General features: G+C 41.9%; 1 protein-coding gene across 38 annotated transcripts; it reads left to right on the top strand.

Moving 5' to 3' along the window:
- Positions 1-32,965: 32,965 nt before the first annotated feature.
- Positions 32,966-170,244, top strand: LOC108697306 (transcription factor 7-like 2). 38 transcript variants are annotated; one of them, XM_041570786.1, is made up of 16 exons: positions 32,968-33,665; positions 33,792-33,858; positions 33,952-34,076; positions 71,146-71,202; positions 92,662-92,763; positions 146,532-146,664; positions 147,929-148,031; positions 150,367-150,453; positions 154,654-154,794; positions 154,894-155,053; positions 156,215-156,334; positions 157,000-157,048; positions 158,309-158,359; positions 163,565-163,637; positions 166,328-166,352; positions 167,979-168,078. In XM_041570786.1, exons 1-15 carry the CDS (start codon positions 33,480-33,482, stop codon positions 166,332-166,334), a joined length of 1,461 nt encoding a protein of 486 aa, XP_041426720.1. In that variant the 5' UTR covers positions 32,968-33,479; the 3' UTR covers positions 166,335-166,352; positions 167,979-168,078. The 38 variants fall into 38 exon arrangements, with proteins under 38 accessions (XP_041426726.1, XP_041426720.1, XP_041426727.1 ...); XM_041570785.1 differs by having other exon boundaries at positions 32,970-33,665; positions 167,976-168,112; XM_041570793.1 differs by lacking the exon at positions 158,309-158,359 and having other exon boundaries at positions 167,976-168,112.
- The last annotated feature ends 86,456 nt before the right edge of the window (positions 170,245-256,700 follow it).

Below are 256,700 nucleotides of genomic sequence, written 5' to 3'. Positions count from 1 at the left end.
ATTGATCCTGCTGCGCCGCTGCTCCTGCGCCCCCCTCGGCTCGCTCCAGGGTGGGGGACCAGCGCTCTCAGCAAACTGCTTAGTACAAGTAGATCCCCAGCAATTCAGGGCAAGAGACAATTCACACAACTGGAAATTGTATTTTTCTTGGAAAATGGGGGAAAATGACCGGGTTTTAACCTGAGAAAGAGCAGCGAGAAAACAGAAACAACAAAGAAATTGTGAGACAGGAGCCTTCCTCCTATAAATGTCTCCCCCTTCATCATCATCTTCATATTCCTGTGGGAACTGGAAGGAATACAAATCCCAATGTGGCTGAAAGTCAAGGGGTGACAATATCAACAAACAATGAGAAATATCACTGAAATCTCCCTATTCTGGAGATGTTGACACAAAAAATGTTGGTCGTAAAATTTGTCATTTGTCAAGAAAAAGAAAGGTTTCATATCCCCAAAACATTAGGATATGTCAAAATGTGGAAAATGGGGTCAACAGTATCAATTAACCTGCAAGGAATATATTTGGTCGGAATGGACTGGGGAAACTCAGTAGAGATGGAGCCTATAGTAACAGTGGATAATAGTCTCTGGGAAGGGAGTGTGACTGTGGGATAGCAGGTATAGTAGGGAGAGATGGTGTCTATAGTAACAGTGGATAATAGTCTCTGGGAAGGGAGTGTGACTGTGGGATAGTAGGTATAGTAGGGAGAGATGGTGCCTATAGTAACAGTGGATAATAGTCTCTGGGAAGGGAGTGTGACTGTGGGATAGTAGGTATAGTAGGGAGAGATGGTGCCTATAGTAACAGTGGATAATAGTCTCTGGGAAGGGAGTGTGACTGTGGATAGTAGGGTATAGTAGGGAGAGATGGTGCCTATAGTACAGTGGATAATAGTCTCTGGGAAGGGAGTGTGACTGTGGGATAGTAGGTATAGTAGGGAGAGATGGTGCCTATTAGTAACAGTGGATAATAGTCTCTGGGAAGGGAGTGTGACTGTGGGATAGTAGGTATAGTAGGGAGAGATGGTGCCTATAGTAACAGTGGATAATAGTCTCTGGGAAGGGAGTGTGACTATGGGATAGCAGGTATAGTAGGGAGAGATGGTGCCTATAGTTAACAGTGGATAATAGTCTCTGGAAGGGAGTGTGACTATGGGATAGCAGGTATAGTAGGAGAGATGTGCCTATAGTAACAGTGGATAATAGTCTCTGGAAGGGAGTGTGTATGGGATAGCAGGTATAGTAGGGAGAGATGGTGCCTATAGTAACAGTGGATAATAGTCTCTGGGAAGGGAGTGTGACTATGGGATAGCAGGTATAGTAGGGAGAGATGGTGCCTATAGTAACAGTGGATAATAGTCTCTGGGAAGGGAGTGTGACTGTGGATAGCAGGTATAGTAGGAGAGATGGTGTCTATAGTATAACAGTGGATATATGTCTCTGGGAAGGGAGTGTGACTATGGATAGCAGGTATAGTAGGGAGAGATGTGTCTATAGTAACAGTGGATAATAGTTCTGGGAAGGGAGTGTGACTGTGGGATAGCAGTATAGTAGGGAGAGATGTGTCTATAGTAACAGTGGATAATAGTCTCTGGGAAGGGAGTGTGACTGTGGGATAGCAGGTATAGTAGGGAGAGTGGTATCTATAGTAACAGTGGATAATAGTCTCTGGGAAGGGAGTGTGACTGTGGGATAGCAGGTATAGTAGGGAGAGATGTGTCTATAGTAACAGTGGATAATAGTCTCTGGGAAGGGATTGTGACTATGGGATAGTAGGTATAGTAGGGAGAGATGGTGCCTATATAGCAGTGGATAATAGTCTCTGAAGGGAGTGTGACTGTGGGATAGCAGGTATAGTAGGAGAGATGTGGTCTATAGTAACAGTGGATAATAGTCTCTGGGAAGGGAGTGTGACTGTGGGATAGCAGGTATAGTAGGGAGAGATGGTGCCTATAGTAACAGTGGATAATAGTCTCTGGGAAGGGAGTGTGACTATGGGATAGTAGGTATAGTAGGGAAGATGGTGCCTATAGTAGCAGTGGATAATAGTCTCTGGAAGGGAGTGTGACTGTGGATAGCAGGTATAGTAGGGAGAGATGTGTCTATAGTAACAGTGGATAATAGTCTCTGGGAAGGGAGTGTGACTGTGGGATAGCAGGTATAGTAGGGAGAGATGTGTCTATAGTAACAGTGGATAATAGTCTCTGGGAAGGGAGTGTGACTGTGGGATAGCAGGTATAGTAGGGAGAGATGGTGCCTATAGTAACAGTGGGATAATAGTCTCTGGGAAGGGAGTGTGACTGTGGGATAGCAGGTATAGTAGGGAGAGATGGTGTCTATAGTAACAGTGGATAATAGTCTCTGGGAAGGGAGTGTGACTGTGAGATAGCAGGTATAGTAGGGAGAGATGGTGCCTATAGTAACAGTGGATAATAGTCTCTGGGAAGGGAGTGTGACTGTGGAATAGCAGGTATAGTAGGGAGAATGGTGCCTATAGTAACAGTGGATAATAGTCTCTGGGAAGGAGTGTGACTGTGGGATAGCAGGTATAGTAGGGAGAGATGTGTCTATAGTAACAGTGGATAATAGTCTCTGGGAAGGGAGTGTGACTGTGAGATAGCAGGTATAGTAGGGAGAGATGGTGTCTATAGTAGCAATGGAATAACAAGCATTGATGTTGTGGAATAGTAGCAGGGCTGCTATACCCTGTTTGCCTTTGGTTCCGGCACTAAAAAATATTTGGATGAAACAGATTTTGTAGTTCAGTTGGATGAATTTTACAGGTTTATAGATGACTTAAAAATAGAGTTAAACGGAGTATTAGGGAAGAAGGGGCTGAGGAACTTGCAATCTATTATGAGGGAGGCACAAACAGATGGGCACCCTGTGATTACATCTCGTTACAAAGTTGCAAGATCAATGGGTTGAGTAGGTAGGTATCTGAGAAGAAGTTGGATACAAGGTTGGTGAATGCAGGTACCGCTTGGCTGAGCTGTTTACAAATTAATTATTTACACATTAGAAAATTCTTGTTTGAGGTGAATTTTCATTTGGGCTTTAACACAGGTAAGAGAAAGTGTTTGATGAATATCGAGCAAGAGAAGCTTCCAAGGCTTGGGAGAAGAGGAGTGATAATAAGGATTTATGTGAGAGAGGAGCAGCAGCCAAAGACCGGTGAGGGGCCGGTTGGGAGGCAACAAGAGAGAAGATATAATTACGTAGCCGAGTCATGAAGCACAAAGTTGGAGCAAAGAGGAGAATATCTCATAGAGGAACTGGAAGCCAGAGGAGAAGTTCTGGAGATGTCAATCAAGAACGTACAGTCTAATGTCCATTAGTGATGACTCCCAAATCCTTTGTTCTTCTTTTAAACCCCTAGTTTGATCCACCACCTTCCTGTCCAACATCAAATCCCATCACCAAATGATTTATCGACAAGTAAATCTTTTGCCCTTTTGCCGCCATCATTGGCAAACCATGTCTGTCTTCCATTGTTCCCGGCAATCTGGAATTCCTTTCCACTGGAAGCCCCAACCTAATTCACCAGAAGTTTGCCTCTATTCCTAAAAAAAACTCTTTGTCCAACTCTTCTGATATCCTCAGATGGAGCCATGTTTTCATTTAAGTACAAGTTAAGAACAAGCTCATGGGGTCTCCACAGATTCTGATCAAACTCCATGTTGTTACTGTAAGTTGTAGAATGTTAATATTGAACCCTGAGCTCATGCTCAGCCTTATCAGCCAAAGGGGCTGTTCCTGCTCAGTTGTGTTTAGTACATGAGATATTTTTATTATGGGCAAACCATGATATTTCAGCCAATTGAATTTGATCAGTCTCTGTGACAGTGCTGCCTAGAAGAACCACCTTTCATAGGGACTGATATAACAAGGGAACCTTGTTTCTCCTGTGAGTTTCAGATTGAGGTGCCGGTGTACTGGGTGCAAAAGATTGTAGGGTGGAAAATACAAAAAAATTTAAATTCTACAGAACATCCCTGCCTTGTACTATATAGACTGGGTACTGAGTGCTCACTCCTCTGCCAACCACTACCCTGAACTGAATAGAGATCAATGATCAGTATTTATATTACCCAGGGGTGCAAAATCTTCCCATTGGCACAATGTGATTAATTAAGGGCCACTTAAGGTGAGATTTGAGGTGAGTAGTTATTAATGTCCTGGGTACCCCTGGAACTTTAGCAGGGTGACACCCCAATGTTTCTATATATCTGTAACCTTGTTATGAGCTAAGGGGGCCCAGTCTGAAGGTCAGTTAGGGGGAGATTTGGGGTGAGTGATTATTTGTGCCCTGGGTACCCCTGGAACTATAGCAGGGTGACTGTTACCCCAATGTTTCTATATATCTGTAACCTTGTTATGAGCTAAGGGGGCCCAGTCTGAAGGTCAGTTATGGGGAGATTTGGGGTGAGTGATTATTTGTGCCCTGGGTACCCCTGGAACTATAGCAGGGTGACACCCCAATGTTTCTATATATCTGTAACCTTGTTATGAGCTAAGGGGGCCCAGTCTGAAGGTCAGTTAGGGGGAGATTTGGGGTGAGTGCTTATTTGTGCCCTGGGTACCCCTGGAACTATAGCAGGGTGACACCCCAATGTTTCTATATATCTGTAACCTTGTTATGAGCTAAGGGGGCCCAGTCTGAAGGTCAGTTAGGGGGAGATTTGGGGTGAGTGTTTATTTGTACCCTGGGTACCCCTGGAACTATAGCAGGGTGACTGTTACCCCAATGTTTCTATATATCTGTAACCTTGTTATGAGCTAAGGGGCCCAGTCTGAAGGTCAGTTAGGGGGAGATTTGGGGTGAGTGCTTATTTGTACCCTGGGTACCCCTGGAACTATAGCAGGGTGACACCCCAATGTTTCTATATATCTGTAACCTTGTTATGAGCTAAGGGGCCCAGTCTGAAGGCCAGTTAGGGGGAGATTTGGGGTGAGTGCTTATTTGTACCCTGGGTACCCCTGGAACTATAGCATGGTGACTGTTACCCCAATGTTTCTATATATCTGTAACCTTGTTATGAGCTAAGGGGGCCCAGTCTGAAGGTCAGTTAGGGAGAGATTTGGGGTGAGTGTTTATTTGTACCCTGGGTACCCCTGGAACTATAGCATGGTGACTGTTACCCCAATGTTTCTATATATCTGTAACCTTGTTATGAGCTAAGGGGGCCCAGTCTGAAGGTCAGTTAGGGGGAGATTTGGGGTGAGTGCTTATTTGTACCCTGGGTACCCCTGGAACTATAGCAGGGTGACTGTTACCCCAATGTTTCTATATATCTGTAACCTTGTTATGAGCTAAGGGGGCCCAGCCTGAAGGTCAGTTAGGGGGAGATTTGGGGTGAGAGCTTATTTGTACCCTGGGTACCCCTGGAACTATAGCAGGGTGACTGTTACCCCAATGTTTCTATATATCTGTAACCTTGTTATGAGCTAAGGGGGCCCAGTCTGAAGGCCAATTAGAGGGAGATTTGGGGTGAGTGCTTATTTGTACCCTGGGTACCCCTGGAACTTTAGAAGGGTGACACCCCAATGTTTCTATATATCTGTAACCTTGTTATGAGCTAAGGGGGCCCCGTCTGAAGGTCAGTTAGGGGGAGATTTGGGGTGAGTGCTTATTTGTACCCTGGGTACCCCTGGAACTATAGCAGGGTGACACCCCAATGTTTTTATATATCTGTAACCTTGTTATGAGCTAAGGGGGCCCAGTCTGAAGGACAAGGAGTCTGTGACTCAAGCAGTGGGTGGGGATAGAGCTCTCTGAGGGAAGCATATAGGGAGGAGAGCAGTGGGTGGAGCTAAAAGACACCGGTGGAAGCTTTCAGGGAGTGGGGCAGGGAGTCTGTGACTCAAGCAGTGGGTGGGGCTAAACACTCTGATGGAAGCTTTCAGGTAGAGGGACAGGGAGCTTAGAGCAGTGGGTGGGATTAGAACAGTCTGATGCAAGTTTATGGGGGAGGGGCAGGGAATTTGTAATTCAAGTAGAAACAGGATAATTTGACAATGTTTAAGATGAGATATACAAATAATAAAAGCGCAAGACATTGTAGGATGTAGTTGCGAGTAGAAAAAGTAGCACACAAGGTGCGGAGGGGCTTTTGAGAGTGGAATTGGCGATATTCTTTGGCGCAGATAAGAAGTACAAACAAAGAGAAAGAAAATGCAGAAATGAATAAAATCAGAGTTTTATCCCCGCGCCAGAGAGATAACGGGTTGGAGTGTAAGCACCGCAGGCAATGAAACATCATTTCGATTCGCCCAGTTCTGGCTTTGCTGCACAGCGTCTGACTATTGATTTTACAAAGTTTTCCTTTGCCCTCTTGCAAACTGAAAAGCTCGTTCCTGTCACTTTAAATGAACTCAGAGTATGAGGTTTGACAGGAGGTGGGGGGTTTATTTTACTGATATTCTGTCAAGTGCCGGGCGGCTTTCTCAATCCCACTCTCTCCCGGCGCTTCAGGGGCCCCCCAATCCCTGAATGTGCAATGGAATCATTTCCATCTTCCTTCTGATTTCACTCACTTCAATAAATGTCTCATTGTTCCTGCACCTTTATAGGCAGCACTCTCTGTAATGAGGGGCAAATTGTGCCCCCGTCTCTCTTATTCGCTGAATTTACCTGCATTTCCCCGACCCCATATTCACTGCGCTGAGACACCCCACTGACCCTGCAGCTTCCACATCATCACTGTAACAATGTATTTTATTCCTCCCCAACAGAACCTCTGTCTACCTGCAATAGATAAACATAGACAGACAGACAGACAGACAGACAGCTAGATAGATAGATACAGTACATACATACATATATATATATATATATATATATATATATATATATATATATATTTATATATATATAGCCACCTTTCTATGATTCCCATCATTTGTACAAAGAGCAGAAACAATCAGAACATCAGAACTCACAGCAAATAAATACAGGGCCAATTCCATGTATAATACCCCAGAACCCACAGCAGGATAAATACAGTGTCAATTCCATGTATAATACCCCAGAATACACAGCAGATAAATACAGGGCCAATTCCATGTATAATACCCCAGAACACACAGCAGATAAATACAGGGCCAATTCCAGGTATAATACCCCAGAACACACAGCAGATAAATACAGGGCCAATTCCATGTATAATACCCCAAAACACACAGCAGATAAATACAGGATCAATTCCATGTATAATACCCCAGAACACACAGCAGATAAATACAGGGCCAATTCCATGTATAATACCCCAGAACACACAGCAGATAAATACAGGGCCAATTCCATGTATAATACCCCAGAACACACAGCAGATAAATACAGGATCAATTCCATGTATAATACCCCAGAACACACAGCAGATAAATACAGGGCCAATTCCATGTATAATACCCCAGAACACACAGCAGATAAATACAGGGCCAATTCCATGTATAATACCCCAGAACACACAGCAGATAAATACAGGATCAATTCCATGTATAATACCCCAGAACACACAGCAGATAAATACAGGGCCAATTCCATGTATAATACCCCAGAACACACAGCAGGATAAATACAGTGCCAATTCCATGTATAATACCCCAGAACACACAGCAGGATAAATACAGGACCAATTCCATGTATAATACCCCAGAACACACAGCAGATAAATACAGGGCCAATTCCATGTATAATACCCCAGAACACACAGCAGATAAATACAGTGACAATTCCATGTATAATACCCCAGAACACACAGCAGATAAATACAGGGCCAATTCCATGTATAATACCCCAGAACACACAGCAGATAAATACAGGCCAATTCCATGTATAATACCCAGAACACACAGCAGGATAAATACAGGACCAATTCCATGTATAATACCCCAGAACCCACAGCAGATAAATACAGGGTCAATTCCATGTATAATACCCCAGAACACACAGCAGGATAAATACAGGCCAATTCCATATATAATACCCCAGAACACACAGCAGATAAATACAGGGCCAATTCCATGTATAATACCCCAGAACACACAGCAGATAAATACAGTGCCAATTCCATGTATAATACCCCAGAACACACAGCAGATAAATACAGTGCCAATTCCATGTATAATACCCCAGAACACACAGCAGATAAATACAGTGCCAATTCCATGTATAATACCCCAGAATACACAGCAGATAAATACAGTGCCAATTCCATGTATAATACCCCAGAACACACAGCAGGATAAATACAGTGTCAATTCCATGTATAATACCCCAGAACACACAGCAGATAAATACAGGATCAATTCCATGTATAATACCCCAGAACACACAGCAGATAAATACAGGGCCAATTCCATGTATAATACCCCAGAACACACAGCAGGATAAATACAGTGCCAATTCCATGTATAATACCCCAGAACACACAGCAGGATAAATACAGGACCAATTCCATGTATAATACCCCAGAACACACAGCAGATAAATACAGGGCCAATTCCATGTATAATACCCCAGAACACACAGCAGATAAATACAGTGACAATTCCATGTATAATACCCCAGAACACACAGCAGATAAATACAGTGCCAATTCCATGTATAATACCCCAGAACCCCCGGTGGGACAATTACAGGGCCAATTCCATATATAATACCTCTCAGATCATTAGGTGGATCGGTACCAAGACCAGATACAGACACTAATGAGTTTTGCCAACAAACTTTACTTTTGCAGAATTTTAAAGGTTTATTTGGGTTTTTTCTTTTGCAGCTTCACCTTCCTGATTACTTTTCCCGGCAGATTTTCCAGGTTAACCTCATTACGGTAACAACGCTCGCTGCAGCCCCCCCAGAAGACATGAAACAGCAGCCGCATTATAGTCCTTGATGTCTCTGCTTTGGAAGGAGAAGGTGTCGGTTGTGAGAGAAATAACTGCATTATTAACAGTGTTGTGAACATCATTATCTGCGAGGCTTTGCCATTCTCCTGCCTCATGTTGGGGAAGGAACTGAGGGGTCGGGGCTGGTGTATCGAGCGTGTTGTGCTGCACATTTTTCTATTTAAATCCCCTCTGTCCCTGCAGCGCCTGTAGCAGCCCCCCAGCATCTTCTCTCCTCTTCCTCTTCCCTTTCCAGCCCCGTCTATTTGCTCCTAATCTCCTCACTCATTTCCTCCTTCCTATTCCTCTCACTGGCGGGGTCACAACCTTTGTGGTATGGGGGTCCGCAGAGACTCCGTCCAAACAAGTCATAGCCGGCCAATTAAATGTAAGAATTCCTATTGTTACAATGTTACACCGGCGCTTCCCTCTCTGCTCCATTTAAATCACAGCCAAGTCCTGACCTATTAAAATGAATAAGTGGAATTAAAAGCGCGGCGGTTTAATAAACACAGCGAGGGTTTAGGCGCAATCAGGCCCAGAATATTTATTAGCTGCGCTTTTATTTCCATTCAAAAGACCCGGGGTTTTGTTTTGATTTGGTAATGGGAAAATCCAGCCATAATATTGGGTTAAAATGGGCATTTTTTTGTATTTTTGAAATTACATTTTTTATTCTGATAGTGAGAACATCAAAGTGTCTACCAGGGACTAGGGTTCAAACCAGGGAATATATAAATGTACATAATGCTGCCATAGTTTTATGGGATCTCTCTGTACAGACTATGAACAAACTTAGGGACTGTTCCTGCTGAATTGTGCTTAGTACAGGGAATACCTATGCTGTCATAGTTTTATGGGATCTCTCTGTACAGACTATGAGCAAACTTAGGGACTGTTCCTGCTGAATTGTGCTTAGTACAGAGTACAATGTTCTTATATGATGTCAGTTTTTCTGAAACTTTAACGTGATTTTTTCGCCCTACATTTTTCCATTTGTAGAAGACAGAGAGGGAGTGGCTCCTACAGTGTGTGGGAGGGTCGAGTTTGGCGCACGTGAGGATGCACTTCGCCTTTACTTTGTCTTTATAAAGCTGTTGAGGCGAAGGATGTTCTGATCTGAAATTATTAAACTGAAAATGTTCCCCTTTGAATGCGGAGATGCCGGGGCGTTTGTTAGAGACGGAATCAAAGGCTCTGCCTCCTCTTAATTATCAATAGTGTTTTATAATCTTATTAATATTGATACATTACAGCATAGGGAAGATGTGTTAACGAGTAATGTATGTGGAGGATAATTAACGAGATCCAAGGCAGATCAATCGCCTATTTGACAGCAAACGGTGTGGCGCATGAATTATACATGGGGCAGGTACAACTGTCAGGTTTTCCCCTGATTTCACTTGCACCGGGGGCCAAACCTTTCCCTAAATGCCAACAGACCCCTTTACTGGGACAGGGGTGAAAGTTCAGCTCACATTTAACCCTTTGGGGGACAGAGAGGACAGAATGTGGCTGATACTCAGGGCCAGTAAGCACAAGCCCAGTGCCCCTTCCTTCTCATTTTTTCTCCTAAGTCAAATAATAATGAATTATTAAAGGGAAACTAAAGTGAAATTATGAGACACAGGTAGATGAGAATCTTGTATAATATTAATACAGATATTATAATTTCAATGCAGCGTCACAAGGGGGTGGAGCAGTGGCACATTGGGGGTGGAGTTAGGGGCAGATCAGGGCATGGCCCCGATAAGGGTAGGGTTGGTTTAGATGGGTGGCATAATTGGGGGGGGTGCTATGGAGCATTAGGTTTAAGAAATGCCTCTCTGAGACCAGATAGGACATTGGGTTCAAAGATTTCACTGCTCCATCTACAGCTGAAAAATGATAATCCCTGATTGGTTGCTATGGGTTACAGCCCTGTTGAAACTTTGCCCTGTTTTTGTAAATGAGCCAAGTTATTGGGACTTAATTGACCCCAGTTGCAAATGCTGTTCCCTTGGATTGTTACAATTATAACTTGTACCGTAATGGTTCATTCCACATGAATTGCCTTTAGAATGATCTAACTGTTCCCACATATCAATGAACTTTTATTGATTAGTATTGATGAGGTCGTTTTTCATGTCACTTACACCCTAAACTGTATAAATTTGAATAACAGTCCGACACTGAACTACTGTTAAAATCTTGCTTCTTTATGTACAACACAATAAAATTCCTTAAATCCCAAATGTCCAGCCCTGAAAGTGCATCACAACAGACCTTTCAACCCACCGTGTCACCAAGATCTATAACTGGAGCCAAGTTTGGGGAGTGGGTGTGGTCTAAAGGTGGGTGTGGTCAGACATTATGGGGTGTGGCCAAAAACCATAGGTGGGGAAAGCTTGCAGAATACTAGGGGCAGGAGCTGTTAGTAGTAGAAAAGTTGGGCCCAGAGAGTTTTTGGGGTTTAGTAACTGTAGTAAAATCCCCATTGGTGTCGCCCAGTGCCCCACATTCTCCCCCTGCTGAAAAGGCCGAGACCCTGGAGGTTAGGGCCACAAGTGCCAGACAGAATTACTTGATGAAATCCAGTGTATTGTCTCTAACAGCCTGGGAGATACAATAGAATGAAGAATGGAGCCTTGTTCCAAATATTCTTTCCTCATTCTTCCCTCAATAGGAGGGGCACAGCAATCTGGCACTGGGACTGCAAATGATCGGCTTTAATTACCCTCTGGCATTAAGGAATCTGCGCTGATTACTCATTTATTTATATAAAGGGCACACGGGGGGGGGCACTACAAAGGGGTCCTGTAGTCAGATATTCCCCAAACCTGAGCCGGAGGGCCAATGGTTTCAAATACAATTGTTCCCAAAACTGTGGATTCCAGATTTCACTTCTCTGTTCCCCTGGGGTCACAAACTTTTGCCCCTCTGTTCTGACTCCTTATCTATAACTATCAGGGGCACGGCACACAAAATAACAGCATCATTAACAAAAAAAAGCATTTACTTATTTTTAATTGGGGTTACATTCGCTGTCGCCCCTTTGACCTGCACAAGCCCCCGTTCCATAACAAGCCGGCGATGCCCCCGGTATCACAACAATCTTCCTGCAGATTTACTTTGTGCACGGGGGGTTCAGTACATTTATCTGCTTTAAACAAACCTGCTCCATTTCTAGCATTTTGGTTTTACATGAATTTTCTGCATAAGAATCAGCATTATAGAATTGGCAGGGGCACTAATTATTTAGCTGCTATCTCTCATTTACCCTAGCAACCAGGCAGAGAGACTGGGAAATGAATAGCAGAGCCATGAATAGAAAGGTAAGGAATAAAAATAAAAATGTAGCTTCACTGAGCAGCAGGTTTTTTTCGCTGCTGGGGTCAACGACCCCTAACAACAGATTAGCATGCCACTCAGTCTTGTCTGTGCATTATATGTACTAGGACAGGGTTACACCTGGTGTGTGCCTTTTGTATTTGCCCCCTGTGCTTGCCTATCTTTCTGAGTAGTGATGGGCGAATTTCTCCCGTTTCGACGAAAAATTCACGAAATTTGTGAAAAATCGTGAAATTGGAAAGTTCACAAAAAAAAATCATGAGATTCGGATGTTTTCACAAAAAAAAGTGAAATTCGAAAGATTTCACGAAAAAATCATGAAATTTGAAGCTGTTCACAAAAAAATCGGAAATTAACGCCAGCGACGAAATGTGGAAATTTGCCGCAAATTTGTGCCAGGCGAATTTATTCGCCCATCACTATTTCTGAGTCCTCTCCAAGGTGCCCAACTGCCCAAGGCACAGCACATAATCAGTATATTCTGGGCTGCTATAGACACGCAGGATTCCGCAATAACTGCAAAACTGAAGGAGTCAAATTCAGAGACACAGTTTAGTGTCTGTTCCATATTGATCGGTGACTTGATCAAGCAGGAGAAACCTCTTCCAGCAGCTTTTCCATTAAGAAGCAAAAAGTGCAATGCAATCGGGCTGGTGCAATAATTGCCCTGCATATAATATAATCTTCTTGTCCATAATAATTACTAATTTGATCAAATAGGAGAAACCTCTTCTTGCAGCTTATAAGAACTACAACTACAAACCTCTATGTGCAGCTCATCCAAAAACTGCAATGCAACTGGACTGGTACAGTAATTTCTACGCATGTGCTAAACATCATTTGCTTGCTAGTTTCCTCATTAGCTCATATTAACTGTCTTTTAAAGGGTCCTGATCCATTCAATTGCTGACTTGATCAAACAGGAGAAACCTCTTCCAGCTGTTTATCTAATAAGAAGCAGAACTGCAATGCAACTGCACTGGTCATTCCTTTATATACAATACAGCATTTCTTTGCCATGTGCAGGCTTTCTTTTTAAGGTGTCCATGTCTGATTCATATCAATAATTTGCTTTTTAAAACAAGAGAAACCTCTTCTTGCTGCTCATAAAACCTCAGTGCCACTGGGCAGGTACAGTAATTCCAATACATTTCAATACACGTGATATAATAATTCCCTCATTGATTACTTTGTCATGTGTTAAGGTTCCACATTTGTAAAGATGCAATTTGCTATTCATAGAAATTGCTGGCTTGATCAAACAGGAGAAACATCTTCTTGCTGCTCATAAAACTTCCCTTGTTTATGTGTTAATGTTACACATCTTGTCATTCCCATATATAGAAATTACTGGCTTGATCCAACTGGAGAAACCTCTTCTTGCAACTCATATACTTAGAGAGAAAAACTGTAATGCACATTGGCCGTAACGGTGGTTTCATCAAACAGGAGTAACCTCTTCCAGCAGCTCATCCATTTAGATACAAACCAACAAGGCAAATGCAACTGGTCTGCAACAGTTATTTCTATGCATATAATATATATCTTTTCCTTGTTTACTAATTTGTCACATGTTTTTATTTTACTGGGTAAGTGCCTAATCCAAAGTAATTGATAAAACAGGAGAAACTTCTTCCAGCACCTCATACACTTAGATGCAACAACTAGGCGAATAAAGTGATTCCTATGCCCAGGATCTATCATCTCCTCGTCTATTACCTTTACCTTTGCTCTCAATGGTCATTGTCGATGCTAATCGTTGGTTTGATCAAACAGGAGAAACCTTTTCCAACGTGTCTCTCTTTCGAAGCAAAAACTGCAGTGCAACTGGGATGACACAGTAATTCCTATGAGTGTGATATATCATTTTCTATGACTGTTTGGGCCCAGAATATGCTATGAAATATGTTAATTAATAAGCTTCCAGCGTTACCTTCTTCTCAGAGTCATGAGCTATGGGTGCTAGCTTGGGCTGAGAGGAATTCGGTGCATTTGATTGGCACTATCCACTCCACAGACTTTCAGTGTTCAAACGGTCCATTCTAGATGACAGTTGTCTCCATTTAGCTGACAGTTGTATCAGGAGGTTGGTAGAAGAACAAGACAAAGACCAAGATCACATGAGGTGCTGTAGGTTGGACCATGATGATAAGAAAGCCCCTTGCTGCTGCTTCCTAATCTATCAAGTCTCATTGCAAAACATTTACCAGGAGATACCCCTCATGTACCCACAGAACTACAACCACTGTCTGTCTAAATTCGGATGGGAGCTATAGTTGTGCAACATCAGGAAGGCTGCAGACTGCTTTCCGGTACACAATATGCCGGAGATCATTACTTTCTATCCGAGACACTACATTAGGCATAAAATGAGGGCGTTTAACCTGTAAACTGCTGACATCTGACCTTTGTCTCCGCCGGAGCAGATCGGGTAATAGTGTGAAGTTTGCACAGAGGTTGGAGGCTGCGTGGCTGAACTTCTAAGCTGCGTCTGGCCCAGAATAATCGCATTTTTTACCTCTCTATTATGGTCGAGCATAAACCATTACACGCATACAGCAAAAACAGAGCAAATAATGAAAAAGCCGGGTCAAGATCACAGATTCCTCGCAGGCCTGGAAATCTCAGCTGCCGGGCGAGTGCTGTGAATGGTAATGGAGGCGGGTCGTTGGCATGACAACAAAGCAGCGTTGCCCATTAGGTGCAATTGGCTTTACTGGAGGTGCCAGTGGGGCAGGACCTGGGTGACAGCCGAGGGGCCCCACATAATAAAATAGAAATTGCAAACGTCCGCTAGTGTTCGACTACAACTCCCAGATTCCTTTATACAGCCTTCAGCTGACATTTCCACCCAAGTGGGGGGCCCAGTGCCAATACCTTCTGCGAAAGAGAAACCAATAGCATCTACCACTGCCTTTATTAAGGGGAACTTCCACTTTACTATCCACCTGATAAATATTAAAGGGCAACTAAATAAAATATCATTCTCATTATTTTTGCACATTTAGACTTTAGCCGACTGAGATGTCCTTGCGCCTATGTCTTTATATTGATAGTGACACCAGAGCCACAATACAGTCCCATGATTCACTGATTGGCTAAAATTAGAGCCCATGGGCCCTGGTGCTGGAGCTCACTGTTTCACCGGAGCAGAATATCTCCTATGAGGACTCTATATCATTAGAACAATTTCTTCCTTCTGTGTGAGCAGGTCTCACCCATATAACTTCCTTGGCCTTTCCTGGATTTATCCGGCATCAAAGCTGCTTTGAAGTCCCCTGTCTAGTTTGCCTGACATGTTTCACATTTAGATACAACTCCCTGTGCCCTCGTTTTCCTGCACCCAGAGCTGATCCAGAGCCGAGAAATCTCTCCCAGCGGTGATGCCACGAGGTGCCTGATCTGTGTGTTCTGCATAGATGTAAATACCCACCGGCACCTGCAACTCAAAGGGTTAATCTCATCTGTAAATTCAACTGAAACACCTGAAACCCTTGGATACACACAGACAGTAAGTGTATAATATATAGACACCCCCATATCATATACACACAGACAGTAACTGTATAATATATAGACACCCCCATATCATATACACACAGACAGTAACTGTATAATATATAGGCACCCCCATATCATATACACACAGACAGTAAGTGTATAATATATAGACACCCCCATATCATATACACACAGACAGTAACTGTATAATATATAGACACCCCCATATCATATACACACAGACAGTAAGTGTATAATATATAGACACCCCCATATCATATACACACAGACAGTAACTGTATAATATATAGACACCCCCATATCATATACACACAGACAGTAACTGTATAATATATAGACACCCCCATATCATATACACACAGACAGTAACTGTATAATATATAGACACCCCCATATCATATACACACAGACAGTAACTGTATAATATATAGGCACCCCCATATCATATACACACAGACAGTAACTGTATAATATATAGACACCCCCATATCATATACACACAGACAGTAACTGTATAATATATAGACACCCCCATATCATATACACACAGACAGTAAGTGTATAATATATAGACACCCCCATATCATATACACACAGACAGTAACTGTATAATATATAGACACCCCCATATCATATACACACAGACAGTAAGTGTATAATATATAGACACCCCCATATCATATACACACAGACAGTAACTGTATAATATATAGTCACCCCCATATCATATACACACAGACAGTAAGTGTATAATATATAGACACCCCCATATCATATACACACAGACAGTAAGTGTATAATATATAGACACCCCCATATCATATACACACAGACAGTAACTGTATAATATATAGACACCCCCATATCATATACACACAGACAGTAACTGTATAATATATAGGCACCCCCATATCATATACACACAGACAGTAACTGTATAATATATAGACACCCCCATATCATATACACACAGACAGTAACTGTATAATATATAGACACCCCCATATCATATACACACAGACAGTAAGTGTATAATATATAGACACCCCCATATCATATACACACAGACAGTAACTGTATAATATATAGACACCCCCATATCATATACACACAGACAGTAAGTGTATAATATATAGACACCCCCATATCATATACACACAGACAGTAACTGTATAATATATAGTCACCCCCATATCATATACACACAGACAGTAAGTGTATAATATATAGACACCCCCATATCATATACACACAGACAGTAAGTGTATAATATATAGACACCCCCATATCATATACACACAGACAGTAAGTGTATAATATATAGACACCCCCATATCATATACACACAGACAGTAAGTGTATAATATATAGACACCCCCATATCATATACACACAGACAGTAAGTGTATAATATATAGACACCCCCATATCATATACACACAGACAGTAAGTGTATAATATATAGACACCCCATATCATATACACACAGACAGTAAGTGTATAATATATAGACACCCCCATATCATATACACACAGACAGTAACTGTATAATATAAAGACACCCCCATATCATATACACACAGACAGTAACTGTATAAAGCTGCTGCCCCCCAGCAGTACAATGTTGAGATTTCTATTGAATTAATAGCTTGGGGGCTGTGCATTGGATATATCTGTTTGCCTAATATTCTTACTTTCCTTGGAGCAGTGCATAAAGTAGAGGTCTATAGAGTGTAGCATATAGTGGAGAGATGCTTTACTCTATTTGGGACTGGGAGATCAATGGGCTGGAGGGGTGTCAGACACCAGTTATGGACCCCCTGCACTTTACACTCGCCCCTTGTTATACCCAGAGCTTTACATGGCCAATATTACATGAGGCTTTCCATCTAATTTGCAAATGATAAACAGCGGAGTCCCATAACTTATAGAGTCATCACATTCAGCGCTATGAGCTGCTCTTTAGAAAAAATAAAAATTCCTCTGGTTTCTTTTCTTTTGCCGTTGTCTCGCTATTGCTTATGCATTACCCCCCAGGCCTTGTCAGCCCAGCGATCTGCTAACTGTCACCCTGTCTGAATCTTCCCCATCATCAAATGTCATCCCAAACAGTCTGGAACAAGAATTGCCCAAGTGGCTGTGGATAAAGGAAAAGGATATTCAGCATAATTTCTATCAAATGCCTGTGAGGATGAGGGGCCTGTGCCGGTGATTAGACTCAATGCCCATGTCTCCCACTCTAGGCACATTGTGAGCTTGTTTGACTTACACTTCTGCTGGGGAGGATCATCCAAGGGGTTAAACTAGTGATCTTGTGCAACTGTCCATTCCTTCTTTATAAATAAGCCACCCCTTCCAACCCCCAATATCCATTCATTCCTCATTCTCTGCACTGCTGCTTCTGACTCCTGATACAACTTCCCAATATCCATTCATTCCTCATTCTCACTGGGTTTATAGTTCTGTGTAACTGTCATTGTGTCTGTCCCTTTCTCTGCACTGCTGCCTCTGACTCCTGATACAACTTCCCAATATCCATTCATTCCTCATTCTCACTGGGTTTATAGTTCTGTGTAACTGTCATTGTGTCTGTCCCTTTCTCTGCACTGCTGCTTCTGACTCCTGATACAACTTCCCAATATCCATTCATTCCTCATTCTCACTGGGTTTATAGTTCTGTGTAACTGTCATTGTGTCTGTCCCTTTCTCTTCCCTGCACTGCTGCTTCTGACTCCTGATACAACTTCCCAATATCCATTCATTCCTCATTCTCACTGGGTTTATAGTTCTGTGTAACTGTCATTGTGTCTGTCCCTTTCTCTTCTCTGCACTGCTGCTTCTGACTCCTGATACAACTTCCCAATATCCATTCATTCCTCATTCTCACTGGGTTTATAGTTCTGTGTAACTGTCATTGTGTCTGTCCCTTTCTCTGCACTGCTGCTTCTGACTCCTGATACAACTTCCCAATATCCATTCATTCCTCATTCTCACTGGGTTTATAGTTCTGTGTAACTGTCATTGTGTCTGTCCCTTTCTCTGCACTGCTGCCTCTGACTCCTGATACAACTTCCCAATATCCATTCATTCCTCATTCTCACTGGGTTTATAGTTCTGTGTAACTGTCATTGTGTCTGTCCCTTTCTCTTCTCTGCACTGCTGCTTCTGACTCCTGATACAACTTCCCAATATCCATTCATTCCTCATTCTCACTGGGTTTATAGTTCTGTGTAACTGTCATTGTGTCTGTCTTTTCTCTGCACTGCTGCTTCTGACTCCTGATACAACTTCCCAATATCCATTCATTCCTCATTCTCACTGGGTTTATAGTTCTGTGTAACTGTCACTGTGTCTGTCCCTTTCTCTTCTCTGCACTGCTGCTTCTGACTCCTGATAAAACTTCCCAATATCCATTCATTCCTCATTCTCACTGGGTTTATAGTTCTGTGTAACTGTCATTGTGTCTGTCCCTTTCTCTGCACTGCTGCCTCTGACTCCTGATACAACTTCCCAATATCCATTCATTCCTCATTCTCACTGGGTTTATAGTTCTGTGTAACTGTCATTGTGTCTGTCCCTTTCTCTGCACTGCTGCCTCTGACTCCTGATACAACTTCCCAATATCCATTCATTCCTCATTCTCACTGGGTTTATAGTTCTGTGTAACTGTCATTGTGTCTGTCCCTTTCTCTGCACTGCTGCCTTTGACTTTTCTTAAGGGCTGTTCCTGCTGAATTGTGCTTAGTACAGGGAATACCTATGTTGCCATAGTTTTATGGGATCTCTCTGTACAGACTATGAGCAAACTTAGGGACTGTTCCTGCTGAATTGTGCTTAGTACAGGGAATACCTATGCTGCCATAGTTTTATGGGATCTCTGTACAGTACATGAGGCAGTTTGAGGGTTAATCCTGATGTTTCGTGTTAGTTTTTCTGTTTTTCTAACAGTGATGGCAGAACACTCTCTCTCCTCAGTGGCCCGTGACCTGGTGGTTTCTTTTATCCGGATGTATCAGGGAGATTAGGGGGATTCTAGTACCAGAAACAGGACAGAGAATGAGAAAAGACAGATGAGAATCTGCAAACAAAGCGTAAAACATTTATAAAAGCCAATGAAACGTTCCAACAGAAATGTATCACTAAATGTATCTGTCACTGTTTCCACCGTTCACATTTTACTGTTACAATTTCCTATTTTACATCCATGTTTGTCACTGACCCTCCCAACAATGAGATTTGTAGAATTTTGTACCATGAATATAATCTAATAAAAGTCAATGTTTTTAGTGACAAAGACTCGGGACTCCCGGGACCCTCTCATGGTGCGTATGAAATCTATCAGAGAGCAGGGAGTTGCAAATAAAGATCTGTCCGCTGATGATGATGATGAATGAGGGTTAAAGGCAAACAAAAGCCGAGCTCCCTCTCTGTCTCTGGCACATTTTCTGCGCACATTTACTCAGTGTAAATATTTAAGTGACAGTAATAAAGTAGCTTGATTTTTAGCACCTGGCTTCAATTACACGTCGACCGCAACCCCCACTCCCAGCCCTGCGCCCATAAACAATGTTACAACTGTATTGGATAAAAATGGATTTTACTATAGAAATCACTCGAGCCCATGACTCTAGGGGTAACACGGGCTCAACAGGAGCCAACACATAAATGGAAAATAAAAAAGGCAAATGGATTGTGGTTTTGTTCTTAATTCTGTTAGACTGATCACGTGGTCACTCCTGCCCAAATCAGCAGCTACTGGGCCTCCGTATGACACACCTCCCAACATTTTGGAAGTAAAAAGAGGGACAAAAATTTTTTTTACGCACATAGTGCACCAATTTTTTGACCACACCCCTTTCTGTGGCCACACCCCCTAATTACCATGTTTGTTTTACAAAATTTGGCAGGTTATGAAAGTTTGAAAATATTTCTCCTTATCTAAACTGTGTTTTTGTGTCTCAAAATTGTTACAAAGTCTCTTATTTGCACCTGTTAGCTGTTCTGGGCTCTCTGCTAAAAGCCAATTAAGTGAGAAACTTTGTTTCTTTTTCTGGCTGTTCAGTGCAGAGAAAAGAGGGACTTTCCAGTACAAATGAGGGACTGCGGGTTGAGCTGTCAAAAGAGGGACTGTCCCTCCGAAAAAGGGACAGTTGGGAGGTATGGTATGAGCCAAAAGATCTGCCTCCCCAATTGGTAGTTATTGGGATGGATGGAAAGTCCTGTTAGATGGGCTGCCTTGGGCGGTAACTTGTCTTCTCCTGCCAAGGCTTGATAATGGGTCTAACGTTGCCCGTTTGGTATGTGTTTTTGGGATAAATAAATCACTTTTTTGCATTATCACAACTGACCTGGTGTGCTGCTGGTAATTTGACTTGATTTATTTATGGCCCCGTGGCAGGCGTGGGCCCTTAAGTTTAGCACAAGAAACCACTGTTTGGGTGTCAATTTATTGAGAGTTTGAGCTCTCCATTTCTGTTGCTTCTCCTGCCAGGTGAGTATGGAACTCTGTGCAACCTGCTTAGCCTCCTATTGTGCTCTGTATAATATGCTCCTCCCACTTGGAATCAGCAGAGTCAGTGTAAGAGGTATCACTGATAATAAGCTCCTCCCTCCTCCACTAAAGAGCAGAGTCAGAAGAGCTTCTAGGTTTTGTATAATGGACTCCTCCTCCCCTGTAATGAGCAGAGTCAGTATAGGAAGAGTAGCTTGGTTCTGTATAATATGCTCCTCCCCCATAATGAGCAGAGTCAGTTTAGTAATAAATACTAGGTTTTGTACTCCTTCTACTCCCTGTAATGAGCAGAGTCAGTGTAGGAAGAGATGCTTGATTCTGTATAATATACTCCCCTCTCCTAATGACCAGAGTAAGTGTAAGAAGAGATACTGGGTTCTATTAATAAAATCTTTCTACTCTATATAATGAGCAGAGTCAGTGTAGGAAGAGATACTAAATTCTTTATAATATACTCCTCCTCCCCCTGCAATGAGCAGAGTCAGCATAGAAAGAGATACTAGGTTCTGTATAATATACTCCTTCAACTCCCTGTAATGAGCAGAGTTAGAGTAAGAAGAAATTTTTGGTTCTGTATAATATACCCCTTCTACCCAATGTAATGAGCAGAGTCAGTTTATGAAGAGATACTAGGTTCTGTATTATATTCTCCTCCTCCCTTAGTAATGAGGAGAGTCAGTGTAGGAAGAGATAATAGGTTCTGTATAATATATTCCTTCTACCACCCATAAGAACAGAGTCAGTGTAAGAAGATACTTGGTTCTGTATAATATATTTTTCCTCCCCTGCATTGAGCAGAGTCAGTGTAGGAAGAGATACTAAACATTGTATGATACACCCCTTCTACACCCTGAATAAAGCAGAGTCAGTGTAGGAAGAGATACTAAATGCATCCCCTTGAATCAGCAGAGTCAGTATAAGGACAGATAACGAGCTTTGCATTACAAACTCCTCCTTAATTGACATGGTCAAAGTTGGTCATATATATATAATGAGCTCATCCCTACCCATGGAATAAGCAGAGTCAGTGTAAGAAGAGATGTGTACAGGAAACAGTCACACTGGGGTGCATATTTTGTCACCCCCTTCTGTAACCCCCATAAAAGCTGTTCTGCACCAAACGGATTAGCCCGACCCAGTTGAAGACAAAAAGACCCTCTGAAGTCTTGTTTTTCTGTAACGGCAGAACAACTGGCACTGATTTACAGGAACAGGATAATTTCGGATAGGTTTGTAAAAGTAAAACACAATGTCTGCCATGGGAAATACCACCTTGGATGCCCCGTGTATGAAATCAGCTCGGAGGGGAAATAAGAATTAAAATTTTGGTTCTGTGCACGTCTCATAAACTTGCCCTGACTGAGCTCCATGTCATTGCGGCAATGGGAAAGCAGAGGAAAACTTTGCCTTGATCCGCAGCCAAGACACAATGAGGTGCTGCTGCCAACAACTCCTCCTGTGCCTTCCCTGCAAATCTCTCTCTTCCCTCAGGCCATGAGAAGAAAGTGTCATTTCTCCAACTGGCAGTATTTATAGACCATTGAATTGTAGGTTTGGGCTGTCTGACTGCCATCAGGTATCTCTCTCTGCTCATCCTCACTCCCTTTAACTCCTCAAATGGCCCAGACTTGCCGAGTGTAAAACAGATCGGGATTAGGAACCAGATTTGTATTGGGAAATTCCATTTCATGCTCTTTCTTTTGTAATTTGCTGCGTCTTCTTTTCAACAGCAAAGCATTCTGCTCTTCTGATTGGTTACAGTTGGATCTACTGTATGAACATTCTGTTGATCTGATTGGTTACTGGATGATCTACTGTTTGAACATTCTATCACTCTGTTGGTTACTGAATGATCTACTGTTTGAACATTCTATCACTCTGGTTATAGGACTATCCACATTATGAACATTCTATCACTCTGATTGGTTGATGGGTGATCTACTGTTTGAACATTCTATCACTCTGATTGGTTACTGGATGGTTTATTGTATGAACATTCTATTACTCTGATTGGTTATGGTTTAATTTACTGTATGAACAATCTATCACTCTGGGTACTGGGTGATCTACTGTATAAATATTCTATCACTCTGATTGGTTGATGACTGATCTACTTTGTAAAACATTCTATCACTCTCGTGTTAACATATAACCATTCCAATAGGTTACAGGATTATATACTGAATTCAGTTTTATTTTGAATATTCACAAATAGGGCCCCTTTATTTATGGTCCCCACAACGTAAAATAAAAGTCAGCTATACCCGGAGATGCCCCCAAGCCCAGCTTTCTCCGGCTGCGTTTGCCTTATAATTGACTTATTAAAGTGAAAATCGCTGGGAAATCTTGCAGTGTTTGCAGTTTCTGTATTTAGCACTCCCCGTCAGCACCACAGATTGTATTGTATCAGACAAACTGATGTTTCTTCTCGGGACCCATTTGCTTATGGAATCACAGGAGCATCCACACCACTGCCCATACATGTGGCATCTTTGCCCGATAATTCCTTGTGCTCCAGAACATTCTAAGAAGAGTTCCCATTTTTGGGAGAAGAAAATCACTTCTTATAAACTTGAAAGCTGAAATGCTTGAGCTCCTGGCAGTTACTGACTCTGGATAATAGATCCCACCAGTCCCACCAAGGCCACCCTGAAACTCCTCCAATCCTTTTCATCCCATGGAACTGACATCCCAGATATATCAGGAGTCTGTTTATCCTTTTCTCTACACGGCAGTGTCCTTCTCCCTCCTCGTCACTTCAGTACGATATGAAAGTGTAACTGTAAAGCAACGTTTCCTTTGTATCTCACCAGCTTTACAGCATTGTCATTGTCAGATTCGGCTCAATATATTGTGAGATTGTTACACAAATCATCTCGGAAGGTCACGTTTTATTTAAGTCGTCTTCCGTTGTCGACACGTCTCCCCCCCTTTAATATACATCTTATATCAATGGTTCCCATTGTGTGGAAGTGTTGGCCAAGCCCAATGTCACTCAGCAGCCTGTTTCTCCCTAAAAAACCTCTCTCTTTTCTCTCACTTTTCTCTCTCTCTCACAGATCTTCTGCTGTTGCCGAGCTCTCAGTGCATTACAGCTAAAGAGAAGCTTTCTGTAGACTTGGCTTGAGGCAAGGAAACGTCACACATGTACAGGCCCAGCCAGGGAACTTTCTTGGGAGCAAATTAGACTAAAATCATCTTGTGGAGAGACAGCCAGCCAGGAATGAAGGCACCCGTTAGAGGAAGGCTTTGCAATAAATGTTTCATTTACTCGGCCTCCCTCTTCCTAAAGAGACACGAGTCACTGACAGCAGCACCGTTGCCTTTTGCCGGTTAAGAAAGTCGATTTCTAGAGATTTAATTCTAATGGGGGGACACACCTGGCCCTCTACACAAAGACCATTAGCTGGAAAGGAATCCACCACTTACCTCTTTATCAGCATTTGCAAAAAGAATTGAGTCTTTAGGCGTCAGGATCAGGTCTCTGTAGAACAACAACATTTTACACTTGATTCTATTATAGAAAAATGGGACAAAGACTTTTGTGAATCGAGAGGGGAAAAAAAGTACAGCAAATTAATTCTGTGGTGTATATATAAATATATATATTTATATATATACAGACCAAAAAAGGTATTGACTCATTCAATAATTAGTGCAAATAAGTGATGTATTTAAAAAAAAATCCAACTTTTCGAGCACGGCAGTTTACTGTCCCTATATATATATATATATATATATATATATATATATATATATATATATATATATATATATATATATATATATAGGTCCTGTTATCCTGAATCCAGAATTCTCATTAGAATGTGAGGTTTACTGGATAATGGATCTTTCTGTATAATTCTGGATAATAGGTCTCATATCTGTATATATATATATATATATATATATATATATATATATATATATATATATATATATATAAATAAATATATATATATATGATCTGTTATCCAGAAAGGTCTGACTTACAGGAACAGCTGTCTCCCATAGACTCCATTATAATCAAATAATCCAAATTTTTTCAAATGATTTCCTTTTTCTGTGTAATAATAAAACAATTGCTTGTACTTGATCCCAACTAAGATATAATTAATCCTTATTGGAGGCAAAACCAGCCTATTGGCTTTATTTCATGTTTATATGATTTTCTAGTAGACTTAAGGTATAAAGATCCAAAATTACAGAAAGATCTGTTATCCCGAAAACCCGAGGTCCTGAGCATTCTGCATAACAGCTGTAGTCTATATATTATATATATAGATACATGAATCAGAAACCAGTGGATAAAAATACAATTTTAATAAAGTTTAAGGAACTTGGGTGGGGATCCATTATACCCCAAATTATCCTGAAATGATGAAATGAAGTTAGGTAAAAAGGCTAACAAAAGGTTAAATGATATGCAAAGGGAATTTAAAGGGTAACTAGTAACAAAGAACACGAGCAGCTGTGCATAGAAACAAGATATCATTCACAAACATCTACAGATAAAAGGTAAATGTAAAGGAAAAGGACCCTCTATGGGGACCCATGACACCCCAATTGTATCCTTAAATACTGCTAAGTCTGGTCCAAGACATTCAGGGGCTCTTCAACTGATACAATTAGCTGAATAACTAGTTAATATATAAGAAACACAGCAGAGAATAAGAATCACCTATTTGATAACAAAACGTTAACATTTCCTTGTAAGTAGGGTCAGATTGGGGGGCTGTTGTCTCAGGGCCCCCCACCCCTGCTGTAAATCCCCCACCAGGCCCCCAGCAGCAACCCCTTTCAGCCCATGCCCAGTGCGCACATGGGGGCAGCAAGGGCAGGTAGTGGGTCTCTGTCAGTGGGGCCCACAAGATTGTAAGCTCATTGGGGCAGGGACTGATGGGAATGTGATAGGGACCTTAGATTGTAAACTCATTTGGGCAGGGACTGATGGGAATGTGATAGGGACCTTAGATTGTAAACTCATTGGGGCAGGGACTGATGGGAATGTGATAGGGACCTTAGATTGTCAGCTCACTGGGACAGGGACTGATGGGAATGTGATAGGCACATTAGAGTGTAAGCTCACTGGGGCAGGGAACTGCTATATATCACACCCAACAACTCCCATACACCCTGCCATTGTTTGCCATAAATGTCCCCAAAACACAAGTAATCCCCCTGCTGCCCCCCCCCGGCGGTGCCAGACATTGTTGTGCGAGTCATTTATTTATGAAGCTGAAGGTTATTGCCGACCTGCTGAGATTAATTAGCCTCGTCGTTTGTGGCTCAATCCTGATCAAATGTTCATTCCTCCTCTTTTCCTTCACTCGCTTTCTGCTCGGCTGATGAATATTAAAGCTGTACCTTTTCATTTACGCTGATTTCTTCCCCTTTACTATGCAAATGAGCCCCAGAAGTTTGGGAAGAGGGGACTGGGCTTCACCCCGCTGTCTCCCCCACTGTTCCGCAAGGTGTCTTCCACATTTCTATGCGGCGCATAATTATTTATTGTGTGTATTTGTAATCTGCATTAACTCTTTCACTGACAGAGAACAGGTAATGCGGGGCAGCGGGAATTAGACACATTCAACCTGCACTGCTCTAGCTGTTGTGCAACTACAAATCCCTACATCCCACCGACTGCTGCAATGGCGCTTAAGGTGGCCATAGACGCACCAAAACGAATTTTCAGACGATATTCAGTGTGTGTATAGTGGGAGACCATACATGCACCCAAATATTGGTCATTGTTAGTGCTGAATCATCAGATACAGGTAGAATTCTATTGTTTCAATATTATATCTGACCATTCAGCTCTACACGTGTGTATTGAAATGAACCATCTTTCTTGGAAACATCTTTTCCATGAAATATCGTAATTGTTACGTCTATGGCCACCTTTAAACTAGCCCTGGCTCCCTGCATCATATCTAAGCTTTTCTGATGCCAAGACCAGGACTGAATGGTACCATTGATTTCTTACATAGGGAAAGAGACACAAAAGGGTGTAAATGGGCCACATTCCAATATGCTGCTCCTCTCCTTGCAACTGATATTGTGCCACGGAGCTGAACTATAACTCCCCTAATCCCCCTGTAACTCCCCTGATCAAATGCATACAGACAACAGTAGGCACCCCTCTATCCAAACTGTTTAATAATGATCTTATTCACCTTACGTGAAATGCCCTGCTTTATCCTGCCCCAAAGAGCTTACAATCTACATGTGGTGCCAGAAGCACCAAGTCATTCCCCAGAACTAAACCCTTGAACCCTCTTAGTCATCAACAGTTCAGGATTTTGCTGCAGACCAGAAATTATATTGGAGTCTTTTTAATAACTTAGGACTAAGAAGTATTTCATGTTCACCTTGGAGTTAACAGTTAGGGGCCGATTCACTAAATTCGAGTGAAGGATTCGAAGTAAAAAAACTTCGAATTTCAAAGGTTTTTTTGGGCTACTTTGACCATCGAATGGGCTACTTCGACCTTCGACTACGACTTCGAATCGAAGGATTCGTAGTAAAAATCATTCGACTATTCGACCATTCGATAGTCGAAGTACTGTCTCTTTAAAAAAAACTTCGACCCCCTAGTTCACCATCTAAAAGCTACCGAAGTCAATGTTAGGAAGGTCCCCATAGGCTTTCCTAACTTTTTTTGATCGAAGGATATTCCTTCGATCGTTGGATTAAAATCCTTTGAATCGTTCGATTCGAAGGATTTTATCGTTCGATCGAATTTTCTGCGCTAAATCCTTCGACTTCGATATTCAAAGTCGAAGGATTTCAATTCCTAGTCGAATATCGAGGGTTAATTAACCCTCGATATTCGACCCATAGTGAATCAGCCCCTTAGTATGATGTAGAGAGGGAAATTCTGAGAAAATTTGCATTTGGTTTTCCTTTGTTATTATTTGTGATTTTTGAGTTATTTAGCTTTTTATTCAGCAGCTCTTGAGTTTTTAATTTCAGCCAACTGGTTGCTAGGATCCAAATTCCCCTAGCAACCATGCACTGATGTGAATAAGAGACTGGAATATGAATAGGAGAGACCTGAATAGAAAGATGAGGAATGAAAAACAGCAAAAACAATTCAAGCAAATAGGAGCAGTAGCACACCTGGTCTCTCAGAATCCTCACCGGTGCTTGGGGTTAAAGGAGGACGGCACCTCCAACCAATGATCAATAGATGAAAACTCCAGCACACGAATGCTTAAGGGTTCATAGCCCGTGTTTATTGTCAATGCCAAACAGGAAACAACGTTTCGGGGGCGTACCCCTTCGTCAGGTGAGTTGTGCAAACCCCACCTCCACCTTAAATAGAGGGCAAACCAATATAGGTATGTCCTTCAATCCCAAATCAATGATTTGGGATTGAAGGACATACCTATATTGGTTTGCCCTCTATTTAAGGTGGAGGTGGGGTTTGCACAACTCACCTGACGAAGGGGTACGCCCCCGAAACGTTGTTTCCTGTTTGGCATTGACAATAAACACGGGTTATGAACCCTTAAGCATTCGTGTGCTGGAGTTTTCATCTATTGAAACAGCAATAACAATACATTTGTAGCCTAACAGAGCATTTGTTTTTAGATGGGGTCAGTGACCCCCTATTTGAAAGCTGAAAGCAGAAGAAGGCAAATAATTCAAAAACTTTAAAAAAGGAAAAATTAAGACCGATTGAAAAGTTGCTGAGAACTGGCCATTCTATAACATACTTAAAGTTAACTGAAAGGTGAACCACCCTGTAGATGCCACTTCTGACCTCTGTGCAAAGTACAAAAGGTTCAGTTCTGCCCCCAGATCTCAGTCTGCCCCCAAACGCTGTGCCCCTTGCAGCACAGTGGGCAGAACTACTGGTGAATGAGCAGTAAGGGGCATGGCTTTGCACCCCTTTTTGCTCTTGCGCTTCCATCCACACGACTCCTAATGTTTTAAAGGGACATGACCATCACCAGCTAATTGATTTCTAGATATAATGATATTGAATAGCTCAGCAGAGCAATCATGGCAGCCCCCGTTAGAGTCCAGTACCCTGCGGGTTGCGAGTAGAAGTTCCAGGTGCGGGTATAGACGTGGGTCGGCGGTTCTGCGGGTTTGCGGGTCGGGCCGCGGGTCTTCTCAATACTGATTTTTACTCCTTTTTTCTGATCACGCCTACTTCCGATGATGTCACTTCCGATTTACAATGACAGCACTTCCTGATTCTTGATGGTCAGCGGGTCGCGGGTCTGGGTTGCGGATAAGGTACTTGCGGGTCGGGTTCGGGTTTGCAGATTGCAGGTTGCAGGTATGGGTCGGGTACGGGTTCCAAAAAATGGACCCGTGCAGGAATCTAGCCCCCGTGTAGTCACATCAGTACAGTTGCCTGTGCCCTGTTACCTGGGCCAATATAAATTACTGGACATTTATAGTTGAATTAGGAACGGATCAAACCCATTATCTTTAGATTTGTCCAGAGAAACCAAATTGACCTCTAATACCAAACCGAATACCAAATGGAACCCAAAATTATATGCTGAAATCTGGGTACCAGTGTCTTAATACTAGGGATGCAACGAATCCAGGATCCTATTCGGAATTCGGCCTTTTTCAGCAGGATTCAAACCAGGCCCAGACTGGCAATCTGAGGGGCCGCTGTAAAGTCCCATCGGCAGTCAGTATTTAGTGGGCTGGTGGAGGACTATTTGGGCCTCTCTGTACTTAGAATGCCAGGGCCTATTTTGACTCCCAGTCCAGACCTGGGCCAAACCGAATCCTAATTTGCATATGCAAATGAGAGGTGGGGAGGGAAATCGTGTGACTTTTTGTCACCAAACAAGGAAGTAAAAAATGTTTCCCCTTCCAATTTGCATATGCAAATTAGGATTCGGAATTTGGCTGAATCTAAAAATAGTGGATACGGTGCATCTCTATTAAATACATTTCTCCATTGCTTAAAGGGTCATATACCCCTCCAAAATATCACCCCCGCTCCCTGAGTGTGAGAAGCACTTCTGTTACTGAGCTTGGCACAACCAGGCAGCTGTACCCCAGATTTTCCCAAGTGGGTTGGGTTTCTCCTAGTATGAAAAATAGATTGTCAGCCTCTTGCTCTGTTGAAAGAAATATCAGGGGCAGCAGTGAAAAGGCCCCATAAATGTTTTGCTTTTTGCGCGTTTTCCCGTAGATTTTGATGGTAAATTGAGGTGAGAATTTTGGGCTAAATTCTTGTATGAAAAATTCACTGGCATGGAATTTTTTTTATAAATATTTAAAAATGTAGATTTGTGGAGGAAACCCCTGTTTTTGCCATCAATCAAACTGTGTTTTTTTCCGTCTCAATTGGTGGTGCACAGGAGTTTGAGTGGATATGGGTACCCGATGCTTCTCCTTATTGGGTTCAAAATGAATCAGTCAATATGTTGCGTTATCTAAAAATCTGGTATTCTAGCAATGGCCCCACCTTCAATATGAAGCCACCCATGTCTGTGTTCCAGTAACATTTAGCAGGACAAAGTGCTTTCATTTTTGTATTCTTTCTGCTTTCTGAATAAAGTGCTGCCTCCCGTTGGAGGAAAGGGGTAGTGCAGGAAGTATGGCGGCTCAGCGGGGTCCTGAGTTCAAGTCTGACCAGGGCGCTAACTACTTTCACTTATTTACAGGCAGGTTCATTGGCTCCTGATATATTTCAAGAGAAAATAAAACTAATTTTTAGAATTCTAAGACAATTTACAATTTCTCTTATTGTTTCTTTTCCTTTTCTTTCTGTTTCTTTCCAGCGTGCACTTTATATGGCTGCCTGGTTGCTAGGGGCATGATGCAGCAAGAATTGAATAAGGCAATTGTCAAAACGTTGTAAGTCTGTGTAAGACGCAACGGGAGATTGTCTAGAGTTCTTATCTCCCGGCGCGTCTCTTCCCGGTTGTGGTGGCGGATTCGGCGTTGACTTCGGGTGATGCCAGTGTCATGTCGCCTGCAGTTTGGTGCGCAAATTCGAATTTTGGTGCTAAAACTGCTTTAAAAGGTCCATTTTGGAAGTGCCCAAGCTGGCTTCAGTTTACTGATCCTGCCGAATCATTAGTTTTTGACTTCTGCCTGACTCTTGACTCCGATTCCTGCCGCCTGCCTTGACCCATCGCCTGATTTTCGACCACGTTTTGTCTTATCCTGCCGGTACATCGTTTTTGGACTTTTTCTATATAAACACTCGTTTCTGCAGCAGAAAGCCCGGGGTCCCAAAAGGGCATTGGTGAACATCGGAATCCACAGGGATTCCTTGTGCACCCATCACTGTACAAGGTTCCTGATAATGAGAATGTTACAGTCTGATAATGAACCTGTGCGGGGTCACTGACCCCGGCAACCAGAGATTACAGAACAAAGAGACCACTGGCCACTTAGATTTGTTTTTCTTATTCTACATTTTTATCCAAAGCTCATTTTTTCATTGAACTTCACCTTGACAACATGACCCCTGTTCCCCTTTTTTACCCACGGCATAAACTGAGCCCCCCATCCATTGAGCTTTCCAGGCATCTTGTTTTGCTTATTGAACCCAAGTAATTATCACAAGGTTAAATACATCAAACACAGTTACAAGTACAAGCAAAGAACCTGCTGCACAAAGAATGTTCCTGGGGAATAATCAGAGATATTTCTCTCCCATTGCCTCTCCCTCCGTCTCTAATATTCCTCGGCACAATTGTTCCTTTACATAAGGGGGGGATTTCTATGAGTCTTTTCAGCGCACTTTGCCCCCGTCTCTCTAGTGGAAATGAGGTTGAATTGTGCGCGTGTGAATCGCTTTAAGTTCAAGTGTGTCCCTCGCCCATTGTTTTAGCGCCACTCGGCTTCTCCAAGGACCCTCGTTTTTATGTGGGAAATGAGAGAAAAAACCATGAAAAGGAATAAAAGGGAAAGTTTAGATGTTACACTCACTTGTTCCCTGCGTGTGACCCCCCCCAGCCTGACCCCCTCCCCGGGTGGTTGTCACTGTCACACACAGAGCGAATGTCAGACAATATGAAGGGATTGTGTTGAAGTTGCAGCTTTTATTACTAATTCTTGCAAAATGCTGTGAGTTTTACGGGAAAGGAATGATCTCAATGAAGGGGAAGAGCCGGAGACTGAGCCTTAGGGGCAGAAATGCTGATTGGCTCTTGTTTTCTGCTTTGTGTCTTGTGCTGTAAAACTTTACTGTGGCACCGGAGTGTTGCTGAAAGGCACAAGTGTGTGTGTGTGTGTGAGTGTGTGTGAGTGTGAGTACAAGAGACACAGAGTGTGAGTGTATAAGAGAGAGAGAGTGTGAGACAATGAGTGTATAAGAGACAGAGAGAGAGAAGTAATAAGACAGAGTTTCTGTGCCAGTGACAAGCTGGAGACTTTGTGCTTTTCCCATGATGTGATCCTTCCTCCTCCTCCTCCTCCCCAGTCCCACATAGAGTTCAGTACTTCCCTGTGTTGCCCCTCCTCCCTGTCTCTTGGTCCCTCCCCTTCCTTCTTTCCTCACTCAGTAAAGTGCACTTGTGTCTTTGTGTTGCTGTTGGTCCCCCAGCTGTAGCCTCTCCCTCCCTCTCTCCCCCCAGTCCCAATCTTTCACTTTTCCCCCCACCCCAACACTTTTTCTCTTTCTCTCTCTCTCTCTCTCTCTCTCTTCCCAAGAAGAATCATTTTTTTGCTGCTATTTATTGATGCAACGTCAGCAGTGTGGCCCCGCCCCTGCGCATGTCATTACCGTTTCCCTCCTTCCCATGCCAATAAGCCGGACTCCTCCCCCTGTGCAGCTCCGCCCCCCGTGCAGTTGTCAATCACAGGCGCGTTTGAAGTGAAAAGCTTCTCAGTGGAAGTTGCTGTGAGTGAGAATTGGGGCGAGTGTGAGTCACAAGTGGCCTCTGTGTGTCTCTCTCTCTCTCGCCACTTATTGGGGGGCTGCTGCTGCCTCACGACTCGGACTTGGGGGGCTGACACTTCTTCGCTCATTTTTGCCTTTTTCTTCTTCTTCTTCAATTCGGAGACTGAGGAGCCGGAGGAGGAGGAGGCGGGGGCCCCTAACTGGACTCTCGGCAACAAGCAGCCCCCCCTGTCCCCTCCCCCCCAGCAGCACAAACAAGGGGGACCCCCCCCACATCTGCACGAGCGGCCGGGGCGGAAGGGAAAGTTGATTCAGTCGCGGATCTCGGGCCGGGAGTTGCTGCAGGGAGTTGTTGCCGGGAGTTGCTGCCGGGAGTCGCGGGGGGGCAGAGATGCCGCAGTTGAATGGCGGTGGGGGGGACGATCTGGGGGCGAATGACGAGATGATTTCGTTTAAGGACGAGGGGGAACAAGACGAGAAGATCTGTCCGATCAGTTCGGCCGAGCGGGACCTGGCGGACGTCAAGTCTTCTCTGGTCAATGAGTCCGAGACCCCCCACAGCTCGTCCGACTCCGAGGTGAGTGCGGGGGGGGCAGAGTGAATATTTAGAGAGAAGGGGGTGCAGTGTGGGGGGAGGGGATGTTGGGGGCATTTGGGGGAGACACTTTATGGGGGGGTAACACGTGTCTTTGTCCCGTCCCAGGCGGAGCGGCGACCCCCTCCCAGGTCGGAGAGTTTCCGGGACAAGAGTCGGGACAGCCTGGAGGACGGTGAGTGTGAGCGGGTCGGGGGATCTGGGGTCGGGCCCAGTCTCTTGGACTTTCTACTAAAACGTTTCTCTCTCTCCCCTCCCCCGTGTTTAGCTGCTAAAAGACCTGACGGAGGGTTATTTAAGGGCCCGACATATGGGGGTTACCCCTTCATCATGATCCCCGACCTGACCAGCCCCTACCTGCCCAACGGATCCCTCTCTCCCACTGCGCGACAGGTAAGCGGCTCCTCCGGGGAGGGACCAGAAACTCCGCCCACTCTCTCTACCTGCGCGGCTTCACTTCTATCTCTGCACTGACCCCCAGTATTACTCATTAGTTGCCTCTCCCTGGCCTTGTAGCCACACTCCTGCCCCACTAGTAGCAATCTCACTGATACTACTCTGCCCTTCTCCTTGTCTTTCTATTACTCTATTACTCACTCTAATACTCTGCCCCAATACTCCCTGTTCTAATAATATCATAACATTGAATCTTTCCTTTTTCACCAATACTCCCCATAAATCACCATTCTGGTATTTGAAAGAAACTCTCTTTCCTCAATACAGTGTCAGCCATTGTATTACTAATATTATTACTATTATTTCTACCTGCCCTTTTACTGAATAAATACTCTCTGTCTTCCTCAATTGTACAAATACTCAGAATACTCTATATATTACATGCTTTCTGCCCTGCACTCTCTCCTCTCATTTCTTATCTTCTTCATTATAACTCTGATACTCTCCTCCCACTGTACCTTCCTTTATTATTGTATTAATACTCTGCTTGTCATCTCAAATCTTTTTCTAATTTCTCCACTAATTACACCCTTTCCATTCCACGCCACTGTTACTCCCTCACTGCCCACATTATTACTGCTTTTAGTATCAGTCTGTTTCTTCTTTCCATAAGAAAATCCATTTTATTTTTTCACATTGATCTTCAACTTGAAGCTGAAGTTGTACTACAACTCCCACAATCCCTTAAAGCCTAAGGGCAATGTGTGTGTGTTTGGGGGGGGGGTTGGGGTCATCAGAGTATAAGGATTATTTTTCTTGCCTTTAACCATATCCATTCACTGGCTTCTGCCCCTGTCCCCCTTTGGATTGACCCTTTTATTATTATTGCATATCACTTTCCTATGTGTATCTCTCTCTCTCTCTCTCTCTATATATATATATATATATGGGTGTATATATATATAAGGCGCATGCTGTGTTCCACATGTATATATAATGTGCATGCATTACTGAGTTACTATGCACAGAATCTGTATATAGCTGAATAATAACTGCATTATGACCTGTGTATATATAAATATGAATTGTGTGTGTAAATAATATATAACTGTACTTGATATAACTATATATATACAGTATATAGGTATATATAAGGTGCATGTATTTACATGTATATATAATGTGCATGCATTACTGCGTAAATGGGTGCATAATCTGTGTATAGCTGAATAATAACTGCATTATGACCTGTGTATATATATATGACTATATTGTGTGTGTGTATATATAATATATAACTGTACTTGATATAACTATATATATATATATACACACAGAAGGAACACGGCAGCACTTCAGGGCACAAAGAGCCCGTGGGACGTTATATTTGCGACACGGCAGCTGGTTGGGACTGAAGTGCTTATTCATTTCTACTTTCATTGCATTTCCTAAGCTAAAGCCAAGTTGTTCCAATTTTATTTAATCGCTGGTGATTTCTGTGGTTCCAAAAAAAAAACCCAAATCCTTTTTTTTACCCCGAGTCTCCCCCTCTTTTTTGTATAAAATGTCTAAATTCCCTGTTATTCCCAATTCATCCGAGTCTGAAGCTGTTGGAATTCATTGGCGGGTTTGGGGTACGGTGGGGGCCTCAGGCGACTGACTTGATTTTACAAGACCCCGTTATAGTGCGGGAAGAAAGTTGACAAATTTCATACTCTCGTTCAAAGTAAACAAAAATAAAAAATACCGTCCCCGGGTTGTGTCACCAGGACAATTGCTGGAATCTCTGAGTTTGTAGGATTTTGTGTTTTTATCTTGAAATTGGTGTGTGTGTTGGTTTTGTCCTTCCTGTGCGACACAACACAACCCTCGTGTGTATTTGTGTGGCAGTTTATTCTCTATGTGGAAATGTCTATAGAAACACTGGCACTTGCTGAAATCCCTGTTCTCATCAGTCGGCCACACTGTGACCCTTGGGAAAATCCCGGTATTTTTACTCGGCTGACATTCCTGAAGTCTCACTGACCTGCCTCAGCCGAGGGGAATTGGCACAGATCTGCTTTCCACCCCTGACGTTTTGCCTTCATCAGCTTTACGCAAAATAAGCTTGGGGGGCATTAAACCCACCAGACAGGGAGTTAGGAGCCCTGCTTTTACCTCAAACCCTGGGGTCACTAGAGGGGACGACTGGCTGAAACCCCCTTTCATCCCCCAGAAAGTCAGCGCTGAGTAAGAGGCAGCTGTTTAGGGAAGAGCAAACAATGATTCCACTGTGATACTCTTTATTCTGTGCCAATTGTTCTGTACATTAACTCGCCGCAAGAAAATACTTCTATAGTATTAACCCTGGGCATGTGAGCGACGTCTGCGAGCCCTTCTGCCTGTGTTACAAAACATTTCTTGTTTTATCACTTTTATCAACATCGTTGTGTTGGGAATGTGTCAATAACTGTGCCCAGTGGATACAATGTATCAGTCACTTCCTCTGACGCTTCCTTGGGAAACGAGAGACCCAATAAGGACCCCAATAAGAATTTACTGCTGTCACTTTGTGTAGCAAAACTGTCCCAATAATACAATCACCCTCCCTAAATATCTTTTAATTATTCTACTCGTTTCCTCAATTGTAACATTTCTTTAATGTATCAATTGTGCCTGTCCATATGTACAGGTATATGTATTATATAATATTATATAATAACATAAATATTTATACACACACATATGTTTATATATCTTAATATGTGCTGTGTGTAATTATTTTTTTTTCTGTATTTGTATAGATTTGATGTGTGTGTATTTATAAACACAATTTAGTGTATACATATATATATATATATATACCTATATATGTGTATCACTCTGTATACTATATAACTGTATACAATATGAATTTGTATAAATATTTATAAACAAATACAGAAAATCTGCAGTTTTATTAATAAACACAAATACGCTATATATATACACTGTATAATACAATATATATATATAATAATATATGTTATATATAAAAGAAATAAAGCAATGTGTGTAACATTTCCAGACTTCCCGTATTATCCGTGAAATAAGATATTTATACATTTTGCTAATTTTTTTTTATTCTGAGAATAATATTGTAGAATTTTTGTTAGCGGGTTGGCATGACACTTTGACAAGAATCGATTCTTTCCCCCCTTCTTTGTTTTGTGAGCAAAATGGGGAATTATTGTATATCAGTGAGACTGTCATGAATTATATATTGTGGTGGGATATTTGCCTAAATTGTAAGAGACGGGCAGCAGCCTGGGAGATTTCATTCTGTACGTGGCAGAATATTTGTGGGTGCTGTTGATTTGGGGTAACTAAGGAGCAGATTCGGGGGGCAGGCAGACTCTAATATCACTCATCTCCCCGCGTGGCTTTATTGTTGTATCTTTTTCTCGTGTGGATGGAACCCCGGCGTGGGCACGGGGGAAACTGAGCTCTCTATTTATTTTGTGGCACTGGAATTAATTCCTTTGTTTATAGGAATGGCCGGAGACATTCGGAGGGGATATTTTAGGTGAGAATGAGTCATTTTCAGCTGTGTTTGTCAGCCGTCAAGCCCCGTGCATCAGGGTTAAGTTTCCCTTTCATTCAAATAAAAAATAAAAAAAAAACACGAAAACAAAAGAAGGCGATTGTTAACTCCATAAAGGCCCCCCCGTGACAGCTCAGCAGGGGAACGATTCATTTTTTATTGTTTGTTTGCCAGTTTAACCCTTTAGCCCCAGGCTTTTATGACCAAGTGTTTTTTAAACATTTTTAAATGTGTGTGAAATTGCAACCCCCCCAGCCAAGGTAACATTATAGCAATTACACACATCATTACAATTTAATTGGGGAATAATTTCACATTTATCAGAGAGGAACGACACAGGTGTCTGCTGACCCCATGGTTTCCCCAGCCAGAAATAAGGCAACACCCTTACACCGCTGCAATTTGCCTTCTAATAAAATCAATATATGATTTTTTTTTAAATTTTTTATGGCATTTATTTGCATAGTTTTTCTTTAATAAATGCAACAGTGTCAGGTAGTGGAACTGATACTGGACTCAAAGCTGCACAGATCAGGCATTGCAGGGATCGGGGAGGCTATGACTTTGTTGTGGATTTAACCCATGCGGTACTAGAGAGCTCTCCATTGTGTTAATCTGTGCAGGGTCTCTGACATGGGGCTAATTTGGTTACGGCAGTGGTCTCTTTAGATTGGTCGAGGGTCTTGTCAATGAGCCTGTGTATTTGGTAGTCCCCTGGCAGTGCCAACGATTGGGTGGGTCAGTGTTTCAGGTGAGACAGAAAGCATTTTTAGCCCTTTTGGGGGTAAAACATAGATACAAGTAAAAAGAAAGCTCTGAATTAGGGAAAGGCCGTCTCCCATAGACTCAATTATTATCATCAAATAATCCAAATTTTTACAAATGATTTCCCTTTTCTGTGTAATAATAAAACAGTCGCTTGTACTTGATCCCAACTAAGATATAATTAATCCTTATTGGAGGCAAAACCAGACTATTGGGTTTATTTCATGTTTATACGATTTTCTAATAGACTTAAGGTATGAAGATCCAAATTATAGAAAGATCCATTATCCGGAAAACCCCAGGTCCCGAGCATTCTGGATAACAGGTCCCATACCTGTAATGATAAAACAGTAGCTTGTACTTGATCCCAACTCAGATATAATTAATCCTTATTGGAAGCAAAACCAACCTATTGGGTTTATTTCATGTTTACATGATTTTCTAGTAGATTTAAGGCATTAAAATCCAAATGAAGGAAAGATCCATTATCCAGAAAAGCCCAGGTCCCCGAGCATTCTGTGTCCCATACCTGTATTACATTGAATCACTTACAGTGAAAGTGGGATTGGGCGGCTTGGAATTAGAGTGCAATGGGAGTCGGATGAACCCACATTGTGCCCTCTCCCTGCTGTAAAGCTCATTTTCCTGTTCAGGCCCCGGAGGAAAGAGATGTTTATATAAAGTGCAGGGAAGGTGCAAATAATCGTTTGTTATTGTTGCACAACTATTTCTGCTCCAAGTCATTTCACTCCGCAAGAGAAGCTGCTGTTGTTGGTTGTCGGGGATTTAAAGCTTGCTGGGAGTTGCGGAAGGAATTGCACCAAGAAAAACAGGCAGTTTGCAATTGGTCGCTATGGTTTTCTGCATTTCTTGTAGTCACTACAGTTTGAATTGAAATAACTATGTTGTTGCTAGAGCTTATTTACCTTAGTAACCAGACTGAAGTATGAATAGGGGAGGGCCTAATACAATCATTATTCCCCTTGAATTCACCATTAGAGCTAGCCATCTAATATCCAGGCAGTTACTTGCTGAAGTGGAGGCTGGGAGTCCCGTGTGCCTGAGAAACCCCATATAAATATTTTTGTAACCCTTTCCAACCCAAGTGAGCGCAGCCCTGGGAAAGAAAACGAAGGGGGAAGGTTGTGTCCGTTCCCACAGTGATTTCATGAGTGCGATTTGGTTTCAGATAAACACAGCGATTTGTGGCTCAGTATGGCAGAAAAAAAAAATCTGTCGGGTCTTGGGTTACACTGGGGCTGTGAAACAATACAGGGAGCTGCCATGCTGAATGACACTTTGTTACACTGCAGCACATTGTGAATGGATGGGAGGGACGTTTCCATGAAACCCATTATTTTCTCTGCTCTGTTTCTTAACCGGCACTGTGAGCAATGAAAGTAGGGGAGTGGGACTGCTGTGAGCTCTGTGGCCAAGTAGGGATGTTATTAAACTGCAGCTCTCAGAAACCATTGCCACAATTATCTACCATTACTATACACCAGGAGTGCCTGTACTTTACTAATGCGGGTTCTACTTTAAATGATGATGTCCCATTATGATATGATATTACCTAAATATTGATTTATGGGAAAAGGTATATTGCTATATTTAACTATTTCTTATGTAGCCTAATAAATATCTGAATAAAAATCATGAAATAGGAGGTGATTTAGACAAGCTTTTCATTGACAATGTCTTGAGATCTACTGATCACCAGCTAAAAATCTACTAAAGATCTCACTGCCCCATAGTTACAACCCCTCCTGGCACCCTTGTCCCTTACTACAGGGCCGTTCCACACTTGTAGCCATGTTTCCCTGATACCTAGTTTATTTGGGCCCTAATACAGAGTAAGCCTGGGGGGGGGCTGTGGCCCCTGCTCTCCAGCCCATATAAATAGCTCTGCAGTGCACCCCTTCTACCAATACCTCAAAGCTGTAAAGTGAGCGATGGGCTCTGGCCTGTTGCAGCCACACAATCACATTAGGGACTGATAAAACAAAACAGAGGCAACTGACAGCTGCAAATTCTTCTATTGAATGACCAAGGGCCCCGTCCCCAGCTGTCGGGAGTTATGGGCAGGGGAGCGCACAAAAACTTGAATTGCAAAGGCTTTTTCCTACAAAACATGGTACATTATTGGGGAGCAGGAGCAGGAAAATAACAATAATAATAATCTGTGAATTTCGCCATAGACTGTGCGGCTGGGACTGAGTAGGGGCAATCCACTTTTAGTTATGGTGCAGATAGTGAGATTTTTAGACAATTTGCACTTCGGCTGCAATTTTTTTTGTGGCTTTTGAATTATTTAATATATTTAATTCCAGTTAGGAATATCAGCAGCTATCAGGTTGTCGAGTGAGTGTGAGACTGCAGGATGGGCAGGAGAGGCCTGAATAGAAATATAAGTAATAATAGTCTCTGGGAAGGGAGTGTGACTGTGGGATAGCAGGTATAGTAGGGAGAGATGGTGTCTATAGTAACAGTGGATAATAGTCTCTGGGAAGGGAGTGTGACTGTGGGATAGCAGGTATAGTAGGGAGAGATGGTGTCTATAGTAACAGTGGATAATAGTCTCTGGGAAGGGAGTGTGACTGTGGGATAGCAGGTATAGTAGGGAGAGATGTGTCTATAGTAACAGTGGATAATAGTGTCTGGGAAGGGAGTGTGACTGTGGGATAGCAGGTATAGTAGGGAGAGATGGTGCCTATAGTAACAGTGGATAATAGTCTCTGGGAAGGGAGTGTGACTGTGGGATAGCAGGTATAGTAGGGAGAGATGTGTCTATAGTAACAGTGGATAATAGTGTCTGGGAAGGGAGTGTGACTGTGGGATAGCAGGTATAGTAGGGAGAGATGTGTCTATAGTAACAGTGGATAATAGTCTCTGGGAAGGGAGTGTGACTGTGGGATAGCAGGTATAGTAGGGAGAGATGGTGCCTATAGTAACAGTGGGATAATAGTCTCTGGGAAGGGAGTGTGACTGTGGGATAGCAGGTATAGTAGGGAGAGATGGTGCCTATAGTAACAGTGGGATAATAGTCTCTGGGAAGGGAGTGTGACTGTGGGATAGCAGGTATAGTAGGGAGAGATGGTGCCTATAGTAATAGTGGATAATAGTCTCTGGGAAGGGAGTGTGACTGTGGGATAGCAGGTATAGTAGGGAGAGATGGTGTCTATAGTAACAGTGGATAATAGTCTCTGGGAAGGGAGTGTGACTGTGAGATAGCAGGTATAGTAGGGAGAGATGGTGCCTATAGTAACAGTGGATAATAGTCTGTGGGAAGGTAAGGGGGTATATAGGGATGAACATGCAAATGGAATTGACTCAGGTTTCTGTGTATGAGATGTGTATAAGATTCAGGCTAGAGGTTCTGTGGGGGAGGGACTTGGTAGCTTAGTAGTATGGGGCCCCGTACATGGTGATTGTGGCCCTGGAGGTTCCTTCTTCTCTGGCTGTAAAATGCATTTAGGAGAATATGCTCCATATAACAAGAAAACCGTAGAGTCCCGCCTGTGTCCTGACATGGAGTCTAGCACCACATTTGCGGGAGCTGAATTCACATGTGTAATTTGCCATAAGGAAATAATTGCCTTGATACCATTTAATTACTCTATAATGGCCCATAGGCCACGAGGAATTGTTCTGCATCTGAAACCGCGTTGCTCCGTTTTGCAGCTTTCAGTTGTGGAATTGAGACGGTAAATCAGTGGAATATTTGTGAAATGATTCAAACGGATTGGAGGCCGCTCCCAACATGTGGGAGACTGTAATGTCAATGAGTTGCAGATGCACGGCGAGGACGCACAACGCACGGAATACAAGGACGCCATAAATATTTACTGAGGGGATCAACCAATTATGACATCATATTGTTCCCTCGTATTTGGGTTGGTTTTGGGTCCCAGATTTGTGGGTGATTGGGAATAGGAGGGGTGCCTGTGGGACGGGGTGGGGGGCAGTGGATTATTGGCGACTGTCATACAAAGGGGGGAGCAGTGGAATGTGCGTGGAATGTTCGGTGCCCACATCAATACACATGAATTAATCATGCATAATATCGCCGTGGATACGGATGAATTAATGATGGCTGATTAATTCAACAACATTGGCCTTAATGAGACAGAATATTTAGCTGTTGAATAAAGTTCTGTGATGGGTCAAACCCTTGTACTGAGTACAAAGTGCGTGCTAACTGCTCCCGTGGAACTACATCTCCCAGCATTCTCTCTATAAGGCTGCAGAGGAGTGCTGGGAGTTGTTTGACACCAGCAGATCCCATCACTGCCTCTTGCAGTCCATCAATACCAATACCTCACTGGCTGATATAGTTGGCTTATGACTAACTAGTCTTCATGTCTGTGCAGAAATCAGTGCAGCCTGCAGCATGAGTCGAATCCAACTTCCACCATACTTGATTTAAAGGGGTTGTTCAACTTTAAATTAACTGTTAGTATGATATGGAGAGTGATAATCCGAGGCAATTTGCAATTCATTTTTTATTATTTGTGTTTTTTTCAGCTTTTTATTCAGCAGCTCTCCAGTTTCAGTCATCTGGTTTCTAGGATGCAAACTACCCTAGCAACCATGCATTGATTCGAATAAGAGACTTGAATATGAACAGGAGAGGCCTAAATAGAAAGATGAGGAATAAAACGTAGCCTGGGCCTAACTAGCCTCTCTGCCATAAAGCAATTCATTATTTATCTGCTTTTTATATAGTTCGCTGCCTGTATCTAACTTGAAACTGAAAATGCTATCTGGTTGCCTGGGTCACTGACCCCAGCAACAAAAAACAAAGAAAAACACATAAAGTTAAATTTGTTCTTATTTTTATTGCTAATCTTAATTTTCTATAAGGCAGTTCAGCGAGTATGAGAGCTGCAGACAGAGCATCATCGGGGGTACTCCAGACAGGGGCTTCATGACAGACAGGGGCCCAAGAGACACAAAATATTGTGGGTGGTCAAGGGGTCGTCCTTTGGGGCTTTGGGGGGGCGGGGGAATGTTTTTCTCTTTTTAAAATATTAACATTTTTTATTCAGCAGCCAGTGTCACCACCAGTAAGGGTCAGGACACACAGGCAGATTCGGGGAGATTAGTCGCCAACCGACAAATTTCCTCCTCTTCGGGGCGACTAATCTCCCCAAACTACTTCCCTGCCGGCTAAAATGTAAATCGGCGGCCGGATGGCACTTGGAGCGATTCGCTCTCTGAAGTCGCCCGAAATTGCCTCAGGAGAAACTTCGGACGACTTCAGAAAACGAATCGATCTGAGTGTCATCCTGCCGCCGATTTACAGTTCGGGGAGATTAGTCGCCCTGAAGAAAAGAGTAGATTTGTCGCTGGGCGACTAATCTCCCCGAATCTGCCTGTGTGTCCTGACCCTTATGGTGGTGACGCTGGCTGCTGAATAAAAAATTCGAATATTTTAAAAAGACACAAACATTAAAAAAAATGAAGAAAATGGCTTTAGAATTCTGATTCTTGATATTTAAGTTAATTTTAAGTGAGCTTCCCCTTACATTGTCTCATTTTTTCTCTACAAGGCTGGGCAGTGCCAATAGAAATGTTATCAGTAAGAGTATTGATACAGTATCAGTGAACTAAAGGGTCGGGGCATAGATAAAAAACCTAAAAAGCAGGGGTGAAACTATAGAGGAAGCAGACCCTGCCGGGTATAGGGGCCCCACGAGGGCCGTTTTTTTTTTACAGGTAAAATTCTGAAATTGAGCCTTGCAGCCACCCGTATTTGTTGTTGGATTTATAGGCGCGTGATAACTGCCGCAACAATGGACACTGTTGCCGTGGGGATGAAATATGTTTAATTCAGTCCTTTTTATGACTCCATAAAACAGGCACCTGGTTTGAGCAGCTGAGAGCCGGTCTCCCCGATGGGTCCCACCTGTAGCTCCAGCGGAAATACTTGGGACTTGGCTTCCTTTCCTGCTGCACGGGGTTAATAATTACCATTTGCTAAACACACACAAGAAACCTGAGGCTGAGCAAGGACACATGGACTCGCACTATTCTGCTGTTAACTTGCTTTCTGGCCTGAGATAATGCAACAGCTGGTTCTGCCTCTGAAACAAAGTAGCAGAAAGAAGTTCTCCCCCAGGTCAGCTGGATTCTGCTACTTTGTTTCAAAAATAATCCGTGTCATTGATTATATCAGATTGGGCAGTGCAGGAATTTGCTATAACAACAGCACCCCTAGTGTCACTAACACGGGCCTCTTGCTTATGCTGCACCACTGTCCCTGGGTAGGGTGCGGGGAATACTTATGGCACCTCCCACTTTGCTCTATAAACACAGTAATGGACTGGTTTTTGGGACACTTGAGAATTTTATAGAAGCTTTAACTCTTTAACAAGTGGATATTGTATTTCCGAAACGTCAATGACTACATTGTAGAGGGGCTCAGTTCTACAGTAGCAATGGCAGCTGGGGGCACAGCAGGGAATGATGGATGACACATGGTCCCAGAGCTTTTAGAATGGAGGAAATTGTAACCTTCTTGGCTGCTGAGAAACATGTTGTATGGCCTTACTAGTATTGGGGACATGTGTGTGCAAGTTAAATGTATTATATAGCGAATAATGTACCCCCTACTGTAAATAATAAGGATATTAGAAGTCACTGAGGGGTTGTTCTGTGACCATATAAAGGCACAAGGCTACAGGCTGAGTTATACAGGGAACTCTGAGTATCACTCATATTATTATAAGGGATAATGTACCCCCTACTGTAAATGATAAGGATATTAGAAGTCACTGAGGGGTTGTTCTGTGACCATATAAAGACACAAGGCTGCAGGCTGAGTTATACAGGGAACTCTGAGTATCACTCATGTATTATAAGGGATAATGTACCCCCTACTGTAAATGATAAGGATATTAGAAGTCACTGAGGGGTTGTTCTGTGACCATATAAAGGCACAAGGCTGCAGGCTGAGTTATACAGGGAACTCTGAGTATCACTCATGTATTATAAGGGATAATGGACCCCCTACTGTAAATGATAAGGATATTAGAAGTCACTGAGGGGTTGTTCTGTGACCATATAAAGGCACAAGGCTGCAGGCTGAGTTATACAGGGAACTCTGAGTATCACTCATGTATTATAAGGGATAATGTACCCCCTACTGTAAATGATAAGGATATTAGAAGTCACTGAGAGGTTGTTCTGTGACCATATAAAGGCACAAGGCTGCAGGCTGAGTTATACAGGGAACTCTGAGTATCACTCATGTATTATAAGGGATAATGTACCCCCTACTGTAAATGATAAGGATATTAGAAGTGACTGAGGGGTTGTTCTGTGACCATATAAAGGCACAAGGCTGCAGGCTGAGTTATACAGGGAACTCTGAGTATCACTCATGTATTATAAGGGATAATGTACCCCCTACTGTAAATGATAAGGATATCAATTGCCGTGGAATATGTTGGTGCTTTAAGATATTTGTTATTAATGTATTCTGTTAATTATAATATTTGCATTTTCTATATATATTTGCATTATCCATATTATTTTCAGGCTTTGGAGCTTTTGGATGATTGGGCCCATGGCATCCATGAATCCTCCCCCACAGAACTTTGCCTAATGTTGAGCCTGTAATTACTGAGAACTAATAAAAAACACAAAACAAACTGACACAGGAAAGTCAGGGAGATTAAAGTGCACCGGCGACTGTTCAAATATCATTTTCATTAAGTGCTTTTGCTTGGGGGAGGGTGGGACTTGCCACTTTGGGTGTAGGGATAGAAGATCTGTAGCCTGTATGGCAGCACCCGCAGTGTAATATGTCCCTTGGGTGCACAGATTCCATAGGCGGCTCATTTCACTTCTGTCAGTGCCGGGGCGTTTCTGCCACAGTTAGTAGGTGGTGTCGGAAGGGTTACAGAATAGTGAATGTTCCGAAGGAAGGAAAAAAACTTATTTGGCTTTGGGAAGTGACAGACGCATCCAAAACGCAAACCGCCAAGCGTTATTGATTAATTGTCTCCAGCTGTAGACGGTGCATTCTAATTGCCTTAGTTCATCGGCAGAGATATATTTATATATAATTCTTAAACAAACAAGCTGAAATGCCGCTCCTCACCTTTCTTATTGGGTGCACGTGGGCAAGGCTTGATTTACATACTAAACAAGGTAGCCCCAGCACTCTTGATATTAATATTCTTAATATTCTTGCACAACTGAACTGTAACTTTCTTCACTTTTTCACGTAGGATAGGACTGACGCATGGACATTGCCTTGACGGGGCGCGTCAGCTTACGCAGCCTTTGTACAAACTTTGTAACTAAAAGTGTCTTTTTTAAGAAAGTTACAGTTCAGTTGTGCAAGAATATTTTTTCAGGGGGTTATATATTGAGAGTGCTGGGGCTACCTTGTTAAGTATATATATATATATATATATATATATATATAAAATTAGGGATGCTCACAATCCTAATTTGCATATGCAAATTAGGGTCGGGAAAGGAAAAAGTGGAAAAAAATTGGTTTACTTCCTTGTTTTATAACAAAAAGTCATGTGAAATCCCACCCTCCCCACAATTTGCATATGCAAATTAGGATTCGGTTCGGCCAGGCACAAGGATTCGGCCGAATCCGAATCCTGCTGAAAAATGTTGGCCGAATCCCGAACCAAATCCTGGATTCGGTGCATCACTAATATAAATACATTTAACTATTGGTATACCGGCCCCTTATTTGTGTGATAATAAAAATCAGATAAACACATTTTATTCCTTTGGAGAAGGGAGCCCACCGATATTTAACCTCTAGTTGTATTCTTTTCTGTACCCAGCTGAGGCCTTGCCTTACTGCAGTGTTACAAATAGTAGAACGCTACTCACAAAACTTTATTTAGATGCCTGCAGCAGACTGCACTGGTTTCTGTGATGCCATGCAGCATCCAGGTACATTTAGGAGCAAGGTGTCAGCTTTGCAAGCTTGTGAGAGAGGGATAGCTGGGAGTTGTAGTTTTTGCACCAGCCGAACGGCAGAATGTTGCCTTCCCATAGCATCCCAGGGTCCCACTGTGTCAATTCATTTTAAACAAATACAAATGTAGACACAGGGTCATATTTTCAGGCCCAGTGGGGGACTTTTCCCCCTTCTCCATCCGTGAAATGTTCTTTTAATTATCCGTGACATTTGCTTTATGGCTGTGCTGAATGTGTTGGTGGAGAAACACTGAGCACAACAGGTGTCCATTCACATTTAATTGCTGACATGAGAAGCCTGCGGTTCCCCGGCCTGTGAAAGGGGCTCATTCCCCAGCGTTTCCCACTGAACTCTGGCTCTGGGAATGCAGGGCCCGACGAGGGAGCAGTCGTTTACTCGCTCAAAGTGGCAAAATGCACATGCACAGCTATGTTTAGAGATCGGTGCAGACAAATAGGGTTATTATATGTTGGTAATTGCACTAGATTTAGGAAGGATATTATAAATAGGGTTTCACAGTCAAAAGAAGAAGTTACCCCGGCTTCTCAAAGCAAAACGAGAGTTTTTTTCACTGTGTTTGAACAAAATGAAATATTTACATATCAAATCTTTTAGACTGCAGAAATGTAGATTTATTATTTACTAAATAATCTCTGACCTTCCCTCCTCCCACTGCTTGAGTTACAGACTTCTTGTTACTCCGCTATAAGCTTCCATCAGAGTCATCTAGTCCCTCCCACTGCTTGAGTTACAGACTTCCTGTTACTTCCCTGTAAGCTTCAATCAGTCATCTAGTCCCTCCCACTGCTTGAGTTACAGACTTCCTGTTACTCCCCGGTAAGCTTCCATCAGAGTCATCTAGTCCCTCCCTCCCATTGCTTGAGTTACAGACTTCCTGTTACTCCCCTGTAAGCTTCCATCAGAGTGATCTAGTCCCTCCCACTGCTTGAGTTACAGACTTCCTTCCTCTCCCCTGTAAGCTTCCATTAGAGTTTTGTAGTCCCTCCCACTGCTTGAGTCACAGACTTCCTGCCACACCCCCTTGTAAGCAAAGTTCTGTGGACACAATAAGCCACACCCATACTGTACATCTGATTTAAAGGAAAATACGCATAACTTAAAGCCTATTAAGAAATGCAGGACATTTGTCACTTGTAACAAGGAGGTGTTAGTGGCGTTTTTTGCCCGTGAGCAGCGAGTCACATATAATCGGCTGGTTAGTGGGGAGACCTTTGGAACGAGCTCAGCACATGACTTTAGCATGACGCTTTTGTAAAGAAAGAAATAAATTTACACGCAGCTGGGCCATTTATATTCTTACTTTATCCCACAATTACTCCCAGGGGGGACATATAACCCAGGTGCAGGGAGTTATGTTTAGCTCCAAAAATCACTTATCCTAATTCCACTGTCCCGAATACTTTGCAGGGAAAACATTCTTTTGTGCAGCTTTGCTGGAAACAGCGTGAGATGTGTGGTCAGTGCCGCTAGTGCCAAATAATGCACCTTTCTTGTGTGGGAACCCACAGTGCAGCTTGTATTGAACTGGCCAAGTGCCGTGTGTAATATCGGCACCAAAATGGTTGCTCTGACCCCCAAGAGCAAACTCAGAGAAGTGGATGGAAAGGTGTGGAATTTGGGGTGAGTGCTTATTTGCACCCTGGGTACCCCTGGAACTATAGCAGGGTGACACCCCAATGTTTCTATATATCTGTAACCTTGTTATGAGCTAAGGGGCCCAGTCTGAAGGTCAGTTAGGGGGAGATTTGGGGTGAGTGTTTATTTGTACCCTGGGTACCCCTGGAACTATAGCAGGGTGACTGTTACCCCAATGTTTCTATATATCTGTAACCTTGTTATGAGCTAAGGGGGCCCAGTCTGAAGGTCAGTTAGGGGGAGATTTGGGGTGAGTGCTTATTTGTACCCTGGGTACCCCTGGAACTATAGCAGGGTGACACCCCAATGTTTCTATATATCTGTAACCTTGTTATGAGCTAAGAGGGCCCAGTCTGAAGGTCAGTTAGGGGGAGATTTGGGGTGAGTGCTTATTTGTACCCTGGGTACCCCTGGAACTATAGCAGGGTCACTGTTACCCCAATGTTTCTAAATATCTGTAACCTTGTTATGAGCTAAGGGGGCCCAGTCTGGAGGTCAGTTAGGGGGAGATTTGGGGTGAGTGTTTATTTGTACCCTGGATACCCCTGGAACTATAGCAGGGTGACACCCCAATGTTTCTATATATCTGTAACCTTGTTATGAGCTAAGGGGGCCCAGTCTGAAGGTCAGTTAGGGGGAGATTTGGGGTGAGTGCTTATTTGTACCCTGGATACCCCTGGAACTATAGCAGGGTGACACCCCAATGTTTCTATATATCTGTAACCTTGTTATACCCCATTATTTCTATATATTTCTAAGAGTAGAGCAAGGTGGCGAGAGGCCTTCACTTGTAGTTGAACAAGAGCAGAAATGCTGTCGGTGGGTCAATCCTACTTAAATGTAATACTGGGGCCCCACAAATGTGTTTGTTGCTACAATAAAATAGTTTCCAGTTCATTAAAATGTTATAGTGAAATTTATCCATGTGCCGGGGTAATTCTGGGATTCCCTGGGATTATGGGATATCAGGGCTATTAAATCTGATATGTATCAGTAATAAGGAAGGAGGAGTAGTATTTTGCTTGTACTTTAGCCCCTGACGTTACCTACTACGTGGAATTAAACCTATTTGTCTGGTGATTGGGCTCCAAAGTGTTTGCAGAGATGATATAAAGGCCATAACCCCCCCTCTTTTATTGCCATTAGTGTTCAATTGCCCTTATAAATTGCACAAGTTTCACTTCAGTGGTAGTTTTGGTGCTTCAGGCCAGCGTGTCCAGTATGTACAACTACCAGTCTCAACATTCCCAGGCCAACCTACTGAAGCGTTACTTTTATTATTTACATGTATTTCTAAAGAGCCAACATATTCTGCAGCGTTGTACAGCACAATAAATGGGCCTTTGCACAGAACATACAGATTTAAAGAATAACCAGTACAAGAGGTAAAGTGGGCCCTGGCTAAACAAGCTTTCTAGGCAAAGGCCCCATATTAACAAGAGAGTAGATACTATTCAGAGAGGCTTATAAAAATATGGCTGTGACATCACTAGTGATGGCTCATCCTTTTTATCTTCCAGGCTTTCATTAAAACCAGTAACTGGTTGCTAGGGACAGTGACCCTAACAACCATGGGGCAGTTTAGTCCTTGAAACTTGTGCCCAGATTAATAGCACTAATGGGGCAACACTTGTCAGACCATATTTGAGGCATCTATTGAATGCCCAGCTTCTATGTATGGGGGTAAATCTGCCCCGTTACCCATGGAATAGTGGCTACTGTTCAGTACGTGCCCCTCACTGAACACTATGATACATGTATAGCAGCAGTCGGTGTAGGGAGGCTTTGCTGCAGACTCGGATTCCCAAAATGTGCATTTAATTACCCGCACATGAACCATATTAATTCCAGCCTGAGCCATTATTGTCGCCTTGCTTTAATATCTGCCCACAATAAATATATATATTTGGTGGGACCACCCGCTGTGCTGCCTGAAGGTGACGCCCCTGTGTCCCGGGGGTGAGTGCACCCTGTTTGCGTTTTGGGGGGGGAGCTGACTCATAAAGTGTCTGGTGCCCCTGGGAGGGGTTATGGGGAGGCAGTGAGTGCACAGCGTTGCTCTTTTCCCCCAATATTCTCATAGTGCTCCTGGCTCAGTCGTTCTGCCTTATCCATAGCAACAAATAAAATTATATAGTTGTGTGCGGAATGCCAAGGCTGTAATATAACCCTCTCCATAAACTCTGCGACTGTTTAACTCCTCCGGCCGCCGCTGCGCAGCATCTTATTCCCATTAGCACCTCGTCCTGCACTAAAGCACTTCCATTATGGAGTGTTAACTCTTCCTGTGCCAATATACTGTGTGTGTGTGGTTCCATCCCCAAAATGATGACAGATGTATTTACACTCAAACATGGGTGGTTCATTTTCCCCCTATCACACACACACAGTAGGGTCGTTTCTTTTAATTAGGGCTCAGAGATGACTGTATCCAGCAATAGAACAGCGCCACCTATGTTTAAGCGGTAGTTGGCACAAAGCTGCTCGAATTCAATAACTTCAGAATAATTTGCTCAGAAATGACCCCTTTTTAAGCAGCAGGAGAATCAAGCTCTGCTCAACTGCTTATTGTAGCGTCGGTACTAAAGGGGATTTGTGCCGACGCTACAATAACTCAGCGTGCACAAATGCCCTTCTGTAGCAGGTGCTGGGGAAGGTCTAAAATAAACTCTTGTGTGAGGTCCGTGAATAGTCTGCACAGAACCAATATTCTGCTGCTTCTCTCCGGCATTTTAGGAATTTCACACCTTAAGGAGACGCACAAACCCCAGCCCCTCCTACTCCGTCCCCCCTCCCTGAGGACACTTCCGCCCCAACCAACGTGACACATGGCACAATGTCACAGGGAACTTGTTAAGACACGTATTTAGGGAGTCAGGGTGCTGTGAGAAGCTTGCTGATGTCTTGGGACAACTGGCCACTCACTGCCGTTTCTTCATCGTTTCCGTCCGGCTGTGGAGCTGGTCTGTCCAACGGGAGGAGCACAGAGACTGTTGGGGCCCTCTGTGGGATTTTCGCAGTCATTCTTGCTTTCTTTCATTTGTTGCGGGTTTTCAATTATTGCCGTTTCCAAATTAAAAAGTAAACAAAAAAAAAAGGAGTATTTTTCTCTGCAACAAAAGTTCAAAAACGGCAAACTTTCACTCTAATCAGTTTGTTGAATGGCGTTGTTAATAGAGATTACTGGTACAACGTGGCACTGAGAAAGTAGCCATCCATGTAAGGAGGTGCTGCTTGAGGGAGCTTATGTCTGTGGTGGATGTGAAAGGTTGAACTACAGTTCCCAGCATCCTCAGGTACCATATTCATTGTTAGTACAACTGTTCTTAAAATATACTCTTAGCTCTCTACTTAATTGCAAGCTGTATGGTTCAGCAACTTGACACTTGTCGGTGCAATGGAGTGGAAACTACACGCCCTCCCTTCCATGGGGCAATGCATGTTCTGTGAGCCCTCTCATCAGTGGCAAAACTAGATGTTAACGGGCCCCACAGCTAATTAATTTTAGGGCCCCAATATATCCAGAGGTTGCCCTGTTTTAATAATAGATGTTGAAATTGAGCATATTTGGGCCTCATGGGGCCCCCTATACCTCCCTAGGTCTGCTTACTCTGTTATGCCCATGCCTCATCGATCCCATGCGGATACACTCACAGCTGCAAGGCCTAAAATCTCTCTCACATTGAGGCAACACAAACACATGCAGTTGTCTCCATCACTGAAGGGCAGTTGGTATCATTGCAAGCTGCACCAAAGGGCCTAAAAATGCATCCATTGCATTTTGAAGTTGCGCCCTTTCGACTTTTAACATTCTGGACAACTTTACGTGGCATTATTCTGTTTACAGTTGATGCAAATTAGGGTTTGGAATCAGTTCGGTATTCCAGCAACTTGGTTGGTCTCTTAGTAGAAGCAGAAAGTTGGGTCAACTTTTTTAAAGTCTGAGGTCTTGGGATGTACCCCAGTTTGACTGAGATGTATATATAATACACAAAAGCTATGAATATCTTGTAAATTATATCCTTATAAACGGTGACTAGTGATGTCATCAGTTATAAACGGTGAGTTCTGATGTCATTTCTGTCACATGACTCACTAATACTTGTGTATTATAATAAATAAAGTACCCCCAGTTGCAAAATAGGATATTAGTTACCTCGGAGTTCCATGACCTGTATAACTCGGCCTTCGGCCTCGTACTTATATATGGTCATGAAACTCCTCGGTAACTTATAATATCCTTATATTTTACAAGAGGGGGTAAATAAACTAATATTTGGTGAGTTGTGCCTACTCTGTGGTGGAACAGGTGCTGTTCCGAAAGAAGCACAAACCCCCAGCACCTCCGAGGGGGAAACTCTGTAACCTCAGACTTTGTTTGACCCCAACACCTTTTGTCTGAGCCTCGGGGCCGGAGAAACAAAAGCAACAAGAACATTGTTTTCCTAGTCTGGGATCATCCGCTCACCAGGAGCCACGGGCTGAAAGCAGCACTCGGCCATTCAGATGCCGACAGTACACGCCGCTTTGTCTCCAAGTTACTAAAAGCTTTGCAGTGAATTCAACCCGCTCGGCTCTTTGTCTGCAGCTCTTACGAACCTCAGTAACCTGTTCATCTGCGCCTCCCAATCCTTAGGGTTAAGACTCGTTAGGAATGGCGAGGGGCACACTCTGGGGCAGAAGTAAAGAACAACCGAGTCAGGGCACTTTCATTTGGGAATCAAAAGTGGTTACTTCGGCTTGGAAACAACGTAACACAATGTAAACCATTTTCTTTCCTTCTGGAAAATGTTATTGTCACTTTGTGCTCCTGAATGGAGTGGGCATTCCTGGGGCTCTTTACTACCCAACAAACAATAGAGAAATATAAAGCTCCCTCCTTGCCTCGCTTTATGGCAGGGATTCTGCATACACACAAACAGCAGAAGAATGCCGTTTGCTTTTTCCATGGACAGAACTTGCTGCTCTGCGTTGCCCAACACAGGCTGCTCAGCCTTGACCTGCCCCAAGGACAGTCTAATATAAAGTACAACTCTCTTTTAAACAATTTGCGTGATGCTTATTTTCCCCAGCATCTTTAATAAAAGGGGACTTGGTGCCTGCTGGAAGATGTGTCTGGCTTTGCAGAGTCTGCTCCATAGACTGGTATAATGTATATAGTATTAATACAGCTGAAGTCGTCACCAAAACGATTCCGAGAAACTTTCTGATCTACTATTTATTCCCCATTGCCAATGGTTTTAATATCATTTGCCAACTGCTACAGAAAGCAGCATCTGCCTGGCTGTTTAGGCTGTTTAGACTGTCAGCTGGGGGCGCAAACGATTGGGTCCGTCTGCACTTTTAGAAGAGGCTACGTTTTCTGGCGCCCTCGTCCTATCGTTGACAAAATCAGAGATTAATGGTGCAAGTGAATTATTATAGGCAGGAATCAGGAGTCGCGGCACACAAAAACAACAGAAAAAAAGTGCAGATATTTTTTTTTTTCCGTTTCTCTCGATAAACTGGGATTGTTGTTCTGTGTTTGCAAAGACTGGATGCCCAAGTGGCTGAACAAAGGTATTCTGTTTGATCCGTGGAATCCGAATATCTCTCCGTATTGATCCCCTTTGAGTGAGCTGATGGGTTGCGTTGGAATAAACAAAGCCAAATGTCATCCCGCAATCACCTGCTTTTATCATCCATGAATTTAGGCCATGGTGTAAATAAAATCTATGTTTGCCTGTAGGCTCTGCTCCTGCCTCCTCTCTATTCTTCTCCTCTTTTTAACTTTGCTTCTTCCTTAACTCCTTTCTTTCCGTTCACATTTACCAGAACTTTCCCCCGCTCAGCCCTGTCAAAGAACCCCTGTTTATTATAATCCGGGTTCCCAGAGCATAGGTATGGGGGGCTGGGGGAAAATGGGCTGAACGTTGTTGAGGCCCCTAGTGATCTCGATCAGTGTCTGACTGGGATGTCAGGGGCCCACCAGAAAGCCTTAGACCTTGGGCCCACCAGAAAACCTAAAACCGTGAGCCTGCCAGAAAACCTTAGACAACAGACCTTTCCAAACTATTATTCCTCCTCAACTCACTCAACCTCTTTATTTTCCTAGTCTTTTATATATACTTACAATATTCTCCCATTATTAAGCATTTTTTCCCCATAAAGAAATAGAGAATGACCATGAAATAGGCCATATGTTTAGAGACAAGAGGGGCCACTGACACCTGGGCCCACCGGGAGTTTTCCTGGTATCCCGGTGGGCCAGTCCGACACTGATCTTGATGCCAGTTTCGGGTGCCTGTGCTGGAGATTTAAGTTGGCAAGATGACTGCACACAAACTGTGACTGATCACTTCTGGGTGCAGCTGTAACAAACCCTTAGCTTCAGTAGAGCACCCCGATAAGCTGGACTGGAATCGGGTTTCACTCCAGGTCCGGGTCACTATTTGCAGGGAGCTTATGTTGTCTGCTTATATGAGGGTGGGTTTCCTGTGGGTGCTGTCACCTTCTTACACCACCCCTAATATTCTGCTCTCCCTCAGTCCCACTAAATGTGGAACTACAAGTTGTGTCCCCTGTTTGAGTGTTCCTAATTACCCGGTGCTATCCTGTAGTTTCCCAACATACCCCCAGGGGCTATAATTTGAGGTTATGGGGCAGCTGATAGGAAGTATTTTGTGCTGAAAGCAGCTCTTTCCCTGCAGCGGGGAGGGTGTGAGTACATTTCTGCCCGTATCTACATTGCACAGCACTGACTCACTGGCTCTGGGTGGGTGGGTGCAGCTCAGGTAAAGCACTTACAGGGTGTTTATGAGGTGCCTCTGCCACTAATCACCTTCCTATTCTCAGAAATCTGATGCCCCTTTGCTGCTACTCCCTGCGCCCTTTGCCTTACCTGCGTTATGTAAACAATTGTGCCCTGAGCACAAGGCTTTGTGTCACCACTGAGTGTTTATCTTATTAAAGGGGACATATGCCTATAAATCAAGTTTCTTCCATCCGGCACCAAACACAAACGAAAAACCACAATATCCAGAAGAATCAACACAATCGCTTAGCCAGTGGTTACATTGTTACAAACATGGTGAAAGTATACAGTATAAAAGGACACACAGTTTGAATACAGATTATACCAGTGATATTGAATCATCCACCTCTTTATTAATTTTGTTGCTGATTTGTGTACTTTTTCCAGTTCCTTAATGCCGTGTAGGCTATTTGTTATGCACCAAAGTTATAACAATAATAACAATATTTTCATTTAGTCGGGTTAGACTTTGACTCTTTTTTATGTTATGATGTTGCTTTTCACGGATTATTACAACAGATTATTACTCTTATTTACTGTAACCCCCAGTGCACCCCCATTTAAGTGTTACTTTGTAGGGGTATCACTTGTATTATGTCCATGCGCTACACTTTGCTGTATACTGAGGCAACTGACCCTAGTGTCCAACTACATAATACACAAAGGTGAGGGGCAGAAAGTCTTTCTCAGGCAGTGGGTGGGTCTAGAACACTGAAATCAGCTTTCAAGGGGAGCTTTAGCGTGTACAGGGGGAGGAGCAGGAAGTCTGTAATACAGGAAGTAGGTGGAACTAGAATACTCTGATGGATTCTTACAGGGAGGCAGGGTAAATAACCTGTAATAGAAACAGTAGGTGTGACTGAAGCTGTGGGCGGAACTAGAAACAATATGGCCGCTTGCAGGGGAAGGGATAGAGTGCCTGTGACTTAAGCGTTGTTCACATTTAAATCATAGTATGACGTAGAGATATGACGGGAAATTCTGAGACAGTTTGCAATTGTTTTTTTTATTATCTGTGGTTTTTGAGTTATTTAGCTTTTTATTCAGCAACTCTCCAGTTTGCAGTTTCAGCAGTGTGGTTGCTGGGGTCCAAATAATCCAAATTACCCTAGACCATTTTTTAGATGGGGGTCAGTGACCCCATTTAAAAGCTGGAAAGAGCAAGAAGAAAAAGACAAATAATTAAAAACTATACGAAAGAAATAATGAAGGCCAATTGAAAAGATGCGTAGAGGGGGCAGGATTATATTTAACACAAGTAGTGGGCAGGACTAGAAGTCCTTATGGCAGTTTACATGGAAGGAGTCTCTAACTCAATCAGGGGGAAGATTATATTTAACACAAGCAGTGGGCGGGGATAGAAGGTCCTAATGACAGTTTACAGGGGAGGAGTCTGTAACTCAATCTGGGGGCAGGATTTCCTTTAACATAAGAAGTGGGCGGGACTAGAAGCTCCTAATGACAGTTTACAGGGGAGGAGTCTGTAACACAATCTGGGGGCAGGATTATCTTTAACATAAACAGTGGGTGGGACTAGAAGGTCCTAATGGCAGTTTACAATGGAGGAGTCTGTAACTCAATTGGGGGTCAGGATTACCTTTATCACAAGCAGTGGGTGGGACTAGAAGGTCCTAATTGCAGTTTACAGGGGAGGAGTCAGTAACTCAATCGGGGGGCAGGCTTATCAAAGTGGATGGGACTAGAAGGTCTTAATGTCAGTTTATAGGGGAGGAGTCTGTAACTCAATCTGGGGGCAGGATTATTTTAAACACAAGCAGTGGGCGGGACTAGAAGGTCCTAATGGCAGTTTACAGAGGAGGAGTCTGTAACTCAATCAGGGGGCAGAATTATCTTTATCACAAGCAGTAGGCGGGACTAGAAGACATTAATGGCAGCTTCCATGAGAGGAGTCAGGGAGCCATTACCAGTTATAGCCATGCATTTGTAAAGCCAAGACAATGGGGGGAATTCACAAAAGTGTCGGGAACGAAAAAATGTCTTTAAAATGTCGTAGAAAGTGTCGTAGCAACAGCCGACAAATTCACAGAGCATTTCTCCGCCAATTTTCCGACATGTGCGACACTTTTGAATTAGTGTCGTTAAAAGTGGGCGTGGCTTTTTCTGCGCCACTTTTCCCGCCATTTATATGAATTACTCGTAAACTCATTTTTTTTACCGACAATTTTTCAGACACTTTAGTCTCTCCAAAATGAAAATGTCAGACAAATTGTCGTTTAAAAAGTCTTGGTAAATGTCGTTTGTACGATGAAAAGATATACGACATTTTAGAAAATTGTCAGACTTACGAGACATTCAGAGATGGTAACATCTGCCTTTGTGAATTTGCCGTTCATACGACATTTTACTAATTTGTCGACCGCCACTTCTGGGTTACTTATTTTACCGACACTTTTGTGAATTCCCCCCAATATGTGGGGTTCACTAAATCCCCAGACACCATTGAAGCAAACATTTCTTTATTACCCAGCGGCTGAGTGACCTGTTATATTTTCCCTTGTCATTGTTGTGATGTTGACTCAGCTGAGTGAATTCCGACAGAATTATTTGCTTACAGAATTGCCGCCACAGACACAAAAATTCCACGAAAGGGGCAGATTGTGTCACTTAGAAATGTCTATGGCTGGTGGCAAGTGAAGGGCAGCGAGAGCAATTCATCTTGGGAGCAGACATTGACATACAGTCTGTCATCAGACTAATTGTTGTTTGAATTACCTGTTATGATCCGATGGCAAATCTGTCAGTGGAGTAGAAAATGGAGCCGGAGTTGGGTGTGAGGTTCTCAGGCGAGCGCTGCACTTCAACAAGATGGATAAACACAATTAGGGGGCAGAACCTGGAGAGAGAAAATCCATTTAAATCTCGTAATGTTAAGCAGAGCCGTGTTAATTCGTTTGGGCCAATTTGCTGATGATGTATGGGTGCCAGCGAGCATTAGTCTAAGGGGATGTTACTCTTCCCTGATGGGTCCCAACAATTCAGTGTGTGATAGTAATGGATTCGCTTGGCCACAACGACAGAAAGATATACTGACTCCTATTAGTGCGGCTGCACCTGGCAAATGAGCCAATCAAAACCCGCAAAGCGAAACGCCAGAGCGGCGCCCTAACTGATGTCTCATGCTGCGCCATTGAGCAAGTGGAGCCACAGATACATATATCATTCTTTTTAGGAACGAAGAGCACAAATATATATAAATATACGAGGTTGCACTAGAACTGGGATTTCTACATTTGACCAAATACGTAATGACGCAACCAATATCCACTGAACCCCAAATTTCAGCTTCCGTTAAGAAAAAATATCTCTTTTCAGTTTGCTGGGGGAATGGGGGGAGGTCTTGTTAAAGTGACTTTATTTGTAAGCTCAATGGGGCAGGGAATGATGGGAATGTTATGGTACCTTAGAGTGTAAGCTCACATTCCCATCAGTCCCTTTACCAGTGAATTTACACTCTAATTTCCCATCACATTCCCATCAGTCCCTGTCCCAGTGAGTTTACAATCTGATGGGAATGTGAAAGGGCCCTTCAGATTGTAAGCTCACTGGGACAGGGACTGATGGGAATGTGATGGGAAATTAGAGTGTAAGTTCACTGGGACAGGGACTGATGGGAATGTGATAGGGACCTTAGATAGTAAGCTCACTGGGGCAGGGACTGATGGGAATGTGATAGGGACCTTAGATTGTAAGCTCACTGGGACAGGGACTGATGGGAATGTGAAAGGGCCCTTCAGATTGTAAACTCACTGGGACAGGGACTGATGGGAATGTGATGGGAAATTAGAGTGTAAGTTCACTGGGACAGGGACTGATGGGAATGTGATAGGGACCTTAGATTGTAAGCTCACTGGGGCAGGGAGTGATGGGGATATTATACGGACCTTAGGTTGTAAGCTCATTGGGGCAGGATCTGATGGGAATGTGATAGGGACCTTAGATGGTAAACTCCACTGGGGCAGGGACTGATGGGAATGTGATAGGAACCTTAGATTGTAAGCTCACAGGGACAGGGCCTGATGGGTAAACTCATCTGGGCCAGTATCCGACGAGAATGTGATAGGGAACTAAAATTGCAAGCTCCACTGGTACAGGAACTGATGGGAAGGTGATGGTCCCTTGGATTGTAGGCTCCACTAGGGCACGGACTGATGGAAATGTAACGGGAACATCGATTGTAAGCTCACTGGGGCAGAGACTGATGGGAATGTGAGCAGGGACTGATGTATACAATACTGTGGGATAAATTGGTGCTATATAAACAAAGGATGATAATAATCCTGAATTACAGCCAATAGAAAGTTGTGGCTAGTTGTTCTCCTTGCCTCAGAGCAATCTGGTGCCTCTGATAAGGAAACAAGAGGTGGTTCAGACCAAAGTGGTTAATGTGGTGGAGCCGCTTCTTGGTTTAGTGCACAAAACCACACGTCCCACGGTGCCTGAGCAGTATCAGCAGCTGCTGCTTGTGGCTTTCTCTTTATCTTGATGGTTTTAGTCCCTCTCTGCAGTTTTGGGTTGGCAACTCATTCTGTTCTCTTCCCTTCAAGATGGGAAGGAGGGAGGTGCCATATTGATTCCCTTAGACCAGTGATCCCCAACCAGTAGCTCGTGAGCAACATGTTGCTCTCCAACCCCTTGGATGTTGCTCTCAGTGTCCTCAAAGCAGGGGCTTATTTTTGAATTCCTGACTTGGAAGCAAGTTTTAATTGCATAAAAACTAAGTATAGTGCCAAGTAGAGCCTCTGGTAGGCTGCCAGCCCACATAGGGCCTACCAAATAGCCAATCACAGCCCTTATTTGGCACCCTAAGGGAACTTTTAATGCTTGTGTTGCTCCCCAACTCTTTTTACATTTGAATGTGGCTCACGGTTAAAAAAGGTTGGGGATCCCTGCCTTAGACAGTACAGTATGAGGGTATAGCTTATTGTGTGCCCAGAACATTCCTTCTCTGTATATTTGTATTCATACATATGGGAGGAGGGAGGTGCCATATTGATTCCCTTAGACAGTACAGTATGAGGGTATAGCTTATTGTGTGCCCAGAACATTCCTTCTCTGTATATTTGTATTTATACATATGGGAGGAGGTGCCATATTGATTCCCTTAGACAGTACAGTATGAGGGTATAGCTTATTGTGTACCCAGAACATTCCTTCTCTGTATATTTGTATTTATACATATGGGAGGAGGAGGTGCCATATTGATTCCCTTAGACAGTACAGTATGAGGGTATAGCTTATTGTGTGCCCAGAACATTCCTTCTCTGTATATTTGTATTTATACATATGGGAGGAGGAGGTGCCATATTGATTCCCTTAGACAGTACAGTATGAGGGTATAGCTTATTGTGTGCCCAGAACATTCCTTCTCTTTATATTTGTATTTATACATATGGGAGGAGGAGGTGCCATATTGATTCCCTTAGACAGTACAGAATGAGGGTATAGCTTATTGTGTGCCCAGAACATTCCTTCTCTGTATATTTGTATTTATACATATGGGAGGAGGAGGTGCCATATTGATTCCCTTAGACAGTACAGTATGAGGGTATAGCTTATTGTGTGCCCAGAACATTCCTTCTCTGTATATTTGTATTTATACATATGGGAGGAGGAGGAGCCATATTGATTCCCTTAGACAGTACAGTATGAGGGTATAGCTTATTGTGTGCCCAGAACATTCCTTCTCTGTATATTTGTATTTATACATATGGGAGGAGGAGGTGCCATATTGATTCCCTTAGACAGTACAGTATGAGGGTATAGCTTATTGTGTGCCCAGAACATTCCTTCTCTTTATATTTGTATTTATACATATGGGAGGAGGCAGGTGCCATATTATAAGTATATCTCTATACACAGACACTTATAAACATGTATAAGATACACCCAGTGCCCTGTATTCACATTTGTTCTGTTTCTAATTATTAGAATTAAAGTCGACACAAACATTTTGCGGGAATTGAAAAGCCCCCCCCAATCTTTTCTCGCTAACCACTTCCAGCGTTTTAGACTCTTCCAGACGCTAATTAAAAACATTTTATGTGTCCTCTTAAACATTGATTTTCCCAGATAAAAAAGCTTTGTAAGCGGGGCAGCTTCTCTGGTACCTGGGGCTGTCTGGCCGCAAGCTGAACCCGTAGGTGAGACGCAAGATCTACGAGATATGGGAGACGTCACCTGGCAGAATTATAATGAGTCAAGCAACTCTTTGCAGTGCAGCCCTCCTGCTGTCCAGTGTTGCCAGTGATCCCTTGTTGCCTGTATGGATTATGGCCGGTCCCTATCTATGGCAGTAACTGTATAGCAGATCATGTAGTATTGGGTCAATCAGATCTCCAACAGAACAACACAACATTTCAGTGCAGGAGGGCTGGCAGCTACCTGGGCCGAGCTGCAGAACTACTCCTTACCTTTACAGCCCCGTAATGCTGGAGACAGACAAAGCAAGACGATTTCTCATAGAGGGGCTTGTTGGGGTTTACCTCGGTGGGAATTAGTAATTTGGGGTAGTTATGTGCCTACTTTTAGTAGTTTAGGTAGCTCATGGGTTAAAAAAAGACCTTAGTAGTTTTATGTACCTCTCCCAGAAACCATAATCACACTAAGGGGGTTATTTACTAAAGTCCGAATGCAAAAATCACGAAAAATTTGTGATTTTTTTGTTATATAATCAGACTTAAAAAATCACAAATTTTTTCGGAATTTATTAAACTTTGAGGATGGAAAAGTCTGAATCTCATACCTGTCGAGGTTGCATATGAGTCAATGGGAAAAGTCTGAATGATTTTTTGATGTGCGCTGGGTTTCGTGCAATACCTTGAAGTTTTTGGGTGAAAATTCCAAAAAATGGTGAAAATCAGATGAAAAAATCTGAAAAAAACGTGAAAATCAGATTTTTACCCGCAAAGCTGTAATAATAAATAAGCGTAAAAAAAAACCCGAGCAGATTTGATTGGAGTTTGTAGCAATAAATATTGAGATAAATTTAGACTTTGATAAATAACCCCCTTATTCTTTCTACACCTAAAACAGAGGGCTCCCCTCTAAAAGCCGTGTTTTGCGATCTGTCTGGGGATTGTGGGATTTGTAGTGTTACTTTAACTACAGGGCCTGGTCGTAAGTAATGAAACACTACATTGTATTCATGGGAATAGTTCAACCAGAGCCCTTGTGTGTTCCCAAGTGATCCGCAGAGATCTGGGCGCACCAGGGCGAGGGGGGCCATGTGTTCTTCATTTTTCACATTAGACTCTTTTTTTGCTGGAAGCTCCCCAGCCCAATTCCGACACCAGCTAATCACATTTGTGCTCATCATTCACGTACACTGGTTTTGTAAATCAGCGAAAATCAGTTTGTGTTCCAGAGAGTAAAGGGCCTGTCTTTGTTCAAAACCCCTATGAGCGCCAACTTAATTCCTCAAATTCAATTTCAGTCCCCCAGCCCGCCCTTCACTTTTACCTTGCAGAGCTCCATGTGAATTATCCTTGCTTTCTTTCATTGGAAAATGCTCCCAATTTACCCCTCCCCCTGCAATTAGGGAAAAAATGGCTCTTTTAAAGTGACACTGCTCATGGCACAGGGAACCTGTTATCCAGAAAACTCCCATAGACTCCGTTTTAATGGAATAATCCTCATATTTAAAAATGATTTCCTTTTTCTGTGTAATAATAAAACAGTCGCTTGTACTTGATCCCAACTAAGATATAATTAATCCTTATTGGAAGCAAAACGATTGGGTTTATTTCATGTTTATATGATTTTCTAGTAGACTTAAAGGGGTTGTTCACCTTCAAACAACTAGTTGTTATCAGATAGATCACCAGAAATAACGACTTTTTCCAATGACTTTCTATTTTCTATGTGTCACGGTTTTTCTAATATTGAAGTATAAAGTGTCATTTCTCTCCTTCTGAAGCAGCTCTGGGAGGGGGGGTCGCCGATCCTGTAAACAGTTCTAAATTGATACATTTAGTTGATACATTTCTTATCTTTGTCCCTGCTGAGCAGAATCTCTGGGTTTCATTACAGGCAGCTGTTAGAATTGATACAATTGTTGCTAATACTCCAGAGATGCTGCTGAGAAATGTATCAACTAAATGTTGCAAAATTGTAACAGTTCAGAATCTGCACCTGGATTACTGAGCTGCCAGACTGAAACACCAGAGACAGGGACATTCAACTTTAAACTTAGATTTTGGAAAAAACGTAAAAAATAAATAATGGAAAGTAATTGGAAAAAGTCATTATTTCTAGGGAACAATCTAAAAACAACTAAATTGAAAAAAGTGTTTGGAAGGTGAACAACCCCTTTAAGGTATGAAGATCCAAATTATGGAAAGATCCGTTATCTAGAAAACCCCAGGTCCCGAGCATTCTGGATAACAGGTCCCATACCTGTAATAATAAAACAGTAGCTTGTACTTGATCCCAACTAAGATATAATTAATCCTTATTGAAGGCGGAACCAGCCTATTGGCTTTATTTCATGTTAACATGATTTTTTTAAGTATGAAGAGCCAAATTACGGAAATATCCATTATCCAGAAAACCACAGGTCCCGAGCCTTCTGGATAAATGGTCCCATACCTGTATTAGTAGTGTCTATCACCTACAAACAGCTTTTGAATGTAGTAAAACACTTATTTGTTTTGCTGTTTTTGAACTACCAAATCCAACCTGCGAGTGTTATTACAGGGATAAAGAGGGAGGCGTTGTTCCGGCCAGCCTTGCGTCGCGCGTCTTCGCAGTACATTGATTAATCAGTTTGTTTAGTTGGGTGCCGGCCAACGGAGATGGGGCTCTTGAAGCAAAATGTAAAGCCGCTTTCTTTTTAAATTCTGCCTTCAACACAGCGTGGGATCAATCAGCAGCAATTGCTTCGTTTGTAAGGAAAAGAATTTTCGTCGATTTCCGCAGTATTTTAGCTGATTGGCCGCGGATGGTATAATGTAGCCAAAGGGCTGTAAAAGGCTGTGTCCTGATAGTAACCCTGTAGCTGTTTACTATATAGATGTAGGCAGACATCGTACTTGGTATATTGGGCTATGTCCTGATAGTAACCTATGGGGGTACATCCGTATCACATTATATCCTCACCCCTCCATTATATTCTTCATTTGTTCCATGAATCAAACCTAAGGCCTGAGAGCTTGGGGGCCCCAATGCTAAGCGCCAATTATTCTGCAGCTCCCCCGAATAGGTTGTAATGGTCACCCCATTTCCCTTGCCTGTATATTTACTGGGGTTGGGAAGTTTCTGCTGAATTTGGGCTATGTCCTGATAGTAACCTGTAATTATATCCTCACCCCTCCATTATATTCTTCATCAGTGATGTCATTATAGTTTTATTGGCCCATGATATCATCATAGTGCTGTATGAAGCTTCTTCTTTAGCCACAGACTTCTAGTAATACAGGGTCATTTGCTGGAGTCTGAACTAGACTATAAGGAGAGGAGGGGGAGGCAAATTATTCTCTCCCTGTATCTGGCCCCTAGAGTCGAGTCTTCAAAGCAAAATGCTAAAGGCGTTATCTCTCTGTGCTCCTCAGATCATTGGTTGCACAGTTATATAAACTCCCAGTGGCTTTGGATCAGTCTTGGGCTTTTGGACAGTACCTCTGTTTAGTAGCTGCGAATATCATTAATATATAGGAGTCTGTCCAGTGTTTATCATTTTATTATACTAAACCAGGGGGTCTACAATGAATGTATTTCACCTTGGTCAGAATTGAACCTGTGGCCTGAGTGCTTGGCGGCCCCAATGCTAAATGCAAATTATTCTGCAGCTGTAATGGTGACCCCATTTCCCTTGCCTGTATATTTACTGGGTTTGGGAAGTTTTTGCTGACTTTGTGTGATCACCCCCACAATCTGGCACTTGTTTTTTCCCACCGCACCCGACTGGCGGGGAGGCGTCTGATTAGCCCCTTCCAGAAGCCGCTGGCTGATTGCTCTCAGATACGACTTAAGCTCCGGCTCTGGGGTACATCACAATGGATTTCACAGGTTTTTATCTTATAAAGTCTAAATTAACAGCTGGTTTGGTCTGAATTCTCCAAGATCTGACTGAGGGATTAAGGGCCACTCTCCAGTGAGCCAATCTAGTTTCATTTATTTCAGCTCTATCGGAATGAATCGATGGCCGTTTCTTTTGAACATAAATCTGTAATCGCTCGCTGCCCCAAGATGCCAATCTGACGTCCGCTCTCGTTCCCAACTAACCAAAAAAGGGAAAATAAACGGCAGAAACTTTGCTTGACGCCACGTTATCTGTGTATCCTGCGTCCAGTCAGCGTTTGCAAATAACAATCATCATTTTTATCAAATTATGTTACAGTGATACAATGGTACACGTCACAATGTGGGAAGGTGCAAGACTTGAAGATCATATAAGGGGCAGATTTATCAAGGGTCGAATAGTAAATTAGAATTTTCGAGTTTCAACATTCACTCATTTGAATTTTAATCCTCCTATTGGAATGTAAATTCGAATGTGAGATTTATCGCACCTCGACCATGGAAACAGTCCTAATTCGAATATTCGCCACCTAAAACCTGCCGAGTTCATGTACAAGTCATTGACAGAGGTCCATTGAGCCATTTGGAGATGTTAATAGCCTTCCTGACATTCAAGTTTTTTTTTTTTTTGGGAGAAAAATTAGATTAGTACAAATCGAATACCAATCAAATATTTTTGGGTTGGAACCATTTGATAGAATATTTTTTTTTCTTAAATAACCTCCCAGTCGAATTGTGAGTATATTAGAATTTGAAAAAACTCACATCAATTCGAAATTCGATAAATGGGCCTCTGAATGTTTGAGGTCCGCTTTCTGTTCTCCATGCCAGGGGGTGGGGCTTTCTCAGGAGGCGGTACATATTTCTGACAGGATAGAGTTTTAAGGTGGCCATAGACGTAGAGATCCGCTCATCATCGGCAAATCTCTCCCCGATATTGCCACATTGAAGTGGGCAATATCGGGCTGATCCGATCATGGGCCCTAGTGCCCAACGATCGGGTCAGAATGGAGGCCAAACGAGCGGCGGATCACAGGACCTCATCCATGAAAAGATGCGACTGGATTTTTTAACCTGCCCAATCGCCATCTGCCCGACTTTTGGTCAGATATCGATGTGGACGCTCGTTGGATGGCCCTACACATGGCCGATTAGCTGCCGACTCGGTCTGCCGGCAATTTTTATCAGCCCGTGTATGGGGGCCTTTAAGGCGGCCATAGATGCACCAATATTATTCTAAGAAAGATCTTTTGTATGATAATCGGTGTGTGTGTGGTGGGGGATAACGTGAATGATATTGGTAATCTTGACGATTGGGCAGGGCTGAAAATGTGAAGGTGCCCGTACATGGTAACGTTAATGCTGAATCATCAGATAGAGCTAAATAAATTCTTTTTGTTTTTACTTTAATAACTGACACTCTGGAGAACAGAAAGAGGAGACATTTTTACCATTATGATTTTTCTATAAGATGTTGGACAAGTTGGACTGTAGTTGGTACCATTTGCACAGAGAAGTAATATCTGGTATTTCATTTTATTTTGTCATTACTTTGAACTTGAGTATGCAACCTAGGCGCCCCACTGAATCCCACCTCGGCACTTTCCTGCAGCGTCGAGGCTACCGGCCGACGGTCGCTTGTAGTCAAGATGACTTATATTTACAAGATGGATATTCAAAATAATATATAAGTGGGCTTAGTTATGTGACTGGATCAGCCTTTCTGGACCTGATTCTGTTTGAAAGCAACATTTAGAATTTTAAAGGGGAACTAAACACATTGTGAACTGTTGGAAAAATGACTATCCTGTTACTGCAAGTAAGTCCCAGGAGTCATTATGGTCTTGGCATTCGAGGTCTAAAAACTACAAAAGGTGCCAGTGTTCCACTCCCCGAACCCATGCGGATAACCTAGATCACTACCTTACCCTGCCCACTTTCTCATAAGCTCCTCCCCTTGCAAAAATGACTTATCTGGTGTGAGTATCACAGCACCTCCTGAACTAGTGCCCATCTAATTATGGTGAGAGAAGAAATGTGTGCCCAAACTATCAATATGCTCCGTAACTACTAGGGATGCACCGAATCCACTATTTTGGATTCGGCCGAATCCTTCGCGAAAGATTTGGCCGAATACCGAACCAAATCTGAATTTGCATATGCAAATTAGGTGTGGGAAATTGGAAACATTTTTTACTTCCTTGTTTTGTGCCAAAAAGTCACGTGATTTCCCTCCTCGCCCCTAATTTGCATATGCAAATTAGTATTTGGATTCGATACGGCCAAATCTAAATCCTGTTGAAAAAGACAGAATCCAGGATTCGGTGCCTCCCTAGTAACTACCAACAATTAGTACCTGAGCACATACTAGGGCTGCTGCTGGTCCCTTCCACAAAAACAATCTCCCTTTAAAAGTAAAGTTGACCATAAATGAACTTTTGGTTTGATGTGTGCAGTGGTATTCTAACGCAATTTGCATTTCATCTTCCATTGTTAGGATTTTAGCTTTCTGGGCATTACTGCCCATAGCAACCAGCCAAGTTCTGCGTGACAGAACAAAGGGAGACATTCATTTAAGAACCAAAACCAACTGCAAGTAGGGAATGACTTTTGTCTTTAATATATATGCCAACTGTCACCCTTTATTTTTCCACTCATTGCCATGCCCCTACCCCCTGTCCTATGGTGGCTATTGTGAGTATTGATATAACCTGCCCAACCAGTGGTACATGCCCGTTTAGAGAAGCCCAATTCTGTTCCTTTACATTAAAATCATTTTTTTAATTGTTAAAAGAAGAAAAATGCAGGTACCCGTCATGGCCAAGTATTGCGATGTGATTTTAGTTCCCCTTTAGAAAGTCAGTATTATTTTTGTTGCTGCTTATATTTATTTTGTTCAGATATGTCCAATATGGGGATTCTGTTGCTCCCAGAATTCCACCTAAGCCTTGTGGCTGTCAGGGAATGCTGGGAGTTGGAGGCGGTGGACCTTTTTCTTTTAAAGTGCTATTAATTTACATCTTACCAGACAATGTCATGAAAATATTCAGCCACTTTGCCATCTGAACTGCACCAGTGACCAAGTTGGGGGATCCCATGGCCTCAGCAGCTCTGTAATTAAAAGGAAAGAGTTATTAAGTAATAACGCCCAGGATATACCTGTGGGACCTTTAGTTTTAGGGTGACATCTAGGGAGTAAAATAGCACCAAAAGTTGCAGCTTTTGCACTATAAATTGAGAATAAACATACTAACTTGGTATATTTCTCTGACTGCTGCTGCTGGAATGTCAGGCTGTGGCTTTAATGGAACAGTAACACCAAAAAATGGAAGTGATTTAAAGGTATACAATTTACTGTTGCCCTGCATTGCTAAAAATGGTGTTTTCTTCAGAAACTCTACTATTGTTTATATAAATAAACTGCTGTGTAGCCATAGGGGCAGCCATTCAAGCACAGGATACACAGTAGATAACAGATAAGTACTACTATAGTTTATATAAACAAGCTGCTGTGTAGCCATGGGGGCAGCCATTCAAGCACAGGATTCACAGTAGATAACAGATACCTACTACTATAGTTTATATAAACAAGCTGCTGTGTAGCCATGGGGGCAGCCATTCAAGCACAGGATTCACAGTAGATAACAGATACCTACTACTATAGTTTATATAAACAAGCTGCTGTGTAGCCACTGGGGCAGCCATTCAAGCACAGGATACACAGTAGATAACAGATAAGTACTACTACAGTTTATATAAACAAGCTGCTGTGTAGCCATGGGGGCAGCCATTCAAGCACAGGATACACAGTAGATAACAGATAAGTACTACTATAGTTTATATAAACAAGCTGTTGTGTAGCCATGGGGGCAGCCATTCAAGCACAGGATACACAGTAGATAACAGATAAGTACTACTATAGTTTATATAAACAAGCTGCTGTGTAGCCATGGGGGCAGCCATTCAAGCACAGGATACACAGTAGATAACAGATAAGTACTACTATAGTTTATATAAACAAGCTGTTGTGTAGCCATGGGGGCAGCCATTCAAGCACAGGATACACAGTAGATAACAGATAAGTACTACTATAGTTTATATAAACAAGCTGTTGTGTAGCCATGGGGGCAGCCATTCAAGCACAGGATACACAGTAGATAACAGATAAGTATTACTATAGTTTATATAAACAAGCTGCTGTGTAGCCATGGGGACAGCCATTCAAGCACAGGATACACAGTAGATAACAGATAAGTACTACTATAGTTTATACAAACAAGCTGCTGGGCAGCCATTGAAGCACAGCATACAAAGTAGATAACAGATATGTTCTGAAGAATCCCATTGTATACTACAAAGCTTAACTGTTATCTACAGTGTATCCTGTGTCTTTTCTAAATTTTCAACTCTGAATGGCTGCCCCCATGGCTACACAGAAGCTTGTTTATATAAACTATAGTAGTACTTATCTGTTATCTACTGTGTATCCTGTGCTTGAATGGCTGCCCCCATGGCTACACAGAAGCTTGTTTATATAAACTATAGTAGTACTTATCTGTTATCTGCTGTGTATCCTGTGCTTGAATGGCTGCCCCTATGGCTACACAGCAACTTGTTTATATAAACTATAGTAGTACTTATCTGTTATCTACTGTGTATCCTGTGCTTGAATGGCTGCCCCCATGGCTACACAGCAGCTTGTTTATATAAACTATAGTAGTACTTATCTGTTATCTACTGTGTATCCTGTGCTTGAATGGCTGCCCCTATGGCTACACAGCAACTTGTTTATATAAACAATGGTAGAGATTCTGAAGCAAACACACCAATTTTACCAGAACATGACATTATATTTTCATTACTTTAAAACACTATCTTTTTTTGGTGGTACTGTTTTTTTAAGAAGTCATTCCATTTGTTTGACAGACGCTCAAGGCTTAGACTCCTCCCTCTGTATCCCTGATGCAGCTCTTTATTGCAATATGGCTGCCTCCATATAGAGACCAAACAGGCTGAATATTTCCAGAACAGAATGATGAAAGAGAAATCTCTGCTTACAATGAATGAAGCCCAACTTATATATATATATATTTCTATTACCCATTAGCCCCGAATGTCACGAATCAAATCAGATTGAAAATCCATCTCCTTTCATTTTTCTCCTTTTCTGTTATTTATTTTGGGTTGAGCTGAAAAAGGAAATTGTTTGTACTGACATATGTTTCTGTTTGTGCATGTAATGTAATTGGAAGCGCTCAGTGCCATGCTTACGCCAGTTTCTTCTTCATCTTAGTGCGTGAATGTACCACTAGATCTGCATTTAGCCTCTTGTTGCAGCCCTTTCATGCAGGTAGGCCACTTTCAAAATAGGCTTGTTGCTATGGTGAATAATAGAAGTAGCTTTCTGTGTGGGTAACCTCTGTCTCCTACTTGGACTCTCCATTCTGCTCTTTAAAAACCAAAAAGAAAACCGGGGGAATAAAATCTCATGTGTAACTTGTCTGAGCAGTGAAATACAAAAGCGGGGAGTGTGCATGAGGATTAACACAATGTCCAGTGTGTGTGTGTTTTGTATTGTCTCTGCAACACAAGCACTGGGCAAAACTCACAATAATACTTTTATATATAGATCATGATAGAAGCAACCTGCAGCCCCCCAGCACTGCTGAAACCTTCCCAGGTGCAAATGATTAACAGTCCCCAAGTTTTACTTCTCTGCAGATTTACCTGTTTTATATTTAACTCATGTCACAATGTAACAACTTGTCTGCTGCAGAGTATGTCAAAATGTGTTATATCATTATATTTATATATACAACATAGATGGAACTACCATATTGCTCTGGGCATACAATACCCTCATACTGTACTGTCTAAGGGAATCAATATGGCACCTCCTCCTCCCATATGTATAAATACAAATATACAGAGAAGGAATGTTCTGGGCACACAATAAGCTATACCCTCATACTGTACTGTCTAAGGGAATCAATATGGCACCTCCTCCTCCCATATGTATAAATACAAATATACAGAGAAGGAATGTTCTGGGCACATAATAACTATACCCCCATACTGTACTGTCTAAGGGAATCAATATGGCACCTCCTCCTCCCATATGTATAAATACAAATATACAGAGAAGGAATGTTCTGGACACACAATAAGCTATACCCTCATACTGTACTGTCTAAGGGAATCAATATGGCACCTCCTCCTCCCATATGTATAAATACAAATATACAGAGAAGGAATGTTCTGGGCACATAATAACTATACCCCCATACTGTACTGTCTAAGGGAATCAATATGGCACCTCCTCCTCCCATATGTATAAATACAAATATACAGAGAAGGAATGTTCTGGGCACACAATAAGCTATACCCTCATACTGTACTGTCTAAGGGAATCAATATGGCACCTCCTCCTCCCATATGTATAAATACAAATATACAGAGAAGGAATGTTCTGGGCACACAATAAGCTATACCCACATACTGTACTGTCTAAGGGAATCAATATGGCACCTCCTCCTCCCATATGTATAAATACAAATATACAGAGAAGGAATGTTCTGGGCACACAATAAGCTATACCCTCATACTGTACTGTCTAAGGGAATCAATATGGCACCTCCTCCCATATGTATAAATACAAATATACAGAGAAGGAATGTTCTGGGCACACAATAAGCTATACCCTCATACTGTACTGTCTAAGGGAATCAATATGGCACCTCCTCCTCCCATATGTATAAATACAAATATACAGAGAAGGAATGTTCTGGGCACATAATAACTATACCCCCATACTGTACTGTCTAAGGGAATCAATATGGCACCTCCTCCTCCCATATGTATAAATACAAATATACAGAGAAGGAATGTTCTGGACACACAATAAGCTATACCCTCATACTGTACTGTCTAAGGGAATCAATATGGCACCTCCTCCTCCCATATGTATAAATACAAATATACAGAGAAGGAATGTTCTGGGCACATAATAACTATACCCCCATACTGTACTGTCTAAGGGAATCAATATGGCACCTCCTCCTCCCATATGTATAAATACAAATATACAGAGAAGGAATGTTCTGGGCACACAATAAGCTATACCCTCATACTGTACTGTCTAAGGGAATCAATATGGCACCTCCTCCTCCCATATGTATAAATACAAATATACAGAGAAGGAATGTTCTGGGCACACAATAAGCTATACCCACATACTGTACTGTCTAAGGGAATCAATATGGCACCTCCTCCTCCCATATGTATAAATACAAATATACAGAGAAGGAATGTTCTGGGCACACAATAAGCTATACCCTCATACTGTACTGTCTAAGGGAATCAATATGGCACCTCCTCCTCCCATATGTATAAATACAAATATACAGAGAAGGAATGTTCTGGGCACACAATAAGCTATACCCTCATACTGTACTGTCTAAGGGAATCAATATGGCACCTCCTCCTCCCATATGTATAAATACAAATATACAGAGAAGGAATGTTCTGGGCACAGAAAAAAATGTAAAAAATGTTCTAAGGAAATTATAATTTTGCTAATTAATTATTTTTTACATATTATGAATTACGACATGTTTCCTCTGCCGCTTCAGGTTTGGAAGTTTAAAGTGTTGGTATTTGGGCAAATAGTCAGTTGGGGAGGAGCTAAGAGGGCATCAAGGGTTATCTTGGAAAAAGCCGTAGGTGTATGTTAAGAGTTAAATGGGGCAAATAGGGTCCTATAGCTCAAGTGCAAATATTTCAATTGACTTACACCCCCACAATTTATTAGGGAAGGCAGCTCAGAACCTATTATTAAGGGTTGGCACATAGAAGACTCCCTGCACCCTCGCTATTTAATAGCACAGTGATGGCTGCTGGGATTGTTTCCTAATAATTCAGATCTACAAGTTACGTAACTCACCCCAAACTTGTTCTTTAACATCTTAACTGATACATTTCACCTCCCAGTGAATCTCTCCTTAACAAGTGAAAGTACTTCTAGTTTCCCGCCCGCATTCCTATGAAATCACCTTCTTGTATCTCCCTCCCACACTCTCCCATTATATAAACATCTCTCCTGTCCTTTCACTTATATACACTCAGCCAGCGAAATACAGTTATTGCTTATGGTTATTGGTATTGTAACTAAACCAGATCTACTGAGTGAACGTCTACTGTCTATACTGACTTTTCTGTTTCATACCCTTATTCATGTCCGGCATTACATTACAGCCCCCTCAGCTCATAACAAGGTTACAGATATATAGAAACATTGGGGTAACAGTCACCCTGCTATAGTTCCAGGGGTACCCAGGGTACAAATAAGCACTCACCCCAAATCTCCCCCTAACTGACCTTCAGACTGGGCCCCCTTAGCTCATAACAAGGTTACAGATATATAGAAACATTGGGGTATCACCCTGCTATAGTTCCAGGGGTACCCAGGGTACAAATAAACACTCACCCCAAATCTCCCCCTAACTGACCTTCAGACTGGGCCCCCTTAGCTCATAACAAGGTTACAGATATATAGAAACTTTGGGGTAACAGTCACCCTGCTATAGTTCCAGGGGTACCCAGGGTACAAATAAGCATCACCCCAAATCTCCCCCTAACTGACCTTCAGACTGGGCCCCCTCAGCTCATAACAAGGTTACAGATATATAGAAACATTGGGGTGTCACCCTGCTATAGTTCCAGGGGTACCCAGGGTACAAATAAGCATCACCCCAAATCTCCCCCTAACTGACCTTCAGACTGGGCCCCCTCAGCTCATAACAAGGTTACAGATATATAGAAACATTGGGGTGTCACCCTGCTATAGTTCCAGGGGTACCCAGGGTACAAATAAACACTCACCCCAAATCTCCCCCTAACTGACCTTCAGACTGGGCCCCCTTAGCTCATAACAAGGTTACAGATATATAGAAACATTGGGGTACAGTCACCCTGCTATAGTTCCAGGGGTACCCAGGGCACAAATAAACACCCCAAATCTCCCCCTAACTGACCTTCAGACTGGGCCCCCTTAGCTCATAACAAGGTTACAGATATATAGAAACATTGGGGTGTCACCCTGCTATAGTTCCAGGGGTACCCAGGGTACAAATAAACACTCACCCCAGAAGTGGTAAGCCGGCATTTGATGGTGGTGGGCAGGGAGAGCAGGAGAAGAGCTCAAGCTGCACCCGCCATGTGCGAAGAAGCGTTCGAGTTCGGTAAACCCGCAGGTATCGGGTCGGCCCGCACATCACTAGTGGAAACCCTAATCCCTGCAGGTAACTGCAGCCATTGTAGGTGACAGAGGCCCAGCAGCCTTCAGACAGTCACATGACAGGAAGTCTTTTATGCATAGGAAAGTGGAAAGTCATATTTTGTTGGTTGGGATTTAGCATGTATTTGCTACAGTTTATTTGATATAAATCAATGTCTGTTCCTGATTGAGTGTCCCTTGTGGTGCAACCTTGTGGCTCTTAGCGCGTCTGTCCCATTAAATTCCTCCGATGAAAAGAGCTTTTGTCTGCGAGGGTCATGGGGGGTTTGTATCTCCAGAGGAAGGTTACAGGGCTACATGGTGACAGGCAAGAGCAACATAAAATGCTGAGCCAGCAAATTTGGATCAGAGATTTCCAAACAAGCCTTTTATATTACATATAGGACAGAGCTGCCGTGTTAGTTGTGGTGCTGCTGCTACATGAATATGAATCAGGGCAGTCTGGTAATAAGACTGGGGATACATTCCTACATCAGCAATAATTAGACTTTTATTGTAAGAATTCATCACAGTCAGTGCTGTTGGTATAAGGGACATTAAGGGCCCAGAACATGATGGGGTGCAGCTTAAAGTCGCAGCACCTTTAAAAAAAACTTGGCCTTCTAAGTATTGCTGAACTACAACTTCCATGTATTGGGGAGGCGGTGTATAACAACAGTTAAATGAAGGCAGTTGTACAGGTATGGGATCTGTTATCCGGAAACCCGTTATACCTCAGAATTATGGAAAGGCTGTCTCCCATAGACTCCATTAAAATCAAATAATCCAGATTTTTAAAATTGATTTTCTTTTACAGTAATAATAAAATAGTAGCTTGTATAGTAATAGTATACTGTAATAATAAAATAGTAGCTTGTACTTGATCCCAACTAAGTCATAATCAATCCATATATAGCAGTTATATAAATATATAAATAAATGATGATGATGATGCTGGGGTATCATTCCTGCTTTTAACCTATCAGGGCAGAGCCACATGGTCAGATTCGGGGAGACTAGTCGCCTGGCAACAAATCTCCTCTTCTTCGGGGCGACTAATCTCCCTGAACTGCCTTCCCCTGACTTCCCACGGGCTAGAATGAAAATTGGCAGCAGGATGGCACTTGGAGAGCTTCTTTTTTCCGAAGTCGTCCGTTTCACTTCGGGCAACTTCGGAAAATGAAGCGCGCCAAGTGCCATCCCGCCAGCAATTTTCATTCTAGCCGGCGGGAATACAGTTTGGGGAGATTAGTCGCCCCGAAGAGGAGGAGATTTGTCGCCGGGCCTGAAAATGGGCCCAGTGGAGTCCGGAATGTTGCCTGCCTTACATTTGCAATTACTAGCTTGCCGCTAATATTTTGGTTTGTCTACAAATACGTCTCCAGTTGCAGGCGTGAGACCTACAACGGATGATTACCTGTATGGGTAAGAGCACTCTAATTTTGACTTAAATTGTAATCTCCCTGAATCTGACCATGTGTCTCTGCCCTTAGGGGACTCTCCCTGCTCCAGAGTTGTGGCCTATAGAGAACAGTATGGGAAAAGTTATTTGTGGCCTATGGATCATATCATATTGGTGCCTGTGATATACAAAGTATCTCTTGTGGCTTTGTGTTGGTAAATAGTATAAAACACATCCCCTTGTGTATCAGTTATTTCCCTTATTCTCACTGATACATTTATCTATTGGGTTTTCCGGGGCTTCATTGCTAGGCCCTGGCACATTGCTGGATTATGGAGATCTCAATGTTATTGAGTGACTCCGGATTAAATGACTGAGTCCTCAGTGCGGTGACAGATTCCATCCGCAGGATGAGGGGGATCAGCTTATTAATAGACTTCCGCGTTTGCAGCCAACATGGATCTCAGCTTCACGTTCAGCCACTTTTCATTCTCTTCCTCCAAGGCATTTAGTTTGTCCGGCAGACCTGAAGGAGAACTGACTTCTGCTCCATTGTTTCAAGAGTCAGAACCAGAAAACAGCAAGGGAGAAACGAATCCTGCTTTCATTCAACATTTAAACAGCTATTCCTGTTTCTCTTTAACTTGGCTCATGCTGCAGACTGCACTGCTTTGTATACAGCCATGTATAGTATATGGACACTGTTGACTTTGTACAGTATACCACTGAAAGGGAAATAGTTAATTGGCAGTTACTGGATAGCCGGGTCTGTGCTCCTGGCCCACATTCTCCCACATTAATGGCCAATTGGTGTGTTGGTGGCCCCCGGCGTGTCTGTGTAAATGGGGGACCTAGGGAATCTTCAGTAAATACTGAGGGAAATTGTCAAGGGAGCAATTAGCACTAAACACAGAGAGCTCGTTCTGATCGGCCTAATGAGGAAGTTCTTTGGGAATGGGGACATTTGCATTCAGACTGTAGGAAATGTCTCAGTGCCAGCACAATTCTTGGGTACAAATACTCTCACACAAAGGCATGTGCATATTTATATATATATATAAATATATATACAGGTACAGTACATATTTATTTTATATACCTCCATATATGCAGCCATTGGGCCAGAACGCTCTGTTATACAGATAGCTAGAATCTCAGCTGCCATAAAGCAGGACAGGAGTGCTGCTTACAATGGGGATCAGATAGGATCTGTGCAGCCACTGGGACAGAATGTTCTGTTATACAGATAGCTAGAATCTCAGCCATAAAGCAAGACAGGACTGCTGCTTACAATGGGGATCAGATAGGATCTGTGCAGCCACTGGGACAGAATGCTCTGTTATACAGATAGCTAGAATCTCAGCTGCCATAAAGCAGGACAGGACTGCTGCTTACAATGGGGATCAGATAGGATCTGTGCAGCCACTGGGACAGAATGCTCTGTTATACAGATAGCTAGAATCTCAGCTGCCATAAAGCAGGACAGGACTGCTGCTTACAATGCGGATCAGATAGGATCTGTGCAGCCACTGGGACAGAATGTTCTGTTATACAGATAGCTAGAATCTCAGCTGCCATAAAGCAGGACAGGACTGCTGCTTACAATGGGGATCAGATAGGATCTGTGCAGCCACTGGGACAGAATGTTCTGTTATACAGATAGCTAGAATCTCAGCTGCCATAAAGCAGGACAGGACTGTTGCTTACAATGCGGATCAGATAGGATCTGTGCAGCCACTGGGACAGAATGTTCTGTTATACAGATTAGGGATGTAGCGAACGGCGGAAAAAATGTTCGCGAACATATTCGCGAACATGCGTCCAAAAATGCGAACGGTTCGCGAACGTCGCGAACCCCATAGACTTCAATGGGAAGGCGAATTTTAAAAGCTAGAAAAGACATTTCTGGCCAGAAAAATGATTTTAAAGTTGTTTAAAGGGTGCAACGACCTGGACAGTGGCATGCCAGAGGGGGATCAAGGGCAAAAATGTATCTGAAAAATACATTGTTGACACAGCGCTGCGTTTTGTGCTGTAAAGGGCAGAAATCACACTACGTCACTCAGGTGATGTTTCTGGACACGGAATGTGAAAAAGCTCACACAGCTAGGTGGCACTTGGTTAAAGACTGGGCAAACAATGCCTGCAAGGGCAACGTATACAGTAGTGGATACGGAATATATTATTGCTGCTGTAAAAACATCACTCAGGTGATGTTTATGGACACAGAATTATTATTGTTATTTAGACAGAATGTGAAAAAGCTCACACAGCTAGGTGGCACTTGCATACCTCCCAACTGTCCCTCTTTTGTACTGGAAAGTCCCTCTTTTCTCTGCACTGAACAGCCAGAAAAAAAACAGTTTCTAACTTAATTGGCTTTTGGCAGAGAGCTCAGAACAGCTAACAGGTGCAAATAAGATACTTTGTAACAATTTTGACTCTGGTTGGTGCTGGTAGTGGTGAACTACTAGGAGGAGCAGCACACCAGTCCCACTCCCCAACACAGCTAGACTAATAGCACTGGGCTCTTATAGTAGCAAAGTAAAAAAACAAAAAAGAAAATAAAAGCAGTCCTTACAAGGACTATTGGGTTATTACAGCAGTCAGCAGATGAGATCAGAAGCAGTGCCCACAGCAGCTACATACAGAGCACTGCAGTAGAAGGTAGATTACTAGTCAGCAAAGCTACCTAAGCTTAAATGTCCCTCAAACCCCTGCAGAGTTCTGTCCCTACAATACAGAGCAGTATCAAGTAGATTACTAGCCAGCAAAGTTACTATCAACTGTCCCTCAAATCACTAACAGCTCTCTCCCTACACTAGCTCTTCCAAGCACACACAGGCAGAATGAAAAAACGCTGCAGGGCTTCAGTTTATATATGGAAGGGGAGTGGTCCAGGAGGGACATGTATCTGCTGGTCTGGGGTGAGAGGGCAAAAATAAGCGCCAGCTAAGGCGAACCCAAATTGGCGAACGTCGCGCGACGTTCGCAAACATTCGGCGGACGCGAATGGTCGATGTTCGCGCAATTAGTTCGCGGGCGAACAGTCCGCGACATCCCTAATACAGATAGCTAGAATCTCAGCTGCCATAAAGCAGGACAGGAGTGCTGCTTACAATGGGGATCAGATAGGATCTGTGCAGCCACTGGGACAGAATGTTCTGTTATACAGATAGCTAGAATCTCAGCTGCCATAAAGCAGGACAGGACTGCTGCTTACAGTGGGGATCAGATAGGATCTGTGCAGCCACTGGGACAGAATGTTCTGTTATAGAGATAGCTAGAATCTCAGCTGCCATAAAGCAGGACAGGACTGCTGCTTACAATGGGGATCAGATAGGATCTGTGCAGCCACTGGGACAGAATGTTCTGTTATACAGATAGCTAGAATCTCAGCTGCCATAAAGCAGGACAGGACTGTTGCTTACAATGGGGATCAGATAGGATCTGTGCAGCCACTGGGACAGAATGTTCTGTTATACAGATAGCTAGAATCTCAGCTGCCATAAAGCAGGACAGGACTGCTGCTTACAATGGGGATCAGATAGGATCTGTGCAGCCACTGGGACAGAATGTTCTGTTATACAGATAGCTAGAATCTCAGCTGCCATAAAGCAGGACAGGACTGCTGCTTACAATGGGGATCAGATAGGATCTGTGCAGCCACTGGGACAGAATGTTCTGTTATACAGATAGCTAGAATCTCAGCTGCCATAAAGCAGGACAGGACTGCTGCTTACAATGGGGATCAGATAGGATCTGTGCAGCCACTGGGACAGAATGCTCTGTTATACAGATAGCTAGAATCTCAGCTGCCATAAAGCAGGACAGGACTGCTGCTTACAATGGGGATCAGATAGGATCTGTGCAGCCACTGGGACAGAATGTTCTGTTATACAGATAGCTAGAATCTCAGCTGCCATAAAGCAGGGCAGGACTGCTGCTAACTATGAGTATAAATTAGGATTAGCTGATGCTAAGGCGTTGCCTATGATGGCTATTATATAAAGTATATTTCCTAGCCCTGAGCTACTGTTTGAGATATATACAGAGAGAGAAAGACTAATCCCTCCTTTTAGATAAAGTTGACATTTATGTTTTATGGAGTCACTGAAGGGGCAGTGGGAATGATTGTTATACTTCTATCCTTTCTTTTTTATCGGGGATGTTGTGAGCCCCCTGGGTGCAGTTTTTCCTGGGCGCACTTTATATAACCAGGGCACCCGTCTGGGTAAAGACGTCGGTATCATCCATTTCCCCTCGCTCCTGATTCTGCTGCTTTGTTTTAGCACCTAGGCAAGTAGATCCTCTCCACCTCCTCTTGGCCGGGATTTTACCATATATCACAGGCTTCTGGGCTAAGAGCCGGGGACTATCCCTCACCGCACTGGCAGCCTTTGATCTCTCGCTTTGGAGGTAACATCAAACGAAAGGCTGAGAGAGGCTCCCACTGTATGAAGCTCAGCTAATAGCCTGTCTATGGTGCGGCAACATTGCTGAAACTGCACTAAGCAGCCATTTAATTTCCAGCAAAATGCACCACCGACCAATCGCATTTTGTTTTCCTCGCGCCTCTCTATTTTCAATGCACGTATTTAATATTCCTTCAGATGTCGCATTGTATTCCCTTCATTTCCATTCTTCCAAAAATTGGAAAGGTTTTATTTTGGTTTGATTGCCAGGGGTAGTGTAACCCATAGAGACATTAATTAGGTCCCTGTCAATGGCATTGTGAGTGGTTGCTATGGGAATTATCCTGGTGCAGAAATTTGCTTTTGCTTCTGTGAATTCCAGTCTGGCCTACATCAAACTGAAGGCAAACTTCCCCTTTAAATGTTAATGTAGGTTAATTAGCAGCCTTAATAACCATTAAATCAAAAAAGGTCTTCACCCCACTTCAATCTGGACACATGACATCCACATTAGTGGCAATTAGTTTGCATGAATATTCAATGGCTGCATAAATACTAGTACAGTCTGCAGCATGCAGTCGTTAGGACTGTGTCTAAGTATCAGCGGGATACATCTGTATTTATGAATTAATGAATACAGGAAACAGTCGCGCTCATTGCATCCTATATGCTGATTAACAGCTTCCTTGGTGTAATTGTGATCCCCTCCAGAGGGGCTTCCCCAAACATGAGAGGAATTTGGAGAAGGATGTTGCATTTAAGCAGGGATGTCCTTAAAGGGAATGGAAACACAAATTTACCATTTTTAATAACAAAAGAAAATGTAATTTCTTAGCAACTGCCCAATATTAATTAATGTATGGAATTTTGCTACATTGTTTCAAGAGGCAGAAGCGCCAGTGAAAAGGATAACAAGGGAAGATACACGCACCCCAAAATTTCTTAGTCATATAGGGTTCCGATTTGGTTTGGCCAGGCTCTTGGGTTCAGCCGAATCCTGCTAAAAATATCTTGGATTCAGCCAAATCCTGGATCCGATGCTTTCCTGGTTATTTGCCACCTCGGGTTGAGAATGTAACAGACTATAAAGATAAGTACAGAAAATGACAAACTATAAAGATAAGTACCATGAGGGATCCAGTCCTCTAGAGGGCCCAGTCCAATGGGCTCCTAAAAATGTGATTTTTGAGTATATTTGAAGAACTGAGAATCTTTACAAAGTTATGTGTGGCCCTTTGGATTCCACTGGATTCTTCCCTTCTATTAAACTATTTTCAATCTCCCAAATCTACCACGGTGGCCCTTCAGCTGATTATGAAGTTCAGCACCCTATGTTACCCAACAAACAAAGGATGGATACCACCATCATCCTTCCCTACAGACTGTGTTTATCCCTATCGCCTAAGGCTGCCCTAAAGCTGGTGCCTCATGTAGTGGATTATTGACCTGTGGATAGGCACAAGCTGTGAACCCGCCTTTCTGCTCCTAAAACCTTTTTGACATGCCTGCACTTGGAGGCACGATTTGGCCCAGCACAGAGGTAGCTGAATTGGATAAACTTTGGATGTGAAAAAGTGTATCTGATGTATGTTCAACTTTACTAGAACTGACTTGCCCTACTATTACCACCTTCTCATTATCGTATATTCATCACATCCTACTGTACATCTTGCCCTGCTGTCTCTATCTTGCCCAACTGTCTCCATTATGTCCTACTATCTCCATCTTGCCCTACTGTGTTCATTTTGTCCTACTTTCTCCATCTTGTCTTACTGTCTCTATCTTGTCCTACTGTCTCCATCTTGCCCTGCTGTTTCCATCGTGCCCTACTGTCTCCATCTTGTCATACTGTCTCCGTCTTGCCCTACTGTCTCCATCTTGTACTACTGTCTCCATCTTTTCCTACTGTCTTCATTTTGTCCTACTGTCTCCATCTTTTCCTATTGTCTTCATTTTGTCCTACTGTCTCCATCTTGCCCTTCTGTCTCTATCTTGCCCTACTGTCTCCATCTTGTCCAACTGTCTCCTTCTCACCCTACTGTTTCCATTTGTCTCCTTCTTGTCCTACTTTCTCCATCTTGTCCTACTGTATCCATCTTGTCCCACTGTCTCCATCTTGTCCCACTGTCTCCATCTTGTCCGACTGTCTCCATCTTGCCCTACTGTCTCCATCTTGCCCTGCTGTCTCCATCTTGTCCTACTGTCTCCATCTTGTCCTACTGTCTCCATCTTCCCTACTGTCTCCATCTTGCTCTACTGTCTCCATCTTGCCCTACTGTCTCCATCTTGTCCTTCTGTGCTGCAGTTATATTAAAGGCCAGTAGATTGCAAGCTTATGTGCTCAGTGACTCTCCCTACATCACAGGTGGATGAGCCCCGCACTTGTCTCTTAAAATGCAGAACCAGCGAGTGCCGAGATCCATTTTGCAGGTTGACGGCTGCTTTACATGTGCATGTGGTGGGGGGCAGGAGATCAGAGGGGTCCGGTGCTCATGCTGTGAAATATTCAGCCGTGTTCAGGAAAGCGCTGCCAAATTGAAGATCGATATTCATGCAATAAAGTAATTTGTAATTATGCGTCTTCTTAAATCTGTGCCAGAGATCAGACCTTTCAGCTCCCATATATTGCCCGGCGCATATATGAATATTTAGTTATTTTCTCTCTCCCTTTGCTACAAACAGAGAGAGAGAGACATCAAACGTGCGCCCATGAATAATGCACTCGCCCTGTGCGCCTGAACCTCGAGAAGCGGAGAGTTCCCGGGCAGAGCTCAGCGTTGCATTCATTTGGGACTCATTTATTAAACAATTTAGCGTTGGACACACAGTTTTTTTTTAGTGGATCTGATTTGTTTTGGGCTTTTTAGAAAAGGGAAGGTGGATGGAGCCTGGGGGCCCCGCAGAGCCTCTCTCTCTCTGCTGGGGGTGCAGTGCAGACCCCGCTCACTGTGGTGTGGGAGCTCAGTAGATGTGATGGATTTAGCCTGAGGCTCTGAACCCTGCGGCCTGCCCAGAACCCCAGAATTACTTTCCTGCTTGCAAATTGCCTCTGGCTATTTGAGCTGCTCGCTCCTTTCTTTCTCACTCACTTTAAAGGGAAAGGAAAGCTCTAAAAAAGTTGCGTTTGTGTGTTTTAAAATTCATTGGCTGGAAAAAAAGTTTCAGTAATCCCAAAATGTATGAAACAGATAGAGGTATTTAGAGGTTAATAATTATCTGTATCTATATGTATCTATACATCTGACCCTCTGTCCAATTATCTATCGCTCTGTATATCTATCTATCTGTCTGTCTGTCTGTCTGTCTGTCTCTCTCTCTCTCTCTCTCTCTCTCTATCAATCATATATCTCTCTCTCTCTCTCTCTCTCTCTCTCTCTCTCTCTCTCTCTCTCTCTCTCTCTCTCTCTCCAAGAGGGTCATGGAGACCCACATTTGGGTCCAAACTAAGAAACTATAGCTTAAGGATCTCATTCTTATTTCTTCTGATATACTGTATGTGTTTGTCTGTCTATTGCATGCCTCTCCATATATCTGTCTATTGCTATATGTATCTGCCTGTCGACGAGATGTGCCCATCTGTGTAAAGACATGTATATTGTACCTCCCAGTCCTTGATAAGTGGAGTCTTTAAGATTATGCTCCTGAATCACCCTGTCCACATCCAGTTACAATCAGACATGTCCTTATGCAACTCAAAACACACCCACATTTCTGTAAGCCCGTCCTCTTCAGGGTTCACAAGTCAGGGCTGTTCCCTTCAAATCAGGACAATATGCATTGCATGCTGAAACTTTGATGCTGGAACCCTTACTATTGGATGCCAACCAGAATCAGTGGGTGTCCTAGGTTACCCGCCATTATTATAAGTGTGCATTTTTATTACTACTACGCGTATTGAAAGTCAGCATCAGGCCGAGGCCTTCTTAGTGCAGCTGTAAGTGGCACCCAGTACAGCAGCCCCTTGCGCTACGTTTACTTTTTATAACACAAAATCCACATAGAAAAGAGATGAAGATTTCACTGCAAATAGTGGCATGATACTGAATTCAATGACTTAGCGGTTTTACCTGCGCTCCCCTGCGTTCCGTTTTTCTGCATTCAGCCGCAGGGGAGCGCAGGAATAGACGCATTTAGCTTTTTTCAATGGGGCTGTACTCACACAGGCGCGTGTAGGCGCCGAACGCAGGTTGAGACGCAACATGCTGAATTTTTCCTGCGTTCGGCGCCTACAAAGTTTAAAAAATTCATGTTTGCATCTCCATCCGTTCTACGCGTTTCGCACCCACTGCGAGCCCATGACTAAGTGCCCTGAGTGGGTGCGAAACGCGTAGGGCGGATGGAGATGCAAATATACATTTTTTAAACTTTGTACAAATAAAAATATTTTCTCTGGTCCTGTGGCCCTGTCTCTTCTACATATCCTTTGCCGTACCGCTCCCTAAAGGTATTTAGAATGACATTCACTTTTATTAGATTTAAACGAGGAGTGTGGACTTGGCCCTATTTTGTAATTCTCTGTTGCCAGGCAAGAGAAGATGGTGAGCAGTGCAGTATTTCCATATGCATGAAATCGCTTGTGTTACACCGGAATCAAATAGAATTTAGTATGGAGGTCCGTGCTGCTGGAATCCTGGTTTGTTAGTAATTTGCCCAGCTCCTGGGTGTATTGGGCAGTGAGAACTCCGGACACATGAAAACGTTGGTGCTAATTGGGTGTCACTTCTGCTCTTGATACATTAAGTAATAAGCCACGGAGTGTCTAGCTCACCACTACATATCCCAGCATTCTCAGCAAGCCATGGTCATGCCACAGCTGCCTTCCTAGAGCAAATACTGATTCCACCGGGCACTTGCACTTAAATTATTCCTGTTAATAGGGCAGAGGTCTGTGGCAGATTTTTACCTTATTTGCAAGATCAGAATGAAGAGAGATGTGTGCTAATCAGGGGTGGTCAGTTGGCCCCCTCTTGCCTTATTTAAGGAAACATAATTAGCCTGTTAGATTGACATTAAATGGGTTTTGATCCTTCCATCCTCACTCCTGCTGCAGGAATAGCCTCCCTTCTCCCAGGCCTCCACTGCTCTTAATTTTTAAATACTTTCCTCTTGAATTTAATCACTCTCAGATCATCTTTATTCTGTGCCATTAGCATTGCATTTCTCACAATAAAAATCACAATTTTACCTCTACGGCAGTGGATATTATAATAATATACAGGTATCCTGCAGCTTTCCACTTACTTATAACCATAAAGACACATTCAACTGGAAATATTATGGGACAAAAAGTGTCCAATGGGTCCCCAGGTGTTGTTTGACTACAACAAACAAGCAAATCAGAGACACGCACAGGAATAAATATCAGGCCAGAGCCAATCAGAGAAAAGTGCAATCATGCAATGAAGCCAGTCAGAGGCAAACAAAGAAATACCATCAACCAATCAGAGAAGAGTGTAATTATTAGGAAAGCTCCAAATGCACTACTACTGCATCAATCCTTCATGAAAGATTTGTCCAAATACAGAAGAAATCCTAATATGCTAAATAGGGGAGGGAAGGGAAAATAAGCAGCTTAAAATGTTTTTTCTTTATTGTTTCGTGGCATAAAGTTACATGATTTAAGGATTCTAATTTCGTTCGTCCAGGCACGAAGATTCCAGGTACATCCCTAGTAGGGATGCACCGAATCCAGGATTCGGTTCGGGTTTTGGCCAGGATTCGGCCTTTTTCAGCAGGATTCGGATTCGGCCGAATCCTTCTGTCCGGCTGAACTGAATCCGAATCCTAATTTGCATATGCAAATTAGGGGCAGGGAGGGAAATTGCGTGACTTTTTGTCAGAAAACAAGGAAGTAAAAAATGTTTTCCCCTTCCCATCCCTAATTTGCATATGCAAATTAGGATTCGGTTCGGTATTCGGCCGAATCCTTCGTGAAGGATTCGGGGGTTCGGCCGAATCCAAAAAAGTGGATTCGGTGCATCCCTAATCCCTAGCAATAATGCCATCAAGCCAATCAGAGGCAGGTGCAGTAATAAACATCAAGCCAATAAGAGGCAGGCACAGTAATATAAATCAAGCCAATCAAAGGCAGGCGCAATAATAAACATCAAGCCAATCAGAGGCAGGTGCAGTAATAAACATCAAGCCAATAAGAGGCAGGCACAGTAATATAAATCAAGCCAATCAAAGGCAGGCGCAATAATAAACATCAAGCCAATCAGAGGCAGGTGCAGTAATAAACACCAAGCCAATCAGAGGCAGGTGCAGTAATAAACATCAAGCCAATAAGAGGCAGGCACAGTAATATAAATCAAGCCAATCAAAGGCAGGCGCAATAATAAACATCAAGCCAATCAGAGGTAGGTGCAGTAATAGACATCAAGCCAATCAGAGGCAAGCACAGTAATATACATCAATCCAATCAGAGGCAGGCTCAGTAATAAACAGTAACAGAACTGTGAATAAGAAAGACATTTTATTGGTGGAAAAGTGTTCATCAGGTGAATTTAAAGGGGAACTTTTAACTATGTATAAATGGGAATTTGGCAGGGTGAATATAAATAAACTGAAATTAAAGGGGAAGTTCAGATTTAAATGTTTTTTTTGGAATGATGCACAATGTGCCAAGACAAGGTACAATAGCAGCAGCTTAGCAGAGTTTAATATGTATATATATATATATATATATAATATAATTAGAGGGTCTGACTGGAAAGAAAAGTGACAGAGTTTTGGCAGGGGCGGGGCCTATTCACTGTCACTTAGGGCACTGCCTTTAGACACTGAGACACTTAGGGGCAGATTTATCAAGGGTCAAATTTCTAAGTAAAAAATACTTCGAAATTCGACCATCGAATTAAAATACTTCGAATTCGAATATAGAATTCGAACTTTTATTCATAGAATTTGGGCATTCTGCGGTCGAATCGAACGATTTCAGCGATCGATCGAACGATTTTACTTTGACTACAAAAAAACGTAGAAAAATGCATTAGAAGGTCCCCATAGACTAACATAGCACTTCGGCAGGTTTAATTTGGCGAACTATTGGAGTCGAAGTTTTTTTAAAGAGACAGTACTTCGATTATCGAATATTCAAACTATTTTACTAGTAAATTCGAAGTCGTAGTATCCTATTCGATGGTCGAAGTATCCGAAAAATTACTTTGAATTTTTTAACTTCGAAAATTCCCTCAAATTCACTTCGACCCTTGATAAATCTGCCCCTTATTCCGGTCAGAGAAGGAGTCACAGACAGTCACACAGCAGCTCAGAGACGTGAGGTACAGGGAGGTAGTGGATCCCTCAGTATATTGTGTCTCAGGGAATGTTGCTGTTGTAGTTTGCCCTTTAAGTATGAGCCTGTCTGTCACCAACTCCAGCCTCATTCATGGGGCCCCTGTCCCCCACTTCACTAGTCATAACTTACCTTCTAGAAGTAAGGCCTCCTGCTGCCTCAGCACGTCCACTTCCTGTTTCGGTTCTACTTCCTGTTCCATGTAGAGTTGAAACAGGAAGCGCTACATGATCCCTCCTCTTTCATAAACTAGGAACCAGGGAATACCCATAATGCACCTGGCCAATACCTCCCACTCCCAGGCTTATACCTGAGGGACCTGCTGCAAGGGAAGGGCCATGTCACTGAAGGCCTAAAATGAACCCAAATTCTTTCCATGTGGTACAAACTAGCTGGAAGTGGAGCAATTTGCTGGTTTTGGAGAAGCTCCTTAATGAGTTTGGGACATTTGGTGGAACAAAATTGCCATGAAAGTTTAAAAGCCCCAAAATCCACAGCATGTTACATTTTAGTGTGCCCAGAATATTCTTTCTCTGTATATTTGTATTTATACATATGGGAGGAGGGAGGTGCCATATTGATTCCCTTAGACAGTACAGTATGAGGGTATAGCTTATTGTGTGCCCAGAGCATTCCTTCTCTGTATATTTGTATTTATACATATGGGAGGAGGAGGTGCCATATTGATTCCCTTAGACAGTACAGTATGAGGGTATAGCTTATTGTGTGCCCAGAACATTCCTTCTCTGTATATTTGTATTTATACATATGGGAGGAGGAGGTGCCATATTGATTCCCTTAGACAGTACAGTATGAGGGTATAGCTTATTGTGTGCCCAGAACATTCCTTCTCTGTATATTTGTATTTATACATATGGGAGGAGGAGGTGCCATATTGATTCCCTTAGACAGTACAGTATGAGGGTATAGCTTATTGTGTGCCCAGAACATTCCTTCTCTGTATATTTGTATTTATACATATGGGAGGAGGAGGTACCATATTGATTCCCTTAGACAGTACAGTATGAGGGTATAGCTTATTGTGTGCCCAGAACATTCCTTCTCTGTATATTTGTATTTATACATATGGGAGGAGGAGGTGCCATATTGATTCCCTTAGACAGTACAGTATGAGGGTATAGCTTATTGTGTGCCCAGAACATTCCTTCTCTGTATATTTGTATTTATACATATGGGAGGAGGAGGTGCCATATTGATTCCCTTAGACAGTACAGTATGAGGGTATAGCTTATTGTGTGCCCAGAACATTCCTTCTCTGTATATTTGTATTTATACATATGGGAGGAGGAGGTGCCATATTGATTCCCTTAGACAGTACAGTATGAGGGTATAGCTTATTGTGTGCCCAGAACATTCCTTCTCTGTATATTTGTATTTATACATATGGGAGGAGGAGGTGCCATATTGATTCCCTTAGTATACACTCTGCAGTATGTAGCATTTTGTTTTCCCAGCTAAAGACAGACAGGCCACCTTTGGACATAAATATGAATACTCTCTTGCGACAGATGGAGGCTGAATCTGCAAACAGGATAAATAATCCTTGTATTCCCTCGTCTCTTTAGACTTCCATTAGAAACAATGTTTTTGGCCCTGTATAACAGGGAGTGCCCCTTTGCCCAACAACACAGTCATTGTACTAACAACATAATCTCAACACCCACAGCAAGTATTTAAGCCCAGTGACAGCTTCCCCTTTAAACGCTCTCGACTCTTCTTTGGCATCTGGATTTATTTAGCCGTCCCGGCAGTTGGGCTGAGACTAATTTCCGCCTCCCAGTAATGCTATAGAGGCAGTGATCCGGCCCCGTCCTAATGTAATTGAAAATTCTTCACGTTGTAGACGCACAGGCCTGAAATGTAGACTCGTAAAATGTTGCCGGTGCTGGAGCCTGTGGAGATTGGATTTACCAGACAATGATGCTTTTATGTAAAGCCCAGCATTAGGGCCCACTGAGTGGATATTATATTAAGAGGCACCATCATTTTTTTTGTGGGGGTCTGGAGTCTTTAGCCAGTCCGTCTCCTCTTAAACACCTTTACCTATAAGATGCACGGACAGATTCAATTTGCTCAGACTGCAGGACAGACTCATAGCTATTAATTCAGCTTTATTTTACTGTTTACTTTGCTCTCCTGCTTCCTAATTAAATCCTTATCCTTCAGAAAAATGGGGTTCTTTCCCTCTGGAGACTTCATTTTCTTTATTAAATATCTGTGTCTCCCCTAAATAGAGAGAGTGTTCAGTGCTGCTTCCCTTGGTACAGAAGTAGTCTGACTCTATGGCACTCAAGTCCCCTAATAGGGTCCAGAATTCTATTTTCCCCTCTATGTGTCATAATAATATTACAGATATATAGAAACATTGGGGTAACAGTCACCCTGCTATAGTTCCAGGGGTACCCAGGGTACAAATAAGCACTCACCCCAAATCTCCCCCTAACTGACCTTCAGACTGGGCCCCCTTAGCTCATAACAAGGTTACAGATATATAGAAACATTGGGGTGTCACCCTGCTATAGTTCCAGGGGTACCCAGGGTACAAATAAACACTCACCCCAAATCTCCCCCTAACTGATCTTCAGACTGGGCCCCTTAGCTCATAACAAGGTTACAGATATATAGAAACATTGGGGTGTCACCCTGCTATAGTTCCAGGGGTACCCAGGGTACAAATAAGCACTCACCCCAAATCTCCCCCTAACTGACCTTCAGACTGGGCCCCCTTAGCTCATAACAAGGTTACAGATATATAGATCCAGGGGGACCCAGGGTACACATTTCTACAAAGGTATTGTAGGCTTTCCTTGCAGTTTGAGACTGCTGCTATTTTGCTGTCTTTAGCCATAATTTTCTTGAAGGGGTGGGCCACCTTTAAATTAACTTTTGGTATGTTATAGAATGGGCAATTCAAAGCAAATAATACATTTTTTGTATAGTTTTTTTAAATTATTTTCAAAAGGGAGTCACTGACCCCATCTACAACAAATGCTCTGTAAGGCTACACATGTATTGCTATTGCTACTTTTTATTACTTTATTTTCTTTTCACAACTGTCCTATTCATATTATATTATATTCGCTTCTTACTCAGATCAATGCATGGTTGCTAGGGTAAGTTGTACCCTAACAACCATATTGCTAAACATTGCAAACTGGAGAGCTGCTGAATAAAAAGCTAAATAAATCAACAACCACAAATAATAAAAAATAAAAACCAATTGCAAATTGTCTCAGAATATCCCTCTCTACATCATACTAACAGTTAACTCAAAGTTGGACAACCCCTTTCAAAAATACTAAAAGCCTTTGTGTGAGTAACAGCTGGAGGGCTGCAGGTTTTATTATTAATAGTTTGGGCCTATATTGGTGGTTATTTTGGTTATCAGAAGGCAGTGCTGTGTGTATGTGCGTGTGATGCTTGGGGTGTTGGGGGTCATTGATTTCTGTGCATGTGCATTATTGGTGGGTACACTGTTACCCCTTAAAGAGACTTTCTGTGTTTCAGCCTCTGCATATAATCACTTTACTTTCTACCTGGACTTGGAAAACTGAGCCTGCCTTTTATAGGCTATAAAATTCTGGCTACTATGGCCAGTGACCCTGACAACTAAAAGCAGCAAAGCCCAATGTCACTGTGCCACGTTATAGTTTAACTATTTACTTGCTGTATATTGTAAACTTCACAGCCTGTAGATGTTGTATGTCTGGGGTTCATGTTAATGCAGAATCCCACTCCAGCAAAAAATGGCCTGTCCATAAATGGTTAAATGCCAAAATAAACAAGAAAACGAAAGATAAAGGCCAGTTTTATTCAGAATACTAACATAAATATCATACTAAAAGTACATGCTGCATTTCCCATCGTTACGAGATTTAAATAAAAATATTCATTTCTAATGGTTTTAAAGATGTTTAAATGACATTATTTCTGTAAGCAGAGTCTGTCTGGCCCTTTCTATTCTGCGGATCTTATCAGAGAGCCAGATGGTTAATGGGCCTGAAGGAGAACTGGCTACATTGAATAAAGAGTCGGAACCAGAAGTGCCAGAGTATACAGACCAGCCAGACTGAGCTTTCTTGAGAAATTTCATTTTCACATCCCTTTAAAACCATCTCCTGGCTTTGGATGTTATTTAAGATTGTCAGAATGGTGAGAATTATGGGGTAATGTAATTAAAGGCACTAAGTTTGCCCAGGGGCAGTAACCTATAGCAACCAATCAGCAGGTAGAATTTCCTGGTCACATGTTTAAAAGCAAACATCTTATTGGTTGCTACTGGTTACTGCTCCTGGGCAAACTTGTATTACATGTGGGGGTTTGTGTTTTATTAATATTTGTATTTATGTTCATTTTCTAATCGAATTCTTCTTCCCCACCCTCTGCCCCCCCCCGTGCAGTATCTGCAGATGAAATGGCCCCTTCTGGATGTTCAGGCAGGGAGTTTACAGAGTAGACAAGGAATCAAGGACACCAGGTCTCCATCCCCGGCTCACATTGTTGTAAGTAAAGTAAAGCTTTTTCATCAGTTTTTTTGTTTCTTGTTTATTTTCAATCCTTAAAGTCAATTGTGAAGTGCTCACCCCTTTAAGACTGGACACATAGGGGGTTATTTATTAAAGCTCGAATGCCAAAAACTCAAAAAAAAAAATCGAGTTTTTTTTTATAAAATCAAAACTTTTAGTGGATTTATTATACGAAAAAGTCGGAATCCGAAAATCCGGCATCTCAGACCTACCGAGGTTCTATATAAGTCAATGGAAGAAGTCCTGAAGATATCCTGATCTGCGCTGGGTTTCTTGGAATAATCCGAAGATTTTGTGGTAAAAATCCGAAGAAAATGGATTTCCATTTTTTATTCGAGTTTTTTCCCGTACACAAAATGTTTGCAAAAATGTATTGATAAATAATGGGAAAAAACCCTGTGCATATTCAGTCAGAGTAGTTTTCATAAAATACTCCGATGTTTTCGGATTTCAATAAATAACCCCCATCAACTCAGTTCTGCATAGCTGCATAGAAACAAGCGCAGTCTGCAGCAAAGAGTGTAAATTGAGGAATAGCTACACAGGGTGTGGTTTTTATAGTTATAAAGGGGTGAACCTGACTACTTTAGGTGCCTTTAAAGATGATTGAGCAGTGGAATTTGGCCTACTCTGTGGGGTCCCATGGATATTAGTGGGCAGCCACCATTCATTAAAGTGGGGCCTCAAATTAGTCACATTCTCTTTCTTATGGACTTCAGTATCCAGCATTCTTTGCTGTTAGGGAATGCTGGGAACTGTAGTAACAGAGACGACATTCTGAAATCCTTATGGAAAGGCCACATTTGTGTTATTGGTCATATTGGAAAAGGCCTTTTTTGTGACTCTTTAAATAATAATTCATAATATTATTTATGTCAAATACTGATTCAGTGGTACAACTTATTGGTAAGAGGCCAGTGCCTTTGTTTCTATATCAGTTCACTTGTTTCAGTACCAGCAGTTTTGTTAAAGGAAAACAATACCGCTCACACAATGTGTAAAACCCTGCTTCATGTAAATAAACCATTTCCATAATAATATACTTTTTTAGTAGTATGTACCATTGGGTAATCCTAAATAGAAAATTGACATTTTAAAAAATAAGGGCTGCCCCCTGGGTTCGTATGATTCACGGTGCACACAAACAAATAATACATTTTAGGTCACATGAGCCAATTAACAGACAGAGTTGTGTCTTTTGCTTTCACACTTCTTCCTGTTACAGTTAGAGCTGCAGTATTTCTGGTCAGGTGATCTCTTCCTGTTACAGTTAGAGCTGCAGTATTTCTGGTCAGGTGATCTCTTCCTGTTACAGTTAGAGCTGCAGTATTTCTGGTCAGGTGGTCTCTTCCTGTTACAGTTAGAGCTGCAGTATTTCTGGTCAGGTGATCTCTTCCTGTTACAGTTAGAGCTGCAGTATTTCTGGTCAGGTGATCTCTTCCTGTTACAGTTAGAGCTGCAGTATTTCTGGTCAGGTGATCTCTTCCTGTTACAGTTAGAGCTGTAGTATTTCTGGTCAGGTGATCTCTTCCTGTTACAGTAAGAGCTGCAGTATTTCTGCTCAGGTGATCTCTTCCTGTTACAGTTAGAGCTGCAGTATTTCTGGTCAGGTGATCTCTTCCTGTTACAGTTAGAGCTGCAGTATGTCTGGTCAGGTGATCTCTTCCTGTTACAGTTAGAGCTGCAGTATTTCTGGTCAGGTGATCTCTTCCTGTTACAGTTAGAGCTGCAGTATTTCTGGTCAGGTGATCTCTTCCTGTTACAGTTAGAGCTGCAGTATTTCTGGTCAGCTGATCTCTTCCTGTTACAGCGAGAGCTGCAGTATTTCTGGTCAGCTGATCTCTTCCTGTTACAGTGAGAGCTGCAGTATTTCTGGTTAGGTGATCTCTTCCTGTTACAGTTAGAGCTGCAGTATTTCTGGTCAGGTGATCTCTTCCTGTTACAGTTATAGCTGCACTATTTCTGGTCAGATGATCTCTTCCTGTTACAGTTAGAGCTGCAGTATTTCTGGTCAGGTGATCTCTTCCTGTTACAGTTAGAGCTACAGTATTTCTGGTCAGGTGATCTCTGAGGCAGCACACAGACCATCACAAAATGGGGGTTCAAGGCAAGAGATTTAAAAGGGCAAGATTTACTTAAGTATATACCAGTTTGGTAAGATTCTTTAATATGCCACTTAATATGATATAAACTATCTGTTGCTTAAGTATTCATTTTGGGGGTATAGTTTGCCTTTAAGACACCAGCCCCGTTGTTTAGATATTAACCCCTTTGTAAAGCAGTCTCCTTGTTTCAATACAGCCCCTTGTTTAGATACTAGTATCCTTTTGCATGTCAGCTCTTTTGATCTTTCCGCACAGAATGCGCTTCGGCAGATAAAAGAGAAACCCAAAATTGAACTGGCACAAATGTGCCTATATGTCTATGTTGTGTGGCATGTAAAGGGTTTCTTGCCTGTGCTTTTTTATATATCAGTTGTGAATGGAAAATGCAGAAGCTTTCCAATCATCTATATATACTTTACTAGAAAAACTAAAAGTGAGGGGATTTTATATTTCTGTGAGCCGAGAGCGGTGACTGCTGGTAACCCGGTTGTTTGCGTTTAAACAGGAAATCATTGAAGAGTGCGGCCAAATGGCAGTTTGGTTTGTGCAACTTTTAGTATGATGTAGACAATTTGTAATTGCTTTTCATTTTTTATTATTTGTGGTTTTTGACTTATTTACCTTTTTATTCAGTAGCTCTCTAGTTTGCAATTTCAGCCATCAGGTTGCTAGGGTTCAAATTCCCCTAGCAACCATGCATTGATTTGAATAAGAGACCGGAATATGAATAGGAGAGACCTGAATAGAAAGATAAGGAATAAAAAGTAACAATACATTTGTAGCCTTACAGAGCTTTTGTTTTTTAGATAAAGACCAGTTGCAAAATTGATAGAAATTGGTTATTCTTTAACATACTAAAAGTTACCTCAAAGGTCAACTACCCCTTTACCACATCCCAGTAATGTGACTGCTGATGAATTGCAGCTAGTTGAATTGTGGGTGGAATTTTGGAGCTTTCAGGTATTTATATATAGATGTATTCAGTTTATACTCTTAGGGGCAGATTTAACAAGGGTTGAATTCCGAGGTGATGGGAGTTTTTTTTTTTTTTTTTAACTCAAATCAACTAGAAATTTGAATAAAAAAAGACCAACTGAAATTAAAAAAAAAAAAAAAATTGAAATTTGAGTGAATAGGCTGTATTCGATCAAATCCGATTCTAAGTATTTTAAAAAAAAAAAGTCCAGCAAATGACTCCAAATAGGTTGTAGGAGGTCCCACATAGGCTAAAACAGCAATTCGGCAGGTTTTAAAACAGCAATTTGGCAGTTGAAGTTGAATTTTTAAAGAGACAGTACATGATAAATTTCAATATTCAAATTTTCCAATTTGTTTCAAATTGAATTAGGACTATTCCCTAGTCGAAGTACACTAAAATTAGCTCAAAATTCGAATTTAAAAGTTAGATTTTTCAATTCGCCCCTTGATACTTCTGCCCCTTATACTATAATATTAACTGAACTGAACAAATATGGGAACTAAATAAATTGAATTCCTTCTCTTCATTCCAAGGCTGCAGGAATATATTGCTCACACTTTTATTTTATTTTATAGCCACGAATATTCCTTTACTTCTATTCGTTTTAAACACTGTAAACTGTTTCCAGCTGTTAGTGATGTCTAATTCTAATATTATGAATCTTTAATATTAAACTTAATTTAATTTTCATTGAGTTTATAGAGCGGCCCAGTTGGCCGAGCGATGGCACTTACTATCCTTGTTTTGCTGTTTATGCCGGTGCCCTAGTAACTCTGTTCCCTCTTGGTGTGTCGGAATCCTGACACTGACTCGCAGAACATTGAAATAAAGCTTTTGTCGTGTTTGGGCGACAGAGGCTCTTTTGTGGGAAGTCATTTAAACTTGACCTCTTTTGTGCACTAATCGGCCGCTATTATAATGAGTCTCTCTGCAGAGCCTCCAAGCGGCCAGTTAATAAATACCAGTCCGAGGGGAAAGAATTTATTCTATTGTGATGCAAATGTCCCAGCGCTGAAATAATTCCACAGCAGGTGATGGGTCACAGAGCGTGGAGGTTTATAGTTGTTTAGTTCTTGTTACGAGGGGGGTGAAAAAGATTCCCTTAAGGGTAGGGACACACCGGGAGATTTGTCGCCTGCGATTTTTAAAAGCGTGTTCTGGCGCCGGCGTTCTTGCCAGTCATTATGCACACAACGTGATTTGAAATCGCCTGTAGTTCCAAAATGCACTGAGACCCTTTTTGGAGCGATTTGTTCGAAATAGCATGTATATAGGGTAGTACTGAAATCTCCTACAAAGACACACACATAGAGATTAGTAGCCGCTATAGTATGCAAATTCTTACACGTGCGCAATGACGCAGTTACGTAAGGACGCAAGCAAAGGTCGTGCCGCGGAAACACCATTTTTTTTACCAAACGCTCAAGGCAAGACGCCAAGAAAACATCTGGGGGTAAATTTATCAAAGAGTGAAGTTCCGCCACTAGAGTGAAATTCCGCAGCTCTCCATTCATTTCTATGGGATTTTGAAAGGCGTATTTATCAATGGGTGAAAGTGAAAGTTCAATAAATTCGCCTATAAAAATCCCATAGAAATGAATGGAGAGCGGCGGAATTTCACTCTAGTGGCGGAACTTCACTATTAACTTCACTCTTTGATAAATATACCCCCTGGAGAGAAAATTCTCTGCAACAAAAGTCGCTCGAAATCTTCCCTTGCACATAGACAATCGCCTTGTCACATAGACTCGCTTTTTAAAAATTGCGGCAAAGTTCGTCTTGTGATCCTACCCTAAAGCAGGGGTGTCCAAAAGGTAGATTGGGATCTATCAGGAGACCCTTGGCTGGTGATCAGTAGATCTCAAGACACTGTCAACAAACAGCTTGACTAAATTATCCTTCTGTTTTATTCTATTCATTCAGATATTGACTCTAAGGGGACATAAGAAATCATTTTTTAAATATAATAATGTAAATTCTCTTATAAATCAATATAGTATTTAAGTGATAATTACCATGCATCAGAATGCTAACAGTGATATTATGGATGTAGATCATAACGGGACAACATCACTAAAAGTAAAGTATGGGCTCTCCTGCCTTAAAGACAACGGCCTTCACTACAAACATAATGTGTAATTAAGTGTTAATGAGTGTCGGGGAGGGCAGATCTTGCCTGTTAATGACCAGCTTCAGGGGCTGCCGACTTGAGGAGTCCGAGATGATCATTAAAACTGCGCCTTTTCACTTTCTAGGAGAAAAATAAAAAGTACAACGGGCTCCCCAGGGAACCTTTTGCTTTTGAAGGATTATATAGGGAACCCCGGGCTTGCACCCATCTAGCGCTGAAATAATTGCGAGACAGGGCTGTGCCATTATGGAGATGCCTTGAGCAAAATCATCAGGAAGAGAATAGAAAGAAATGAGAGAAAATTGTGATTAGGATTTACAGCGAGCGCAGGATCCTAATAATCAAAGCGAAAATAAATATCTTTATCTGGTTTTGTTGTTAAACGCCTAATGAATGTAAATGCAACTTGCCAATATCCATTTTTTCCTTTGAATCAGAAGTCAGCCATGTTTCATCTGTTCTACTACAGTGTTTCAGCATCCACAGTCCCACACTAACTACAAATGATGAATGAATAATATCAGGAAGTTGCTTAAAATTTGTTTATTTCATTTTTTTGGTTCCATATCTCCTTTCATTATATACAAATTTGTTTGCGATTTGTTTGAACAGGTTAAAAAAGTGAATTGTAACCGTTTAAAAACAAAACTTGAGGATGATTTGCGTTACTTTCCCTAAATGCCACATGAGGGACACAACTTGGAATTTATAGGCCAGTTCAGTGACTGCTTAATTTATTCCTTATTTGAACAGGGCATGTGCCACAGATGTAAATATACCCTGATTATTGCCACCGCGCTGCTTTCTAGAGTCCCCGCCAGAGATCTTGGCATCCAAGCGCCGGCACACGGAACTGACAGTTTCTTTGTAATGTTGTAATATCTCTAAATATTCATATCAATGTGCTCATCGTCCTCAGGGGACTTGTATTGGGGTATTGTGTGTGTGTGTGTGCTGGTTCCGTGAGTTTTGTTTGGTCCAAAGCTGCAGGTATTTTTTAGCATTAGCTGGTGTTGCTTTGTCTCTTCACTATGGAAGGGGTCTATGCCATGGAATTAAAATGTATTATATCATTGGCTACAATTGTCCAGGATTCTTTTTATCATGACTGCAATGACATCCTTGCTTTATAGTGTCAATTAGTATTAAGGTGGCCATACACAGGCCGATAAAAGCTGCTAACAAACTGAGGGGCAAATTCACTAAAGCGAGAAGTGGCTAGCGCAAATTCGCCAGCGTGACGTCATTTGGTTACTTTGCCAATTTACTAACATGCACTGGCATAAATTCGCTAGCGAAGTGGACCTACTCTAGCGCTACTTTGCACCCTTACACCAGGCGAAGTTGCGCTATGGCGAAGGGACATAACTACGCTAATTCACTAACTTGCGCATTTGACTGAACGTTACCTCTTGCGCCAGACTTGCCTTCGCCACCTCAGACCAGGCAAAGTGCAATAGAGTAGATAGGGATTGCTTCAAAAAAAAAGTTGAATTTTTTTCTAAATCCCAAAAAACGCTGGCGTCTTTTCATTTTTTAAGGGTGATAGGCTGAAAAAGAATGTACATTTTTTTGGGGGTACCCTCCTTCCCCCCTACATTTCCTAACATATGGCACCTAAACTATATAGTGGGCACATGTATAGGGCAAAATAACAACTCTATTTTATCTTATGAAGCTTTCCCAGCTTGTGTAGTGTAATGTATTGTTGCTACATATACGTCAATTGTACTTTAACTTGGCGCCATATGCAAATTAGGCATCACTAGCGTAACTTCACTTTGCTTGACCAATTAACGCTAGGACAACTTCGCAACCGTTCGCCTCCCTGAGTGCAACTTCGGATTTTAGTGAATTAGTGGCGCCCTGGCAAAACTTTGCCTGGCGAAATGCGGCGAACTGTGGCGAAGCCGTTGCTAGTGCATTTTCGCTGCTTAGTGAATTTGCCCCTGAGTCGGCAGCTTATTGGCCCGTGTATGGGGCCCTTTGACGGTCTTCCCCGATCGATATCTGTCGATCGGACATTACTAAAAATCTCGTTCAATGATGGGATCCGACCGCCTGTTACCGTTCGTTATGATCCGATGGTTGGGCCCTAGAGCCCACGATCGGATCAACCCGATATCGCCCACCTCGAGGTGGGAATATCGGGGAGAGATCTGCTCATTTGGCCAAACGAGCGAATCCCTCAGTGTATGGCCACATTTACCTGCCATTCTTCCCTGTAAAGAGCTGGCCTATTGAGTGTCAGAGAACAAACATTCATGTAGTCACCTTCAATCACCGCACAGACCTTACTTGTACCCTGAGTGTGAGTTTAAGAGGATTTGGTTAAAATGTATTCAAACAGGGTTTTTCTGAAAAATAAACACTATTCTTGTATTAAAGTAGACCTCAATGTGCTCAAACACCCCTTTGATGATCTAATGGTTCTGAGAATGTGACGTTGGGGAAAATAAATAAACAAACAGAAAAACGTATTTTCTAACTGCTTCTTGGCAAATTCCCATTGATTTACCACTGGTGTCAAATATTTATATTGGCTGAGGAGCTGCCTCCTGTGAATTTCTCTTTCTTTTCCTCTTCTGCTTCTCTCCAAAGCTCCGACTGAAACAGGAGAAGGAGATTAATAACACAGAGATCTGCTTCCTACGCTGGGGCATCAACAGAACCCACGTTCTGTCCCAATATCCACCACAGGGCAGAATTCATGGTGATTACTAAGTTCTTTTTGTGGTCAAAATAAGTTTTGCGGAACAAAACAACTGGACTTTTTAGTACATTTATGGGATCTGTTATCCAGAAACCAATTATCCAGAAAGTTCTGAATTATGAAAGGATGTCTCCTATAGACTCCATTATAATCAAATAATCCACATTTATAAAAATGATTTCCTTTTCTGTGTAATAATAAAACAGTCGCTTGTACTTGATCCCAACTAAGATATAATTAATCCTTATTGGAGGCAAAACCAGCCTATTGGGTTTATTTCATGTTTATATGATTTTCTAGTAGGGTATGATGTAGATTCCTGCAGTGGGTCGGTACCCACAAAAACCTGCAATACTCTGTGGGTTGCCTGTAGAAGTTTCGGGAGCGGATATAGACGCGGGTTCTCCGGGTTTGCGGGTCGCGGTTTGGTTAGTGAGTTTTACTCTTTTTTTTCTGATCATGCCAACTTCCAATGATGTCACTTCCAGTTTCCAATGACAGCTCTTCCTGTTTCTTGATGGTCTGCGGGTCGCGGATCGGGTTGCGGATAAGGTACTTGCGGGTCAGGTCGGGTAGCGAGTCCAAGCAGGTAAGTATACGTGTTGCGGGTCGGGTTTGGGTTTAACAAATTGGAAAGATTGGTTATCCAGAAAACCCCAAGTCCCGAGCATTCTGGATAACAGGTCCGATACCTGTAGGTTTTACCTATTCTTATGATATTTTTAGTTGACCTTCATTTTTTAACTTTTCTGCATTGTTTGAAATTCTCTTTTCAGCTTTCAGATGGGGGGGTCACTGACCCCGTCAGCCAAAAAAACACTGTAAAGCTAGAGTTTTTGTGTTCTTATTAATTATTTATGTTTCTTTATCTTTCTGTTCATTGCCCAGTCTCTTAATCAAACCACTGCTTGGTTGCTCAGGGAAACTGGACCCTAGCAACCAGATAGCTGCTGCTGGAGAGCTGCTGAGCAAAACGGTATTGTTATCGTGGGTGCATAGAGATAGAGAGGCAGGGCACTGTACTGATCCCTGAGGCTGCGGCGGGACATTGGCCGGGGAGGTGACATTTTGCTGAACAAGCGCCAACTCCAGACCCTTTGTTTCCTAATACGAGTTTAGTGGATGTTTGGCCCAATCCCAGCAAGGCTGTTACATTGATAGAGCAGCTCCGAGCGGCCCAGAGGGACCCTTAAATCATTTGTACAGACACATTGGGATGTGAAGGTCTGATGCAGCGGCGGCAGTGTGTGTGCGTTCATCTTCTGAGCTCCGTTAGAAATGAAAAGATTGGGACAGAATGTTCCACCGAGTCACAAGGACAGCACCCTGCACTCTCCCTGCACTCACCCTGCACTCACCCTGCACTCTCTCTGCACTCACCCTGCACTCACCCTGCACTCTCCCTGCACTCACCCTGCACTCTCCCTGCACTCACCCTGCACTCTCCCTGCACCCACCCTGCACTCACCCTGCACTCACCCTGCACTCTCCCTGCACTCTCCCTGCACCTACCCTGCACTCACCCTGCACTCACCCTGCACTCTCCCTACACTCTCCCTGCACCCACCCTGCACTCACCCTGCACTCACCCTGCCAGGGACCTTCTGATTTTGTCGTCAGAAGGGACTGAATTTCTGCTGCTTTCTGCCCCATTGGATCCTATGTAAAAAAAAAATGCACTTTATATTCACTCTATAGTGTGATTAATCTCATTATGATGGAGGTGTCTAAATCACATTTATTGGACAAGAACGGATCGTGGGCTGAGTTCCAGCACTTTATTTAAACGGTTCAACTTCCAAACACAAAAATGTTTTCAATTACTTTCCATTTTTTACCATTTTTTTTTTCAAAATCTAAGATTAAAGGAGACATCATATTGGATAAATGAAACTCCCTTAATTTTGTAGTCAATAATGTACTATATTATATAATACTATACAGTGCTAGTTTTACTTTTGGCCAGAAATTTATATTGTCTTAAAAAATGTCTCCTTTACTGGAGTTCAATATAGATCTTCTCTGGCCCCTGGTTGTGTTTCAAATAAGGGGTGGGCGTGTCCTATCGGTCCCAGTAGGAGGGGGACAGCCAATCACAGGCCTGCAGTCACACAAGCACAGTCAGGCTTCAGTTCCCTATCAGGTCCTCTTAGCTGCTGATTGGTTCCTGTCCTACAGTGCAGTGAGCTGAGGAGGCAGCAGCAAGTGAAACTCATGGGCGGGACGAGTTGTGTTTTTTAGACATTTTCAATAAAGTAACCAGAAACACAACTTTTTAAAGCACATTCCTTCCTTATCTAAGATTTAATGCACTGGCACATTCTTGTTTTTTACATAATATGTCTCCTTTAAAGTTGAATGTCCGTGTCTCTAGTGTTTCAGTCTGGCAGTTTAGTAATTCAGGTGCAGATTCTGAACTGTTACATCATTTAGTTGTTACAATTAGTTGATACATTTAGTTGTTACATTTAGTTGATCCATTTCTCAGCAGCATCTCTGGAGTATCAGTAACTATTGAATCAAGTCTAACAGCTGCCTGTAATGAAACCCAGAGATTCTGCTCAGCAGGGACAAAGATAAGAATTGGATGAAATAAATGTATCAATTTAGGGTCGGCGACCCCCCTTCCCAGAGCTGCTTTAGAAGGTGAAAATGCAACTTTACAATATTAGAAAAACGGTCACATATACCATAGGTGGTAGAAAGTAATTGGAAAAAGTCTTTATTTCTAGTCAACCATCTGAAACCAACTGAATTAAAAAACATGTTGAAAGGTGAACAACCCCTTTAAGGATTCGGATACCACAAAACCTTTGTATCTGACTGAACAGAACCCTTAATATTGTGTGACTTTTATGTGCTGCGGCCCAGCTGCGACACATTGTTTCTCTAATAGGCAAATAAGAACTTGGATTCCCCTTGGTGTTTGGTTACATCCAAGATGACTAAATAGTCCTAAAATGAGCGATTTTAACTGTGGTTTTATAAGAGTCAATGCAAGAGATGTCACAAGTTTGATCCTGACCAGTTCTACAAGGTGTTTGTGTGCTCCCCGAGTTGTCAGTTTCCTTTCAAACCCTCAAAACATACGGGCAGATTAGCTGGTTTCTTATAAGCTCCAATTAGATTGTAAGCTCCACTGCACCAGAGAGTTATAATGCAATCCAGCAAATGCAGGTGCCTTTTTTTTTGCACATGAGTAACAATCTACAAGTATGTGACCTGTTATCCAGAATGCTGTGATTAAGGGTCTTTCTGTAATTTGGATCTTCATATTATAAGTGTCCAAAAAAACGTAGTTAAACCCAAGAGGATTATTCTGCCTTCAATAAGGATTAATTATATTTTAGTTGGGATCAAGAACAAACTACTGCTTTATTATTACACAGAAAAAAGGATTATTTGCTGATAATGAAGTCTATGGGAGATGGCCTTCCCGTAGTTTCTGGATAACAGGTTTCCAGATAACGGATCCCATACCTGTACAAAGTTACAAGGATTATTACCTTTATTTTGTGCCTTTCTGTTTAGCGCCACCGGCTTGGGAGACTTTATTTATGCAGATTAGATTTGCCGTTAGTATGTTCCATAGAACAAATGATTCTGCCGTGACCGTGGGCCAATTTGCAGTGATTTTTTGGACGGGGCTTTCTGCCTGAATGTGTATGAAAATCTCCTTCTCTCCCCTAGAAACATGAGCTACTTTCCTGGCCGGGGCGCAAGTGTATAAATCAGGCGGCACCTCTGGCTCTGCCATTAGCTTTTGGCACAGGGATGGGATAGAGCTTGACTTAAATCCTGACGGAGGGCTATAAATTGGCAGTTTAGTGGCAGGAGTGATTGTGCTGACACACCAGCAGCAATAGTGACGTTTGCACTTATTCTGACTGCGGTAGTCGTGTAACACAATAGTCGGATCACGTCTGCGAGGGCAAGTGCTGCTGAAAAGCTCACGGCTAATGAATGTTTGTGGTTTTGGACTCACAGCAGCCCCTGTTCCCGGCACAGACAGGCCCATCTCTGTGAGGCTGCACTGGAGGTTTAGACTCAGACCTGAGTTCCTTCTCCATCTGCCCCCGGCTGATTTTATTTTATAGCCTGGGTTTCCAGTAGCCGGGGGAGTAAATCTTATAGGAATGTATTGGCCAGGATTTTTCGAAATACCTTAAAACAAGTCATTACAAGGCATTGAGGGTGATTTCATACATTGTACCCTGCGTCCTATTCATGGCAATAGCAACAGCCCCCCCTGTGGCTAAATAGATATTGCTTTTCCATTTGCAGCCACAGCAATCAACATGGCAGCATCCATCCGTAGGCATAAGTGCAAGTATACAGGGAATAAATGAGTATGAATAGAGATCAGGAATACACAGCTCTGTGCAAATATACAGGAGGTCTGGGTCGCTGTTGAACTCAATACTGAGGGTTTATAGGGCAGGACTTGGTTACATAAGCTTTGTGTTTAGCTCTTTTCCACTCCACATGGAAATTATCCGGGATGTGATCTTTCCAGTCGTGTTGTGTTTAAGTGGCGGCCTAAAAATAGAGTCTGAGAGGTTACAAAATGCCATTCATATCTCCTTCTGTATATACAGTGTATCTGTTCCTGGGCAAGAAGCCGTCCATACGTTACTAATTGTCTTGTTCCTTTTAACCCTCTGTGTCTAATTCTGCCTGGAACTGGGGACCAGATGCAGTTTTATTGTATCTCTCCGTACAGGCTAAAAATAATTGTATGGGCTGTTCCTGCTGAATTGTGCTTAGTACAGGGAATACCTATGCTGCCATAGTTTTATGGGATCTCTCTGTACAGACTATGAGAAAACTTAGGGACTGTTCCTGCTGAATTGTGCTTAGTACAGGGAATACCTATGTACCATAGTTTTATGGGATCTCTCTGTACAGACTATGAGCAAACTTAAGGGGCTGTTCCTGCTGAATTGTGCTTACAGGCAAATACCTGTATTAGCAAACCAAAGACTGCATTTCTGCTATGGGTTGGTCCCTTTGCTGCTACGGCTGCTTCCAGTTCTGGTTTCTTCTTAACTGGCCTAACAGAAAGACAATGGGAGCCTGAGGCTACAACTGAGAGCAGAATCCTCCATAGCAACCAGGGAGTAGGAAAGCAATAAGAAATGAATCATATAATTTCAGTAATAAATGTCACTCTATAACTTTTTCCATTACAAATACAAAAATAATATGAACAAGAAAATGCTATTAAAAGGTTACACAACAGCAAAAAAATAAAAATAAAAAGGCTTCATTTAACTTTTAAGTACATCTAATAAAGAGAATTTCTGTGAGTTTTTCTCCCTGTTTCTTTCATCCCTGGGGTGTGGGAAGGCCAAACTGTGACCCGTTCTGGTTATATCTGCTCCTGAGAACAAAAGAACCTTCTACACCTGAACGAACCTACCGAGCAAAAAAATAGTGCCCTGAAGCTGAACAAACTTGATTTTCCACCTGCGTCACAAGAAAAAGAATTTCACTAGTAAAATGGTAAAATCCCAAAGCAAATACAGCAGACTCATATTTTTATAGGACTTGCCCTTTATAAGATCCACTTTCTCCATATTGGGCTCAACATGAAAGTCAGTACATTCTGAGCTACTTACTGGGATAGTGGCACAAATCTGATCCCTATCTGATCCCCAGTGTAAGCAGCAGTCCTGTCCTGCTTTATGGCAGCTGAGATTCTAGCTATCTGTATAACAGAACATTCTGTCCCAGTGGCTGCACAGATCCTATCTGATCCCCATTGTAAGCAGCAGTCCTGTCCTGCTTTATGGCAGCTGAGATTCTAGCTATCTGTATAACAGAACATTCTGTCCCAGTGGCTGCACAGATCCTATCTGATCCCCATTGTAAGCAGCAGTCCTGTCCTGCTTTATGGCAGCTGAATTTTTTTTTGTAATAAACTTTATGAAACTAGAAACAGTGTTGCAAACTGCACAGATCTAATTGTAATGTCTATTAAAATAAAATTGTATCAATTTGAATTGATTGTATTTCCTGTCCTGTAGGTAATTGATTCCAAAAGTAATAGAATAATGAGATTATTTGTATTACACTGACATGTGCTAGGAAGAGGGTTGGCAAGGGAACAGTTACAGTAGAGTAAGTATTAAAAGTTTCTTTCCCTATAAATCCCCTAATTTTGGCATGGGCAGCGTACGGACGAGATTACACAAACCTCTCCCTTGTTCGGCCTGCGTTTTCTTTACTCGGTTTTCCGACAAAGCGAAACTTTCTTGGCTCCTTTCCCACCCAGTGATGTAGGGGTATAAGAAGGAGGAACGCCTGATGTATCCTGTATTCCGTATCAGTCTGCACTTGGCTGGCCTCCCTGCTGCTGGCGGCATATGGAACATGTCAGGCCCAATAGAAACAGGCGTGAGAAGGTCTGAAATGCCAGTTTACTAACGACCATCTTTTATCTATCTGGGAACCCATTATACAGAAAGCTCCACTATAGGAATGATATATAAGCAAACAGTTCCTATTTCCCAACTGATTTTCCCTTTTCTGTGTAATAATAAGGCAGCCCCATTTGTGGGAACAGAACTGCACCAATCCATCTTGGGTTTTTTTTTTAAAATTTTTTTTAGATTCTTTAGCCTTAAGGAATAGCGCTCCAAATTACCCAAAGACCCCTTATCTATGAAAACCCAAAGCATTACAGTAGATCCCATATCTGCATTATTGCAGTGCCCCTCTGTGTTGTTAGAGCCTTTTAAAGGAGAACTAAACCCTAAAAATGAATGTGGCTAAAAATGTCCTATTTTCTATAGTGAACTTATTGCACGAGGCTAAAGTTTGAGCTTGTCAATAGCAGCAATGATCCAGGACTTCAAACTTGTCACAGGGGGTCACCATCTTGGAAAGTGTCTGTGACACTCACATGCTCAGTGGGCTCTGATTGGCTGTTGAGAAGCTAAGCTTAGGGCTCGTCACTAATTATCCAGCAGAAAATGAGCTTCCCTGGCTGTAATATAAGCTGATGCTACAGGTTTGCTGATTATTCAATTCTGATGCTAATTGCACTGGTTTCTGTGCTGCCATGTAGTAATTATGTGTATTAATGACTAATCAGCCTTATATTGTGACATTTCTATTCTATGTGTACTGTATATTGTGAGTGGCTCCCTAAGCTCAGTAAGTGACAGCAGCACAGAGCATGTGAATCAGTGAATCAGCAGAAAAGAAGATGGGGAGCTACTGGGGCATCTTTGGAGACACAGATCTTTACTGCTAAAGGGCTGTGGTTGCCTTGGGCTGGTACACAAGCACAAAATATCATGTACAACATTTCTACCTACTTCTTTAGTTGGTCTTTAGTTCTCCTTTAATAAGGTTATACACACACATTTGTATTTAATAACATTCTTATGTGTATTATATGTTCAGCATGGAGGATTGGGCCTGAATTCTACATTATACAATCATATTGCCTTGAAATCACCTGTAAAGAAAAACTATAGAGTGCGTTTTATATAACTATGGCATCATTTTCATATTTTATCATTATAAAAGCATTATACATAATATATTTATTTAACGTGTGCTCTATGCAAATGTACATAGCAGCATGATCCTCGGTGCTTCAGGTTAATCAAACGGAATTTTATTTTGGTAGCACAAAATCAAACAGTCTGATGTTTGCTGATGTTCATTTAGGTTCTACACAATGTTTGCCCAAGGGGAAGGCTAAATAATTGCAAAGTGAGGAGCAGAGAAAGGTGAATGTGTCATACGATCGTCTGTTTTTATTGCTTATCATCTATATATATATCTATATATATATATATATATATAGATATATATAGAGGGGCAATAAATAGCGGGGATGCCAGGCTGGGTGAGGGTTTGGAGGGGGCAGGTTAGGTTTAGGGTTGGCTTCAGCTCAAGAATGCTCAACCCGCACACCACTACTGCTTATCGTAAATAGTTGTAAACAATTGTATCTATGCTGATCTTAAATTGTTACAATTGTATCTTGGTGCAAGTGCTGAGTATTCTGGTCTCTCTGCCAAAGAGCCTCTTATATAATTAAAGTGAACCTGTCATCCAGACATAAAAAGCTGTATAAGAAAAGTCCTTTTCAAATTAAACATGAAATCCAAATAATTTTTTTTATTAAAACATTCATAGCTGTTGTAAACGCATTTGAACATCTCAGCTGTCAATCAAATATTTTCTGCCCCTCCTCTATGCCTTAGGCAGTTACTTTCACTTTCCATTCAGCACTTCCTACATGTCACTGCTCTCCCCACATTCCCCCCAATCTCTAATTACCATTTAATTGTGTAACCAGGACATGGGGATGGACATCAGGTCCCCCATTCTGAACAGTGTCCACAAAATGGCTCCTTCCTGCTTGCTATAATTATGAGTTCCCAGACTGATGGAAACAAGTTTCAAATAATTTATATAGTGTAATTAAAGCTCATCATGCTTGACTAGCATAATAAAATAGGATTTGGAATTTTTTGGGGGGGTAACGGGTCCCCTTTAATTTTCAGAGACTTTGTAACTTTTTTTTAGCGCCAATGCACGAGAAACTGGCGTTTTTAATAAAAAAGTTGTCAAAATCGGGACTGTCCCACAGAAAACGGCACACTTGGGAGGTATGTTAAGATCCATCAGTGACTAATTTGTTAACATTACTCAGTTGTGTGAGGGTGTGGCCTAATGCTGACACTCACGTTCAATGGGTAGGCGGGTTACAGTTGGAGAAAAGTTGAAAATAATAAGATTTTTGTCTTTTATCAAGCTTTGATACTATGAATACTGACATGTTACAGTATCATATAAATATAGGGATGAGGAGGGCACTCTAACAATAAATCAAAAATAATGATTGCGGGTGCAAAAGCCCTAAAAACTCCATTAGTTTTTATAGCATATATAATATAAAGATATGGGCATGCACACCAAATGATTAATCATATAAACCAGATAATTGTGCAGTAAAAAAAAATTTTTAATGTTTAAAACATAACGGTAATAAACAACATCAATTAATGAGGGTAAATATTCAGTAAATCAGCATACATACATACCACACCACTGGTAGTTTTGGTTAGATATAGAAAAGCGGATACACAGACCCCCAAAAAAGAGAACACCCCGACGTTTCGGCTTTCGCCTTTATCAAGGGGTATTCCCCCTTGATAAAGGCTTATGTTACAGTATCATACCTCCCAGCATTTTGGAAATAGAAAGAAGGACAAAAAACATCTGCTCCGTGTAGCGAGGCGACATTTTTTTGACCACACCCGTTTTTGTGGCCACACCCCCTAAGTATCATCTTCATTTTTACAAAAATCTGGGCTTTGGAGTAAATGAATTCCAAACGAATAGACAATTGCATAAGAAGTGAATAAGAGCTGTAGCCTGAGTATTTGTTTGTCCTACTGAAATGTTATTTTTGTTTGATTCTTCCTTTTGGCGACTATTAGAAATTGGCAGTTGGGTCCTGCTGTAAGAATGTTGTACGTGGCATGGAAAGGGTTACATTAAGTAAGTTTTGCAATATAGGGGTTGCTGGTTACCTCTGTCCTACACCGCAGAGCTGAAAGAGGCAACTTAAGTGGTCGCAAAGGGGAAATTTTAGGAGGTGAAATTGGCTCCAATTAGTTTCTCGAACCATATGGGCCCCACCCTTATATTCAGGCTCCAGTTTAAATCAGTGTATTGGACTGCATATGAATAGTTAAAAGGGAATACCTTGCCTTTAACGCATGGAAATCCTGTATTTCTAGAAATAGAAGCAGATTTTTATCTGCCAGTCACATAATGGGCCGGGATAGAATTCCAGAGCTGGAATGCGCTTGGCAAGCGAAATTGTTTTTACGTATTTGGAAAGATAATAAGTGCCGAGAGGATCGGGGTATTGGGATACAAGAGTCCTTTATTTATGGAACTCGTTCAACAGGAAAACCTTCCCCGAGCGTCGGACGCAGCCTCATTCTCTCACGGGGAACGCACGAAAACTCCAGTTCCTTCTCTTTCAGCAAATCTGTCGGCCCAACCGCAAACCATCAACACTCGCCCTTTGTTTGTTATACACTGAGCTGCTTGGCACCTGGGAAAATTGCTCTTGTGTGTGATAATGAGCTGGTGAGATATATATTCTGCTCCTGATGTAAATTTATTGCTTTTATCCAAGGCCTGACTTCTGTGCCCACAATGTTTCATGGAGTCATTATTTCATTTCACCCCCTACCCACATACTGTACTGTCTAAGGGAATCAATATGGCACCTCCTCCTCCCATATGTATAAATACAAATATACAGAGAAGGAATGTTCTGGGCACACAATAAGCTATACCCTCATACTGTACTGTCTAAGGGAATCAATATGGCACCTCCTCCCATATGTATAAATACAAATATACAGAGAAGGAATGTTCTGGGCACACAATAAGCTATACCCTCATACTGTACTGTCTAAGGGAATCAATATGGCACCTCCTCCTCCCATATGTATAAATACAAATATACAGAGAAGGAATGTTCTGGGCACACAATAAGCTATACCCTCATACTGTACTGTCTAAGGGAATCAATATGGCACCTCCCTCCTCCCATATGTAGAAATACAAATATACAGAGAAGGAATGTTCTGGGCACACAATAAGCTATACCCTCATACTGTACTGTCTAAGGGAATCAATATGGCACCTCCTCCTCCCATATGTAGAAATACAAATATACAGAGAAGGAATGCTCTGGGCACACAATATGGTATAGATAACATTGAGCAAGGTATGTATGACAGGGACCTTAGATTATAAAATTCTCTGACAAAGACTTGGATTAAGTGGAAAGCATTGGAGGCTTAATCATGAAAGGGCTGCTCTACCTGAGGTTTACTTTTGCTATTGCGTAAGGTACCCTGTAATACTTTTCCATGGTTTTATTTGTCCTTTAACCCCCTGTAGGAATAGCAGAGATATTTCTGCAGGTTGAGTTTTCAGTGCAATAATAAGAGAACAATGGTTAAAGCCAAGCAGTTTATAATGTTTACATTGTTCTAAAAGATGACAAGGAGAAGAAATCCGTTCTCACAGAATGACAGGAAACTAATGTTTCTTTAAAAACTGTATAAACATTTGATTGTTCCACCAAACTATTTTCATTTGAGCAGCAGCTTATTCCGTGCACATGTCTTGGGTATTTTTAACGTTTCATTAGCTCTAAATTTCACACCTTTCTAAAATTACTAATCGCCTTTTAAGACTCATTGTGCTCAAGGGCGCACCTTCTTCTGGAAAACAGCTGGGTGTATTGCACCCTGAGAATCACATACGTGTGCACACACCTGGGATCTGGTCGGGGACACTGCCTGAGTAGTTGCCCTTTAATTTAGCAGAATAGAATAATGGACGGTTGCATCATGTGAGTAGGATCTGCAAAATAATCTTGTTTTTATTTTCTTACATAACTGATTAGTAGAGATACAGAAGTTTTGGGAAGATGCAACCCATATGGGAGGTGGAGACTCTTTGGGGAAGGGTGAACTTTGGGGATAGGGGAAGTGAAGAATTTGGGAGATTTATGGAGGCTCAATAGGAGAAATAAAGAGCTTTAAGGACATGCAGTCAGTAGGGAAAGTGCAGAACTTTGGAGAGATGCAACCATGAGAGAAATGCAAAGATTTGGGAAGACTCAGACAGTAGGGAAAGTGCAGAACTTTGTGGTGATGCAACCAGAAGGAGAAATATTAAGCCAAAATGATATTTGTAGTTCTTTGGAGACACAGACAGTAGTGCAAGTGCAGAGCCTTGAGAAGACACAAGCAGTAGAGCAAGTGCAGAACCTTGTGGAGACACAGACAGTAGTGCAAGTGCAGAGCCTTGAGGAGACACAGACAGTAGTGCAAGTGCAGAGCTTTGAGGAGACACAGGCAGTAGTGCAAGTGCAGAGCCTTGAGGAGACACAGGCAGTAGTGCAAGTGCAGAGCCTTGAGGAGACACAGGCAGTAGTGCAAGTGCAGAGCCTTGAGGAGACACAGGCAGTAGTGCAAGTGCAGAGCCTTGAGGAGACATAGGCAGTAGTGCAAGTGCAGACCCTTGAGGAGACACAGACAGTAGTGCAAGTGCAGACCCTTGCGGAGACACAGACAGTAGTGCAAGTGCAGAGCCTTGAGGAGACACAGACAGTAGTGCAAGTGCAGAGCCTTGAGGAGACATAGACAGTAGTGCAAGTGCAGAGCCTTGAGGAGACACAGACAGTAGTGCAAGTGCAGAGCCTTGAGGAGACACAGGCAGTAGTGCAAGTGCAGAGCCTTGAGGAGACACAGACAGTAGTGCAAGTGCAGAGCCTTGAGGAGACACAGACAGTAGTGCAAGTGCAGACCCTTGAGGAGACATAGACAGTAGTGCAAGTGCAGAGCCTTGAGGAGACACAGACAGTAGTGCAAGTGCAGAGCCTTGAGGAGACACAGACAGTAGTGCAAGTGCAGAGCCTTGAGGAGACACAGACAGTAGTGCAAGTGCAGAGCCTTGAGGAGACACAGGCAGTACTGCAAGTGCAGAGCCTTTTGGGGGGGCGAATGCAGCACTGCAGTATAAGCCTTTAAGAAGACAAAATGCAGCTCTTTTGGGAGGTGCAGCCCATAAGGGAAGTGTAGAGCCTTTGGGGAGATGCAGCCCAATAGCTTAACTGCATTGTCAGGATGAATAAACAGGGATTGTGAGCATTTGTTTTGTGGCTTTCGAGATGATTCATCCTCTTGTTATTTTTATTTTCTTTTATGGGTTTTTAGTGTGTTCCGAAGTTCATAAGCATCTCCAAATGATAATTGCTTGTTTCTGGCATTCCTGGCAGGCTGAAAACAAGGAAAGCTGTGCATGTTTTTGGCATGTGCTTATCAGAAAGCTCCCAGGGATAGGTGGATTGGCTTACACTAATATCTCAGCAAACACTGGGTTGAGCAAACGTCTGGCCCGTAGCCCAGCTAAAATGAAACCCTCATTACTCTGATATCATGTCCAGATAAGCAGCTACAGGGACAGGTCTTCTATGGCCACCTGATCGCTGTATGTTTGCAAATACACAGATTACCTGGTGAGTCAGTCGGGGCACAGACAGAGATCTGGATCTTTATGTGTTGACTCATTGGGGGACGATTACAACAGAGGTGCCACCTGGACACTATGGAGGCCATTATTCCCTCAGGTCACGGCACATTGTACCCTCCTGCATGGTGGATGAACTATTGGGTTTTGGTTTCACTTATCCAAGTCCCAGTTGTTAGACTATTCCAACTGTGTGCTTAGGGACTTTAGGTGACCATGCCTGGGTGATAAAACATGCCAATAGAAACCCAACAGGCTTTCCCTACCAACATCTGCCAAAAATCATTCAGATATCGATCAGACAGGTTTAAAACTCCCATCGGAATACGGACCAAAATGAATTGATGATGGGGTCCTTGCTCTGACAACCTGTATCGCCTTTGTTGTGATCCAATTGTTGGGCCCTCAAGGTTGACATGTCTGGGATAGATCCACTTGTGTGGTGACCTCTCCAAATGAGAAGATCTTCAAGTGTATGACCAGCTTTATTTCCTAAAGCAAGGACCAAATCCGTCAATCCGTGGTCCTTTTCCGACAGGCTACAAAAACCATTGTGATTGATGCAGGACATGGGCATGTTTGGTGTAGAGAAAAAGCCTTCCCACAGATAAGCCAGTAGAGTTCCAGTGCTGATTCCTAGTGATTCAATAGCGATGTCTCTTGAGGTGCAATAATACGTCCTGAAATATCAGTCATTTATAATCTCATACTTGCAATAAACACATTTTATAATTGGGCTCATCACCCAATGCAAGTGCATGCCATGGTGCCATGTTTTTGGAGCAGTTGGCAATTGACTAAGAATAATCTTTATAACCTGATGTAGAATCTGATATTCGGACCAGTTGTTTTTTAAATTGTTTGCACTGCCTTGGAATCCCGTTGTCCTTCAGGGTGCCTGTTCAATCCGGAATCAGCATTGATTTGCACCCCATAGCAATAGTGCCATAGTTCAACCTAATTTTTTATTTTTTTTTAAAAAAATGGACCCTTTTGTAGTTTTTGCAGTCCTACTTAAGACCCCGCGCTGCACCCCCCTGAACTTTTGTAAGAGAGAATGATAAAACTGTTTTGTTTGCATTGAGCATCTTGATTTATACATTTTTAATAACAAGGTTTCTTTTGAAAAACATTTTTTATCTACTCTTTAAAAAGAAGACAGCAACAAAACACGTTTCTTTTCTCCTTGTCATGTATAGTGCAGCGCAATCAGATGAAAGGATCATTGCTTTTGGCATTGTGTGTATTGCAGCCTTTTTTCCCTGTAAAATACCACGTTTTATGTTTCCTGTTGTTGTTTTTCAATTTAAGGGAACTCAGTCATTTTGCACAAACTTCACTTACATATCAAAGCTTTCAACTGGGAGTATTTTCTTAAAGCTGATGCCAGGAAGGTAGCGAGATTGTGTTAATAAAGAATAACTTGCACTGATACATAATAAATATATATAGAGAGATAATATATACAGTATAGAGAGAGAGAGATAAATGGCTGCTGTTTGTATACAAACTGGCATGAGTCGCAATTGGACTGGGAATTTTTAAAGCTTGACAAAAAAATGAATGAGAGACACGTTGTGCCAATACCCCTAATGAGGTCAGTTGAGAGAGGGGAGGTGATTTGTGGTTTGGGAAGTAACCTCCAGAAGACACAGTCCCAGCCATGTTAACATGTATGACAAGTAATATGTATGAATTTAGTTTCATAGGATGGTCTCGTGCTATGAATATTCTAATGCTCTGATTGGCTTCTGGCTGGAAGAGCCAAGAAAACGAATTCTCTTATTGGTGGTTGCTTTTGCCCAATGATCATTCTAATACTGCAGTTGGCTTCAGCCTGGTAAAGCCATAAGAACTTATTTTCTGGTTTGTTGCTCTTGCCCCATGATTGTTCTAATGCTGTGGTTGGCTTCCGCCTGGTAGAGCCATGAGAACTAACTCTCTGGTTGGTTTCTTTTGCCCCATGATTGTTCTAATGCTGTGGTTGGCTTCCGCCTGGTAGAGCCGTGAGAACTAACTCTCTGGTTGGTTTCTTTTGCCCCATGATTGTTCTAATGCTGTGGTTGGCTTCAGCCTGGTAGAGCTATTAGAACTTTCTCTGTTTGGTTACTCATTCCTCATGATTGTTCTGATGCTGTTGCTTCTTCAGCCTGGTAGACCTGTGAGAACTAATTCTCTGGTTGGGTTCTCAAGCCCTCTGTTCTAATGCTGTGGTTGGCTTCCAGTTGGTTTTAGCTGAAATAAGATGAGTAATAAAGCCATGACAAGACGTGCACATGCCAGGGTTGCCATTATGGGGGTACAGGGGGTACTCCAGTCAATGGCTCCATGGCAGAGTGGGTCCCAAGAGATGCAAAGGTGCATAGGTGGGGTTTTAGCATAGTGAGGTGTGGCTGGTGGCAGATCAGAGGCATGAATATGCATACCATGAAATCTCTCTTTTATTGGTTCCCAATTATAATTGTTGACAGGGTCAACTGCCCAAAGGGGCTAATAGTTGGGGTTTCCTGGGTGGTGGGTCCTGTAGAATGGGCCTCATGATTTCTCATAACTGCCCTGGCACAGGCAAAAGGAGAATGAATGCAAAAAACAATGGAGGGTGTCTGGGAACAGGCAATAAGATGTCATCTGCCCACTCTGCAGAAAGTACCCCTGGTTTTGGAATCATTGATCACTTTTAATTTGTCCTCACACAGGTGTGTGTCATCTTTTCTATGGTCTTCCTGTGACAGTAGCAGAAAAGATCACCCAACTGGCATGTAGCAACTAGGGTCAGCTATCAGGCCATCCATGATTGCGGTCATATTGAACCTTAGCTAGTATGGACATTAGCTTGTGGTGGGTACATGTTCTACATGCCTCAATACTGTGTCCAACATGTTTTCAGTCGGGGTTCCTTATGACCCAGACAGCCAAACCCTCCCTTATTTTCACATCTTCTGAACTGGGCTGGCACTGTGAGTTCTACCCGGCCCGATACAATAACAGAGATATTCGCTTTCCGCTGTGCACAGGTGGGAACGTCTCTGACTAAATGTACGCTCACCCCTCGCAGAGGTCGGCAGGTTCACTCAGAAAGAAAACATGTGAACAAGTAAAGAGACGCAGAGCAGCGCGGGGGAATTAATCTCTTTTTTAAAGTGAAAGAAAGGAAAGAAGGAAGGAGGTGAGACTCTACATAGAGCAGAATGCCCGGGGCACATAGAGAGGGCAGAGGAATGGGCGTGAAAATGTTCTGTGTTTCTCAAAGAGAATTAGTAATTCATTGTAACGCACAACCAAAATATCTGAGAAAGGAGGAGTGGAGATGAAAATATGGCATTCAGCGACTTCACAGATGACACAAACATTTTCAAAGGGAAGGTAAACCCCTATTATAAGCCAGAGTTATTTTACATTTATTTCTCTTTAAACAGTAGAGGAATCTACCCTGATCCACCTCATTCCACCTTTGTCACAATGAGCTGTGTCTTCATACTGTCTAAGGGAATCAATATGGCACCTCCTCCTCCCATATGTATAAATACAAATATACAGAGAAGGAATGTTCTGGGCACACAATAAGCTATACCCTCATACTGTACTGTCTAAGGGAATCAATATGGCACCTCCTCCTCCCATATGTATAAATACAAATATACAGAGAAGGAATGTTCTGGGCACACAATAAGCTATACCCTCATACTGTACTGTCTAAGGGAATCAATATGGCACCTCCTCCTCCCATATGTATAAATACAAATATACAGAGAAGGAATGTTCTGGGCACACAATAAGCTATACCCTCATACTGTACTGTCTAAGGGAATCAATATGGCACCTCCTCCTCCCATATGTATAAATACAAATACACAGAGAAGGAATGTTCTGGGCACACAATAAGCTATACCCTCATACTGTACTGTCTAAGGGAATCAATATGGCACCTCCCTCCTCCCATATGTATAAATACAAATATACAGAGAAGGAATGTTCTGGGCACACAATAAGCTATACCCTCATACTGTACTGTCTAAGGGAATCAATATGGCACCTCCTCCTCCCATATGTATAAATACAAATATACAGAGAAGGAATGTTCTGGGCACACAATAAGCTATACCCTCATACTGTACTGTCTAAGGGAATCAATATGGCACCTCCTCCTCCCATATGTATAAATACAAATACACAGAGAAGGAATGTTCTGGGCACACAATAAGCTATACCCTCATACTGTACTGTCTAAGGGAATCAATATGGCACCTCCCTCCTCCCATATGTATAAATACAAATATACAGAGAAGGAATGTTCTGGGCACACAATAAGCTATACCCTCATACTGTACTGTCTAAGGGAATCAATATGGCACCTCCTCCTCCCATATGTATAAATACAAATATACAGAGAAGGAATGTTCTGGGCACACAATAAGCTATACCCTCATACTGTACTGTCTAAGGGAATCAATATGGCACCTCCCTCCTCCCATATGTATAAATACAAATATACAGAGAAGGAATGTTCTGGGCACACAATAAGCTATACCCTCATACTGTACTGTCTAAGGGAATCAATATGGCACCTCCCTCCTCCCATATGTATAAATACAAATATACAGAGAAGGAATGTTCTGGGCACACAATAAGCTATACCCTCATACTGTACTGTCTAAGGGAATCAATATGGCACCTCCCTCCTCCCATATGTATAAATACAAATATACAGAGAAGGAATGTTCTGGGCACACAATAAGCTATACCCTCATACTGTACTGTCTAAGGGAATCAATATGGCACCTCCTCCCATAAGTAAAAATACAATTATACAGAGAAGGAATGTTCTGGGCACACAATAAGCTATACCCTCATACTTTACTGTCTAAGGGAATCAATATGGCACCTCCCTCCTCCCATATGTATAAATACAAATATACAGAGAAGGAATGTTCTGGGTACACAATAAGCTATACCCTCATACTGTACTGTCTAAGGGAATCAATATGGCACCTCCTCCCATATGTATAAATACAAATATACAGAGAAGGAATGTTCTGGGCACACAATAAGCTATACCCTCATACTGTACTGTCTAAGGGAATCAATATGGCACCTCCTCCTCCCATATGTATAAATACAAATATACAGAGAAGGAATGTTCTGGGCACACAATAAGCTATACCCTCATACTGTACTGAATAAGGGAAACAACATGGCAGCTCCCACGTGAATGTAGCAATAGGAATTTGATGCAAAAGAATGTTCTCTGCTTTAAGTTTCCTTTCCATGTAGAAAGTGTGATGGATAGAGAGGAACTATCACTCTCGCTCTCTCTCTCTCTCTCTCTCGTTCCTATGGACAGTCTGACTGTGTGGGGAAGTAAATGAAACAGGCAGATCATTTAATATGCACAATAATGAGCTCAGTAGAAGTAGGTAGAACAACAAGGTCGTCTATAGAATAAATGAGAACAAAGTAGGTCTCCCCCACCTCCAAACTCAGTTCACGGCTCCCTGAGGCAAAGTGAAGGCGCGTCCCTTGCTGTGCCACGTTGCTACTAACTGTCATACTAATTGCGTGTGAGAGGCTGAGATCTACAATAGGGCCTGTGAATGGAAGCTCTTGTGTCATATATAAAGGGGAAGTATCATCTTATGGTCTAGGACAGGGTTGCTCAGATTTTACCAACGTAATGTTATTAAAGGATAAGTAAACCTTAAAAATAAGTCAATATAAAATTGATGAGGGGGCTATTTTAAGCACTTATGCAATGTACATTCATTATTTATTTTGTTTTAATTCCAAGATATTAAGGGATACATGTACTGTTAATATGAATGAATTTTATCACAACAGCGCCACCTGCTGGTCAGTTTCCCACCAGTCTGACCAACAAGTAGTCAAGGAAGTTGTCAGGAGAAAGAAAGAGGCTGATGTGCTTAGGAAAGATGTGAGAAAGGTTTCTAATTTTATTCCTAAGCAGAAGAACATCAGCCTCTTTCTTTCTCCTTATTTGTAAGGTCCACTTATCCTTTAATGTTATCTATTAGACAGAGCTAGAGGTTTATAGATGACAGGCTGCAGTACCGCTGCCCACCACTATCAGCCAAGCTCGGTGATTCCAATAGGGCTATACTGAAACTGGGCCACATTCTCACAATTAGTGTAGTGCTCCAGATTAGGGATGATAATGGGAAATAGAATACCTTTGTGTTTCTCCCCAAAATGATATTTAATGAGCTGAATACAATTCAACAGCCTACCAGGGTCCCAGCATGCTCCCCCCCCCCCCCAGAAGAATTAAAATGTTTTATGACGTTAGTTATTTCTATTATTTACATCAGAGCTTCAACCTGTTGCCCTCCAGCTGTACTGCAACTCCCAGCACCTGCTAGTATTATGCTATTAAGATGCCTGTCTGGGTTGGAGCTTTGAGGACAGATAGTAAATCATAGTTAAGGGCATGAGCAGCCACAAGGCAAGTGTTCAATCTGCAGAACCCTAACAGGTGCTTTGCACATTTTCCTATGCACCCTAAACCTGTCACAGTATATAGCATGGATATATTGCATTCACCTGTTCTCCGCTGCTTCCAAGAGAGCATTCCCAAATGTGCCTGGGAACCCCTAGGAAAGCCCTAGTAAAGGCCGGGATTAGGGCACTAGCAAGTGGCCTGCCTTCAAGCATATGATAATGATCATCATAAGTGCAGCAAATGAATATTCAGAAGTTGGATGACTTGTACTCGCTGCTGGTAATGGATAAGACCATGACATTGGCAGGTTTAAAGGCACGAGGCACAGGTATCATCTCAAGTAACATCATTCCCTCTCTTGTAATTACTTGGACATGAGCCACTTGGACGGCCAAGAGTGAGAGCGATGACCCATGGAAGTGACAGTGTAAAGAGAAAAACTCATACGGGTCAGCAGGGCTGGCAACTTTGTGGCTGATTCACAACTTTAATGGCTCAATCAGTGCCGGAGAAAAGACTTGAGGCATTACAGTGGGGGAAACGGGCTACAGGGCCCTGGGGCCACAGCATTTTGTCTTCCATCACAGGGTCCTACACTTATTATTTGATTAATAATAATAATAACAATACAGTCGTCCATAGTCTGCGTGTAAGGAAAATAAGATTGCAAGCTCTGAGGGCATGGTGCTTCCACCTCCTGCATTGTTACAGTTTAGTTATAAAGATAGTAATTGGATTACGTTCATTCTAGTTCCATAGCAGAGTCAGGAATCAAAATTCACATCGAATGGATGAATGAAAAGTCTCCCACCCTTGTTTTCCAAGCGGGGGAAATGTTATAATGAAGTGTATAAAACTATTATTTCTGTGTGGAATGATGATTGTCTGAGATTCCAGCCATCTGTATAACAGAACATTCTGTCCCAGTGGCTGCACAGATCCTATCTGATCCCCATTGTAAGCAGCAGTCCTGTCCTGCTTTATGGCAGCTGAGATTCTAGCTATCTGTATAACAGAACATTCTGTCCCAGTGGCTGCACAGATCCTATCTGATCCCCATTGTAAGCAGCAGTCCTGTCCTGCTTTATGGCAGCTGAGATTCTAGCTATCTGTATAACAGAACATTCTGTCCCAGTGGCTGCACAGATCCTATCTGATCCCCATTGTAAGCAGCAGTCCTGTCCTGCTTTATGGCAGCTGAGATTCTAGCTATCTGTATAACAGAACATTCTGTCCCAGTGGCTGCACAGATCCTATCTGATCCCCATTGTAAGCAGCAGTCCTGTCCTGCTTTATGGCAGCTGAGATTCTAGCTATCTGTATAACAGAACATTCTGTCCCAGTGGCTGCACAGATCCTATCTGATCCCCATTGTAAGCAGCAGTCCTGTCCTGCTTTATGGCAGCTGAGATTCTAGCTATCTGTATAACAGAACATTCTGTCCCAGTAGCTGCACAGATCCTATCTGATCCCCATTGTAAGCAGCAGTCCTGTCCTGCTTTATGGCAGCTGAGATTCTAGCTATCTGTATAACAGAACATTCTGTCCCAGTGGCTGCACAGATCCTATCTGATCCCATTGTAAGCAGCAGTCCTGTCCTGCTTTATGGCAGCTGAGATTCTAGCTATCTGTATAACAGAACATTCTGTCCCAGTGGCTGCACAGATCCTATCTGATCCCCATTGTAAGCAGCAGTCCTGTCCTGCTTTATGGCTGAGATTTTTGCTATCTTTATAATGTTCTATCCATCAGTGGACTCTAGTCCCAAGCCTTCTGGATAACAGATCCCATATCTGTAAATAAATGATGATGATTTAGTATTATTACTAAATGCAGCAAAAGTAAGGTAGGTGCTCTCATGAGCTGCAGCCCGGAGCAGGTTACATGATCTGTAGATACAATATCTGTAGCTTATGAGACACATTTGGAGAGTAAATGACTCTCGCAAGTATTGATTTAATCTGTGCTTCACCAGTGCCTCTAGCAGTGAGAGTGATCACTACACATGGACTTGGATCAGCCGTTTGATGCCGGTGCTCAGCCATTCACTTCCATCACGCCACTCACCTTGCGCCTTATTATTTTTAGTACAAATCTGATTTTGTGCGAGCGCTGATGATTGAATTGAAAAGCAGCTCTGTCTGCACCCGGCACATTTATTCCTGCCTTTCTCTGCCTCTTCATGTTGGAGAGGCCTCTTGGAATAAGACAAAACATCACTCAGACTCTTACTGTGCCACTATACAAGCCCGTTCCTCTTACCTGATGGGGAGCCCATTCCGTCCCCGACGGATACAAATTATTTTATCTAAGTTATTAGTCTCAGGCTTTTCCAGTGTGATTTTATTTGTCGTATTCAGGAGCTTACTGTATCCCTCTCTCTTGATTGTGTTTGTATCTTTAAATATTGCAGTCATTAGGCTCAACTTCCCCTTTAATAATCAATGATTTGCAAACATTATTGTGGAGTTTATTGTAAATAAATATCTCATGCATATAATCATATTGCACAGTGTGTACTATGATTATCTTTAGCATTTCTACTCATAAACTATGGTTTCAGAACCTACCCCTTTCTATATTTCTGTTTCCTCTCACTTCCTGCTCAGAGGAACCCAAAGTCCATCATGAATTCTCTTCCCCTACTGGGTCCAAGCTTTGCTAATCATTCCCTAAGCATCACGAATAATGAATAATGATCCATGTTTGCACCAAATGTCAGCTCATAAAAAAGGCACTTCATGCCGAGAACATGCCAACTTATTCTAGTTTTGACAAACAATAATACAGATACTTAAATGTATCCCTATACCTGGTATTTTATATATCAATAAGGCACTGCTGCTTTTGTAGCTAGTTCTAGATCCATACACCCTTGCACTATTTCCATTCTATAGGTTTTGACTCAGAATTACATATTTTAGCAGAACATAGGCCTTGTCGTTGGATTATATTTCGGATTTGTGTATTTTATAACAAAACCCAGGGCCTCTGGATTCAAATATTTAATTACAAGTATTTATTTGTATTAACATGAATATACAGAAAGAATAAACAGGAGACTGAGTAGTCAGCAGGGGGGAGCTATAGTGGATACGCGTTGGCTCCAGTACAGGAGAAATCTTTATGTTTGTCTTTAGAGTGGGGGATGTGTTCCTGATTTTACTTGTTTTTGTTGTGTCTACGATGGGTCTAATAAAATTGTCTTGCCGTTGGTCAGATCTTGACTGTGGGTTTCCATAAATTCTCTGCCCTAGATGGGATGTGATTGTATAATCCTTATGGGTTCCATTCCCCTTGGCCTAAATAAAGAAGCTGCTACAATGAGTGGTGGAACTCCTTCAAGACCATGTAACGAGTTCAGTTGATTTAGTCTTAACCCTTATTGGTTCCTTTCCCCTTGGCCAAAATAACGAAGCTGCTAGAATGGATGGTGGAAATCCTTCAAGACCACGTATGGAGTTCAGTTGACTTAACCACTACTAAGATATTTGATGACCTTGATGAACCCCTCCGATATCATAACTTTGACCCTAGTACATCACAAACTGGACATTGTTTTATATTTCTTTGTACAGTAATGGAAGCAAGGGAAGAGATGGCCCTAGGAAAGACATTGAACATGCAGTAGTTGGTGTAGCTGTACAGTAGTATAATGGTACACATAAATTGGCACAACTGTTATAATTATATTCGAAGGCCATCTTTGGAACTGTTAAACTCTATAGGGTCTAGGGAAAAGAGAAAGCACAACTAATTAGTGCAAGTTGATTGGCTTGAAGAAGAAAAAGGATAAGCTTCTGTGCAAAGATTACCTTTTAGGAAGAGTTGCTAGAAAGCTGAGCCTTATTGAGTGGGGTAGAGAATTCCATTCATGGGGTGCAGCCAGGGAGAAGATGTGTAGACTAAAATGGGATTAAATTATAAAAGGCCAGCACAGCAGGGGGGCTATGGTGCAGAGTTTAATGCAGGGAGTGTTTTGTGATTAGATTTTATTTCTGTGTGGAATTACCAAAGAAGAGTTATTTTAAAAATAATTTTTTCAGGGTTAGTATGACCAGAGGTCGTATCACCAGAAATCTGATATTCATTCTGCTACGACTGATCAGGCATCTTGACATTAGCTTTATGAAAGGTGTATGAAGGGATATTCTCAATCAAGAGATTTTTATTGGGAGTTGGATATTACTTTTGTAAAAGTGGTGTTCTTGGTAATATCTCTATAGCTGGCCCTCTAAAGTCATCTGATCCATGTTAGCTGTTGACTTATGGCGAGTATTGTCAGCTGTATTACCCAACAAACACAGATGCCATCTATAGTGGTTATAGGACCAAGGGCACAACACACTTTGTGGGTCTGAACTGCTGTCTCCACATTGTCCTACAGCCTTTGTCTTGCCCTATTGCCTCCATCTTGCCCTGCTGTCACAACCTTGCTCTGTGGTTTCCACTTTGTTTTACTGTTGCCACTTAGTCCTACTGTTTACATCTTTCCTACTGTGGACATCTTCTTTTGTTGCCTACATCTTGTTGTGCTGTCATCATCATGCCCTACTGTCACCACCGTCTTGCTTTCTCTGTCAGCTGTTTCCATTATTATTATTCCTACCGTTTGCTTTTTGGGACCTTAGCTCTGAGGTCTTGTATTTGAACACCAGGAGATTAGTAATTCATTTTTAGGCTGAATTTATAAAAATGCTTTCATTGACAAATATTTCATTCCTCTGCCTACAATGGCAGCAGCAGTGGAAATTGTAATATCCGGGATTATCTTGGTTCTCTAGAGACCCAATTCTCTTTCACACAATTCTTCCTCTCATTCTTATTTTTTCAACCTTTGTGCTGATATTTTCAGATTTCGGGCTCACTATTTGTAGCCCTTGTTTGATTTGGCTTCTTATAGTAACGGCACCTCATTGTACTTCTGCTTTAAAAACATTCATTCCAAAAGAGAGAGATTTGTCGGAATTTAGTTTGGATCGGTTCTTTGCCCCTGTGCGGCCGCTGCATTGTGCCGAAGACACAGTTTTCTTTTCAGCTCTTCATGCGACATTAGCTTTGTGGGTTAGGAAACGCATCAATTGCTTTAATTTGCAACACAATCAGTATCTGTGACCCCCTACGGCCTCTAACAATGAAGACCTCTCAGAGATAACTGGTAGATACTCTTAGAGAGGGCAATGATCTGTGTTAGAGAAAGACATCCCCAGTCAGACGGCATTAACTGCTCTTTCTTGCGCCATCCATAATATTGCGGAGCCCGGCACTTCCACTCAACTGGGCTTTGTCACTATTAATGACAACTATCCATCAGTCTGCATGGCCTTAAATGAAGATAAATTGAATGAAAACATAACATTAAATGAATGTTTCCTATAATTACACACTCAGGGTTGTCTTAAGCGGAGCTTAATGCATTTTGTAGTGTTAATTGTAGGGTTCTATACGCTGAACCCTAATCTTTAGCGTTTCTGTTGACTCATTCACCTTCCAATGGAGTGCGGAGCTAACTAATTTTTTTGTGATCTTTCCACTTTTCTCTTTGTGAATTTTTTTTTGTTTGTGTGTAAATTGAGTACTTTTTTAATTAGGCGCGGGCATGTTTGCCATGTATTTCTCTGCTTTTTTTTTTTTTTTACATGAATAAAATAACCCTGGGAAAATGTTTCATTCTTTGATTTGACATTGAGATAATCACTTGTGATTTGACATTGAAGAGAAATAGTGAATGCAGACAGACAAAGAATTGTTTTTTTTCCCCTGCTCTAAAATAGCAATCAATATACATTGGTGTTTTCATTTGTTCTCTGCCATATCCACAAATGGCTTCAGAAAATAAAAAGGTGTTTGTGCGAGGCATGGTGGGAGTCTGCGATGGATTGTTAGAGATGCATTGACTAAGAACACTTAGATCACACCTATTGTAGCATACAAAGAATGCAGGCCCTGTGTTTTTGAGGGATTATTTTAATATGAAAGAGAAAGTTCTTGCACTTGCTGTGTTGCCAGAATAATATAACACATATAAACAGTAGACCCAGGCAGAGGTGCCATGCTCTATAGTACTTAACATCATCTCATTTAGTTGTTTGGAATCTCATTCACCCCTAAAAGTGTAGATTGGAGAAGAATGTGTTGTAATTATATGACTTGTGGCCTTCAGAAAGCTGTTGTAGGAGTTGCAGGAGGGGTTGAAGCTTGAACGTAGATGAAACATTTATTTTCGTCGGATTAGAGTCACAGCCTTCCCTTCATCACTAACCACAGCCCTTTACACCCCTTTCTCTTAGCGCTACAACAATGGATGTTCCTTGCATAGGAGATATCTTGTTTCAGGGTGCCAAGGATTCAAAGATATAGACAAGTTGTCTCTTTGGTGTTGGTTGGTCTCCTGGGTAGATCTCAGTATTTTGCTGGTAACGGTCCCTAATTGTTCATTGATGAACCATCCTAGCAGAACTTTCTGGCAAAAGAAACTTAAATTATATAATATATATATATATATTTGGAAAGAGGAATGAGAGTTCAGAAGGAGGGGGAAAGGAATATCAATTCTACAGTGTCGCATTTACCCAAATGCCATTGTATCCCACCTTTTTACACCTACTTACACCCACGCAGCCCTTTTCCGCATTCCTCTCCGGGATTTATGTCTATAAACTGCAGACTGATCCACCATTAGATATATTAACCCCTGTGAGATCTCCTGTCATCAATAAAAAAAAAAAATATATATATATATAATTTGTTTTTCTCCCCTTTAAACGCCTTTCCCATTTTATTCATTCTTTGGCTTGATTTTGTATCCCTTGTCTTGTACATCCAAAAATCCTATGTGTGCTACGATCACTTAGACAATGTAGGGTTTTCTTCGTAAATAATACATCAATAGAAGGCGAGTCTCATCTGATGGAGCCGTATGTGGCCTCTGATTCAAGGACAGTTTTTGGCTGATGAGAGGAGAAAAAAAAATAAGAAACCATAAATCGCCCACCAGCAAAGTGTGGTTAGACTGCAAGAGTCTTCTTGATACCCATCAGTGGCCTTGAACCTCACATACAGTGATCTCTAATAACATATCAGAAGGATAGGGACCAATAAACTGGACTGAGAGACACAAAAAAGCCCCTTAACGGTTTTCATGAAAAAACTTTGCCTTTGATTTCTTTTTTTTTTTTAATTTTATTTTTCGGCTGTTTAATATATATTTGGAATGCAATATTTTTTTTAATTAAAAATTTGCTTGTGTATACATTTATAATAAATCAAAACTTAACTTTAAATTAAAATATACCTATTAAATATATATATATATTAAAAATATTACATACAAGTTTGCTGATTGCATTTTTTTTATGGGTGTTTGTGCAGTGATAACAATATGGATATAGTAATGTTTCATTTGATACAAATATAATATTAAATAGAATAATATTAAAAGGATAATAGACAGGCATTTATTTTTATTTTTTAAATTCATTTATAGAAAAGAACAAAACAATTTCTTGTTTATGTTTTCCATATACAGAAAATGAACAGATCAAAAAAAAACCAAAAAAAAAAAACCAAGGCATTTGTAGTTTAAAATAAATAATAAATCAAATTGCCTTTGGGATTCCTCGTGGATATTTTTACTTGGATATCTCGCAGCCGTGTGTAATAATGCAGGGTCTTCTGCTAAAAACACAAACGCCCTATCAGAAAAGACTGCGTTTCTTTATGTTTTATGGGGGTTTTTTTTTCCTTCTCACCTGAGGGTGAAATGAGATTTCTAGCTAAATATATCCATCTGATCTTTTCCTTTGTGTGCCATTATCCCGCACTGTAATCTTAGCCTTAACACAAGTTTCACCGCCGCTTTCGCTGGTGCAAAGTTTCAAATGAAAAAAAAAAAAAAAAACACATTGAACTGAAAAGGCATCTTTTTTTGTATTTAAAAACTAAAAATTGGGACGTTTCGGATTTGCTTTTTTTTTTTTTAAATTCATTTTAATACAAAAAGTAAAACTGTAACAAACAGGGTTTTAATTAGCTTCTTGATAAGCGAGCGAGTACTCCATTATTTAATTAGAAAAATTTCTTTATGCATATTTTTAAAATGTGTAATGAAATGAAAATTTGGATAAAATGTATTTGTTTAAATTGTATTCTACATTAACAACAAACAAGAAAAACTAAATGGGATAGAATCCTGAAAATTACTTTTTTTTCCCCTACACAAATTAAATATAATTATAAGCAATTTTTTCCAAAACACATTCATTAAAAATTTCCAATGGGCAGTGGGGTAGAGAATAGAAAGAGACAAAGACTTATTTAGAGTATGTTTAAACATATATTTAAAATAACTGTCAGTTTGTATAATATTTGTATTGGGAAAATGCTTGGAATGGTTTTCTATCATTAGATAAAAAATTTTATTGGGGCGGATAGCAATATCGTAGTATAGTCCAGGCAAAAACGAGCTGCTTCCGATGAAAGGAATGTGCTCTTCCGTGTGCCTGTGTTGGGATCTACACGAGAGGAACAGGAATTCTAAGACAGATCAGAGCATTTAAGAAAATGATCCAGTTATTCTCCTTACCAGTTCTCAGCAGCCTCTGTGCCGGGAATCCATCGCCGTGACGGCTAATAGATATTCCTGTCACCTTTTGTTTAGATATTTTTGTCTTCGGTGACATTGAAGAAAATACAAGGGGGGTGGGAAGTAACCCCCGAAAAAATGTCAAAAGATCAGGAAATCAATGGTTTAGTGGAAAGTGATCTGTTTGTCTGGACGCTAGATTCTTTTGCCGCGTGCGCTGGGTCAGTGTAAGTGCTTTCTGGTAGCCACTAAAGTTGCTTTTTATTCTGTCCCTGGGAGATACAAAGGGAAACATTAAAAGGCAACACAACAGCAGAAAAGACACAGAGAAACCCCCATAGCTGACGGCTTTGTTGTGTTTCTTCTCTTTTAAAACTCTAAATAAACAGGTTTATCTGGGCTTAAAATTTCTTTTTGGCACCCACTGGTCATTGACTACATATATTCTTGAAAAATTTTTTTTATCTTACTTTATTTTCCCAATTTAGTTTTTTTCAAGGGACTGTTGTTTCATATTCCCACTGTTTCTTGTGGAAGACTTTAATTCTGCGGTTGATCATCATCATGTAGCTAACATATGCCTGCATGTTTTTTGTGTTCTAGTTTTGCTTAATACAATTGGTAAAACCAAAAAAAAGAAAGTGCCTAGAACGCAACTTTCTTGGTTTTTCCTACTTGTTGCATGGAAAATGTGTGAAATTGTTACCAGTACATCAAGATTCATATTTTGACCCAAAAATATCTTAACCAACTCGGCAGTATTGCTGCAGAAACTGCAGGGTGAATATTATTAAATTTCATTAAAGTTGTGGCGTCTTATCATAAAACTGAATTGCGATACTTTGTATTACACTCTGGGATAGCGAGATAGACATAGGATTAAAAAAACAATTTCTAGCCATTTCTAGATGATAAATTAAATTTTCTTTGCTATTTGGAGGTCCGCTTTGAAAATGCAATTGTAATGAACGCATTCAGAGCTGGAGAATAGATTTACCCTTGGCTTCAAATAGTCGACGTTATCGGGTTCTGTCATTCGTTCCTTCCTATTTTCAAGCTGCTAATTGATGTTTTTGATGTCAGCAAGAAAATTGAAGGAAATGTCATGTGTGAGGCAGCGCGGAAGTTAATAAGATTGACTTCGTTGACAGAATCTACAATGAGCGAAGAGACTGCATAATGGGACCGCTGCGAATTCGTGTGCTCTCTTTGGAGTCAAAATTGACACCTCACGCTAGGCCTGTGGTCGATAGAAAGCTGGAACATTTGGGGAAGGATCCTAATCTCGTCTTCTTCTTTTTCCCCCTCCAACTTTGGTCTTTGGAGCTTATATGGTGGAGCCAACATCTGTTTATCCGGAGGGCTTTCCTTCTGGACTGAGCCAAAGTCTTAGTTCAGTCTCCCAGTGCCCACCAACAATGCAAATTTTTTATGCTCTTTTGAGTTTGAAAGCAAAAGAGTCTGAAAAAAAAAGGGTTAGATTAAGAGGTGTCTCAAGAAAAGATATAATTTACATTGGCCAGAGTTATTTTGTATGCTTAGACTAGGAGACGCAAATCCCTGAGCACGAGTAAAATGAGAAGGCGTGGGTCCCTGAAAGATTCTTTCACAAAGAATTAAAGAGCGCTAAAGCTGATATTTTTGGTTAAAATGCAAAATAAAGCCAGAAAATCGCAGGGTAATCTCTTTTTCAACAAGAGTGATGAGGGAAAACTTTCAGGACTAAGCCAAGCTTTTGTTGCTTAATTCTCCAGTAATATTGGGAAGTTTATTGGATTTGCAGCCTGTATAATTATGGAATAGATTAGCTATGTTTGGTTCAGTGCATCTGATTATTTCGGGCCTTTAGGGAGAAGCGCTAAAACCCTAATATGTCCACCACCCCCGAAGCGGTCTGTGTTTGAAGCGGCAGCTCAAAATTGCGGTCTTAACAAAGCGCCTGGCCCGGAGGATCATCAGGCAGACATTATTCTTAGAATATCCAATTAATTCCACGGGCAGTGATCAGTTAGCGCTTCTTTTTCCCATTCTCGCCATTTGAAATGCAAACACAATGTAAAAGACATTTCTCATTGGTCTGCATCCCCCGGTTAAGCTGTTGCCGCAGGCAAAGAATATTATCGAGTGATGAGTCCGGGGGCTGAGCCGATAAAAAGGTTACAGTGCGTGATTTGCATGGAGAGTACGATTCGCTTTGGATCTATGAGCGCTAAAAGTTCATTTAACTTTTATTTGACTTTTTTATGCACGTCTGTGCCTACCGAAAGAAGGAGAGGTCATGGGTTCCCAATAGCAATAGATATCAAGCGTTCGAATGTCATTTTTGTTCTAAAAATAATTTTATTTTGCATGTGGGTTTGTATCTACTGGTCTAAGTTGTGTGTTTTTGTACATTTCCATACACCCACTTGTACATTTGTTAAGACCCACTTGTCATTTATATGGCGGCTTTAGATTGATATTTTCAACAACAATGTTTTGTTGCCAATGAGAGTGGGAAGTGGTGGCGGGTTGAACTAAAACCAGTAGGCGCCTGAACTGCTCAGACATTTCAAAAGATTATTTTGCATCAGTCAAATCAACTCTACGTTATCAAAGGTGCCAAATTTAGAAGTAAAAATGGTACAATGTGCAGCGGGGAAGGTGACGCCCTAAGTCAGTCCGCTGAGAACTTCAGGTTGTCTTTAGCAATGTTCTCTAGGTGAGCCTCCTTCCATCTTCCACCTCTTTCCAATAAATGGAGTAAGTGCTGGGCAGTCTTTGTTGATTTAAAGATGTAACAGATGTGTATTTTTATCCTTTCTTGATCTCTAAAAATTTCCTTTTTTTTTTTAACGCCAAGAAAGTGAGGGGGGGGGAAGCAGAGGGAGGGATCACCCAACTTCAAACCACATTAAATGTACTAGGCTGGCTAGTTGTGTTGGAGGTTTGACATGTTTCATCCGAATCCTTGGTACCCCAACCTAATCCACTTTCAGAAGGGACCGGGAAAGCTGATCCCGACTTGGTCCCCTCCTTATTCTTGACTTGTCTGTGAGGAGTGAGGCAGGTGACTCCCCATAGCTCAGTTTTCATGACAACGTGCCATTAGAAATTGCAGCCCCGTTGATCAATCCTCTGTACGTGACAGTTTTGCCGCAAGGCCTGGTCCTTTGACAACCAGTGCTCTCTGCCTTTTCCCTCCTATTTTTTCCTTCCACTAATTGGGGAAAGTTTTTTCTCTTGTGCTTGTAGCATAAGGAATCCTTTTGAAAATTGTCACAATCGAGCGATGACTTGAAATGTAAGTAGGTTAAGTATCAACATTAAAACACAAAAAGATATTACTTTAAAAACCTTCATCAGAGTCGATTTATTTAGCAAACAAACTCATAAAAATTTTTTAGAGGGGCTGTAAAGGTTTCATTTCCTATTTCTATTGTTGTATTTATCATTTTTGGGAATAAATTAAAAGAGAACATTTTGGAGTAGTATCTGAAAAGTTAACTTTTAATTACAGTGATTGTTGTTCTGTCTTAAATGATGTAAATGAATAATAAGACACCATTGTATTGGTTGCAAGTACATTTCTGTATAAAAAAAACACTTTGTATGTTTACATGAATACAAAATAAAAATAAATTAAATAAAGGGCATTTATATTCATGCTCAGTAACCCCTGACAAAATGAAAAAAAAAAATTGGCAGTAAATACGATGCCAATTTGAATCATTTTAATTAAATTGTATTTGTGCTCTAATTTTGTGAAATTAGCCGTTTCTTATGAAATTGCCTGAGCTCATAATCAAGGTTGCTTTTTGCAATACAATACCAGATCTCATTTGCACCAAGCATTTAAAACACAATTGCTTCTTTCTTTTTTGTATTATTAAATATGCTGTTGAGGCTGACATGTTCATTAAATGCATCCGCGTTTTTTACGTCTCCAAAAAGTCCATCAAATATTAATGGAATCCATACGACACTAAATGCTACAAAACAGCTCCTGGAACGCCGAGCTGAGGAATGGGGGAATTATTAAAAACAAATAATCCATAATGAAATCTGTTGAGGGGAGAATTTCGGCTAATTTCTCCATCTTTGGTGCGTGTGTGAGCTCTTTAGAAACCTGTAATTGCTGCAATTAAGTTCCTTTTTTTTCTAGTTCCTTTTTGTTTTTTGATTGGTTTCGGAAATCACATTACAATGAAGGGTACATTTTATATAATTAATTTTTGCCATTGTACAAATCATTTGCTAAAATTTGCCTTATTAACATTATAAGACTCTGACTGGTATCACATGAGACACAACGTGGGAGAAGGCCAGCTCGGGGAGAATTTGGCTTTAAACCCTCCGCAGATCGGCGTGAGGATCAAAGCAGCTTGTTTTATATGGCTGTGTGAGACTTTGAAGTCTTGACTTCACCTACAGCACTCATTTCATCAAGTTCACTAGTGTCTTAATAGCAGATCAATAAGTTTCAAAGTCGGAGAGTTAATTTGAAACTAGTGCTGATGCCTTCGTGCTGGGGAAGCGGGGGAAAGAGATAGGAGTGGAAACGGAGCATTAAAAAAAAAAACCCGAGTGTGATGTGTACTTAGTAGCTGTTATTTTAATTTGTGAAATCAGATTTGAAACATTAGAAGCTCCAACCAGCTCCTTGCAGGATTAAAGACTTTGTAATATTCAAATAAAACAAGAGGGAAAACGTTTTCACTCCTTTAGAACCAAATGGGAAGGAAAAAGACGAGTATTTGGCATCTTCCGACACAGCCTTGTCGCAACACAATCGTTATTACTCAATGGGCAGTTACACAACAGAATCGGTTTCCTGAAACACAATTTACTGCATTCAGAGAGAAAAAAGAGACTTTTAAGAAAAAATAAAAAGGGAAAATAAGGACGAGAGTGTTTTATTTAAGTAGCGAAATGTTTGTTTAATGCACATCGAATGCGGCAGTCACCGTACTATTAAAGTCAGTGATCGTGAGAAAATGCCGTTTGATAAATATTCATTTTGTCTGCTGACGTCACAGTGAATTTCCAAACTATTCCTTTTGCCTGAATGTTGCCTAAATACAAACATCTTTTTATTGTGGGGGAAAACAAAATTTTTCTCTCGATGTATGTGCGCTTATTCTGCGGCCGCCCTTAAATAATCCCTTCTTTATCAACAGAGCCTTTTCTTTTAATTTGCCCAAAGTGCGGATGGAAAATTTCAGCGACAGACAAGGCTGGGAAAATAGATAAACAGAAAATCTTTTAATTCTTTTTTTGTGTTTTTCCTCCACCTTCTTAAAACCATCTGCATGCGGCGTAGTGTCTTTTTCTGGATTTTTTTTTTACATTTTGGCATCAGGGGTCAAATTCACAGCCTTCTGGAGCAAGCCTCTAATTTAGAATGTTCATCTAAGGGTTGCTAATGGTATTAGGGGCCATTGGCATGGACAGTGGGAGCTGGAGATTAGCGCAGAGCCAAAGAAACCTTTACCTTGATGATTCATGGGCCAGATTAGCTCCCACATCTGTCATTCTGCCTCCTTCTCTCCTCCTTAAATTAAATAGAAAGGGTAAATAATAGATAAATGCTAACACCAGGACAAACAAATTACAGGATAAATTAAACAATATCTTATCCATTGACTGAAGTGCTTAAACATCAGTGTTTTCTATGTGAAAAAATATAATTTTCGAATTTCTGTTTGATTTCAATTGTGATGTTGTCTGTTGACATTGTTACCTCCCATGAAAACGTGCAATATTTGGTTTATATAATAGATTAATAGTCCAGTTGCATTGTTCTTCTGAAAAAAAAAAAAAATCAAAAAGATCTTGATCTTAAATCCCCTGTTTTCTTTGATATTTCAATTCCTTTATTTCACTCTCCCTTCCCAAAAAAAAAGGGACACATTTATGATATGTTTATTAGTGGGAAATTGTCACTAGACAGAAAGGCAACAGATTTTTTAAAACTTGTATAAATGCAGCAATTTGTCTACTAAAAAGCAAGGGAGACACCACCGGGGAACAACGGGGGTTGGGAGTCAAAACTGTTTCTTGTCAAATTTCATCTAAATATTATTTACTGCAAGGTGCAGAGGGAAGATGTAAAAAATTAACCAGATGGGATTAGTGTTCTGTAGTTTTTTTTTTTTTATCATTTTTATTTATTTTTTTAAAAAAATGCCTGAATTAAAAAAAATCAAGATATTTTTCAATAAATTCATGATTTATTCCACAATAACGAAATAGTTAAGCGTATTTTGTGCCACTTCACACGTAATGATCTCTACTTCATTAAAAGCGAATTAATCTGTTCCCCTATCCCCTGGGAGACACCTTTAAGATGATGATGATATTGTATTTCCCCCCCCCCCCGAATTGTTAAAAAAAAAATCTAGCAGATTTGGTCCCTGTCAGTCAGAAATAATTGTGTTCTTAATCTTGTCCCTGATGGATGGCTCCGAGTTCAGCAACGGACCAGCTCCAATGACAAATACAATATTAATATTCATTAAGTGCTTTGACAATGCTAATTCTGATGCACTAGTAAAGGCCCTTCCAAAGTTAGCGGCCAAAAGCTTCAGAGCTGCGCAAGGTGGCAAGATAATTTGTGCTGGTTTGCTGAGCTGAAGGCTTTTAAAGTCTTTCGCAAAAAAACCTAGGTACCATAAACAAAAAAGAGAAAGGGGGAAAAAGTTCTGAAGCATTGGAAGGCAGGGCTGCGGAAATAATACGATCACAGCCCGCGAAAAAATTTGACACATCCGATGAAGCTTCTTTGAGCGAAAATTTTCTACAAAGTTGCAACAAAAAAGGCATAGCATGGTAAGTCGGCACAATTTTTTTTTTTTGATTTTGTTTAATCTTTTTGATCTTTTCAATTATCGCTATTTGAAGATCAATAGTTATTTCTTTTTACCCCCTCTGCTTCGGAGGCGCAGCGGCGGATTGATATTTGCCTGGGATACCCATCGTTTTTATAGAGAAGACTACCTCAAGTTTTTCTCTCTAAATTTTTTAGGCTTCCCACGCCTAGGAACCAATTCACTCTGCAGGCGCGTGTATTTTAACCAGCTTTAATGTAGGAAGGAATTTTTAGTGATAGATTTTTTTTTTTTAAATGTAGTAGGGAGTAAATTTCATTTTACGAATTTTGTGCGTTACTTTTTTTTTTTTTTTTATCTTGATGGTGTTGGTTTTATTTCCCTTTTTGCACTTGCCACATTTCACTACCACGTTAGGGCTTAGGAACTTTGGAGACAGACGGGGGGATTTTTGACTTTTATATTTGCCCAGTCGGGAGGCAGAATATCTGCTTTTGTTCCTCTCGCTGAACGGAGGGTTCGAAAAAAGGGGAAAAAGGTGGGGAGGGAGGGTGGGGAGAGAGACAAGAATTATGCACAGGAAAAAAAAAACCCCAAAGCTTTCATAAGAGGACCCTCGTTGAATTGGGGAGATCTTTAGTAATTATGCTGTTCCCTGCAAACCAAGTTAATACTTTTGGATGCCTAAACTCGAGCATCTTAAGTGAAGATCTGCTGTGGATAGCCTCGCTCGCTCTCTCTGCTCTTTCCTATCGCTCGGCTCTGAGTCATTTGGGGTACGGTGCTGCCCTCCAGTGGAACCACTAAGCGCCTCTCTGCTAAACACTCTCCCACCATGTCTTTTTGTGGAATACACTAACGGCAGCATGCTCCAGAGCCAGCACACTGAAGCACCCCTAGTAATACTTGTAAATGGTAAGAGAAGCCCGTCCTTCATCTTTCTGCCTGTCTGTCCTCTTTCTCTTCTTTTCTGTCCAGTAAAGTGGTCTTTCAATCAGTATTTTTGTTCCATCTTTTATCTCTATTTTTTTTTTTAGCTCTTTAGTGTTTCAAAGTATACAAAAAGGACTAAGTCCACTTTTATTGGTTTTGGTGGAAGAATGTTTTTGAAAATGTTTTGCAAAGGGTTTTTGTAAAGTTACTTGAATCAACTTGACACACTTGAGGGGCATTTGTGAATTGTAGGGGCAGAACAACATTGTGACTGCAGCTTCTCCATTCTCCATCTGGTTTTATTTCTCTTTGAATGTTTCCATAAAGGACGTTGTACCCAACCGTAGATCACAGTTTGTCTTCTAAACAAACAATGAACCTAAACCGTAACCTATTTCCAAGCTCTGCTGGATATGATCCATTTCACTTTTTATTTTTCCTTGTTTTACCCCCTCTCTGGTTTCTTTTCTTTTTTTCTTAAACTTCTCCAGCCAGCAAAGCATTTCCAGCTGCCTAATGTTTGACTTAGTGGGCGATTGTTGGGCGTCAGGGCACTGTCCATCAATGGCGGGCAGACTTTTTGGTTTACTTAAGAAATTGCACGTGTTACAAAGGGAGTTGCTGGAGTGTGGTGGCCGCTCTGAATAGAGGGAGGAGGGGGCAATTAGCAGTCTCTTGTTTGGAATTTTACTTGTCAAATCCAAGTCCTGTGACTTTTGTTAGCCCCTTGTAAAAGGAAATCACTGTGTTTTGTTTTGGTATTAGGGGCCTTTAAGGCTTCAGGCTGACACTGCAGCGCTAGATAATGTGAAAGGGGAAATAAATTTGGAGTGCGTTCCCGGGGGAGCTGAGAGTTCACTCCATAATTGATTTGTTTGCTTGTATTGTCGTTTTTAAGTTAATTTGAAAATTTGACAGGGGGTGAAAAAGAGCGGCTGTATCTGTATTGATTCACTTTGCCTAAAATCTGCAGATAATCCAGATTATCCGTTTAACTCGCTCTCCCCGAAGGCACCATTGTGCAGTTTAAAATTACATTTGCGGAAATTTTGTAGTTAAAAAAGCTGATTTTTTTTCCCCATCAAACCCATTGTAACCTACACAACCAAATTTGTTGTTGAAGAAGCTTGGAGAAAAAATTGAAATTTGTAATGACAAAATCTAGGACTGTCAGAAATAACTATATATTTTTTAGGCAGTGCCAAAAGTGGGCTTTTTAAAATGACGGCCTGTCTTCTGCAGAACACGTCTCACTTGGCCAGTCCCGAAAGCTTCTTAGAACCCTTCTTCCCCGCACGTTAGAGACAATAGCTGCCCGGAGTTGCTGGTCTATGGGATCATTGACCACTGGGAGTCTGTTTTCACAAAAGCCATTGTCTTGTTTACTAGTCACTTAAACCAAGATTGATATTTAATTCAGTGAAAGGCAAAAAGGAGACTGGTGGGATAAAGGCAAGAGCGAGGCTGGTGAGATAAAACAAGTGCACAGGCCACACAGGTTCAGTTGTGACTGTCGGCAGCAAAACTGTCTGAAGCCAATCCTTGAGGAAATTTGGAAATTAGATTGTGGAATTTTTTGTTTCTTCCTGCAACTGATTGGGCTTCTCCTGTTTTTTAGTATTTCTCCTCTCTGTTCTGATCTACAAGGCTCTGTTCTGCTGCAGAGGGTAGACTTGGCACGGGTTGGGCTGTGCCAGTAGAACGCAGAGCAATTTTTGGAAGACTTTTGCCATGACTGGTTCTAGTGGACTTAGCTAAGAAGCTGGCTATGAGGCAGGAACATGAAGTGGAGGCCGGCAAGCTCAGAAGGAGGCACCTGAAGTTGGGATGTAGCAATGTCATTGGGTGACCAAGTCTAGAACGGTAACCCGACTGGTGGAGAGAACAGAAGCTGTGGGAATTGGGGTTAGAGGAAGGAAGGTTGCAATGTACACTGGGGATGCTGCCTGAGTTGGGATGGAGGGACCAAGTGATAAGAATCCTGTGCCAGGCTATGGATTATCTTTGCTGCAGGACATTGGCACTTGGCACCTCAATCTAAATAGCTGGGTGAGTACAGGAACCTTTTCTTATTATTTGTATTAGATTTGTGCTGGAAAACCTCCTTGATCCCCCTTCCTTTCAGTAAGCAAAGTCCCCCCTCCCATTGGTTTATTTAACAACATTTTAACCAGTTAGATGCTGGATGTGGCCTGCAGTTCCTTGGCTGAGCCTAGCGCCTTTGTTCCGCTTATGACCACTGATGCTTGTACTCCTCCTTGTCTCTAGAAGAATATTACACCGGCCTCAGCAAGTATAAGGTTAAATAATTCATCAGGCAACTGAGCGGTGCACGTTGGCTAGCTGTTTCCTAAAAAGGCTTGTGTGAAACACTGAGACGCAGGAGGGGAAATACAGGCGCGGATTGGGCTGATGAATGGATTCCGGCGATTGTGTGCGCGTTACGAGGCACAGCCGGGGGACCGAGGGGAAGTTATCGATCCATTGCTCTAAATGAGCCATTTCAGAAAGAGACAATGATGCTCAGAATGTTTCAAGTCACTGTCTTGGCTGATTCTGCTGCAGCCTGCTCCTGATGCATCTCTATCAGATACTGGTCTGAGTGTGACTGGGAATATTGGGGGGGTGGAGGTTGAGGGGCAAATATATCTGGTTTCCATAAGGCAAAGGATTTTTTAGGGAAAGGGAAAGAAAAGTTGGATTTGGAAACTTTTCTTACTTAAAATGCAGTACTAGATACACATATCCAGATATTTACAGACCTTGTGGGACTACGACTCCCAGAATCCCCCAAGAGCCGTATATGACTGCATCCTGCTGATATTTTGATGTTCAAACAACTTTATGTGCAGTGGTGTAGGGGTTAATGTCAAATACATGAAATACAAAAACTGATATTTTACATAAAAATTAACCTTATTACCTCTCAAGCCTTGTATTTAACAACTACTTTATATTTATATATATATATAGGAAAAAAGCAGTATTAGCTATATTCCCTTTTTGGTTTCTTTTTAATTACTATAATTGTACAAAAAAATAAGGACCAAGGCCCAATGATATCTTATAGGGTTAGTTATCTGGCCTACGTTATACTGATATATTACTGTTGTACTGACACTGTATGTAAGTCTTTATGATGATAAACATTTTCTCTTTCTATTGACATTTGCACTACTGTCCCCCTCACTATCCATCAACTCTACCATTGACTTTATTGGGAGACGACTATCCCTGCCAGTAGCTCTAATGTGGGAATTAGGGACAATAATCTCTTGTACCTGTTGTGTCAGGCTGTTTCCATTGAAGTTACTGGGATGTTTTCTGCTGCCTAAAATGCATTGGGCCAGACAATATCCCATGTACCATCAACCTTAGTATGAAGAGGTTGGGAGTTGCAAGGGTGCAGCAATGGGTCTGCTGTTGTACCAAATTGTGGTCTTCAAAGTATGCAAATTATTTGGCATTTTTTGGGAATATTTAATGCATTTTTGCAGATTTTAATTGTGAACACTGTGATTAGGTTGTTTGGCTCAACTACATTTTGGAGGGGTGGCCTAGGAACATATGCTCTAGGCCCCACTAATCTTTGAGCCTTTTATATAAGCAACGGTGAGGAAAGGAGGAGGATAACAGGGCAAGATTGAGAAAGTAGAGCAATAAGGATACAGTAGAGCAGCATGGAGTCACTAGGGCAAGATGGAGACAGTAGGACAAGAAGGAGACAATAGAGCAAGATTGAGTCACTAGGGCAAGATGGAGACAGTAGAGTAAGAAGGAGACAATAAGGCAAGATTGAGTCACTAGGGCAAGATGGAGACAGTAGAGTAAGAAGGAGACAATAGGGCAAGATTGAGTCACTAGGGCAAGATGGAGACAGTAGAGTAAGAAGGAGACAATAGGGCAAGATTGAGTCACTAGGGCAAGATGGAGACAGTTGGACATGTGGGACAAAATGGAGACAGTAGGGCAAGATGGAGACAGTAGAACAAGATGGAGACAGTAGGACAAGATGGAGACAGTATGGCAATATGGAGACAGAATTGCAAGATGGAGACAGTAGAGTAAGAAGGAGACAATAGATCAAGATTGAGTCACTAGGGTACGATGGAGACAGTTGGACATGTGGGACAAAATGGAGACTGTAGGGCAAAATGGAACAGTAATATGGTGATGTAGGATAACATGGAGACGGTAGAAAACATTTGTGACAGTAGGGCAAGAAGTTGACAGCAGTACTCTGTGCCAACATGTGGTCTTTAACCATGTCAGATCTACAGATCCCTGTACATAGATTCATATTTATGTATCACTAAGTGTTGCAGTTAGCCCTTGGCTTAGCCGGCTGTAGGAAAGAGTTTGCCGGGCTCTGGGAATGGCCTGCAGAGCGGGAGATGTTGGTGCGCAAGAGCTCAAGCTATTTTTAATGGATCCTTTCGGCATGAACTGAAGCTCCCTCTCAGCACAGACACAGTGGCCCCAGGGGGGCTCAGAAATTCAGAACTGCCACAGACCTTTTCTATGCAATGAAGAGCTGGGCAGAAAGGGTCTGACCAACCCTCCTCCATGTTACTTTTTGTGTTATTGTTCTCCTTCATAAAAGCACCTGGGCCGTCCCCACTTGTGTAGAAAAAGGACCCTGTAGGGGGCATTGAGGAGAACAGGGCCGGGAGGCAGGAAGAGCTGTAGCCCAACTTGTTTCCTCCGTCTGTTGATTATCTGTCTCTGCTGAGAGGGGCAACCTCTCCCCCCTCCTGGCTTGTGGCTCGCTCCAACAGGAGCTGGAATGTATACAGGGAAGGAGGTGCCATATTGATTCCCTTAGACAGTACAGTATGAGGGTATAGCTTATTGTGTGCCCAGAACATTCCTTCTCTGTATATTTGTATTTATACATATGGGAGGAGGAGGTGCCATATTGATTCCCTTAGACAGTACAGTATGAGGGTATAGCTTATTGTGTGCCCAGAACATTCCTTCTCTGTATATTTGTATTTATACATATGGGAGGAGGAGGTGCCATATTGATTCCCTTAGACAGTACAGTATGAGGGTATAGCTTATTGTGTGCCCAGAACATTCCTTCTCTGTATATTTGTATTTATACATATGGGAGGAGGTGCCATATTGATTCCCTTAGACAGTACAGTATGAGGGTATAGCTTATTGTGTGCCCAGAACATTCCTTCTCTGTATATTTGTATTTATACATATGGGAGGAGGAGGTGCCATATTGATTCCCTTAGACAGTACAGTATGAGGGTATAGCTTATTGTGTGCCCAGAACATTCCTTCTCTGTATATTTGTATTTATACATATGGGAGGAGGAGGTGCCATATTGATTCCCTTAGACAGTACAGTATGAGGGTATAGCTTATTGTGTGCCCAGAACATTCCTTCTCTGTTATTTATATTTACTCCCTTTCTGATTGTGATTCCAGAAAGGATTATAACAGAATTTACAATATCAGTCACTAATAGACTTATTAGACACAGAACAGCTGTTTAATTCCTCGTAATACCACCTTCACTATGCAAACTGTTTGTTTTAATCGATAGGCCAGTTTATTGCATAACCAACAAGAGTATTATGCACTTGATAGTGACCCATGAGATGTGTGTATATATATATATGTGTGTGTGTGTGTAACAATGTGCCATGTTTGTTGTGACTCCTAAAGTTTCTTTATTTTTGTGAATACAATAGAAGGCACATCAGTGGGTGGGGGTGTCAATTCCGTGTGTACTGACCCCTATACTAGTTTATTAGACAGAGAGAGTTCATTATAAGAGATACAGATTGGTAACAGAAGTTGTGTCCTTTTCGGTGGCTTCTGCTTTGAGAGAAGAGATTGCAGTTTGCTGGAGCAGTTACACACACTGACCTGCACAACTATATCAGATATACCAGCAAATGTTGTGTGATACCTGCAATCACTGGAGTGGCCAGACTCTGATTCGGGGGGACATTGGCCGGATATTAAATATTAAAGTTGATGTTTGTCATGTTTGTGGGAGGCTTATGTGTGACTGCACAATTATGTAGCATGACATGTGTCGCAGCCACGATTGACTCGGAGGCATTTCCCATAACGTGCGCTGAATAAGCAGCCACTCACCTGTCATGGGAACCTGCAGAAATCACAGAATTATCAAAGGCAACAGAAATAAGCTGCTTTCATTTGTTCCTTGCATGTTTCTTATCCAGATATTTTAACATAAATTACAGGATTTCAAATGCCTTAGATGAGTGTGTCCAAGTCCTCCTTATCTCCTGCACTCTCATTACCCAAACTGTCTCCCAAAGCCAGTAGGACAAGATGGAGACAGTAGGGTAAGATGGAGACAGTAGGACAAGATGGAGACAGTAGGACAAGAAGGAGACAGTAGGACAAGAAGGAGACAGTAGGGCAAGATGGAGACAGTAGGACAAGAAGGAGACAGTAGGACAAGAAGGAGACAGTAGGACAAGATGGAGACAGCAGGGCAAGATGGAGACAGTAGGGCAAGAAGGAGACAGTAGGGCAAGATGGAGACAGTAGGGCAAGATGGAGACAGTAGGACAAGATGGAGACAGTAGGACAAGAAGGAGACAGTAGGGCAAGATGGAGACAGTAGGACAAGATGGAGACAGTAGGGCAAGATGGAGACAGTAGGACAAGAAGGAGACAGTAGGACAAGAAGGAGACAGTAGGGCAAGATGGAGACAGTAGGACAAGAAGGAGACAGTAGGACAAGAAGGAGACAGTAGGACAAGATGGAGACAGCAGGGCAAGATGGAGACAGTAGGGCAAGAAGGAGACAGTAGGGCAAGATGGAGACAGTAGGGCAAGATGGAGACAGTAGGACAAGATGGAGACAGTAGGACAAGAAGGAGACAGTAGGGCAAGATGGAGACAGTAGGACAAGATGGAGACAGTAGGGCAAGATGGAGACAGTAGGGCAAGATGGAGACAGTAGGACAAGATGGAGACAGTAGGACAAGATGGAGACAGTAGGGCAAGATGGAGACAGTAGAACAAGATGGAAACAGTAGGACAAGATGGAGACAGTAGGACAAGATGGAGACAGTAGGACAAGATGGAGACAGTAGGGCAAGATGGAGACAGTAGAACAAGATGGAAACAGTAGGACAAGATGGAGACAGTAGGACAAGAAGGAGACAGCAGGGCAAGATGGAGACAGTAGGGCAAGAAGGAGACAGTAGGGCAAGATGGAGACAGTAGGGCAAGATGGAGACAGTAGGACAAGATGGAGACAGTAGGACAAGAAGGAGACAGTAGGACAAGAAGGAGACAGTAGGGCAAGATGGAGACAGTAGGACAAGATGGAGACAGTAGGACAAGATGGAGACAGTAGGACAAGAAGGAGACAGTAGGACAAGAAGGAGACAGTAGGACAAGAAGGAGACAGTAGGGCAAGATGGAGACAGTAGGACAAGATGGAGACAGTAGGACAAGATGTAGATAGTAGGGCAAGATGGAGACAAGACAAGATGGAGACAGTAGGACAAGATGGAAATAGTAGTGCAAGATGTAGACAGTAGGGCAATATGGGATCAGTGACAATGCTAGTGGCAGTATTGGAAGATGATGACAATAGGGCAAGATAGGGACAGGGGGCAAGGTGGTGATGGTAGAGGAACATGGTGACAATAGGATAATGGTGCAAATAAATGGCAGTATTGGAAGATGATGACAATAGGGCAAGATAGGGACAGGGGGCAAGGTGGTGATGGTAGAGGAACATGGTGACAATAGGATAATGGTGCAAATAAATGGAGAATATGTTGCAAGGAGAGCAAGATAGTGACAGAAGTACAAGATGGCAACAATAGGAGAGTAGCAAAATATGTAGAGGTAGATATAGACACTTGTTCAAGATGAAGGCAGTAAACCAAGACAGAGACAGAAGGCAAAGATGGAGATGGTAGAGCAAGATGGGGCAGTAGGGCAAGATGGAGGTGGTAGGACAAGATGAAGACAGTAGGATAAGAGGGAGGTGGTAGGACAAGATGGAGACAGTAGGATGAAATGGAGGTAGTAGGGCAAGATGGAGACAGTAGAGCAAAATAGGGGTGTTAGGACAAGATGGAGACAGTAGGATAAGATGGGGGTAGAACAAGATGGAGACAGTAGGATAAGATGAAGATGGTAGGGCAAGATGGAGATGATAGGACTAGATGGAGACAGTTGCGCAATACCATGGCAGTAGAGTAAGATTACACCTGTGTCACTTTAGTTGACTAATGTAGAGCTTTGTTGAATAATACAGTGACTTGCACTACAGTAGTAGTGAAATGGCACTATATCTAAAATTACTACTTTTATAAATAAGGGAGATCCCAAAAAAGTCTGTTCTGCCACCTACTGCTATAGGTTACTGTGCTCCATGGGTGTCCTGTAGTATGAGCACAAGCTTCTTATGGAAATGAAGGTGCAATGTGAGAGCCTAATCCGCTTGTGTGTTTGTACAAGGGCTTCTAATCTGGTTAAATGTTCCGCCTTGTGAGATTTCAGATGAATCCCTCCATTGGGAATTGGGATTGTTGGGTTGGATTACTGAGTATTGTGCCGGGATGCAGTCAGGTGCAGCGCTGAGCTCTCGGCCTCGTAAGGGGGAAAGCACTTTATTAACGTTAAAAATGAAAGTTAATTTACAGAAAATCATAGACATTTATTTTCATACTACTTGTATATATCTGTTTACTGTGATATATTGTAATTACTCATTAATTAGGGCCTCACTGGAATTCTCCTTATTGTTATTTATTTCTTTAGTGACACCTATGGGAGGAGGTGCCATATTAATTTAGTTTATTTGTATTTATACATAAATGGCTGCCCCAACAGCTACACAGCAGCTTGTTTATCTAAACTATAGTAGTACTTATCTGTTATCTACTGTGTATCCTGCGCTTGAATGGCTGCCCCCATGGCTACACAGCAGCTTGTTTATATAAACTATAGTAGTACTTATCTGTTATCTACTGTGTATATGGTGCTTGAATGGCTGTCCCATGGCTACACAGCAGCTTGTTTATATAAACTATAGTAGTACTTATCTGTTATCTACTGTGTATCCTGTGCTTGAATGGCTGCCCACATGGCTACACAGCAGCTTGTTTATATAAACTATAGTAGTAGTTATCTGTTATCTACTGTGTATCCTGTGCTTGAATGGCTGCCCCCATGGCTACACAGCAGCTTGTTTATATAAACTATAGTAGTACTTATCTGTTATCTACTGTGTATCCTGTGCTTGAATGGCTGCCCCCATGGCTACACAGCAGCTTGTTTATATAAACTATAGTAGTACTTATCTGTTATCTACTGTGTATCCTGTGCTTGAATGGCTGCCCCTATGTCTACACAGCAGCTTGTTTATATAAACTATAGTAGTACTTATCTGTTATCTACTGTGTATCGTGTGCTTGAATGGCTGCCCCCATGGCTACACAGCAGCTTGTTTATATAAACTATAGTAGTACTTATCTGTTATCTACTGTGTATCCTGTGCTTGAATGGCTGCCCCCATGGCTACACAGCAGCTTGTTTATATAAACTATAGTAGTACTTATCTTTTATCTACTGTGTATCCTGTGCTTGAATGGCTGCCCCCATGGCTACACAGCAGCTTGTTTATATAAACTATAGTAGTACTTATCTGTTATCTACTGTGTATCCTGTGCTTGAATGGCTGCCCCCATGGCTACACAGCAGCTTGTTTATATAAACTATAGTAGTGTTTCCGAAGCAAACACACCAGTTGTACCAGCACAGGGCAACATTACATTATGTTGTCATTCCTTTAAGACACTTTCAGTTTTTGATGCTACTGTTCCTTTAATTGTTTATTAGTGTTAGGAACTGTAATACAGTTTGCACCTTAGGGTGCCATGATGATTTCTATTAACAATCTGCTTCTCTTTTTGCTCCCACAGTCTAACAAGGTGCCCGTTGTACAGCACCCTCACCATGTCCACCCCCTCACGCCGCTCATTACCTACAGCAACGAGCACTTTACACCAGGGAACCCCCCACCGCACTTACAGGCAGACCTGGACCCAAAAACAGGTGCGTTCTTTTTTCCGTCAGGGTACGGGGAGTTACAGGCATGAACGCCTACATTTCTGTAGTAGTTTTCTTATTGCTCTGCTAATGAAGACTGTTTCTCATTCACTTGTTTGGTCCGGCAATGGGCTGGTGCTCCATATTTATATATCCCTTCATTTTATATTCCATGATTCTTCGTTCTGCCACAAGGGGGCGCATGCTGTGATCAGTTACAGTGAAATCCTTGGAAGCTGGCAATGCTGCAAAGGCTACAGTTATCACCAAGAACAGCTGAGCATTGTCATGGCTCCCCTGTAGATAGAATTGCTGATTCCTCCATAGACTTCCCAAGGTCTGAATGTGACCTGCAGCAATCTATAGCAGGAGACTGCAGATAAGAGACACCCAGCTGCTGTGCTTAGGCCACTGCCTAGACAAATAAAAAATAACCAATAGAAATACATCTTCCAATATATCCATTCAGCACATAACTGAAAAAGAGACAGTGTTCCTTTAAAGGAGAAGTAATCTAATGTGGATTTTATCGTTTTTGTATTGTTTAATCTCCAACTCTGCAGAACCAGTGGCTGCAGCAAAATAATCCTCCAAATAGAATCCCAGTTTATCTGTTTAAATCTGGCTCCATGATCTTTGTCCCTGCAGCTGGAGTTGGAAACAGTAAAGGGGATGTAAAGGCAAAAATAAAATCCAATACAAATCTCTACACAGTCGCCGACTGCTCTACAGGGAAACAAACAAAGCTGCTTGAGTTCTGCATGGCTGGGAAGTAAGGCGGGGGCTCCCCCTGCTGTACATAAGTATGATTGTTTCCCTGCAGAGCAGTTAGGGACCGTCTGACAATTCCTATCCACAGCAGTAAATAAAGGGAGAATTTCACTGCATACAGTCAGGTTTCTTATAAAAACGGTACATATTTTTTAATTAAAGTATATTGGAGATAGGTTTCTTTTTCATTAAAGAAAGTAAAAATGTGATTTTATTTTTTTGCCTTTACATGCCCTTTAAGTTGTGCTAGAATGAGGAAGCTACACAACCAATCATTACTGACCAGTCTGACCAGTTCCTTATTTAACTATATGTGTGACTTCCTTATGTTAAAGGGTCACATTCACATCAATGATCCCTTTACTAGTACTGTGCCCATGGCAGTGGCAGACCCAGTATGTGCGAATAAAAACTCAGTGTTGCTTGTGGGCTCAGCCCTGCACAGTTTTTTTTAACTGATTCTTCCAGATCTCCTTAATTTTCCTTTCTTTTCCTGCAGGAATCCCAAGGCCTCCACACCCTCCAGACATTTCCCCGTATTACCCTCTATCCCCGGGCACCATGGGACAGATCCCCCATCCGCTAGGATGGTTAGTACCACAGTAAGCAGTTCCAGGATTTTTTCCCCTTTACTCCCAATGTTTTTCTATGTCTGTGATATTCTGTGTTGCTGTCATTTGTGCCAAATGCCATACTGTTTATACCTATGGGTCTTATAGTTTAACAAAGTCTTGGTGACATGAGAGGGTGACAGTTGCGTCTTTTAACATCTGTCGGCTACTCTGTAATCCCCAAATCAACCATTCTTGGTTTTCAGTCTTCTCTTTTAACAGAGGAATATGGGACGACTTTCTTCCATTTTGAACCCTAGATCATCTCCCTGTGGCTAAAGCTGTTTCAGAAATAGTTTTGCCTTATTTACATGAGATCTGAAATTCTTTCCTGCTGCAAGTTGTACAGTCCTGTGTTTGACATTGCACATTGCTCAATCACTGCTACACTGTGTTTGTTAGACCAGGGGAATCACTAAATGCCTCGTGGCCCCTCAATGTCACGGTTGTGCCCTGGTGCAGTCAATTGCTCCTGGGGGCTCACAGCAGGACTAAGCTTTTTGCAGCAGGAAAATAAACGAGAGCGATAGCTATCGCCCGGCCCCTTCTCTCCAACCCCGACATGTAGTATCAGAATTGGCCCAATAGGGAACCTGAGGAGCCACTCTCAGCACAGGTAGATGGAGACTTCTCATGAAAACTATAAGGGTTAGCCACACGAGCAGATTCGGGGAGATTAGTTGCCCCAGTGACAAATCTCCTCTTCTTCGGGCAACAATCTCCCCAAACTGCCTGGGGGAAGGCACATGTGGCACTTAATTTTCAGAAGTTTCCAAGGCAACTTCGGACGACTTCAGAAAACGAAGCCCCGAGTGTGCCTTCCCGCAGGCAATTTTGATTTTAGCCGGTGGAGGGCAGGGGGAAGGCAGTTCAGGGAGATTGTCGCCCCGAAGAATCTGATAAATCTGATAACTGGCCATTGGGCCTACAGAACTATACAGGCATGTGGCAGTCACTGATCTGGTGGCTTTTCATTCAGCCAATGCAACAGTAACAGCAAACACAGAAAGTGGCAGTTATTGCAATTATGGCAGCCACACCAAAGACCTTAGGTGCTTGGCACAGGAATTTAATCACCCTGACATGGTAGCCACATCTGTACATTTTTATTACCAGAACACGGGGCAAGGCTGTTCCGGGTGCCAGACTGGCATGTCAACGTTCCAGAGGGTCTCGCAACGCTTCGTTTTCCGAAGTTGCTTCGGAAAACGAAGTACTCCGTGTTCGGGGAGATTATCGACCCGAAGAAGAGGAAATTTGGCGTTGGGGCGACTAATCTCCCCGAATCTGCTCGTGTGGCCAGACCCTTAAGGGATAATGATCGGGGGGGGGGGGCACTAGGAGCTGGACCCACTAGGAGACCCTCTGGAACGTTGACATGCCAGTCTGGCACCCAGAACAGCCTTGCCCCGTGTTCTGGTAATAAAAATGTGGCTACCATGTCTGGGCTGCTTAAATTCCTGTCCCCTCACTCCTCTGTGCCAAGCACCTAAGGTCTTTGGTGTGGCTGCCATTTTTGCAATAACTGGCACTTTCTGTGTTTGCTGTTATTGTTGCATTGACTGAATGAAAAGCCATCAGATCAGCGACTGCCACATGCCTGTATAGTTCTCTAGGCCCAATGGCCAGTTATCAGATTTATTCTGGGCATGTAAACTGGGCCCCCAGGATGCCTGCTGGCAGCGCTGAGTAGAATCCAGCAGGGATTTCACCAATCCGAAGCTTCCTTTGCCTTTTCATTCCATATATTTGGGACCCGCGAGGCCGGAAATGCACAGCAGCCCCTGAGCCCCACGCCTCTGTAATTATTAATTATCCTAACGAGCTGTGACTCTCTGCGGGTCCCCCACTACCGTAAGTGAGACTCTCTCCTGGAAAATCTTGTCAACACTTATTAACGTGACAAAAGGCTACAAATTAAGCTCGGTTAATTTAATGTTTTCTCCCCAAGATCTAAATAGCACGAGGGGCCCCAGGAGCCACTGAAGTCCTTTGATTTGCCTCTATTTTATTTTGGTATAAATTTACATTCATTATTGTGCGTTTTTGACTCCGTAGCTCTCAATTAGTGTGATGGCTCCATTAAAGCAGGCCACATTTCGCCTTTAATTACGACAACAAAACACCGAGTGCCAGCTCTGGGACCGGGCCGATATTGACATAAGCTGAGGTTATAAAATGTAATTAGCCGCCCGGACTTCATTTATGGCATTAAAATCGTTCCGTGTTTTTCTGTCGCTTTGATCTGCGCAATCCCCAAGATTTCTCTCCTGATCAAATGAGAAAATTGCTCATTCTTTTTTTATTTCCCCTCTAATTTTCTCAGGCAAGGTCAGCCCGTTTACCCAATCACAACGGGGGGCTTCAGGCACCCCTACCCCACAGCCCTTACCGTCAATGCTTCCATGTCAAGGTGAGTGTCCGTTTTTAGCTTCTTAAACTTTTTGTTTCTATTCATTTATGTATAATTCTTCCAGAAATGTTCCAAACATGTAACTTAAAGGACCAGTAACACCAAAAAATGAAAGCGTTTTAAAGTAAAGAAAATATAATGTACTGTTGCCCTGCACTGGTAAAACTGATCTGTCTGCTTCAGAAACGCTACTATAGTTCATATAAACAAGCTGCTTTGTAGCAATGGCGGAAATTGAAAAAAGGCTAAATGGCACAGGATAAGTAATGGACAACAGATAACATTATGTTCTACAGAGCTTATCTGCTATCTGCTCTGTAACTTGAGCTTTTTCTCCTTTGAATGGCTGCCCCCATTACTACACAGCAGCTTGTTTATATAAACTATAGTAGTGTTTCTGAAGCAAACACTGCAGTTTTACCAGTGCAGGGCAACACTGAATTATATTTGTATTACTTTAAAACAATTTCATTTTTTGATATTACTGGTCCTTTACATACCAGGTTGGGAGGGGTTATTTAAAGGGAACTTAACCCTGCCAGTAGTATGAAATGCAAAGGCAGTTGGATGTTTTTTTGAGTGCGTTACCCAAGACTGGGACTGAATGCTATAAAAAAAAGCAATAAAAAAGGAAGGCTGATACCCAATCTGGGGGCGGCGGCTGGCGGTGGAAAATGAGATCGTATAGAATGGTCCCTTGTCTGTTGAGCTTACATTAGGCCTAGGTTTAGGTTAAGCTTAGGTTTGTCACTTTGAGTTGGCCCATTAAATTGAGTGTATTGGAGGCACTCCCTCTCCCACCCCTGTAAACTGCCTTCATTGGTCTAATCTCACCCACTCGCTGGCCCTCTCCTATAAACTTCCATCAGAGTGTTTAGTCCCTCCCACTGCTTGATTTACATACACCCTGCCCCTCCCCCAGTATGCTTCCATCAGAGTGTTTTAATCCCTCCCACTGCTTGATTTGCATATAGCCTGCCCCTCCCCCAGTAAGCCTCCATCTGAGTTGTTTTGTCCCACCCACTGCTTGAGTCACACTCCCCAGCACCACTCATGTAAACTGCAATCATTTTCTTCTAGTCCCACCCACAAGTTCCTGCCCCATCCACTTTGTAAACTGCAGTGAAGTAGAACTAGATTCCCCTTTAATATTTTGTGTTCTGTAACCTCACACTACTGTTCCTAAAAATATTTAGAGAAGGATTTATTATCATTATGATATACCCAGAGGGAGAGTGGGTAGGAGGCCAGAGGGACATGAGAGCGTTTTTGGGGGTTCCTCATTCTCACCTGGTCATTCTCACCTGGTCATTCTCACCTGGTCATTCTCACCTGGTCATTCTCACCTGGTCATTCTCACCTGGTTGCATGAAAGAAGAGCAGCCCAGGTGCTTATGGGATTGCGCTCCCTTCTCTGCCATCCTTTGGGCTCTAATTAATTTCACCTCGTTTCCAATGGCTGCGAGTTTATTTACCAGCGCAGTGTTTTAAGCCCTCACTAATTACTTCTAATGAAGGTTTTATTTTTTGTTCATATGATTTCCAGTCGAGTTAATTAAATCCATGCAGGTTACTCTTTCCACTGATGCCTTGAAATGCCTAATGGGTTTTGATGATGATGATGATGGCTAATTAGATTAGTGGAGCCGTCCCAGCTGTGGGCCTGGGGCTGTGCTATGTGATGTATATATATATAGTAATAGAGAATCTAGCAAAACTCCCCCCATTCTGTATGGTATGGGGTAAAATTATACAAAGAGGGAAAATATTTCACATATATCAGCAGGAATATTCCCTTATCCTTAAACAGCACAGAACATTCCTTCTCTGTATATTTGTATTTATACATATGGGAGGAGGTGCCATATTGATTCCCTTAGACAGTACAGTATGAGGGTATAGCTTATTGTGTGCCCAGAACATTCCTTCTCTGTATATTTGTATTTATACAAATGGGAGGAGGTGCCATGTTGATTCCCTTAGACAGTACAGTATGAGGATATAGCTTATTGTGTGCCCAGAACATTCCTTCTCTGTATATTTGTATTTATACATATGGGAGGAGGGAGGTGCCATATTGATTCCCTTAGACAGTACAGTATGAGGGTATAGCTTATTGTGTGCCCAGAACATTCCTTCTCTGTATATTTGTATTTATACATATGGGAGGAGGAGGTGCCATATTGATTCCCTTAGACCAGTGGTCCCCAACCTTTTTAACCCGTGAGCCTCATTCAAATGTAAAAATAGTTGGGGAGCAACAAGAGCGTGAAAAAAGTCCCTTGGGGTGCCAAACAAGGGCTGTGATTGGCTATTTGGTAGCCCCTATGTGGACTGGCAGCCTACAAGAAGCTCTACTTGGGACTGTAATTAGTTTTTATGCAATTAAAACTTCATTTCAAGCTTGAAATTCAAAAATAAGCCCCTTCTTTGAGGACCCTGAGAGCAACATACAAGGGGTCGGAGAGCAACATGTTGCTCACGAGCTACTGGTTGGGGATCACTGCCTTAGACAGTACAGTATGAGGGTATAGCTTATTGTGTGCCCAGAACATTCCTTCTCTGTATATTTGTATTTATACATATGGGAGGAGGAGGTGCCATATTGATTCCCTTAGACAGTACAGTATGAGGGTATAGCTTATTGTGTGCCCAGAACATTCCTTCTTTGTATATTTGTATTTATACATATGGGAGGAGGAGGTGCCATATTGATTCCCTTAGACAGTACAGTATGAGGGTATAGCTTATTGTGTGCCCAGAACATTCCTTCTCTGTATATTAGTGCTTATTAGTGAAATACACTTTTGTTTCCTTACCTTTGGGCTGTTATCCAGACTGGGCTTTATAGCAGATATGTAGTTAAGGCGAGTATAGAGCAAATGAAAGAGCCAATTGCGCTAATGGGCCGGCACAAGTACTGGGCTATTATACATGTGACAGTTGCAGGAATGTTGGCCGCTCACCCCATGCCGGAGTTGCTTTTGATATTCATTGAGTGCAGCAGTGGGGCCAGGGCTCCTCACAATGAAGTGATGGGTCATTATAGTTTAAACAGCTCGGAGAAGCCAAGATTGGCAATTAATCTGCACTTGCTGAGACTCGTCAGAGACACCCCGTGACCCCCTTTCCAATTGAGACGTCGGCGCTCGGGGGCTTTCGGCAGTATAAATTTGTGAAAGCCACTTCTCCTGACGTTGGCAACTCTGAGAATCCTCCGACTTCAAAGAGAGCCCCATCATGTATAAACCATAACTTGGGCTCACCGGGGCTCTTTTAGGGGGGGGGGGGGCAGAGAAAATAAAAATCACAGGCAGAAATAGATGAAAAAAGTACAGGGAAGTCGAAAGGAATAATGGCAAAGTAACTGAGATCCCTCTCCCGCCGCTCACGCACAAGAGCTGTCAGATGAGCTGACACTTTAACGCAACCATCAGCCAAGGGGGGCCAGCACCTCTGCAGGTCATGATAAGGAATATTATTGTTATCTCTAATCATTTGCTCTTTCTAATCTGAATCAAAGATGCGAAACGTAGCAGGGACATTTAATGAGCTGATTTCTAGGGGGATGTATTGTTATTTATGGGGGGGAGGCACAGAGAACTGCTATGAGTGATTAAATGAGAGCGCTGCCATTCCTAGGAGGTGATTGGTTCCAAAGTTCTTCTGTTTCTGTTTATTCTATGGGTCAAATCATATGGTGGCACTGTTCCATCATTCCTCTATGGGAAACACTGGTGGGAAGCGGTACTGCAACTGGAATTATTTTGGAACGAGTCATTGACTGGGAACAATGGGGTAAATTTATCAAAGAGTGAAGTTCCCCCACTAGAGCTCTCCATTCATTTCAATGGGATTTTGAAAGGCGTATTTATCAATGGTGAAAGTGAAAGTTCACCCTTTGATAAATACGCCTATAAAAATCCCATTGAAATGAATGGAGAGCGGCGGAATTTCAGTCTAGTGGCGGGAACTTCACTATTAACTTCACTTTTTGATAAATATACCCCCTTGTATCTGGTTTGGGTTTGGACTTTGGAGTCAGGACCATTATGCAGGGTCAGTTTATTTCTAGTGAAGCTGCTAGCATGGAATGTGTATCTATAAGTGGGTCACGGGTCTGTTTTAACCATTTCTGATGTTTTTTTTTCTGTGCTTTCCCTCCCCTTTCATTCATTTTTATTCTGACGATTTACACAGCTTCCTTTCCTCTAGATTCCCTCCCCACATGGTGCCGCCTCATCACAGTTTGCACACAACGGGAATCCCGCACCCCGCCATAGTCGCCCCTACTGTCAAACAGGAGTCTTCCCACAGTGACATGGGATCCCTCCACAGCTCGTGAGTATCCTCATAACATTTGGAGTCTGTCTGTCTGTGTCTCGTGGTGTAACGGAATCACGACGGGAGAACTGAATGCTTGGCTTTCTCCCCTCTCAGGAAACATCAGGATTCCAAAAAAGAAGAAGAAAAGAAAAAGCCGCACATAAAGAAACCCCTAAACGCGTTCATGCTGTACATGAAGGAGATGAGGGCAAAAGTTGTCGCCGAGTGCACGTTAAAAGAAAGCGCGGCCATCAATCAGATCCTTGGTCGGAGGGTGAGTATGGAGTTAGTTACCCTTTAATACAAGGGCTTCTGGTGCAAAGGGCTGACTGTACTGCAGATAAGGGACTGAGGGTTGTCATAGAATAGCCCTCCGTGTATTCACCTGGGACTGATGTAGGGTTTAAGCCTGTTGATGGGTCTTAGTGTATCTCAGCCATTCACATACTGTAGATGTGGATTGAATGCAGTGCTGTCTTTAATAGTCACAGGGGCCCACAACAGACTTTTGTTGGTCACTATGTTTATGTGATGGACCTCCAGCTATCATGGAGTCTGGGCAACACTGATATAAAGATACAAGTCTTTTGTCCTGGAATTTTCTCCTACTGTCTCCATATTGCCCTACTATATCTTCTATATTGGCTCCATTTCACCCCACTGTCACCGTCTTTGTTTGAATGTCTCCATCATATCCCACTGTCTCCATTTTCTCCTACTGTCTCAGTGTTGCTCTACTGTCTCCATCTTGCTCTGCTGTCTCCATCTTGCCCTACTGTCTCCACCTTGCCCTACTGTATTCATCTTCTCCTACTGTCTCCATCTTATCCTACTGTCTCCTTCTTGCCCTACTGTCTCCATCTTGCCCTACTGTCTCCATCTTGCCCTACTGTCTCCATCTTGCCCTACTGTCTTCATCTTGCCCCACTTTCATCCTCTTCTCTACTATCTCCATCTTGCACTACTGTCTCCATCTTGTCCTACTGTCTCCATCTTGCCCTACTGTCTCCTTCTTGCCCTACTGTCTCCATCTTGCCCTACTGTCTCCATCTTGCCCTACTGTCTTCATCTTGCCCCACTTTCATCCTCTTGTCTACTATCTCCATCTTGCTCTACTTTCTTCATCGCACTCCAATGTCACCATCTTGCTTTAAGGTCTCCATCTTTCCCTACTGTCTCCATCCTGTTCCAATGTTGCCCTTTTTATTCTATGGCTGCCATTTTTCCCTACTATACCTACTATCCTCCTGGCTGTGAGGCCCTTGGCATTTTCCCCATTTGGAGACAAGCTATAGTTGTTCATGATGTGGTTGTAGTGAAGGAAGAAGGCTAGAGGAGATCTTGTGAGAGATGATGGAGTCCATTACTCTGCAGTCGTGTTTATGCCAATGTGATAGTTCCATGATGCCATCTCATGTGCTTCTCTGTTACTCAGTGGCACGCCTTATCCAGGGAAGAGCAAGCGAAATACTATGAGCTGGCGAGGAAGGAGAGGCAACTCCACATGCAGCTTTACCCCGGATGGTCGGCACGGGATAACTATGTAGGTGCCTATGTAGGTGATCATTATTACATTACTAATAGATTTGTAGATTTAAATGATGATTGCCTGAGAAGAAAGCCAATCGCTGCATGGTATGTATGGGGGCGTAGTTCTCTGTATACAAGGTTTTCACCATATCACCAGCAATTGGGGGAACACATGTCTTTCAGTGGGACCCAACTTATGGAGAATTTAATAAATTATAATGTGAGCATTTTAGAAATAATAGTAGTTACAAGGTCTCAATTTACTCTCTCAGTGTAAATTTCAGAAATGAGTTAATGTAAAATAGTTTTTTACTCCTTTCTGAATGTGTCTGAGAGCGCAGGCAACACAGAGAACGAGGAGACTCTTATAGAGAATCTCTATCTTCTTGCACTGGGAGGGTGAGGGAGACTAAATTAACTCCTTCCCTTTTTGTTGGCTCTCCTGAGACCCATGAGAACAAATCTATGTATAAAGTATTTATAAGATGTGTGTGTGTGTGTGTGTGTGTGTGTTTGAGGGAGCACATTATAGTGTGGCTGTGTGCAATGGTCACCAGCCCAGTGCCACACAACTGAAGTACTCTACATTGCCCATTGTATTGTATAGAGCTTGTGCCTGTGTATCTATGAAATACCCGTCTGCTTTGAGTGGTTAATAAACTGCCCCTGTCCCTGTTGTTCCTTGTGTAGGGCAAGAAGAAGAAGAGGAAAAGGGAAAAGCAGCAAGGAGAGGCCAATGGTAAGTATATTTACTCCATGATGTGCCTGGAAGCATGCCAGCCAGTGCCACTACATTAGGGAGCAATTGACTAAACAGTGGGCTGGGGTGGGGGTTTCCAGACCTCATTGTAGAGATCAGATAAAAGAGCGTTTCATGACATGTACAGATGTATCTGCAAAGATGCCCCAGTGGTGGCAGGACTTGGACTTGCCCAAAGCATTTCTTAGCTACTGCCACTCTCTGTCATTTACCTCTAGTGAGAACCAACCCCCTGTGGTGGCTGCTAGAGAAGACCCTCGGATGAGGAGCAGCCCAGGAGCCCCTCTGTGTGCCATGTCTTGGTTTGATTTATTGAGGCTCCATATAAAGAGACACCCAGCCAGCCTATTGCTTATCAGAGAATCTGCTTTGGGCCCTCGTGGTTATCCAGACAGATCATCCAGTTTGTTACAGCAAAGCACATTGTCTCATTAATCACTGGGCGTCCTCCTGTATGCAATGACTCTTGTGTCTAGTTCCAAAGACTTTCCAAAAGGCCTATTGGGTCTCCTGCATTGAAAACAACCTTTACAGATACATCTGTGTGTGCTACATTATGCTCTTTTTATAGTTCCCACCTCATCCCTTTAATGCTGACCACATACAGATGGAGCACAGTTTCTCCTGCCGTTGGTTTGACTCCAAGGAACAACATGGAGACATGGTGGGATAGGGTGTGCCAAACATCTAGACACATTGTGCTCCATCTGTATAAAACCCTCCCGCTGCATGTCTGACCAGTAATCAGCAGAAAGGCATGCTGCACTGGTTTCTGATCCGCCACTCTGCCTCTATATAGATGGATTCTGGTCAGCCTTCCAGCCTGGGCTGAATATAAAGATTATATACAGTATTAGTGCCCTTGTCCAGTTACAGTTGGGTTTACATGTGATTGTATAATACTTGCATGCTTCCTTAGATTTATATTTAGTATTTACTCGTTAGGTTTAATAAACCAGCCATTAGCCGTGATGTCACATAGCGTGCTCTTATTCCTGCGTGTGTGCATGTGTGTGCGTGTGCTGGTGCAAGGACAATGCTTGGGAGCTACTCTGCATGCTTTGGAGCAGTGATCTTCAACCTACCCTGACACTTTGAGTTCAGCCGCCAGTTTGGAGATCATTGCTCGCCCGCCATCATTTCCCGGCCCGTGTTTAACTGAGACATTAAGGAGGTTTCAATACTGTCACTGCATAGATAATATGTCCGGACTGTGTATAATCTGTTCTTTTTTTTCAGAACACAGCGAATGTTACCTAAATCCTTGCCTTTCTCTTCCTCCGATCACAGGTGCTAAAGCCAATTTTTTTGGGAACCTTTACATTTTATGCTTATTATTTTTTTTTTTCCTGAAAATGCTTTTTATTGCCATTATTATAATTTCATTAACATAACCCACTTCTTCTGAGAGGGGATAGAAAATGAAACCAATTGCAACTTGCTAAACCGAGACCCTGACACTGTTGCTCTGGCTTTAATCGTGGGGATCGGGGAGAGGGGGGGTTGGGTTGCTCAGGGGGTGAACCAGAGGTGCAGACGTGGGGCAGACTAAACCATTAACATCGGACTTACGCTTGGCTTATGTTTCCCTTCAGCCATTCATTTCCTCCAAACTTATCACTAGATTTGCCTTAAAGGAGAACTAAAGCCTAACTAGGTAGAAATGTTGTACATGATGTTTTGTGCTTCTGTATCAGCCCAAGGCAACCACAGCCCTTTAGCAGTAAAGATCTGTGTCTCCAAAGATGCCCCAGTAGCTCCCCATCTTCTTTTCTGCTGATTCACTGATTCACATGCTCTGTGCTGCTGTCACTTACTGAGCTTAGGGAGCCACTCACAATATACAGTACACATAGAATAGAAATGTCACAATATAAGGCTGATTAGTAATTAATACACATAATTACTACATGGCAGCACAGAAACCAGTGCAATTAGCATCAGAATTGAATAATCAGCAAACCTGTAGCATCAGCTTATATTACAGCCAGGGAAGCTCATTTTCTGGGAGTGACAACTGCTCTGATAAAACGTTCTGTGTTCTCGTCACTATCAGCCAACACATTGTCCCTGTTGTGGGCACACTTCTTCCCTGTATATTAGCGCTATAAATTCTTGGTTTGACCTAAGCTTGGGAATTGTTGGCAACAGCCTGACCCATCCTTGTTCTAAATTCCACAGTAGTATTTCAGTTCTCCAACGTGGAGGGAGCGGTTTGGCAGCTCCAACTCGTAATTAGAGTTTTTGGGTGCAAAATGAGCTCTGCCATCACCCCATTTCAGCAAAACATATATTTATTTCCTCTTTAAAATGTTTGGTTTTTTTTCCTCACTTCCTATTTAGTACCAAAAACAAAAAAAGGGACAGTTGTGAAACTGTCATGGCATAAGGCAAAATCAAAGGGCAAAAGGAATACTTTTAAAACAGAGGTTTTCTTCATTAATCCAGGGGCCGATATACCGAATATCTTGCTATACAGTGTCTTTATTTAATTGGCTAACAGGAGACGCAGGATAACAAAAAAGAATCAGCAGAATCAATTTAGTCTCCAGGCCTTGATCCTCCATTATTCATGAGCACCCCCCAAAAAATCCAACAAACCTAATGCTATTCTGTCCTTGAATACTGAAGTTGTGCCATTCCTTGCAGTTTCCTTTTATCCACTGAGCCACATACGTTACTACCTGGATTATCTGTCATGTTTATGTAACTCCTAATCCAGCCATTGTACAAGAACAATATACAATTTGCCTATTCCAAAAAAAAAAAAATAGAAAAACAAATCTACAGATTACAATATTGTGCTCCCCGATGACTCCTGTTGGAACAATATAAATGTAATAGCGGAAAGTAATATCAGCCAATGCTGCAGATAGATAATAGATTGATAGAATGAAAGATTAAATGTCTGATTACATTAGTTATGGGTATTAGAACTACAACATGAGTTTGCGTGTGAGTCTGTGTTCGGGGGGTCACACATTTGCGGATGTCGAAACAATTTTTGGAATCTTTCTTGTTGACAGAGACTTAGTAGCCCTTCGTCCTTAAAGGGAAACTCTGCCTTGGCTATAACTTTATTCTTTTTCTACAAGCGTTCCTTAACACGTTGTAATTGTTGATTCTCCTTAGTGAGCAGAATTCTTTAGTTTTGGGGTTATTTTTAACCCCACTGTTTTCACTATGTACCCTCATGGCCAAATCATCATAACATATGGCAAAATCATTGCTTGAGTTTACCCAACACTGACCAGTGTTCCTCGTTATTTTTGGAGGTACAGGTATGGGACCTGTTATCCAGAATGCTCGGGACCTGGGGTTTTCCGGATAAGGGATCTATCCGTAATTTGGATCTTCATACCTTAAGTCTACTAGAAAATCCTGTAAACATTAAATAAACCCAATAGACTGGTTTTGCTTCCAATAAGGATTAATTATATCTTAGTTGGGATCAAGTACGAGCTACTGTTTTATTATTACACAGAAAAAGGAAATAATTTTTAAAAAAGTTGGATAAAATGGAGTCTATGGGAGACAGCGTTCCCGTAATTCAGAGCTTTCTGTACCAGAAAGATAAATTGTATGCGTTTTTATTGTCACCTGAAATCACTGAAATAAGCATAAACATAAACTGAATCCTTGGCTCACTGGGGATTCTACATTGAGTTCCTTTTTGTTTCATCATTTCCTATTTGCTAGGATTATCTTTATATTGATCATCAATTATTAACAACCTACTTTATAACCCCATCCTTAATTCACTTTCAGTGCTTCCCTTATACAGTATTAGTGCTGTAAAGTCTAACAAGCCCTTCAGAATTCTAATCGCTTAAGAAACCAGTAGCCTGAAAAGATGGCGTCTCTAGATGGCTTAGACTCTCGGACCCATTCCCAAGTAAGATTACAGAGAGTGATTTGCAGCACTGCTGTAATAAAATGAGTTAGTAAAAGAAAAAAGAGCTCTATCCTACTTTGTGCAACGTGGGTCCTTAACGATACAACGGGGTTGTTACAAATCAGAGTCATAAACAAGGATAATATCTGTTAATCTGTGCCAGATCCACCCACGTTTAAAGCCAGAGCATCTTTGTGAGGACCACATTAATGCAAACCATTGCACTGGACACACTGGGAAGACTGGTCTGCACATCAAATACATGGGCCCAGTCTGCCTCCCAGTTGCCTCATGCCTATTCTGAATCTTTTTGTTTTTTTATTTCCTATCACCTTTCCAACATTTCTAAAGTTCCATGCCTCAACTTCCAAGCACGTTCTCTACTGCATCCTAATTATTTGTCTGTATGTTTCAAGATAATGTGTTTCCTCATAACAGTCTGTACTCAGAGCTCTTACCAGACTTTTGGGGGAGGCACTAACTATGCCAATAGAATATGCAGTATTTCTGGTTTTTCCTGCAGAAAAAAAGCAAAGACTGTTAAAAAAAAAAAAATCCTATAAAAACCTCCTTAATCTATTTTTATTGCTCTCATGAAATGTTCTCACTACAGCATGCTGATGCTCTGTGTTTGAGTTCGCTGTGGCTAGTGTTGTGCTTCTGTTGCATGCTTCATAGCTTCTGCTAACACCCCATCCCACTGCCTGCCTGCTTTTATACATTCACTTTCCTTTACACATGTTTGAACCTTCTCCTGTAGAATATATATATATATATATATATATATATATATATATATATATATATATATATATATATATATATATATATCTATATCTATATCTATATATATGTATAGATAGATAGATAGATATAAATGAGGAGCATTTCACCTAAAAATGCAGTGTCCCTGAATTTTTCATAATGTTGGAAATGATAACATTTTAATACACTATAATTGTTGGTGTTATTGTTCCTTTAAATAGAAGTTCCCCTATACCCCAAGAATATTTATATAATCTTTTATTAATATACTTAATGACCATGCTTTGGTAGAGCTGAAGATATGAAACTAAGAATGTCTAGACAACCTTTCTAGGTTGGTAAAATTTAGGAAAATTTAGACAACCTTGCTTGAGATAGTTCATCACAATCCCTTGGTAGAGTAGAGGACCAGAAACAGAAATAAAGATAACATTTCCCTGAGATCCTTTATGACCATCCCTTGGTAGAGTTGAGGACCAGAAACAGAAATTTAGACAGCCTTTCTCTGAGATACTTCAGGACCATCCCTTGGTAGAGTTGAGGACCAGAAACAGAAATGTAGACAACCTTTCCTTGAGATACTTCATGGCCATCCCTTGATAGAGTTGAGGACCAGAAACAGAAATTTAGACAACCTTTCCCTGATATACTTCATACCCATCCTTTGGTAGAGTTTAGAACCAGAAACAGAACTGTATAGACAACCTTTCCCTGAGATACTTCATACCCATCCTTTGGTAGAGTTTACAGCCAGAAACAGAACTTTATAGACAACCTTTCCCTGAGATACTTCATAACCATCCTTTGGTATAGTTGAAAACCAGAAACAGTACTTTGTAGACAACCTTTCCTTGAGAACTTAGTAACCATCTCTTTGGTAGATTTGAGGACGGAAAACTGAGAGTGTTTAGAAAACCCTTGAGATACTTAATGACAATCCTTTGGTAAAGTTTAGGACCAGAAACAGAAATTTAGACAACCTTTCCCTGATATACTACATGACCATCCTTTGATAGAGTTGAGGACCAGAAACTGAGAATGTTTAGACAACCTTACTTGAAATAATTAATGACAATCCCTTGGTAAAGTTGAGGACCAAAAACTGAAATTTAGACAACCTTTCCCTGAGATACGTCATGACCATACTTTGGTAGGGTTGAGTACCAGAAACTGAGAATGTTTAGACAACCTTACTGGAGATAATTCATGACAATCCCTTGGTAAAATTGAGGGCCACAAACTGAGCACATCCTTAAAGAAAATGTAGAGAATCTATTCCTCAGATACTTCATGACCACATGACTATCCCTTGTTACACTTGAGGACCAGAAAAATAAGTTTAAACAGCCTTTCTCTGAGATACTTCATGACAATCCATTGGTAGAATTGAAGACCAGAAACTCACAACGCTCAGACGGAAATTGTTGAGGACCTTTCCCTGAGATACTTCTTGAGGAGAACATAGACACATATTCCCCTTAGTGCTCATCTCTTGGAATAATTAAATCAATTTCTGTATTTAGGGTTGGCCATGTTTTTGGTACAATTGGTAACATTTTCTTGGTCCATTTATTCCATCACTTCAGTTTAATTGAAAACCAAGCATTTGGTCTAGTTAAAATTCTATAAAAGAAATAAAATGACCCATTTCCGGTATGAGAGACACTGCAGTTTTGGATGCTGAGCAGCACTGCGTTTCCTCTGTAATTAAGCAAAAGAATTTAAATTTCTTCGCTTTTTTGCAATTAGTTACCAGTTCATTGATTTTTATTTTTTTTTTTATTCTTTTTATCTTTCTCTCTTTTTTCTTGATCTTTTCCGCTCGCTTCTATCAGACCTGAGCGCTCCTAAGAAATGTCGAGCGCGCTTTGGCCTTGATCAGCAGAATAACTGGTGCGGTCCCTGCAGGTGTGTATGGAATATTCTGGACTCGCTTTGGCTGGTTTGACCTGTTTTATTTGGTAATTCTCTCCTCCCGCCCGTAGTTACCGCATCCATGATGTCACCCCTTCCAATAGAAGGAACGTTTATATATACAGTTGTATTTCAAGAACTGTTGTCTTTTTCAAGCTAAGCTGCTACTGTATGTTTGTTACAATTTAGTTGAAGAAGCTCCCCCTGATCCATTTGATTATATCAATCTGAAACCTGTTGCATGCGTGTGTCATTGTTAGGGTCACTCCGAGTGAAATATGTTGCCCTGCGAGCAATTCAAATAGTTTAAATCAACCTAATTCTGGTCATTTCTCTTGACGCATAACATATTCCCATTTGTAAACATGACAGATGTAAAGGCCAACTGGTAGAATATAGAAGAGACCCAACTCATTCTCATCTGTAGTTAGTGGCCATAATGGAGGATCTGAAATCCATTGTGGAGTTTTGATGGGGTAAATCTGAAGGATACATTCTCACTAATTTACAGTCCAAAAGGAATCCCCAATACTGCAAATTCTCCCCAAAACCTATTCATATACCATGGGGATCAACCAGTAGAGGAGTTGTTCTTATCAACTGACCAATATGGAAACAAACTTCATTGGTGGGGATTCTGAGAGAATCCATTGAACTGTAACACTAAAATCAAGCTGTAGTTAGCAACTTACACTTCTAGATTCTCAACTTAACATGATAGATCTCAACCTTTGCTTCTCAGCTAGATCTCAAGTTCCCCTTTATTTTAAGGAGATTCAGTAAGGGCAGGTTTCCTACTCATGGATTCACCTAGAGGCACATGAACAGTTCCAAGCCCAGGAAGGTTGTATGAGTCAGCTGTGACCCTCAAAGTACCAGAGGGGGGATAGATTAACTGTATTGGAGAGGCCAGGCTGCTATCAGTCAAAGATTAATTAATATCTACTACCTGGCTTAGAACTATTCAGGTACCTCTAGAGCTGGTTATATACATAGCAATAAAATCATATGACTTCAGTACATGTATGTTGGGAATGATGAACATGTGGACGCTGACCACTTCATGGTGCATCGGCAGACAAGGAAGTGAAGAGGAGCCAAGGTTCCTCTTCACTTTGTGTTGTTCTAATGGTTCAATCTGTTGGCCAGAACTTATGGAACCACTTAAAGCCACTGGAACTGTATCTGTTCATCCATCCCACTAGTTTGTCTGATACCAAAGATTGATGTCCAGTGTATGACCACCTTATGTGTCATAGATGTTTCCATAGGTAATAAACTTGGATAAAATAGACACAAATGCTAAATATTGAATTCATCCTTTCAAAAACACATTGAATCCAGTATAAATTAGGGGTAAAAAACATTTGTAGACAATCAGCCTCCGGAAAACTGAGACTGACTTATGGTTTCCATGGACACCAGACCCTCTCACTGGCACATGCACGAGATTTCAGGTGGACCCATTTCCCATCTTTGACATGACCGCTTCCATCTTGTTGCCTCCAGTCAAAAGAAACCATTGCTTTGCCACTTTCACCGCCGGCTTTTGACATCATGTAGGCAGCTCGTGGCAAGGAGTGGGAGGTTACCAAATAAAACCAAGATAAAGTAGGGACATGTAGGACAAAGTAATGACATCTACATGAGCAGTGTCCACCATTGTGTTGTACTCTTGTGTCTGTTTACATTGTGCTAACAGATACCAATGCGCCTAAGAAGTGTCGGGCATTGTTTGGACTTGACAGACAGAATTTATGGTGTAAACCATGCAGGTATCTAACGTCAAGGCCCCTTGGGAAAATAATGAGCCCTTCTGTCCTTCCTAATATTCTCTTGTGATCAAACTCATATAATAGTTATATCATCTTCCTATTCTATTCAAATGCCCCCCTTTCTCTATTTTAAGTGGACATTCTTGGTGGTTGGTGCTGTTTCTTTACCTCTTCTTGGTGCATATGGATTATGGTAGCCCTCAACATCTAAACCTAATGGAAAATACACCCTATTTATGAGTCGTAGTTCATGATATAAACCTGTTTCCCTTAGACAGTACAGTATGAGGGTATAGCTTATTGTGTGCCCAGAACATTCCTTCTCTGTATATTTGTATTTATACATATGGGAGGAGGAGGTGCCATATTGATTCCCTTAGACAGTACAGTATGAGGGTATAGCTTATTGTGTGCCCAGAACATTCCTTCTCTGTATATTTGTATTTATACATATGGGAGGAGGAGGAGGTGCCATATTGATTCCCTTAGACAGTACAGTATGAGGGTATAGCTTATTGTGTGCCCAGAACATTCCTTCTCTGTATATTTGTATTTATACATATGGGAGGAGGAGGTGCCATATTGATTCCCTTAGACAGTACAGTATGAGGGTATAGCTTATTGTGTGCCCAGAACATTCCTTCTCTGTATATTTATAATCATAATATGGGTAGGAGCTGCCATAGTGTTTCCCTTTAATTAAAAGAAAGATAAATGATGCCTACAATAGGGTATATTTTCCCATAATTTCTTTTATATCCAAGGAAAGTTTATCCAAACCTTTGTGTGTCCAAGAGGGCAGATTTTGGGCATCTCTGGTGGAGGTAGAAGTGTTTGCTCTTCTTTCTGTCTGCTCCTGTAATTAATCCTTTGGTTAAATCTGTTATTTCTCTATTTTGATGCAAGCAGTCTTTGAATTTGGAATGTACTAATGGTAGGTATTGATTTCCAGCCCTTTGCTTGATACATTGTGTCCATCAGTCTCATTACCTTGTGCAATTCATGTTCATACAGTCAGACCAAGACCATTTGTATTTAATGTAAAATTCATTTTTGGCTCCTTTCAACCCCCCATTTTGTTCATATCCAGCAGTGCCCCCCACATACAAGGTGGGAATTCAGGAGTCTAAACTTGTTACCCACCTACATTTAGTCTTTAATGCCTTTGTAAACTTAATAGTGAGATGACTACGGGTAGTGTTGCCTTTAAATGTGACTCTCCTTTTCCCATAATTCCCTGTAGTACCAAAAAGCTATCGATAGGTCCATGATCTTTCTGGGGCCAAATCTAATTAACTGATGATGGGAGAGATATGTTATGCAGCAAATCATTAAAGACCACCAGACTATAGGGCTGTTTATATGGAGCCCCCCGTAGGGGCCACTTATTTCCTCTGATTGACGTCACTTTACCTACAATTATTCATCACCAATATGTCATTTCATGGGGCTCCTCACAGGGATCATGGGAGTGGATGGAATCAGCCAGCAATGTTCATGATTTTGATTTCTGAAATTGATACTTTTATACCCAAAGTTGCTGTCATTCATTTATTATATTCAATGTAGTGAGAATATCATCTCTCTGGTATTATCAGGGAGCCCTCCAGTTGCCCTCCAATCCCCCAGATTTGTACCACTGGGACAGAATGTTCTGTTATACAGATAGCTAGAATCTCAGCTGCCATAAAGCAGGACAGGACTGCTGCTTACAATGGGGATCAGATAGGATCTGTGCAGCCACTGGGACAGAATGTTCTGTTATACAGATAGCTAGAATCTCAGCTGCCATAAAGCAGGACAGGACTGCTGCTTACAATGGGGATCAGATAGGATCTGTGCAGCCACTGGGACAGAATGTTCTGTTATACAGATAGCTAGAATCTCAGCTGCCATAAAGCAGGACAGGACTGCTGCTTACAATGGGGATCAGATAGGATCTGTGCAGCCACTGGGACAGAATGTTCTGTTATACAGATAGCTAGAATCTCAGCTGCCATAAAGCAGGACAGGACTGCTGCTTACAATGGGGATCAGATAGGATCTGTGCAGCCACTGGGACAGAATGTTCTGTTATACAGATAGCTAGAATCTCAGCTGCCATAAAGCAGGACAGGACTGCTGCTTACAATGGGGATCAGATAGGATCTGTGCAGTCACTGGGACAGAATGCTCTGTTATACAGATAGCTAGAATCTCAGCTGCCATAAAGCAGGACAGGACTGCTGCTTACAATGGGGATCAGATAGGATCTGTGCAGCCACTGGGACAGAATGTTCTGTTATACAGATAGCTAGAATCTCAGCTGCCATAAAGCAGGACAGGAGTGCTGCTTACAATGGGGATCAAATAGAATCTGTGCCCCCAGTATTACTCAACATCAAACCTTTTTTAGGCACAAGAATTAAAGTTTGAGGAGTTGGAACAGAGCAGGAAGATCAGCAAGATCCTTACGGTTTAGCTCCCAATATGGTCATTTTTTCTGTATTTCCACCTGTCAATCTAATGGTCTCAGTGTATTTGCCCTACATTGACTGACTTGTTCTCTCCTCTCTAGAAGGAAAAAGAAGTGCATTCGCTACATACAAGGTGAAGGCAGCTGCGTTAGCCCGCCCTCTTCAGATGGAAGCTTATTAGACTCTCCTCCTTCTTCTCCCGCCATGCCGGACTCCCCCATATCAGACTCCAAACCACAAACTGAACAAACTCAACCTCTTTCTTTAACCTTGAAACCCGACCCCCCGACACGGATCTGCGGGACCCATTCACCTCTGGCCGAGAGCCCCGTGCGAAGGCCCAATACACTGGCAACCGCCATTTGCCATAACGGAGCAGAACTCAGTCACCCGCACAATTCTCTGCCCTCGTCTCTGCACTCGTCTCTGCACTCGTCTCTGCCCTACAGTTTGTCTCTTACACAACCGTCCACCTCGTTCCTTCCTTCCCATCGCTCCTTGGTTGCAACTCAACTTCAGCCCCTGTCCCTGGTCACCAAACCCTTAGAGTAGAACCCAGTACCCACAATTCCCTTCTTTTATTTCCTACAGTTTTCTCCTTTCCATCAATTTCAATTTTTGTGTTTTAGTTGTGCCAAACGGCTCCTCTTTTGGGTTGTGTTTGTTTTTTTAGTTGGTGTTTTATGAAGTTCATTGGTCAATATTTGACCCGTTCCTTCACCTCTCCGATGTGAGTCGCAGACCTCAACGAAACCTCACAATTCTGCCAAAATTTCAAAATGTCATCCGCTGTCACATTCAAAAAGTCTTTGCAGCATCGGGAGAAGGGGGAAAATTATATAAATATATATGAAAATTACAAAAAAAAAAATACCTAACTGTTATGTAGTTCTGATAGGAAACTCTGAGAAAAAGACTGAGTTAAAGAGGAAGAAAAAAAAGTAAAAAACAAGCAATTTTGAAGCCGCCCTCGCAGAAGGAGTTGGTTCTTTATTATTTGTATTAAATACGAGCTTGTGAACCAATCATTTTACATCCGGTTTTTAACCTCTCGGTGCACAACGAATGCAGTGCCACTTACTCTCTCTCGTGAAACAACTTTTATTGTGATGTTACTTGTTCTTGTTGAAATGTACAGAAAAAACAAAAATTGGTAAAAACTGAACAAAATATGTGAATATGCCTTGTTCCATGGTGGGGATCATTTTTGGGGGTGGGGGGCTTGGTAATTACATGGACAAAATGTGGGGGAGTTTGGGTTTTGAATATATCAGAGCCATGGACCTGTAGTATTTATTGTTTAGAAAACGCGCTTGTGTCCTGTTTGTCGTCTCTTTTCAAAGAAAAATCAGTTTTTCCCCCCATTTCTTGAAGCATTGTACAAAGTTTTTTTTTTCTTAAGTGTCAGCATCTTATATATATAGATATAAATATATATATCATTTGTACAAGGTTTTTAAGTTTATATATAAATTTATATTTTGTTTTTGTTTTCGCTGTATGAAAAATTTCCACCAAATGGACATTTGTAGTTACATTTAAAGGATCAATGTTGTACAAAGAAACGCAATTGCTTTAAAAAAAAAAAGCCATTACACAAAAGACTTGAAATTGTAACAAGGGAAATCGACTGTTTGTAAAGAAAAAAAAAAACGGGAAAAAACGACTTTGAACAGAACCGGGATTCTTAATACAAATTCACGTGCCAAAATTTCCAGCGACAAAAACTCCCCCTCGCCTCTTCTTTTCCTTCCATTTTAGATGTGATGTTACATAGATAGGTATGTCCGTAGTTTTATTGTCAGCGATAACAGGTGTATTTGCTAGGGAGACCGACAGGGAAAAAAAAAAGTGAAACGTTAGGTACAAAAAAAAGTGGGAAAATGAAAATCCCGCGTGGGACAAATTCCTGTTGAATTATTTATAAAGGAAACTACTGCCATTTTATGTACATTTGCTACGTGCCGGTAGCAGACTTTAAAAAAGCAAAAAAAAAAAAAGGCATGTTGATGTTGCTCCGAAAATATACGAAAAGGAAGAAAAACGAAAAATTTTTTACTTTTTCATCCGTTTCATCCAGTGAAATTGTACTTGACCTGAAGCAATTGTAAAAATCTGTCTCTGACGTTTTCTGAAGATGCTAATTATGATGACAATTTTATTTTGTGAATACTTTGAATGTTCCCTAACCGCTGTGATGTTGCCATTCGGTTTTATTGCTCTTATTCCAATTTTTTTAATTTCAAAAAATGTTTTTTGTTTTTTTTTCAAACCTGACAATTTTTTTTTTTTTTTTGTAATGAGTCATGTTCATCCTGTACAGTATCTGTAGCATGCAGTTCTGGATTAATAAAAGCAACATAGTATGTGCACTTTGTCAGACTTTCCTTCCTTCATCGCAGCATTTTTATTCCCGTGAATTTTTTTGTTGAAGGTATTAATGTGTTGAGCCGAATCCAGGATTCAGTTTGTGACTCGGCCAGGATTCAGCCTTTTTCAGCAGGATTTGGATTCGACTGAATTAAGGCTGGAAAGGGAAATCACGTGACTTTTCACCACAAAACATGGAAGTAAAAAAAAATTCATGCCGTTTCCTTCCTTGCCCCTAATTTGCATATGCAAATTAGGATTCAGTTCGATATTCGGCCGAATCTTTCACAAAGTTTCTGGATCTGGCCAAATCCAAAAAAAGTAGATTCCGGTGCATCCCTAGTTATCGCAGATTGCCATTCCTAATCATGGAGAGAAAAAAGTATGGTTTGTATAAAAAAAATCATAAATGAAATTCCATAAAGTTGTGTTCATATTCCTTTTTTTAATTTCTTCTACTTAATAAAACAAGGGGCTAATACTTGTCAAATAATTTATCAAAGGTCATGTAAATTATTGGAAGAAAAAGTGAGTTCTTTAATAATATATATAACAGAACACATGTTTTTTTTTTTTGATTGTTTTTTTTTCCCATGTCTTTGCCAGGTTTTAAATTGTAAATTTTTTATTTTTAGCTAAATCCTGCTTAAGGAAAATAATAGCAATTGATCCTGATTCGATCATGATCAGATTAATGTAAAATACAGGTATGGGAGCTGTTATCCAGCATGATCGAGGCCTGGTTCTGCTTCCAATAAGGATTAATTATATCTTAGTTGGGATCAAGTACAAGCGACTGTTTTATTATTACACAGAAAAAGGAAATTATTAAAAATAAATTATATTATTTAGATAAAATTCACTCTATCGGGGACGCCCTTAATGAAATTCAAAAAAGTCACATGAAGCTAAAGAATGTTGATGAATTCTTGACATTGTTTTTTTTCGGATGTGCTCTATTTTTTAATTTTACTGGCTATATAACCCATGGTATTTATTTTAAATGCTTTTATTTAAAAAAATTGCCATTTCTGGGTGTTGTATAAAAGTTACAAGTCAACATCTGAAACATTTTATTGGCTGGACCTGGACATCCCTTTGATGCATTTTATCGTCAGAATCAAATTAATAGTGAAAATTCCTAAACCCAAAGTTTCTATTTAAAAATTGTTACAACGTTGTTAAAACAATATATTCAATCTGGGATATAAGAAAAAGTGAAAAAAATATTTGGAAGTCTCATTTTACATTTTGGAAATTTTTCAAAATTCCATTACACAAAAGACTTGAAATTGTAACAAGGGAAATCGACTGTTTGTAAAGGAAAAAAAAAAACGGGAAAAAACGACTTTGAACAGAACCGGGATTCTTAATACAAATTCACGTGCCAAAATTTCCAGCGACAAAAACTCCCCCTCGCCTCTTCTTTTCCTTCCATTTTAGATGTGATGTTACATAGATAGGTATGTCCGTAGTTTTATTGTCAGCGATAACAGGTGTATTTGCTAGGGAGACCGACAGGGAAAAAAAAAAGTGAAACGTTAGGTACAAAAAAAAGTGGGAAAATGAAAATCCCGCGTGGGACAAATTCCTGTTGAATTATTTATAAAGGAAACTACTGCCATTTTTATGTACATTTGCTACGTGCCGGTAGCAGACTTTAAAAAAGCAAAAAAAAAAAAAGGCATGTTGATGTTGCTCCGAAAATATACGAAAAGGAAGAAAAACGAAAAAATTTTTACTTTTTCATCCGTTTCATCCAGTGAAATTGTACTTGACCTGAAGCAATTGTAAAAATCTGTCTCTGACGTTTTCTGAAGATGCTAATTATGATGACAATTTTATTTTGTGAATACTTTGAATGTTCCCTAACCGCTGTGATGTTGCCATTCGGTTTTATTGCTCTTATTCCAATTTTTTTAATTTCAAAAAATGTTTTTTGTTTTTTTTTCAAACCTGACAATTTTTTTTTTTTTGTAATGAGTCATGTTCATCCTGTACAGTATCTGTAGCATGCAGTTCTGGATTAATAAAAGCAACATAGTATGTGCACTTTGTCAGACTTTCCTTCCTTCATCGCAGCATTTTTATTCCCGTGAATTTTTTTGTTGAAGGTATTAATGTGTTGAGCCGAATCCAGGATTCAGTTTGTGACTCGGCCAGGATTCAGCCTTTTTCAGCAGGATTTGGATTCGGCTGAATTAAGGCTGGAAAGGGAAATCACGTGACTTTTCACCACAAAACATGGAAGTAAAAAAAAATTCATGCCGTTTCCTTCCTTGCCCCTAATTTGCATATGCAAATTAGGATTCAGTTCGATATTCGGCCGAATCTTTCACAAAGTTTCTGGATCTGGCCAAATCCAAAAAAAGTAGATTGCGGTGCATCCCTAGTTATCGCAGATTGTCATTCCTAATCATGGAGAGAAAAAAGTATGGTTTGTATAAAAAAAATCATAAATGAAATTCCATAAAGTTGTGTTCATATTCCTGTTTTTTAATTTCTTCTACTTAATAAAACAAGGGGCTAATACTTGTCAAATAATTTATCAAAGGTCATGTAAATTATTGGAAGAAAAAGTGAGTTCTTTAATAATATATATAACAGAACACATGTTTTTTTTTTTGATTGTTTTTTTTTCCCATGTCTTTGCCAGGTTTTAAATTGTACATTTTTTATTTTTTAGCTAAATCCTGCTTAAGGAAAATAATAGCAATTGATCCTGATTCGATCATGATCAGATTAATGTAAAATACAGGTATGGGAGCTGTTATCCAGCATGATCGAGGCCTGGTTCTGCTTCCAATAAGGATTAATTATATCTTAGTTGGGATCAAGTACAAGTTACTGTTTTATTATTACACAGAAAAAGGAAATCATTAAAAATAAATTATATTATTTAGATAAAATTCACTCTATCGGGGACGCCCTTAATGAAATTCAAAAAAGTCACATGAAGCTAAAGAATGTTGATGAATTCTTGACATTGTTTTTTTTCGGATGTGCTCTATTTTTTAATTTTACTGGCTATATAACCCATGGTATTTATTTTAAATGCTTTTATTTAAAAAAATTGCCATTTCTGGGTGTTGTATAAAAGTTACAAGTCAACATCTGAAACATTTTATTGGCTGGACCTGGACATCCCTTTGATGCATTTTATCGTCAGAATCAAATTAATAGTGAAAATTCCTAAACCCAAAGTTTCTATTTAAAAATTGTTACAACGTTGTTAAAACAATATATTCAATCTGGGATATAAGAAAAAGTGAAAAAAATATTTGGAAGTCTCATTTTACATTTTGGAAATTTTTCAAAATTCCACTTCACTGAGTGATCATATTATCACCACCCAGTTGACACATTTTTGCTTAAAAAAGATTTCTAGATGAATCTTCTCAATCACACTTTTATTAAAGAAATTATTTTATTGTCCAAAAATAAATTGCAATCTAAATTTCTGTAATTGTAGGCCGACCTCTTCTGGTTATTTATTCTTCGTAGCTTCGTTCTCCATTAGTGGCCGGACAATAGAGGAGATAATTCTAGAGAATTTTTGGTCTTGTGTTATATCAAAGAGATTCTAAAGTAATCCAGATGATTGTTCTAGAGCTAAGCAGACCATTTTCAGTATATTTGTAATATTATTTTTGGGAAAGTCTTCGGTTGACCTGATGTGATTGAAGACATTATTCCAAGACCTGGACATAAATTGGTTCATTACCAACGCTAGACCCAGTTTGGTTGCAGACATGTTTTCTAGAGCTGAGGAAGTCAACGTGGGAAAATGTGTGACTTGCAAAGACTTGTTAGCTGGCCAGGATTGGTTGAAGTCTGATTTAGCTGGGGTTTTTTTGGCCTACTGAAGTCAGCATTGTTCTAGGCAGTATTTACTTAAATTAATTTTGTTCTGTGTTTATTAAAATATGTCCCATTCTATTTTGACCCTTACCAGCCTGGCTGGGAACTGATACCCTGGTTGCTTATCTAGAACATGTCTCCATGTGTTTCAGGAAGGGTTTTGCTTCTCTAACAGCAACTTCTCTGACCTAAGGGAACGTGATAAATGTTGCACCGCCACGGAATACCATGTTATTGTTTTAATGCAGGACCCCCATTGCTGCAGTTGGAGATGTTTGAGCATGGAGAGTTATTGCCTTCAATGGTCATTACTGAGATCCTTGAGAAGTCATAATATATAGGAACTGCTGAAGAGAGAGATGTGAGATGTTACAGACTCAAAGGGCAGTCGAACCTCTGAGAACTTTGGACAGACCATGGCCACCACATGTCCAGTGGGGTTGCAAATTAATCTTTTAAAATCCTTCCATTCTAAGAGACTTCAGTTGAAGGAGAACTAAATCCCCCCTCCCCCACCAAAAGCCCCGCTAAACTTTCTGGCATTGGGTCGCCATGTTCGGCTCTTGGTATTGTCTTCAGGTGTCTTGGCTGACAGGAAGGCTGCTGGAGCATGCACATATGGGCCAAGTTAGGAATCAACTTCAACTGTGCAAATCAGCGTTGAGACCCGAAGACAATACAAAGAACTGGAAGATGGTGACCGATTGCTCCGCTTTGCTTCTCTGCATTTACGGGTCTGATTTTTTAAAGGGCTTTTTTTAACTAATGCACATCACAGAGAGGGGCAATGCCAGAAAGTTTAAGTGGGCTTTTCATAGGGGAGGTTTGTTCTCCTCTAAAGACTGTAGGGATCTGCTGAGACAGTTTTAACTGTTGCTAATACCAGTAAACCCATGTACTGCCCAGTCTGTGCCACCACACTGTTATTATTGGGTAGTGTTTGTTTAGAAGGACCCCCAACTGAGGCAGTTGCAGGGGAGCTGAAACGAGAGAACTTTGAAAAAGGTTAGGACTTCCAAAGCAGAGGGAATAAATGGGATTTGTGCAAGTGATTCTAGGAAGAGTTGTATGAAATTCAGTCATTTATAAATACTGGTATGTTTAACTACCAATGTAAAGGTGATGGGCTGCAAGAGAGCCCCTGCGTCCCCCTATTGGCTAAGGAGTGAAATATTGAATCTTAGAGATTGTATTGTTTACTGTTCCATCAAGGTGACTTACTTTAGCTTTATCAAATGTTCAGACTTCTTCATCAGGGTTATTTGACTTCCATACAGAGATCATTGATTAATAAATGTATTGAAAAAATGCCAAAGATGGACAGTCTTCTTTGTTGCATATGCACAATGCTGTCTTTGCGGGTTTGGGGGCCTACAAAAAAGAGGCAGTTGTGCTGCGCCCTGAACATAGTGGAGCCACTCAGAGCAAAGAGTCATACATATTAAGTAAGAGGAAAATAGTCTTACTGGGGCAAAACGTAAAGAAGATTCAGATAGTAGGACACAATGGAGACAGTAGGGAAAGATGGAGACAGTAGGACAAGATGGGACAGTAGGGAAAGATGGAGACAGTAGGGCAAGATGGAGACAGTAGGACAAGATGAAGACAGTAGGGCAAGACAGAGACAGTAGGACAAGACAGGACAGCAGGACAAGATAGAGACAGTAGGACAAGATGGAGACAGTAGGGCAAGATAGAGACAGTAGGAAAAGATGGAGACAGTAGGGCAAGACAGAGACAGTAGGACAAGACAGGACAGCAGGACAAGATAGAGACAGTAGGACAAGATGGACACAGTAGGGCAAGATGGACACCGTATGGAGACAGAAGGACAAGATGGAGACAGTAGGACAAGACAGGGACAGCAGGACAAGATGGAGACAGTAGGGCAAGAAGGATACAGTAGGACAAGATGCAGACAGTAGTACACAATGGAGACAGTAGGGCAAGATGGAGACAGTAGGAAAAGATGGAGACAGTAGGGCAAGACAGAGACAGTAGGACTAGACAGGACAGCAGGACAAGATAGAGACAGTAGGGCAAGATGGACACAGTAGGGCAAGATGGACACCGTATGGAGACAGAAGGACAAGATGGAGACAGTAGGACAAGACGGACAGCAGGACAAGATGGAGAAAGTAGGACAAGATGGAGACAGTAGGACAAGATGGGACAGCAGGACAAGATGGGACAGCAGGAGAAGACAGAGAAAGTAGGACAGGATGGAGATCACTTAACAGATGTAGTCTCTCAGAAGCATCTTTAGAGTTGTAGTTCTGCAGCAACTGAAGGACTATTGCTCTGACTTACTAAATAGGTGCTACTAAATGTGTTTTGCCCTGAGCTTGTCCCTACCACAAATACCACTGGAAGCAAATCCATAGAACAGACAAGGTTTGATCTTTTAATATCCCCATCTGCCCTTTCTTGGCTGCCACATTGGAAAGTGAGGCTGGTGGATCATACTTTTTCCTAATATTACCTGCCCCCCTCCCATTCCCCAGCCTTGATACAGGTTCCAGGTTATTCTGGTGCTCCGACAGTCCTGAGAATGGAAAGGGTTATAGAAATTCTTATCCGTATTTTACTTGGATCCTCCGACTGCGCTTCCTCCAGAGAAGTGATCTCATATCTTCCTCGTTATTCCTCATTACTGCCAGTGACTAATTATTTCCATTAACAGCTCATTCATTAGGGCAAATAGTTTGTCTCATCTGATACTTGTGTAAGAAAAAGCTTGTGAGTTGCATTGGGCTCCAGAGGAACCGACGCCTTCGTCTTGATACTTTTGTAAATGAAGTGCCTAATATATATATATAGGGTTTTTATGTTTTTTATCAAAAACTTTACAACTGAATATGAACATAATTTAGATTAACGTTACAATAACATTACATTCATACAGAACCAATATTCCTCCCCCCAGTCCGCTGGCCAAATATCCTGATGGATAGAATGACAATCGGACACAGACAGTCTCAGACTTATAGAGAGTCTATACAGAGACAAGAGGAAAGTGTTGGAAGGGTTACTGTCTGCTCTCTCTCATTTCCCTACAGAAATAGGGATTGGTAACACTAGATAGGTACCTAATATATAGAGACAAGAGGAAAGTGTTGGAAGGGTTACTGTCTGCTCTCTCTCATTTCCCTACAGAAATAGGGATTGGTAACACTAGATAGGTACCTAATATATAGAGACAAGAGGAAAGTGTTGGAAGGGTTACTGTCTGCTCTCTCTCATTTCCCTACAGAAATAGGGATTGGTAACACTAGATAGGTACCTAATATATAGAGACAAGAGGAAAGTGTTGGAAGGGTTACTGTCTGCTCTCTCTCATTTCCCTACAGAAATAGGGATTGGTAACACTAGATAGGTACCTAATATACAGAGACAAGAGGAAAGTGTTGGAAGGGTTACTGTCTGCTCTCTCTCATTTCCCTACAGAAATAGGGATTGGTAACACTGGATAGGTACCTAATATATAGAGACAAGAGGAAAGTGTTGGAAGGGTTACTATCTGCTCTCTCTCATTTCCCTACAGAAATAGGGATTGGTAACACTAGATAGGTACCTAATATATAGAGACAAGAGGAAAGTGTTGGAAGGGTTACTATCTGCTCTCTCTCATTTCCCTACAGAAATAGGGATTGGTAACACTAGATAGGTACCTAATATATAGAGACAAGAGGAAAGTGTTGGAAGGGTTACTGTCTGCTCTCTCTCATTTCCCTACAGAAATAGGGATTGGTAACACTAGATAGGTACCTAATATATAGAGACAAGAGGAAAGTGTTGGAAGGGTTACTGTCTGCTCTTTGTTTGTGGCACAAGATAGATGAGAGATTTTCCCTGCTGTTGCCCAAAGGAAATTAATCTCATTATTTATATAATCAGTGAATGTTAATAAGAGGGTAATGCAGTAAAAGCCTCAAAACTGGGGTTAAGTCTAGTAACCAATAGCAACCAATCAGATGTCTTCTGATCAATTGTATAGTGCTTAGATCACACTGTCCTGTAACTTTTCAGTTCAGCATAAGAGCTCGTTAGTGAATTGTGACTTCAGCCTTTTGTTTAACCCCGTGTGAGGAAGCTAAATTGGACGTATTAACCCCAGAAATCATTATCTTCGGAATGGGATCCTTCATTCTATCACGTACCTCCCCCCACTTTGCTCACCGCTCCACAATATAAAAATTCTTCCTTTGTTGTTTTTTGTAAGAGAAAATGATGGGCAGAATTATCTGATCCCCCCCCCAGAATCCCCCAATAAGAGGCGCAGAGCTTTTCTGCTGTAACAACCGCGGTCGCCCCATCGAAGATAAAAAGGACTTTATTTTACTTTTCTCTTCTAACTAACAGAATTCCGGGCTGGATTCTCATTGTGATAGAAAAAAAAAACTCAACATCGTATCCGGCGCATCTTTACATTTTAATAGATTTTGTCTCCTCCTCTCAAAATGCTCCTTTTTGGCGGCGCCGGAGGTCGCTGCTTCCATTGTTCCCGGTGAGAGTCTCTCCAGTGCGCGTCCTACTGTGTTACTATTGTGTAAGTCCCAATCAAGATTACAGGTAACAGGGAAGAGAAAGGCAAAGAAGAGAAGGTCGGAACCTCATTTCGGAGCTTGAGAAGAATTTGCCAGCGGGTTTCGGTTTGAGATGGTAACGCACTTGAAAGAGACAGAGCGAGAGGAGTCCACTGAAGTCAGAGTGTCAGCGAGCGGCGCACAAAACCTCCATTGTGACGCTCACACGCAGGGACACAATATAGGAACAAGCCTGAACATCCATCGCTCTGACAAGGGACAATAGGAAACACCATTATCTGGTGCCTTTTCTACTCAAAAAGTCTGATCCCCACACCCGGCTCCAGGTTCACTGGGAATAACTTTAATGGGAAGAGAGAGAATCACAAAAGGGGGAAATAAATCCCCTTTAACTGAGTTTAACCATTTGTAACAAAATTATTCAGCTAGAAATGCTTCTGTACCCACCCAAAGCCCCCACAGACCCTTATCAGGGTATATGCCCCCCAGTATCCCCCCATTGGCTTTTCTGCTGATTCCTTTGGGCTGAGCTTAGTGACCCACTCACAATAGACTGTATATTCACAATATAACAATATATACAGTATATACCTGTTTGGCAAATTCAGAAGTGGAACAAGTTGACCATTGCCTGTTAAGTCCCCCAAATACTGGGGTAGAGTAAGTGAACATCTCCAGTTGGGAATTTACCTTCCTATGGAATAGCAAGGATGGCTGGTCACCAGGGTCACTGACTCCTCTTTGAAATTTCAGTTCCATGGGCCTTTACCCAATTCAGATCCTCCAATCAGGAAGCATAAATGGCCCTCACTGAGGTTTCTATGTGACTGTTCCGCCCTTATTAAACAATGAACCAGAAAAACAAACCCAATGCAATACTTCAGTCTCCCTGGGGTTTAGGGGCAGATACTCAGGAAGCAACAATGGTACCTTCCAGAGGGTTTGGAAGCAACTGAAGGCACCTCTTGGGAATTTAGGCAAATAGGTGACTATGGGCAAGTCAATGAAAGGCAAATTGATGACGTTCCCTGGTTGCTGCAGATGTGTTTGTCTGCAACTGTTCGGACTGATCTCTAAGATGGTGATGTTGCACAGCCTCCCCTCTTTCAGAGTAATGAATGGAGCCTAGTTTGGTCAGTAGTTCATAGCATTAGATTTAGCAAATGTGAGATGCAGGAATGGCTAATGAGACCTCCAGATGTTGGCTTATGGTTCTGCTAGGGGGGACAATGATTGCCCTGTGCTTCTGACATGGATCCCTTCTGGATCTCACTGGAAAGGAAAACATGGGGCACAGATGGTTCCCAGTAGACTTGAGCTTGTCTTTATCAGGCCTGGGAGATGTTCTGCACTGTTAATAAAACCTCACAAGCTCAGAATGGTTTGGCCTTTGGGCCCCGGCACTAAATGGGGCGTTGCTTTGCCTCGGATAAACCAGCAGCTGTTAATGTTGTCACTACGGGAATGGACCAGCAGGAGTTCCCCACTGTGCTTGGAATGCTGGGATTTAGTTTCATGGGTAAACTGGGGTCAGTAGCCGTGCTGGTGGCAATTGAAGCCGTTCTCTGGTCTCGGTAACAAACATAGGGGGACCTGGAAGGTGTCAATGGCCACACATGCAGATTATTTCTTTCTGTCTTTTTAATGTAAATGTTATCAATTGTATTTCATGGGGTGATACAGTGGAGCGCACATTTTATGTTTTTCACTGGAAAAACTAAAAACAAAAATATAAAATCAGGGAAATGTGTTGTGTCTTGTATATATGGGAAAAACTTCAAATGAGGAAATGTAAATTTGAGGATTTGCTGGAAATATTTTAGGAAATAATTTAACTCTAGGGGAATGTTGGATTCACTTATTGGTTTTGTTCTCCTTTTCCTCGGCCTTTGTGTTTGCTGAACATTTCTTTCCGCAAGGAATGAGGCCGTCAGAGGAAACGGTCAGGGGCTTTGGAAATGATCTTCATGGGGGAACAGCCAAATATATAACATTAGAAGTTTGCATTGTAACAGCGATGTACTTAATAGGGAGTAACGTTTAAGGAATAATGAGTAGAAAGTACTAGGTAGGAAGTATATAGGGAATAATGAGTAGAAAGTACTAGGTAGGAAGTATATAGGGAATAATGAGTAGAAAATACTAGGTAGGAAGTATATAGGGAATAATGAGTAGAAAGTACTAGGTAGGAAGTATATAGGGAATAATGAGTAGAAAATACTAGGTAGGAAGTATATAGGGATAATGAGTAGAAAGTACTAGGTAGGAAGTATATAGGGAATAATGAGTAGAAAATACTAGGTAGGAAGTATATAGGGAATAATGAGTAGAAAGTACTAGGTAGGAAGTATATAGGGAATAATGAGTAGAAATACTAGGTAGGAAGGTATATAGGGAATAGATGAGTAGAAAAGTACTAGGTAGGAAGTATATAGGGAAATAATGAGTAGAAAGTACTAGGTAGGAAGTATATAGGGAATAATGAGTAGAAAGTACTAGGTAAGGAAGTATATAGGGAATAATGAGTAGAAAATACTAGGTAGGAAGTATATAGGGAATAATGAGTAGAAAGTACTAGGGTAGGAAGTATATAGGGAATAATGAGTAGAAATACTAGGTAGGAAGTATATAGGGAATAATGAGTAGAAAGTACTAAGGTAGGAAGTATATAGGGAATAATGAGTAGAAAAGTACTAGGTAGGAAGTATATAGGGAATAATGAGTAGAAAGTACTAGGTAGGAAGTATATAGGGAATAATGAGTAGAAAATACTAGGTAGGAAGTATATAGGGAATAATGAGTAGAAAAGTACTAGGTAGGAAGTATATAGGGAATAATGAGTAGAAAATACTAGGTAGGAAGTATATAGGGAATAATGAGTAGAAAGTACTAGGTAGGAAGTATATAGGGAATAATGAGTAGAAAGTACTAGGTAGGAAGTATATAGGGAAATAATGAGTAGAAAAGTACTAGGTAGGAAGTATATAGGGATAATGAGTAGAAAGTACTAGGTAGGAAGTATATTAGGAATAATGAGTAGAAAGTACTAGGTAGGAAGTATATAGGGAATAATGAGTAGAAAGTACTAGGTAGGAAGTATATAGGGAATAATGAGTAGAAAATACTAGGTAGGAAGTATATAGGGAATAATGAGTAGAAAGTACTAGGTAGGAAGTATATAGGGAATAATGAGTAGAAAGTACTAGGTAGGAAGTATATAGGGAATAATGAGTAGAAAGTACTAGGTAGGAAGTATATAGGGAATAATGAGTAGAAATACTAGGTAGGAAGTATATAGGGAATAATGAGTAGAAAGTACTAGGTAGGAAGTATATAGGGAATAATGAGTAGAAAATACTAGGTAGGAAGTATATAGGGAATAATGAGTAGAAAGTACTAGGTAGGAAGTATATAGGGAATAATGAGTAGAAAATACTAGGTAGGAAGTATATAGGGAATAATGAGTAGAAAGTACTAGGTAGGAAGTATATAGGGAATAATGAGTAGAAAATACTAGGTAGGAAGTATATAGGGAATAATGAGTAGAAAGTACTAGGTAGGAAGTATATAGGGAATAATGAGTAGAAAGTACTAGGTAGGAAGTATATAGGGAATAATGAGTAGAAAGTACTAGGTAGGAAGTATATAGGGAATAATGAGTAGAAAGTACTAGGTAGGAAGTATATAGGGAATAATGAGTAGAAAATACTAGGTAGGAAGTATATAGGGAATAATGAGTAGAAAGTACTAGGTAGGAAGTATATAGGGAATAATGAGTAGAAAATACTAGGTAGGAAGTATATAGGGAATAATGAGTAGAAAGTACTAGGTAGGAAGTATATAGGGAATAATGAGTAGAAAATACTAGGTAGGAAGTATATAGGGAATAATGAGTAGAAAGTACTAGGTAGGAAGTATATAGGGAATAATGAGTAGAAAGTACTAGGTAGGAAGTATATAGGGAATAATGAGTAGAAAGTACTAGGTAGGAAGTATATAGGGAATAATGAGTAGAAAAATACTAGGTAGGAAGTATATAGGGAATAATGAGTAGAAAGTACTAGGTAGGAAGTATATAGGGAATAATGAGTAGAAAATACTAGGTAGGAAGTATATAGGGAATAATGAGTAGAAAGTACTAGGTAGGAAGTATATAGGGAATAATGAGTAGAAAGTACTAGGTAGGAAGTATATAGGGAATAATGAGTAGAAAGTACTAGGTAGGAAGTATATAGGGAATAATGAGTAGAAAATACTAGGTAGGAAGTATATAGGGAATAATGAGTAGAAAGTACTAGGTAGGAAGTATATAGGGAATAATGAGTAGAAAGTACTAGGTAGGAAGTATATAGGGAATAATGAGTAGAAAGTACTAGGTAGGAAATATATAGGGAATAATGAGTAGAAAATACTAGGTAGGAAGTATATAAGGAATAATGAGTAGAAAATACTAGCTAGGAAGTATATAGGGAATAATGAGTAGAAAGTTCTAGCTAGGAAGTATATAGAGAATAATGAGTAGAAAGTACTAGGTAGGAAGTATATAGAGAATAATGAGTAGAAAGTACTAGGTAGGAAGTATATAGAGAATAATGAGTAGAACTAGGAAGTAAAGTTTAGGAAGTGTGGACAGGAAGGAAGCGACAAGATGAGAAGGTTGGAGGGAAGAGGAGGGTAAAAGAGTAAAGGACAGGGGGAAAGAACTTTGGCTTCCTTGATTATTACATTTGTATAGGAGGGCATAGGATTTTAATCGATCAATCAAAGGATTTTTCTTCGTTCAAAAAAACCTTAGAAAACTAATGGGGAAGGTCCCTATAGGCTAACATTGTACCTCGGTAGGTTTAAACTGCCGAAATATGTAGTCAAAGTTTTCTTTTAAGAGACAGTACTTCAACTATCAAATAGTTGAATAGTCGAACGATTTTTACTTCGAATCGTTCGAGTTGAAGTTGTAGGTCGTAGTAGCCTATTCGATGGTCGAAGTACCCAAAAAAATATTTCGAAATTCAAAGTTTTTTTACTTCGAATCCTTCACTGGAGCTTAGTAAATGTGCCCCCTAGTGTCCGGCAGAAACTGTTAGGGACATTGGGGGGTGATTTGGGAAATGTATAGGACATAGAGGAGAGGGGCAGAAAGGGAGCGCAGAGGGGAAGGGGTGAGACAATTGGGGGCAGTGCAATTGCAGTTGAGTCATTTAGAATATGGGGGGGGTGCAAGATGCCCAATATATCTGGAGCCCAGGAGGCTAAGATGCTAGCTGGTGCCACTATTAGTAAAGAGAAGAGATATATGGGGTGGGTTTGTGCTGTGGAAATGTACTGGGCAGTAAAGTGCAGGTTATATCTGCATTGTTGTGACATCACAGAGTGGCAATTATAAGGATACAAGTCGCACTTGTGTATTATAAAACTAACAGCAGCCCAAATAAATGGTTTTTACTCGTATGGACTTGTCGTTAGGGTTGTGCCCTCGGAGTCACCTGAATGGGCGCATGTGCTCATCGATAGGGACGCGGGGGGGGGCACAGGGATTTAGAAAACACGTGCGGTTTAAGAGATTTCGCCATTATTCCCTGTTTCCACTTCTGCTGAACTTCATTCTTTTCCAAGTGGGGCTTCTCCTTCAGCCCCAACGGTGTTGCCTCAGCACAGCATTGTCTGCCATTGTCTGCCGCCGCTACTTAGTGCTCACACCAACTGCACTGCTGTTCACCCCCCTGACTCGCATTTGTAAGAGGCTTGAGCCTTCATTCACCAATAAAGCCTTTTACACTCCATTTCACCCGACTCTCCCTTTTCTTTCTCTTTTTTTTCCGGAAAGCAACTGTGTTCTCAATCAAAGATGTTCCTGACAAAAGAGGGCGAGTGTTAGTTCATGGGATTTAATAAAGCGCGGGGGCACTTACGCCACACCTGCACTACCCCCCACCCTCCTCTCCTTCCACATCCCACTCAAAGCCTCCTCTTTGTCTGGCGCCTATTGCTCACTTAACCTTGATGCCGCCTGCAGGTTCCGCTCACTTCTACCTGCCGTTCGGCTTTCAATTCCTTTGTTGGCTGAATGTACATTTGTCTTACAAAATAACATCAAATTGAAATGGCCTTTTTATTCCCCCCTTATACTCTATATGTCGGTGAAAGGACTTGTTCTAAGAGCTACAGTAGGGTTAGACAGATGGCGTCAGACTCTGGTAAATGTAACTAAATTAAGGGGTTACCAGTCTAAAACTGTGGTACAACCTGTCACCCCCGCAGAGATGGTTTCATTTACACAAGCCCATTTCACATCCAATGACAACTTGATTTCCCTGTTTGTGTATCTTTCCACTTCCCTGTAAACATCTAAAGAAGTGGGTGTTGATTTATAACAAGATTAAGAAAACATTGCTGTGTCCATCAGTCAGCCATAGTTCTGAGAATATCTAGGGCAACATAAAAGTGTCCTTCCCAAATCTTGTGTTTCAGAAGGATCTAGGTGAAGAAAAAGACATTCATCCCAAAAGTCTCCCGAATCAAACTCTTCATCTGATTCAGTCCCCCAGGACAACCAGCCCCTCAATTTGGAACCACTAGCTTGGCCCATGCAGATTTGGTCTCCACTCATTGAATTTTGTAGTGGACCATCCCTTCTTTCAGAAGTCAACAACCCACAAGGGTGACCACTTCATTTTCTTATCTCCACTCAATGGTGGCCATGGCCTTTGTCTCCATTCTCTGCATTTAGTGGTGTCCAATTCCTTATTCCAGCTCACCATATTGATACAGGCACATCTCCTTCATCTAATCCTCACACTACTGTTCTTGTTCAGAATACTAGGGCAACAACTAACCCTTCAGCTCTGACTTCCAGTCTAGACTCTCCTGCTTCATACCAAATCTTTCCATTGGCTAATGTAAAATGCCCTCCTTTCCTCTTTGTTGGCCACCTACAAAGGAATGACGTAGGTAGGTCAAAGCAGGTGTTGACATATGGATGTTTGGATGAATTGAATCTGCACAAAATTCTTTAAGAGCAAAGTGGTCTTCACATACAAACAGATCCCCATCAAGCGTCTCACACCGGAGCAATCCCTGCACACTGTATGGAGACAGCATTATGTTTCTTAAAGACTTCTGTATCTTCTGGTTGGACCTCTGTGTTTGAAACTGAAGACTATGCTGCTCTAATTCTTCATTCTCTTGGTACCTAACATAAAGTTACCTTCATCCTAACCAATTCTTTTCTCTGGCTCTTCACCAGTTACCCATTGTGTGGGGATTTTTCAGGGTTCAGAAGCCCCCAAAACCTTTTTTTTAAATCTGTGGTCCTCATCGAAATGCAGAAAGTGATGAGCAAATTCCTTGGAGTTACTAAACAAGGGCTTGTTGCCCTATGAGGACCTGCAGAGGGTTCTGTTTTGCAGTTCAATTGTGTCTCCTACTTGGTCAACATCATAGACAGTGGGGAGCCCCATGTTGCTTTAGAGCCACATTGGGGGTCACTTCTCTAGAGCCTTTTGTTGCTCTTGTATAAGGAGGCCCATCCAACTGGCTTTGTTATATCACATACATAATATCCAAATAAACTTTGGCAATAATTCCACTAAACCTTTGAATTTGGCCCAGATCTCTTCCTAGACCCAACCCCACTTAGATGTAATTGAATCAGTAACTCCTGTTGTTGGAGAATATTTAATTGTATAAAGAGGGATCATATTTATTCAATGAGAACTTTTAGGTTCCTCCTTTTACTTTGCAAATGTCCCCTGGTTGCTAGAGCCAGTGATGATGGCAACTTGCAAACATTGTTGTAGGTTTTTATTTACTTTTACAGGCTCTTTCACATTCATCTTCTATTACCCCCTGCCGTTACTGCTGTTCTGTGCTATTTGGACTGCCATGGGCAACTTTAGCTTTATATTCAATGTTATGGCAATTGCTTCCAGTTCTATGAGTAATGGAGGGGGGGGGGCAGTCTTTTCTAGCCTTGGGGAGCTACATCCAGATGCTTTGCATTGGCAAAAACCTAAAGTCCGGGACAAACACAGGGATCCCCTGAGAAGGAGTTAAGATGGAACCTATATATCTAATCTAAGTCAGTGGGCCAGAAATCATAGGCACACAGAACCCAGTAGGGGAAGAAATCCTGTGATGGGCACAGGGATCCCCTGAATAGGAAGTAACATGGAATCTTTATATCCAATTACAGGCAGTGAGGGAATGGGACCCAACAGGGCTGGATTTCGCCCCAAGGCCGCATGGTCCTTCTTGCATATCAGACCCAGGCCACCACAAGGTCCTAATGCCTGCCCTTGATGTACCCCACCCCCGCACACTCGCTCTCAAGCAACAAAGCACTCGGAAACTTTGAGTCCCCAGTGCTTCTTAGGGATGCGGCTGGACTTGCATGCCACCCCTAAATTTTTGCCTCACCACAAATCTGGGCCTGGGTACCAAGATTGGTCAGTTATCATAGAAACACAGAAAGTAGGGGAAGAAATTCTGGGATTGACACAGGGCTCCCCTGAGCAGGAAGTAAATGTGGAACTTATATCCAACCAAGATGGTCCAGTAATCATAGACACAGGGAACCCAGTACGGGAAGACATTTCTGGATGGACACAGTGTTTCCCTGAGCAGAAAGTAAGATGGAATCTTTATATCCAATCTCAGCCAGAGGCACAGGAATCAGAAAACACAGGGAATCCAGTATGGGAAGAAATTTTGGGATGGACAGCAGGAAGTAAGATGGCAGATGAATAGTCTGGTCTCAGGCAGTTAAAGGCCAAGTTTGCCATAATCCTAAACTGCTTTATTCCTTACTCGTTGCCCCAAAATAAAGCCCACCCTTCACAGCCCTATTTGTAGAAATCCCTCACCCTGCAAGGGAACGTGGGCATCTGAGTCTGTCCATCCCCACCGTGGGAGCAGGGTAAAAATGATGGTTGATCCCAATGTTATTAATATGGAAAAAATATAAATATATAGGAGGGCCGGTATTTTTGCCTGAAAAGGTGGCAACCGTACGTGGGAGGCTCAGGACTGTCATTGGGAAGTAGGTTGTGTCCTCTTTGAAAATGCAGTGAGCAGTGGCAAATGGAGCCGGGCTCCTTCCTCGTTGCCTTTGATCACGGCGTTGGCTGATTAAATCCGGTGTTTTGTCTCGGCTGTCAGGCCCCACAACACTCACCTAGAAGCCCCTCGCATTCCATAATTTGTTCCCCAATAAACGAAGGAAGAAAGGCGGATGTTTCTTTGTATTATAATGCGACGACTTTGTAGTTCTTGTTAGGAACCAAAGGCCACCGATCTGCGTCTTCGCACCTCCACTCGCTTGTAATTTAATTATTAGGCCTTAGAGCTAAAAAAAAAACGCCTTCAAAGGCTCCTCTCCCTTCCACTAGAAAGGAGAAACATTTTAAGCTGATGAGCTGACACTTGTAGATGCAAATATATTAAATAAATCATGATTCGTTTTGGGGCAAAGTCAGACTTACATCAATTTTCGACAAAAGCTGGATTCTAATGAGTGACAAGCAGCGGTTGGCTGTCACCAGCTCAAGTAATGCCCCGGAGCTGACACCGCACTGGGGGAGGCTAATACTTCTGAACAAAAGTTGTTTTGGAGTGAGACAGACAAGGTAGAAATCCCAAGGTGACTGCTTGGAAATGACTAATGATAGGAAAGATATATTTACAGGCAGACGAGATGTAAGCACTGACAGCTGACACACACTGATTGTAAGAAATAGAGCGCGGGGTGGCGAGCGTGACAACCAAGAAAGGATAAAGATGCTCACTTGTAAGAACTCAGCCCCCCCCCCTCGCCGTTAATCCCCAGAATTAGCGACATTAGGCCCCAATCAAGAACCCTTTCTCCTTTATTTACCCTTTAATATTTTTAGCCTTTTACAAACAACATTTTGACTGCACTTACCCTTTAAATTAAATTGAGTCAGGGGTAATTATCTCACTCGTTACTCATTTTATTGACTGCTGATTAACTCGGCTGCTGATTAAGATGACGGCATGACGTCACCCGGGGACTGGTTACACAAAATAAAGGCAAAAAATAAAATCCCATTTTTACTTTCTTTAATGAAAAAGAAACCTATCTCCAATATACTTTAATTTAAAAATGTGTATCATTTTTATAAGAAACCTGACTGTATGCAGTGAAATTCTCCCTTCATTTACTGCTGTGGATAGGAATTGTCAGACGGTCCCTAACTGCTCTGCAGGGAAACAATCATACTTATGAACAGCAGGGGGAGCCCCCGCCTTACTTCCCAGCCATGCAGAACTCAAGCAGCTTTGTTTGTTTCCCTGTAGAGCAGTCGGCGACTGTGTAGAGATTTGTATTGGATTTTATTTTTGCCTTTACATCCCCTTTACTGTTTCCAACTCCAGCTACAGGGACAAAGATCATGGAGCCAGATTTAAACAGATAAACTGGGATTCTATTTGGAGGATTATTTTGCTGCAGCCACTGGTTCTGCAGAGTTGGAGAAAGTTTGTATTAAACAATACAAAAACTATAAAATCCACATTAGATTACATGACAACACAGGACCCAGTGCAGTCTGTATATTCTGATTATTAATCAGTCTTGTTGTATCGACTTCTGACAGATATTATTTTGTAAACCCAGTGAGAATGAGGAATGAATGGATATTGGGAAGTTGTATCAGGAGTCAGAGGCAGCAGTGCAGAGAAGAGAAAGGGACAGACACAATGACAGTTACACAGAACTATAAACCCAGTGAGAATGAGGAATGAATGGATATTGGGAAGTTGTATCAGGAGTCAGAGGCAGCAGTGCAGAGAATGAGGAATACAAGGTTCTTGGGAAGTTACTTAGAATTAAATGTTTTTTTATCAGGCAAAATCTTATATTTGAATGAAGTTCCTTTTTTTCTAATGCTGAATATGTTACAAGTCCCTGCGGAGGGGAGAAGAGAGGGAAGAAGTCTGGGGGTTGCAGATAAGACAGAACAACAGCACAGAAAGAGACTTATTGGGGTTCCCCTGGGAGCCACAGGAATCTCAATGTAATATCCGGTTCTGTGAGGCAGAAGTTGGAACTTTAAAAAAAAAAGAAAAAGAATTGAAGCCAAACTATTTACTGACTATTTTTTGAAGTGTTCATCTTGTATGTTTGCTGGACATTGGGGGAAAGAGTCTCCCTCATTTAATTAAAGGACAATCATTTAATATGAGACAGTGGGGGGCAGGTAGTAACACAGCGGCACCTCCCAGAACAGCAGATCTAATAGGAAAGCGATTTACCCTGCAGTGTGTTATGGGGTCACTGCATATTAAATAATGAATACATCAGTCCCGGCAGCTCTGTATTCATGAGGGGGGAGCAGGGGGAACTATAGGCTATTTCCTCCCACCCCCCATCCATTGAAATGTACAAGTTAAAGAGAGCCAGTGGGGGCCACAATGGGTCCCTGGACTTTACTACCCTATGACTGGTGATAAAGATTGGGGGGGCCTTGCACCCTCGGATTCTGCACTCAGCACCAGGGATTGGACTTTTGTTCCACTTCCCCTCTTGGGACATTAGGAGAAAAGGTTAATTAATAATAACACTCCCCCCATATCCTTAGTAATGAGAATGAGAGACTGGGGGATATAAAAGTCATAATAACAAGGGGAGGGGGGAGCAGGAGGAGGAGCCTGACACAGACATTTATCAACATTGAATCTCATTTGCCACTTAGCTGCCCAGATTGCCAGTTAGTCAAGATCCTGTTGCAAGTGCCACATCCTGGATGGAATTAATTGGGCTGATAGTTTTGTCTCATCTGCAAACACTGATACATTACTTACAACACCCTCCCCTAAGTCATTAATGAACAAGTTAAATAAAAGTGGACCCAATACTGAGCCCTGGGGGACCCCACTAAGAACCTTACTCCAAGTAGAGAATGTCCCATTAACAACCACCCTCTGTACCCGATCCTGTAGCCAGTTTCCTATCCACGTGCAAACGACTTCAGACAACAGACCTTAGTTTAGAAAGCAGTCGTTTGTGGGGCACAGTATCAAACGCTTTGGCAAAATCCAAATAGATCTGCTGCCCCCCACTGTCCAGAATCTTACTTACCTCATCATAAAAAGCAATAAAATTAGTCTGACATGACCTATCCTTCATAAAGCCATGCTGATTGCTGATCAATGTGATCCCTTAACAAGCCTTCAAATAATTTGCCCACCACAGATGTCAAGCTTACTGGCCTATAATTGCCAGTCAGAGATCGTAATCCCTTTTTAAATATTGGAATAACATCATCTTTTCTCCAATCCATAGGCACCATACCAGATGACAGCAAATCTGAGAAAATCAGAAATAGGTGCTGGTCTAAAACTGAACTAAGCTCTCTTAGAACCCGGGGGTGTATGCCATCAGGCCCTGGAGTCTTGTTTACATTAATTTGTATTAAAGCTTTATGGATCATATCCTGAGTCGGCCACTGACTAGATTGAGCTGAGCCATTAGTGCAGCTATAAAGTGAGCCTGGGAACTCACACTCCTCTATTGTATACACTGAAGAAAAGAACTGATTTAACACATTTGCCCTTTCTGTATCTGTTACAACCATACTGGTACCATTATTTAATGGAGAAACACTCTCAACCTGCATCTTTTTACTATTACTATATTTAAAAAACTTTTTGGGGTTAGTCTTAGCCTCAGCCGCAATGCACTCCTCATATCTTTGCTTTCCGGATTGCTTATTTACAACATTTATTACAGTGTTTATATTCATTAAATGCAGCTTCTGTCCCAACAGACTTGTAGTTATTAAATGCCTTTCTCTTCTTTCCCATTAACTTCTTTACCTCTGTATTAAGCCACATTGGGTGATTCTTAGAGCTTCTACATTTAATCCTTAAGGGAATAAATTGAGAACAGTAATGATTTAATATCAGTTTAAATGACAACCATTTCTGTTCTGTGTTTTTAGCTGAAAACTTAATGCCCCAATCAATACTCTGTAGGGCAGCCCTCAAGGCACTAAAATGAGCTTTTCCAAAATTCCTGGTTTTTGTTGCCCCAGTATATATTTGTTTTTTGCACCAGACATTAAATGATATAACATTATGGTCACTATTACCCAGGGGTTCAATGACTTGCACATTTGCTATAAGTTCTGGCTCATTAGAGATCACTAGATCCACAATAGCATTTTTTCTGGTTGGCTCCTCAACAACCTGTGCCATAAAATTGTCATGTAACAGTTTATAAAAGTCACTTTAATTCTACCAAAACTCTTATTTCTTGGACCTGTTTGTGTCCCTCCCATGTGTTCCTGAAGTTTAAAGGTGCAGTGATTTTTAAGGTTCATTGGAAAATATTGGGAACAGAATAAAAGTTATTTCTACCCCTTTCCATAAGTGAATACAGGTTTCTTCTGTCCCGGGGGGGGTGCGGGGGTGGGGGATATGGTGGGCAAGTCCCTTCCTTCCTCATGTGATTGGAACTGAAATGAACCATCAAAGAGCAAAAATAATCACTTCCAGGTCAGAGGGCAGTTAGAGGGTTCATATGTGCACCTACCCCTGTCGGAAAGGATTCATCCTGATCAGGAACAAATTCTGAAGCTTCTCATTAGGATGAAGGTTCCTTTGCATTTTCCCTGTGGTCGTTGGAGCTCACACTCAAATAGTACCGACATAACAACCAAAGTTGGCCACACACATTCTCTTGGCCTCGTCTCCAAACAAACAGATTTTTGCCCCAATAAATCTACAGTGAGCTTACAATCTAAGGTCCCTGTCACATTCCCATCAGTCTCTGCCCCAGTAAGCTTACAATCTAAGCTCCCTATCCTATTCCCATCAGTCATTGCCCCAGTAAGCTTACAATTGAAGGCCCTTATCACATTCCCATAAGTGTCTGCCCTATTGATCTTAAAATCTAAGGACCCTATCACATTCCCATCAGTCCCTGCCCCAGTGAGCTTACAATCTAAGACCCCTATTAAATTCTCATCAATCCCTACCCAATGAGCTTACAGTCTAAAGTCCATATCACATTTTTATCAGTCCCTGTACCTGTGAGCTTACAGTCTAAGGGCCCATACATATTCTCTTGGCCTGGTCTCCAAACCAACAGATTTTGCCATAATGGATCAACCAAAATCATGGCCAAATTAGACTGATCCAAATGCTTGGCCTTTGGGTCAAAGGTCATTTGTCTTCAGTTTGTTTGCAAGTGACTAAGTTGGCAGTTGATATCTGCCCATGATTCGTGGGCACCTTGAGATGATGAACAATCTGCTGCTAAGCTACAGAGGAGCATATTCCTACCTCCTTATGTTCTGGGCAATGCCAATTTTTTTGGTTGCAATGGTCAATGGTGGAAAAGGGGTGTGGACAGAATCAAGGCGGTGGCTGAAAATGATGAGCAGGGGTCATGGGGAATGGAGGCCTTGTCTACTTTAGAAATAGCGTTGTTATAGATTTAACAACAAGGTCTCGCCCTCCCCCAAACGGTGCAATACATCATGTGGGAGACCCCTTGAAGACCCCCACCCACCATAGTGGAAGTCGTGTGCCAATAGGAACCCATGGGATGGATAAGAAAGGAACATATTTTGGAACATATTTGTTTCTTTCAAAATAATGACCCCCCCACCCCGAGGGTCCCGGCTTTGGAGAGGCCATTCCTTAACTAAAGGTGTGGGTGTGGCTAAGCAGAGAGTAGGCGGGATTTATGGACTATTGGGGAGGGGCAGGGTAGATCACAAAGCAATTCTCTGTATTAGTAGAGAGTGCAGTTATTTGTATATTTCTGCAGTTTTAGCTTTTATTTTTACCATTTTTGGACTATTCTAGTTGGAATTAAAATCAGAAGTTACTGGCGTGAGCTTGACAGGTGAGCACACACACCATCTCTTAGTCTGCCGGTCGCACAGAGCAAAGGAGAACAGGCGATTAGTTTGGGTTTAATGAGGGGCCCTTTAAGCAAATCTGCCAACTCCAATAAACGGGGCAGAGATCCCTCCGCAGTGAGAATGTCAGTTCTGCCGCCCGCGCCTGTCAGATTTGCTATTTTTGCATTTGTTGTAAAGCCCTTAAATGAGTGTCTGCTCCGCGTGTTTGTGCTCCCTGCGGCCATGTTGGTTTTACATCCACAGCTCAGTGTTCTGTATTGTAGTTCCACTAGCTCAGTGATTGGCAACACACCTCCCCCAGTGAGCTTACAATCTATAGTCACTATCCCATTCCCATCAGTCCCTGCCCCAGTGAGCTTACAATCTAGGGTCCCTATCACATTCCCATCAGTCCCTGCCCCAGTGAGCTTACAATCTAGGGTCCCTATCACATTCCCATCAGTCCCTGTCCCAGTGAGCTTACAATCTAATGTCCATATCTCATTCCCATCAGTCCCTGTCCCAGTGAGCTTACAATCTAAGGTCCCTATCACGTTCCCATCAGTCCCTGCCCCAGTGAGCTTACAATCTAAGGTCCCTATCACTTTCCCATCAGTCCCTGCCCCAGTGAGCTTACAATCTAGGGTTCCTATCACATTCCCATCAGTCCCTGTTACAGTGAAGTTACAATCTAAGGTCCCAATCACATTCCCATCAGTCTCTGTCCCAGTGAGCTTACAATCTAAGGTCCCTATCACATTCCCATCAGTCCCTGTCCCAGTGAGCTTACAATCTAAGGTCCCTATCACATTCCCATCAGTCCCTGTCCCAGTGAGCTTACAATCTAGGGTTCCTATCACATTCCCATCAATCCCTGCCCCAGCGAGCTTACAATCTAAGGTCCCTATCACATTCCCATCAATCCCTGCCCCAGCGAGCTTATAATTTTAGGTCCCTATCACATTCACACACATTTGGAAAAGTTTTATCAGAAGGAACCCCACACAGACACAGGGAGAACATAAAAACTCCTTGTACATATCACCCTGGCTGTAAAACCCCAGCACTACAAGGCAGTAATGGTAATCAATTGCACAGTGATGTGGATTATGGTAGAGTCCATATATATATATATAATATTTAATGTAAAAATGAGTGTTGAGCAGAACTTTCCCTTGTTTCTTATAGTTTATACAGGAGCAGTGACCAGCTCCATGTTGTAGCTCCACCCCTCCCAGCTATAGTCAGGTGATCCCACTGGTGTCTAATAAAAGGGCAGCCAAGTTTGGGAGTTTTACTTTGAAAGCAGCAAGTAAGTTGCAGGTAAAACCTAGTCCCTTTGTAAAATGTATAATGAAGCAATAGAATTCTTAATGAATCAGATAAAATTAAGCGTAGGACTGGCCAGATATGGGATGAGTGTGACGTAGTTGTTCAGCTTAAATATATTGCAATATATGGACAAACAATCCCTGTGTTGTTTAAAGGGTAAGGCATTTTTCAGTAGCAGTAGCACAAAATGTCTCTGTCTTAAATATATTGATAATGGGTTGAGTGCAGAGGACTCTTGTATTTGTCTATATGTATATGTATATATATATATATATATATATATATATCCTTAAGTCCCACTTCTCCAATGTAAACAGTCTTAATCAAGCCAGTTTACCTGTGAGACTGTTCATTCCCTTTATGAGCTTAGTTGCTGTTCTCTGTACTTTCTCTAGTTCCGGTGCATTAGGGAGTCCAAGCTGTTTCAGGCAGGAGACCAAGAGTTACAAGTTACAACACTGGATCCTTGCGAAGGACTGAGGCTCAGAAGATTTACTTAGGTCAGTAATAAAGTCGTTTAGAGACAGTCGCCCGATATATTAGTTATGCGAAGCTGAATTTTGCTGCAGTTTGATAAACACGACAAAAAGTGAAAATTAAGCTCCTTTGATTTCAACTGCAAAATTAGGGCAGATTTAATAAAGCTGAGACGTGGCCCTTTGATGTGTCCCCCCCCCCCACCACCAGCAGCAGCAGCCGGGCCCCTCCGAACACTCGCGCCAAGGAGTTTAACACTTTTACTAAAGAATCAGCTCAGACTCTTCACTGAGGATAAAGCTACTGGCGTTGCCCCAGGCTCTTGACTAACTGTATCTCTCCTGCAGGCAAGAAGCAATTGCTAAGGATCCCAGACTTTCTCTCTATTCCAACCAACTAACTTTATGGAGCAGAAAGGAACAAGGCAAGGGGGGACCCTGCTCAGGGGAGGAGGTTTGGGGTTCATGTATTAAGGGATATAATATATTGGGCAGTGAGGGGAAACTGTATGGCTCCTCATATAAAGCTCTACCCTCATACTGTACTGTCTATGGGAATCAATATGGCACCTCCTCCTCCCATATGTATAAATACAAATATACAGAGAAGGAATGTTCTGGGCACACAATAAGCTATACCCTCATACTGTACTGTCTATGGGAATCAATATGGCACCTCCTCCTCCCATATGTATAAATACAAATATACAGAGAAGGAATGTTCTGGGCACACAATAAGCTATACCCTCATACTGTACTGTCTAAGGGAATCAATATGGCACCTCCTCCTCCCATATGTATAAATACAAATATACAGAGAAGGAATGTTCTGGGCACACAATAAGCTATACCCTCATACTGTACTGTCTAAGGGAATCAATATGGCACCTCCTCCTCCCATATGTATAAATACAAATATACAGAGAAGGAATGTTCTGGGCACACAATAAGCTATACCCTCATACTGTACTGTCTAAGGGAATCAATATGGCACCTCCTCCTCCCATATGTATAAATACAAATATACAGAGAAGGAATGTTCTGGGCACACAATAAGCTATACCCTCATACTGTACTGTCTAAGGGAATCAATATGGCACCTCCCTCCTCCCATATGTATAAATACAAATATACAGAGAAGGAATGTTCTGGGCACACAATAAGCTATACCCTCATACTGTACTGTCTAAGGGAATCAATATGGCACCTCCTCCTCCCATATGTATAAATACAAATATACAGAGAAGGAATGTTCTGGGCACACAATAAGCTATACCCTCATACTGTACTGTCTAAGGGAATCAATATGGCACCTCCTCCTCCCATATGTATAAATACAAATATACAGAGAAGGAATGTTCTGGGCACACAATAAGCTATACCCTCATACTGTACTGTCTAAGGGAATCAATATGGCACCTCCTCCTCCCATATGTATAAATACAAATATACAGAGAAGGAATGTTCTGGGCACACAATAAGCTATACCCTCATACTGTACTGTCTAAGGGAATCAATATGGCACCTCCTCCTCCCATATGTATAATACAAATATACAGAGAAGGAATGTTCTGGGCACACAATAAGCTATACCCTCATACTGTACTGTCTAAGGGAATCAATATGGCACCTCCCTCCTCCCATATGTATAAATACAAATATACAGAGAAGGAATGTCCCTATACTCTGACTTTGCACTTGCAGCTCTTCTATACAAATAATGGGGTCAGGGGATTTGAAGGGGAAACGTTTAGAGGGAGTTGAGGCTTTTGGTCCTATTACAAGGAAATCCAGATTACTGTGATTGCCCTGGGCCTTGGGGATGAATGGGGCTGCCTAATCCCCACACTAAACATTCCTAATGAGATGTAATGAAACGCAGATGGTGGAATTATTGTCATCGGCAATTGGAGATGGAGAGGAAACGCTGCCCCTGGAGATGTTAAGTGACGGCTGTGCAGGCTGCAGCGAGCTGTGTGTGACATCGTAGCATGACCTCATGTCCAGGATTTCTATGGGACTCACAGCCCAACGCAGTCGGAATCTGGATTTGCCGGGGATTTTCTAGATTATTATCATTAGTTCTTTATTAAGGGGCAAGAAAAGTATTTTATTTACAGCTAAAAAGAAATGTGTCATGTTTAGTTTATTAATGAGATTTACCCTGATAAATGTATAAATATATCATATATATCTGATTGCTACAGTCTAAGTAAAATATATTTGAAAAGTCCCGTGGATTTGAATTTTCTTCTGAGGTCATGGCACCTGTAGGGCATTTTTGGAGACACTTTCAGGGTCCAATGGCCTCTAGGCTTAAATGTGATTTGTGATTCAGCAGGTCGGTGCCAAACTGCTTCAACTGGGCACCATGTGGGCAACTAATGTACCAAGAAACTCTCATGAAGAACACGGGCTTCAGAAATAAAGGGACACTCTTCTCTTGGCGTCTTTATTATCCTAAAATGGAAATGGTTTGATTTGGAATTTTCCTTTATTTTGGTATAAAGTGCTCTATACTTTTTTTTTGTCATGAGATTTCAAGGACCGTTTCTGGACTGTTGGAACCACTAAACAGCAGTCTGTCCCCTTTGCTGACGTCTCATTCCTGTATTATATCTTGGGGTCACAACGGTGCAATAATGTCTCTATATAAATTAACAGTATGATGGATGATAGTGTAATGGGAAGCCGCATTCTGATTGGTGGATACTCTTGCATCTGTAATTAAGTTACAACAGACAACTAGGGGGCGCAGTGATACCGTTTTATAATTTATTTTTAAACTTTACCAACTATATTTATTCCTGAGCCCATAATTGCACTCTCCACACTAGAAATTTTAGGTTAATAATTAGGATTTCAACTTTTTTTCATCATTTTGCTGGATGACTTCAGGTTGGACACCACTAACTGCCCACCCCAGAGCAACGGCATTTCGAGATTCTCCATAATGAGTTTCCTTCCTCGTTATCTCATTCCTGTATTCAGATACTCCCTGTCTTTGTCATGTGGCCTCCATGAACCTTGAATTGGGGCCAAAAATCTCTGCTCCCAAAGCACCACCTGCTGCCCCAGCACAGTTTGGACAAAGAATGGAGGGGACGAGGGGCTTCCCTAAGGGGGATCTTCATTCTGCATAAAAGGGACTGGAGCAAAGCAACTAACTGGGAAGCTGATGTCATGAAAAATACAAAAAAGGGTTGTGTCTCCTCCATTCATTCCCGTTCACTTAAGTGCCTGCGAAGCTTGGGGAACCTTTTTGTTAGAGAATGAAAGAATGTTCTCTAGTGGGTTCATTTATACATAAAGAATAGGAGCAAAGTTCTGCTATGGGGGCTGGAGGGGCCACAGCCTGGGTGTAACTCTGTGGCCTTGAGACACAGCACATTCCTATAACATTTGCTTTGAACACAGAACTGTGTCTTACTGTCACCCTGCTATAGTTCCAGGGGTACCCAGCGCACAAATTATCACTCACCCCAAATCTCCCCCTAACTGACCTTCAGACTGGGCCCCCTTAGCTCATAACAAGGTTACAGATATATAGAAACATTGGGGTAACAGTCACCCTGCTATAGTTCCAGGGGTACCCAGGGTACAAATAAGCACTCACCCCAAATCTCCCCCTAACTGACCTTCAGACTGGGCCCCCTTAGCTCATAACAAGGTTACAGATATATAGAAACATTGGGGTGTCACCCTGCTATAGTTCCAGAGGTACCCAGGGTACAAATAAACACTCACCCCAAATCTCCCCCTAACGGACCTTCAGACTGGGCCCCCTTAGCTCATAACAAGGTTACAGATATATAGAAACATTGGGGTGTCACCCTGCTATAGTTCCAGGGGTACCCAGGGTACAAATAAACACTCACCCCAAATCTCCCCCTAACTGGCCTTCAGGCTGGGCCCCCTTAGCTCATAACAAGGTTACAGATATATAGAAACATTGGGGTGTCACCCTGCAATAGTTCCAGGGGGACCCAGGGTACAAATAAGCACTCACCCCAAATCTCCCCCTAACTGACCTTCAGACTGGGCCCCCTTAGCTCATAACAAGGTTACAGATATATAGAAACATTGGGGTACAGTCACCCTGCTATAGTTCCAGGGGTACCCAGGGTACAAATAAGCACTCACCCCAAATCTCCCCCTAACTGACCTTCAGACTGGCCCCCTTAGCTTATAACAAGGTTACAGATATATAGAAACATTGGGGTGTCACCCGGCTATAGTTCCAGGGGTACCCAGGGTACAAATAATTACTCACCCCAAATCTCCCCCTAACTGACCTTCAGACCGGGCCCCCTTAGCTCATAACAAGGTTACAGATATATAGAAACATTTGGGTTCTACTGCCTCTCATTGACCTACTGCTACTGGTTATACCATCCCCCTATCTCATCAGCCAACAGGTGAATCTCAATGTGCGCCCAGAACATTCTTCTTCATCATTTTTCCAATAAACAGCAGCAGTCACCCTGCTATAGTTCCAGGGGTACCCAGGGTACAAATAAACACTCACCCCAAATCTCCCCCTAACTGGCCTTCAGACTAGGTCCCCTTAGCTCATAACAAGGTTACAGATTTATAGAAACATTGGGGTGTCATCCTGCTATAGTTCCAGGGGTACCCAGGGTACAAATAAGCACTCACCCCAAATCTCCCCCTAACTGACCTTCAGACCGGGCCCCCTTAGCTCATAACAAGGTTACAGATATATAGAAACATTTGGGTTCTACTGCCTCTCATTGACCTACTGCTACTGGTTATACCATCCCCCTATCTCATCAGCCAACAGGTGAATCTCAATGTGCGCCCAGAACATTCTTCTTCATCATTTTTCCAATAAACAGCAGCAGTCACCCTGCTATAGTTCCAGGGGTACCCAGGGTACAAATAAACACTCACCCCAAATCTCCCCCTAACTGACCTTCAGACTGGGCCCCCTTAGCTCATAACAAGGTTACAGATATATAGAAACATTGGGGTAACAGTCACCCTGCTATAGTTCCAGGGGTACCCAGGACACAAATAAGCACTCACCCCAAATCTCCCCCTAACTGACCTTCAGACTGGGCCCCCTTAGCTCATAACAAGGTTACAGATATATAGAAACATTGGGGTGTCACCCTTCTATAGTTCCAGGGGTACAGATATAAAGAAACTAGGGATGCACTGAATGCCCTATTTTGGATTTAACTGAATCCTTTGCGAATCCTAATTTGCATATACATTGTTTACTTCCTTGTTTTGTGACAAAAAGTCATGTAATTTCCCTCCCTGCCCCAAATTTGCATATGCAAATTAGGATTCAGATTCGGTTCGGCTGGGCAAAAGGATTCAAATCTGAATCTTGCTGATAAAGGCCAAATCCTGGCTGAATACTGAGCCGAATCCTGGATTTGGTGCATCCCTAATAGAAACATACAGTGTATATAGACACCCTTTATAATATCATCTTGTCTTACTATAACCAATTGACCCCCCCAATAACCACAATCCCGTGCCTAATATTCTCCTCTCTTTCTTCCTACAACTGCTGCTCTGTGTGACCCCACTCTGTTCCCAAACCCCAAAAGACTCCGGTAATAATAAGGCAACAGCAATGACAGGATCATATCAGAATATTTGGAAGAGGAAGAGAAGTTGCACAAGTTGCGGCCGCATTGGGGTTTGATAAAGGCAGAGAATAAAGTTGCAGAGGTGGAAAGACCTTCAGGGGAGAGTTTGGTGCCGGTGTCAGATTCCTTTTGACTCTGTGAGGGACCAGATCTGAGGAGCTGCCGGTGCCGCTGTTTCAATGACTGATCCCTGAGCCTCGTGTCTGAGCAGCACCGGGAAGCCTCGTCCTTTTCATCTGCCAAATAAAAGTCTCTGTTGTCCCTGTCACACTCCCTTCAGTCTCACTGGCCCATAACTTGCCCAGGGCTCCCCGATACACCGAGTCTTTATTTCAGCTACAGATCATCTGCATAAAATCGGATTTCTTGCCGGAGTTCTTACAGGTGCAGAGCCCAGAACAGAATCACTGCAGAACATTGGGGCTCATTTATTAGCCGCCCCCTGTGCAGTTCCCATTCAGTGGTTATTTTTGGTCAGTCTATTCCAATTGGATTTCACGTGGGGATGCACCGAATCCTTAACTTTTGGATTGGGCCAAATACCAAAATCTCAGCAACAGATCAGCCCCGTTACTACAGAGGAATTAGACCCTGAGGTTACAGGGGGCCCAGGAGGGTAGAGGGCCCCAGTAGTAAGACCCTAATTTGACTTACCTCTTCTGGGGCCCTTCATTGAATTTGCCAAACACCAAACTTTAGCCAAACCCTTATTTGCATATTGAAATCTGATCCAAATTCTTGCAAGATTGGTATCATCCTGGGGTCTTACATGGCCTGGGCATTGGGCTGCCACCTTTCTCCTTTGGCAAACTTGGCTGGTGCAGATGTTTAGAGGCGTCTGACTAAGGACAAGAAGGAGGCAGGTGATGACTGAACACCTTTTAGGGCTGTTTTACCTGGACTGGGTTTCAAACATTGAATCCTGGAGGAGCAATTTTGTACTGAACTTGTAAAGACTAAATAGGTGCCAATTCTAAGTCTGTGCAGAGCTTGGGGCGGGGGGCCTGTCACCATGTCTGTGATGAAATGCTCTGGGGTCCAGAAATGTTTGGGGGTCTGGACTGTGCCACTAAATACTCAGGGGCCAGACTGTGCCATGAAATGAAAAAAAATAAGAATACACCAGTGCATTATACTCATTTAGATATAGAAGAATTGTGCTTAAAAAAGTCGCATTTCAGGCTGATTTATTGAATATTTCTGCAAAAAACCCTAATAATCCCTCCCTTCTCTTCCACTTGCTGCTCCCTGAATTCCCAGGCTGTGCACTCAGCTCACTGCACTGTAGGACAGGAACCAATCAGCAGCTAGCAGGACCTGATAGGGAACTGAAGCCTGTCTGTGCTTGTGTGACTGCAGGGCTGTGATTGGCTGTCCCCCTCCTACTGTGCTTCTGCCAGGGACACGCCCACCCCTCATTTGAAACAGGGACCAGAGAACATCTATAATGAGCTCCAATAAAGGGGCTATTTTTAAAGATAATATTAATTTTTAGCACCATGTAAAAGTGACACAATATATTTCTGATAATTGCCTACACAATTAGGGTTTCTTTCATTTATCCTATATGTCTCCTTTAAAGGTTGAGGCGACAGACTATGCCATGAAATGCTCGGGGGATGGACTGTGCCACTAAAGGGGGACAGACTATGCCAAAAAATATTAGGGGACCTGACTGTACCATGAAATACTGGGGGAGTGGGGGTGAATGGAAGGAGGGAGTGATGGGAATAGTCAGTGTTACAGGGACAGATATGAGGAAAAAGGGAGAGGAAGACAATATTTTCCCACCCAACACCAACCCACAGCTGATTATTAGTTCTGCTCTACTTTCTCGAGAGGTGATTGGCTGGAGGATAAGCCTCTGCTGTGGCCTTCTGAACCCCCAAGCTGTTGGAGTAGACTGGGAGTTGGCTGTTTTTGCTAATTTAAAGGAAAATAGAGGAAAGACAAGACTTACTCATTCAGTGACTGGTTTTAGTCTAAAACAAGAGGGGAACTGTTTTGGGACCCCATTCCCCAGATGTACTGGGGGTGATGCTGGTAGTTATACAGCTGGAGGGAGGCAGGTTGGACATCCCTTAGATCATTTTCATCCATAGATCTGGCCCTGAGTTTGGGCAACAGGGTTTTGGCCAAAGCGTCTTTGGAAGTGACAAGTGACGGATGCTCTGGGAATTCCACTCCGATCCGCGGGAGCCAGTTCTGAACTTCTTTTCCCGTCATGAAGATACAATTCCTTCTGCATTAATACTCCGAGCCGGAGAATAAAAGGAATATGGGATGACTTCCAGTGGTTTTTGCTTTTATTTATCCCAGGTTATTTAGCATAGCAGTACACAAGTCCTACCACCCTGGTGAGCTCATTATCCGCACCATCCGTGGCCACTCGTGGGACCATCGCCTGCTGCCAACCCTCATTCCACTCACTGTTTGTTTCCTGAACACCAAAGAGGATCTCACTTTCCCCAACATCCCAGTGGCTTTGCCGTTTCAAGCAGAATGTGAGCGAGTGCGGCTTTGTCTTGCATAGTGTGCGCCTGAATTCTTATGCACCCCAGTACCCCTTCTACTGCCTCTCATTGACCTACTGCTACTGGTTATACCATCCCCCTATCTCATCAGCCAACAGGTGAATCTCAATGTGCGCCCAGAACATTCTTCTTCATCATTTTTCCAATAAACAGCAGCAGTCACCCTGCTATAGTTCCAGGGGTACCCAGGGTACAAATAAGCACTCACCCCAAATCTCCCCCTAACTGGCCTTCAGACTGGGCCCCCTTAGCTCATAACAAGGTTACAGATATATAGAAACATTGGGGTAACGGTCACCCTGCTATAGTTCCAGGGGTACCCAGGGTACAAATAAACACTCACCCCAAATCTCCCCCTAACTGACCTTCAGACTGGGCCCCCTTAGCTCATAACAAGGTTACAGATATATAGAAACATTGGGGTGTCACCCTGCTATAGTTCCAGGGGTACCCAGGGTACAAATAAGCACTCACCCCAAATCTCCCCCTAACTGGCCTTCAGACTGGGCCCCCTTAGCTCATAACAGGTTACAGATATATAGAAACATTGGGGTGTCACCCTGCTATAGTTCCAGGGGTACCCAGGGCACAAATAAGCACTCACCCCAAATCTCCCCCTAACTGACCTTCAGACTGGGCCCCCTTAGCTCATAACAAGGTTACAGATATATAGAAACATTGGGGTGTCACCCTGCTATAGTTCCAGGGGTACCCAGGGTACAAATAAACACTCACCCCAAATCTCCCCCTAACTGGCCTTCAGGCTGGGTCCCCTTAGCTCATAACAAGGTTACAGATATATAGAAACATTGGGGTAACAGTCACCCTGCTATAGTTCCAGGGGTACCCAGGGTACAAATAAGCACTCATCCTACATTCTGTCTGTGTGTATATGATATGGGGGTGTCTATATATTATACAGTTACTGTCTGTGTGTATATGATATGGGGGTGTCTATATATTATACAGTTACTGTCTGTGTGTATATGATATGGGGGTGTCTATATATTATACAGTTACTGTCTGTGTGTATATGATATGGGGGTGTCTATATATTATACACTTACTGTCTGTGTGTATATGATATGGGGGTGTCTATATATTATACACTTACTGTCTGTGTGTATATGATATGGGGGTGTCTATATATTATACACTTACTGTCTGTGTGTATATGATATGGGGGTGTCTATATATTATACACTTACTGTCTGTGTGTATATGATATGGGGGTGTCTATATATTATACACTTACTGTCTGTGTGTATATGATATGGGGGTGTCTATATATTATACACTTACTGTCTGTGTGTATATGATATGGGGGTGTCTATATATTATACAGTTACTGTCTGTGTGTATATGATATGGGGGTGCCTATATATTATACACTTACTGTCTGTGTGTATATGATATGGGGGTGTCTATATATTATACAGTGACTGTCTGTGTGTATATGATATGGGGGTGTCTATATATTATACACTTACTGTCTGTGTGTATATGATATGGGGGTGTCTATATATTATATAGTTACTGTCTGTGTGTATATGATATGGGGGTGTCTATATATTATACACTTACTGTCTGTGTGTATATGATATGGGGGTGCCTATATATTATACACTTACTGTCTGTGTGTATATGATATGGGGGTGTCTATATATTATACAGTTACTGTCTGTGTGTATATGATATGGGGGTGTCTATATATTATACAGTTACTGTCTGTGTGTATATGATATGGGGGTGTCTATATATTATACAGTTAGTGTCTGTGTGTATATGATATGGGGGTGACAGTGAGTGGGTTTGATCCTTCCTTTGCCAGTGATAATGCTCATTAAAACAGTAGAGACATAATAATGGCTGTGATTGCAAGTTGTCCTTTTGCCCATGAAACAAAGCAATTATTTCATTCCTTACTCAGGAAATATTATTGGAATCCCTCCTGATGCAAAGATGGGGGTCCCGGGGGGCTGAGTGCCTGAAACATGCATGGAGCACATCAAGGGCGAGCAGAGGAGATTAGTTATTCAGAGAGAGTGTCAGTTCAGCAGCGCCGTTGAGTGTCAGCTCCAATATCTGTTGCTGTTGCAGCTTTGAAAGGGAAGGAACAGTCCCATTGTAATTCCCCCAATTAGACCGAGCGCCTGTACATCCCCCCCATATAAATAGTGACAAGTGTGGGAGACGGGAGATAGTGTCCTTGACACAACAATCTCCATTTAATACCCACCAACTAATTATCACCATTCTCCTAAATCCCCTTCTCCTGTTTCTTCCTCTGCTGCTTTTCATTTAATGAGGGACCCGATTTGCCGGCGACTGGGCTGAATTCATTATCACTCCGTATTTAGAGTTCAGGTGGAGGGAACCTTTCCAATGCCCCTCGCTATTATTCCCCGGCCTTTGAAGACCAAAGAGGGAATTGTCCTGAGCCTCATTAGATAATAAAAAATTGAAAGGGAGAAAATGTTGTGGGATAAAGAATGGCTTTCATTTAGTGCTGGAGGCTGGCATGGGAAGAGGCTGGCAGATAGAGGCGGCAGATAGAGGCCGGCATCAGAGGAATGAGGAGCAGCGGGGCACCTTCAGCTACTCGTGGGTAACGGTGACTCAGATGTTGATCATAAAAGCACCACAACAAAGGCAAGGAAATGAGAACTGGGTACCAGGAAGAGTAACCCCAGGCCAAAGGGAGGGAGGTCAAAAAGGGCATCTGCCCTGAGCATGGGGCAAGAACCCACTCTTGTCCTACTGTCTCCATCTTTCCCTACTCTCTTCATATGTTTCTACTGTCTCCCTCTTGCCCTGCTCTTTCCATATTGCCCTACACTCTTTATCTCTTCCTACTGTCTCCATCTTGCCCTACTATCTCAATGTTGTCTTACAGATGAAGCCACTTTGATTTGTGAGTTAAATGCGTCATGACTCACGGTTAATTGAAGAAACTGTGTTATCTAAAGTCATCTTAACCCATTTAATGTATTTAACCTTTTCATTAGCATACCAAAGCATCATTGTTTACAATGGTGAATGCTTTAATTAGAAGGGATGTTGTGACACAGTTTTCTGTGTTAAATGAGATAAATGGGATATCTGTGTTTAGTTATTCTGTGTCAAACAGACAAACCAAAGTGGCTGCATCTGTACTGTCTCTATCTTGCCCTACTCTCTTCATCTCTTACTATTCTCTCCATCTAGTCCTACTGTCTCTATCTGGCCCTAATGTTTCCATCTTGTCCTTCTGTCTCCCTCTGCCCTTATGTCTACAAATTGTCCTACTGTCTCCATCTTACCCTTCTGTTTCCATCTTGCCCTACTCTCTCAACTGCCCTAATATCTACATATTGTCCTACTGTCTCCCTCTTGTCCTACTATCACCATCTTGTCCTACTCTCTCTATCTTGCCCTACTATCTCAAGGTTGTCCTACTGTCTCTATCTTGCTCTACTCTCTTCATCTCTTACTATTCTCTCCATCTAGTCCTACTGTCGCTATCTGTCCCTAATGTTTCCATCTTGTCCTTCTTTATCCATGTACCCTTATGCCTACAAATTGTCCTACTGTCTCCATCTTACCCTCTTGTCTCCATCTCACCCTACTGTCTCTATCTTGCCATACTCTCTCAATGGTGTCCTACTGTCTCTTCTTGCCCTACCCTCTTAATATCTTCCTAATGTCTCCATCTTACCCTACTCTGTTCATCTCTTATAATTATTTCCATCTAGTCCTACTGTCTCTATCTGGCCCTAATGTTTCCACATTGTCCTTACCCCACTGTCTCCATCTTGTCCTACTGTCACCATGTTGCCCTTCTGTATTTATCATGCCCTACTATATACTTCTTGCCCAACTGTCTCCATCTTATCCTACTGTCTCCCTCTTGTCCTACTGTCTCCATCTTGTCCTACTGTCTCCATCTTGCCCTACTGTCTCCATCTTGCCCTAAGGTCTCCCTCTTGTCCTACTATCACCATCTTGCCCTACACTCCCATGATCACAAATTTACAAGGACCCTCATGTGCTGGAAAGGGAATTAGCAGAGTTAGAAGAGGATTCATCTGCAAACTGGCAAATTGTGCAGAAATTCTCCAGTTTCCATGTTATGATTGGTCTATAAAAGTACAGAGATTACAAATAATATAAATAAAGGAAAATAGGTTTTTCTCTCTCTGGAAATGGAGAACCTGTCCTTAATTGGCACATTACGTCGCATGATGTTACCGCTAATGAATATAAAGATATCTGGAGCCACGAAGCAAAAGGCTGTGGTTTATTATGTAGATTCCAGAACTTATAATATTCTTTATATAGGTGAAGGGGTAAATAATGAGGGTACATTCAAAAAATACTTCTGTGGCCATGCCCTGTATTAAACTGAAGCTCAGATCCTAAAATGTTGTATTTATTCCATCTCTTCAGGTTTGTCTAACCTTATTAACCCTCTGCTGCTCTCTGAAATGTCTCATTCTTTGACTTTTGACTTTGAGTTGGTGTCGCATTCGCCAGTGTTTTCAGCTTCGTCCCCACATTGTGCGTTGAGTTGAAGTTTCCACTGAAGCCACTAGAACTGTGCGCCATGTTTGTGGAAGAACTCAGTCCCATTGGTTTTTATTATTTTTATTTGGGGGGTGCAGCCCAAGTTTTTTCTGCCCAACATTTTTTTCTGGGGAGAAAACTGTGCTCTGATTGGCTATAGGCTGCTGTAGTCCTGTAAATGTTCTTGTGCTCTGATTGGCTATGGGCTGCTCTAGTCATGCGAATGTTGTTGTATTCTGATTGGCTACAGACAACTCTAGTCCTGTGAATGTTCTTGTATTCTGAACTCTCTCTCTCTCTCTCTCTCTCTCTCTCTCTCTCTCTCTCTCACTCTCGTTCTCTCTCTCTCTCTCTCTCCCCAAAGAAATCTCTCCATTTTGTTTGTTTTCATTACATTTGTGCCTTTTATCCAGCACTGAGCGCCCAGTTTGCCTCCTGGCACGCGCCCTACACACATTATTTGCATGCTGCGCCAACGCGCCCGTGTCTAATGGCGGGAAGACGACGCGTCCTGCACAGTAATGTTCCCCGAGACCGCTCCTCGCTCACAAGACCACTCAGTTTAACAGGAAAAATGGAGACAAATTCATCCGGCACTGAAAATAGAAAAAGACAACATGAATAAATTTGCCATGTTTTGCAATAATTTGTTCCCCTGACATCCCGCAGGTCTGTTTCTCGCGCAACATAAAGAAACGCTTCTGAACCTTTTTTTTTTATTGGATTTTATTTATTTATTTTTTTAAACTTCCAAGCTCTTTCATATGGTTTGTAATTTCGCCCGAGGCATCGAGCATCCAGCGCCTGTGATTCCAAGCGAATATGTAACGCACACTCTCCTTCTCACAACACTTAACCCTTTCACTTCCGGATGCAAGGCTGGAATCATGGGCCCCATGGCAGTTTAAAAAGGCCCGGGGCCCTAATGTCAGAAAACAAATGACTTCAATCAATGATGTGCAACTGGGGACTCTTTAGCCAACTCCCAGCACCCTCCTGGCAGCCAAGATGCTTTGAGTTATAGTTAAACATCTGCTCAGCCCCAAGTTAAACAACCCAGAGACAGAGGCGCAAATTCACTAAGCGCCGAAGCGCCGAACGCTAGCGTCAATTCGCTAGCGTTGGGCATTTTCGTTACTTCGCAAATTCACTAACACGCGCAGTGTACTGAACGCTACCTTTTACGCTAGACTTCCTTCGCCACCTCAGACCAGGCGAAGCGCAATAGAGTAGATAGGGATTGCTTCCAAAAAAGTCAACATTTTTTCTAAGTCCCAAAAAACGCTGGCGTGTTTTCTACATTATGGGTGATAGGCTGAAAAAGATCGAAAAAATTTTTGGGGCTCCCCTTCCTCCCCCCTACATTTCCTGACTCATGGCACCTTACCTAGACAGTGGGCACATGTGTAGGGCAAAATAAAATTTTTATTTGATGTTTTGAAGGTTTTCTAGGCATTTGTAGTGCTGATACGTATTCCTCCATTGAAATTTGAATTTGGCGCCGTATGCAAATGAACCATCGCTAGCGAAACTTCGATTCGCTTGGCGAATCAACGCTAGCGCAACTTCGCAAACTTACGCTACCCCTGTGCGCAACTTCGGAGTTTAGTGAATTTGCGGAGCGCTGGCGAAAATACGCCTGGCGAAGTGCGGCGAAGTGTGGCGCAACTTCGAATCTTAGTGAATTTGCCCCAAAAAGTGCAAAATATCCATTCGTTATTACAGAGAGAAATGATGAAAAATTTGCTCAATGGCAACTTGGTAGTTGGAAAAACACATCCATCAAGTTCAAATAATTATAATTCAGCTTCTGTTTCATTCAGAAAGTCACAGTCTGTCCCAGAAAGTGGCAAAATCTGCTTCTGACTCCAAAACGGCAACAGACCAGCCCTTGAAACAACTTTGTGGTGAGAGGAATTACAGGTATGGGAACCGTTATGCAGAAACCCATTATCCAGAATGCTCCAAATTACAGAAAGGCCGTCTCCCATAGACTCTATTGCAATGAAATTATTCTGATTTTTAAAATGATTTCCTTTTTCTAATAAAACAAGTCGCTTGTACTTGATCCCAACTAAGATATAATTATTAGTGATGGGTGAACCAGTCCCATTTCGCTTCGCCGAACAATCTCACGAGACGGCAAAAATTTGTGAAACGCATTGAAGTCAATGGGCGTCAAAATAATTTTGACACGCGTACATTTTTGACGCAATTGACAATTTTTGATTCGAGCAACAATTTTATACGCGCAACTATATTGTCCAAATGCATTAAAGTCAATGGGCGTCACTCAAAAACAGTAACTGATTCCAGTACAAACAAAATCAATCAAAATATCTGCCTTTTGCACAAATCCTGCATGTAGAGAGACATGATGTCTGGTGAGTTTAATAGAGTGACCTCTAATACATCTGCTAGGAAAGGAGCCCCCCGTATAAGATATATTGGATGTAACTGTCAGTGAATATCTGACACCCAACTGCTGCATGAAGAGAGAATGAAGAGAAACAGATGCTGAGAGAGGAATAGTGACGATAAACTTGATTATTTCACCAACAATACAGAATATTTAATTGATTGTATTTAGAAAGTTTCCTATTTCAGTATTATGAAGCTTATATTACATTTTTCCGTGATAGTTCCCTTTTAAGGAAGAAAATGCAATGGCTTAGACTGTAATAAACCTTTCTTAAACCTAAATATTAAATATATCAACATACTCCTCCAAATGTATTGGACAGTACACTCCTACTCTAAACCTGCCCCTGTATTCACAAATGTTTTCTCCTTAATTTGAAGGTCAGTTAGGGGGAGATGTGGGGTGAGTGCTTATTTGTACCCTGGGTACCCCTGGAATTATAGCAGGGTGACACCCCAATGTTTCTATATATCTGTAACCTTGTTATGAGCTAAGGGGGCCCAGTCTGAAGGTCAGTTAGGGGGAGATTTGGGGTGAGTGTTTATTTGTGCCCTGGGTACCCCTGGAACTATAGCAGGGTGACACCCCAATGTTTCTATATATCTGTAACCTTTTTATGAGCTAAGGGGTCCAGTCTGAAGGTCAGTTAGGGGGAGATTTGGGGTGAGTGTTTATTTGTACCCTGGGTACCCCTGGAACTATAGCAGGGTGACACCCCAATGTTTCTATATATCTGTAACCTTGTTATGAGCTAAGGGGGCCCAGTCTGAAGGTCAGTTAGGGGGAGATTTGGGGTGAGTGTTTATTTGTACCCTGGGTACCCCTGGAACTATAGTAGGGTGATACCCCAATGTTTCTATATATCTGTAACCTTGTTATGAGCTAAGGGGGCCCAGTCTGAAGGTCAGTTAGGGGGAGATTTGGGGTGAGTGTTTATTTGTACCCTGGGTACCCCTGGAACTATAGCAGGGTGACACCCCAATGTTTCTATATATCTGTAACCTTGTTATGAGCTAAGGGGACCCAGTACATATAACTCTCTTGCAGTTAAGACATTAGTATATGACTCCATATAGAGCCTAAGATGAATGTCTGGAGTGAGTGCAAGTTCCACAATATAAAGGACCGCTCTTCCCATTTGTGCTGGAGTGGGTGGACATGTGTTTGTATCTGCTGCAGGGAAATCACATAAATGGGTGATTTAAGCTTTGAAATACCAAGAACTGGTTTTTTTTACCCAGCAGGCCTCAGTAATTAAGTATATGGATAATATAAAATATGATATTTTTAGTCCTGTTGTACCTCCCCCTGATGGGTCGGCCAGTAACGTACGCAGGAATTCAAGTAATATAAATCCCAAATCCTATCATTTACCTCAGCGTTAGAATATTTTTAATAATCCACATGCCGCCGGGGGAATACTAAAATATGATCGGTATTGCACAAATGTATATATGACCTGCACAGACCCCAAACTGGCAGCAACACAGGAGAGATTATTTAGGTTCTGCTGGAAATAGAACTTGGCTTTGAGAAAGGCAAAATCACAATATCCCACAAAGCATTTATTTCCCAAATAGTACAATTCATCATTTGTATGGGAGCACGGATCTTTCCTTAATAAGGAATTAACAGCAAACACTGGGCGCATAGGGACAGGTTCAATGTAATATAAACCTTTCATTTAATGCCTGAAATGGACAGCGCTACTAACTGTTTATTAAGGGGCCGATTCACTAAATTCGAGTGAAGGATTCGAAGTAAAAAAACTTCGAATTTCAAAGTATTTTTTGGGCTACTTCGACCATCGAATGGGCTACTTCGACCTTCAACTACGACTTTGAATCGAAGGATTCGAAGTAAAAATCGTTCAACTATTCGACCATTCGATAGTCGAAGTACTGTCTCTTTAAAAAAAACTTCGACCCCCCTAGTTCGGCAGATAAAAGCTACCGAAGTCAATGTTAGCCTATGGGGAAGGTCCCCATAGGCTTGCCTAAGTTTTTTGATCGAAGGATATTCCTTAAATTCCTAGTCGAATATCGAGGGTTAATTAACCCTCGATATTCGACCCATAGTGAATCAGCCCCTTAGTCATGGAGACACTGATGTCCTACTTAAAGGTGGAACTACCAGAACTGTGTTTGTGATGTTGGCCCTGCTTAGAAGGCCACCACATTGGACAAGAACACACCACTGAAACCTGGGCCCATTTGAACATCTCCTCTAATCTGGAACCAACTAAATTTAACAGACTTCTTAAATCAACATGCACCATGCCAAGTCAGGAACAGTGGGCCCCCAGATAAAAACATAGACAGTAGAGATGTCGCGAACTGTTCGCCGGCGAACTTGTTCGCGCGAACATCGGGTGTTCGCGCTCGCCGGAAGTTCGCGAACGTCGCGCGACGTTCGCCATTTTGGGTTCGCCATTGTTGGCGCTTTTTTTTGCCCTCTCACCCCAGACCAGCAGGTACATGGCAGCCAATCAGGAAGCTCTCCCCTGGACCACTCCCCTTCCCTATAAAAACCGAAGCCCTGCAGCGTTTTTTCACTCTGCCTGTGTGTGCTGAAGAGATAGTGTAGGGAGAGAGCTGCTGCCTGTTAGTGATTTCAGGGACAGTTGAAAGTTTGCTGGCTAGTAATCGTTTTGATACTGCTCTGTTATTGGAGGGACAGAAGTCTGCAGGGGTTTGAGGGACATTTAAGCTTAGGTAGCTTTGCTGGCTAGTAATCTACCTTCTACTGCAGTGCTCTGTATGTAGCTGCAGTGGGCAGCTGTCCTGCTTCTGATCTCATCTGCTGACTGCTGCAATAACAGTAGTCCTTGTAAGGACTGCTTTTATTTATTTTTTTGTTGTTTTACTACTACTACTACTACTATAAGAGCCCAGTGCTATTAGTCTAGCAGTGTTGGGGAGTGGGACTGGTGTGCTAATCTGCTGCTCCTAGTAGTTCAGCAGCACCAACTTTAATTTTTTTTTTTTAATATTCATTTTTTTTTATTTTACTTTTTTTTATTTTACTACCGCTGTAGTAGTGTATAAGTTGACCTTTTAGGCATTATTTGCCCTGTAGGCATTATTTGCACACTGTTTTCTTCAACCCGCCATCGAGCTGTGTGACCTTGTTCACATTCTGTCTAAATATCCATAATATTACCGTCTCCAGAAAAAACACCGGAGTCACTTTTTTCAAGCAGCCATAATATATTTTACGTAATCCGTATCCACCGCTGTAGTAGTGTATACGTTGGCCTTGTAGGCATTATTTGCACACTGTTTTCTTCAACCCGCCATCGAGCTGTGTGACCTTGTTCCCATTCTGTCTAAATATCCATAATATTACCGTCTCCAGAAAAAACACCGGAGTCACTTTTTTCAAGCAGCATTCATATATTTTACGTAATCCGTATCCACCGCTGTAGTAGTGTATACGTTGGCCTTGTAGGCATTATTTGCACACTGTTTTCTTCAACCCGCCATCGAGCTGTGTGACCTTGTTCCCATTCTGTCTAAATATCCATAATATTACCGTCTCCAGAAAAAACACCGGAGTCACTTTTTTCAAGCAGCATTCATATATTTTACGTAATCCGTATCCACCGCTGTAGTAGTGTATACGTTGGCCTTGTAGGCATTATTTGCACACTGTTTTCTTCAACCCGCCATCGAGCTGTGTGACCTTGTTCCCATTCTGTCTAAATATCCATAATATTACCGTCTCCAGAAAAAACACCGGAGTCACTTTTTTCAAGCAGCATTCATATATTTTACGTAATCCGTATCCACCGCTGTAGTAGTGTATACGTTGGCCTTGTAGGCATTGTTTGCCCAGTTTTTTTGGCCGCAGCCACTGAAGCACAGAGGCCAGAAAAAATATGCCATATAAATGCTGAAAATAGTAATTTTTTGCCATACGTTGACTCAACGTATATGGCAAAAATGACTATTTTCAGCATTTATATGGCATATTTTTTCTGGCAACTGTGCTTCAGTGGCTGCGACCAAAAAAATGCATATTTTCTGCATTTATATGGCATAATTTTTCTGGCCTCTGTGCTTCAGTGGCTGCAACCAAAAAAATTTATATTTTCAGCATTTATATGGCATAATTTTTCTGGCAACTGTGCTTCAGTGGCTGCGTCCAAAAAAACTGGGCAAACAATGTCTACAAGGTCAACGTATGGCGAAAAATGACTATTTTCAGCATTTATATGGCATATTTTTTCTGGCAACTGTGCTTCAGTGGCTGCGTCCAAAAAAACTGGGCAAACAATGCCTACAAGGTCAACGTATGGCAGTTGTTTAAAGAGAACAGTAGATTACTAGCCAGCAAAGCTACCTAAGCTAAAATGTCCCTCAAATCCCTGCAGACTTCTGTCCCTCCAATACAGAGCAGTATCAAGCAGATTACTAGCCAGCAAGCTTACTATCATCTGTCCCTGAAATCACTAACAGCTCTCCCCCTACACTATCTCTTCCAAGCACACACAGGCAGATTTTTCAGATACATTTTTGCCCTTGATCCCCCTCTGGCATGCCACTGTCCAGGTCGTTGCACCCTTTAAACAACTTTAAAATCATTTTTCTGGCCAGAAATGTCTTTTCTAGATGTTAAAGTTCGCCTTCCCATTGAAGTCTATGGGGTTCGCGAACCGTTCGCGAACCGCTCGCATTTTTGCGCAAGTTCGCGAATATGTTCGCGAACTTTTTTTCCGACGTTCGCTACATCCCTAATAGACAGGAGCATTGGGGGTGGTTGTGTAATACTGACGTATAATGGACAATATAGTGTCGATTTGTGGCACCGTTACTTAACGTGAACCTCACGCCTCCTTCCCTAATGTTTATTGTTCTTCCTCCAAGAAGCTGAAGCTGCTTTTCCACCTAAAGGCTCCAGTCTTAAACTGTACAATGTGCGATTCTGTAAACAGGCTCCCAAATCCCAAAACAAACAGTTGAAGTGAACACCATAGAATCTGTTTTTTTCTATAGTGTGTATATCCAAATTCAACTCTTCTTTCTCTCCTGATGCTGCACAGCTCCCAACATGACAGCTGGTGAAGATCAAACTGCCCTGTACATCAGCAATAATGGCAACGTGTTCTCATAGTGATTAAAGGTTAGAAGATCTATGAATAGCTTTATTTGAATTTCTTAGACATTAAAGTAAGATTCACCTGGGACCTGTCTTGTACCAAGAGAACTGTAGGAATGAATTAACTCATCCACAGAGACCACGTGTCGGACCTGATTCACTTCAGGCTAGAAGAGTATCAGTTGAGTATCAGGTGAGTATCTGAGGATTGCACACATTTCAATGGAGTGGGTAAGACAGGTTTATTGATGTTGGATGACCTGTCACTGTGGGTGCCTGGGTGAGGGGACTTAAATCAGGTTGACTCACTAAAAATATGGATGAGTTGATCCAAATTGTCTTGTTCTAAGATGGAGATCCACCAGATCCATAGGGGCCTCCTTACAGACTGCATTGGCAGCCAATGATGATTCCATGATGTGATTATAATGTAACAACACTATAGGGGACATATACGACACAAATCAGAGTAGAAAGTGCAAAGAAGGAACAATCTGCCATTTTTTTTGCACGTTGCACCTGCCAGTGTTGTACTCATGAGATCTGGGCAGGGGGAGGCACGATGGAGATCCCCTACCAACCCTCTACCATTGGCATCATTCATTCGCTCTAGTTAGGGAGCAAGTGTGGACACAGCCTGTAATGGGGCCCTATGTCAGACACAAGGCGCTGAGTTAAAAACTGACCCCCCTAAATCAAGTTAAACTAAATTTAAGGCTGACCTTAAAGCTCCCATTGCTGCCTCTACCTTTTATAACCAGCCTGACGAGCATTCAACATGTTAAACATCTAATTAGTTGCTGAAGGGAGATGGGGACTCCAATATTGGCCTTGGAGAGGGGAGCCAAGAGGAGAAGTGATGGGTAAGAGCAGATTTGGGATGACTCAGCCCATCTCTGCTTTGCTTCAATGCTAAGCCCCCTGCACTAATTAGCCTAAGTCCCTCTATGAATAAAACAATATGTTTTCTATTGGGTTCCTCGTCAGTTACAAGCGATAACGCTGTTAAACGTAGTGCCTAATAAATCCCCCCATAGCAGGACCATAAATGTAAGTGGTAACCAAGGTGAATAATAAATTAAACACAGAGCGCCAGGAATGTACCACATTATTTTTTAAGCATTCTGCAGCATGAGGTTTAAATTATTCAGTTTGTCCTGCACACCTGGACTTTATTAGAGTCTAATGCAAACGAAACAGTCTCTCAGAGAGGCCAGCGAGAGGGCTCTGTGTAAAATAATATACAAGCTCCATGCGGAGATGTGACCTTTCTTCCTCATTACAAAACCACAGCTTTGGGACCTTATTGCAGATTTATCCCAGAGACCAAGTGCGAGAGTTCATTTGGACCAGTCAAATGTCCCATTTATTGAAGGTGAATTTTTTAGTGCATCCAAATTGCAGGTTCTGCCGGGCTGTGACTGTCAGTTTAATAAGTGTCTGGGCTCAGACATAAATGATGCGTGAATATGAGGAAAGATGCTAAAGTGATATTTCTTCTGAGCCGTTATCTGGGATGAGATAATGGGAAAAAAACCATTCTATCCTCGGATTCAGAACTATCTTTAGGGAATTCTGAATAAGTGCCACCTGCCGGCTTATGTCCTACAAGTGGTGGTGATGTAGTAACGTAGGGTAAAAAAGACACGTCCATCAAGTTCAACCTTTTATGTATATATAAAATCTGCCCAACTGCCAGTTGATCCAGAGGAAGGCAAAAAACCCATCTGAAGATTTTCCAAATTGTCTCAGAGGGAGACAAAATCCTTCCCGATGTCAATTGGACTAGTCCCTGGATCAGATTGTACTAAGAGATATCATGCATAACCCTGTATTCCCCCACTTACTAAAAACAAGTCCAACCCCTTCTTGTACCTATCTAATGTATCTGCCAGTACAGTTGATTCAAGGAGGGAATTGTACAACTTCTCAACTCTCCATCCAAGATACCCTTTCTGAATATTAAGATGCAACCTCATTTCCTTAATCTGGAATGGGTGCCTTTGTGTCTCCTGGAAGGACCTACTACTACATACAATATTAGGTATAGTTATACATAGTGATCATATCCCCAAATTAAGCCCTTCTCCGGTGTAAACAACCCCAACTTGAGCAGTCTTTCCCCATAAATGAGTCTTTTCATACATTTACCAGCTAAGTTGCCCTTCCTTCCACTACTTCTAATTCAATAATGTCCTGTTTGACCAATGAAGACCAAAACTACACAACATACCCTAGGTGGTGGTCATGCTGGTGTATCAGTTTTAGATAAGTGAAACATAGTAGTGAAGAGTGGATCAGACATGTTTCAACAGGAGCTCAACCTCAAAGTACTTCCTCTCAATCCATATACAACCCAGGTGAGGTCCTCTTCTACTTTATGTTTGAAGTTTGGCCCATACCTGGAACTCACCTTCTTGGTGGATCCTCTGGTTGTAACTCAGCCTGATCATCATTAGGCATAATAGGTACAGAAGAGAAAGCTGGAGGTAAAAAAGTGAAGTGGAGACAGTAGGACAAAATAGAGATAGAGGGCCTATGGTAATTATGGTAGACTATATTGGTGACAGTAGGACAAGATGAAGACAGTTGGGCAAGATAGAAACTGAAAGATAGGTTGAAGACAGTAAGGTGAGATGGTAACAGAAAAGGTATGTTTGAGATGGAAAGGTAGACAGGAGGACAAAATTAAGAAAATAAAGGCAGGAAGAAGAAAGTTAAAATGGTGACAGTAGGGCACGACAGAGACAGTTAAGGATAAGAAGATGGCAGTAGGTCAAGATGGAGACAGTAGGTCAAGATGGAGACAGTAGGACAAATTGGAGAGAGTAGGACAAGATGGAGACAGTAGGACAAGATGGAGACAGCAGGACAAATTGGAGAGAGTAGGACAAGATGGAGACAGTAGGACAAGATGGAAACAGTAGGACAAGAAGTCAGAATGACATTATCATATGGTAACACAAGATGGAGACAGTGAGGCAAGATGAAGGTTGTAGGGCAAGATTGACAAGTAGGGCAAGATTAAAAAACAAGAACAAGATTGAGATTGGAGGGAAAATGTCAAAAGTTACATCTCAGTGCTGGCCCGTATTATCTCATTTAGCACATGTAAGTTCGAGAGACAGATTTTTAGTTTTAACCATGAAGTTTTTAAATGTACCAAAACAAGGGAACCCAAAGCCAAAGTGAGGCATCTCAGGGTTATAGCAGCAGTTTGGCAGAGACTGGGATATGTTGGGTAGCATGGAGCAACCAATTTGGCCACAGGGTTTACAGGGGTCACAGTGGTCCTTAGCGCAAAGGGCAGCTCTACATTTGATCACTAGATATGAAGGAATGGGTCACTAGGGGAGCTGGGCAACAGCGTTACTAGTTAAACAATGATTGTGGTTTAAGTTCCCCTTAAAATGTGCATTTTAAGGAGAAGGATGCTTTTTGGTTAGTTAACTACATTTTCCTAAAAATGGAATTAGTGAAATATGATTTTCTTTTCACCAGTATAAAAACTGCAAGCTCTTTAAACACTTCTAGAGATTTTGAGCCTATGAGATACTTTCAGAGAACAAAAATCATAATCAAATCCCAATTGATTTTACAGAGTGAAGCTTTTAAAACCCACATTTAAATTTTTTTAAAAAGCATCAAATTGCAGCTCAGGCCTTGTTAATGTATCTGCCCCAGAAAGGACACGGGGTGGATGAGGTCTGGCTTTCGTTCACCCAACTGGAGATTCCCAAAACACTTCCAGCTGCGCAACTGGAATCCTTCACCCCATAATCAAGAGCAGGTGAGAAAATTAGTTCTTCCGAATGTGAAGGGGAAATGTACAAATGTTAATATTTTCTCCCTTGGAGGAGGAGGAGAAGCCATCTATTAGGCCTCGTGGGTTCTGCTGGAAGATATGCAAGCAGGACGAGGATGATCTTGGACTTGGCACAATCAGGAAAATGATCATAAGCCCCCTCAGTCAGGACTCTCCTGCTATAACAAAGGCCAAAGGCAACTGAACCAGGTGCAGTCCAAGATGTGGTGACATTGGCACCCAAAACCTAACCTGCTCATGGTCACCCAAAGTCCTCCAATATCCCTCTAATAAAAGTGTGATTTTAGCCCCGCGAGTGCTCCATGTCCTAGAAAATGCCTCCAATATCCCTCCGAGGCAGTGGCACAGGGAGCACAGGAGGGGGCAGGGGTGGGCAGAACAGGGGTTGAGCCAGGGATGGAAGGGCATGGACATGGAACGACAGAAAATTTTTTACCCCGTTCAGGACTAGTGTTCTGATGGTTAAGAATCCAGTTCCCAGTTCTGCTGGACCCAAGGCATCTTTGTAGTTATTGTGCCCTGGCAATGCCCATATGCCACCCACAACCGCCCACAGAGTGTAACCCTTGTTAATACCCTTGATATTAAATATTCTGCATTGAAACATTTCAGATTTATGTTGGTCTTGCTGGGTGACTTGATTTTACTGCAATTTTTACTTGGGGATAATGATCAGACAACCCTTTCTTTCCATGTGAGTTTTGGTCAAAGTACCTTATAACTGGGGGTATCATGAGGGGATGCTGGGAGTCCAGTTTTGACCGAAATCTCTGTTCTTTTCTACATTGAATGAATGTAAATAACCAATCTGTCCCTTTAAGGATCTGTCTGTTCTGGGGAAGCCATTGAGTTCTCATTAGCCCAGAGCATTCCCCTGGCTGAGACTGAGAGGATCAATAAAGTAGCAGCAAGTTGCACCAGAACCATCACTGGGGTGGAATTAAGAGAAGGGGTGGGGGGTAGAAGCCTTTGAAAGGAAATAGAAGTTTCAGCGTGAGTAATGGGAACTTGTGTAAAGATTCGGGGGACAGCGAATAAAACTCGGGCTACTGGGTGGCCAGTAAATTTCTGTCTATTCAGACAAAAGCTGAGGAATGCGCAGCTGCAATAAACGCGTGTGACGCATTGTTAAACTCGCACTTACTCAACTACTCGCCATCTTCCTGGTGCCGCTGTCTCTGGTTTCACATTTTGCCTGAATTTGGCCAATAAATAAAAAAAAGCAGAAGGAAAACACTCACATATATATTTTACTGTTTAACAAAAAATCTGAATTCATCAAATTGGGCCAACTACACGGGCACCACAAATAGGTGTGTTTGGGGAGCTACCCAGTGACTGGAACCCCACATCAAGTTGTGGCACCCCAATTCCTGCTAAGTAGCATTGTCTTTCTGTTCCCACTAAACTGCACCCTGATTGATCAGTTTTTTAGTGGGTTTAAGGTTGAATTTCTCACCAATCAGAACACATTTGGTGCCGGTGCTTATCAGGAAGGAAAGAGCCACAGTGATAGGCCAAGGCAAGGGGTGACAACTTGAAAATGCCAAAAACATCTTCAGAGGGGCTTCTGGTGCCCAACCTCCCCACCGAGATAACCATCCACCTGCTTGATCTTTTGTGGTGGGCACCAAGTTTAAGTGACTGGGGAGAAGGACCACCATGCCCCCCCCTGTCGCCCCAGGTCCCTTGTAGACATGGGGTCTGCAGTGATGTCATCTTCATATCTTACCCAAACTGCAATACTGTAACTGAGGTTCAAAAAAGAGTCACCTCCATTCTCTCAACCCCCTGCTGCCATGATCCTTAGTACTGTCTCATAGTTATTATTGGGGTACAGGGGACACAACTGTAGGGAGCCACTGGTTATCACATATACAGTGTTAATCCCCAGTGTTAAAGGGGTTGTTCACCTTTGAGTTAACTGTTAGTATGATGTAGGGAGCGATATTCTGAGACAATTTGCAATTGGTTCGCATTTTTTATTATTTGTGGTTTTTGAGTTATTCAGCAGCTCTCCAGTTTGTGGTGTCAGCAATCTGGTTGCTAGGGTCCAAATTACCCTAACAACCATGCATTGATTTGAATGAGAATATGGAATATTAATAGGGGAGGGTCAGAACAGAAAGAGGAGTCATAAAAAAATAGCAATAACAATAAACGTGTAGCTTTAGAGTGGATTTGAGCATAGATGGCATCAGTGACCCCCTTTTCAATGCTAGAAAAAGTCAGGAGAAGAAGGCAAATAATTCATAAACTATAAAAAAATAAATAATGAAGACCAATTGCTTAGAATTGGCCATTCTACAACATACTAAAAGTAAACCTGAAGGTGAACTACCCCTTTAAGGGGCAGATTTATCAAAGGTCGAGGTGAATATTCGAATTGGATCGAGCTATTATTGTGTACTTCGACTAGGAATAGTCCAAATTCGATTTGAATTTGAAAAAAATTTGAATATCAAAATTTATCATGTACTGTCTCTTTAAAAATTTGACTTCGACCATTCACCATCTAAAACCTGCGGAATTGCTGTTTTAGCCTATGGGGGACCTCCTATTCAATTGTGGTTAAAAAAAAACTTTGAATCAAATTCGATCAAATGCGTTATTCCTCAATTTGAACGATTTCCATTCGGCTGAATACGGACCTATTCGAACAAAAACTGAGCTATTCACCCCAAAAATGTTTTGATTTCGTTGGTCTTTTTGAAATCGAATTCTAAATTCGACCCTTGATAAATATGCCCCTAAGTGATGTCATCAAACTGGTCTCTGTCCCCCAAAATATTTTCTCATATCTCAGCTGTGCATCCCACCAGGGTCCCCTGGAAGAGCCAAGGCAGCAGAAAATGATGGGCCCCGGCCGAGAGAAATTCCTTCCTACTCCGCAGATTAATTTTCTTTTGTCTCTCCCTCTCCGTTTGGGGAATAAAGTGGAGGATTTAGTGCCGCGAGGGGGGCTGCCGAGTGTTAAAGGCACCTCATTACTATCCTGCAGACAAGAGGCTCCACATGTGCTTCCCATTCTCAGGCCAATAATCCCGATACCCTGAGGGTGGGGGGGAACAGGTGAAACCCAAAATGACATTTGCAAAAGTTGATTTATTCCGCTGCTTAACTCCGGAACATGTTGACCGTTTTGCCAGATAGTTTTCCGCTGATGAGCGATCGGTTTTACAGCGCGACTATTAAATGAAGTCGATACTTTCATTTTTCTCTCTCTGCCCCATGGATGGGAGCTTCACTGATTTCTGGGGGGTTTTTTGCTCTGTTTTTTTTGGTACTATTAATTTGGGTTGCTGCACCTCACACGTCGCCTCTCTGCGCATTCGCCATTGCCTTTATTTGTTGTTGTGTAAAAGTTGTTTTTCTGGCTGTCTGGAATTCTCATTAAAATATATTTACTGGCTGCGAGTGATTCTGGGAGGATTACACTTAATATGGCCTGCAAGGCTCCTAATTACATTGCTTCTCCAGGCAGGGTTTAGTTTAACCAGGTAAATGGGGGGCAGTCTTTTTTGTAATAAATAGAGGATGCTTCCCTCCACCAATGTTTTAAAAGGATATTATTAGACAAGAAAAACATCAAAAAAACAAATGTGGTGATTATCAGTTTTAAAGAATCTTACTGCTGTACTACTGACTGCCATGTACATCGGCCCCATGAGGAAATTGTGTTGTGGATCTATAAATCCTAACTCTAACATTAACCCTAACCCTAACACTAACCATAACATAACCCTAAACCTAACCCAAATACTAACCCTAAACTTAACCGTATACCTAACCTTAAAGGACCAGTAACATCAAAAAAAAATTTAAAACATTTGTTTGTATACTATGAAAAAAACCCCCAACACATACTAAACTTTAAAATCACAAAGTCTTTATTTAGAAATAACTTACTGAATCTCTGCTTGCACCCCTCTTCAGAAAAGATGACAGGGTGCGACACTCAATTTCTCCTCCCTGGCTATCTCCTATAAGGAAGGCAGGGAGTAGAAATTGAGTGCCGCACGATGGATCACCCGATTGCCTTTTCTGAAGAGGAGTGCAATTGGAGATTCAGTAAGTTATTTCTAAATAAAGACTTCGCGATTTTAACGATTAATATGTGTTGGTATTTTTTTTAACCCTAACTCTAAACCTAACATTACCATAAACCTAATCCTAACCCTAAACCTAACCCTAACCCTACACCTAACCCTAAGAGTAACCCTAAACCTAACCATAGCCTTAACCCTAAACCTAACCATAACCCTAACACTGCACCTAACACTAACCATAACCCTAACTTTAACCATAATCCTAAACCATAACTATAACACTAACCATAACCATACCCCTAAACCTAACCTTAACCCAAACCCTAACCATAACCCTAAACCTAACCACAACACTAAATCTAACCATAACCTAACTAAGGTTAGAGATTACAATCTCACTAGCCCCTCTATACTCCTGCACCCACAAACCTTGGTGATAATGATCTGTATTTTACACATATATTGATATTGTACATCAGTCAGAAACCCCACTGTCCCCTCTATACTCCTGCACCCCAAAACCTTGGGGATAATGATCTCTATCTCACACATATATTAATATTGTACATCAGTCAGAACCCCCACTGGCCCCTCTATACTCCTGCACCCCCAAACCTTGGGATAATGATCTGTATCTCACACATATATTGATATTGTACATCAGTCAGGAACCCCACTGTCCCCTCTATACTCCTGCACCCCAAAACCTTGGGGATAATGATCTGTATCTCACACATATATTAATATTGTACATAAGTCAGAACCCCCACTGGCCCCTCTATACTCCTGCACCCCCAAACCTTGGGATAATGATCTGTATCTCACACATATATTAATATTGTACATCAGTCAGAACCCCCACTGACCCCTCTATACTCCTACACCCCCAAACCTTGGGATAATGATCTGTATCTCACACATATATTGATACTGTACATCAGTCAGGAACCCTACTGTCCCCCTCTATACTCCTGCACCCCAAAACCTTGAGGATAATGATCTGGATCTTACACATATATTGATATTGTACATCAGTCAGGAACCCCACTGTCCCTCTATACTCCTGTACCCCCAAACCTTGGGATAATGATCTGTATCTCACACATATATTGATATTGGACATCAGTCAGGAACCCTACTGGCCCCTCTATACTCCTGGGCTCTCTGCAGCTGCTTGGGCTGCAGTTACTATTATGGTTTAATATTTAATACACTGAAGTTGCCATAAAAAGAAGAAGATATTGCATGGAAATGACAAGTGAAATATATGAACATAACCAGAGACCCTAAATGCATTCCAAATACTGTCCTGAAACCTCTTATCCCCGCCTTTTCTCTGCACAGACAAACTCCACTGTTAGTGTGTAGAGGAAACAAATGCAGAGTTATGAAGGGAAAATGAAAGCTGCGTAATATAAACTCATAAAAGGCAGAATTCCTGAGCAATAAAAGAGAATATGCAATGGGCAGGCTAATCTCAATACACACAATAAAATAACCAGAAGGAGGAATAGGCAGGGATTAGGTGAGCGGCTGGAGTTCATCTCTTCTGATGGAAAGGGGACATTAGGGTTAAGAAATATCAAAAATATTTGTACAGTTACATTGTAGAAGGATTTGGGGATACAAAACTGCCCATCAGGGCATCAGGGTAATATTGTTGCTAGGGGGTTGTTGCTAGGGGGTTGTTGCTGGGAGTTTCTTCTGTTCAGCCAAAAGAGCATAAGTGATGTTGGGCACTGAACTAATCTCAATGTATTTGGCTAAAGAAATGACTCGGCAAGATACAGAATACACAAGGGGACACTATTTTCAAGTTAAAATAAACTCTAGAACACAACGGCACATTAAAGCACCGAGTCTTTTTTTAGCAGAAAGTGACGGGGTCTCTGGCCGACACCTCGGTGCACACGGCAGAGAAGGTGTCACCACAAACTGTCAACAGCTCTTTGTGCTCAGATGAAGTTGGGTCAAATCTACTATTTCCCATCATTTTTTATTGCATTTCGGACCTGCTGATTGTTCAGCTCATTGAATGAAATCAAGGAGCCCTTTTCATGTGCCACAATAGACAGAATCCGCAGTGAAGCCGTTCAGGAGTCAGAACTGACTGTGTTCTCACTGGGAACCATTACGTCAGCTGTTTATTGGAACTGGGCGCCTGATTGAAACCACGTGGAGGTTCTATCAGCTCAGCTCAGAGAGATTGATTGCTGCCGGGGTCAGAGCAGAGACATGGGGATGTGACAGGAGGTGCTGTGCAACTATAATACCCAGACAGTGACATGGAGCAGGGGCCTCCCTCAGGAACAGGCAGGAGATACTGTATCAGCTCATGGATGGATCCCACCCCAGGCACGGCCCCCTGGAAGCCAGAAATGAGCCGAGAACACAGACCGGTGGTAATGGGGTCCAGAGTTCAAAAGTCATGACCCATTTGCTGACAATGGAGAGATAAGCCTCAGTGTAACTGTGATGCTTTCAATCAATGACTTCAATTGTTCTTTCATTGGATGACATTATTAGCAAGGGCCCGGGGGCCAATACAGCTGGAGCATGAGATCACTAAAGTGAGGGGAGGCCAATGGCAATATCCCCATAATCCCAAAATCTTACTCAGCATTTCACTCCTCTACACTGAAACACATTGTTACTGGTGTCATACAAACCAACATTTGAGTTCCCATCAGAGTTCCCTGTATAACTCAGCCTGCAGCCTTGTGCCTTTATATGGTCACAGAACAACCCCTCAGTGACTTCTAATATCCTTATCATTTACAGTAGGGGGTACATTATCCCTTATAATACATGAGTGATACTCAGAGTTCCCTGTATAACTCAGCCTGCAGCCTTGTGCCTTTATATGGTCACAGAACAACCCATCAGTGGCTTCTAATATCCTTATCATTTACAGTAGGGGGTACATTATCCCTTATAATACATGAGTGATACTCAGAGTTCCCTGTATAACTCAGCCTGCAGCCTTGTGCCTTTATATGGTCACAGAACAACCCCTCAGTGACTTCTAATATCCTTATCATTTACAGTAGGGGGTACATTATCCCTTATAATACATGAGTGAGACTCAGAGTTCCCTGTATAACTCAGCCTGCAGCCTTGTGCCTTTATATGGTCACAGAACAACCCCTCAGTGACTTCTAATATCCTTATCATTTACAGTAGGGGGTACATTATCCCTTATAATACATGAGTGATACTCAGAGTTCCCTGTATAACTCAGCCTGCAGCCTTGTGCCTTTATATGGTCACAGAACAACCCCTCAGTGACTTCTAATATCCTTATCATTTACAGTAGGGGGTACATTATCCCTTATAATACATGAGTGATACTCAGAGTTCCCTGTATAACTCAGCCTGCAGCCTTGTGCCTTTATATGGTCACATAACAACCCCTCAGTGACTTCTAATATCCTTATCATTTACAGTAGGGGGTACATTATCCCTTATAATACATGAGTGATACTCAGAGTTCCCTGTATAACTCAGCCTGCAGCCTTGTGTCTTTATATGGTCACAGAACAACCCCTCAGTGACTTCTAATATCCTTATCATTTACAGTAGGGGGTACATTATCTCTTATAATACATGAGTGATACTCAGAGTTCCCTGTATAACTCAGCCTGCAGCCTTGTGTCTTTATATGGTCACAGAACAACCCCTCAGTGACTTCTAATATCCTTATCATTTACAGTAGGGGGTACATTATCCCTTATAATACATGAGTGATACTCAGAGTTCCCTGTATAACTCAGCCTGCAGCCTTGTGCCTTTATATGGTCACAGAACCCCTCAGTGACTGCTAATATCCTTACAGTTTACAGTAGGGGGTATATTTTAGCAGGGTGAATCTCCAGAATCCCAGATGTATCAGGGTAGGTTCAAGTCTCACAGTTTTGGGTATTGTGTCTCCTGCGGTAGATCCTGGTGGTGTTACAATTAACAAAATGAGAGGGTGGAACCGTAACCTCAAATCTGCAAAATATAGGTTTTCTACCAGTTTTTAAACCCTGTGTATAAATAATACTTGGAGAAATTGCATCTTCCCCCTTAATTACCGGTTTCCTTCTGATAATTATACAGTGAGATATTCCCGTTGCACAGAGAATCTATAACAGTAAACACGGCCAGAGTCAGAGAGAAGAGACTCGTTAGTGTCAGTGAGGAGGGAAATGCTGAGTTGGAACCAGCAGTGGATGAAATCTGATTCTCAGTATTAGAGGGACACTGGAAATCCTCTATGTTTATAGCTGGTCAATCAGTTATTTTCATCTTTTCTTGTTTCCCAGTAGCTTCTATGGCTCTTTTTACAGTTTCAGTCTTGCCTAAGTTTCCATTGTTGCTCCTTCCTGGCCACAACCTCCTTTATCAGCCCACTTTTCTCCTGTTGTGTTACAATCCGTCACAAGGGGGCAGCAGGGGGTGTATCCCAGGGGGCAATAGGGCCGGGCATCATACACAATAATTACTGTTCATTGGGCACGTTATGAGTTAATTAGGAGTCATTGGGCCACAATGATTGTCACTGCAGGTCAGCGAGGCCTCGGCCGGCAGAATTATCTTTAGGCTTCAGGTTCCAGAAATATCTCTGCAAATATTTTCAAACAGCCGAGAAAACTAAAAATACCAAATAGTTTGTGTCTCTCGTTGGCTCCGACGTCTCCAACCACAAACTCTGGGACGCCGGAGAACAAAATACATTAAAAAAAACAACTGCCCAACACAACGTGCTCAGAACAAGGAGGTGGATCATTTTATTTTGTGAGGAACAGAAATTAAATGGTTAAAGAGGTGCCAAGAGATACCAAGCACATTCTAGATTAAAGGGGGAGTATGACATTTATTCTTATCAATTCAGAGTTAGAGGGCAGCTTAATATTCTGAAGGGTTTGGACCCCATCACGGGAAGCATTTGTTAAATTAGATACAATTATGGCAGCATAGGTATTCCCTGTACTAACTGTGGATTACTAGATATTACTGGGCCCCACAGCAAATTATTTTTCAGGCCCTCGAACTGTCTAGAGATTGACTTGTTTAACAAATATTTATTGAAATTGTATATGAATTAGGGCTTCATTGAGCCCCCATACCTCCTGGGCCCCCTGCAGCCGCAGGGTCTGCTTCCTCTATAGTTACGCCCCTGGTCCCTAAATTTGCTCATAGTCTGTACAGAGAGATCCCATAAAACTATGGTACATAGGTATTCCCTGTACTAAGCACAATTCAGCAGGAACAGTCCCCTAAGTTTGTTCATAGTCTGTACAGAGAGATCCCATAAAACTATGGTACATAGGTATTCCCTGTACTAAGCACAATTCAGCAGGAACAGCCCCTAAGTTTGCTCATAGTCTGTACAGAGAGATCCCATAAAACTATGGTACATAGGTATTCCCTGTACTAAGCACAATTCAGCAGGAACAGCCCCTAAGTTTGCTCATAGTCTGTACAGAGAGATCCCATAAAACTATAGCAGCATAGGTATTCCCTGTACTAAGCACAATTCAGCAGGAACAGCCCCTAAGTTTGCTCATAGTCTGTACAGAGAGATCCCATAAAACTATGGTACATAGGTATTCCCTGTACTAAGCACAATTCAGCAGGAACAGTCCCTAAGTTTGCTCATAGTCTGTACAGAGAGATCCCATAAAACTATGGCAGCATAGGTATTCCTCTGTACTAAGCACAATTCAGCAGGAACAGTCCCTAAGTTTGCTCATAGTCTGTACAGAGAGATCCCATAAAACTATGGCAGCATAGGTATTCCCTGTACTAAGCACAATTCAGCAGGAACAGTCCCTAAGTTTGCTCATAGTCTGTACAGAGAGATCCCATAAAACTATGGTACATAGGTATTCCCTGTACTAAGCACAATTCAGCAGGAACAGTCCCCTAAGTTTGCTCATAGTCTGTACAGAGAGATCCCATAAAACTATGGTACATAGGTATTCCCTGTACTAAGCACAATTCAGCAGGAACAGTCCCTAAGTTTGCTCATAGTCTGTACAGAGAGATCCCATAAAACTATGGCACATAGGTATTCCCCTGTACTAAGCACAATTCAGCAGGAACAGTCCCTAAGTTTGCTCATAGTCTGTACAGAGAGATACCATAAAACTATGGCACATAGGTATTCCCTGTACTAAGCACAATTCAGCAGGAACAGTCCCTAAATTTGCTCATAGTCTGTACAGAGAGATCCAATAAAACTATGGCATTACTGGCATTTGCGTATTCACATTAGGAGGTAATAAAAGCGTTATTGAGCCTTTATGATTTAGTTGAGATTAATATCACATGACCCTTGAGGAATTATGGATGAATATTGGGAGGAGCAAATTATACATTGAGGGTTCCAGTTGAAATCAATTTCCACACACAGACCAATGTTCTGCCAATTCACAGATTATTGAGGAGACTCGGCACCAGATTTTGTCTGCGACCGACTGACTCCGTATGTACAGACACATTAGTGCACAGGGAGACAATAAGAATAAATCTCTTTATTGTGATAAACCTCCTTCTCTCTATTTCTACTACTTACCAACCAGCTCCAAAAACTCCCCGCGCACTTCACAATAAGGTGGGTGGACAAAGTCAAATAAATATGAACCGATTGGGACAAAATGAAACATAAAATACGTGCGAAAATTCTCTCCCCCCAACTCCTTCTTTTATCCCTCAATATTCTCCTTATTATACACTATCGCCCCCTGTTGGTTACGAGCAGCACCTGCAATTTTTTATGAGATCATTTATTTATGCTTTTTTTTTTTAAAAGAAAATATATGAAATCGATTGTGTGTGATACTGGGATTAACCCAAAACACTGAAAAGATCAGAAATCACTGTGTTCTTTATGTTTTTTTCCCATCACCCTGGGAATGTGAGGCTTAATAATCAGCAAGAATATTATGAAGTTTTTAAAACGTGTTTTTATTTGTTTTTATTTGTGACATTTCCCCTAGGAAATTAATTCAAATGTACCGCTATAGTCACAGCTCAATCTGCACTGGATTTAGTTGAATTCTCTAGAAAATTTTTACAATTTCTATTAAATTAAAAATAAAATGTTATAGTTCAAAAGTCTATATGTTTAATGGATACTTTTTATGTTTTCCCTCTTTCTGTAAATGTAATAGGAATGTTCCTCAGAGGGATCTAACACTGTAACACTGCTGAACTAACACTTCCAGCTGTCGGCTGCATAATATTCCCACTAAATATGTTGCACTCAGTGAGATTCATTCAGAGTCCGGACTCTGCAGCCCAAGGACATGGATTTTTGTAATTAAACAACCTGATCTGATCCAAATTCCCCTAGTAACCATGCACTGATGTGAATAAGAGACTGGAATATGAAGGGGCAAATTCACTAAGCGCCGAAGCGCCGAACGCTAGCGTTAATTCGCTAGCGTTTGTCATTTTCGTTACTGCGCAAATTCACTAACGAACGCTGGCGTAGTTTCGCTAGTGTTACTTCGCACATTACGCCTGGCGAATTTTCACTACAGACGTAACTACGCAAATTCACTAACGCGCACATTGTACTGAACGCTACCTTTTACGCTAGACTTCCATCGCCACCTCAGACCAGGCGAAGCGCAATAGAGTAGATAGGGATTGTTTGAAAAAAAGTCAAAATTTTTTCTAAGTCCCAAAAAACGCTGGCGTGTTTTCTACATTATGGGTGATAGGCTGAAAAAGATCGAAAAAATTTTTGGGGCTCCCCTCCTTCCCCCCTACATTTCCTGACTCATGGCAACTTACCTAGACAGTGGGCACATGTGTAGGGCAAAATAAACATTTTATTTGCTGATTTGAAGGTTTTCTAGCCATTTGTAGTGCTGATACGTGTTCCTCCATTGAAATTTGAATTTCGCGCCGTATGCAAATTAGCCTTCGCTAGCGCAACTTCGCAACCTTACGCTACCCCTGAGCGCAACTTCGGATTTTAGTGAATTTGCGGAGCGCTGGCGAAACTACGCCTGGCGAAGTGCGGCGAAGTGCGGCGAAGTTGCGCCTGGCGCAACTTCGAATCTTAGTGAATTTGCCCCCTAGAGAGGCCTGAATAGAATATGGAGAGGCCTGAATAGAAAGATGACGAATAAAAAGTAGCAATAATAATACATTTGTAGCCTTACAGAGCATTTGTTTTTTTAGATGGGGTCAGTGGCCCCCCCATTGTAAAGCTGGAAAAAGTCAGGCGATAAAATGTAATAATTATATACAATAAATATAAACAATAAATAATGAAGACCAACTGAAAAGTTGCTTAGAATTAGCCATTCTATTATATCACCACCTCTTTTAATTAATTTACTGAATTTGATGGTTTCTGTGGCTTTTGTGTTTGTGCCCCCCCCCCAGTTATTTTAACATTTTAAGGAATTTTGCAGTAGAAAAATATATCTGGAAAACATTTGCCGCACAGATTCCTTTGCAGTAGCCCTGGGCAAGTGCCATGTATAATAACTGATTCCATGCCACGCAAGGGTTGGCATAGGGGCAGTTTCATTAAATGGGTGTGGGATCCGTTATCTGGAAACCCGTTATCCACAAAGCTCCGAATTACTGTAAGCCCGTTTCCCATTGACTTCATTTTATTCAAATAATCCAAATTTTTAAAAATGATTTCCTTTTTCTGTGTAATAATAAAACAGTAACTTGTACTTGATCCCAATTAAGATATAATTAATAGGGATGCACTGAATCTACTGTTTTGGATTTGGACAAATCCCCAAATCCTTTGTGAAAGATTTGGCCGAATACCGAACTGAATCTGAATCCTAATTTACATATGCAAATTAAGGACAGGAAAGGACACTTGTCCTTCGGCCTCGTGTTTTTATATGGTCATGAAACTCCTCGGTAACTTATAATATCCTTATATTTTACAATAGGGGGTACTTTAGTCACTATATACAGTATTAATCAGAAGGCTATATATACATACAGTATAGGTTTATATAATGAATAGTGAAGACCAACTAAAGAGTTGCTTAGAAAAGGTCCATCTATAAAATAGCAAAGCCCCCCTTTAAAATCTTTTTTTCTGGCCTCCCCAGAGGGAAGGTTTCATTTGTCCCCCATGTCTCAGGCTTAAGATATGAATGAGCATTTCACCTTCTAAAATAAAACAAAAATTTGAGTTATTCCCCACCCCCATCCCTGAGGCAGCTGTACTGGCAGGTATATTGGACGGCTTTAAGGAAGGGTCGGATGCCCTTTTAGTAAAGGTTACTGATATTAACTCTTGTTTAATCCGTGTTGGACTCGTGTACAAGGAAACAATGTATCAGGGATATTTAGTATTCAACTAACTGGCTGGGGGGGGTTCATTAGAATGAAACGGGCCGTGCGTCGGCTTCCAGACACGACTTTTTATTACCGCGCATTAACATCTCTTTGGCACGGCCCAATGACAGCGCCAAGATAAATATATAACGAGCCCCCGCCACGGTAACGGTAACTCAGGTGCCTCGCGGGCTCCCAGGAAGGAGGCGAATCAAAGGGACGTCGTTAAAAAACGATTTATTCATTAATAATTGGCTGCGCCGGGGACAGGATAAAGTGACGCGTATTATCCCAATCTCTAATGCGTCGCCTGATGTAAGTTCATCAATCTGATTGGAGCAGTCAGTGGGTTTAATTGCCGGCAGGGATATTCAGTCGCAAGCAGCAGTGCAGGGATAGGAATGGGGCGAGTGTGTGCACCCCTTGCTCTGACTTAATGTGCACACAATGGGTGGGGGGTTCTGAAACAACACAAGGGGGTGTAAAAGAATTTCACAGGGGAACTGATTTCCATCTAATGAATAGAGACATTTGGGGTTTACAGCATTGAGTCCCCGTAATTCTCATCCGCCCCTTTAACATCGGCACAATCTGCACTTTTCTCACCTTATCCACATTAGCTTTTTTATCACTTTCATTTTTTAAAATCGAGATTTGATCGGTCTGGTGTGGGGGAGGGGCACTTCCAATAAGAAGTTGAGACTAAAGAGCATTTCTAACAAATCTTCCTTTAATAGAGAACAGAGACGCTGCCAGCGAAGGGAACACGGGGTGGCGCTATAAAGTGGGGAGCAATGGCCCCGCAGCTGCACAGCCCCCCAAACTCACAGGGGCAGATTTATCAAGGGTCAAATTTCGAAGTAGAAAAAGCTTCGAAAGTCGACCATCGAATTGGAATACTTAGAATATCGAAGTCGAAGTTTTTTTACATCAAATTTGGCCATTTGCAGTCGAAGTAAAATCGTTCGATCGAAGGGTTTCATCCATCGACCGAACGATTTTTCTTCGACTTCAAAAAACATAGAAATAATGCTCTAGAATGTCCCTATAGGCTAACATAGCACTTCGGCAGGTTTCATTTGGCGAAATATTGAAGTCGAACTTTTTTAAACTTCGATTATCGAATGGTCGAATAGTCAAAGTATTTTTTACTTCGAATCTAATTCGAAGTCGAAGTCGTAGTAGCCTATTCGATGGTCGAAGTATCCAAAAAATTACTTTGAATTTTGAATTTTTTTACTTCGAAAATTCCCTCGAATTCACTTCGACCCGTGATAAATCTGCCCCACAGTGTCTGCTTCTAAGTGAAATATAATAATCGGCACTTGAAAAGGCACCGACCCGAGAGAGAGAAGCAACAGTCACCCTGAGCTTTGGGAGATTTGGGTTTTCCATGGGAATTGTAACCCGACTTTAACCCAATTGTCTTGTTCCCCAAAATAAAATAAAAAAACTTTGGATCTAAAGGGATAGTTCACCTTTAAGTTAACTTTTAGTATGTTATGCAAGCAACTTTTCAGTTGGCCTTCATTATTTAATTTTTTTTGTTTATATAGTTTTTGAATTATTCTTTTGACTTTTTCCAACATTCAAATCGTAGGTCACTGACCCCTTCGAAAAAAATGCTCTATAAGGTTACAAATGTATTGTTATTGCTACGTTGTCCCGTCGCCTTTTCTAAAGAGGAGTTATTTCTTAATAAAGACTTAGCAATTTCAAAGTTTCATTTTTTTTTCATGTCTACTAACAATTTATTTTTTTTAAAAAATTTGATGTTACTGGTCCTTTAATACAGACCCCTAAAATCCTTCTATTGAGAAGTGAATTTCATGATTCGTTTTTAGGAAAAGGACACAATTTATTGGAAATGTTACTGATGTTCCAGCAGAGACCTAAGGAATTGAAGAATTCCCTGTATAACCCACTACAGGTATGGGATCCATTATGCGGAAACCTGTTATCCAGAAAGCTCCAAATTATGGAAAGGCCTTCTGCCATAGACTCCATTTTATTAGCAGACTAGTAGTCAGCACCACTTTCTTCCTTAGTTGGGTGCACGTTCTCCAATGGGCACTTTCCACTGGCAATACTGGTAAGGAAGTTAGTCCAACTAGTTAGTCCAACTAGGAAGTAGCTTGATAAAAGGCTGCATGGTCTGAAACATTGCTGTAATGCCCTTGCACCTGTTTTATGCAAAATTGTGGGGACTGGACTAACTTCCTTACCATAGACTCCATTTTATCCATATAATCGAAATATTTGAAAATAATTTCCTTTTTCTGTGTAATAATAAAACAGTCGCTTGTACTTGATCCCAACTAAGATATAATTAATCCTTATTGGAGGCAAAACCAGTCTATTGGCTTTATTTAATGTTTACATGATCTAATTATGTAAAGATCCATTATCCCAGGTCCCAAGCATTCTGGATAACAGGTCCCTTACCTGTACTTTCTCTGACTCCCGCTCTTCCCCACACGAGCCCAACCCCATAGTAAATGAATGCCCACAGCAAGAGGCTTAGTTCCCCTTTATTTCATACAGGAATATCATTTGCTGTTGCATTTCAGTGTCACATGATGAATAGAGTTAATTAATGACCGTTGCAGCACACTGGTAACCATGATAACCACATGTGGAACATACATTTGATGTGATTGGGGGATTGAGATGGAATCGGCCGAGTGCCAGAACAGTCGGATGGGCAAGTCTGCCAACTCATTCCTTTCCCACTTCCAAGTCATTCAGTCCCTAATCTCCCACTTCCCTTCTGGCTTTGCATTGGCTCCACATTCCACTGCCGAGTGACTTTTGGGCTGTGATTCTGTCGCTCACAAAACTCAGCGTGAAATGCTCCCCAAGCCTCGTGTTTCCACAAACTCACAATCTCTTACAATATTTACAGAACAATTAAACAATTGCCCCTAGGTGCTGGGTTGGGCGACCTGTGATCATCAAACCCCCCCATGGGATCCTTGGTCTGCTAGTGGGATACTTGGCAAAGTGGGTGCCATATTCAGATTGAGGTGATTTTGGGGGTTCCATTGGTTATTTGGGATAGAGTATACCCCAATATTGGCTGAAGAAGAAACTGACCAACATGCACTGACCGTCCAATGAAGGACTGATCACAACATTGACCATTAGGAAGAGCCTAACGTACGGCTAATCATGAGCGGAGATATTTTTAGGGGGATCTTTACAAAAACCTCCATCTCTTTGGGAAGCACAGAATTTGTGTTGAAAATGAAACTTCAATTTGGAGTTTAGAATATAAAAAGAAAAATATATAGAAATATATAGAAAGAGGGGGCTTTGTAAGGATGCGACTAGTGGAAACACTAAGAGAATGTTTGACCTTCCCTCATAACAAAGGAGCAGCTGGTGCCCAACGTGAGATGATCGGCACAAGGCGCAGGGAGTTGCAGTTATTAATGCAGCAACATCTGCTCCTGGACCTGGTCCAGCCCGTTTCATTTGATCCAATCAATCTCCAGCCCTGAGTGATAATGGGGAGCAGGTTTATGGCAGGGAGGGGTCGGTATCCGCGGAACCCTGGGTTTGTGCATTGGGGTTAAACATCTACCACTTCTCCTCATTTCTGAGTTCTTTTGCAGAAGAGCAGCCCATTGTGGGAAACTATTGGCCGAGATGATTGTCAGAGGAACATCTGCAGTGGATCGTGGGAAGGAAAGAAGAGAATAGTCCCGAGGTGGAGCTCAATAACTCGTGCACAATTGCTCAATATTTCAGCAGCTCAGACTCCTATTTATTGAGCTTATATTGAGGAGACAGAAGGAAAGAAATTCCCAGGATATATAGGAATACTGAGGGTAAGGATGATCCTGGGGCTGCTGCTCCACCCCCCCCTGCTCCCACACCTATAACTGGTAAAACTTGACCCAAATTTGCCTTTTCTAATCTGACATTATTTGGGGGATAGGGAGATGGGGGACTTCGTGCATCATCAGAGCCAGAACTAGGGGCAGGCTGAAGAGGCACATGACTAGGGTGCAATGATTGAGGGGTGCTGCTGGACACGTACCTTCTCTGTCATCTCTCGTACCCCAAGTCCGGGCAGTGTCCATTACTGAGCAGTTCCACTCCCCCAAGCACTCGTATGAATGCCTTATTGCACATGTATAAGCTTGTTTGACCGTGACAGGACCATCCAGGTTTGCCTAGGGCACCCAGTTGGCCTGTTCCACTTCTGGGTGTCATTTCCCCTTTTTTATGCCTTAAATGCAAGTCTTTCACTCAGCACACAAAGCACATAGGGTTGCAGGCATTACCTATAGGCAGTTTGCGTAGCACTGGCTGGCACTGTATATATGGGTGGGTGGTCGGTGGGGTGAAGGGGTTCACTATATCAACCCCTAACTTGTGTGTCATTCAGATGTGCAGCTTAGAGAACAATGCGGCCGGGTGCAGCAGATCCCTGTACTTACCAACTACCCACTGGCCCATCGAGAGTTACAGTGAAGGCGATGGCTCCAAAATCCGCCATAAGAAACAGAGCACAAGAAAACCCCCGGGGCAAACACTCACTACATGAGCCCTAAGGGGACTTTAAAAAATGAGCCCTAATCAGGCTGCAAAGAGAGACTCCATTGTGACATTATCCCATAATGAAGCTGTTCATGGGAATGTGAGTGTCCATCTATCGGCACAATCAGTCGTCTCAGGACCATGGACAGTGAATATCTGATCTCCACAAACCCCACTCCCAAGGGAATTGCTTCTAATCAGAGACTGTTATAGGAACAGTGGAACTCTGGGAAGTCATTTGAATTTGGAAGTCACTGGGGTCTCATGGGAGCAGCAATGAAGACCTTGTTCTATGCCCCCCGGAGCTGGGAGAGACCTCGGTGCTGAGCCCTCGCATCCCTGTGAAGCTTAAGCTTAATGCACAACCCACTTGAAGGGACACAGGCCTTTGTTTTGCTGCTGAGAGAACCATATTGATTGTGCCCCGAATGAAAGGTCACGACTTCCTTTGAGGGTCCTGAGGCCCCCCGGGATGTGGTCCACTTGCTGTCAGTTGCAGGTTTGCCCCCGAGGTGACGGTCAGCTCCAAACCGCTTAATGATCCTTAATGTGAGCAGAAAAACGTTCCCAATGTCTGACAAATGTCACGGTGACTCACATGGATTTGTCTTGTTAATTGAATTGGTTAATTAAGTCCCAGAGGCCCGGCTGCTAATTATGAAACCCGCGTTCTATAAGCTCAGCCCTCGCGCAAAGCCGGTAAAACAAAAGTCGCTTGCAAAACCCCCTCCCAAAAACAAAACCCACTTTCTATCACTTTGCCTCCGCATCCCTGTTTCCCCCTCATCTCTGACCCACCACCACATGTTCCTGCGCCTTCATCTGCTCTTTAATTCCATAAATAAACCTGAGCCGAGAAATTCTACATCGGAGCATTTTATTCCTCTCCGGCATCTGCTCCGAGCGCCGGCGCGTTCATTAATTTTCTGCCAATTAAGGGAAAACAGAAGAAAAGTGAGAGGCCTATTTCTAATGCTCAGCAAATATTTCATTACAGAAAATGGCAGAAAGTGACAATAAAGTATACGGCAAATTTATAAGAGTCTGCGTCATTAGACTCCAGTGGAACCCAAGGGAGAACCCAAGTCATATGAAAATATTCAGGATTTTAAAAATTTCTTAATATTGAAAAATGACGTGTAAAAAACAGCGGCAAACAAAACACCCCTTAGCTACATATTGGCATAAATAACACAGAATTCACATGATTTTTAAACATGGGGCAATTTTAAAGTTTGAAGGTTTTTTTCCAAAAAAATTTTTAAAAAAAATTAAAATAAGCTTGAATATGAAATATGCCCCACCCACTGACTTCTCTAGAAGCTCGAAAAGGTTTCATCCGAGGAATTTTTCCATTGGGATATTCCAATTTTTTTCTATTGGAAATTCAAGTTCAAATTTCATCACGTTAAAAAACATTGGAATTCGAATAAATGTGCCAATTAGTGTACTGTTGCGTTTCGGTGTATTTCTACTTTATGAAAGAAATAACGAGCGATATAAAGGGAACTATCGTTAAATGGCATCTCCTCAAAACGGCTGATGTGGAATATGGAATTCTAAGAACGTTTACAATGGATCTTTATTGCTAATATTTGTGTTGGGTTAGAACACAATCATTGGTTCTGCAGATCCCTTGGTTTTCTGGTTCCCTGGGTCTGACTCACCTGAGTAACTGGACTGTGGTCTGAATAATAAACTGGAAGGTAAAGAAGAAGCAGAAGGTTTGAATGGAATGAAAAGTGATAAAACAGTAATAATGACACTACAAAGCAGGGGCTGCGGGACGGCAATGGGGGCCAAATCAACTCATCGTCGGTTCATGACCAACACTCAAGCGAAACAAGTATGAATTCTGCTTGTGGTTTCTATGGAAGGATTAGAATCGAATAAAACTTTACTAAACTTAAAAAAAGGTTGGACTGGGACTGTAGGACACCTGGAAAAACAGGTGGGCTCAGACCCTTGTGGGCCACGCTAAGACCCAATTTCTGTGTCAAGCCTTTTCCACAGCTTCAACTTCTCTCCCTGGCCCCCAGCGTAGTGACAAGAGAAAGAGGGTAGGAGCGGGGGGCTGGAGGGGCTTTGCATCTGGAGCATTGGGGGCCCACCAGGACTGCAACCCAAAGGGACCTCCTGGCAGTCACTGCCCCCCCCCTAAAATGTAAACTATTGGCCATGTACATGCGCAAATTGCACATCTCTAATCTGGGGAGCAGGTCTGTGCCGGCCCAGTCTCACACTGGGTGTTCCTTGGTTCCCCCAGTCCGACACTGCTTAAAGGGGCCCTGTCACCCAGACATAAAAAGCGGTATAATAAAAGTCCTTTTCAAATTAAACATGAAACCCAAATTTTTTTTCTTTATTAAAACATTCATACCTGTTATAAACTTGTTTAAAAATCTCAGCTGTCAATCACATCTTGTTTTCCCCTCCTCTATGCCTTAGGCAATTACTTTCACTTTTGCTCCTAGATATCACTTTCCCACTCCCTCCTCACCGTCTAATTGTGAAGCCAGTGTATGGGCTTTGGCATCAGGTGCCCCATTCTGGAAAATAAACGAGATTTTGAGATGATGCAAAACTTTCCTTAATAACAGTGTCCCCAAAATGGCGGCTGCCTGCTTCATGTGATTGTGAATTCCAAGACTAACAGAAACAAGATTTAAATAATTGATATAGTGTAAATGACGTTTATTTTGCTTGATTAACATCACAAAATAGGATTGGGAATTATTTCTTAGGGTGACAGTTCCCCTTTAATAAAACAACAAAGGGCAAATTATTTTGTGCAACATTTTTCTAGATTCCTGCATTTCCCCCGGTTATTTTCCTTGGATTCGAATTTTTCCCCTCTTTATGAAATATTGGCGATTTTGTTTTCACCCTTTTATGAAATGTCAACAGAAATGCTGAATTCCAAAACACGTCGCAAAAAACTTCATTCATTTCTTTGTCTCTCTCTTTCCCTTCCCTCTATTTCTAAAGAACATACAGGATATAATATAATATTTTATAAAGAAAATATCCTAAAATTTACCAGCTCAGGCCTGGCAGGAAGAAGAGTTTCTTCTGGGTTAAATCTGAGAGGAATCATTAATATAGAAAGAAAACGAACACAGATGTTGAATCGTGATACAATTTCATCACAACCCTGAATTTTGTTTCTTTTCTCACTTTCCCTTTTTTTATAAATATGAAAATATTTTCTACATTCACCATCACCAGAAAAAATTCATAAATATCATTTATAACATAATTTATAATTTATAAATATATATATATATAAAATAAATTTAAAGGGGTGGCTCACCTTAAATTTAACTTTAATATGTTATAATTAACAATTCTAAGCAACTTTTCAGTTGGTCTTTATTATTAGTACAGGTATGAGATCCGTTTTCTGGAAATCTGTTATCCAGAAAGATTCAAATTACGGAAAGGCCGTGTACCATTTTATCTAAATAATGCACATTTTTAATAACAATTTCCTTTTTTTCTCTGTAATAATAAAACTGTACCTTGTACAGGTATGGGACCTGTTATCCAGAATGCTTGAGACCTGGGGTTTTCTGGATAATGGATCTGTCAGTAATTCAGATCTTCATGCATTAAATCTACTTTAAAATAATTGAATTATTAAATACCCCAGTAGGATTGTTTTGCTTCCAATAAGGATTTATTATATTTGGATAAAATGGAGTCTATGGGAGACAGCCTTTCTTTAATATGGAGCTTTCTGGATAAAGGGTTTCTGGATAATGGATCCCATACTTCTATTTTGAATTTTATTCCTTTCTCTTCTGACTCTTTGCAGTTTTTAAGTGGGAGGTCACTGACCCCATCTAAAAACAAATACTCTGTAAGGCTACAAATGTATTGTTATTGCTACTTTTTATTCCTCATCTTTCTATTCAGGCCTCTCCTATTCATATTCCAGTCTCTTATTCAGTTTCAATTGAATGCATGGTTGCTAGGGGAATTAGGATGATAGCAACCAGAGCACTGAAATTACAAACTGGAGAGCTGCTGAATAAAAAGCTAAATAAGTCAAAAAACACAAATAATAGAAAATTAAAACAAACTGCAAATTGTCTCAGATTATCCCTCTCTACATCATACGAATAGTTAATTTAAAGGTGAACAACCTCTTTAATGTGGAAGACATTTTTCTCATAATAATTTATCACTTAAAAATTGAGGCTGATTTGAGGATTTTTGCATTTAAGCGGAAAAGATTCTTTTTTTTCTTTTCTTGCGCCAGTGCAGTTAATTCCTCTTTTTTTACAATTTTATTTATTTTACCATTTTATCTGTTTCTCATGTAACTAAACAATAAATTTCATTTTGTTTCCTCTTAAAATTGATCTGATCTGAAAATAAAATATTTGAAAGGAAATATCTTGTCTTTTCCTTGTCTTTATTTTGCTGACAGATTCTGCTCTTAATGGGGGAAATGAATTCTTTACAAACTAAAGGAAGGAGAAGAGAAATCCCTACAGAATAATTCTGTGAAAGTTTTGTTTTTGGCAGAGGCAGATTCATTAAAGGGTAAGTATTGACAGGGCACCTGCAGAGCAAGCGTCAGCTATCGATAACTGCCGTCGTCCCTCTCCCACTTCAAATGCTTTCGGGGAACTTTCATGTTTATAAACAGTATTGATCTGCATAATCAACTCCCCATTATATCTGCCGATTAAACAAGAGCGACAAGAGAACATTTGGGAGATTAAATCTGGAAATAGTTAATTAAAAGTTGAATCCAGGAATGGAAGTCTTGCAATTAATGCCATAAATGGGAACTCCCCAGAATGCTTTATGGTCTTAGATTTAGTTGTATTGCCATTGTATTATAATTTACACAGTTTATTTACATCTAAATCTACATTTTAACTGGATATTCATAGGGTTAAACACAGAACAAAAATGTGATGTATAATAAAAACACACATCGGTATATTCCCATTGTAAGCAAGGAATGTTGTTGCAAAATAAAACCGGTGTGGTTCAATAGAAGTGTTGGTGTTGAGGTGGGTAAGAAAAGACAGGCTTTTAAGGCTTTCAAATTAGCTGGGACAGTGGAAACATTTATAAAGTACAAGGAGGCCAATAAATCATGGGAAAAAAAACAGGTAAGCTAAAATCCATATGGAAAAGGGTATTGCAGCAAGCAATAATAAGAATACCAAATTGTTTTTTAAATATATAAATAGTAAAAAAAAAATGAAGCAGTAAGGGGTGGGACCTTTAATATCAGAGAGGGGTCAGCTGGTGAGAACAGAGAAAAAGCTGAGATTCTGAACTGCTATTTTTTGCATACACAAATAAGGAGGAGGTAATTAAGGTTTTTTTTAATACTCCCAATTCTAGTAATATAACTAATAATGTGTGGCTTATGCACAAGGAAATTCAAAAGAGAATAGAAGAAATAAAGATAAACAAAGGTCCGGGGCTGGATGATATTCATCGCAGGGTACATCACAAGCTAAGCTCTATGATTGCCAAACCTCTTTACTTCATTTTTCAGGATTCATTGTGCCGAGAGACTGGCGAATTGCTAATGTGATGCCACTATTTAAAAAGGGATCCCGTTCTCAGCATCAAAACTATAAGCCGGTTTGTCTGACATCAGTGATAGGAAAATTTTTCGAAGGGGAATTAAAGGATAAGATACTTGACTTTATTGCAAATAATAATACTGTGAGTTTGTGCCACTGTTGTTTTATGCATAATAGATCTTGCCAGACTGATTTAATGTCTTTTTATGTGGATATAATCAGGAACCTTGATTCTGGGATGGCAGTGGATGTGATTTACTTAGACTTTGCTAAAGCATTTGATACAGTGCCACACAAAAGATTACTAGGGATGTTGGCCTGGAGCATAGTATTTGTACCTGGATAGAGAACTGGCTAAAAGATAGACTACAAAGAGTGGTGGTAAATGGAACATTTTCTAATTGGACCAGTGTTGTTAGTGGAGTACCGCAGGGCTCTGTACTAGGTCCCTTGCTTTTCAACTTGTTTATTAATGACCTGGAGGTGGCCATTGAAAGTACTGTTTCTATTTGTGCAGATGAGACTAAATTGTGCAGAACTATAGGTTCCATGCAGGATGCTGCCACTTTGCACAGTGATTTGTCTAAACTGGAAAACTGGGCAGCAAACTGGAAAATGAGGTTCAATGTTGATAAATGCAGGTTATGCACTTTGGCAGAAATAATATAAATGCAAGTTCTACACTAAATGGCAGTGTGTTGGGAGTTTCCTTAAATGAGAAGGATCTTGGGGTCTTTGTAGATAACAAGTTGTCTAATTCTGGGCAGTGTCATTCTGTGGCTACTAAAGCAAATAAAGTTCTTGTATAAAAAAGGGCATTAACTCAAGGGATGAAACATAATTGTGTCTCTTTATAGGTCCCTGGTGAGGCCTCATCTGGAGTATGGGGGCAGTTTTGGACTCCAGTCCTTAAGAGGGATATAAATGAGCTGGAGAGAGTGCAGAGACTAAGTGCAACTAAACTGGTTAGAGGGAGGGAAGAGTTAAATTATGAGGGGAGACTGACAAGGTTGGGGTTGTTTTCTCTGGGGGAAAAAAGGCGCTTGTGAGGGGACATGATTAGACTTTACAAGTACATTAGAGGACATTATAGACAAATAGCAGGGGACCTTTTTACCCATAAAGAGAATCACGTACCAGAGGCCTCCCCTTCAGACTAGAGGAAAAGAAGTTTCATTTAAAGGAACAGAGTAGGGGGTTCATCACAGTGAGGACAGTGAGGTTGGGGAATGCACTGCCGGGTGATGATTCAGTTAATGACTATAAGAGGGACTTGGATGATTTCTTGGACAGACATAATACAAAGGCTATTGTGATACTAAGCTCTATAGTTAGTGTTTGAGTATATATAGTTTATGTGAGTGTATGGAGGGGTCAGTGTCTGTATGTATGGGTGCTGGGTTTCATTTGGAGGGGTTGAAGTGTGCTGCAGCCATGAGACAAGTTGAGAAACTCCCCATAACTGATCCCTTCAATTCCCTTTATCAGCTTAGTTGTTCTTCTCTCTACTTTCTCTATTTTATAACTGTCCCTTATATATTTATATATAGTGATCATATCCCCCTTATATATTTATATATAGTGATCATATCCCCTTATATATTTATATATAGTAATCATATCCCCCTTATATATTTATATATACTGATCATATCCCCTTATATATTTATATATAGTGATCATATTCCCTTATATATTTATATATAGTGATCATATCCCCTTATATATTTATATATAGCGATCATATCCTCCTTATATATTTATATATAGTGATCATATCCCCTTATATATTTATATATAGTGATCATATTCCCTTATATATTTATATATAGTGATCATATCCCCTTATATATTTATATATAGTGATCATATCCCCTTATATATTTATATATAGTAATCATATCCCCCTTATATATTTATATATAGTGATCATATCCCCCTTATATATTTATATATAGTAATCATATCCCCCTTATATATTTATATATAGTGATCATATCCCCTTATATATTTATATATAGTGATCATATCCCCCTTATATATTTATATATAGTGATCATATCCCCCTTAACTGTCTCTTCTCCAGTGTAACAATCCCAACTTGCCTTTCCCCATAACTGATCCCTTCCATTCCCTTTATCAGTTTAGTTGCTCTTCTCTGTACTCAAAGGAAATGTTATATAATGCAGCAATTGATAGTTGCAGTAAATACACGAGTGATGTTATTAACTCATTAAGGGAATCTGGTTGATAATCTCCTGCATTGCCAGGACCAACCCTTGTCTTACACTAAGAAATATATATTTTGTGTCTGTAGCTGACAGGGGTTGGAAAAGAAGAAAAAGCCGTATCTGTGTAGATGCAGAAGGGAAAGGGTTAAGCACAAGGCAGTTCATTATAGAATCTATAGAGAGACAATTTGCAGCCAGCGCGGGTGTCACATAACAACACAACATCATGTTCCGCCGCAGCCTGTGCTGGAGCCTTTGGGACACGCAGAGATCTGTTCTTCGCAATAACAATGGACCTCGCAGCGCCGCGGCTCTCGGCATTGTCAGCTGACAAAGGACGATCTTTGGGATAAATCTATTTAAACCCGACACAGAATAAAAGTCGCAGTCGCTGAGCATTTGATCGGAATCACAGCCGCGCGCCGGGGAGGAACCGAAACCAAAGAAAAATCTTTTTTTTCTCCATGAAACCTAAACTTTTCTGCAAACGTCCCTTCTCAGCTTGATTCCGGTGCTACGTCGCTTTAAGAGAATTGTAAAGGTGAAATGGAACATTAAAGGAGAACTAAACCCTAAACATGAATGTGGCTAAAAATGTCCTATTTTCTATAGTGAACTTATTGCACGAGGCTAAAGTTTGAGCTTGTCAATAGCAGCAATGATCCAGGACTTCAAACTTGTCACAGGGGGTCACCATCTTGGAAAGTGTCTGTGACACTCACATGCTCAGTGGGCTCTGATTGGCTGTTGAGAAGCTAAGCTTAGGGCTCGTCACTAATTATCCAGCAGAAAATGAGCTTCCCTGGCTGTAATATAAGCTGATGCTACAGGTTTGCTGATTATTCAATTCTGATGCTAATTGCACTGGTTTCTGTGCTGCCATGTAGTAATTATGTGTATTAATTACTAATCAGCCTTATATTGTGACATTTCTATTCTATGTGTACTGTATATTGTGAGTGGCTCCCTAAGCTCAGTAAGTGACAGCAGCACAGAGCATGTGAATCAGTGAATCAGCAGAAAAGAAGATGGGGAGCTACTGGGGCATCTTTGGAGACACAGATCTTTACTGCTAAAGGGCTGTGGTTGCCTTGGGCTGGTACAGAAGCACAAAACATCACGTACAACATTTCTACCTACTTCTTTACTTTAGTTCTCCTTTAACTGCACTGGTGCAAATTACCAGCAATGTTATCAGCTCCACTGTACCACTGTTACTATAGGCACCATCTCTCCCTACTATACCTGCTATCCCACAGTCACACTCCCTTCCCAGAGACTATTATCCACTGTTACTATAGACACCATCTCTCCCTACTATACCTGCTATCCCACAGTCACACTCCCTTCCCAGAGACTATTATCCACTGTTACTATAGACACATCTCTCCCTACTATACCTGCTATCCCACAGTCACACTCCCTTCCCAGAGACTATTATCCACTGTTACTATAGACACCATCTCTCCCTACTATACCTGCTATCCCACAGTCACACTCCCTTCCCAGAGACTATTATCCCACTGTTACTATAGACACCATCTCTCCCTACTATACCTGCTATCCCACAGTCACACTCCCTTCCCAGAGACTATTATCCACTGTTACTATAGACACCATCTCTCCCTACTATACCTGCTATCCCACAGTCACACTCCCTTCCCAGAGACTATTATCCACTGTTACTATAGACACCATCTCTCCCTACTATACCTGCTATCCCACAGTCACACTCCCTTCCCAGAGACTATTATCCACTGTTACTATAGACACATCTCTCCCTACTATACCTGCTATCCCACAGTCACACTCCCTTCCCAGAGACTATTATCCACTGTTACTATAGGCACCATCTCTCCCTACTATACCTGATATCCCACAGCCACACTCCCTTCCCAGAGACTATTATCCACTGTTACTATAGACACATCTCTCCCTACTATACCTGCTATCCCACAGTCACACTCCCTTCCCAGAGACTATTATCCACTGTTACTATAGGCACCATCTCTCCCTACTATACCTGCTATCCCACAGTCACACTCCCTTCCCAGAGACTATTATCCACTGTTACTATAGACACCATCTCTCCCTACTATACCTGCTATCCCACAGTCACACTCCCTTCCCAGAGACTATTATCCACTGTTACTATAGACACCATCTCTCCCTACTATACCTGCTATCCCACAGTCACACTCCCTTCCCAGAGACTATTATCCACTGTTACTATAGACACCATCTCTCCCTACTATACCTGCTATCCCACAGTCACACTCCCTTCCCAGAGACTATTATCCACTGTTACTATAGACACATCTCTCCCTACTATACCTGCTATCCCACAGTCACACTCCCTTCCCAGAGACTATTATCCACTGTTACTATAGGCACCATCTCTCCCTACTATACCTGATATCCCACAGCCACACTCCCTTCCCAGAGACTATTATCCACTGTTACTATAGACACATCTCTCCCTACTATACCTGCTATCCCACAGTCACACTCCCTTCCCAGAGACTATTATCCACTGTTACTATAGGCACCATCTCTCCCTACTATACCTGCTATCCCACAGTCACACTCCCTTCCCAGAGACTATTATCCACTGTTACTATAGACACATCTCTCCCTACTATACCTGCTATCCCACAGTCACACTCCCTTCCCAGAGACTATTATCCACTGTTACTATAGGCACCATCTCTCCCTACTATACCTGCTATTCCACAGTCACACTCCCTTCCCAGAGACTATTATCCACTGTTACTATAGACACATCTCTCCCTACTATACCTGCTATCCCACAGTCACACTCCCTTGCACTTAGGGTTTCCATGTGGTGGATATAAAGGAAGGTTGGTATTTTTTCCAGTAAAGGTGGCGACCCTACTTGCACTTGATATTAAGCCCCCAATGATGGCGGTCTAGGGAATGTGTAACTGTCATTTCTTGCGTCTCTAACTGTCTGTACCTTTGTGTTCTCTGGGTCTGATTGTTGAGACACTGTAGCAGAGGACTGTTACACAGTATAAAGAATGAGAGAAGGGAAAGGGTCAGACAAAGGGCCTCAGGCAGAGAATTTTGGGGTACCAGGCGGGGGGCTGTGGGTTCCTTTCAGCTAAGAATGATTTTGTCTCAGACACATTGTCCGGGGTCTCCTAAAGTCGAGAGCAAGAGACGCTTCCACCTGGAGCTACAGATGTTTGTGAGATGTTGCGAGAGCCGGTGGAACAATGAGGAGCCATTCGATGAGGCAGAGAGACATGAAGGGCTCGTTTTTGCCTCTGGGCTAATTGTCAAATTACAGGAACTTTATTAAATTCACTCTCCTTTGCTGAGAACAAGGGGGGCCGAGCAGAACCAGCAGTTTAATGAGAAACTCCACTTCCCCGGCTACTGATAAACACACACTATTAGTATTTCATATTAGCGCCGGCACCGCTCCCTCTGATTAACAAGACAAATCCTGTAACTACTTCTTATATATAATGTACCCCAGAACCCACAGCATGTTAATTGCACTGCATGTTCCATGGGGATCGTCCCCCAGAAAGCAAAGCAGGTTAAATATGGAGTTGTTTTCATACTCATAAGGGTTAATACACCTTTAAGCTCTGCAGGAAAAATTGCCTGTATTCGGCAGCGCTGTATTCACTAGAGGTGGTAGGATTTAACATGACTGCCCTTACAGTAAAGAACCCCTTCCTATGTTGATGGTGAGATCTCCTTTCCTCCCCACCAATGAATCACTCATTCCTCTCTCTTGGTAGGGAATCCCATAACCTGACTGTCCTTACAGTAAAGAACCCCTTCCTATGCTGATGGTGAGATCTCCTTTTCTCCCCACCAATGAATCACTCATTCCCCCCTCTCTTGGTAGGGAATCCCATAACCTGACTGCCCTTACAGTAAAGAACCCCTTCCTATGCTGATGGTGAGATCTCCTTTCCTCCCCACCAATGAATTATTCATCCCCCTCTCTTGGTAGGGAATCCCATAACCTGACTGCCCTTACAGTAAAGAACCCCTTCCTATGCTGATGGTGAGATCTCCTTTCCTCCCCGCCATTGAATCACTCATTCCCCCTCTCTTGGTAGGGAATCCCATAACCTGACTGTCCTTACAGTAAAGAACCCCTTCCTATGCTGATGGTGAGATCTCCTTTCCTCCCCACCAATGAATCACTCATTCCCCTCTCTTGGTAGGGAATCCCATAACCTGACTGTCCTTACAGTAAAGAACCCCTTCCTATGCTGATGGTGAGATCTCCTTTCCTCTCCACCAATGAATCACTCATTCCCCTCTCTTGGTAGGGAATCCCATAACCTGACTGTCCTTACAGTAAAGAACCCCTTCCTATGCTGATGGTGAGATCTTCTTTCCTCCCCACCAATGAATCACTCATTCCCCCTCTCTTGGTAGGGAATCCCATAACCTGACTGTCCTTACAGTAAAGAACCCCTTCCTATACTGATGGTGAGATCTCCTTTCCTCTCCACCAATGAATCACTCATTCCTCTCTCTTGTGTGGTTAGCTGGTTCTTTGGGTACAGAATTCACTAGTTATGGGACTTACACCTGCAGTTTCAACCCCACTGCCCCCCTTCTACATTATAGAACAAGGTAGAGGAAAAGGGCACATTTTGGGGGTCACAAGTGCGTATTGGAAGGGGGGCCCAGTTGATACTAAGGGTTTTGTTCCACTTTAATAAGATCAGTGATATTGTTCAGAATGATTCCCCTATAGGCCAATGTTATAATAAATATCAGTATGGCAGCGTCACTGTTGACTTTAGAAGTATTTACATCAATATCAGGAATTATTTCTCAGACAAGAATTTTATTCCTATTTGTTTATTTTTTTTAAAACATTACAAGGATCACAGGCCGTTCCTGCCCAGGAATCAGCATTTCAAAGGTCTGCCGCTCCCTGGCTCCACTGAAGTTGCCAGAAATTTCCCATCAGATGAAAAAAAGTCGCATTTCTGTGCAGAATCAGAGGCAGAAATTGCAGATTCCCAATAGGAAGCCATTGAGGTTATTATAGAGTATGTCGTATAAAGTGCCACAGAGGGAACTGCTTTGCTTTTATCCCCATATAATAAGAGAAGGTTTTTTTGTTAAACATCCCTTTTTCATGTGCATTATAGACGCGTGTTTTGACCGCTTTTATGTTTTTAAAGGAACAGTCGGTGAATCGATGAACCCTTGAGATTTGCTGTTTTATTTGGCGCAGTGAGCACAGGAGAATAATAAGCCAATAATAATGTATTTATTTGGGGGAGGGAGATACCTGTTCCTTTAGTGTTTCATACAAAGCTTCATCTTCCAGATAAAAGTCTGCCCTTATTCTCAGCATGGGGCACCGGTCAGATTGAGGAGAGGTCACGTAGGAATGGGAACTCGGGAGCAATGGGATGGATTCTGGATTAAATTCAAATTCTAGGAAAGATAATATGATAATGTGAAATAAACAAAAGAGGAAATGTAGTATCAACAACACACTCACTAACACTCACTAACACTCACTAACACTCACTAACACTCATTAACACTCACTAACACTTGGCTTTCCCAGTCTGTGCAGCCAATAGCCCTTTGCACTGAAGGAAAGGAGCCAATCAGCCGCTAGGTGGACCTGACAGAGAACTGCAGTTTATGCTCAGTGAAGGCAGGCCTGTGATTGGTCACTGCGCTTTTTAGGAGAACCATGGGACACAGGGAAGCTCCAATAAAAGGGCCTTATTTAATGGCAGTGATCTGTAAAATTAGGCTTCAATTAGTCCCCATTAGGCTCACAGTGTCATTCAACCCCTCCCCCCCAACTTGTTCCATTGTGAAGTGATGGATTCTGGGACTTAAAGTCCCTCTACTTTCTAGAGTATCTGTGCCCCACCCACTATGAAAAGCAGCTGGGGTCAGTGACCCCAATTTGAAAGCTGGAAAGAGTCAGAAGAAGAAGAAGGCAAATAATGCAAAAACTGCAAAAAATAAACAATACAGACCAACTAAAAAGTTGCTCAGAATTGGCCATTCTATAATGTACTCAAAGTTAGTGTAAAGGTGAACTGACCCTTTAAATAACAAAAGGAAAATTCAGTATGAAAGTAAAGACACTTAGTTTTCCTTTTTATGGCAAATTCAGGAATTATAAGATGAAACAGAGGTTTTTGAACATGGCATACGTGTAACGGAGAGAAGCAGGTGACGTAGAAATAAAAGCAAAGAAATTGAAAAACTGATGGAATTTGAATAATGACAGATTTTGGTCTTTTCATTACTTTCCCATGTTTCTTTTGCGTTTCATGCTTTTGGTGCCTGAGCGGGGGTGTAACTAAAGAGGGAGCAGACCCTGCGGCTGCAGGAGGTATAGGGGTCCCACAAGGCCCTTATTCACGTACAATTTCAATAAATATTGGGGGGCTGAAAAATGATTTCCTATGGGGCCCAGTAATATCTCATTAGGCCACTGTGCCTGAGAGCTGATATACATAACGATGCGCAGGATCTGATTGGCTGAGGCCTTTGTTTCCATAATGGCTCTTACACACGGCCGTTTTTACCTGCGTTCCCCTGCTTTGCGCTTCCTTCTGTTCAGCCGCAGGGGAGCGCAGGAGTAGACGCACTCAATTATTGTGAAGGGGCTGTACTCACATAGACGCATGTAAGCGCCAATCGCAGGTGGGACGCAGCATGTTGCATTTCGCCTGCGTTCGGTGCATACATGCGTCTGTGTGAGTACAGCCCCCTTCACAATAATTGAGTGCGTCTACTCCTGCGCTCCCCTGCGGCTGAACGGAAGGAAGTGCAACGCAGGTAAAAACGGGCGTGTGTAAGCCCTCATTCTCGTATTTAACATGAGTGACAGAAAGCGGGGATTAGATAACAGGGGTTAAACCCGGCGCTGGATTGGGGGTGCAGGTAATTGGCAGCATTCGAATGCATTTATTTCCAATGAGCTGTGCAGCGTGTTCGAGGGGCCTAAGCAGTTAATGATTTAATGAAGAGAAAAAAAATTGTATATTTTTGAGACCCCCCCCCCAGAATAAGAAGAAGCTCAGAGAGTTGCTTTTCTGTGTATTTCGGTCCAATATTGTTACCTGCTGGGCCAGCAACAAACTCTCTAAATAAATTGCAAGTGGCCTTGGGCAAACGGAATAGTTTCCCTTTGATCCGGCGAGAAATAACGCAGACAAATGTTCAGTCAATCAATCAAATCCACAACTTTGCGGCTGCGATCGGCCTGACAAGCGCCTATTATTTATTTTTAAAATCGTATATTTCATTATTGCAAAACACAGGGTCCCCGGTGGGGCTGCGCTAAATTATTGATGGCTCTTCTATAGGGCTGAGTTTGTTATTTCTGACGGGCTCGTCATTAACTATTGTTGGGAAGAGTTTACTGAGGAATCAACTCGGAGAAGTTTATTGCAGGGAATGTGGCGCCTCGTTTGGCCGCGGCGTTGGAAACCCACCAACGTCTCTCGTTTGGCTTTATTGATCTCGTAACTGATATTGACAGAGAAAGTTTCTTTTCCCCGGCACGGCAGCAACGAGCCCAGACTGCACTCTAATTACTTGCCACTCCTTTCCCTGCCTCGAGGAACAGGGAGTTAAATGCTGCGCCAAATAACATGGACGCCACTCAGGGCTCTTACAGACGAGCGTTTTTACCTGCGCTCCCCTGCGTTCCGTTTTTCGGCATTCAGTCGCAGGGGAGCGCAAGAATAGACGCATTACATTTTTACCAATGGGGCTGTACTCACACAGGCGCGTGTAGGTGCCGAACGCAGGAAAAATGCAGCATGTTGCGTCTCAACCTGCGTTCGGCGCCTACACGCGCCTGTGTGAGTACAGCCCCATTGGAAAAAATGTAATGCGTCTATTCCTGCGCTCCCCTGCGGCTGAACGCAGAAAAACGGAACACAGGTAAAAACGCTCGTCAGTAAGAGCCCTTAAGCATTTGTAATTGCTATTGAAAGCAGCGTCTGTCTGCCCCTGGTTCTGACTCCTGAAACAAAGTAGCAAGACTCAGTTCTCCTCCAGGTCTGTTAATCAGCTGCTAACCTGTTTCAGAAGCAGCCGTGCAGAGAATATAAACAGCCGCTGCTTCCCATCGCAATAACATGTACAATTAACTAGAAACAATTAAATGGTGGATATTGGGAAGTGGCTTCAGTTTTCTTTTAAGTTCTGTCATGGGAAAAAACATTTTTTTCAAAATGAATAAGTTAATAGTGCTGCTCCAGCAGAATTCTGCACTGAAATCCATTTCTCAAAAGAGCAAACAGTTTTTTTTATATTCAATTTTGAAATCTGACATGGGGCTAGACATATTGTCAATTTCCCAGCTGCCCCAAGTCATGTGACTTGTGCTCTGATAAACTTCAATCACTCTTTACTGCTGTACTGCAAGTTGGACTGATATCACCCCTCCCTTTCCCCCCCAGCAGCCAAACAACAGAACAATGGGAAGGTAACCAGATAGCAGCTCCCTAACACAAGATAACAGCTGCCTGGTAGATCTAAGAACAGCACTCAATAGTAAAATCCAGGTCCCACTGAGATTCCTTCAGTTACATTGAGAAGGAAAAACAGCAGCCTGCCAGAAAGCATTTCTCTCCTAAAGTGCAGGCACAAGTCACATGACTTGGGGCAGCTGGGAAATTGACAAAATGTCTAGCCCCATGTCAGATTTCAAAATTGAATATAAAAAAAACTGTTTGCTCTTTTGAGAAATGGATTTCAGTGCAGAATTCTGCTGGAGCAGCACTATTAACTAATTCTTTTTTTCCCCATGACAGTATCCCTTTAAGGCAGGTTTGGATGGAGGTTCCCGGTTAAGGTGTAGCAGCCGGTAATTAATATACAACAGAATGTTGGAAGTTGCCGATGTGACGCTCATCTTCTTAAAGGGCCGGGCGAATGTTTTTCTTATGTTGCCGGGTTTTGCCAAACAAATATTTCTTGTACAAAGTGAATAAGGATTGTAGAAATAAAAGGGGAAAGCAGGGCTGTTGTTTCTGTAACAGATAAAAGGGATACTTTTATAGAATAACCCTATTTCCATTGACCGCAAAGGGATCGTTTCTGCTTCGCAGTGATATATATATATATATATACAGTTTGCATCTGATTCTTTGGGAGTCACAGAAGTGCAAAGTGCCATTTCTGACTCAGTTGTAATAAGTTTTATGAATAATGCCCAGTCATTGTGCCCTAGGCGGGTGCCTCTTCTACCTGCCCCTAATTCCTATAGATCATCCCTGTGTCCCATGTTCTCCCAAAAAGCGCAGTGACCAATCACAGGCCTGCCTTCACTGAGCATAAACTGCAGTTCTCTGTCAGGTCCACCTAGCGGCTGATTGGCTCCTTTCCTACAGTGGAAAGGGCTATTGGCTGCACAGACTGGGAAAGTAGAGTGTTAGTGACTATGTGGACAGGACCAGGCCAAGTGATATTGGTGCCCAAGGTACCCACCCCAACCCTTTGCCCTACGTGGGCTGCACCTCCCCAGACAATAACACATCCATGTCGTGCAGCTCTGGGAACACTGCCGTTAATACCAGGAACAGGGTAGTGGTCGCTCCAGGATTCCCCATCTATACGTGAAGTTGGCTCCAATCATTAGAAGAGGTGGAACAAACGGATTGGCACCATGTGCAGAACCATATTTGGGCATTGGATGTCCATTGTATCTATATAAGAGAACCCTCACCTGTGGGTGTGTTCCTAAATGAATCCTCTTTATCCTTCCCGACTCCTGAGCATTCCCAGAATCATCCTTGTACTGTGAGTATTAATAGCAGTAACCGTGTATTATCTCCCTTGGTAAAAAAGCATCCGACCCTTCCTGACATCAAGTCTGTAACCAACACAATCCCTTATAATAAAGCCTCCTTTCTGCTGTTATTATGGGATGCCTTAAGAGATCCACCATAGCAAGATAATGGTCCTTTGTTCAGTTGTGTAACCAGATGTTACTGGGCCACACAGCAAATTCTTTTTAGGGCCCCGAACATATCCAGAGGTTGTCCTGTTTTACCAATATTTATTAAAATTGCTCTTTATTTGGGCCTCACGGGGCCCCTCTGCAGCCACAGGGTCTGCTTCCTCTGTACTTACACCCCTGACTTTGGCACATTTGGCAGAAAGTGTAACTTTTACCCCTAAAATGTTGATGCTGAGAGAGAGGAACAGACAGAGGGGCAGTCGCTGTTGGGGAGATGGAAGGTCGCGGCTCAACTGGAAAGGAAGGAGAATTTACCCTTGAACTCTCTTGTGCACTGGGAGATGTGTGTGTGGCCTGCCTGGATCACTCTATGTCTGTGATAGTTCTATGGAAGTGCGTGTGTATGTCAGTGAATCCTGCGAGGGTTCGGGGAGTCTCGGGATGAGTGACAAGTGTCCTTGAAGCCTCGCTGGAGCCGAGCGAGACAGACATGATCCCCCGGTACCTGCCGATGAGGAACGTGCCTGGATTTCCTATGGCGTCGCTTTCAGATGTTGCGCTTGTACCTGCGTGTCGCTGAATTGCAAATGGCTGTTTTTATTTGTTAATATTCAATATGTACAAAGAAGTCTATTGCTCCGGCTGCTCCTCTCACATTCCCTTTCATCTTCCTCCCTAAACAAGGGAAACAAATAGAAGAAATGAAATCAAACACCAGACTTTCCATATTTATGAAGATTCCTTGGGAAAAGGGGGTTTGGTAGAACAGTGACAATACAATACAATCCCGGTCCAAATTAGGCGGAACCTAATCAGCCTGTCTGTCTCCGGATTGTGCTGAACCCCGAGGAGGGGAAAGAAAATGCACATTTGGAGATGAGTCAGGTCCTCGTTGGTGATTTTACTTCCTTGTGATGTTGTAACTAGTGATGAGCAAAAATCTTCTGCAAGTTTCTCTGAGAAAATGATTCCCATATGTGAAAAACAATGTTGTAAGTCAAAAATTTTGTTGTCCATAGACTTTAATGCATTTCGTGACATTTTTACCATTTCGAGAATCGTTGGTGAAGTGAAATGGGTCAGATTCACTAACTTGTAACCGATATTTAATTGGTATCTGGGTGACCCCCCCTGACCCCCTGGCCTGCCGACCCCTCGTTACCCGTCCCTCAGCACTTCATTAACAATTAAGGAAAACAGTCTCTGATGTCTTCTTGGCAAATCGTTATAAAGACTCAATGATTGGGAATATCATTTTGTGCAAAAGAATTCGATTTGATATGAACTTACTTTATATCATTTTATAACTAAAGCCGAGAAAGGGTCTGGCCAGGAATGTTGTGTGTTATCTACTGTATTTACTGTACCAGACTAGAGGTTAAAACAGAATATACTGCACAACAAAAAGTATTTTGGATAAAGGTGCCTATTGATGTAGGGGAACATTGGAACTGCCATCACCTTGGCGTTAGTTTCAGGGTCCCCAATGGACACAAGGGAGCAGAGAGAACTCTATCCGGGTCTGACTGCACTTTAAAAATGAGGTGCAGAGTCTAGTTTCGGGGACTTATCATAGGGCAGGTGGTTATTGCAGTGCCCCGTTGTGGCCTCATTCCACAGGAGGGCAATCAGGCCCAGATTTGTGGCAAGGCTGCAA

This window comes from Xenopus laevis, chromosome 7S (assembly GCF_017654675.1).
Source record: "Xenopus laevis strain J_2021 chromosome 7S, Xenopus_laevis_v10.1, whole genome shotgun sequence".
Lineage (NCBI taxonomy): Eukaryota > Metazoa > Chordata > Amphibia > Anura > Pipidae > Xenopus > Xenopus laevis.
The sequence above is the reverse complement of the archived record's forward strand: the minus strand, read 5'-3'. Positions and strand labels throughout refer to the sequence as shown.

What these genes read in the sequence shown, in the direction of transcription:
- LOC108697306 (XM_041570763.1), top strand. Translation starts at nt 33,480, where the DNA reads ATGCCGCAGTTGAATGGCGGTGGGGGGGACGATCTGGGGGCGAATGAC. An exon ending in TCTCTCCCACTGCGCGACAG is followed by an intron (nt 34,077 to 71,145) that starts GTAAGCGGCTCC and finishes TCTTCATCTTAG; the next exon opens with TGCGTGAATGTACCACTAGA. An exon ending in ATAACTATGTAGGTGCCTAT is followed by an intron (nt 156,335 to 156,999) that starts GTAGGTGATCAT and finishes TTCCTTGTGTAG; the next exon opens with GGCAAGAAGAAGAAGAGGAA.